At 37.5% G+C, this 202,983-nt stretch overlaps 2 protein-coding genes across 9 annotated transcripts; one reads left to right on the top strand and one right to left on the bottom strand.

Moving 5' to 3' along the window:
* Positions 1–33,061: 33,061 nt before the first annotated feature.
* LOC134806008 (sex determination protein fruitless-like) lies at positions 33,062–144,667 on the top strand. Of its 8 annotated transcripts, none has more exons than XM_063779202.1 (10): positions 33,062–33,245; positions 108,583–108,611; positions 109,198–109,298; positions 124,897–125,045; positions 132,356–132,493; positions 132,585–132,686; positions 133,127–133,336; positions 133,921–134,118; positions 136,224–136,344; positions 139,105–143,627. In XM_063779202.1, the coding sequence occupies exons 3-10, from the start codon at positions 109,280–109,282 to the stop codon at positions 139,422–139,424; spliced, it is 1,257 nt and encodes a 418-aa protein (XP_063635272.1). In that variant the 5' UTR covers positions 33,062–33,245; positions 108,583–108,611; positions 109,198–109,279; the 3' UTR covers positions 139,425–143,627. The 8 variants fall into 8 exon arrangements, with proteins under 8 accessions (XP_063635272.1, XP_063635274.1, XP_063635279.1 ...); XM_063779204.1 differs by lacking the exon at positions 139,105–143,627 and adding an exon at positions 137,237–138,402 and having other exon boundaries at positions 33,065–33,245; XM_063779209.1 differs by lacking the exon at positions 139,105–143,627 and adding an exon at positions 144,414–144,667 and having other exon boundaries at positions 33,066–33,245.
* Positions 144,668–148,343: 3,676 nt separating this feature from the next.
* On the bottom strand, positions 148,344–195,445 carry LOC134806035 (uncharacterized). Its single transcript, XM_063779244.1, has 5 exons — positions 195,403–195,445; positions 155,876–157,369; positions 151,825–152,009; positions 150,747–150,961; positions 148,344–149,204 (listed from the first exon to the last, which is right to left on the bottom strand). Exons 1-5 carry the CDS (start codon positions 195,428–195,430, stop codon positions 148,976–148,978), a joined length of 2,151 nt encoding a protein of 716 aa, XP_063635314.1. The 5' UTR covers positions 195,431–195,445; the 3' UTR covers positions 148,344–148,975.
* Positions 195,446–202,983: the final 7,538 nt, after the last annotated feature.

The following is a 202,983-nucleotide window of genomic DNA, read 5'->3' as shown; positions in this document are numbered from 1 at the left end:
CTGCAGGTTAGTGACCAAACATTCTTGGCCTCGGTGCAATGTGCTGCCTCTATGGCCCCGAGAGAGCGAGATAAAATGCCTCCAATCAGGTTTTGAGCACTATGCACCGAGGACAAGAAGGCAGGCAGCGACACACTGGAAATTTTGCGGATACCCAGGCCACCGTGCCGAATAGGCAGAGAGGCCTGGGTCCAGGACCTTTCTTCAAAACGTATGTTGAGAACAGATGACAGAGTATCCTGAATAAAGGAGTCAAGTTTTAAAAGTAGGGTGGGATGCTTCCAAAGGTGACTACAGCGGAGAACATAAGTAAATTTGGGTACGAACAGGCAATATCGAATGATGGAAAAGGCGGTATGCATATTAATTTTTAGTAGGCGTTCCGAAACAGAATTAAAATTTTGGATTTTGGCATTGACATATTCGTATAAAGTACCATAAATTATTTTGTATAACTATGTATGTTTTGACCTGTAGGTATCCTCTCAAAATATGGATTCGAACATAATGTTGATTTATTTATTCATTAATTCGTCCGGGTCTTGTAAATTGTACTGATATTATTAGAGCCAGAAGCCATTAAAACATAATTAAAAGGGTAGTTCATTAATTTGGATTGAACTGTTCATTTACTAGAAAATTATGTTCATTCACTGGTTCAATCATCGCTTCTGCTATAAATGCGCTAATAATCCAAATAAGGCACTGGAAACGATTATCTCTATTAATCACATTGCTAAATATCTCAGGACCTACTTATGCTATCGATTTGAAATTTGGAGTACCTAGTTACAAAGAAGGTATTGACAGGTTTTTTAATATAGGTAGGTATATTTCTTTCTATGAAAAATTGTGGAAATAATTTGAGGGAGGGCGGGGGCAATAGTTCAAAGACTAGCTACGAGGTCAAGAGGGGTGGGTAAATATGAAAGGACTTGATTATACAAATAAGTGTTCATTTATGAAGGAATAAGAAAAAAAATACCTTCACCCAAGGGGGTGTCTCTCCAAAGTTTATCAAGGAAAAATATGAAATTATTATATAACGTTAACAAAAGTTGCCGTGAATAATACAGGAAGAATATAATTAAGTATATCTCTATCTTGTTTTTTTTTTATTGAACAAAAATGTATATTTTCTGAAATCTAACCGCCTTTGCATACTGTATGTTTTTGTTGAAATTCCCATATCATAAAGTTGGAAGTAGGTAATTTTTTTTTAATAAAAATTGAAATGGTTGCAAAGTACGGGTCCCTTGGTTCTCTAGTTAGGCTCACACTTGACCAGTAAGCTTTTTAATTAAAATATTTTTTATGGTTAATTCACTAGTGTAACAATACTAATTCTCACGACGCGCGGGCTCGAATACTTTCTCGCTCGCGCAGTACTGCGTCACACCGGCCAGCCACCGAGGAGCACCGAGCGCGCACGACGATCGCCGACCGGACCGAATAAAAGCCGCAGTCCGCGCCGCATCAGATCACTTAGCTAGCGACTGCCTTAGCGATAGGTACACCTCTGTCCTTTGGCTAGTCACAATGGGTCGGGAGTTCGATAGCCCACTTGCAGTCTTCTCCCAGACTTACCTAGGTCCCTTGGCGATAGGTTCATAGACTGTCCCTTGGTATTTTTACATTGTGAGTTGTCACGCTCAACAATGACAACTACCCACTCTTTTAAAGAAGAAGTTGCATCTACCCTACATTATTTTTCTAAAGTACCCTACGTGTAAAATGGGACTGTACGAAATAAATAAGGAGGCAAACGACGAATCATCTAAAGAAGGTAGTAACAACACAACTTGAAGACAAAGTAGCAACAGAAGAATCCACAGTCACACCAATACAGTTGATGTATGCTATCAGACCAGCTTCACTCCAGGGGGAGGGTTCCGTCGAACACCCTCTCAGGCAGTATTTGTAAGATAGTGCCAACTTGGCGAAACTGAAGGAGACATCGTTCTACACAAGTCCTGTCTTGGTACTCTCTCTTCAGACATACGTGTGCCAGAGGGAGAGAATATAACAATCCAGATCCTGGTACTCTCACGGGACGTCATCGAGCACCAGAGGGGGAGAATGTAACAATACTGATCCTGGTACTCTCACGGGACGTCATCGAGCATCAGAGGGAGAGAATGTAACAATACTGATCCTGGTACTCTCACGGGACGTTACCGAGTACCAGAGGGGGAGAATGTAACAATACTAATTCTCACGACGCGCGGGCTCGAATACTTTCTCGCTCGCGCAGTACTGCGTCACACCGGCCAGCCACCGAGGAGCACCGAGCGCGCACGACGATCGCCGACCGGACCGAATAAAAGCCGCAGTCCGCGCCGCATCAGATCACTTAGCTAGCGACTGCCTTAGCGATAGGTACACCTCTGTCCTTTGGCGAGTCTCAATGGGTCGGGAGTTCGATAGCCACTTGCAGTCTTCTCCCTGACCTCCTTAGGTTTAGCTAGTGCCTTGGCGATAGGTTCCCGACTGTCCCTTGGCAATTTGCATCGGTAGCAGGCGTGCTCAACCTTGCCGTCTGTTATTCGATATTACGTAGATAGGAAGTAACCAGTTTTGTATGAACCCATAAATGTATGCACCTATATGTATAAGTTTCCATAGTCAATAAAAGTATCGTTGACATTGGCGTTTGAGTGAAACTCCCACCTACCCTACACTAGTAGGTACACTTACTCTACTATCTGATGTTGCTGACTGTGAGTATATTTTTACATAAAGATAAGATAAAATGTTTATTTGCAAGAATGTAGGTACATATTTACAAGATGTCAGGGTGATAATTCTGGTCTCCATTTACATTCAGCCATTTATTGGCGTGCAAAATTCTGTCGCATTTTATACATATAGTAAAAATGTCAACATATTACAAACTAATTGACAATACAACCCTATCTTATACAAAAATAAATACATCAAATTTAATCTCAATTATATGTCAAAACACCAAATTTCAATTAATATAACCTTATCATAATACAAAAATCATACAAAATAGAAAATATATCATATTACAATTTATATGTCAAGTTACCAAATTTCAATTAATACATAATAGTCACAAACAAATATAAATTAAATGTAATAAAATATCAATCTAATAGGAATTATTTTACACTATAAAAACACTTATTAATTAACCACTTAGTAAGTTCTTTCTTAAAGATTATTTCTGGTAATTCTTTGAATTTGTCTGGTAACTTGTTATACATTTTTATGCACATGCAGTAAGAATTTTTTCTGTAGATGTCTGTCTTCTGTAGAGGAATGTAAAGTGCGTGTTCGTGTCTCACTTGTCGTTTAAATACTTCTGAGCTTTTTTTGAACATGTGTGGGTTTGTCTTGACAAAAAGGCAGGCCTCTTTTATGTACATCGATGGCAGAGGTAAAATTTCCATTTCCTTGAATAGTGGTCTACAACTTTCTAAGAACCATGCTCCACAAATAGCACGTATACATTTCTTTTGTAGTCGGAAGGCTCTAGTTATGTCGGCTGAGTTTCCCCATATCAGTAGGCCAAATGATAAAACCGAAGCTACAAAGCCATGATATGCATTCAGCGCTGTTTCTATTGATGCAATCTGTCGTAGTCGTTTCAGTGCGTATACGAAGCGGTCGAGTTTGTTACACAAATAATCAATATGATGTGTCCATTTACAGTTTTCGTCGATGATTATGCCTAAAAACTTTGTTGTCTCTACTTGTTCCAGTGTTCTGTCTTTATATTGTAGTTTTATCGGCAAATGATTGGTCCGGTAATTGTGAAATTGCATGAAATTAGTTTTTGATATATTAATCTTCAAATTGTTATCATTTAGCCATGTTATTATATCATTTATAGCCCTATTTATATCTTCCTCGAACGTTTCGGGATCTTCACACTTGACAAGCAGGGTAGTGTCATCTGCGTATAAGATGCAGTCATGTTTCGTAGAATTAGGGAGATCACTGATGTACATTAAGAATAGTAATGGCCCCAATATGCTCCCTTGAGGAACCCCTGCCATTATAGGTTTCAGTTGTGATCTACTCGTTACTCTACTTCCGTTTTCAAGTTTTGTGATTTCTACACTCTGGTTGCGATCCCTAAGATAACTGCCCAGCCATTCTTTACATTTACCTCTCATCCCGTATTTTTCTAGTTTGGTAAGCAAAATGTCGTGATTAACAAAGTCGAAGGCTTTTGTCATATCCAAAAATATACCCACGATAGGAATTTTATTGTTCAAGCTTTCCGTTATTATTTTTAGCAAGTGAAAGCATGCCATTGATGTTGAACAGTTTTTTCGAAAACCGAACTGCTCTGGCGTTAGAAGATGATGTCTTGTGACAAAATTTAGTAGCCGGTTGTACATTGCACGTTCAAATATTTTGGCGATAATTGGTATTAAAGTAACTGGTCTATAATTGCTCAACTCAGTTTTATCGCCTTTCTTGAATAGAGGCTTGACTACCGATAGTTTGAGTGCATTTGGAAATCGTCCCTGTTCAAAAGAAAGATTCAAAATGTAGCTTAGAGGTTCACATATAAATGCAGCACATCTTTTAATTAAATATGTATTTAGTTCATCATATCCTGTAGATGAGGTATTACGCAGGTTTCTTATAATTTTCAATATTTCGTTTCCATCCGTGGGTTGAATAAAAATAGTTTCATTATTAGTGTTCTTAATGTTTTTGACACTTTTGATTAATTTATGTCTTATATCTTCTGAAGGCTCTGACGTCACTAACTTCACAAAATAATCATTAAATGTTTCAGCAATATCCATGCTGTTATTATATGTCACCTCATTTTCTATTATTTTATCCACGCAGGGACCGTCTAATCTTGCACTTACATTGTTTTGTATTATTTTCCAAACTGCTTTACATTTGTTCTTATTATTTGATATATATTTATGGTTTTGTATCTGTTGAGATTTAATTATACATTGCTTAAGTATTTTATTGTACAATCGGTATTGTTTCTTATGAGCCTCTTTGTTACTTTTTGAATGTATGCTCTTCATATATAGTTGCCTCTTATTTCTACTAGATTTCCTGAGTCCGTTTGTCAGCCATTGCAACTTTATAGATCTCTTGTTCATTTTCTTTTTATATTCTGGAAAACATAGTTTATGCAGTAACATCAACCAATTATGAAATTCATTAAAAGCATCGTCCACTTCTTGGTTTTGGTAGACTTCATTAAAAGTAAGTGATGCTACGTGCTGGCTACAGTAGATGAGATTTACCTACTGGTTTTGTTTTGATACAGACAGCAGCAGAAATATAGCCCATAAGCGGGTGAGGAGTTAAAAATTCGCACGATCTTATTCACTTAACATTTTGAACAGATTTTTAGAAAAGCATTATTTCTCAATAAAAGGACGTTAGTGCTGGGATATTTTATGTTTTATTTTATATATATTACGAAGCCCTAAATGCACTATGCATGGTCTGACACGCACTTGGCTGGTTTTTTAAATTTCCTAAGCCAGTAAGTCATTCTAAATTAGAACAAATATTATTTTCGTTCCATGAAACGCATCACGTATTAAATAGATAAATAAAATATGTATTGCGGGACAACAACACAACTTTGTACTCAACACCGGCACCCAATCCTTTAACGGACTGCTTTAGAGCTGGGAGTCTTTGAGGAGTGTCTTCAAAAGGGCTTATTTCTCTATGAAAACCATACAAAAATAAGCCCTTTTGAAAATACACTCCTCATATGTAGACGAGTTTGGTCGAACGTCTGAAACTTTTCCTCTGTTAATGCGTGCTCTTTGTACCGCACCGTTTTAAGATAGATTAGCCCCAATGATTGTTTATTTGTGTTTTAATCTATTATTATTACAACTTTGCCGGTGCCGAATACCTACTATCTGCTGCAAACAGTTCTAAAACTATTGAAACTTGTAACATGATGCCCGTGAATGTATTTAATAGGGCTGCATTTACAAATTTCTATGAATCCAGGCAATACGAATTGCGAACAAAATATGACAGTTCGCTGCTGATATTGCACAAAAGGTAGTCTTAAAGTGGAAAACTGTTATTAAAGCATTATATACTTGAATTGTTTGTTTGTCGCTATACATTACTTTTAGAAAACCTGTTCGCGTGCATTTCAGCTCGTTACATCCGTTACGAGACCGGCTGACTAGCCTATGTAAATAAAAACAAAGTTATACTCGTAACTCCTTTGATCTGGGGCTACTTTGACGAGAGTATGCAGGTAGGTATTAGTCTTATAGAACCACTTCAATCTAGGTATCTCTAATGAACTGTTGATTCCCTTCAACACCTTATTTAAAATCGATATTTTAAGATGAAATGGGACGACAGTTTCTTTATACAAACGTAGTCTCCATTTTCCTCTCTGGATATTGACATTGTTTTTCTTTATAAAATTATAAGTTTATTAACTATAGCCCTTCGTTTGATTTTTATTTTTTGATTAGGAGCGAAAAACCAGTCAACAGCCAGGGAGGAAATGGGGGACTACATTTGTATGGAGAAGCGGTCATCCACTATCGTCTTCAATGTTGGAATGAATGAATCAATTTGTGTTTAAGACATTTTAAGTAGAGTTTACAAAGCCAAGAATTCGAAATAGAGTAAGTACCATTAAGTGCCAGACAATTTAAAACAATAATGAAGTTCTTATAATCGCAGTGAAACTCAAAATAAATATTTCCTTATGTTGCTCTAAGAAAGTTATACAAATCCAATTTATTTCCCATTTCCTCACTTCATGAAAACTTAAATATGCTCGCTAGGTAAACCACTTTGAAAGCAATCCTTTGATCGCGGTTATCTCTTTATATGCAAAAATATATCAAATACTTTAGGGTACTTTAAACAAAACTCTGTTGGTTGGTATTACTGAATTGTGCATAATATAAAAGCTGCATTAGGCGAAGAAGGCATAAAAAGATGGCTTTCTGACTCCAAAACTCCATTATCATTTGTACCAATAGTACCTATTTATGCTGCAACGGATAAATAGAATATTTTAATGAATTCCTGAAGTAGATAGTTACCTAATGAAGTTTCCGTTACTTAAGTACAATGTTGTTCTACAGAAGAAATGATATTTTATGGCAAATAATTTTTATTTACTGTTTCTCAGTAACACACTGTCAAAATTCAACTATCTATCTAACTATTTAACCCGCTGACAGACAGATGGTCAACCATCGGAGTCTTAGTAATAGGGTTCCTTTTGTCACCCCTCGGATACAGAAAATGAAAAAATATAAATAAATATTTTACACAAATTAGGTACCTTCTACATATATTTACAATATTTTCAAAGACCAATTTTATACTTCGTACACTCAACGTCAACAATGTAAAATTTTAATTCTAGTATAATACTATCCTTCCTTATCAGTCGTCCAATTTTCTAAACCCGTAAAGCACTCTCGTGGCCTATTTACAGAATATACTTTATATTTAAGTTTAGTTTTTAATGAGGCAATCAAGTTTTTTTAATTCTTAATCAAGAGTTAGAAACTGTTATTGAATGTGATAATTATTATTATATATTTATTTAAGTTTCAGGTAGATGGTAGATACAATAAAAAGAAAAATAAACTAGCTTATCTATAAAATAAAACTAAATAAAAATTAAAATACGTCTAAGAAATTGGGCCCCTTTGGCATGGTGCCGAGGACGCTGGCAGCATTTCCCCGCTGTATTGCGATGCTAATACGTTGTGCGAGAAAGCTGCCAGCTCTTCGGTCACCAGTGAAGTCGGTTAATGTTTTTGATATCTCTTTAAAAAATGTTACAGCATTAGGACCTCACGGGCCAAGGGTTTCTACCCCAAATGGCTTAAAAATATTAATTAGTTTTATGTTTAGTTCATGGTAAATGGTATTTATAATGTAAATTACTTTCGATTTATAAATTAAATTATTGTTATTGAAAAACCTGGTATTGATTTAATTATCACCTATCTAATGGTGATTAGTCTCATTGCTTTGAAGTTCTAATATGTAGTAGGTAATATTTAAAGTCGTTTTGTGATAAATCCAGTTTTTTAAAGACAAGATTGTCTACATTTTATATTAAACAGATGCCGCTCTATCTACGCAAAATGGCAAATACTTTGATATTCACAAAGCAGGTTGCATTACAACAAATTTCAAAGTTTATTTTCTTTGCACAAACAAGGTCTTATCTTAAACATGGATCGAATTGTTTCTTATCAATTCCATAAGGAAATCAGGTTCGCTTCGGACGCCAATGCAAACTTACATTTTGATGTCAAAATTATGTCATTTTGTTATCATTCGTCTGTACGTTTCGCTCGCGCCAATACATGTATCAACAAGTACCAGCGAAAAGCACGTGTGAATGATAGCAAAATGAAATCATTTAGATATCAAAATGTAAATTCGAATTGGCCTCCCTGTTAATAAGAATTCAATCGTTACAGGCGTTCCTAATCCCGATAGCGACGGAGAAGGCTAGTCGTTGCCTGCACTATCGGATCGACAAGACAAAAAGCACCCATACTCCTGCTCTGGAACTACTTATCGACATATTGCTAAAATATTCAGTCTTAAAAACAAGAAGCTCTACATATCGTGTCGAATGACCCGAATGAACCGACCAAATTCATAGATAACGTATAGTTAGTTAGTTAGTTAGAGACATTTGCCGTGTGGTGCCGGCGTAGAATGTCACCACCCCTTATCCTCCAGTGGGTGTCGTAAGAGGCGACTAATGGATCCTACGTGATATGCCATAATTCACACGTCCACCTGGGCGTTGGCAAGTCACTGCATTCCCTGTCTCTGCCAGTCGTATCGGTTACACGGTCCACTGGTGCCAGGAGGCTGGGAACGAGAGAGTGGGCTTGTAGGGGCGCAACTATTAGCCCACTATAATCTAATCACGCGCAGATGACCCTGGCAAAGTTCTCAATGGACATCGAGACAAAAAGTAAGTTCGGCTTTGCCAGCCATATCAGAGCTCACGCTCGTAATTAGCTAGGGTCGCCGTTGCCGATTACGGCATGGATAACTATAGTTAGAGACAGTTTTTATATTTTTTATTGCTCTTATATAGGTATATATTTTACTTTTAAGAACAAAAAAGAACGGGTTACCTACTATGCTTGTGGGATATATTCACTAAATATAATAGGTATTATACCGAGCGGGCGTACCTAAATGGGCGAATAATCGATCATCTTAAGAATAGAATTCCAATTAAAAAATATGACTTTGACTTGATATTTTTCTTGCTAATTAAGCATCATGTACTGCAGCGAGGATGTGCTAGGACTACCTATGAAATCAAGATGATATTTTTATATTTGACATGTACACCCAGCTGCAAAATGGCATGCCCACTTTATGAATGAATTAATTCTTTAAAAAAATGTCATTTTGTGTTGATAAATGTTGTTTATTTGAAAGAGAGCTCAGTCACCTTAGTAATAATTACCTTATCAATCAAGAGATGCATTCGGATACATAAATGTGATATCAATTTAGCAAATGGCTTGAATTGGTATATTATTTCACGATTCTGAATAGGTTCAACACCAGATGCTCAACCTGCATACGTGTTTCTGACGTTATTTGTGCACGTCAAATATTACTTTAAAACCAAGAAAGTTTCCTGCAAAGTTAGAAACTCAGATAGTTAACAAATCTGAGCGAAGACAACGTTTTTTATTCACGACAAGCCTTATGCCTCGCGAGTCACCACTCGGAACTTTATGGATGGCGCGAGACAGAAATTAAGTTTGAAAGCAGTTCGACACTCCGTCATACACACGCGCAGCGGAATCACAAAGAGCTAAACATTAACACGAGCTAGTTACTTATCTGAAAGGCTATAGCAAAGTTTTGCGCAGTTTTGTATGCAAGCAATTTCTCAGCAACTTCATTTTCACAAGCTGAGTCGGAATCAATGGCACTATATTTTTTCGTTTTGTGAAACTGGTAATTGAAATTCACTGTGTGCGTTGGATTAGTAATTACATTTTTGAATTAAAATATCTAGGCAAAAGCTGTAACCAAACAAAAAAATGTAAAACTTAAATATTAGACTTGATTTTATTTTCAATACATTACAGAAAAGTGAATTTTAACTTATAAACTGTATGTTTATTAGTGAATCATTGTCGAATACTTAAAAAATGGCTCTAATCTCAACGGTAATAACTGATTTGAATAAAAAGAACCGCAATATTGCGGTCTATCTTCATTGCAACGTAAAAGCCGAATGTACCTAACATTATCTAGATCATAATTAAAATAAAAAAAGCTATAAAGCATTCTAACTTAATTAATTCTAATACCATTATATATGTTACAATGCTTGAAACTTCTCTGATAAAGTTTACTTCATAAAAGAGCGATGTTAAAAATTCCATGCATTTCATGGCGCTTAGGTTTTTGTGATAGAGCACTGTTGAACACGACATCAATGTGTCTTTGGGCCCGATTCGGATTTTGAAATAGACATCTATTAGATATCTTTTAGCCGTCACTAAGATACGATAACGATATGTTTAAGATCTAACCTGTCAAATTTGACATTTGCGCGATTCTGGAGATACTCTTGAACGATTTCCTCAGGATATGACTTAGAGATCCAATTCACATCTAATAGATATCTTACGCTATCTAACGTAAAAGTGACATTGGTTGCCCGAATCGCGCTGCAAAAGAGAACTAGTTGATAACTAAACTATAACGTATCTAGAATGGATCTAGTACGTGTCGTCTCTTGTGAATATCTTGAAGTTCGAATACGGCAGTTACTGCCGTCAATATAGAGTTCATGGGTCAATAATTGTAAACTATAGCCAATATTCAAGAGGACGTTCTCGGTAACATTCTGAAATTTCCTAGAAATATAGGGGAAATTCGCGGTAACTATGAGTATTTAATTATCATTTAGAAATGCCCTACATTAACTATTAACACATTCAATACCACTAAGTGCTACGGGTTACGCTCGTAGCGCGTAGCCACGGTTTCGTCGTATGTAGCGCGTAGTCGCTACGAACAGTGTACCCGACAGTCGGGTTCTTGGTGTTGAATGTGTTAATTGAAACTATAAAGTTTAAATTAAAATAAATGAACGCCTCAGAAAACCCCGTATCAGCAGAGAATCTTTTCGAACACTTACCGGGAAATTCCCGGTCACATCACTAATCCTGCCTCTATTTACAAATGATGCGATTGCGACTCATTAACTTCTAGCTTTGCAGCATCTTTTCATAAGCCAAGTTTTTCAAATTAGAAAAATCTGTTTACATACATACGTATCTTACAGACGCGTTGAGGCGAGGAATCTTTTCGCTGTAAAGTTTTAATTGCTCGGGCGCGGGGCGTCTGCAACTGCTACGGAGGCGTACGTAGCTACGCTACGCTGATGCATGCACTCGTAGAGGTCTATACGCAGTTCCACGCACTCGTAGCTAACGGCGCGATTCGGGAAATGAATTAGAGATTCACTAGATATGAAATAGTAAAGATATGTGACGTTCCACAGCAAAAGGTACCATTGCCCCGGCTGAATATTGGAGCGGCGTTAATAATAGCGTAAGCGCCAGCCACCATAAGGTACCTTTTGCTGTGGAACGTCACATATCTTTACTATTTCATATCTAGTGAATCTCTAATTCATTTCCCGAATCGCGCCGTAAGTCCATTTATGAATAAAAAAATATAAGTACCATTAACGCCTCTTGATACAATTTTGAAATGAATATAAAACATTAAAAAATATATGGATATTGGGTGCATTAATCTGTTCCATTTGCATGCAAAAAACGCTGTTAGGGATTTACTTCCTTAGTTTTTTATTCTGAGTCTTCCAAATATCAGTGGTAAGTATAGCTTAGTATTACGTCACTTTGAATAAAATAGCACTTCCATGCAAGCTATTAAATAACAGTATTACCCGCACGTAATAAGTTAACCACAATAGATAACCCTTATGTTCAGTACCGTGAATAGTAAGCAATTAAAATTGCCGGCTTGAGTTAAACCAGTGTTTAAAATGTCGGTCAAATCTAATCAAGTCAAATTAGAATCCGATGTAGCCCGCCTTTGTTCTGCAGCGCACTTCAGCCGAATTAGTCCGGGGCGTGTATAATTTGTCAGAATTCACCAAAACTTCATAAGTTTATTAGAAACGACAATGCTGACTATACTAGACAGCATGGCCAGCATTTCTAATCACCTTGTGAACTGTAGTCTACGTAATTATGATTATTTAATAGCGATTCGTTTTTGTAATTAAGTGACGACATGTCTTGGTTGCTTTGTAAATAAGTACCCGTAATGTTGGTGGATTACACTACCTATAAATAAAAACATCTACCTAATACGTACAACCCTAAGTGTAATACCAAAATTTGGATTGCCCTTTCGAGAATACTATCTAAATTATAAATTAATTAATTACACATAAGTAAAAAAACACAACAACAACCAGTCATCCTAAAAGCATATATACCTAACACATTAACACACACATACATACCACTAACACACACATACACATAACATACACACATATACACACACACACACATGCATTCACACACAACACACATCACAACACACATTCACACACACATAACATTCTTCATTCCATCATAGTAAGTAAAATAATTGTATAATGCTGATAAAACTTTTAGTAAACTTCTATAGCTACATTTATTTATTTAACTGTGGTCTCGATGCTTCTAGCATGAAATACATGTCACATTTTGGCAAAACAACAAGGAGGGATTGAACAAGAGGGATAACAATGAGTGCAGCACTTTGTTATGTGCAGGAACGAGTTGAGTAAACGGTAACGTTCCGTGCGTTGTTTATATTTTAAATACAAATTAATCGGCTTATTCATGCCAACACTCTGAGAGCGTTGTTTTCTAACTAGGATGAAATGTTTTCCAGGGGTAGTTTCAAATTCGAGTAAGTTCTCATGATGCACAGCTTTATTTCTAGAAACGTAAAAGCAAAGTTCTCTGTCCCAATATTAAAATTATGAGTTAGTTTTTCTTATATTAATTAGGGGATTCGAACAAAACTTTAATACCTACACGAGAACAGTTTTACAGTACCTTAGAAGAAGGAGTGAAAGCTAGAATAGTCTCTAAACTCTACTGTAAAGAATGCATATGGTTTATGTGTTCGGGTCAAATTTTGCCCCGTCAGATATAATTAAAAGTCTTTACGATGGAAGAAAACGACGCTGTAAAGCGGCGGGAAAATGAAAAAGAACATGAAGTAAATACCTTATTCCAATGGAATAAGGTGGATGATTGTTTATATATTTATGATCTTGATGGACGCGTCAGTCGATTACGTACGCGGAGCGCGCGTGCTCTACTCCTCGATTACGGGGAAATGACGTATCTAAATACTCTGGGCTTTTATCTTTTACTCTGAATTTGATCTATCTATATGATACCGAAAATATAAAATTGCGTAACTACATTTCTTTACGTTAAGAGGTCAAACGCACGCGCGAGAGCGTAACTGAATATAACTGAAACTAAAATATGGAATCATTCTTTTTTTATACAGGTGCGGTTCCTGGACCGAACTGTCAAGCGGTAATCAGACCACATGAGCTTAAACTATAATTTATTATCAATTCGTAAATAATGCTAATAAGAAATATGGCAACATTACCACTTTTGATATAACATGCATAGTTCAAACTAAATAAAAAACTGTGTAACGCCTTGTGCTAATGAATTATCAGGGGGCTGCCACGGTTTTATTATACCAATCTAAGGCGCCTCGTGTCGACTCATACTTAGCTTATTTTTGTATATTCTGGTAACCTATAGTCTGAACTTTATTTACTAATAACATAACTCTATAGGTACAACTAATTGCACTAATTTACTATTTCGCTTTCAAACCCGACAACCCACTTAATATTAGTGCATGTACTTGTTTATTTCCAGTTATCGCTATAACCCTGTCTCTTCGCAAATTTAATGTGCTATTAACGTCGTTTGAATGTTTAAGCGACATTGCCGATGCCGGCTTTTGCAAAAACTGACACGAAATTGATATCAACTCATGTCCGCACATGAAAAGCAAATTACTCTGCCTATTAATGACACCGATAGTGTGACAGCCAAGTTTAGAAATGTATGTAGGTAGGGAAGCCTAATTATTTTGAATGTCGTATCTTGTGGGATTGTATTATATATTGTATCTATTGTATCTTGTAGTGGTGTGCAAGTAGAAATTTGTAGAAGAACTGAATCAGAACACACTTTCACTACCGACAACCAACCAATAGGGAGTATTACTGCAATGTTCTGCCGCCAGAGTGCAGCACTAATTTGTTTAGTAAACCATAGAGTAACTTATACTATACATACTACGCCTTAAACAGTTTTTTGACAAGTTTTTACTATGACATTGATGCATCAAGGCGGTCTGTTTACAGGTGACATACCGCGAAACGCGAAAATCGAAATTTCGTTATCTGTCTCTCTATCGATCGAATACGCAAGAGTGATAGAGAGGCAGAAACCGAACTTTCAATTGTCGTGTTTCACGGCCTACTGTGTGATTGAATTAGTGACGCCCTCTACGCAGAGTTTTCGTAATATTCCCTATTGAAAGCTAATTCAATTTCTATGACTTTTTTAAAGTGAGATTTTTTTTAAAGTTTCTGAGTGCACGTTCGTATACCTACGTCACCTACGTGTCAGTATTTAAAACGACCGAACACTGCCAATAATATTCGTACCTGCTTTATTTAATCTCAATACGTTTTTACCCATTTGTGATGATGGTCACAGGAGAAATTAATCTTGAAAGCCGTATCGACGCAAATATTTCACTCTTAATTTTGCTTATGCATTTTGATCATTGACATTTTTAAGCAATAACATTAAGCAAGAATATTCTGTCAGGTAATCATTTCGAGTTTCTAGTTGTAGCTCTAACAAAGTCCTTGCGAATTTATTTTATTTATTGAACACAATGTAAGCTTACAGTTTCAGACCAAATCACTTACACGCTAGGAAAACAGATACATTGTCAAAATAGTAAATATACATGCTAATTAATAACAATTAAAAACATACAAAAATATAAAATCATGTGCATAAAAATGTCATACAAATTAAAATTATAATTTTACTTACACTCTAAGAAAACAAGAAAATAAAATCAGAAATAGGGCAAAATACTATCTACCTTATTGATATTGTATTAAACTTGGCTTCGTTTTTGCCTTCATTTGCACGAATGTGCTTTACGCAACCTATGAAACATTGAGGGATTCACATTTGCATACAGGATTCTCTTCAATTTTTATGTCACAGCGCTATCAGAATTTTCATTAAGTCGCGTCTGATAAAAGAAGTTTCTAAATCAAAATGGCTCAAAACTCGAAAAACACCACGTGGTTTTAAAAATGATTTATGTTTTAAAATTAATACGAGCATATACCTCACCAACACACCGAACTGTAATCCTTCTGGCACCGCTGATGGAGTAAAAAGAAAACAAACAAGAAGAAAAACCCAGATAGGCACACATATATTTGTAACGTGACAATAACGACTCAAAATCGGACCACGCTAAGTTTTCATGTTTTTTTTCTTTTCACGCAGGTTTATAATTTCGACAAACATGGGATCTACTTACAAATAACGTCAGTTTAAAAAACATTGAATAAAATTTCAAAATGATATTTCCATATTTTCTATATTCATTTTCAAAGGATATGACGCCTCGTATTTACAGGGATCGTTTACACGGCTTCACGAGTTCGTCGTTAAACTTTTAGTAATTATTTTCGGTAGAAAACTTCAGGACCGCAGACATAAACATGGAGGGCTATTCGAACTTTACAAATCTCAACTTGACTCGTTATTGATATGATACGACCCAGACACTTATTGGCGCAGTGAATCTCGCACGAACCCATAATAAAGTTTGTATCATATTAATAACAAATCAAGAACTGATTTTTAAAATATGAATGCTGCTCGTGCATGTTCTTTTTACCCTCTTGAAGGCGGTGCAAGACGTAAGTGCCTTATTTTAAAACGTTGTAAAGCGGGCTTAACGCGCTCTCCGTTACGCTGCCAAGCGTGTTTGTGCTGCTGAGAAAACCATTTGTTTTCAACACCCTCATTTTATTTTTGTCTCGTTTTCTTTATTATTATAACAATATAAAAATTAACCTGATATTTTTATCATAATTAATTTTTATTTCAGCAGTAAGGTAAGTCAGGCCCTAGGCATGGATTAAAAGTGCGTTATATGTTTTCTTGGGAATAGAACACATTTACGTGCAATTATTCCCACGTTGCGGATTCCCAGACATAATAGATACTCCGCTGTCATGTCTACACACAATCAACTTTGAAATATTTTATTCATGTCCGAGTAACGATTTTAATTCAGGTGCATGGATGCCATAACATTTACAATAAAACGCACAGTAAATAAGCACCGCTACTCATTAATTTTCATGTCGAACAAGATGTTATCGTTAGTACACTAAGGGAATAATTTATAAGAACGCTCTAGTGCCTTTAGAAAAGAGGTCATAACCTTCATACCACAAGGAAATAAATCTAAAGGAATCTCTAATGTCACCTACGAGTATTCAGTCACTTTGCAAGTTCAAGTGCATAAGTATAATTTCTGCTAATCTTTTAATTAAAATTAATGGCTCGTTATAATATTAGATTGTCACTTAGCAATCTTAGCATACTTTCGTCACAACATGCTCAGTAGAGTAGCACCTACTGTTATCCCTAATTGTAAAAACGATGGCTTAAAATTACAAAGGCATCGTTTAAAGTGAGCTCTGTACTTAGGTAAAAAATAATGTCCGATAATGATGTATGCCTGCTAGAACTAGCGCAGGTTGATAAGTGCACTCAATCGGTATCATTACAGACACATGTAGTTATGTGGTGACTTGGCGAACTCTTAAGTATTTGGCTGATGGTGGTGGTGGTGGTGGATTTAATTAACTAGACCCAAGTGGTCAAGTCAAACTATGAACCATTATAACTTTTAACAAATAAAAATACAAACATTTCGATTACATTTTATTTTTGTTAAACAAAATCATTAAGGTAAAAGTACCTACAGTCAATATAAATTAACAACAAATTAATTAATTAATAATCTGGATTATTGGTAAAATGCGTACAATCTAAGACAATTTTTTTCGTTTTATTCCCATAGTCGGCTCGACTAGTGTCTTGGCAATTCTCTTCAGCTTATAAAACATGTTAACAGGTTGCAGTTTTTTCACATTCAAATCTGGATCCAAAGTCCTTGTTTGACTTAGAACACTTTCCTCAATGGATTTATTCAAGGGTTTTTGTATATCTTCCCCTTGGTCTTCGTCGTTGTCCAGCACCCCGCGGCCTGTCGTCAGGGTTCTCGACAGATCAGCTGATGAAGAGAAGTCACTGCAGTCACTGGTGTTCATTAAAGAAATTGACCCTCCTAAGTCAGACATTGACGGTATTCTGTGTACAGAAATATTAGTTAGTGAATCGTCAATAAAACGAGCCCGCTTTTTCCAATAGGGCTTTGCTCGGTCTCTTCTCTGTCTCTTCATGGTCCGCAGATATTCCTCAGATGAAAATGTTGTAGAAGAGTGGTCAACAAAAGCCGGAACACCAGTTGAGTAATCTTCTTCTATATCCAAGTCCACGGGCTGCCCCCACTTTTGATCCAGGGACCGGAAGGCAAAAGTTAAATGTAAGTGTAAGTCCATATTCGCTGGAGGTCCAGAATGAAATGAATAATTTGAAAAATTACCAGCTTTATATATGTTATTGCTCCAGCTAAATTTGGGTTAAGTAATTAGATAGGTAGACAAACTGCATCCTTCAGCTGATTAATTAATGATTGCTAATAATGTATCAAATTGGTAATTACTTACAATTACTAGCAACAATCGAATAAGAAAAGGGTTACCTCATTAATTAATTAATTATTAAATGCTTAAGTGTTTTCAATTAACTTGCAATACAGGATATAATAATATTAAAAGGTAATTATGATAATTATTACTTTAATGATTCATTCAAATTGAAATCACATTTACTTACATTAAAGTTTACTTTAGTCACTCGAACCTAATAGGTACGTAGGTATGCGAATACAGTTTCCACTCAATAAATGTATCATATTTTTTCTTAGGTTAGATTTCTGCGACCTAATTTAACAGAAATATTGATTTATCTCTGAAATTACAACGACCTGACAATGACAAACCGACCTTCAATTTAATAAGATTTAGAGGCCAATTAGAATTTAGAAATTAATGCCAATTTGATCTTATTTCGACATCACATACATGTGTGAATGGAGAAAAAGCTAGCGAAATGCGCTGCGAGATATCAATAACAAGAAATTTCTTAAGTTCGAAAGCAGCTTCTAGTTATATAGGTAAACTAGAGATTTACTCTTTTACGACATCATTATAACTTATGTTATTTAAATATAATATAATATGTAGACCAAGCCCTCTCGGACCCAAGGTCTATGCTCAGCAGTGGGGCGTATAATAGGCTGAATTATTATTCTCTTTATTTATTTATATTTTACTCTCTTTATTTATTTTTCGTCTTATGTTAGGTTGTTTATAACATGAATATAAAAGTAAAAAACAAAAGCACATAATAACAATAAAAAATACATATAAACACATTTTTAAAAACCTAACCTTTTCTTAAGGTCGAACCACGTGATGATGGTGGTGATCTTATATATACGTGTGTTGATCTATGCCTCTCTTATTATATATAAAAAAACTGCTTTACAGTTATTTGTCTATGGTATACCAAGGAGTGGCCCAAACTTGCATGTACATTAGTTTGATAATATTTAATTTAATTTATTGATGTATTATTATTTAATGTAATAATGAAATATGTATATTTTTTATTAAGGAATTAAATGGTTTCAATAAAAATAATACCAAGGCTTCCAAGTAGTGTCCGACCGAAGGTTCGGTTTCGGTTTCGGTTTCGGCCAGTTTCGGCCAAAAAATCATGTTTCGGCTGTAGTTTCGGTTTCGGCCAAAAAACGGCCGAACCTTTCGGCCGGGCCGAAACTTACGAAATGGTACTTCGTACTATGAAACTAAACTATGTGACAAAGACCAAACATTGGGAAATAAGTAGGACAACAATATTAATATGTACCTACATATACTGATTCATGTATAGGTACAGAAATTAATTGGTTTATTATAAAACACAATTCCACTAATGAGGGCGCCACTAGACGGTCGACGCAGTCTTAAGAGGCTGTTAATACCTATAACGCGCACACTGTCTAATTGTATCGGAGTAAATGAGATAGCACACTGTCGCATGTTACTGGGCCAGGGCAAAGGAATAATAAGAAAACTCATCATCTTCCTCGCCTAATCCCGGAATTTTTGCCACGGCTCATGGGAGCCTGGGGTCCAATTGATAACTAATCCCAAGAATTGGCGTAGGCACTAGTTTTTACGAAAGCGACTGCCATCAGACTGACCTTTGAACCCAGAGAGTAAACTAGGCCTTATCGGCACTAGTCCGGCTTCCTCACTATGTTTTTCCTTCACCGAAAAGCAAATAGTAAATATCAAATGATTTTTCGTATATAAGTTCCGAAAAACTCACTCGTACGAGCCGGGGTTTGTACCTTGCGACCTTCGGATTGAAAGTCGCACGCTCTTACCGCTAGGCCACCAGCGCTCAAGGAAATATCTCGCTTTTAATACAATGGACATTGGTTGGAGTCTGTGCTCAACTACTTATCCTGAAGCCTGAAGCACGGCTTTGACTTCGCATGAAAGTTCGCCTCACTGGGGCACTTCGGACGTTTAGGCCCAGGTGAAGATCGGTACCCGGCCTTGCGATATTGTCAACAAAAAATTCGCGCTCGCTGCGCTCGCGTTTTTGGTTGACCCTGTTAGCAGGAGATCTAAGGTCCCGTTTTCTAAGGGGACCTTGCATTTTGGAGACAAAGCAAACCGCTTGGAACAGGTATTCCTGGGGGTGATCTGAGCTGATTAAGCCCGGTTGCCAAGAGGTTCCCCCCCGCAGGTGGGCAGGGGTGGGGGGGAAAAAGTGCCTCCGGCGCGCCTCACTCTAAGCTTTATATCTGCATACATCTCGCAACTATATCAAGTTTGGTGTCATTTTCGTATAATTCGAGGCTGAAGAATTCATTTCTGTGACTATATTTTCACTCACCCATACAAAAAATTCGAAAAATTCAAAATTCAAAAAAAATCTTTTAATTTTTTTTTCGAAAATCTTGTACTAAATTTATACTATGAGGATTTGCTCTAGAAAAAATATATCTGTGAATAGCCCAGTTATCCTACTATACAGAATAGTAAACTTGTCAAACATTTTTTTTTCATAACTCTGTTAAAAAAAATGTTTTGTGTCGCGCGGCGTACCTGCATTGTAAGAGCGGTATGCAACGTTTAGGATTTTTAAGTATATTTAGATGATTTCTGATAAGTTGTTATTCTTCTGGTGGTAGATTACATTAATAAATTACTTCTGGACGTGATATATATACAAATATAAATTAAATATATAAATAAAGATGTTGGGAAAACTTTCGCTAATAGAGTTAAGTATTATAAATGTGATAAAATTAACATAGGAGATGTTTGACAAAAAATGCGGGTTAAAATAAGATATATATTGTTCGTAATTGCCATTACATGCCCATGTGACTGTGCATTTTAGGTTTTTTTTAACGCAGTTGCACCTCCCTGCGCATTTTGTTTTGCAGCGGCAATGAATAAGCTCTAAACAAGCAGCAGCCGCCGCAGGTAGGCTTGTCTATATGGGCTCCCAATAACCATGTTGTTTGGACCAGCCCCAGTCAGCAGGGCATGGTGGCTGTTGCTGAGGGGCTATAATCTGTCCCCAAACATAGATCAAATCCTACACCGGAACATGCGACACAACTGAAAACCCCGTGTTGCCGAAATAATTTCTGCACTTTGTCAACCAGGTGCAGAAAACCCTAGAGGAAAAGCAAACCGCTCTATGTGCGTTCCTTGATGTTGAAGGTGCTTTCGACAATACGCCCACAGAGACCATACTCAATGGTATGAAATCAAAGGGAGTAGACGAAACCACCAGATGGGTACATAGCATGCTCTCGAACAGTGTAGCCACTCTGACCGTCAATACTATTTATAGAGCATGAATTTTATACCATCCCCACTATTATGGACCCTAGCAGTGGACCAACTTCTTGCAATCATGTCAGGCCAAGACTTTGATACACAAGGATATGCCGACGACCTTGTAGTCATCGTCAAAGGCCCTTGCCTCAACATAATATCCAACCTAATGCAAGGAGCTCTAAACACAATACCTATTCAAATGGTGTAGAGAAAATGACTTGTCCATTAATCCGAGCAAGACTGTAATAGCCATTTAACCATTCACAAGGAAACGGAAGATAGATAGATAGATAGATAAAACGTTTATTTGGATGCTGCAAAAACACACAATTTACAAATAGGTGCATTACAAACAGAACAAAACTAAAAATATGTACAGAGTTTAATTAACAATAAAAAAATACTTAAACACGAAAAGATGGGAAGCTCGATAAACTCACAAAACCAAGACTTAATGGACAAATAATACCGTTCTCGGCAGAGGTCAAGTATCTAGGGGTCACCTTCGACCAAAAGTTAACTTGGAACCCTCACCTGAGAAACATTATACAAAAAGCGAAAATGGCCATGTGGTCATGCTGTCGAATGGCAGGAGCAAGATGGGGCTTAAGACCCACACACACACACACAGCGGCAGTGAGGCCAATTGTCACCTACGCCTCCGCAGTCTGGTGTAACAAAACCAGCCAAAAGACAGCAATAGACACTCTAAACAGCCTGCAACGCACGGCTTGTTTAATAGTAACAGGCACCTACTCCTCGACACCGGCAGCGGCCCTAGATGCACTGCTGGACATCATACCACTCCACTTGCAGGTGCAAAAGGAGGCCAAGCAGTGCGTCTACAGAATATGCACGCTAAACAGGCCAAAATGGCGCTCTCAGGCATTAACCAATCTAAAGGCCTGAGTTTTTGCGAATAGAACCCTTAGCATGCCCACTGATGACACGCAAACCGAATGTCATCTCACCAAACTGTACACAGTAGAAATACCTCCTAGAGACAAATGGATCAACAACCAAATGTACGTCGAAGAGGGAAGCCACATCTGGTATACAGATGGTTCCAAGAAAGGCAATGATGTAGGATGTGGGATCTATGGTGAGAGATCTAAGCTCAGAGCTAGCGTCAGCATGGGCACACTGGCCTCAATCTTCCAGGCAGAAGTCTTCGCCATCAACAAATGTGCGGAGATCAACCTGGATAGAAACCTAAGACACCAGCATATCTACATCAACTCAGACAGCCAGGCTGCTCCGCTGGCACTAGAATCCCTTGAGTCAAACTCAAAACTAGTCCAGAACTGTAAAACAAACCTAAATGCACTGGCTTACTCCAACAAAGTTACACTTAGATGGGTACCAGGGCACTCCGACATTAACGGAAACGAAGAGGCGGATGAACTTGCTAGAAAGGGCGCAGACACACCCCTGGTCGGCCCAGAACCGTTCTGTGGAATCACAAAACGGGATGCATATTCTCTGCTCAGCAACTTAGAAAAAACGAGAGCAATCGCTTGGTGGAAGTTCGTTAAAGGACAAGAACACTCGAAAGCTCTGATCAAAGGGTTCAACAGCAAAACTGCTAAGGAGCTTTTAGGACTCAAAAGGCACAAAACCTGCGCGGAGACCAGAATACTGACTGGACACTGCAAGTTGAACAAACATATGTTTCAAATTGGCAAGAAACAAGATGCGACATGCAGGTTCTGTCAGGAGTCAGAGGAGACTGCAATGCACATTCTCTGTTCTTGTGGACCACTAATGTCAAAAAGAAGTACCTACCTAGGGCGACACGTAGTGCAACCCTATGAGGTACAAAACATTACGGCCCAAAGAATCTGGAACTTTCTGGATGCAACGGGCATTAGTAATGTACTTAAAGAGCCGTCACAATAGATCAATGCTGGTCAATGCGCCACTCAAAGGCCCACAACACCACAATAATAATAATAATGTCCCACGGGGGCAGCTTGTGGCGAGCTGACGGTGAGTGGCGACACCGCGGACCCCTATTCCAGAGGGCCCTGTCATTGGCCCTCGCCTCTGTGCTTGCCTTGATTGGCCGGCCAGAATGGAGTCGCAAGAGCGGGACCTATGCTCCAGGTTGGAAGTGTAAAATGTCATAACGCCGGCGGCCTGCTGAACGGATTACCGGGATCTGGCTACCGCAGACTCACCTCTCGACAACCTCACAGTCACTCCAAAGTGTTGCTCTGTTGTCGCACTGTGCGTGCGGCCATTGCGGGGCCCACACAATGAGTTGGCGAGTCACCACCTGTCATTTACAATTTTGAGACTGATTGTCACGGCAGGTGTCCGCTAGTCTCTCTCATAGCCCATTATCTAGTCCATCCAACTTTCAAATCTATAGCCCATGACCTTAGTTCCCATGGCAGCACAAAAGTGCTGCACTGCAATAGTCTTTGCACATGGCGGGGACCATCTCCGGATGTATCACATTGTGCGTTCGGGGATAGTATCCACCACATGTATCCCTTGCTTTTAGACTAAAGTGCCTTAAAGGGCCTCTGCGCTGTTGGCTTCGGCCCCACGTACGCCTCCCAAAGGTCCGGGACCCCATGGTCTCGAGATATGGAAAAGACATACAAATAATAATGTTAATTTTATCACATTTATAATACTTAACTCTGTTGGCGATGGTTTTCCCAAGATACTTATTTATATATTTAATTTATATTTGTATATATATCACGTCCAGAAGTAATTTATTAATGTAATCTACAACCAGAAGAATAACAACGTATCAGAAATCATCTAAACATACTTAAAAATCCTAAACGCTGCATACCGCTCTTACAATGCAGGTACGCCGCGCGACACAAAACATTTTTATTAACAGAGTTATGAAAAAAAATGTTGGTCAAGTTTACTATTCTGTATAGTAGGATAACTGGGCTATTCACATGTATTTTTTTTCTAGAGCAAATCCTCATAGTTTAAAATTTTTAAAGGATTTACGAAAGAAAAAACTAAAAGATTTTTTTTGAATTTTGAATTTCTCGAATATTTTGTATGGGTGAGTGAAACTTTAGTCACAGAAATGAATTCTTCATCCTCGAATTACACGAAAAAGACACCAAACTTGATATAGTTGCGAGATGTATGCAGATATAAAGCTTAGAGTGAGGCGCGCCGGAGGCACTTTTTCCCCCCCTCCCCTGCCCACCTGCGGGGGGGAACCTCTTGGCAACCGGGCTTAATCAGCTCAGATCACCCCCAGGAATACCTGTTCCAAGCGGTTTGCTTTGTCTCCAAAATGCAAGGTGGTGGACCTTAGATCTCCGGCTATGTATCTACATGTTGATTTGACTGGTGAATGAATAGAGTTAGACCAAGAAAATTCTGCAATTATTTTGATAGCATACGCAGTGCAACTAGTGCAAATGTTATTTATACTTACGTCATAATTTCATAGAAGTTTTGACGTTTAAAATAACACTTGCACTGCGTGTGTTGTCAAAATCGTTGCAGAATTATCTTGGTCTAACTCTAGTAAATTTCTTACAAACTGCTCAAGTAACATCAATTTCAAGGACATTGGGTGTTGACAGCCCCATAATATGTGTGTAAAGGCGGTTTTATAACATTTTTTCAACGATTTTAACAAGTCTACAAAAGGTTCGGTTTCGGTTTCGGTTTCGGCCGAAACTAGAGCCAAAGCCGAACATTCGGTTTCGGTTTCGGTTTCGGCAAAAAAACATGTTTCGGTTGGACACTACTTCCAAGGATTATACTGTGTTAATAGTGATTCAATGTATTTATTTGATATTGATACCTAATTTAAATATTACGTATTAGTGAACCCAATAAAATACATTAACTTGTAAATTCTTTAGTTAGCTAGATTGAATTTCACAAGCCGTACACGGTGAGTAGCGAATAAAAGGCACTAAAATATAATTTTTAACGTATTGAAGTTTTTTTCGTCTGAAAATTCTATTACTGGATTTTCATACGAACAGCATTTCAATATTGTATAGTTTTTAATCCGGGAATCCAGGCGATCTGTCTCTTAATTGAGATAATTATGAATGTCTGAGTAGATATGCATTTTCGGGAACAACTTAATTAAATCGAGCAAGTCTTTTTTTTTTTCATTAAGATTACATTTCGGCGCAAGTAATGCAATATTAAAGGGTATATACCGAGTGTTTTAAGCGGGTTGAGAGGAAATTCGAAACTTTAGAACATACCTACAATAGACAATGCAATACGAAGCAACCCGATCGCATGGCTTTAGTCTAGGTAATTTTCATAAATGGTTTAGCAGATTTTTTGGTGTTTGTTCAACATCGCCGTTTGTTTGCTGATAATACGATTATGAAAATTGTAATCTAATAATTTAATTTAATTAGGAGACAGATTTAAAATCTCAATCATAATAAATATTCAAGGGCATGACGGTTGGCGTCTTTACAGTCGACTGTAAATTTACCTTACCCTGAAGTAAAACGCAATCACCGCGCCGGCCATGCATTTTACATGCCGCCGTGCAATCGATGGAATCGCCGACGGGTCCACGGTTTGGGGATTTCAGGACAGTCACCATCGAGACAGGATTACTTAATGCTTTTCAATTAGTGATCTGTTGTTCTCTCGATATCATAAAGCGGTAAATCGGCGCGCCAAAGATAGGATGTTTCAAGCTATCCACGGAAAACAACTATATGAAATGTATTTGTATATAGGCATCATTAGGCAAACCAAATTCACTACTTACTATTTTATCGAATTTCTATACCTAGTATGAAATGAACTCTTATACTCATATACTCATATACTTACTACATAGACTTATGTCATAAGAGTCTACTAGTATTTATACTTAAATAGCAGTAAAGAGTATCGGACACGTAAATAGCGGTGAAACATATTCATCATAGGTACTTAATGGTTTTTCTTCTCTTCTATTTGTTGATTATCTATAGCCGGTCAAACAACTTTATCAGTTGGAAAAGGCGCGAAATTAAAATTTTCTATTGGACGATAACCCTTCACGCCTACATTTTTTAAATTTGCCGCTCTTTTCTACTGAAGGAAACTTTTCTACTACTTGACAGGCTATACATCAAATAGCTACTTAAGAACAAAAAAGTGTTGTCTTTGACAATTTCTATTAAGTACGAAATAACGAAATGGTGGTACGAATACATTTTACGACTAGCCCCGTTGAATCAATTCAAGATTCCAAAAACCAATCAATTTCTCCTAAAATTGCCTACCTATTCAAATTTGGAACAAGCCCTGTCGTCCATTTGACGGGTAACCGCCGCAGCACGAAATTAGCAATCGATCAGCGTGTTACCTCTATATAAGCCGCTTTGTCATAAGCAGCAATAATGAATGTTGATGTGGTCACTATTTACTCAAAACATCGCCTATCCAGCGGCTGCGACGCGTACACAATTAATGGAGTTGCATGTGGTGTGCACCAGCCTTGCTCTACCTACCTATAAATAAGGCGTTTTCTTCTGGAATTTAGGTACATTTGATGTGTTAAAATAGGGATTACGTGCGTTTGTACCTACTCCGCTTATAACCCATTGTATTGCCCTTGAACGTACAAGATTCCGAGCTTTGCTTTTGAAATGGTATGATTTCATCAAAGATAAATAAAATTAAAGGAAATATTTCACACAATTCACTTAGTTACTTGTTTAAAATAGAATGTTATAAAATTTAATTTAACAAGGAACCTAAATAATACTTATCTTACTTTTAATTATCTTTTCATAATATATACAATTTCAATTCCACATTATATGTGAGATTGAAATTGTATTTTTGTTTAAAAAAAACAATAACGCGCATAATGCTACGACTGGGTACAATTACACTCATATATGCAATGCTCGTAATTGCCGTACAGACTGTATTTATCTAATAGCAGCGTTTTCAAGTTTTTTTAAATTGTTTTGTCATTTGCTAATATGTGCATTTATTAGCTGATCGTGTGTGTTAAAAATTGGTTAAAAGTTAAAATGTGGACGTGAACGCCGCTCTAGGCCGGAGACGCCCGCGGCCCGACGCCGCCTAATTTGGACGGGTAATAGCCGCGCGGCATCAAATCTTTGTGGGAACGCGTGCGTTGCCGCGGAGGGGTGGCTTCGATGCAATGAAATAGTTCATTCAAATCATTCAATCTATTTTAGAACACTACAGTTTACCCGTCATGGTTCTTAAGGTGTGAATAATAACTGAACATCATTTACAATGTGATAATTGTCTAATATTATTACTGATTTCTGAACGTTTGACCTACTTACATAACTTGTTTATAGTCTTAATTACTCATACAATCATATTTTGGGATATTACCTACTTGAGAGGAATATAAAATTTGTTAAAATCTAAATCTTAAAATACGTTGAGTTTTTCACTTTAAAAAACAAAATACAAATTAACATAAGGTTAGGTGGGACAAGAGAAACAATGGGGCAAGGGAAAATAAATAAGTAGTTAGAGATAGGTACTAAATTATTAAAAACTATCATAAATGATAATTTAAAAAATAAATCTAATGTATAAATAGTATTATAATCGTTATCGTTATTATTCATCGTCATTATGTCTCTAATTCTCTATCCATTAATACGCGCCCACCTTACTTAGGTACTTAGTTAATTTAAGTATCACATTGTAAATCTTAACATGTGCACATAATGTAGGTAACAACGGTTACCTACATTATGTGCACAACCCTAACAATGTCCCCGCCGGCGACCCTAGCACAGATATCATTGTCGCGAGAGTTCCAAACACAATAGTGATTAAGTACTTGTTCCAATTAGAATTATTGGGAAGCAAGTAGGTAAGTAAATGTGCAAATTGAATTACAGGATTAGAATCAGATCACGCTAAGTTCTCATGTCCAAGTGCTACGTCAAGTATGGACATTAGATATAGGTATATGTATAGGGATATGCTTGCATTCTTACTACATATGAAATAGTAAAGATATGTGACGTTCCACGGCAAAAGGTACCTTATGGCGGCTGGCGCTTACGCTATTATTAACGCCGCTCCAATATTCAGCCGGGGCAATGGTACCTTTAACCGTGGAACGTCACATATCATTACTATTTCATATCTAGTGAATCTCTAATTCATTTCCCGAATCGCGCCGAGAGTCTACTTAAATACATTTCACGTATTTTAGTTATACCTCCCACAAGATTTGTACATTGGACGGTTTTCTCGAAAAATAAACTAAAGGATTAATTAAAGGGTTACAAAACGCAGGTGTTTATTAATTACCTTTCATTAATTAGCTTAATGAACTCTTTAAATAAATGACGTTGTAAATGGAAACAGATAAACAATACCTACACAATGATACTTCTATTGAATTTTAGATTCTTTAATATCTATTCTATACCAAGGCAGTTGCAAACAAGCATACGGCCCGCTTGGTGGTAAGAGGTTACCTATGGATACTAGCAACTGCAACCCTTAAAAAAACCTGTACAGGAACACTCTCTTTTTGAAGACACGTATGTCTTATATCTTACTCTATTTATAAATTTCGTTACTTCAGAGTAAAAGGCAACTTTCTCCAGGATTAACCACATTGTTCAAAATAACGGCAGTCCCCCGAGATCCCCAGATCCCCAAACGAGAAATGGCCTGCACACGAAAAAAGAACCTTAACTATAACACACATTTCTAAATTCAGAACTGTTCTTGAGATTTTCAATTACGTCCTACCTCGTATTGTATTGAATGGTTAAATTACAAAATCACACTTGTCATGTATATAAGCACTCTTAAGAAGAAACTAGCCGTAAAGAGATGGAATAAAGTTACTTTTTAACATGTGACATAAACAATCGTGATAGCGAGGCAGAACTGAAAAGAAACTTTACAAACACCGTTACCTACTACGGGCAAACATACTTTAGCCGAAGGAATGAATAGTTATGGCATTAGGAGTATTGGGACTCTTACAGTTTTCTCAACCTTAAAAGTTGAAGTTTTTATTAGATTTTACGCGTACTCGCTGTGGTATTGAAAGATATGCTGGAACGCCTGGAACATTGTAAAGTGAGAACTCAGATTTTGTTTTCCATATTTTTATTTATAGGTGATTTGTTAGATATTTTAACTAATATTTTTACTTAACTAGTTTACTTCTTTGACGGTTTTATGTCAATATGCTCGTGTATAAATGTAAATATTTACCAATTTTAACTTAAGTATAAAATATGTCTTGAGTTAACATTTTCATGTGCTATGTGAATTAAAATGTTCTAGATGTACGTATAGTGTAAAGTTTTGCATGCCTATATAGTGGTGAATTATGTTGAACTACCAAATCAATGTCCACCATCCACAATGTACCATAATTCAAGCAAATAAATACTATGACTATGACTATGACTAGGGACTGTAACAAATTACAAACTAATAGTATTCTATAATTATTACACATTACATTATGTCTACGATTCTCTACACTCGTAAATTACAGTCGTTAAGATGCACAAATAAAGATAGAGGAAATTAATTAAAACAGTAGGCACATTATTACTAATTAGGTATTCACTGATAACTATTAGAGTCACAGTGACACGTTATCAATTATCATCGTTACGTATCTTTAGGTTTGTTACATTAATATTGTAATCAATATGTAAATAAACTACATTTGATGTGTCTAATGTTTTGCTTTTTTTAGTCCGTAGGTAGTTATCGCGATTTCACATTTGCTATATTATTATATTTATTATATATTAGCCTTTACGAAATCAGATATCGAGAACGTGATTAGAAAATATAATACCCACGGTAGTAAACGCTTGACAATGGCAACCTAAAACTCCGTCGTGACTCAAGTTTTACTACTAAGCGTGTTAACCGGTTGGCGGCAGTTTAGAGCAGGGTAGCAATATGTAACATCATATTGTTGACTTACGATAGAATGTTTTCAAATTATGTAGTTTGTAGCAGAAGTAGCGACCGTGAACCTGGGGTAAATAGTCTTTAGAATCAGATTGTAATAATTATCTTTCATAAAGAGTGAAAAGCATGCTAAATTCATCTTTAATTTTAATTTAGTTTTCCTTCACAATAATTATATACTTCATGGAGTTTAAATGTATAATACAATTAACGGTTTATCGTAAAACATAGGTTAACCTACTTAGGAAACAGGCTTCTAATTCATCTTATTTCAGACTTTACAATATCTAAATACAATATTATCTATTTCTATTTGTGTGACATCTGAACAAAAAGTTTTTGGAACGAAGTTCCTTATCGGACGGTTTGCGGATGGGGCCTAGGCGACAAAAAGTGTAAGCTTATGTAGTGCGATAGATGCAAATGTTTAATATAGGCGTCACAAGACATACTAGTGCGATAGATGCAAATGTCAAGTATTTTTTTACTTTATGACCATTAATTTAGAACACATGAATATGGAACCTTTGTAATTAAAATTCAAACACCGTATGTTTTAGTTAATGCAGCTGCCACATTCCGATGCATGTCACCGGCTCACCGTGTCATCAGATTCGGCGAGTGATTTATTTTGGTCGCACATGAAACTAGGTTAAAATAATACCTATATTGAGACTATAAAGTGAATTACTTAATAGCTTACTTCTAGTATGTCTACAACTAACTGTTTTCTTGCACGTTGTCTCGTTTTTCTTATGCTAACGTTCTTAAGAGGGAAGTGTAGCACGTGATCGTCCATATATAAAGAGAAAACTTTTTTCCACTTCTAAATATTTTCCATCTCCATGATTTTTTGTACGTTATTGACACAATAAAAAACTAGGTTTATAGGTTTCCCTTTTTTTCAAAATTTGCAATACAACAAAAATAACTTAAAAGAAAAGCGTATAGCGTAAGCGTAAACTTAGAGTATATTATGCTGAAGCGATCGACATCAAAATCAAAGTGATATATGTTAAGATTTAGTTAGTGGAAAACGTTTTCTCACGAAATGGAAATTATATGAAAAAAGTACCTTTTATCAGTAGCTATACTTCCCTCTTAGTTAAATTTTTAAGTTAAACTGAATATTATATTAGTTAGACCAAACCTTTTTTTTTATTATTTAATGAAACAAGTAACACATTTACTACAAGCCACCTGCTAGGCGGGTATGTCTGTTCATAGGAGCTTTTCGCTGCAAGACGGAAAATACGTGTTATCACTTATCAGCAGTGTTCGTACATTTTCCAGCATTTTTGGTGCAGCGGAGTGGTGTTAACGGAATTGGTATAAATAATTTCAACCCTAATGATTAATTAGCGTTAATTACGTTAATATTAACCTTTAATTTACCATTTCAGTTCAAATTATCTATACCAATTCCGTTAACACCACTCAGTTGCACCAAAAATGCTGGAAAATGTACGATCACTGCTTATCAGCTACGCTCGTAGCGCGTAGCTCTCGCTGGCAGTGAATGAGTTAAAAGTATGTATTCTTAAACTGTAATTTCGTTAGCCAATGGTACCTACCTACTCCTTAGGATAAACTACTCCAGGTTTGACTGGTTACATAAGTCTAGTTAGTTTTATGAAAAGTTACAAACTTTTTTTCCGAAACAAGTTCCTCCCGTTGGATACCAAGATTACATCAATGAAGATTTTAATTTTTTAGATTAGTGAGCGTCGCAGCGTCGCGGCCGGCTGTCACCTAGGAGATGTGCGTGGGCAGACCCGCCCCAGTCAGTGTAGCTCACAAACCTCACCGGGCGTATAACTGACAGAACCAGTATAAGAAGAATTTTCGATTTATCAAAGCTGTTACGGATCCCTAGGTCACGTTATACTCGTAGCTAGGGGAGAGCTAAAAGTCGGGATAGTGTTTTGTTGATTCGGTAGCTGTAGAAGTGTAGGGCTCCCACTTTACATGAAACTTAACGATACATTCTTATAAATTATGTCACTCTGTTGCAATCTTAATCAATAAAAACTGAAAATAAGAGGAATAGAAGAAGAAGAACTTATAATCTTAAAACAACAGTACCACCAATCAATCATATTTATTTATACATTTAACAATCACAATGTTTAAATATAAGTAAATAAATCATTTTTAATACCTCTGATACAGAACTTGAAGATAATGGGGGCCTATTCAAACTTTATATATTTATCTTATTTTGGCATGTCTCGTATGTGCTGGCTAGCGTATACTTTTCGTGCCGGTGACATAAAATTGATGTCACGCTTTGTGGTTATAGAATTAGTCTTACATTTTCAATAATTCTATAAATTATTTGATAATGTTGTTTTTTCAGGTAGGTACGCGGCACGTTACTCGATGAAAAAAGGTCTTCAACTTAATGATTTATAATTTTCTCTGGCCCTTTTCCCAAATGGCTCTGGCTCATTATAACAGTCATATCATATGTCATATATAAAGAAATACAATTCAAGTGCTCGCCACCTGTTTTTGAAAAAGAATTTCAACATTGAAAATCTTCCTTCTTCGTTAAATGTAAATTACATCACACATTACAATTACATAGGTGTGTAACACTGATTTTGATTTTAGATATAGGATTATGTTACATGAAAAAACGTGACAACCCTTATGTCGTTTTTGTCGCAACCTACACTATTAGGCTTATAAACTCTTAAGTAAAATATTTATTTTGTCAGTCAATCTTTAACCTCCCAGACGCACCCACGTTTTAATCTGTTGCTGAATTCCAGAACTTCACAAGTATTTTATAAATATAAAATGTGTGAAGTAATCGATTCCAGGATAAGGTGATCCGTCGACACCATCAGCCCCACGTTTGTTTTAATGAACTGTCGTGACATTTTTAATAAGAACACTAGGGCGGGAAAGTGAGGCACGAGGCGAATGGGCGGGCGTTGCAGTCTCGCTTGCACAAAATGCACCACCCCCTGTGAGCACGATACGATTGCAGTTGCCGTCGCTGAACCGACGCGACCGCTCGCTCGCTGCGCCCTCGGCCCGCCGCGACGTTACGCGACCTGTAACGAGCTACCAGGCGAGCAGAAAGCGCCAGGAGGTAAGCCCTTACAATATAACCTAGCTCGCTCCCGCCGACAGCGTTAACCGCGCTCCGTCCCGCCCTCGAGCAGAAACAGTTTTCCCTTTTATCGCCGGAATGTGGGAAAGCGGGTATGTATCCCAACTCTCTCTTTCAATTTGTAACGACTTGCACTTGTGTTGTTTGAATATCAAATGCTATAATTAGCATTAATAGGCAAGCAAGTATCGGTGTCTTCCGATAGAACTTCGCGTTTTTACGACAAAAAGCTCTTTCGATTAACTTACGAGTAAAAGCTGTAAATCAATATCACTAAATTAAACTTTCCACCAAAGCCAAACTTTGAATCAAGGGCTAATTTTTTTTCTATTGAAAGTTTTACCCAAATGCTATTCTGCAATTTTTAAATGTTGAAGATTTTATATCCAAGGGCTGTATAAAATCTCATTTTTTAGGGTTCCGTACCCAAAGGGTAAACCTGGAACCCTATTACTAAGACTCCACTGTGCGTCTGTCCGCCTGTCTGTCTGTCACCAGGCTGTATCTCATGATAGCTATAGACAGTTGAAATTTTCACAGATGATCTATTTCTGTTGCCGCTATAACAACAAATACTAAAAAGTACGGAACCCTCGGTGGGCGAGTCCGACTCGCACTTGTCCGGTTTTTTTAATATTTGTCCTACTTAATTGCTGACATTTAGTGAAATAAAATTTGAACTTTTTTTTTCTTAAGTACCTAATTGAGAATTAAGTCGGATGTTAAAGTTGCCATATTAAACTTTATTAGATAATAATTATCTTGATGAACAAATGCAACTCTTACGTGTTAAGGGATAATTTAGTGAAAAGGAAAAAAAGCTTGTACCAAATATTACACTTGGCTTAAAAACGTTCTCGGTCTGTCTGTGCTTATAAAACGTATGTCTGTCTGTTACCTTTTCAGTTTTAAACCGCTACACCGATTTAGATGTGATATGGAGATAGTTTGGGCCCCGGGATAGGTTAGCTTTTATCTCGTAAATCATCCCTTATGAGGCTGAAAAAGGGAGAGAAATTTACTACGGATGTTCCATATGGGAGTACCTACTTAATATGGTTATTAATCGAATTCAAGTCCCAAAAGATTTATCATTGCATGTATGTATATGCATTTACTAATCGTTGTTGGTGCGTCGTAAAATTTAGTCATGGTTATGAAACTATTCTCAGTACCGATGGCTGTGAACCTTCACCCTTAATTCAATTAATGGCAACTGTTACCCAAACGTATTCTGAGAAAAATATATTTATTGCTAAAAAAAATCTTAGTGTTATTAATAACATATTTTTTCCCCAATTGCTAAATCTATTCAAAACTAGTTTTCGGTCAGATATTGTATATATCTGTATAAGAGTATAAGGTGCACTTTATTAAAATATCTTCATTCAACAAACCCAAACCCACTGAATATCTATTACAAGTACAAATAAAAGCCCCGGCAATATGGCAACAATCTCCGCCGTCAAAGGACTTGTTGCCAAACAATAGCCGACGGCAAGTTGGCCGATGCCTGCGATCCGGAAACTTGTCGTCGGATGCCTCCCTGAAGTCAATGCCAACTAGTACCAGGATCACAGGGGTTGCGAGAAGGGCCCTGTTACTTGCTCCCACCCCATTCCACTTTCAATCCCAAACACCATATCCTAAAAAGGGCTTAAACACCTCGCGTTGTCACTTGAAGTTTGTCTTTTTAACGTGACATCTTTGTAACCACAAACACCAATGACCTCCAATCAGGAAAAGAATTTCTCGCGGCAGTCAATAGTTAGAAATTAAATGTTTTACGTTGCGGTCCGCACTTAATTTTATGGCTGACGATGCCATCAGTTAAATCGATTACAGGTCTGTTTCTAATTATTTATTCGGTGGCATAGTTTTAATATGAGCTAATGTTATCTGTAGTAGACCCTCGTTAAAGAAAACTTTTTAAAAAATATGTTGTAGACACTCTTGTTTTGTCGTGACAGGCCCCTATCACCAGAGCCTCAAGCAAGCAAACTAAGTACAGAGTCGAAAATCAGCAACAGCCAAGCAACAGCATTATTAAAAAGTTTCTTATTTTCTGGATGAGATGAGCTGAGTAGGATGTAAAACTTCGATTGAAAATAATGAACAAGAGAATAAATTAAAATGAATGCACACAATTATTATATTATTATTGGATTTTCCAATTTAATAAGAATTGCTGCTATTCCTAGCAGAAACCAGTAATTAATTATCATTTTTTTTTGAAAAAAGTTTTTCATAGAAATTAGAAGGTTAGGTCAATTGTCAGTACTTTGAAGGCCATTTTCTCCTAACAGGTTGAGTTTGGGCAGCTAAAAAAAAATACGTGTCCGTTATTTTAGACTACTCTATAACATATATCAAAATAAATCAAATCGGAGTCGGACAGTTGGGTACCCTTCCTTGTTAGTGAGGAAATGCGATAAGCATGAGCGTTTACAAAATGTTTGTAGAGTTTGTGCGGAAAGAGAAGAGTCGTGAAATGTATGGGGCCCAATACATTCCACGACTTTTCTCTTTCCGAACGGACTCTATCAGGTAAGGTGGTGGTACTAGTGCTCGACATGCTAATGCCCAATAAATGAAAATGACACCCTGCTGTCACTTCTATTGACAATGACTTAAGTTTCAAGATGACATGCACGTCGAGCACGTGCAGTACCACCACCTTACCTACATATTTGGCATCCGTAAATATGAACACATTTCTAACTTTCGTTACCAGCTCGGGTGGTTACCGATCCGCCGACGCAGAGGTGCATGCCCAATCGTTACTTTTCAACATACTCTTCAACCCATGTTCCCCGTCTTACCTAACCGAGAGATGTAACTATTTGGCCAAAGGCCACCGCTTACGTTCAAGTTCTAATCTCACGCTTGCTAATTTTATTCCTCCTAATAAGACGCAACCATATTTTATGCTAATTATTTCACGGTGCGCGCTGTGAACTTGTGTAACCAGTGGCTCCTGTCGCTCAAACAGTCCCAGTCTGCAGCGACACTCAAGGCTAATAATCTGTAGAAGTTTTGAAGAAGAAGAAGAAGTCGAGCACCAGTACGTTTATCTTACCTTCTTTTTAGGGTTCCGTACCCAAAGGGTAAAAACGGGACTCTATTACTCAAACATCAAACATCAACATTTATTAAGCAAATAGGCCACAAGGGCACTTTTACACGTCATCATTGAATTTACATAATTACAAGCAAAAATAATAACATCAACAATTTTATAAAATAAAACTAACAATTCAATCTAACGTATTACAATTACTAAGAGATGTATATGGTCTCTTAATGTCTAATTACATAAAAAATACAGATACAAAACACAAAAAAAAAATCTATAATATTTAGAGGTGTAAATGTCTCTAGGTGTCAGAACTATAAGATTATATAGTTTATCAAGTTATCCTTAGAGATGTATAGGGTCTCCAAGAGTCAATATCCTGTATAATTAATACATTCATTAAGAGAAAAGAAACATACGAGAGCAGAATGAGGCGTCTCACTGTAATTAATTAATTACTATACTACTCCGCGACTCCGGAAATTTTCACAGATGATGTATTTCTGTTGCCGCTATAACAACAAATACTAAAAACAGAATATAATATACAGGGTGATTCAGGAGACGTGAGCAGGACTAATACTGCGCATTTCGTAGATTATAAGCAACACTTTCGTATCAGTATTAGTGAGGTTAACGTTAATTTTCTAGTCACGTTGAAAAAAAAAGTTATTAATTTATTTACGACATGCGTGGTCACCCTAAAATTAGAATACTAAACTACCGATATTCTGTGTCAAATTGAATGTCACCACTGTCATCGCGGTCTGGTTACTTTTGAAAACTCGTATCTCACTCAAGTTTGACAGTTTATTTTCTTCGTAATCAAAAATTAAAGAGGTTTTATGCTTATTAATTAGGTCTTGTAGGGTGACCATGATTGTAGAGGATTAAATTTGCCCTCACCAAAAAGTTAAAAAATAGGAAAAAGTGTGGTTGTTTCCCCTAAATACGACGGTGATCGATCAATTATCAGTTACTGAGTGTGCAGGATTAGTCGTGCTCACGTCTCATGAATCACCCTGTATATTTAAGTGGGGTTCCCATACAACAAACGTGATTTTTTTGCCGTTTTTTGCGTAATGTAACCCTTCGTGCTCGAGTCCGACTCGCACTTGCCCGGTTTTATTTATAAGCTAAGATGTGATGTGATATTTTTTGTTATCACCTTTTCATTTCGTTCCCCATTTAATAGATTTGAGAAAAAGTGTTGAAATCAGGTCCTGGTGTCACCCTTCCGGGAAGAAACCTAGTATTCCATCGTAGGTAAAATTTCCTATTTTCGAATCTTCTCTTTTTAAACTTTGAAGCCTGTTAAAACTTTGTAAGTGAACTCACTAGCAAATTTACTACCTACCTACTCTAATTTTTTAATCTTTATCGAACTAGCGACAGAACTGAACTTTTGATATCACTATAGGGTCTATAGGTGTGTACATGACAGCAATGTAAGGTAAAACATGCACTTCGTTAGATCAAAAAACGTGTTACATCTGTTCATTGTGAAGTGACGATGTTACCGACATATACCTAGGAGCTATTAAATTATGACACCTCTGCTTGAGTTACGTCATTTTTACGTCAACGGCCAGAAATGTACAGGCCCTGAATTTACTGGTACTTACGCCCGTGTTTAGGCCTATAACGCAATTGTTTTTTGTATGGAAAGTGAACCACCTTAAGCCTAAACACGTGAACATGTAACATTAAAACATTTTGGACTTTCGAAAGTATTGAAGAAAAACTGATAGCAAAGTTGCATTTTATTCACATGTGAGGCAAAGTAATCAAATGCAAATTTTGAGTTGTTTTCTTATGTTTGCTGGTAGAATTGACTTTTAAATGATGATTTTGGATGATAAATATTTAATAACATTCTTTTGGATTTGATTTGGTTTGATTTTGTTTGATATTTTACATTTGATACTTCGGGTTGGTGTGGTGAAAAATTTTGTGTTTCACTCGGGGGCAAATTTTGTTTAACCCTCGTGCTTTGAAACACTGGCAACGCTCAAAATTCCATTTTTCGAACCACTCGCTACGCTCGTGGTTCAATTTTGGAATCTTCCGCTTGCTCGGGTATCAATATTAGCATAACGCGGTTAAACAACTTTCCCCTTGTTAAACAAATAACAATTTTTTATTATAAGGAAGAATTATAGGCCAACAAGTAAAAAGTAATGTAGATGAGGCTGTAATCGATTTACGAATAAAGGATAATTGTCTCCACAGGTAGTAAATAATACATTACATAAGTAAATATAATGACAGCAAAATTGAGCACAAGTATTTGAAATAAGACTCTCATATTTTACTTACTATAACAATTGTACCAAATGAGTAGGTAATTTATAACATTATATGTAGAAAAATCAGGCTAATAGAATCTACGAATTACATTATATTATTAATATCGCACAAGCAAAATCCTCAAAAAAGGCTAGAGTTGTAATTGAGGTCATACATTTGACCTATATTACAACTCCAGCCTTTTATGACGACATTCACACACGACTCGGCGTTTATATTACATTTTTCAGTTTCAAAAAGTACTTAATAGTTTGCATAGCTCTTGAATGTAGGACACTTCACCGACAGAACCGATTTAATTTGCCCCACCTATTCCCTCTAATAAAGTCAAAGCCACATGAAGCGTGTAAAATGTATGCTGTGCGTTATTATGATGATCACGTCAAGCACGTTGCCACGTATGGTGGGCGTCTTGTCTCATTGGAGCGTTTACCCGCCTGACTGAGCACTTACTGTTTTATTCATAAAAATCATACCAGAAGCTTGACTGGCGATTTATTTATATAAATATTAACTTAGCTTTGCGCGATACAGCCTTGTAATATAACACTTTAAACTCACACGTATTTAATTACACAAACGGGTCTAACATTATACTTTAACGGGTAGCTGCAATTTTTTTATCTACCCCGAACATTTTTATAAACTAATTTTGGGTAGTTTAGTGTTCTTTTATTTACATATATGTTAGGCTAGTTATGTTTTAATTAAAAACAAAACTTACGTTCTTATGGCATTATTTATAAGTCATAAACGTCTGTCAAATTTAAATGCTGTTGATATTCGTGTGTCCCTATTTGTGAATTTGAAATTAATGATTGTTTTCTCAGAATAGATAATCAACATTTAACAGGGGTTTGCCAAATTTTATTAATGTATTGTGTGTGTAACGGGTGTTAACGTCTTTCCGATAACCTAAAAGGTGTATATCTTGAACACTTTGCTTACAAGCGAAATACCTTTGCTACTACTTAGAGGTAGCTACCTAGTTAAAATAATGTCATGACGTTATGACGACGACGTTAAAACTAAAATTGTCTAAAATTAATACCGTTGTCACTATAACATTTTGTTAGTTATGTAACAATTAGTGATAAAGTTATTGGATATAGATGGTCAAGCAAACCTTGTCAGTAGAAAAAGGCGCGAAATTCAAATTTTCTATGAGACGATATCCCTTCGCGCCTACATTTTTCAAATTTGCCGCCTTTTTCTACTAACAAGATCTGCTTGACCCAGTATAGATAGATGCTCCTACGGACAGGGGTGCGAAACTCCTGACTTCGGCCAAACTCGGCTCCGCTCGGCTCAGCATTGCTCCGAGCAATTATTAGGGTTGTCACAACTTGACGTCCCTTTACGTCCACGACCACAGATAAGATAATGGCTTGAATTTTGACAACCCTAAATAGCCGAAAGGGATAGTGCCATATATTAGAAAAGGACGGCATGATTCGACCCTGAACCGCTGTCAAACTTCGGTTTTGTAGGAAGTTTCCTTTCTGTACGGCAGTACTATTATTTATTCTGTGCTACGGATAGAAAACGAATAACCAACTGACTTCTACCTACTCTTTAGCTACAATCTAGCATCTAGCATTCTAGCCTGTTTAAATTTCCTCGCCTCGGTTCGCTTATTACCTCAATTTCGCACACATGCATCGTCCGTCATTCACGTAAAATGTTTAAGAAGATAGAATTGGTTGCTGTTTAGTAGAAATATTGTGCGGTGCAGTTTGTACCCTAACAATAGTGCGAAATACTCCACAACTGTAAGTCCGTGTGTAAGCCGCTTTATTCGCACTCGAGTTGACTCAGTCAAAGTCTCGTTGTTTTTTTTTGTATTTAAGTGGAAATGTGAGCTGTCGTTTCGTCTAAATAAAAAAATGACTATTTATAAATAATCCTAGTTCAATCATGTTTTAAATAATAAATCCAGCACAGGTAGGTTAGGTATGTGTCTTTAATATAAAATATGGTTATTTGGTTGTTAAATATAGTATTAATTTAATTTTTAACAAGCAGAAATGTCTGCTAACGATGCTATTAAGCTTAGAATAAATTTAAAAGTGGAAAAATTACTGTCTTGGGTGAGACTTGAACTCACCAGATCCAGAGGCCGTGAGTTCAAGTCTCACCCAAGATAGTAATTTTTCCACTTTTAAATTTGTTAAATATAGTTTTTAAAAAGAGGTACATAGAGATTACAGAAAATAATTCGATTAAAAATTATACTACACTAGACGGGCCCGCAGCTCCGCTCGCGTAAATGAAATAAAAAGTTTGTCTTATGTTTAGTTAAATACCGACATTATTATGTATTCAACCCTGCCAGGGTTTAAGTATAACTGTGATAGGGATTTCTTATGGCTACAAATATAATGACCACCAAAAAATACTTTGGTACCCTAAATAAAATAATTGGCCAAGCACGAAGTCAAGACTACGGTGTTCAGAGCACCGTTCCCTTTCTCTATACGCCTTACTAACTCTATGTGCTCTATTGTGAAAAAAAAACACAACGACAGTGAAAAACGGAATTCTTAATTTGAATTTTTTCAGATAAACTGCAATAATAAATATGATTCTTACTGAGCACATTGAGATAATCAATTGGTTGGAAAGCCCGTTCGAAATTAATATATTTTAGCCTAAAAAACTGGTGTTCGAAATTTAAACTTATTTGCAATATAATAAGGTTGTATTTTGTAGATCTCTCTCATACTTATAGTAGGCTATTCAGAAAAAAAATTATATCCCACAAAAATAAGCAAGCAGAATTAAACTTTGTATCAAAGACATAAGTCATAAATTTCAATGCCAAAGTTTTAACTAAGGATCTTTCTCGCTAAAACTACTTCCTAATATGAAATTTTAATGACCAGTGTAAGCATCAGTTAGCTAGCCCTAAGCAACCAAAGATCAGACTGCAGTTGAAAAATTAATAAAGATAAAGTTAAGCTGATAATTTTCCCGCCGTCTCCATGCTTCTTTAAGTTGGGTATTGACTGGTCAGCTGCCTGTTAGCTATAGTTTTCGCGAAAATCGCCAGGACAGAGGTGAAAATTTTTGTATGAAAACTTGCAACTTTAAATGCATTTTTTATCGAAACTATTGCACTCTAAAATGAACTCAAAATCAGTCCATCGACTCAATTTTTTGCAAGCTTTCTAATGGTACCCCACACGATTCTTACAATTAAAAAAAATTCAGGCTACCCCTCTCAACCCCCTAAATTTCCCCCTAAAATCAGAAATAAGCAGTTTTGACTTATTCACAGTGTTAGTGATGGTACTTGCCATAACTATTCCAAATTTTAGGTACCTACATCAAACGGTCTTTGAGAAAAACGCATTTAACCGATTTGCAAGACCGAAGTGATCCCATAAGAGCACCGTGAACAAAGTTTTGTACGGTGCTCTAAAAATCATGCTTACCAAAAAAAATTACTGAACACCAAAAAAATAAGGCCTAAAAATAAAAAAGTACCACCATTTTAATTGCCACTGCACTTCAAATTGTATTCAAATACCAAATATATTGAATGATCACCAAAAATCATTAATGATCACCAAATCTTGAAGACCAAATTAAAGCGATATTTTCACCTAAATAAATCACTATGATTACCAAAAAATGTACACATATTATCAAATAAAGTAAACTGATGCCAAAATTACTAGCCTCTCCCGCTCAACCCCCCCGTACCCCGCACCGCATACCTACCTTACCTAATCTACTTTTCTAGTAGCATTTCGTTATGCTACTAGAAAAGTAAGTCAAACTGCTATCAGTTAAGTGGGTTAGGTTAGCACTGCGACCCTTACAGAAACGAAATTGTACTAGAAAAGTAGGTTAGGTTAGGTTTGAACTGCGACCTTTACAGAAACGAAATGCTACTATAAAAGTGGGTTAGGTTAGGTTAGGTTAGAACTGCGATCCTCACAGAACCGAAATGTTACTAAAAAAGTGGGCTAGGTTAAGATTCAACTGCTACCCATATAGATACGAAATGCTACTAGAAAAGTGGGTTAGGTTAGGTTTGAACTGCGACCCATACAGAAACGAAATGCTACTAGAAAAGTGGGTTAGGTTTGCTATCCTATTAAAGCAAATGACTCCAAAATAATCATTCTTCTAGAAACGAAATGCTACTAGAAAAGTGGGTTAGGTTAGGTTTGAACTGCGCCCCATGCAGAACCAAACTGCCATCAGAAAAGTGAGTTAGGTTAGGTTTGAACTGCGACCCTTACAGAAACCAAATGCTACTAGAAAAATGGGTTAGGTTAGGTTTGAACTGCGACCCTTACAGAAAAGGAATGCTACTAGATAAGTGGGTTAGGTTAGGTTTGAACGGCGACCCTTACAGAAAAGAAATGCTACTAGAAAAGTGGGTTAGGTTTGCTATCCTATTAAAGCAAATGACTCCAAAATAATCATTCTTCTAGAAACGAAATGCTACTAGAAAAGTAGGTTAGGTTAGGTTTGAACTGCGCCCCATACAGAACCAAACTGCCATCAGAAAAGTGGGTTAGGTTAGGTTTGAACTGCGACCCTTACAGAAACCAAATGCTACTAGAAAAATGGGTTAGGTTAGGTTTGAACTGCGACCCTTACAGAAAAGAAATGCTACTAGATAAGTGGGTCAGGTTAGGTTTGAACGGCGACCCTTACAGAAAAGAAATGCTACTAAAAAAGTGAGTTAGGTTAGGTTTGAACTGCGACCCTTACAGAAAAGAAATGCTACTAGAAAAGTGGGTTAGGTTAGGTTTGAACTGCGACCCTTGCAGAAAAGAAATGCTACTATAAAAGTGGGTTAGGTTAGGTTTGAACGGCGACCCTTACAGAAAAGAAATGCTACTAGAAAAGTGGGTTAGGTTTGCTATCCTATTAAAGCAAATGACTCCAAAATAATCATTCTTCTAGAAACGAAATGCTACTAGAAAAGTAGGTTAGGTTAGGTTTGAACTGCGCCCCATACAGAACCAAACTGCCATCAGAAAAGTGGGTTAGGTTAGGTTTGAACTGCGACCCTTACAGAAACCAAATGCTACTAGAAAAATGGGTTAGGTTAGGTTTGAACTGCGACCCTTACAGAAAAGAAATGCTACTAGATAAGTGGGTCAGGTTAGGTTTGAACGGCGACCCTTACAGAAAAGAAATGCTACTAGAAAAGTGGGATAGGTTAGGTTTGAACTGCGATCCTTACAGAAAAGAAATGCTACTAGAAAAGTGGGTTAGGTTAGGTTTGAACTGCGACCCTTGCAGAAAAGAAATGCTACTATAAAAGTGGGTTAGGTTAGGTTTGAACTGCGACCCTTACAGAAAAGAAATGCTACTAGAAAAGTGGGTTCGGCTAGGTTTGAACTGCGACCCTTACAGAAAAAAAAAGCTACTAGAAAAGTGGGTTAGGTTAGGTTTGAACTGCGACCCATACAGAAACGAAATGCTACTAGATAAGTGGGTTAAGTTAGGTTTGAACTGCGAACCTTGCAGAAAAGAAATGCTACTAGAAAAGTGGGTTAGGTTAGGTTTGAACTGCGACCCTTTCAGAAAAGAAATGCTACTAGAAAAGTGGGTTAGGTTAGGTTAGGTTTGAACTGCGACCCTTACAGAAACGAAATGCTACTAGAAAAGTGGGTTAGGTTAAGTTAGAACTGCGACTGTTACAGAAATAAAATGCTACTAGAAAAAGGTGACGAAGTGGATTAATTAATTTAATAGGATAACGATAATTATATTAAATATTTGCACATTTTTAATTAAAATGTGGTTACAATTTTGGTGGTCATTTACTATTTTTGGGTTTACAATGATTATTTTGGAGTCATTTGCTTTAATATGATATCAAGATTAAAAAAATTGGTTATAATTTTACATTAAAATGGAGTTCTAATTTTGGTGGTCATTTACTATTTTTGAGTTTACAATGATTATTTTAGTGTCATTTTCTTTAATAGGATAGCAAGATGTAAACATTTGGTTATCATTTCACATTAAAATGGGGTTTGAAATTTGGTAATCATTTAGTATTTTTGGGTTAATAATGATTAGTTTGGTGTCATTTCCTTTAAAAGGATAGTAAAGTGTAATAAAATAGATAATCATTTCACATTAAAATGGTGTTATAATTTTGGTGATCATTCATTACTTTAGGGTGGTAAAATATATTTTTTTGGTATTAAATTTTACTTAATCTGGTGATTAGTTAAATAGCAGCCATTTCTTATTTGTAGCCGTTATTTGGATAACTTAATTCGCAAATTTCTCAAAAAATTATGTGATTTGATAAAAAGCAATATCGTATTTTTTCATCTACCTACGTAGGTATTTATTTAAAACTTGTTTCAACATAAAATTATTACTTATTTTTATAAGCCTAGTTGCAAAAACGTTCATTAGATTAATTTCCGCCTTAAGATGAATATGGACGACCACCGCCCATAAATCGCCTTTTCATACAAACGTAGGTAGTCCCCATTTCTCTTTCTGGATATTAACATTACTTACTATGGCTACGGTGACGCAACGACCCAAAGTGAGTCCTGGCCTCCGACACCAGATACGCCATGTTTCTCGGTCTTGCGATAGCTCTCGCCAGTCACCAACGCCATGGTTGAGGTTGAGCAGGTCTTGAGCAACTACGTCGTTTCAGCGGTACCTAGGACGTCCACTCGGGCGTGTCCCATTTTGTTGTCCCAAGTACGCTCTCTTCACGGCACGATCCTCTCCCATTCTCTCTAAGTGTCCGAGCCACTAAAGCGGCTAGCTTTGGTCTCTCAATATTGCGCCACTATATCGGAACACATCCTTATTTCTATGACAACAAAGTTATATTAAGATATTTGGCTGACTGCTGACTGTACATTTGCTTATTTTCATCAGGTCGCTCAAAAATATCTGAACATGTACTTTATCTACCTACATTATAACTTACTATCAACTTTGTATTTTTGAATGTTTGCCGAAGCCGTGAAAGTCAATCTGAATAATATAACTTAAAAATAAATTTAAAACAACAAAATACAAATTATTAATAATATGATAATATTATTTTGATTGATAATGATAAGTCATATGTGGCATAAGTCACTCGTATATTATAGGCTATAGACTAAGGTTGAGGTTGACAGCACTTTTTATTTTAATTCGTGTAAAAAAAACGCCGAAATAACTGTATACCAACATGACAAACATAATTTAGGTTACTTTAACTTACGAATAATTTGGTCTAGTCTGTGGCACCACCGAAACGAAACTAACCGAGAGTTGCCGAGAAACGGCCGATCGTCCTAAAATAAAGATTGTTATGAAAATTTCTTTTGCTTATTGTAAATTAAATACGTATCGAAAGCGATAGTTTTTATGCTCTAGTTCTATTCCCATATTTAGATAATAGATTGAAACAGTTTTTTCTTATCATACGTGCGTCGTATTTGAGAAACGTGTCAAAAACTTTTTTAGATATTTGTAAGGCGCCATCTCGCTTCTTCCTTCGTTTTTTATCCCGTTCTGGTTTTTCGATTTTATATATATGATGATTATACTACATTGCAATCTAGTCATTGAACTATTGTGTTACACCTCTTCTTCTTAGTCGGATACTCTTGTCAGAGCAGTCGTGGTCATTGAGGTCGTTGTACGGTCTTTTTTGTATACAAATTCCTGAAACTGCTCATGTGGGTCCATAAATAGATGCAGCACCGTCAAGTATTTGGGCCTTATCGTTGACGAACACCTTTCTTTTAAACAACACTTGACTGGTCTATCCAAAAAAGTGAGAAAACTGATTTATTTAGTGAAACGGCTCCGGGACTGCTCACCTCGGGGATCCTCAGAGTCAGACAATTATTTATTTTCAGCGCAGTGTGTAGAGTTCATAAAAGTATTACAAATTTACTGGTAAGAGACCTCATAATGAGCAGACGTATATATAGAGTCCCGGTACCTGCTGTCCATTACATCTCACGCGAAGAGGTTTGCTTCCCATATGCACCCATTTGTATATGACTCTGTTTGCAAAATTATCGACCTAAAAACATGTACCTTATCAAATGTTAAATCTAAACTCAAAAAATTGTTTGTGACCCTATCCTACAATGGTACGGAAAATATAATGCGTTCTTATTTTTAGGTCTGTCATCATCTAGTCCTGACTCACTCGCTCTCCTACACCTTTCACACACACACAACACACACACAACACACACACACACACACACACACACACACACACGCACACACACACACACACACACACACACACACACACACACACACACACACACATATACACACACTCTAAAAGCATATACCTTATCACCCTCTCTCACACATCATTTTAATTAGGTTTAGTTAATGCTACCTACTCTTTTGTAAGCCCCAAGATACAGGCTCAGCCTAGTTTGGGGCTTACCGGACACCTTTGTGCATGCGTATTGCGTATTTTATATTAAATAAAAATTATTCTTATTCTTATTACAGCAGCCGCTGTAACTGACAATTTCCTTAATAAAATGAGAGACGTTTTATAAATAGATACTATTATATACTAAAACGTCTCTCATTTTATTAAGGAAATTGTCAGTTACAGCGGCTGCTGTAATAAGAATAAGAATAATGTTTATTTAATATAAAATACGCAATACGCATGCACAAAGGTGTCCGGTAAGCCCCAAACTAGGCTGAGCCTGTATCTTGGGGCTTACAAAAGAGTAGGTAGCATTAACTAAACCTAATTAAAATGATGTGTGAGAGAGGGTGATAAGGTATATGCTTTTAGAGTGTGTGTATATGTGTGTGTGTGTGGGTGTGTGTGTGTGTGTGTGTGTGTGTGTGTGTGTGTGTGTGTGTGTGTGTGTGTGTGTTGTGTGTGTGTTGTGTGTGTGTGAAAGGTGTAGGAGAGCGAGTGAGTCAGGACTAGATGATGACAGACCTAAAAATAAGAACGCATTATATTTTCCGTGACATTTTGTTACGATTCGAACATTAAATCCGTTACTCATTCTATCTTGGCAATCAAATTGACAGTGACAGTGCCCGCGTGAAGGTAGCAGCAGTAATGTCACAACATTAATGCAGCTACAGTTGAGTTGTCATCCGAACTTCACCCATGAGCTAATCCATAATATAAAAAACCGGTCAATTGCGAGTCAGTCGCGTTCCAAGGGTTCCGTACATAAGTCCAACTCACGCTTGACTGCACATTTCTAATAAGTTTTCCTGACATATAGGTAAAGAACTATTATGTGTATTTTTTTCAAAATTTTTGACCCAGTAGTTTCGGAGATAAAGGGGGGGGGGGGGGGATTGTCAGACAGACAGACGCACGAGTGATCCTATAAGGGCTCCGTTTTTTCCTTTTGTGGTACGGAACCCTAAAAAAGAGTGAATTAGAGTGGTAACAAAACTTGAAGAAGAGAAACGGTGGAAGAGATCGGCCGCAGAAAGTGGAGATAGGCAGGACATTGCCAGGATGGACTTTCGCAGGCCGTGACGAATTTTGCAAATTTTTGAGTGAAAGCCCACTAACTCTCGCAAATTTATAAAGATCGAATGCCGTTTCTGTATACCTAACATGTTGTAGCGGTTGTTATGCATGGTGGTGCAGATCTGTTCACATACTCGTACAGATCTAATGCCGCCCTTACGGCTTATAAAAATGAACCTCTATTAATTTGGTATGAATTATATCATGATTATATTTCTAATAAGTCCACCGCAGGTACTACTAAATCCTAATTGTCTTTAGGGACACATTTGAGAATGGCATTGTACGAGTATTTAAGTATATGTTTTACTCTATGTTTAATTAAATATCAAACGTGGGTATGGCGGCTCGATTCGGAAAATGAATTAGATTTCTACTAGACTTCAACAAGTTACGATACGGATAATTTAAAGATATTTGTAAGATATATATGTCAAATTTGACGTTTCCGCGATTCTGGAGGTCCTCTTGAACGATTTCGACAAGTTATGGCTTAGATATCCAAGTCACATCTAGTCGATATTTAATGTAGATCTAGTTGATCTCTAAATCGTCTCAAGAAGAAGAAGAAGATTGTGATTATCTCGAAATCCGAATAGGCCTGTGGGTATGTTGTAATAAAAAAAGCTTTAGGCGGAAACAGTTGTAAGGCAAGTTAGTGCTACGACGTAGCTCGTAGCGCCGTAGCTGCGCCTACGCTTGTATGCGTTCAATTCTAATATAAATATTATGTTTTTTGATTCAATTATATTGAACACATCATGAAAATATTGTGATCATGATACTTTAATTATTGAAGGTTTCATTAATTCTGTGTAATTTGAGTAATCTAAAATTCGTTACATACGTCAGTATTTGCTCTGTTTTTTGCTAATTCAGGTAGATATGAGATATGATAGTGGTCATAATTAAAATTAAATGAAAATCAATATAATTTTTATTGCGTAGTTAGTGTAGTAAACGAAGCAAGTTGTTGTATGGAGACCCATGCATTAATTCCTCAGTCGATGAAATTTTGCTTGGTTATTGTATAGTATGAGCCGAAACTAACATTATAAATATCCAAAAAAAAACCGGCCAAGTGCGAGTCTGACTCGCGTTTCTAGGGTTCCGTATATAATTCCGACTCACGCTTGGCTGCACATTTCTAATAGGTTTTCCTGTCATCTATAGGTAAAGAACTATTTTGTGTATTTTTTTCAAAATTTTAGACCCAGTAGTTTCGGAGATACAGGGGGAATGGTCATTTTTTGGCTATTTGTATTTTCTTAAATAACTTCGAACCTATGTATTTTTAAATTATACAAAAAATATGTCCATCTTTGGGTTACTAATTTACATATGTGTACCAAATTTCAACTTAATTGGTCCAGTAGTTTCCGAGAAAATAGGCTGTGACAAACAGACAGACAGACCCACGAGTGATCCTATAAGGGTTCTTTTTTTTCGTTTTGAGGTACGGAACCCTAAAAACACTCCTAAGTTAGGTATTTATACGTAAACATACAAAGCTGTTTATTTATTTAACCGAGTAATTCCTCCGTCCGAAATTTTTTTACCAAATAAGTTATTGGTATTTCTGCTGGGATTTTTTTTATTGTTATGTCATATATTGTTGCAATACGTTACATGAATATTTCCGGTGGAGACGAAAGTTTGAACGGAGCATTTTTCCGTAAAAAGATATTAACGATTTAAGACTTTAGGTATTTACTTAAATACTAATACTATTATTCTTTGGATATTTATACAATACTTTTTATTTATTGATACTTTATCATACTGTAAAGTTTTTTCTGGCTGAGGAATTACTGCGGGGTCCACTACCTTTATTTACTACATTAAGTGGCTGCATCTTTAATGTAAGTGTAGGAAACAGCGTGCTGGGAAATCAAAGTTTGGAGATAGTTTATAAAAGCTGCCTCGCTACCAGGCGACCAGAAATAGCGTGGCGGTGAGCTAGGAGCGGACGGCCCTGATTTTACACGTGCCGCCAACGCGATATACACGCTGCATAGTTACATTGCAATGCACCGACGAAGGCTGCGCGTTACACGGACGTACTTGCATGTGTGCGGCCTTTATGGTTTAGAAGTCGGAAGCTTTAACTTTATTAGCAGCTCAATTGAATCGAGGACCTTCAACTTCAGTTTCTGTAAGCGGGGATATTTTGATTTGCTGATTTTTAATGCGGTAGAAAGGAGTCGAGTGGTTTTGACTGTTGGGTTATTTGTCGAATTTTAATCAAACGAACGTCTAAAAATTAAAATCTCTGGAACATGTTTTTCGATAATTAAAGCCAACCAAAAAGACCGTTATGTAGGCAGTTATTTCAGGGTTATTCCTGCAACGTTTTCATTCGATCAGACATTCAGACCCCACTTTAAGAGTTGATCGATCCCATTTAACACTTGTCAGTAAAGCGCTCAATTATACTGAGCCTTAATTCCAAAATTAAATGGATTTTAATTACACCTAAAAATACTCCGTTTTCCATTAATTGACTTTTGTTTTACTGTTGCCTAGTTTACTATCTCTACGGTGATAACATGCATAACCAGGCATATTTTAGACTATTAAGAATGTTTAATCATATCGAGAATGTTGAATGTTATTACTAGTATTTTATGCATCAGATGCATAAGAAAGAGGGGTCCAAAAATATAAATGTCGTGGGTGACGATGCGAATGCGAAGCCGGGAGGCGAGGTTTTTTTAAATAAATACTGTTGTGATCTATGGTTTGTAGTTGTCTGTATAATATCTAAAACAATACCTAATGTATGTAGCTTCAAAAAACATAAAAAAGATATCTTATCATAGTTTAGTCCATGCATTTGCGATCTTTAAATTTAAAATATCTACAAGTAGGTATAAGCTTAAAAGTCTCCTTGAAATTAAGAGGCGCTAGCATTTATCTATTCTAAGTTATATAGAGAAACAAAATTGTGTAAGAATGGTCGGAAAATTGTAATTATTGGTGGTTAGCGAGCGGCGCGCGGCGCCACGCCAGGAGAACTCACTTTGCTGCATTTACTATAACTTTATAAACTCCAGGTAACTTTGCTCTCGTCTCCACTAACGTTTATATCAATTTTCCTCACTTAAATTCAATAAATGTTTCACGCTTGTTAACAGACGATACAAATTAGTCTTCTTCTTTATTTAAGTAATTAAATATACGATATTACATTAACTTAACAAGGAAGTTATAGGTATGCAAAGTTACGGTTAAAATTAAATAATTACTACATTTTATGCGTAATGTTGAAGCGAATGGATTAACGCCTTAAGCTTAATGGAATCTGTCAATGAAACCTTTATACAAAGATGAATATTGTTAATTTTTTTTTTAGATTTCAATTATAATATCATAGCAAAAAAGTAAAAACTTCACTTAAAAAACTTCTCATCCAAAACGGTAAAATCAGAATACTAATTCGTCTCTTGTAATGTAATCAACTAATCATTATTAATATAGATTGAGATCACAAAGGTCTTAAACACAAACTTTTTTTTATAGCTTGTGTTATTAACAGAGCAGAACTAATTATGTGTCACTGCATGGATGGTAATATGCGCGTTACAGTCATTAAAGTTCAATGAAGTAAATAATCACAAGGCATTAGCAATCTACAAGGGAAAAACGGAAAAGTTTATTCCAACAACATAATTGAGGTCTGTCGAGTGGACTGATGTATATGGGCTAGATGATGACAGAACATCGTTTTTCATATTAAGTCGTATTTATTTGAAGAAGCCTTATGACAGGGCTCTTGTTGGTTATTACGTATAGAAAATATGTCATTAGTTTTCTAGGTACCTATAAGACCCATTTGGTTAGGTACGTATGCTAGTTAATAGTATTCTAGATGTATTATCATTACATGATTAGGGCTCGTAGCATTTACTCAATTAAGGTGTAAGCATGATGATGTGAATGTTTTGGTCAATGAAATATTAAGGTGCCAAGTGAGACATTATGTCACCCTATGACCAACTCATCAACCATCACCATCGCCGCGTCGTAACAAGTTGAAAACGAATTCCTAATTTGTAACTTACTTGCAAAATACCGGCTGCGCGTATTCTTTTCTGAAGCGTCAATGATATCGTGACAACTTGACGATGTCGATTCGCTCACTAACAATACACCCCATGCCACTTGATTTTCAAGCGTTCGCATGTAAAATTTACCCCGTCCGTCCCATTTTAGCTTAGATAATAGCCCTTACACAGACAGTATGGCTCACGAAGTACTTAAGGCGTATATGCAGGGATAAATACCATGATGATGTGTTATGTTATGATGTTCTACGCCAAGGATTAATCTCAGTATATCTCTCTCGCACTGATACAATATATTAATATTATTAATGTAAAATAATTCCAATAAAAAATATATTTTTAAAATCATAAATATTGGATTGTTGCACACTGGACGCAGTATTGCAGTACTGCACGCAGATAACGATTCTACTAGTTATTTAAAAAATGATCTGTCCAAGTTATATTTTCTTTTTTTTTTATCTCGTATTTTACAGAAAAGTATGGTACATTTTAAACTTATATTAGGTTTAGGGTTTAGGCTTGAAACCGTATAATAACTCCACGGCCGTCTTCGGCCACGGCGACTGCTGTCAACTCCGTTGCAGCAACGGACCAGCAACAGCAGCTGTTGCTGGTGTGCTGGCAAGTGGCTAAAGTAGCCGATCTGGTTGGTAAAAGTACTAGTACCTAAGTGTGTAACCATGTAACGTATTGATTACACTGAATTTTTAATACTATGGGCACCTCCTATACAATACATAGGTATGTATTTTTAGTACATTGGGCAACTATCCAATAGAGGGTTGCCAGCGATTATACTTAGTCCGTGTTCCAAGTCCGTTATGTATTATATGTATGAATTAATTGTTACAACACGAATTTGAAACGGTTCTTCTGAATTGTCTTTTACTTCCGGAAATCGCATATATGATTGATTGATTTGTTCCCTAAGTTGTGTTAACCGTTTTTCTCAGTCTAACCACAGGTTTTAAAAACGACTTTAATACGGGGATGTCGTGAACATATTTTTTATACAATATATGAGATTTAGGGTAACATTCCATCTCTGACCGCAGCTGCACTACTAGTACGAACGCGTCGGTGTTATTGTCAATTTCCATAGTAAAATTAATGGTAGTGCTGCTGTCGTTGGAAATGAACTGTCACCTTTAACCTATCTAAATTAACAATCCAAATTAATTTTGTAATTTGCCAAATATGAGTGTTTCTTAAAATGTTATCCGTTACAAAAAGGTCTTAAATTAAATCATGTTGCCAACCAATTGTTGACGACCGGTTTGGCCTAGTGGGTAGTGACCCTGCCTGTGAAGCCGATGGTCCTGGGTTCGAATCCCAGTAAGGGCATTTATTTGTGTGATGACACAGTTATTTGTTCCTGTCATGGTTGTTTTCTATGTATTTAAGTAATTATATATTATATATATCGTTGTCTAAGTACCCACACCACAAGCCTTCATGGGCTTACCGTGGGGCTTAATTAATTCGTGTTAAAAAAAATGTCCTATAATATTTATTTATTTATTTAATTGTGGGAATCGTAAGAAATACTGTCTTAGTTTACAATTCGTGATGGAGCTACTTTTTATAAAGTCCTGCGCACCCAAATATTAGGTCCTTACCTATGAAATTGGCGTTTTTGTTCATAGATATAAGTCTGATCCTAGTTTTTTTTTTTTTTACAAAAGTACATACACAATTACAATAAAACTACAATATGATTTCGCCAAACTGCTTGACAGCAATTCATTGTTATTTTTTATTGTTAAGTGTTCAGAATTAAGCCTTGAAAATAGGTCTTTTCATGTGCTGTCGGTTCGAGTATTAAAATTACTTATATTTTTCTAATGGTACCAATTTTCAAGAAATGGAGATATTGAAAACATACCTTAAAGGTGTCAAAAATTACTGGAAAAATTTTGTTTGGTTTGAATTAGCCATCAAAAAAATATCCGCAAAATTAATTGTATGGAAATTCGTGTTTCGTTGAAATTCTCCGAACAAAACGCCAATTTCATAGGTAATGACCTAATATTCCAGAATAACATATCAGTTTTCGAGTGACCGAAATTACAAGTAGGGTCACGTCTGAATACCTATATCGATACGGACAAAGTGCCAAAAATATGTACCTATATACTACCTAAATATATGGGCAATAAGGTCGTGTATTAATATAATGTTTGGCACTCGGTCCCCATACAGTGACCGTATCAATATTTTTAGACTTGACTGTACAAATGCTTTGCGATTTAATCGCCGAAGCGTTAAAGTGTGCTGTAGTACCTACGATTTGTTATTTACGTTTATAATACCCATGGCATATCAGGAACATAAATCAATATTTGTGTATTTCATATCATTTTGCATGAGGTCATTAGTACCAACTTGGTAATGTAAAAGCGGTCTGACTGACCCCGGTTTAGGTACTCTCCGGCGAAGGAGGCACCTCTGTCATAGGCAATTTTTATCGTACCTACACTACGCATCTCTCAGCAATGTAATTAATGAGAGTCAAGCACTACTAAAGCCCAGTTTGAATGTTTGGTGCTCGTTAATGCACCTCATAGAAACAACTAATTCTATTAGATTGCATTTCGGTTCTAGCATTATAACTTTTCGCAAAATAGGCGAGCGCTCTTTGGAGTATCAGTCTACGTAACGAGTACAATTGTGACAAACAACCGACCGCAATAAATTAACAAGTTAACTTACAGTTAACGAGGCACCCGTCTGTGTAAACTGCTAACTAACCGGGCGATACGTCGCTCAGCCGCTGCGAGCACAGTTTGCTTTACACACCATCGTTTTTAAACTTACATGCCTGACCTGAATGGGAAATTTGGTTAACTCTACTTGTATTCCTTTAGAAAATGCAGGAATTAACCTTTTTAGGGTTCCGTACACAAAGGGTAAAAACGGGACCCTATTACTAAGACTCCGCTGTCCGTTTGTATGTCTGTCACCAGGCTGTATCTCATGAACTGTGATAGCTAGGCAGTTGAAAATTTTCATAGATGATGTATGTCTGTTGCCGCTATAACAACAAATACTAAAAACAGAATATAATAAATATTTAAGTGGGGCGGGCTCCCATACAACAAACGTGATTTCTTTGCCGTTTTTCGCGAAATGGTACGGAACCCTTCGTGCGCGAGTCTGACTCGCACTTGGCCGGTTTTTTAATTACGCTGTAATACCCTCTTCAAATGCGGTAAGCGCGCTGCAATAGGTTTTCAAAGCTGCAAAATAAATTTGAATATACTGCTGCTTAATATTGAGCTAATTTTAAATAGTACGCGTGCCTCTGACACATTTGCGATAATAGTGTATTAAAAAAAAACAACGGGTTGCCCTCCGGGAGTGCCGGCAGAAATGAAAACTCAACGACATTGTAACTCAAAATATTAATAACAGCGCCATATACCTAGTGCAAAATGTCTGCAGCACTATGTATAATTGAGGTTAACGCCATCTAGCGTTATATCGTCGCATTACTTGAAAGCCCTAAGCACATCACTGTGAGTCCTATATACAGTTATATTAATACCAGATTGAGGGAAACTCACTAGATGGCATTTAAATAAAAAAACAATGACAATGTCCGTCACACATGACGTCACGCAAGCGCCCTGCGCCGCCTAAACGAAACAGCAGGCTCAGGCATACATTTTCGCCGCGCAGTAGAAAGAGAGGGTTACGCCTTAAGCCCCTGCTACACGGCAGCCGACAAGCCTACTAACCGTCTGACCTTGGTCTGTCCTTGGTGTGTGGGTCCGTTTGAGTTGTCTGGCTAGACGGTGGCAAACCACAGTGTGTTCAGAACTCGCGGACGGACAACACGTATTGCAAGCGCACAAAATGGCCCCTAACCTTTCAGAAAGTTGGCGTGGCATTAGTACCTACTCAGTGGCGTATGGCCCTAAGGGCGGCGTATGCCACCCCTGGCGGATTGCATTTTGTTTTTCTTCCTTCACTTCTGGGGCAGCAAAACTTATTGGTCGCGGCGCCAAATTTTATAACCTACCTACTCATACTAGTGCAATGACAAAAAAATAAGTTTATGGCAAAAAAACAATTTTTGGTACAAGCTTTTATCGCTGACTGTACTTTTCTTTCCAGAGGCAACTAATACTCGTCGAGACAATTCTAAAAACCCCAAACACAATTAGGTCGCGTTGTTCTATCACAGGGTTCCTATGGCCACCTCCTGTCTCCATCATCAGATCAGCTCTATGGTACCATAATAATGCATTGTCACCCGACTTATATATGTATGCAAATTTTCAGCTCCATCGGAAACTAGAAAGTGGGTCTAATTTAACTTGCAAGATTTGACCCGTACAAACATATTTACATACTTACGATTAGGTATATTGCAAGTTAATAAAAAGTTTGTAAAAAAAGAAAAGGGTATATGAATGTAACGCTGGCTCAAAAAACGGCATTTGTTGAGTCATTTCAACTTAATGAATTCGCTGGACTACGCTACGGGGACATACATAACTTTCTGAGAATGAAGAGGAAAGTATTTGATAAATTATTAGAAATGCTACTGAGTACCCATGGCATGGCTATTAACCACACGAGCGCACACGGCGCGTCCTTCAAGCGAAATGGCCTAGTGCGGTCGGCGTCGGGCGGCTACACGGTTCCGGACCGACCGCTCAGACCGCGGTCGCTGGCGCGCGCTCGCATGCCAAGGGCGTCCGGAGGTCAAACGAAATTTTGTTGGTAACAGCTGTCTACACGGTCCGGGACAGACCAAGGCCACGCGGTTTGGGGGCTTGTCGGCTGCCGTGTAGCAGGGGCTTTACGCCTTACGCCTTACGCTGTCTCGAGTTTAACATTTTTTCCCCACCTCAAAAAGTGCACAGCGCCGCTAAAGAAGTTTTCACTTCAAATTTTTTTCCGCCAAACGAGTTTTGCAGCATTTACAGTTCACATTCTTATTAAATATCCTTACGCAGCGAATGGCTTTGTACCTATTTAAAGAACCGCGTTGTATTTACAGAGGCTAGTTGGTGCGGACGTGATAATGTCGACCGACTCGCGCGCACACAATTAACCTCCCACTCTAACGAGCACGTACCGACGGGGAAAACAATTCCACAAACACGGAAGGTTTTTGAAGTCCACGAACTGAGGCAATATGTGTACAATACTATTGGGATTTCCACTATTCCTGACTAGTAAGCAAAAGGTAAATTAGAAATTTACCAGTACAGTATGTAAAAGATAACAACGTAGAGTATGCCGGGGTTAGTTGAGCACAGGGGCTAGTTGGAGAAATAAAACATCTCGAAAAATAAGCATTATACAACAAAGGGGTTTCAGAGGAGAATGCATTGCCCGACTAATGATTAACAGACAGTTTGACGGATAACAATGTCAAAAAAATCTTAATATTCACTTGAATTTTTGTGAACTTTTGCTTTGAATAACATCCGACATTCTGACACGATTCTGTGACTTATAAAACGCCATAATGAAAGTGTATACGGACTTCCAGTTTATTATCCGTCATATCGAGCTTTGAGCTAGTAAGCCCCACCTACTATAGCAATATAAACCTTTTGAACAGGTTTTTTTTTTTTTCAAACTAGAAAGTTACGAAACCTTGCGTTTGTGAAGAACAGACAACTGAATGAATATAGTTACTACACAGTTACACACGGCAAAAACAATGCAACAATGAAGTTTGTAAAAGCAGGAAACGGTTCAGGAGTTCTTAATGTAGGTTCAATCATTTGTGACGTCCCACGGGTAAAGGTACCTTATGGCGATTGGCGCTTACGCTATTATTAACGCCGCTCTAATATTATTGCGGCGCTATGCGACGTAAGCGCCAGCCGCCATAAGGTACCTTTTGCCGTGGAATGTCACATTTATCCAGTATGGCAAGACTTCGCAACCCGTTAACACCTAAACACTCAAAGCAAGTATACTATAGAGCTACCACATGCCGGCGCCCTTGCCCCGTACGGATCCTGACAACATACAACTAAAAATGTCAATCCATCGAAAGAATTATGGAAGATTGTTAATATTTTTAAGAAAATACACAAAAAATCGAACTCTTATACGTATCTCATGGAAAGGTCCCAAAAAAGCTTTTAAATTAAAATATAAAGTCCATGTTAAAGACATGTAACTACCACTGTTGATAATTATGTATAACGTTGGATAAGTGGAATCTTGAGCGTTGCGAGGTTTTCAAGGCACGAAGGATAAACAAACTTTGCTAGCGAGAGATTACGATTAGATAGCGACACAATTTTTTTCATTAGGTACCTACGCCAACGCGAAAAAACATGAACCCTGAAAACAAATACAATACACTCCTTTTTTTGGGCAGTCGTGTAAGAAAATAATGCTTAACTGGAAAACGTTACAAATAAATTCCAAATAAACGATATGTATCATTAAAAATCATTGTTTAAAAGTCAATTCTATCAGCCATCAAGAGGAACAAATCAAAATTGCCACTCTTGTGGATAAAATGCATCTTCCTCATCGGTTTTAGAAGGATAAAGAGAGCCTTGAAAAAACTTGGTTTCTATTTTTTATTTTACCAATTTCAGGGTAATACGATCGCACACTGATATCAGAATGCCATCTAACTGATGTCATTCAGTTAGGATCGTGAATTTCACTCGTACTTGTCCGTACATGTATTGGCGAGGGCGAGACGCACGATAGCGAAATAATATGATTCCGATGTCAGAGTACGTTCGAATTGGCCTCTTTGTCGATGTGATTGATTTCTACCCATGATAAATTGCAGCTTTCTAGCACTAACGATCAATTAGCAAAGCCGCGTACGGACAGACGGACAGACAGACAGGCATAACCGGCGAAATTATAAGGGTTCCTAGTTGACTGCGGAACTCCAAAAACATAAATTCGTGATAGACGAAAGAGTATTAAAAATTAGTCAATCGAAATAATATTTGCATTAAATAGACTAAAGGTAAGTAAGTAACTTAGTTTTAAGGAGATTTGTAAAAATCGAATAATGCAGGTTCAAAAGTTATTTTTGCAGGCTATAAAACAATGTTTCATTTTTTCATTTAGTGACTGAATTATATGTCAATTACGTCATAATTGCAGCAGTAATCCGGCCGTGAACATCAAGCCTTTTTTGGAGTTTTCTTAATTTATGTTTTTTTTGAAAGGGCTATGGCTGATCCGCCTTTTTGAACTGGCAGAGAGAATAAATCGGCGGAATCTACTTTATAGTTTTTGGCGAACTACGAGTTCTCCGTTCGGGGCGAACTACTAGTTAACATACAATAATGGCAAAAACTTTTGCGTGATATACAGATAGGTACTTAGCACCAATACTAACACAATACTAGTAGGTACTGGGAAATCCGTCCATTATGGTTCTTTAGCTCATTTTTCTCATGTAGCTATTCACAAGACCCCGATAGGTACTTGGAGGCCATTCGAACTTTAAAAAATCTGTTATTGATTTAACACGTTTAATTTTTGAAATTGGACGAATTTTGAATAATAAAAACGGTTTTTTTATGAAGTAGATTTATTGATTAAAACATTAATAATAGCCATTACACAGCTCGCCAGTTAAACTCGACGCCAGCTCGACTGATTGGTGAAATGAAATTATCACGTCCCTTAATGTTTAATGTTATACCATTATTGATATTTCTTTACCAATATTATGAGTAGGGAAATTAAATCAAATATGAATTCGTAAGTTCGAATGAACGTTTTGGGTCTGGGTATTGTGTAAGAGATTATTTTTTTAGGGACTAGATTCGTTACATTTAGCAGGCTCTCGGATTACGTATTTTAACGTTGTGTGTCTACACTCTCCTGTTTTTCTGGCTTTAATGCTATTCAGGGTTTTTACACGTGTGGGGTTAACATTGTTTTGTATCAGGAAAACTAATAGGTAGTACTCGTACTTTGAGTTGCTATGTTGGTAGCTGTCTTTTACCGTCTACTCTTAAGAAAATACGAGTACCTAGGTAAGGCCTTCCTTACTATCGTATCCTTATACAAGCAGTGCTATTTTATAAAAAAAAGATTAAGGGCAGTAACAAATCCATGAATTATTATTACCCCAACTTATTTATTTGTCTAAGTAATAAAGAAAGGTCCGAAAAAACGTCCGTCGACATAAAAAGCTCGTGATCTTGTAGTATAAAAGTTCATTTATGAATGCGCTCGCTCAAGGGAATTGGAAGTCGACCGTGCAATCCTGCCACGGCTGCCACCGACAAAAACCGCACGAGTGATCACAACAGCTTTTGCCAAGATCTGACGCCAAGATGACTCACACTTGCAGGCCGGGCCAAGGGTTCCGACACTTCATTTCCTATGACAGGTGATGGGTGATCAGGAACTTTCTATAGAAAACTGAAGTCTCGGACGCCTCGATCCGGACCCGGACCGTTCTAGTTTGAGTCATGCTTACGCGGTATTAAGTAAATAATGGGATTTAAATAAATAGATAATAATTACTAAACGATTCGTTAATTCTTAAAATTCAATTTTTAGTTAAGTAAGTATTCCTGAGAATGAGAAAATCACTTTTAAAATGTCTTTTTTCGCAGTTAACTTTGTATAACTTGCGTTGTTAGATTATTGGGAAATAATCAATACAAACAGGATTGTAATTATTTTAGAGCATAGTTATGCATCTTTTGAAAAATGAAATTGAAGTAGGTAAGTAAGGCAAAGTACCTAAAACAAAAACGGTAGTATTTAAAGAGGTTATGACAAACTATGACATAGTGGTTGGCGAACAAAGAGTGGAATACGAGTAAATGTAAAAAAAATGTAGGTACCTACTTCATTAAGTTGTAAAAATGAGAACAGTGTAACAGTTAAGAGAAAAGTGTCTAGTGGACAAGATGCATTTAGGGTCTAAATTTGTGAGGTATGTTAAGATCGTTTCGACATGTTGAGAGCATCAATAAAATAAAGCTAGCAAGCAGTGTATGAGGGTAAAGTGGATGCGGCAGTTGGCATGGGAAGTCCTCGGCAAACTTTTCTCGCATCAAATAGGGGAAATCCTAAAGAAAGTGCACGAAGCGAAAACAGCCACGCCAGGATAGTAACAAGTAAAATTGTATATATCAAAGTTTAAATATATGTAGGTATGTATGTAAATTAGAATTATGTATTGATTGGCGCTAAAATTACACAAAACCACAAAACTAAGCTGATACAAACAAAGAGATCTTCGTAACTACGTAAAGTGTGCATGAGACCACCACGGCGCGGCGGCGTAAGCGAGAGTATGCAGAAGTTGACGTGTGCAAAGTATGAAGCCCGAATGGCAAGATCGACTACTTACCCCGAGCGACGCCAGGCCCGCGCCGGCCGCAACTTCAGATATTTGTATCAGTAGACGAGACGTGACAACACTGCGAATCCCAACAATTCTCACTTCTGGATTCCTCATGACGCGAGCTTATGGGCCATGTTTGTAAACTACCTTCCCGTCTTATAGCTTACTTGGACAACTCAATATTGTCATTATTGAGCAAATTAGACACTTGCAGTACATCTACGGTTGATGTTCTAGTAACGTTATTTGGTTACTTTTGCTTTTGCGTACCTATTCGCACGTGTATCGTACAACGTTTTACAGTACATATGGCCCTTAAAATTTTCGACGTAAGTAGTTACGTAATGTGCTTATTAAAGTACACGGTGTCATAATGTTACTCTAGCTATAATACCTGAGACAAGTAAATATTCAAACAATTACATTTTACATTTCAATTAAAAAAATTGTAACTACTTAACTCAGCGGTTTGATTCTTTCTTTATGCATCTAAAAGAACATATTTTTTACCAACTATATGCCGAATAACAATAACCCATTACGCCCATTACCGACAATAAGTTACCCGTTAATTGAAAATGACACACAATTTTGATTACTTGTTTAGGTATTCATGAGCCCTCAATAATATTTTTCTTATCTAATGTAATGAAATGTATTTTGGTAAATTTACTATTACGCGTCTTTGAAAGATTAAAGCTAAGAATCTCTAACAAAATCTAGATAATCTTTTAAAGCAAAATACCCAATATTGTATGTTAAGAGATTCGGAGCTAATCTATACTAAGAAATGTATACTTAGGTCGTGGAAGCTTTATTCTTTTGAACTAGGTAATTTAATTGATAAAACAATGCAACATCGTAGAGAAGTTCCTATTGAATATTAAAAAAATATATATTGCAGTTTGGAGTAACAATTAATTATTAATTTGTTTTAATTTTTTTTCTATAACAGTCCACAATCAAAAACTGACAGATTTTGCAGCAAAGTTATTCTTATTTATTACTATCCCTTAAATTACAGCATATTAATGATTACTTCAATAAGTACTAATGAAGCATGCTATATATACGATCAATTTAATTATATTTCTTACAATCTCATACGTATATTAGATTCCAACGGACACTTCTTAGTAAAGAAAATAAAATAAAGAGTAATTAAACCAAATCAACATATCCCACGCCATTACATAGAATCAATGACATTTCATAAATGGACGTCCAGAGCCAAACAAAAAAGTATGGCAGCAAAATACTTTTCTACGATGTTTCTGTTGATGCTAATAACGCTCACTTCAAAGAAAAACATTCATACCAATAACGACATCGACATATTGTTTTAAGCACTAAGTATCAAAAATGCAAAAAGCACTGCGATACAGTAATTTTTTTTTATTCCTATGACTTTAATTTGTAACATACCCAAATGACTTACGTCAAAAGTGAATAGCGAACGAATATGGAAGGAATAGAGTCGCTATGGATTGTGTTTTCATATTAATTATTACATATTTATTTGATAGTACTGTAGGTATTGTATGAATTCTATAAGAGCACCAATTTACAATTAGCTTTCACCGGCTTTCCCCACTGAAGTCGTTTTTACTTCTTTAAAATTGATTTTTTGATAGTACTTAGTGACTTTTGCTTGTCACCCGACGATATCAGGGTATGAATAACACGGAAATAGGTTAAAACTTAAAAATACGTTAAAATAAAGGGAAAAATAATATATCTATGATTTTTTTATAAATTACCTATATGATAAACCTACAAAATAGGAATTCTAACTTCTTTGAAATAAATTAAGTTTATTATTAAGTGCCTTTTAAGCAAACATTTGTTTTTGAAACATTCTTTTTTGGAATGAGTTACTTATCGAATTTATTATAACAATCCTGCGATTGTTACTGTACTTATTTCTTCTCTCTCTGGAATTGAAGTAAATATGTTTACTTAAGTGATTGGTTTTACATTTGATGCTAAAACAATTTTTACTATAAAACAGCTCTAGCTGTTATAGTCTATTCCGGTTCGCATGCTATGTCTTATTAATTTAAGGAAGTCATATTAAATATATTATTTTATTTAAAAAAAAAGTGTTAACCTAATACCAACTCATTCGATTTTTGTTCCTTGACAGCCTTTAAACGCCCAATATCATTGATATGTTTACACTATTTACGGCACCTTATTTCCTTGTAATAAGGCATAATAATATTTAACATGGCCCGATACAAGGCAGAATTCCTAGCTTCAAAATTGTAGAGAAATTCCGCTTTTATAATGTTCTCTGAAGTGTCCGTGAATTTCTAATAACTATCGGGACTTTCATTTCATATTTGGAGCCTAACAATAAACCATCCATGTTTAGCGAGTGTTGGGCCAAACTTGTATGGGAGCGGAACATCATCCTTTGTTTTACATTTTTGCATACCTAGTAAACATTATAAAAAATACATCTTATAATTCATTTTTCAATCATTTTATTAAAAAGTAGGTTTTATTTTTATATAAAAGTAGGTAGTAGGTTCTTACAGCTTAAGTAAAGTTTTCCAACTACTCTTACGGCAGAAACAACAAGGCCCTCCCAGAGTCTCAATAAGACGCGACCAATTTAGTACCTACGCAAATCATTTCCCAGACATCTTTTCAGTTCGCAGCTCGAAAGAAAATTAAAATTCATTACAGCAAAATTGAGTGGATCGAGCAGAAACGAGATCTTGAGGAGACGGGGTACAGATTAATCGTTCGCTCGTCGGCGTTCGCGTAATATTACGCGGGACTTCTCACAAATAGGCTAAACTTCTCAATGATTGGCCCTGTAAATTACTCATTGGTCTCCATTTTTCACGAAAGTCACTGACGCTTATTTGAAATAAGGCCAACCGGAATTAGTATAATTTACCCAAATTCGGTTTATATTTAAGTATATAAAAATATATTTTAGAATAAATAATACAAAAACAGTTGGTTACTTACCATTAATAATGCAGTGTAAATTAAAAAGCACACTCGACGACGTCCAACGTGCAACGTGGCAAAGCTAAGGTAAAGAAATTCAAGTACAGTCACCTGAAATAATATGTTACACTACGAATGCCGCTAAAATATCTGACACGATCTTATTTGTAGACCCATAAAAGCGTGTCTCATATTTTTGCGGCCTGCAAGTGTAACCTACATATTATTGCACGTGACTGTGCCTTTGACTTTCCGTGGTGCACCACTTGTTGGCTCGTCTATTTATTTGATTAAACGACACGATTGTCGTGTAAGGCTTGGCTGTTACAGTTGTTACAGGGCTTTAGTTTGAAAACCCCATTTTATTAATTTAAAAAAAGCCCACCCACCCACTGTATAGGTACATGGTACACTATGATTATATCGGAAGGTAGGTAATTGAAAGATCCTGTATGAGTGACGGTAATTTCATTGGGAGTACACATAACTAGAAGAATAAGACTTGAAACTGATTAGCGTTTGACCCATAGCCAGTTTGGCAAATTCAGTTTTAATAAAATCAGAGTTAGCTGCTCACGTTGATTGGTGCCGACGAAATATAACTCCAGGAGGCCGCTTCTTTTTTTGCTTAACAATATATTACGACACTCATATTTAAATGCTTACAAACCGCAAACGGAGTCGAAAAAATTTAAATTCAGGACATCGAGTAGTGTTAACAAACTTATCCATATACCTGACCTGAGATCAGTTTCGCCCGCTTGACGTCAAATGCCCCTGCATACTGTCAGAGAATATAGAGCAACAGACTTTTAATGACCAAGTTTCTCTCAGGCAATAACTTGTAAAACGTTTCAGAGAGCTCCATCATGAAGTCTTGTGGACGTCAGTTACAGCTTTGTGGAGGCCACCACTCCCCAAACCACGCACGGAACCGAATACATTTATAAATACAACTGTCCGAAGCAACCTACGACACGATCGTAGGACATAGCTCGTGGACCAATAGGATGTGTATCCTGAATTAAAAATACTAGATTTGACTCACAGGAGTGCTTTTTTATCACCTTACAAAAAACTTTTCCAAAAGTATCACTTGGTATCACTAACGTGTCATGTTAGATATTATTTAATCTTCATGTATTGATCAGTTCCATCTTTTCCAACTAAATGCGTTTTCCAGTCTACCAAGTCTGTAATTGTGAAACGGTGGAAATAAGCCTGGGTAGATGTAGATATATTGCGAGTTCTGGAAATTGAAGTGATTATAGCCACTATGCTGAAGTTGGGACTTACGTTCTTTCGTCTTTGGGTTCTCGTGGCGGCGCGCAAGTGTGGGTGTTCCACGTGTAACGCGGGCTTCTGTCGCCCGCTGCACTCCTGGTACCTCGCGCCCGACGCTGTAAACGATCTAGTTTGCGGGAACTTTGAAGCGGAAAATTCATCTGGCACAGTCACTGAAGTTAATGCAATACACACAATTATCTCGTAGAAAGTTATGCTTCAACAAAGATAAGTCAACGAGATACACAACTGTATTTGTACAAGTCGCAGAATATCCAAAATTCTCAAATACCTGGAAAGCTTAACTCATTTAAAAAGTAGTTTTTGTATAAGAGATAAAATTATATTTACTGACATCATTTTGATACAAATTAAGCCTACCTATGTGTTCGTAAAACAAAACTAAGGTACGAATTTCGATGTTCGCGGTAGCTCGGGATTCCTTTATCTTGCATCCAAAAACACTATTCCTTAATGCATCTGCAATATACATCGTGTTTTTATTGAATTCCGTTAACTTCGGGGTATGGTTAAATACGTATATGATGCACGTATATGTCTTCAAAAGATAGCTACATCATGGTGACCGCAAATTTCATATCAGTGTCATGCAAGTTCACGAACACCGCCATCTGCCTCGCCATGAATACTACGGACTGCACAATTAATCGGAGTAGGTCAAACTATCAGCACGCACTAAATTTCACGAAACCTCATTCAAGTGTAACCTTCGTGCGGTAATAAAGGAAAGCCGGTAAATAAGACGTATTTTACTGTCAAAAGAAATGTTTTCGTACCTACACAAGTACACAGTACGACAGTAACGTATTAGTCATTTATTCAATATTGCATTGTCATGTACATGTTACATTACATATATTTAGTCAGTTCATGACACCCTGTAAAGGCACACAATAGTATAGTTCTATTCTACATATAATTAAGGTAACATATTAAATTAACGTATCAGTTATTTAATAACCTATCAGTTAGTCTCATACATTAATTTAGAAACTGCAACAATAACAACGTCAATAATGCACGTTATAATAAATGGCTGATTGAATTACGTAATTTGTCATGTGTTTTTAAAGGACCAAAAATATAGTGACATGTACTTTCTCAGAGTCACTCGTAACTGTAGCGATTATGGTTATACACAATCAGAATCCCTATTTCGTACTTGTGTAGCTAACTTAAATTGGTATTCTTAACAACCTTTGTTACCGATCTATCAGTGCTCTTATGATTATATTATAATCAATCCAATGCGCAATCCGAGATTGTAACTATATGTATGATGTACCGGACACTTGGCTCACTCTAGGATTGTATGATTTTAGTTTCGTAGTTTGGCGTCTAACGCAGTCCTATCATTCAGTATACATTTTATATCTCGACTGCTGGCTAGTTCCCAGTATAATTTGATCGCAAGGCTCGTAACAACATCGCAAATTCGTAGGTCAGATATTGTGACTGTTTTGCCAGTGTTCTGTCCCACCACGCTTGACAACCCTAGGTTCCAGTGGCAAAATCGTATTTTCTCGCAATAAAGTACACTTTATACTTTTTTCCGTTTATGCGTGGCGAGCTGGCGAGGCAGTGTTTTCTGTAAGCTTTGTGAATAGACACTGTGGCGCGGGAACGAGTATTGATGTCACATCGGACGCAACGTGCACTTACAGCGTCGCTCCGCGCCGCCAGTTCTAATTTTAACCGCTTACCTATCACTCTTCAATAGCGATCCAGCATAAGTGTGATCTCTGATTAAGCGTATTTGCTAAAGCTCTATATGTTGAGGTATATATTGGTTCGCTCGAGTCGAGTCTCGATAAGCGCTCGTTATAACGCCGCCAGTCAACAGTCTAGCCCCAGCCCTTGTATATTTTATCACTGGCGACCCGCTCGACGGGTGCCTCGTAATCTCCACAAAAATTAAGCTTATGATATTTGTTTCAAACGTTTATTTTTAGAAAGATATTTTAATGATTTATTATATGTTCACTTTTAGATGAACTAGATTTACTTAAGCAGTACGTTTGCTACGCTTTACGCTTGGGTATGCTTTAAGTGCAATGGGATGGGGCTTCAACGTGGGACATGGGATGGGGTTATTCAGGGAATCATAAAATATATTGGCTGCTAACATAATTATTGCGTTAAACAGTATTTATAAAGGCAATACCTATTGACAACATCTAATGGGTCCAGCAGCGTTTAAGCGGCTCTTACATATCAACTAAAGGGTTGAGAGGGCGAGAGACTTGTTTACATATACTTACGAAGTAACTAACTAAGTAATATTTATTTAGCTTAAACACGCGGCGTTAGGTTACGAGTACATATTGAATTCAAATAGAGGGATTCGAAGATTTAATCGACTAAACATATCACACCATAAGCACCAATATTTAAGACAAGAATGAGAAACTATGCCATGGTGTCAAAGTAAGTCTTCGACATAATGTAATTTAATTAAATTACTCGTTTAATTAAATTTAATTAAATTATTATAATCTAATTAGATTCAATTATTTTACATTGGTATTCAGTCGGTATTATTCTTTCCCTAAACAGAAAAGCCAGCGGACCTCCGGCTGATTTCTTGACTCTGCGCCAACTGACTTGCAGCCAAACTATGTTACTTTACAACATATATTTTGAATGAAACCATGGTTTTACATGGGAATGTTCCGAAATATAAGTTCGATTCAACAATGAAGAAAGTTGGATTATATAAAGACCGCAGCCATTCTAGCCGAAAATTATGAAAGAATTAATGACAAGTAGTTGATTAATCTCCCATCCTCCTCACAATATAATAAAGATAGAAACCCATCAAAAGTGAATTTTCGTTGAACTAAACGATGAATACATGAATCGAAAACCTAATAACATAAACTATGGAATTATGGATGTGACGACCCTTTCCCGTACTGGTTCTCATCAGTACAATCTGTCAAAGGACACCTGACCTGAGTGCTATTGGGGGAGACCTGTCGTCCGTTGTGTGGGTGAGATAGAACATTCTGGCTACCTTTGACTTGCTTCAGTCGGTCATCATTTATGTAGTCGGTAGATGGTATAAAACATAGTTCAGGGGTGAGTTAGCTATATAGGTAGGTACCTAGGTTCCACTAATATCTAAAGTTTCACCTCGTGGGGATTCATCTTGTACATATATGTATATGAATGAATGCCATTCATAAAAATCATTAGATACGCACCTCGGTGTACATATATACAGTCTACACAGAGGACAAGTCACTATAATTATTTACTTCATCGTTTTTACCTGGCGGGTCTTTTGACAGGGTCGGGGGCAGCATCAACTCACCCCTTAAAATTGGTTAAATTATTAAAATGGTCTACGTTTTTTAGCCCCACGCACGCTCAAATGACCGCACTATTGTTCCGGCTATGGAACATCAAGGACAGTTATATAATCAAACGATGTTGCGAAATCATAGCAAATGTTATACCAGTTTATACATAGATAAAGACTGTATCGTTAATTCTAGGGACAACTTTACTTAGCCGTTTTTTTTTGGTATTATATTTTTATTTCAAAATTACACATGTGTTTAATTAGTGCTTTAATAAGGAACACATTTCGTCCTGGGACCTCGACGTAAAGCATATGGTTTGGACAAAATTTACCCAATCCTCTCGAGTAACAAATACGACTGTGCGGACAAATACTACAAGAAAATTTGCGGTTTGCGAACAAGACAATATCACACAAAAAAAAACCGGACAAGCGCGAGTTAAACTCGCTTGGAGAGGGTTCCGTACGTCGCGATAAGGAATCTAAGTCTAAAAAAAATAATGTATTTATTAACCATTAAGACTAATAGTTACTACATACCTGTATTGTAATAATTATTAATTTATTTTAAGATTTTTATAATGAAATTTTGTTGTTTTAAATATATGGTTAGTTCTGAACTTGTCAAAGGGCCCTTCAGGTCTTCTTGCAGAATAATTAATGTACATTAGAACTTTGAATTTTTAATAATGAATACAAAAAAAATTTTTTTAACTAAGTTAGAGTCTGTTTGGAAAGAGAAGAATAGTGGAATGTATTGAGCCCCATACATACCACGACTCTTCTCTTTTCGCACAGTCTCTACAAAGGTTTTTTAAACCTAACCCATATTTGATTATGGTAACTGAAAAAAGTATGTATAGTGCCGGATTGTAGTGGGAAATTACTAAATATGTTATCTATTGTGGTATTCTGCCTTGAAGTGTATTCTTTAATTTGTGGGCTAAAACCGAGCGATAAAGGGTATTGTGATATTTCATTTTTTGTCTTATCCCGAAAATTAATATTGAAATCTCCCGCTATAATAATCTCTGCGGCACCCAGAGTAGTGACGTCGGGCTGAGCCCTCCGTTCAGATCGCCCCGCATGGCGCCCGCGCTGGGTGCCTGCGGCACCCAGAGTAGTGACGTCGGGCTGCGCCCTCCGTTCAGATCGCCCCGCATGCGCGCCCGCGCTGGGTGCCTGCGGCACCCAGAGTAGTGACGTCGGGCTGCGCCCTCCGCTCAGATCGGCCCGCATGCGCGCCCGCGCTGGGTGCCTGCGGCACCCAGAGTAGTGACGTCGGGCTGCGCCCTCCGTTCAGATCGCCCCGCATGGCGCCCGCGCTGCGTGCCTGCGGCACCCAGAGTAGTGACGTCGGGCTGCGCCCTCCGTTCAGATCGCCCCGCATGCGCGCCCGCGCTGGGTGCCTGCGGCACCTAGAGTAGTGACGTCGGGCTGCGCCCTCCGTTCAGATCGCCCCGCATGCGTGCCCGCGCTGGGTGCCTGCGGCACCCAGAGTAGTGACGTCGGGCTGCGCCCTCCGTTCAGATCGCCCCGCATGCGCACCCGCGCTGGGTGCCTGCGGCACCCAGAGTAGTGACGTCGGGCTGCGCCCTCCGTTCAGATCGCCCCGCATGCGCACCCGCGCTGGGTGCCTGCGGCACCCAGAGTAGTGACGTCGGGCTCCGCCCGCCGTTCAGATCGCCCCGCATGCGCACCCGCGCTGGGTGCCTGCGGCACCCAGAGTAGTGACGTCGGGCTGCGCCCTCCGTTCAGATCGCCCCGCATGCGCACCCGCGCTGGGTGCCTGCGGCACCCAGAGTAGTGACGTCGGGCTCCGCCCGCCGTTCAGATCGCCCCGCATCCAGATTCCGCGCGATCGAGACGCGCGGCGACTGATTTTGTGACACTGACATTGATATTAAGTTAAACATAGTGCCTACATTCTTTTTGCGTTGGTTAGGCGTAGGTATCTCTGTTATTTTAAGATAACAGATATACGTCTGACACAGCAGTTCGGCCTTCTCATTTAGCTACTTAAACCAATTATTTGTTATATGTTTGAGCACTAACCTCCTGCAGCTCATCATTCGACCTTGCGTGAAGGTGCACCTCTCTCGGATGCTTCAGGCCTTCGGCCCCACGCAAAGCTTGGCCCTCGACCTTTGCACTAGCTGTCCACACCACGTTTCACGTAAACAATTGCGGTTGTGACTTGTGGCCCTGATACAGCCTACCCGCAATTTCTGTTCTTAAGTCCGACTCACGCTTGACTGCAGACTTATAGGTTTTACACTATAACTGTTCTCTGTTTGAGCACTTACCTCCCGCAACTCAGCCTTCGGCCGCGCGTTTCAATGAGCCTCTGCGGGACGCTTCGGGCCTTCGGCCCTACGCGTAGCTCGGCCTTCGGCCTTCGCAATAGCTGTCCACACCACGTTTCACGTAAACCATAACGGCTGTGTCCCTAAAACAGCCCAACCGCGTTTTTTTTCTTAAGTCCGACTCACGCTTGACTGTAGATTTCTAATAGGTTTTCCTGTCATCTAGAGGTGAAGAACTATTATGAGTATTTTTTTCAAAATTTTTGACCCAGTGGTATCGGAGTTAAGGGGGGGGGGGGAATGGTAATTTTTTGCCTATATTCTTAAATAACTTCTAAATTATTTATTATAAAATTATAAAAAAAATATATTTGAGACTCTTAAAATAAGCCCTTTCATTTAATATGTAACACGATATGGTTTGCAAAACTTTGTTTTTTAATTTTCTTATTTTGCCCCCAAAAGTGCCCCCTATATTTAAAATTCATTTGTTTTCATTACATGTCCGTCTTTGGGTCACAGACTTGCATATGTGTACCAAATTTCAACTTAATTGGTCCAGTAGTTTTGGAGAAAATAGGCTGTGACAGACGGACAGACAGACGCACGACTGATCCTATAAGGGTTCCGTTTTTTCCTTTTGAGGTACGGAACCCTAAAAATCGTACTATGTAAACAGCAATTACACATGATTCGTATAGCTAAACATCTGGACATAGTCTAAGCATTTCTTTTCGTAAAAAAAAAGTTTAGGATCTGTGCATGGTGGCCTTTTAGAGAATATGGAATGCTTCTTACGACAACTATGACTTTGACATCTAATATAACTATCATGGAGTGTTTCTATCGACCCGCTCTAGCGATGGATCAACGCCATGAATGTTCGTTAGGCTTTGGTTTTAAGGCGATATGATTCGACTCATCAACGAATCTGAGGGGGTGAGGTGCGCGGCAAACCGTGAAGCCCCGCCCGCGCGTCCCGCGACCCGCTCGCCGAGATCGTGAGCGCGCGCCGCGCACGGTAAACATAGCAGACGGGTCACAGTATAATGATCTTATGATGGCAGTATTTTAACTAGACCGGGAAATGGTCACGTTTTAGAGTTTTTATTGTATATGTACGTATGTATTTTTTGCATTACGTATTTCTGATCATTTCATGTAGAATTATTATTTTTATATAGACATGTGTACTTATTATTGATCAGTAAAGAACGTTTTAATTTCATGACAGCGTGTTCGAGTTAAAGTACCTAAAGGAAAGTAACAATTTTAAAGGAGACGGTCAATTAAGGGTTCTATTTATAAAGGTTATTAACCTTAATCAATAATTTTACTTTACAGATTCCTTTAACTCAATACCGCTGCCGTGAAATTAAAACGTTGTTACTGATCAGTAGTACTTATTTATAAGCTCTAAAAACAAAAAAAACAGTTTCAAAGTAAATTTCTGATAACTTTTTGTCAGTGCAAGCCTTATGGTTTCTTTTTGGCAACATTTTACATGAAAATGTTTTTGGTGGGTCTCATTATCACAATTTCCAATACTTTTGTTGCCTAACTTAATAAATTATTGTTTACAATACCTATCGACTTTATACCTACTTTAATGATCACACAATTTTAACGAACCAATGTTTTCAAGAAAATAATTCAATTAAGTGCGAGTCAAACTCGCGCACCGATGGTACCTACATTTTATTAAGTACATTATATATATATTTTTTAATTAAGTTGTAACTGACTCATCATCATCATCTCAGCCATAAGACGTCCACTGCTGAACATAGGCCTTCCCCTTGGACCTCCATTCCGGTCGGAAGCGACCCGCATCCAGCGTCTTCCGACGGCCTTAACAAGGTCGTCTGTCCATCTTGTGGGTGGACGTCCTACGCTGCGCTTGCTAGTCCGTGGTCTCCACTCGAGCACTTTTCGACACCATCGGCCATCTTCTCTGCGCGCAATGTGGCCTGCCCATATATATATATATATTTATATATATATATATATATATATATATATATATATATATAACATTTTCAAGAAGCTATATAACATTTTCGCTTGTGGTGAAAAAAAAATGTATGGAGAACAGAGTGGCCAACTTTCTTAAAAATAGTTTATCTAATACTGATTCTAAAATGGTATCACACATGCTATTTACATTTCTACAAATAAATATATGGCCTAGATGGTGTTTAAAGTGAAGTATGGTGCTAACTAGTAAAAAAGACAAAAGTGCGATTATCTCGAAAACCACGAAACTTTTACTACACCTATAAGTGCATTTTCTGGACCAGCCTAAGCTGCCCTGTCGATGGTTAGAAGGTTGTCCATTAATTACAGAGATGTAACTAACCCAAATCGATAGTCACAGCAAGCGATTGCGATTGGATGGCACGTAGACTGAGGTATCGAATTGTGACGTATAATGAATTTTTATTTGCGATTTAAATAAAGCTAGAATTATATGGTTTTCGCGCAAGGCATTTAATACACCGACCGAGTAGGTCGCACCCATCGTCAAAATCTAAACTAACTGGGGATCTACTTTAAAGTTTATTTATGTTATTTCTGTGTCAAATTTGTTGTCTGTTAGGTGACGATAAATATATCCATATTTACAGTTGATTATCCACCCCTTATTTTTATTAAAAGAAAAATGAAAAATTCATATCGATTTACTTAGACGACTACCGATTCATAAAGGTGGTGTCCGGCTAGCCCTAAAATTAAAAAAAAGACGTAGAACGTAAACGTTCGTAGTGCAATTGTTTTCCTTTGTGATTTCGATGTGCGAGACATTTTACGTTGTATTGCTGTTGTGAGTGACAGATGTCAAATAACGCAAATAAATATGCACACAGTATATGTCGGTGACTTTAGTTCGTCTACGGATCTCCTCATTTCTGATTTGATCACGCAGAGAAACTCCGAGCATAGCCCTCTCCATAGCTCGTTGAGCGACTTTGAATTCTCAGATGAGGCCGATAGTGAAAGACCACGTAACTGACTGAATAACACAAAATATTAAAAAAAATTGTCTTATACCCGCCTTATTTTGAACTCCCTGTAATCACGCCCCATATTCCGCACCCTTCACAAATAATCTGATTTAGTAAAGTTTACTAAATGTTTTTTTTTATGATCTTGATCGCGTAATAATGTGTAAAACCCAAAATAGCGTCTTAAAACGTATTATTTTTTTTATAATGTGATCTTATTAAGCATTTATATGAGAAGAGCGACAAAATTTTACGCTAGTTATTTATAAATTTTTTTTCGTTTTCAATAAAGAAGGAAGTTTGAGAAAATTTTGTTAATTAACAATTGCCTAAATAACTTTAAGATAAATTTCTACAAGTAGTACATTTGTTGACATGTTTTAAGTACACCATAATTTTTTTTTAATTTTCAATGAATATTTAATACCTTTAAAATTATATTGAATGTTACGTAATCGCTTTTTCACGCCGAAAATGAGGCGTGGAGGACTGTGTTCAGCGTTGAATAAAAAGTATAAATAATGGAGATACAGTCCTGCAAGTATATAATGTTGTATTGGAAATATCCTCCTCTTTAATAATATTAACTAGATTTTGCCCTATGCGCGGGGCCCGAGGGCCCCGCGGTACGCGTGTTGTTTGCTGTTGGTGCTGTTGTTGACGTGTTGTTGTTGCTGTTGTTTGTGCTGTTGTAACTATTAACCTAACCCACTTTTCTGGTAGCAGTCCGTTTCTGTAGGGTTCGCAGTTCTAACCTAACCTAACCCACTTTTCTGGTAGCAGTCCGTTCCTGTGAGGGTCGCAGTTCTAACCTAACCTAACCCACTTTTCTGGTAGCAGTCCGTTTCTGTAAGGGTCGCATTTCTAACCTAACCTAACCCACTTTTCTGGTAGCAGTCTGTTCCTGTGAGGGTCGCAGTTCTAACCTAACCTAACCCACATTGTTGGTAGCAGTCCATTCCTGCTGTTGTTATTGTTGTGTAGTAGTTTGTTTTCCAAAGGGAGAAATAAATAAAGTTGTACTTTTGATAGAAAGAAAAGATCCGCATGCGAGAACTTCATTCCCGCAGCTCGGCCTTCGGCCTCGCGTGCTTGGGAAATCGTAACTTTTCCTATTGGGTCGTGTTTCAGCTCCAACTTCCTCCTCACGTGTGACGCTTCGGGCCTTCGGCCCGCCGGCTCCGCTTATCAAGAAAGTTGACTTTGTAGGACGTTTGGAGGAACTGCATTCACGCAGCTCGGCCTTCGGCCTCGCGTTTTGGGAGTCGGGGTGGAGGCTCCGGGCCTTCGGCCATCCACTGGGGTCGGCCTTTGGCCTCCCTGCCTGAAGCTCGCCCTTCGGGCTCGCTTAACACACTTTTTGTATAGGATTTTGCTTTGTTCGTCATTCCCGCAGCTTGGCCTTCGGCCTCGCCCAAAATTACTGGGGGTGGAGCATGCTTGGACATTCGAGATAAAGCTCCGGGCCTGACGGCCCTCCGCGGGGTCGGCCTTCGGCCTCCCAGCCTGAAGCTCGCCCTTCGGGCTCGCCTAACCTACTTGGAAATTTGAATTTGGCCCGTGTCCGCCGCCATTTTGGATTTTTCCAAAAATTTTTTTTCACATGGTAATTTTGGGCCCTCAAGCTCGCCGCATGTCAAATTTCAGCGCGCTCGGACCAACTTGAAAAAAATTAAAAAAAAAGTCGGCCTGTTTGAAAATTTTTAAATGCAGTTTGTTTTGTCTTGGGGGCCTCTATGACATTTGGTCGAGCACCCCCACCCATCTCGTACCGTTTAAAAGTTGCCATACAAAATTAAAATGACCATTAATTCCGCCATCTTAGATTTTTTCCAAAATTTTTTTTTTCATACGAATCTAGAGGCCTATATCTTTCGCCATGCCAAATCTCAGCGCGCTCGGACCAACTTGAAAAAAATAAAAAATAAAGTCGGCCATTTTGAAAAATTTTAAATGCAGTTTGTTTTGTCTTGGGGCCCTCTATGACATTTGGTCGAGCACCCCCCACCCATCTCGCACCGTAATATGAATACTTTTTGAGATATTGGGGAAATTAAAGATCTCTACTTTTTCCCCCTTTTTTTGCTTATAACTTTTGATATTTTGTGTGTGCTACTACACGCTTCGAATGCATTTTTCTAGGCATTATGACGAATCTAATGAGGTATCACACGTATTTTTAGGAGTATTATCTCTATTTTTCACCATATTCAGTTTCTCGAACAAGACTAATACAACCAAGCGCAAGATGAACTGTCTGTAGGCACCTTGAACTCTCAATTATATTTAATTCATGTCGACCGTGGTCAAATATTAAAATTAGTGATATGTATTTAGTTCTTAAATAATTGTATTGCGATATGCCTATTAGGGTAATTTTTTCAATTATTTCAGTTTGACATTTTATATTTATTTAAATTTATGATTATGATGATGAATTTGCACGTTTGACGGGCGTGGCGCGTTGCATGCGATCCAAAGCCGGGCGCCTTCGGCACCCTCATACTAAAAGCGTAACACTATACATATATTGTAACATCCCCATACTGTATCAATCCAAATAAATAATTTCTGATTTTCAAAGGACTCAAAGAGCACGAAGGAATATAATCATTTTGCAGATCGGACGTAGGTATATCAGTAAAGGTGAAATACTGTAAATATATCATACTTACATACTCACAATTATATTATCTAGGAATATAATATTATTTACCTACATTGAAATTGGTTGCTGACCTAGTGAAAATACTGAAATATTTTAACTGTTGATGTAGGAAAGCTAGGCGCTTTCAAGCACCTCGTAAAGTATTAGATGCTTCTGTTATCAGAAAGTGTGTTTTTATAGCACTTAGTGACTTTTTCTTACGTTTCATATGCTTTGTTTCCCATTGTTTGTAAATGGTAAAATCACGTGACCGCGCGGAACATACTGACGCAGGTCCGTCCTCTACAAGCGCTGCCGCGCGACTGAAGAGGGCGTAAGTGCGTTCGCGAGTGATGGCGGTTGCGGATTTAGTAGGTATTGAAACATAGAAATTATTTTAATGATGTTACCGAGACAAAGTGATCCAAATCATCTAGATTATCTTATTACCTATACATTTATGTAAAAAACAAGTCAAAAAAGTTTGTATTGTAGCTCTGAGATTGATTTATTGTTTAAAAAAGGCGTAACTTTGGATTTTTTTTCTATCGAGCAAAGTTTATCTAATCATGTTTTTGAGATCCAAAACATATCTGCCAGATCCTTAAGTATAAGATATATTTTTTTCACAATTTTAAAACATTGTTTCTTATATTTCCGATGGATTCAAAAAACTGGTTCGCTTAGCTCGTACGGGAAAAGCACGCCTTAAGCTTATTCTTCTAGCTGTCTCCGTCATTACGCTTGCATCAGAAATTGAAGGGATTCCAAAACATGGGGTGAAAAATCGTTTTTATGTAAAAATTAAAATTCACCACATTTATTCCACAGCTGCTCAATTGAACAGTCATGAAGAGGACACTTAGATAACATGTTTTGGCAACCTATTAACCTGTTGTTACTTTAAATCATACCAAAGAGTCGGTGAAATAGTCTCAAATTCAGCTCGATAGGCTTGTCCGGACTGTATTTGCTATACGGTATTAAAGGCATCATAAAGTCCCTAAAATAAAAAAAAAATCAAATTTTCTTAAATCAGATATAGCTTAAAAATACCCTCAGATCAAACTCTTAGAACATAGTAATACAAAATAATACACATGCCAACAGTTAGACCAGGTTTAATCTGTCCCTATACTTAACAATACGGTCTTTAGTGACATACTACAAGTAAGACTGTCCATATATGCAACACCCCTCTCTTGCAGAGTCACAAACAGTTTCTCAAGATGCCGGAACCCAAGCATCAGTGAGGCTGTAATGCTAGAGACTATTGTTTCTGCTCTACGATTACACAAGAACACTTTCAAGTGCAATCGGAGGCTCCCAATAATCACCTCAGGCCGTGCGATACGTCACCTGCACGAGTGCGGGCGAGTTGGGTTCTCAAACATACTATTGTATCCTGACCTCTAGACCCGTAATAACTATATGTAACAAGGGCGCTCATGATTTATTTATTTATTTATTTAAACTTTATTGCACAAAGTATATACAAAAATGTACAAATGGCGGACTTAATGCCAAATGGCATTCTCTACCAGTCAACCATAGGGCCAAACAGACATCTACAATTGGTGCAGAGAGAGAAATATACCTATTCAGTGAATATAAAAAAAGCAAACTATACATATGTTAAGTTTGATGTCCTAATTTCCTAAAAGATGGCGCTGTTACAAACGCAAACTAGGTAACGGCAGTTCATCGTAGAATATACATATAGAACTGTCAAATATGAGAATAAATGATTGGTATTGGTATCTTAGCAACTTATTCAAACAAAGTGGTCCTTCGAGTTGAGAAGTGAAGTGACTTAAGTGACATAGACAGTGCATTCAAAAGTGAACTTTAATTAGAGTACAATAGAACCTAATATTGAACTTAAGTGTCAGTGACTTAGAACATTTAGAAATATTTCAAGAAGCCGTCAGTCAAAATTGTCATCAAAATTACAAAATTAAAATTAAAGATTTCGCGAAGATAAGATAAATAAAATATATGTTAAGACCTACGAGTAAACTCGGAAAATTCGCCGCTATAAATCAGTGATATTTACAAGATTAGAATTTATTGAGTTGGAAAAAATAAGATTTCACAAATAGAAGAATAGAACACGTCAAAATTTTTTCCATGTCAAACAAAACAATCATGATTTCGGTGTGAATTTTCATAGTTTTAAAGAATAGTTATGTCAAAATGTCTCAAGAATTACCTGGTTTAATAGCCGAGCAAGAAAATATTTGTGGACTAATTCTCAAAGCGCAAGTGAACTTCAAGAAAACACCAAAAGCGAGATTAACAAGAGGGTACATCAAGACGCGAAAAGAATCCATAGAACAATATTTTAGTCAGTTCGTAGAAAACAATCGAGCCTTGATAAAAATATCAACATCGTCAGACAAAGCGAAGTACGAATATTTCAAAGACGATGTATATTCAGCATGCGAGGAAATGTTCCTAGATTTGAAAGCAGAGATGACAGATAGGCTTGAAGGTTCGACGACGGGTTGTACGAGCAGCATTAATCCAACACCAAGCACAAGCAGGGACGACGTGAAGCTACCGAAAATAGATATAGCGAAGTTTACCGGTAACTATCAAGATTGGACTTCGTTTTACGACATGTTTACGTCACTCATCCACAACAAACAGAACTTGAGCAGCGTCCAAAAGATGCATTATTTAAAAAGCTACTTGTCTGGAGAACCCTCTCAACTGTTGGATCATCTAGCCGTCACTGAAACAAACTACGAATTGGCATGGCTCACGCTGCAGAGCAGGTACAACAACAAGAGAGTTATAGTTAATTCCATCTTGAGCAAGTTGATGAATCAAAAGAAAATTCACACGGGCACTGCTAAAGCGATTCGAGAGATATTAGATACAACTATGGAGTGTCTTAATAAGCTGAAAGTACAAAACATTAATACAAGTTCATGGGATACACTTATTATACACATCATTGTTGAGAAGTTAGACGCCGAGACACATAAAGAGTGGGAGGAAGAAGCAAGTAACCTGAACCTCACAGAGTTACCTACAATGATCATGTTCAACAAGTTTTTAGCAAAGAGATTCCGAGTTTTAGAGATGATACAACCTAGCCAAACAACGAACATGAACATGAAGAGTACCTACCGAAGCACCCAGAGAGAACCTAACGTCACTGTCGAGTCTAAGTCATTTCACGTGTCACCAGCCATCAAGTGTGGTTTTTGCAAGCTAAACCATCATTTGAACCAATGCAAAGAGTTCCAAGAGCTAACACTAGAAAAGAAAACAGAGTTCATTCAAAACCAACAACTCTGCTTTAACTGCCTAATCTATGGTCATGCTGTCCGCTTCTGTAAGAGCAAGTTTTCATGTCAAAAGTGCGGAAGAAGACATCACACACTGTTGCACAACAATACGTACCAATCCAAAGAGAAAGAGCACAAAGAAGAAACAAAACAAGAGAGAGAAAGCAAAAATTTCAAGCGAGAGAGAGAATCTAAACAAGAACCAAAGCAAGACATGAAAAATAAGAGAGAGATAGTTGCCCACCTAACAACAGGAAGCATGACAGGATTGTTATCTACAGCACAAATTAACGTGACGAACCATCAAGGAAGAGAATTCGTACTAAGAGCCTTGTTGGATCCATGTTCTCAAGAGTCTTTCCTGAACGAGTCTGCAGCTCAAACTATGGGACTAAAGAGAAAACGTGTAAACGGAAACGTATCGGGTCTTGGTCAAATGAGCACACCCATCCGATTTGCTGCAGATATCGAGATTTCATCACGTCATAATCCTGAAAAGAAAATGAGTATAACAACCTACATAGTAAAGCGGGTCACAAACATCATGCCTTCAGAGAAACTAACCATCGACAACTGGGTTCACCTAAGAGACTTACAACTAGCTGATCCGACTTACCACCAACCAAGTTCTATAGATATTCTATTGGGAGTAGAAGTTTACAACGAGATGATACAGCCTGGTCTCATCAAAGGCGTTCCAGGCTCTCCCATAGCTTTACAAACACATTTGGGATGGATAATATCAGGAAAAGTCAGAGTCGGAACAGAACAAGAGCGAGAAGAGAAACCATTTATTAGTATGCATTTAAATGTCGAGTTGAACCATATGCTAAAGAGATTCTGGGAGCTAGAGACAATAGATGAAGAGAAACACAAGCTAACAGCAGAAGAGATCAAAGTAGAAGAAATATACGAGAAAACTACCACTAGAGACGACGACGGACGTTACATAGTAGATCTGCCAATGAGACATGACCCACCAGTTCTACCATCTAACAGCCGAGAGATTGCACTAAAACGCTGGAAGTCTACAGAGAACAGACTTAAGAGTAAACCACACCTATTAGAAGAATACAACAAAGTTCTCGAAGAGTACATGACGCTAAACCACATGAAGAAAATAGAAAACATAGATGAAGAAAATGGCGTGTGGCTACCTCAATTTGCTGTAATTAAAATGGAGCGAGAAACTAGCAAATTAAGGATAGTTTATGATGCTTCATGCAAGGGAAGCAACGGGATATCCCTAAATGACGAGTTGCTAATCGGACCCCCTTTGCTAGAAGATTTAAGAGCCATTCTCATTAGATGGAGAACATACAAGATAGCCTTTGTCGCCGACGTAGAGAAGATGTATAGACAGATACGAGTAAAAGATCAACAAACGAATTACCAGAGAATTGTATGGAGACCAGATTCAAAGGGACCCATTGAAGACTTCAAACTCTTAACTGTTACATTTGGAACATCCTGTGCGCCTTATCTCGCAATAAAAACTTTGAGGCAAACAGCAAAAGATGAAGGAGCTGACTATCCAAAAGCTCAGAAGATGATATTAAGAGATTTCTATATGGATGATTTGCTCTCCGGTACAGACGAAGAAAAAGAGGCTATAGAAATTCAAAAACAAGTTACTCAAATTTTAAGTTCCGGAGGATTCCCACTAAAGAAATGGTGTTCGAATAGCGAAGAGTTTATGACAGCATTAGACAAACAAGAAAAGAGTGAAGAAACACAGACAGTCGAAATAAAACGCAAAGAGAGCGTAAAAACATTAGGTATAACATGGGAAGTTAAGAAAGACAAGTTACTCATACCTAATCATATCAAAGATGTAGAAGACACACCTATGACTAAAAGAAGCGTTTTATCTGAGATAGCGTCAATATTCGATCCAATGGGATGGATCGCTCCAAGCGTCATACTAGCAAAAATATTTATGCAAGTTTTGTGGAAGAAAGGCATTTCGTGGGATGAAGAACTTCCGGCAGAACTACAAAAAGAGTGGCTGCAGTATAAGAGAGAACTACCAGCCTTGAAAGAAGTCAGCTTAGATCGATGGATGCACACTACGAGTAAATCAACGTGTTACATGTATAAGACAGAATGCGAAGAACAGAGAGCAAAAGATGGGAGATTTACCTGATTCTAGAGTCAAGCCATGTAGACCATTCTTCATCACCGGAACGGACTTTGCGGGACCAATAAATGTCAGAATGAGCAAGGGTAGAGGTGCCAAATCCTACAAGGCCTATATATGTTTGTTCGTTTGTATGTGCACGAAGGCACTGCATATAGAGGTTGTAAGTGACATGACAACACAAGCCTTTCTAGCAGCATTTAAAAGATTCGTTTCAAGGCGAGGTCATGTGGCAGAAATGTGGAGCGATCACGGAACTTCATTCATTGGCGCTGAGAAAGAGTTACTAGAAATGTGGAGTCAAGGGAAATCCAGTGTACCAGATGAGTTTATTTCGATGCTAGATAGAGAAGGGACGAAATGGAAATATATCTCTCCAAGCGCTCCCAATTTTGGCGGATTATGGGAGGCAGGTGTCAAGTCGACCAAATACCACCTGAAACGTATAGTTGGAGATACTACACTTACATTTGAGCAATTAAGCACGGTCCTGGCAGAAATTGAAGCATGTCTAAATTCTAGACCCATTTCACCCATCAGCGATCATCCGGACGATTTGAACCCCTTAACACCTGGCCATTTTCTCATCGGAGAACCCACTAATGTTATACCATCTGAGGACCTCGGAGATGTAAAGATGAATAGACTCGATCAATGGCAAGTGACAACCAGAATGGTACAAGATTTTTGGCGAAGATGGCAGTCCGAATATTTAAGTAGAATGCAACAGAGACCTAAATGGAGACAGCCTACTCGAGAATTCCAAGAAGGAGATTTAGTTCTAATAAAGGACCAGAGGCTACCTCCTGGCCGTTGGCCTATGGAACGAATTATAAAGAAGTACCCGGGAAAAGACCAACTTACCAGAATGTATGACCTGCGAACCTCGTCAGGAGTGTTACAACGTTCAATTTCAAAATTATGTCCTTTATTATGTGATGTAGAAAAATAGTTTGCGTCCGTAACAAGCTATTATTTTATGTTTGATTATGTGCAAGATTGAACTTTAATTTATTTTATTATTTTCTAATGACTTCACGTCATTAAAGGCGGGAGTATGTTAAGTTTGATGTCCTAATTTCCTAAAAGATGGCGCTGTTACAAACGCAAACTAGGTAACGGCAGTTCATCGTAGAATATACATATGTGACGTTCCACGGGAAAAGGTACCTTATGAGGGTTTCTAGTTTCGGAGATATGAAATGTTTTGTAAAGAGGTGAAAAAATGCTCAATTTTTTTTTATTGTGTGATCTGAAACCTTAATGCGTAACGTTTGTTTACCTGTTTTTATTTTTGTTATAAGTTAGTTATAAGCTTAGTAATGTCGTCTCAGAGTTTAGTAGAAAAGGTACCTTATGGAAAAAAGATTGAAAATCCCCAAAAAAACTAGTCAATACGGGAAAAGAAGGTTGGTAGAGAACTGTATTAGCATTCTGCAAAACTAATTTGATAATTTCAGTTCTGGTTGGGGCGCCTCGCAAATATTATAACCGTACATCGACCGACATCACAAATCCAAGTAGCCTGCTATTATACCAAAGTTACTCTCGTCAAATCTTTCTTAACTAGAATAATCTTCATTTGGTTTGGTCGCATGCAGTAAATCAGCCATTGGTTTGCTGAAAAATGCCAATACCCGACGCATTACCTTATGGAATATCTGAGGTCATTGAACCTCAATGCCGCTTATCTTCAATAGCAACCGAAATATATTATTGATAAGAAATAGACGATTTATACCATCTTAACCCCAAAATATTATTAGTTTATCCTAACTGTTCCATCATCATCATGCCTCATCATGTAACTTAATCACAAGGTACCTTTTCATTACATACAAATTATTGGTCTTTTTTAAGATTATTATGACGAAGAACTAATTAAATTTGGGGCAGTTTAATGTAAATTAATATTTTCTATTCATAAAAGATAAACTGTAATATGATTGATATTTTGTAGTGATGTATTATTAGATTTATTTCCATAAGGTACCTTTTCGTAAATGTATGGAGCAAATACTGTTATTGTTATGTAAGTTTAAAGTGGCATAAGGGGTTAAATATAGTATTTAGTTGGGGTTTTAGGATTTATTTCATTTGAATGACAGAATTTCTTTCATATGTGCTCAGAAAAATTGATTGTGTGTCACATTAAAAGTAAAAATATTCAATTTTGTGATTTTATATGAAAAAGTCAGAAAATACATTTTCACCTCTAAATCGGTATTGTTTTTTGCTTAAACTGTCTGTCAGTGTCGTTTTCTAATAGATAAAATTTAAATCTTGAGAGCTCATTGCAATCAATCGTGAAAATTAAATAAAACTTTATTTTCAAGAGATTGGTTATTATACACATAAATCAGTCGATATCAAAAGTTTCTATTTGCATTACAGAACAAGTCGCAATATTTTTTTAATCTCAGATATATAAGGTATTATTATTTGTAGTCAACTATATAACTTACTTCAGGAACATAGTTTTTTAGGCGACTAAACTTAAAACTTCTCTATCGTAAAGTTGCTCATTTCACAACATTATTTTCAAAAAATCATATCTCTGTAACTACGCAACCTAGAAGGTTGATCTTTTGTGTTATCGATAGCTTATTTATTGTAGATTACTGGGGTATGCATAACTCCATACCCGCCATAAGGTACCTTTGACCGTGGGACGTCACATATAGAACTGTCAAATATGAGAATAAATGATTGGTATTGGTATCTTAGCAACTTATTCAAACAACATATAAACTACATAAATAAATAAAATATATATAAACTACTACATATTTATACAATATACAGTATACTATAAATATAATAATGATGGATATTATTCGAACTCTTGTTTTAGCAAATGCTTACGCAACAACCGCTTAAAAGAAAACTCACTTGGAGCTTGTCTAATATTTAGAGGGAGTGAATTCCAAAGACGACTAGCCTGGACGGCGAAAGAATTAGTCATAAAACCAGTACGGTGAGAAGGTATGGTCACTTTGAGAACGCGGGAGGTACGCAGCTCACATCCTGGACGAGGAGTATCGAAGACGAATTTACTTTTGAGATATCCAGGAGCAGAAGGCTCAAACAGGATCGAAAATAGGATACAAAGGATCCGAAAGGACCTACGACGACGGATGGAGAGCCAGTTGAGCTGCCGGCGGTAAAAGGAGACATCATCGTATTTACGAAGTCCAAATATAAATCTAATACAGTTATTGAGTAGACGGTCTAGTTTATTGAGTGATTCCTGAGTGGCATTAGTAGTACTCACATCCCCGTAATCAATTATTGGTAACACTAAGGACTGCACTAACATTTTTTTCGTGCTTACAGGCAGGCATGATCTGGTCTGTTTTTGCATTTGAATCGCCCTTGCTTGGTAATAGACTGCAATGACACTCCAAGGTGCTCACTTCCATCGCCACCAGTATAAGTCGCCTGCAGTTCCGTAAGATTTTGCAGAACTGGTGGCCAGTTATACTGGTGCACCGGAGTCAAACGCTTGGTAAGTGCTTTTAATCGCGCCGGTCCCGGTATGGAGACGGCACTTACCTGTAACATGCGGTTAGTGTCCTATTGTCGAATAAACACAGTTAGAACAATGACCGGTCTGTGTGGAAACGTATTTTTATCATCGAGTCAATTTAGTATGACATTTTGACATGTAAGATTTAAATTGAGTTAGATTTGATTGAAAAGATAAAGATAGTTTATTTTTCAAGTAGATATATTAGGTACAATGCGCTTATGAAAGACAAATAAAGCTAAACGATTAGTTCGCACGCAACATGTTGCGCTATCTATCTTCCTAAGAAAATGTGTAAGAACTCGTCGCGCTCATTATAAGACTGCATTTAAGCACTTAAATATATTAGTGTTGGCTTAATTCACTAATATCAATAAGCACATAAATTTAACATGATGATGATATTTTTTGTAGCTCGAATCAAGGATGACTCACTCTAGATCGGGCCGTGCCCGGGCCGAGGCGTCCAACATGTCATTTTCTATGACGACTGATCGGTGATCACGTGGTGCTTTCCATAGAAAACGAAGCGCTGGAATCTCCAGCCCGGCCCCGGCCCGGTCTAGCGTGAGTGATCCTTTAGCCTGCTGCTTCCTGTTTTTCCAGTACAATGCGATAGTTGGAAGTCCATTTTACTTCGCTGCAGACCCGAAGTCCGCTATATTTTGTCTTACACGAATCATAAATTTTCAGACAGTTTTAACTCGGCCGTCTGTCGTCAACTCAAGACATAAATCTACCAAGTTATTGTGGTATCTAAAGTCTGCGCCAGCTACGCGTGTTCTCGAAGTGGTTTAAATATCAGCTTCAAATTAAGAAAGATCAAATTTAATTAATGTTCGATTTAATTCTTTGGGGCCTTATTCTCAGATGAAAATTTGTTGGCACAAAATGATATGAAGATTATATTGGTTGCATGAGTTGCCCGTTCTACCACACCACCACACTACACCCTTTCACACCATCATACTACCACACCACCACATCACATCATACCACACCATCATACTACTTACCACAGCACCACACCTCTACACCACACCACACCACTACACCACTATACATACACATTAGTCACATTACACCACACAACCTTTCGTAAGCGCAACTAATAAGAGAGTACATACCTACAACATATATTGTTTTTTTTTGTGTCCGAACATTCCTAACATAATATAATGATCTCTTCCTTATTACTAGCTTGATGTAAAAGGGATACACTCAAATTAAAAGCAAATCAATGTCAATGTTTTTTAAGTATACGTTTACACGTACTATTTGAATTAAATTTGAATTGAATTGAATAAATATGAAAATACATTAAAATGGGTACCCTGCCATCTCGCCGAAATATTTTTCGCCTAATTTCACTTTCCAACCAACTTATTGCAGTACTTTTAGTTGGCAAACCAATGCTTAGCATATTATTATTTAGCAAAATTTTTATTTGAACACAATTTTATTTAGCAGATGTTCATTTTACCAAGATTTATTTAGAAAAATAGTTACTAAGCAAATGTTTTATTATACCTAACTATTTATTGTTAAATAACGTTTGCCCAAATTGAAATTTCGCATACTTATTATTGGATCACAACTATATTTAGCATTTTTTTTATGACCCGTAAAACGAAACTGCTCCCAGAGATAGGTAGCTTATGGTTATTTTTTTTAAGACCCTAAAAACGAAATTGCTCCCAGAGATAGGTAGGTTATGGTTATTTTTTTTATGACCCGTAAAACGAAACTGCTCCCAGAGATAGGTAGGTTAGGGTTATTTTTTTTTTGATGACCCTAAATACGAAACTGCTCCCAGAGATAGGTCGGTTAGGGTTATTTTTTTTTGGTGACCCTAAAAACGAATCTGCTCCCAGAGATAGGTAGGTTAGGGTTATTTTTTTTTGATGACCCTAAAAACGAATCTGCTCCCAGAGATAGGTAGGTTAGGGTTATTTTTTTTTTGGTGACCCTAAAAACGAATCTGCTCCCAGAGATAATTAGGTTAGGGTTATTTTTTTTATGACCCGTAAAACGAGACTGCTCCCAGAGATAGGTAGGAAGGTAGGTTAGGGTTATTTTTTTTTATGACCCTAAAAACGAAACTGCTCCCAGGGATAGGTAGGTTATTCACAATATTAGGCGAAAAATAATTTATGCCTATCAATACATTCGACATAACAATAAAAGACATTTTGAAACATGACCAACTAAATATTTTGCCATACAATAATATTGTAAATAATCATTTGCGACATGTTATATATGCGAAACATTGGTCTGCCATCTGATAGTTTTGCCAAATGATACTATGGGAAAAATAGTTTGGGTAGTGATAATTTGCTATACAATTTTCGGCCACATATTAGTAAACCATTAAAATGTAATGCGCCTCACAGCTCACAGCCATCAAGACGACTTTCCACGACTTTGCTACACTCATTTAATTGTTTGCTACGCCGTAGCGGCTCATAAATCAGCGATAACTAGTTCGTAGCGAATGAAAAGTTAAAAAGGAAAATTAGTAATAGCTACGTACAGAAAAACATCATTTTGGGAGTATTGCGACTTTGTGTCAATCAGACGAGTTCGAAAAACAATAGTCTTATTAACTAAACGCGGCTTTTATATAAGCCAAAACTATTATGATCCTATACCGCCTGTTGTAGTGATGCGGATTCATGATTGTACCATTGTTTCAAACGCGATGCGTTCCAACAATTGCACCCATTGTTACAAATCATGTAGTACCTACAACCACTGTAACTCATCGGTCTCTAACTTTTTACCCAACTACGGGAAGGGCTGTCATTTTAGCCGTACCTATATTTAGGTATCCTATACAATACATACATGTTATATTTATGTTTATGTCGTTGTTCCATCCAAGCGTCGAAATTAATGTAATGAGCCAATTTTATTTATTATTTGTGGTAAAGTCCATATCTTTAATCGAATTTTTAAAATGAGAAGGTTGTGTACGAATAAAAAAGGCACAATATAGTATTTTTAGATTTTTCTTTTTAATTTAGGAAAATAATGTCATTAATCTGGTATATCGAATGCTAACAGCCCGTAATCTGCATGTCATGCCGTTATTATGTAACCTTTTAAGCTTTTGAATACGCGCACCATATAAAATGTAACGTTGTAAACTGGTAATAAATTACATACCTACGATATCACGAGACAGTCGGTGACAGTTCTCAATCACTGGTCATTCGCGGGCTACGAGTAATACGTAGTAATTTCCATTTAAGCCCCATTTTAGTGTTGCGAGAGGCATGATATATTTTACACATTGTTTCTCTTTTAAGTGTAAAAAATGTTTAATGGTCAACATAGCAAATTAAGATAATACAGGATAAGTGATAGGTACCTACCTAAAAGGCTGAAAAGCTATTTAAGATAACTTTAGCCGTGGAAAATAAAAAAAAGTTTTTTTTATTTAGCCGTGAATAACTAGGATTAAACACTGTATCTTGAATTCTTGATCAGTACTATGACCTTCCAACACAATATCATCGTTGCCAATTGAACTAAGATTCGGTCAAATTTAGTCAAAGTGAGGTAGGTAATTACATTCGGGGCGGCGCGGCCTGGAATATGTTAATTACAGTTACATTGCAGTATTTAAAATTAGCATAGTCAAGGAATTTCATTCTTTCCTAACCACCCTCGTCCAATAAAATTGAGCATCAAAGAGGCTTGAACGCACTAATTATAAATATATTTTACCAATATTTTGTGCCAGAAAAAGTTTAATAAAAGCTTTGGAAAAACAGAAGTAGATACATGCATAGCTGATCCACATAATAATATCTTGTTGAATACACAAGTACAGTGTTTTATAACCCTTAGAAATACCTACTGTAATACTCTGCGAAGTGAATATAATATATGTATAGCTAACCAAAAAAAACAGAACTCATACCTACAATACCTACATTTGGGCTTATCAAATTGATTGATTGGTGTTGTGTATGGGATCCAATTTTTTTATCTGAATTTCAGATTTAGTCCCATACCTAGTTAGTTATTCAGTGTGAACTACGCATCAATCAAAGGGTTGAAAAAACACCCCGTACATTGTTGGTACGTGACAGTAATAACGATTTGAGGAACTTAAAATTATTGTTATTGTTGGGGATGTCGAGTTCGGCCGCGGTATTTAATTAACAATGTTATAACCCGACCGCTACGTCATTCCAACCGCGGCTCAAATGTAATTCTTTGTAATTGAGCCGTGTACAGTCACCAGCAATAATATGTTACACAACGAAGGCCGCAAAAATATCTGACACGATCTTATTCGCAGTACAACAAGAGTGCGTCACATATTTTTGCGGCCTTCATTGTGTAACATATTATTGCTGGTGACTGTACTAACGGCACGGCGACACCCTTGACAAAATTGATCATCATTTAGCCTTATGTCAGTGGAATAAGGCTTACAAAAAGGCAGGTTTACAATTGTTATTGTACCTACAACATAAATAAAACTACTTAAAACTTTTTTTAGATAACCAAACCCTGCTCTAAGTTCTTATTGTAATCACACTGTAAGTGATTAAAACCCCTAATTTGTATTACACTATTAATCGAGGTAATGGACTCTTAAATAGTTAATCCACTAATCGCCAGTTTCACGGCAATTATCGAAACAAATAATGAGATTAACCCGTTAGGCAAATAGCTATATCTTAACACAAAGCGAATATGTGGTGTCCATTGTATGTCTTTGTTAGGTATGCTAATACTGGCGTATGTCCATCGGTTGACGAGCTCTGTCGCACCGCTGAAGGCTATGTCCGAGTTACCTGTAACCCGCTACAAGCTAACTGCCCAATTATACGCCTAACCCCATCATGCTTGTACAATCCCGATCTAAATACAACCTAGACTTGCACAGATTCTGATTGAATTGTACAGTCAGCTGCAAACATATTTACGATGCTAACGCGTCCAAATACATAGGCAACAGTGAAAGTTCTTAGAAAGACCGACTTCGAGATCATATAATTTACCTACGTGTATTAGTTTATGAAAATATCTCTTTATATTTTTTTAAGTACCTTCATAATTATATCATTCGGTTTCGGTTGCCATTTGTATTTCAGGATTAGCTGGCAATTTGAAAATTTTATGCCGAGCGTTATTCCAATTTTGACCTAGTGAATTTTTTCATGTTACGATTTTCAATGTGGCCACAGCCAACAACAGAGTTACAATAGGCTAGGCTTCAGTTATATTTTTATAATGAAGCCTAGTTGTATTTACGACTGATTCCACTTGGAATTACGAATTCAATCGCTCTTTTACTTTTTTAATGGTTTTTTAACGGATTATTTTAGACAAACATGTCATTCAACAGATAATAAAAAAGACTGACAAAAAATTTGCGTATCAGCAAATTGTGACATTCCTTAAGTAGTATTCCTATGACGCCATTAAAAAATAATTGCATGAATGTGTGAAGGCATGAATTACAAAAACTCTGAGGACCAAAAATCGACATACAAAAAGACTTGGGGAGAATGAGCCGTATGCGTTTCAAGGTAGTCCTATCCTATTTAAAATTTGTACGCGTGCAGAAAGAGTTAAAGCAAGCATTGAAACTAATGACGGCCGAATGATAGTTTTCTCTATTCTAAAAAAAATCAGGTTGCCCCTCGTATACCTAATCTTGACGCCTCATCATCTTCCTAGCGTTGTCACGGCATTTTTGCTACGTCTCACGAGAGTCAGAGTTCGACGTGTTGCCTCCCTGTCACATTCACGTACGAATTTAAAAGAGCGACAGAGAGGCAACACGTCGAACGAACGTGGTTCGCGGTAGGCCCTCTGGGATCCGCTTTGGCAACTAATCCGATATGAAAGCGAATGCCATCTGACCTTCCAACCCAGAGGGGAAACTAAATAGGCCTTATTGGGATTAGTCCGGTTTTCCTTTACCAAAAAGCGATTGATAAAAATCAAATCGTAGGGTAAATACATCAGTTCCGAACAACTGGTACGAACCGGGGTTAGAACCAGCGACCTCCGGATTGAAAGTCGCACGCTCTTACCTACCTTGTTTGGGTCCTTGTTCCTTGTTATAGAATAGGCGTAATAAAAAAAAAGAAACAATCTATGTTATATGATATGTTTTATGTATTGTGTGGTGTGAGAACATTTTAGCGCGTTGTGTATCTATTTGTTTACATAACACGAGCGAAACTAAATAAACGAAAGTGCGAAACACGTGTCGAGTTGAGGTTTTCGCCGGTTTTAGCGATCACCGCGACTTTATTTGGCACTCTCATTGGTAAGACCGGTACCCTGCCATCTCGCCGAAATATTTTTCGCCTAATTTCACTTTCCAACCAACTTATTGCAGTACTTTTAGTTGGCAAACCAATGCTTAGCATATTATTATTTAGCAAAATTTTTATTTGAACACAATTTTATTTAGCAGATGTTCATTTTACCAAGATTTATTTAGAAAAATAGTTACTAAGCAAATGTTTTATTATACCTAACTATTTATTGTTAAATAACGTTTGCCCAAATTGAAATTTCGCATACTTATTATTGGATCACAACTATATTTAGCATTTTTTTTATGACCCGTAAAACGAAACTGCTCCCAGAGATAGGTAGGTTATGGTTATTTTTTTTAAGACCCTAAAAACGAAATTGCTCCCAGAGATAGGTAGGTTATGGTTATTTTTTTTATGACCCGTAAAACGAAACTGCTCCCAGAGATAGGTAGGTTAGGGTTATTTTTTTTTTGATGACCCTAAATACGAAACTGCTCCCAGAGATAGGTCGGTTAGGGTTATTTTTTTTTGGTGACCCTAAAAACGAATCTGCTCCCAGAGATAGGTAGGTTAGGGTTATTTTTTTTTGATGACCCTAAAAACGAATCTGCTCCCAGAGATAGGTAGGTTAGGGTTATTTTTTTTTTGGTGACCCTAAAAACGAATCTGCTCCCAGAGATAATTAGGTTAGGGTTATTTTTTTTATGACCCGTAAAACGAGACTGCTCCCAGAGATAGGTAGGAAGGTAGGTAAGGTTATTTTTTTTTATGACCCTAAAAACGAAACTGCTCCCAGGGATAGGTAGGTTATTCACAATATTAGGCGAAAAATAATTTATGCCTATCAATACATTCGACATAACAATAAAAGACATTTTGAAACATGACCAACTAAATATTTTGCCATACAATAATATTGTAAATAATCATTTGCGACATGTTATATATGCGAAACATTGGTCTGCCATCTGATAGTTTTGCCAAATGATACTATGGGAAAAATAGTTTGGGTAGTGATAATTTGCTATACAATTTTCGGCCACATATTAGTAAACCGGTAAGACCATACAGCCTTGACTCTCCGTGAAGAAGTTTCCTCTACAACGGAGGCCAGGCGAAGGCTACATAGGCAGACATTTGTTTCCAGATCCTCTATCATGACTCATGACTCTTATGAGTTGCGTTCTCGCGCGCGAGTCCATACTTGTCTTGAAGTTGCGGATGTAAGAAGTCGCGCGCGAGAACTCAATTCATGCTAGCAGGGTGCCTAGCCAAGATGCCAATCCTTTGCGCTATGACAACGCAACGCTGTCTCTCTGCCGCACTAATATGTAAGAATAATAGAGAGACAGCGTTTCGTTGTCGTAGAGCATTTTGGCTAGGTCCCTTGAGGTAGTTATTTTAATGAAGTCGAGTCTTAAGTTTAATGGGGCCTAATTTTCCTAAATACTAGTTCACCACTGCATCACATTTCATACCTGTAATTAAATTAAAGATGACATATTAGGGGTCATCCATTAATTACGTCACACGAATTTCTAGGTTTTTTTTACCCCTCCCCCCCTCCTTGTCACACTTGGTCACATTTGGAAAACCCCTCCCCCCTGGTGTGACGTCACATTTCTTCAACGAAATCGGCAAATATTTATTTAATATTTTATCAAAATATTTTTGACAAAAGAAATATTAGTGATTTTATAACCCAGAACTGAAGAAATAAAATAAAACGAATAAAAACGATTATCGTTTCAAAAACTTGTTAATTAAATGTATATTAGCGGATAAAATAATTTAAATAAATTTTCGGTTACTGATGAAATTAAAGTGACGTCACAAAGTTTATGACTCCCCCCTCCCCCTTGTCACAACATGTCACATTTTCTTGACCCCTCCCTCCTCCTAAACGTGTGATGTAATTAATGGATGACCCCTTAAGTATTACGTGTATGTGAAACAATGATAAGTATTACATATTAGAATGTTACTGATCGGATTTACGATTTTGTATTAACCGTCAATAACATTAAAGGTTACCTCCATTCAAACTATGGCTTTGTGGTTGACCGCAGCGACGCTTGTTTGTATGGTTTTGTATGAAAGTTCCAATGGCATTGGCAGTTTAAATAAATGTGCCTCAATCAATTGTACTTTTCTTTTGTATCTTTTTACTGAGGTGTGCCAATAAAGAGTATTCTATCTATCTATCTATCTATCTATGTGCGATTGTGCGAGTGTACCTACACTATAAACTGGAGGCTTATTCTAATTGTAAAAAAAGGTTATGATTTATTTTTGAAAGGTTTATAATTTGATCTAGATTTAATATGGATATGATCTATCAGCTGTAAAAGTGACATTTATGGTTGAAGAAACGTATACAATGCATACAATGTAATAGCGGTAGGTAGGTACAATGTAAGATTACTTAATTAATGAAGTTTACCTAATTTTACATTATATCGGTACAAATATGTAAATACCTACTTAATCAGCACACGTGGTAGCCGCTCCATATGAAATCCCTTAACAAATAACCTAACCTAAGACAATATTTGTCTCTAAACTAATTTTGATCAAATCATCTATGGGCGACAATAAATTTTGATGTTTCCAGAAAGGACAACAGCGGAGCACATACGTAAATTTAGGGACAAAAAGGCAGAATTTAAGAATCACAAGAGCATAATGAGGGCTAATTTCGAGTAAGCGATCCGTGTGACTTTTGAATTTAGTTATGGAGTTAGAAATATAATCGGGAAATTCCTAAATAAATATAAATGTTATTTTACTCATCCATAAAATAATACTGCTTAAATGAAGTCTTAAGTAATAAAAAAAAAAAAAGACATTAAAACTAACTATGAATTAAAGATTTAAAAACTAAACTAAAATTAAAATAAACCTACTTAAAAATTTAACTAATACTTATAATATTATATAAAAACTAAATTATACTAATAAAATATATAAAATTAAAAAGAAGTTATAAAGATAATACCCCTTCTAGAACCTCCGCCTGCGGCATTGAGCCCATAACGCTGGCTGCGTTACCTCTCTGTATTGCCAGCGATATGCGCTGGGAGAGGTAAGCGCCAGCCCTATGGTCTCCCGAAGCGTCGACCAGCCGTGTCGACAGGTCCCCCATGAAAGTTTTCATGTCCGCCGACCAAGGACCCATTGTTTCCACTGCAAGCGCCGCAAACTCATAATCTTGCAGTAAAGATGAGTATTTGCGGCGCTTGAGTAGTTGGGCCTGGTCGGCAGCAGCGCCAGCCTGTGCCCGGGTAGCCTGGATGTGGGACTGCGCAAAGGTGTCTACGCATGTAGCGTCCCACACCAAAGGCCTACCCAGTCTCCACGGCACCAGTGTGGCTCCGTCCGGTCGCTTACCATCGTCTCTCGTCATGCCTGAGGGTTCTAAAGTAGCAGGCACAGAAACGGTAGCAAGCGACCGCCGAACCAAATCATTGATGGTGCCGTGGCGATATAAACGGCCGGCGCTTTTGATGCAAGAGAGGCCATGTCGACCTAGCTGGTCCACGTCTTTGCCGCAAGCACAGGTGTGGGCGGAGCATATTTTGGCCCCAATGCGCAGGCAAACTGATATTCTAAGCGTGTTTTTTTCTAAAACAGTACCAATATTGCGAGACGGTAAGGCGTTCAGCCAGTGACCCGATTCGTAACTAGAGACAGCAAGTAGGCGGGCGCGATCTGAGTCGTCCGGACTATTTTGTATGAGAGACGCGTGAGTAGCTTTAAGGCCGGGGGTATCCCAGGCTCTCTGGACATGTTTTGTGGCCGGGGCGGTCACCCCTGGGCACGTGCCACACCAAGCGGTCTCAGCCTCCGCCAAGCTCGCTATCTCAGCGCCGGAAATCTGAGGGAGATTTAAGATTTTACCGACGAGAGACAGCGAACAGTAAACGGAAGACAAGAAGGCAGGCAACGCTACGCTGGTCGAGGAGCGAACACCCAGGCCACCAAATCGAACAGGGAGAACCGCCTGGGTCCATGATCTGAGGTCAAAATTAACATTTAAAATTTTAGATAGAGTGGTTTGGAGACTGCTGTCAATTGATGAAAGTATGGCGGGGTATTTCCATATCGGACAGGATCGAAGTAAATACATAAATTTTGGAGTGAAAAGGCAAAAACGGATGATGTAAAGGGCCATGTGGGGATTAATTTCGAATAATAGATTGGATGTGCAGTTAAACAGATTTAATTTGCAATTAATAACAGGGTTGATGGCTTCGTCGAAAATTGGTGAACCTAGAAGCGTAAGAGATGAATTGGAATGAACAGAGAGGTTGGGCAGGATGGCGTTAAAGTTTGTAAGTATTTCGGATTTTCTTTCTGATGGAAGGTGATTAGGTATGAAAATTTCACATTTTGTAAAATTTAAAGAGAGGTCTATGTCTGAAAACTTGTCAATTATAAATTTTAAGTCCTGTAGGACAGTAGCGGCGTCTCCGCCGAGGGAGGCGTCGTCTAGATAGCAAAGATTAAATTTAGAATTTAAATTTGAAATTATCGGCTGAATTGCTAGACTGAAAATCGCGGGTCCAAGGGGGTCACCTTGTTGACAACCTGTGCTTGACAGAATGGTTCTATCACCAAAGAGTAGTTTCGTAGGTGCCCCGTAACATTGCCATAAATATGCGTATAAATCTGGAAGATTTTCTTTTATTTCTGTTAGGAGGGCACCACGGTTAATCGAATTAAACGCGTTTTTAACATCTATTTTCAAGAATACTTCATAGTCCGGACGACTCAAGAACGACCGAGCGGCGTGTACGGCAGCTTCACATCCGCTCTTGACTCCAAAGCCTAGCTGCCGGGGCTTAAAAATGTTGGTCAACTTATCATTATATTTCCGGCAACAGAGTTTTGAAGCCAAGCGCCTAAAAGTACATCCGACAGCAATCGGGCGTATGCCACCGTCTTTCTTCGCCAAGGCAACGAGGTTGGCGCCGTAAAGGAGAGGGACGATATCAGCATTTACTCGGCCTGCTAACATTAAGTTCATTAGGCCGGTCAGCTCTTTAAGTAAGGCTGATCCCGAGTCTCCAGAAGGGACACCAATGAGGTCTTTTAGGTGTTGGGGGGAAAGACCATCCAGACCGCCTGCAGATCCATTGGGGAACAAAAGGATTGATTGTTGTACTGCGTCCTCTGTAACGGTTAGTCCTATATTGTCCTGAGTAGGGGGATCTGGTAGCGGGGTGGGAGCTAGGGGAACCGGATGTTTATCACTGAGGGCGGCAAAAGTTTCTGGTGAATGCGTCGCCAAGTCGTCATTTGAGAAGAGGAGTCGAGCCGCTCCGCTTATGTTCCCTTCTGAAATTTTGTTTTCTATTGATTTGATTTTAGAGTATGGCCGAGGGTTACTAATAATAACTGATTGATTTAGTTGACTGGGGGGAGGTAAATTGTATGAATTGTTTTTCAGTTGGGTCGTTAAGGAGGTTTTCTTAGATTTTTCAGCGTGTAAAACGGAATAGGAAAAAGTGAGCAGGCGCTCCCAAGCTTGGGGAGAATTCTCCGTGACGACCTTGGCGACGCATTCCGCATTATTTGTCTTAAATTTGTTTAAAACAATTTGTGAATCGCATAAGTTGAAAGCTTTAATTATATAAGTGCCTTATTAAAAAACTAACCGATTTCATCATGACTACTGTTTGTTGTAGGTAGTTCTTACGATTCTTGTAGATTGTAAAATAAGAATTTAGAGCTCAAGTGGAGAAGGACGGGAAAACCACTTTACGAGTAATAAGAAAGTCGTAAATTACAACTTTTTAAATTTTTATTTTTATTTTATCTCTAAAAGCTACATGCGTGCCAAGTTCAATGCGTTCTGTCGTAAGGGATTATCGGCGCGATTCGGGAAATGAAATATGAAATAGTAAAGATATTCTCTTTACTATTTACTAGCTTTTTACTGCCTTTCTACAAGAATAAGGGCGATGTGGCTCTGTGCGAGAACTATAGAGGTATAAAACTAACCTCACATACGCTTAAGATATATGGGAAAGAGTTCTTAATAAACGAATCTTAAACATCTCTCAAACGTCACCAAATCAGTTCGGCTTCACAGCATCCAGGTCAACCATTGACGCGATACAGACTGTTAGGATCATGATAGAAAAATTTAGAATCAACAAAAAAGACCTACACCTAACATTTATAGTAAGCTTGTATGGGAGGCTCTTCGTGCCCAGAATGTCCCTGAATATTACGTAGAACTTGTCCAAGACATGTACATTAAGGCCAGCACGAGAGTACGAAGCCTAGCAGGCATAAGTAGAGCTTTTGAGGTCAAAGTAGGCGTCCATCAAGGATCCGTGCTCAGCCCGCTGCTATTTAACCTGGTCATGGATTACCTCACCAGAAATATACCATCTCCACTGCCGTGGACCATGTTGTACGCGGATGACATAGTTTTAGCTGCCGACACCGCGACAAAGCTGCAGGAACTTCTGAACATGTGGACACGAGCACTTGAAAAGCACGGCCTGAGGGTTAGTAGGAGTAAGACAGAATACCTGAAATGTCCTTTCAGCAGAACTTACATACCGGAGACCATCTGTATTGGAGACGCGTCTGTCCCATCTGTAGAAAGGTTTAAGTACCTAGGCTCCATACTTACACCCGATGCAAATGTCGATGCTGACGTGGCACACAGAATAAACGTCGCATGGCAAAAATGGCGATCGCTTACAGGTGTATTGTGCGACCCACGTATCCCAATAAAAACAAAGGGACAAGTTTATAAAACGGCAGTCCGTCCCGCGCTACTTTATGGATCTGAATGCTGGACAACAAAGAAAATTCATGAGCAAAAGGTACATACCAGCGAGATGAAGATGCTCAGGTGGGCGGGAGGTGTAACCCGGCTAGACAAAATCAGAAATGAATATATACGCGGTAGCTTCAAGGTTGCACCAATCGCAGACAAACTTACCGAAAACCTCCGCAAACCGCCTTCGTTGGTATACAAGTAGCCCTCAATCTACCAGAGGCCGCAAGAGGCCGCGGCCGCCCGCCATATACCTGGTGGACAAGTATAGAAAGAGACCTCAAGAAAGCCCAGGTGCCCCAACAGACAACCCAAGATCGTAGGACTTGGCGCAGGACAGTGAGGAGACCCGACCCCAAATAATGGGAACAGGAGAGGAAGAAGAAGATTCTCTTTACTTATTTCATATCTAGTGAATCTCTAATTCATTTCCCGAATCGCGCCGCATATTTGAAGCAACGAAGCTGTAGGTACTTTAACATATACAGTAGAAAGGTATGTAAATTAACGAAAAACTTTTACTCAAGCCCGTTAATGAATGGGTCACACTGAGCAACTTTTACAATGGCACCAACCCCGAAATCGCGAAAAAAAAATTGACTCTCCCATAGAAAATGTCAATGCTAGACCAGCAAAATGTATGAAACAACCAATATTTTTTTCGCGATTTCGGGGTCGGTGCCATAGTAAAAGTTGCTCAATGTGACCTACATATTAACGGGTTTAAGTAAATGTTTTTCGTTAGTTTATATACTGTATATATACTTACTTGTTATTGTTACAATAGAATATACCTACCGCAGTTTTAATCAGGCGTTACGTGCTATTTTCAAACTGAAGATCACGAGTTCGAACCCACGTGAGGGTACTATCCTACATTTCCAATGTTACGATACCCATTCCATATTACCCATCGGTATCAAACAGTAATTAATACTTATGTTTTTAATTTAAATATGACAAATATACAAAATGATGAGCTATTTTGAAAAGAAAGCCTAATATGTTTTTTAGTTGCGAGGACATGATGTTACAGACAGACAAAAATTAGTACACGAGATCATTTATTTATGTACTTACATTGTCTCATAACATGCCATCATCAAAGTTAAAGTTATGAAAATCATGATGGTAAAACATTATTTATTTATTTATCCGATGCGTCTAACAGGTCGTGGCAAAAATTCGATTTTTATATTTGTAATTTTCAAACAGTGCAAAATAGTAGAGTCTATCTATGTAGGTAGTTTAATTAGCACAAAGGGACACTCTTTTTTTTAATTCGACAAAAGGCTCTTACACTTTGATAAAAATGAGCATTAAACATGTTGGAAATTTTATTGGCACACAAGTAAATGCCCGGTGGCGGAATTAAAAAAATGTCGTGACAAAAATTTAAATTTCGTAAGCCCAATTTCTTACTATTTAAATTTTATATGTACATATATAAAATTAAAGTTTGTAATTAAAGTTGCCCATAAACGTAATACGGAGCGATGATCTCCATAACACTTTTGGCCATAGAAAGTAAAATAAGATATTTAGGTAAGTACTTATTTATTTAAACTTTGTTGCAAAATTTAATATAATAATCTTTAATAGAAAAAAAACGACTTCTCAAAATAGTTTGAAATGCCATATACATTATTGGCTGGTATTTAACAGATCACCAGATATAGTAATCCACTTCGTCACCTTTTTCTCGTAGCATATTTCGTTTCTGTAAGGGTCGAAGTTCTAACCTAACCTAACCTTACCCACTTTTCTAGTAGCACTTCTTTTCTCTAAGGGTCGCAATTCTATCCTAACCTAACCCACAAAATCGAAATCGCCAAACTATCCATCGCTGAAGAGTTCTGTTCTAATCATCATCAGCAGTTCCACTTCATCAAATGCGACAGTTTTTAATGAAAATACTTGATTTTCTGATGAAAGTACAACAATCTCTATACGCATGCCTTTAAGATTTGAGGAGTTCCCTCGATTCCTCATGGAACCCATCATCAGAACTCGAGCTTGACAAAAATATGGCTTAAAAACTTAAAACTTGCTTAACAAACATAACGAAAAGGATAAATCGTCAAACGTGAACTATGCGTCGTTGAGGAGTTCCCTTCTGATCATCATCAGCAGTTCCACTTCATCAAATGTCACCTTTCTGAATGTATATGCTTGATTTGTTGATAAAAACACCAAAATCACTATATGTATGCCTTAAGGTTTGAGAAGTTCCCTCAATTCCTGGATGAATCCCATCATCAAAACTGGGTTTTGACAAAAACGGGACCAATCTGTATGCATATATACATACAATTAAAAAAATAATTTTCAAAATCGGTCCAGTAATGACGGAGATATGGAGTAACAAACATAAAAAAAAACCGGTCAAGTGCGAGTCGGACTCGCGTTCCAAGGGTTCCGTACATAAGTCCGACTCACGTTTGACTGCACATTTCTAATAGGTTTTCCTGTCATCTATAGGTAAAGTACTATTTTGTGTATTTTTTTCAAATCATTAGGCCCAATAGTTTCAGAGATAAAGGGGGGGAAATGGTGGGACAGACAGACAGACGCACGAGTGATCCTATAAGGGTTCCGTTTTTTTCCTTTTGAGGTACGGAACCCTAAAAAGAATAAAAAATAAACATACAACCTAATTGATAACCTCCTCCTTTTGGATTTGGAAGTCGGTTAAAAAGAGTACAAATGGCAGGCGTTAAAATACCAGTACCTATAAATAATAAAATGTTGCGTTACTCTCTATTACAAACTAATAGTTACCTACTCGAATTGCCATTGTCTCTACTTAAGTAAAACAAAGGCTTTATTTGGCTAGTATACAAACCTACATTTGCTTTCGATTGATTTGTTTATCTGAATTTCAGTCAGACACGTATTAATAATCGGCCGTGGGCCACGTGCAAGCAAATTAATTTATCCAGGTATCACTCCAGTGCACAATGCAGTCCTCACATGCATAACGATATTTGCCTCGGGTCCGTATCCCGGTGTGTCCTGTGACATGCAAATCTTGGTGATAGTATTAAATCCGATAGCGTTGTGAGTACCCTGAAGCTTGTCAATCGGTGTAACCATCCCGCGGCTTGTGCGTGCCTGTTTGGTAATCGAATACTGGATTCTTTTATTGCTTATCACTGATTGAAACAAGCGGACCAAATTCAGCGGGTCAGTTCTCGTTTCTCCCTTTTCCCTGTCGAATTTCATTTCACGGATTTTTGTTTTGCAGATAAGGATTCATTGATGATTGTGGCAGATTAAAAAGTTGCCTAGAATACTATTTCCAATTTTACGCCGCCTAAGTCGGGCATTAGGCCACTCGTTTATATCAAAAGAAGACCGCCTTTTTAACACACATATTACCATTGACTCATGACCTCATGTACCTTAAACTGGCACCTGCCCTAATCTATGTTTAAAAACACGAAAAAGAAAAAATGGGCAGGTATAGGCGGTGACTCGCTAACTCACTATAGGTAGGGTAAAGGCCCCCGAAACTGGCCACTTGCACTGAGTGACACGGGGACAACATTGCGTGAGTGACTTAGGGTGTCGAGAAGTAAGTATGTGCCCGTTTCTACCCCGTGGCTGCTAACAGCCACTGAGCCAACTCGCGTGTTATGCTAAGTGATAGTGAGAGATCGCCTTTCATCAGATGTTTCATGGACCAATATTTCCGTCCATCAAGTTCATATCATAAATAAATTTCACGACAAATGGCGAAAAAGATAATAATTATCTACCAATAATTAAGGTAAAAGAGTTCTGATTATAATAATATAAACATTACGATAGCAATAATCGTGCAATACCTACCTTTAGACGATAGTGGACGACCGGTTCACCCTATTTTCCTCCCTGGATATTGACATTATGGAAAATATTTTTAGACAATTTATTGTATATTATCCATAGCTATGCCCCTTCGTTTGCGTTTTTTTATTACCTACCTATTATAGAAATTAGGACCGAAAACAAATTCCATACAATTTTTTATAAGCTACTATCTTTTTTTTTCGAGCCTTTTTTGGTGTCCCATTTAGTGATGGGCAGTTCTCGAGAAGTTTCGGAAACAAGAGAATATCGCGAGAAGCTTCTCGAGAAATTTCTCTCGAAAGGAAATTTCCGAGAAAGTACTTTCAATATAATAAAAATTAGATTATTTGTTTTTTGTATGTGTTGATATTAGTAATTTAAAGGTATTCGCAATACATTTTAGTTCTTCTAAAACCTTTAAGGAAAAATTCTCTTTGTTCTCGAGAAATTTCCGAGAAATTTCTTGAAAATGTTCTCCGGAGGACTTTCTCGGGTTCATTCAGTACCGTTTAAATGGTAAATAGTTAATAAATAAAACACATTTTTGTTAAACAGGTAATTCGCAACTCGTGTCGATTTAAAACATTCCCTTCGGTGTTTTAATTATTTATCACCACTCGTTCCGAATTTTCTAATTTTGCACTTCGTACTACTTTTGTATGGTAATATACTATTATGTATTAGCTACTGGAAAAACACATTAAAGGTTACCTCATTAAATGTGTTCCCTGTAATATGGGCTCATCCTAAATACTCCAAATTGATTAATCACTTCAGGTTCTTTCTTTCCTAATTCGTGTTTTACTTCAACCGGACTTTTTTAGCAATTTATCATATGCCGTACCAAATCTTGTGATATTTTTGCATCTATACACTGCATCACTAAATGAACACACGTCTTTGATACATCCATCGTCCGACAAAGTTCTAAAGTACCTACTCAAACAGTTTACCTTTTTAATTTTAATTTATTAACACGTTTGATTTGTCACAACCGTCCACTTTCTTAGCATTGATGACACTGAGAGAAAAAAGCATTTGTACCCTTCCCTATTCAAAAATTACCTAGAGAATAAAAAAAAATCACATGCAAATAAAACAATGGAGTATTATTGGCGATAAGCGTTATGTACAGTACAGGGTACAGGAAAGTTTGGCGGCTTTCTTTTGTTTTATAAACTAACTAGGTACCTGAGATAGTTCATGACATGACCATGATTCTCTGCCAAATATTACAAATCTGTTTTATTAAATATTTACCGTTCATTTAATTATTGAGTAGAAATTAGTCATTTTGTATTAACTCCATAATATTATATTTCATTACAGTTTGTCAAAACAGTTTTCTAGTTCTTTAATATGAAACATTTTTTGTTTTATTATTGCACAACTAGCTTCTTCCCGCTACTTCGTCTGCGTGAGAATGATGATGATTGATGAAACTTATCCTTTCTCGGGGCCCAATCTATCTGCATACCAAATTTTGTCCAAATCGGTCCAGCGGTTTAAGCGTGAAGAGGTGACAGACAGACACAATTTCGCATTTATGTATAATAATATCGGTATGGATTGGCTGTTTTACATGAACGCCAAATGTAATCGAGAACAATTTCAAGAAATTTCTCGGAAACAAAATTAAATTATCGCTTAGAACGTTCATTTCATTTGGCAGAAACCAACTTATCAAGCCAACAGCTGTATATAACATAAGTCCAGACTATTTGAGCTTCTAAACAATAATACTCGAAATAACCAGTATTTTTTCTTAATAAATATTCAATCCGGAAATTTTCTCCTGGAAAGCTTCTATGGAGAACGTTCCCGAAAAATTTCTCGGAAACTTCTCGAGAACAAAGAGCGGTTGGCCTTTAGTATCGTCTAATTGGTTCGAATACCTTCTTCTTAGTCGGATACTCTTGTCAGAGCAGTCGTGGTCATTGAGGTCGTTGTACGGCCTTTTTTGTTGTTTTCCGCCATGCTTCTCTATTTATTGCATTCCGCACGCACAGATTTAAAGGTGACCCGGTGAGAGTTTTAATTTGGTCGGTCCATCGCATTGAAGGCCGCAATCTGGGTCTTGTGCCATCCACTCTGCCTTGAACTACAAGCCTCACCATGGCGTCGTCTTCCCTGCGCGTAACGTGACCGAAGTAGCTAAGGATACGAGAGTGAACGATTGCCGAAAGTCTTTGTGTAACTTTGAGCCTCCTCGCATTTCGCCTTTTTCGAATACCTTACGCATAGTTATTAATCACTAACAGTCATAAATTAAAAAAATATGAAATTTTATATTATTTTGATTATATGTACTTTCTCAGAAATTTCCGTCCAAGCGAAATTTCTCGAGAATCGCTGAGAATTTTCAGGGGAAGGAATTTTCGAGAACGCGAAATTTCTCACCGGCACATCACTACTCCCACTGCTGGGCAAAGGCCTATCTTTTAAAATAATGAAAAAAAATCAAACGAACGGGCATAGATGTGGTTAATATTAGTTACATACATATGTAAACATATTTTCTAAAATGTTAATAATCAGAGAAGAAAATAGGAAACGTTTGTAATGGAGAAGCAGTGGTTCCCTTTCCTCTTAATATCTGACATAAAACTGACCTTATTCACAGGTCCATAAGAGTGTGTCATACCTATATTTTCCCGTTCTTCATTGTGTAAGGTATATAGGTTGGAGTAAAAATTTTCTATTTATATTTTATAGAAGCCTTTGTCCCATTGTTAAAAGTGTCATCCTTGTCTACTTACTTAGTAGCTTTTGTAACATTATAGGTACTTATTTCAAGTCTCTATAGGTACCTACACCTGCAAATATAATAACATTTTATATTGTGACTTATGTGATAATTAAATAACTATCACATCTATTTATGTATTCTAGTATAGTTATTATTTAATAATGATAAAAGTGCACCATAATCAGTCTTTAACGGACTAACGGACGAAAAATGGAGAAGGTTATAGTGTTTATTTTTGGATGCAACGTCAGAACTCCGTTATTTCTTAACCGATTTCGAAAAATAAACCGATTTGTTCAAAAATAAGCATATAGTTCCAAGATGGTCCCATTTTTGTCAAAATCCGTTCTGATGATGACATGGTCCATGCCAAATTGAGAGAACTCTTCAAATCGAATTTAGACTCTTCAAATGTTATAGGCAATACAATATGTAGGTAACTATAGCGACTATTTCACCTTTGGCGATTTGTCTTCTTCGTTAAGTTTAACTTTGACTGAAAATGAAAAATAAAATTAATTAAAAAAAGAAAGAAATTGTCACAATACCGGTAAATAATAACCCCAAACAACTAATAAATATATTTGCTTTGTTGTCGAGCGTCCATTTCGAGGCTTCTTGCCACACGAGGCAGGGATGCCAACTTAGTGGTTTTACCACTAAATCTAGGGGGAAATAAACCAGCTAGGGGTTTTTTTAGGGGCTAAATATTTTTAGTGGTTTTTTTAGGGATTTTTCTATACCATGTTTGTGATATGGAAAAAGTGTTCACGATGTGAGAAGCTACATACTATACTGGGAATGGAACGTTATCGATACCATAGGGCATAGTGTATACCACTCTGTGTTGCTTGAATTCGCAAGTTCGACTGAGAAGGAAATACACGGCTGAACGTTCGGATTTACGCTACACAGTGATTTGTAACGTGGTTGTATGATCTTTCGTCGCTTTAAAGGCGGTTTAGACTTTAGACCATACTTTTGGTCGGGCCCCCTTGTCGGGTCGGGAGGTGTTAGGCCGGCCACAATACATAATTTTTACCCGGTTTCCTTAAGCCCCCTCCACACTCGTGCGCGAATCGCGGCGCGAAGCCGCGAACGCGAGTGTGGTATCGGTTTTCGCAAACAGCGAAATCGGATCCACACTCGCGTCACATAGTCTGGAGGGGGCTTTACGAAATGACCTGTGTGAACGGGACGTGGGACGTCGCTATACACATTCGTGGAGCTGTCTCGTTTGCACATGTCATTTCATACGGAAGACCAATGGAAACTCCGTATGTATCATAATCATAATCTTTATTGTATAAGCATATGTATAAGCAATAATTAAAAGCAAGCAAGTACGGCGGAGCAGGGAGAGACAGGGTACTTCTATACGTGCGGTAGTCTATTACGGCTATAAGTTTGATCTAGGTGTTGGGCTCCTCCAAAAGTGTCGTGTAATTCGTGTAATCTTGCGTGACATTTACTCCAACAAATAAAATGTTATAGTTAATAGTAGATTGTTAACCAAGGGATAAAAGCACTCATTTCTGCCGAGGTAGTTTGGCCGAGGCTGAAATGATGCCTTTCACCCGAGTTAAACACTCTACTTTTCATTTCGAATACGAGGAAAGTAAAATGCATGTGTTTTTTTAAAAACATGACTAAGTATACAGTTTTATAGTATTTTTTGAGGGTACTTTCAATTAATTATTTAGGCAAAAGTATCGTTATTTATGGAATAGGGAGTCAAATATCAGAATGGAAATTGTATAACAAATCCCAAATTTTATACCCAAATTTCAATTGCTTATCGTAAAAAAAATATAAAATCTTACTTGGATTGGAACCTAAAATGCTCTAGTGCAGAAACGTGTCATTTTCTGCACACCTTTTAGAACAATAATGATCCTCTTTCAGAGCATGAGAAATGAAAAAACTATTTAACGTTCATATGTATGATCAAAAAATGTCGAACCGGTTGAAAATCATAATAATGTACTAAATTCTGGAAAATGTTTAAATAAAGAATTAATTAAACGTATAATTTCTTTTATTTTTTTATTTAGTGGTTTTTCCAAAATAATAGTACAGTTTTACGGGTTTTTAAGTTGAGCTCTAGGGGTAAAAAAAAATTGGAGTTGGCAACCCTGACACGAGGGGTTGTCAGCTACCTACGTAGGTCACTCGATAAGTTTTGAGATGCTCGAAAATAAAAATTTGGACCGCACATGTATTGTCTATAAATACACTATGTCTATAAAAAGCAAATTTACTCAAAAACAGAACACAAGTGACCATTTAGCTTAATGTAAAAAAATAATTCGTGTTGCAGTCATTCTACTAGCGTTAGTGTGAAAAGAGAAGAGTCGTGGAATGTATGGGGCCCAATACATTCCACGACTCTTCTCTTTCCGAACAGACTCTTTTTCTTTGAAACGATGGAACTGAACCGGGAGGAAGCTCTGTTGTCGTTAGATCCCGCGTTTGCTCTATCTAACAAACCAATGAAGTTGCGATTTCTGCCCTATCGGATCAAGACGGGCAAAAATGTTTTCAAAGTTGGTTTAGAGTTTAGACGAATGGAACTTAGTATAGAGATTAATAGAGAGTATTTTGAAAAAATGTAAAATAAATAGTGCTAATATCTTGAATAGTTTTTCTGTATCTCAAAACTTATCGAGTGACCTACGTATACTTTCCACTTGGGATAGGTATGTGTTGATGATGATTTTGCGAAGGTAAATCTACTACGATCAATATCCTTTTAAAGACATTTTACAGGAACTCTTATTTCGCTTACCTAATCAAATAATAATTTGAAGTTTAAGGATATATTTACTTATTTAACATATTATTTCTTTCTTTTTTTTTCAGATTGTCTACAAGAGATCATCGCAACAAATGTAAGAACAAACTTCCTGCTCATATTTCTACACTGATTAAACTAGAAAACATCACATATTGTAAAGTTTCGGATAAATTATTTTCGGGGTACCCACCTAATTACCACACAGAATAATTAATATGATATTTGGAAGTAAATATGCCTAAAATGCCTAAATCGTACAAGTTTTGTATAACTTACTGTCAGTTTACTTTACTCGGTCAGAGTATCACAGTATAAGTTTATACCTACATAAAACCAGGCTCAAACTTCTTACCTACATACTGTTTTATAAGCTTACCTATATACCCACAAACACTTCAGTTTCAAATGTACGTTAAACTGATAGGAGTATTTATCTCACACACAAATACGTTGTGCAATAGCAAACATGCTTACACTTACATCTCTGACATCAAAGTTCTGCTTCACACAAGCTAAATTGCAACTGTGGTGTAGTCACCTTGTGAAGTATGCTCTCCTGGTACTGATTGTAACGAAGCGGTCGCTCAACAGCGCCGAGTAGCTCTCGTCTATGTAGATATGCATATGTATAGGTATAGCCTAATTCATGACACTTGATTGAGTACTTCGGAAATTCGCAGGATAATTAGCCGGCATACCGACCATTATTAATAAGCCTGCATAAATCGGCGCTGATTGGTTGCAAGCGTTGAAGAGGTCCGGATGAATTTAACTACTAAGGGTAAGTTAAACAAGACACATTTCTCTGGACTAAGCGAAATGTTAATGTTTACTGATAGGAAGCACTCAATTTATGATTCATATGTCCGTATACACCCAAGTCACCCAACAATGCAAGAAGATTACAAATGTGTAGTGGTAAACTTTTATTTTAGTTACCTATTAAGTACATACTTATTCTTCTTCTTCTTCTTTGCCTGTCCCTCTTCCCAGTTTATCTGGGGTCGGGTCTCCTTGTATGTCTGCGCCAGTGTGCTCTGTTCTGGCTTGTCTGCGTACTCAGGTTCTCTTTTCGGATCTCTTTCTGCGGTTTCTGCATATCTGACCACCCGGTGTTGGGTGGTCTTCCCGTTCCTTGGGATTGGTTGGGTATATTATTTATACGTCATAATTCTATAGAAGTTTGACGTTTAAAATAACACTTGCACTGCGTGGGCTATCAATATCACTGCAGACTTTTCTTGGTCTAACCCTAGTTTTTTTTCCTACAAAACTTCATGACCCCAGGGCCTACCGCTCCGCATCTTTCTCTGTCCCTCTAATTACGCCTACGTTTTCATTGGAGTAAAAAAAAAAGATCCTCGCAATTTGCGAATTTCGGTTTTCGCGGTAGGCCCTCAGTAGTAGCTACGTGGGTGGGCCAGCGGTGGCGCATGCTATTGTAAATAAATAAAAATGTTAGGTGGGTGTATCTCAGTGGAGAAATTGTCAGCTTAAGCCCAGAACGGTGCAACGTAGGAACCAGACGGAACCATCTATCGTGCAGCAGATTTTTTTTTTAGTTAAAAAATATTGTTATTTTTTTACTTTTCTACCTATCCCGACGTTTTGCTTTGCAACATATTGGGCTAGGTACAGCTACCTAGCCCAATATGTTGCAAATAAATTACTAAGTATATTTTTCTATGTACGAGTGTGGTAACGCCTGCCAACGAAGCAGCGGCTGACGATTACGAATCGGCATAATTTGACTCTCTGGCCTCTTTTATCAGTTTTTGCAAAAAGTCTTCCCTTCATAGTGAAAGTGCTACAAAGGTACTCCTTTCGCTTGTTGTTATGTAGGTACGGAATACCCACTGATTTGCATAGTTACCACTGGGTAACTATATGCAATGCTACACTAAGCATGGCCCGACATGGCCGGTTTTTTACATTAAATATTTTAAGGTCCTGATGGAATAGAGTAGGCACCTAGACCATTTTTCATATGGCAAATAGGTACTTACATTGGAATTTTTGAATCTGTCCGAACTCCGAATGTTCCTTAACATATCTTCCTACATTTCAGACCTTTAAAAAATGTAAGCTTTGTCTTCTCGGTCTTCTTTCATCGAGTAGATATTGTTCATTGTTTACGCCCGCCCCGGAACACAAAAGAGTATAAAGTCGATTCCAATGTTGTTCGACTTTTCTACTTGCTTCTTGTTTCCTGATTTTTGTTGTTTTTTGTCACGTGACAAACATGGGGCGAACATTTATGACGAAATAATTATGCACTCGCGAGAAGTGTCCGTTCGCGCACTAAATTTAGATCGGCTATTATGAATCATAAATACTAATTAACCACGTCTTTTTGTTTCCAGGATGCCCTTGCGAATGTTGAAGATGCTTCGCTGTTCATTTACCACACACGAACACGCTACTAAGTATTATATCACTATTAACATACACATCGTAACATTTGGGGATGTTCTAAACATTTAGATAGAGAACAATATAGGAATGTTGACTGCATTTAAAATAAATTGTATCATACCATGCATGAAATAAAGCACCAGAACATTCATATATATTAAAATTTAGACTATTTAGAGAAACGTAGACACAAGTTATTTTTAGACACAATTTCTATAAATTGTATAGAGCTAGAAAGAGTAATACAGCGGTCGGCAACAAGCGGCCCGCGGGCCGCATGTGGCCCGCGAGCCCCCCTGGCTATTATGTAGGTATGTAATATTGTCAAACAATAATGTCTGATAAAGTCACACATATTAACAAAAGTGCAGCCCGCGTCAACTTCCTTGACAACTAACCCCCTTATTCATAAACGTTTACTAAAGTTGACAAGCCGATAATAATCGTTTGTCCCTTTCCGACGTATTGGTATGATGGAAAGGGACAAACGATTATTATCGGCTTGTCAACTTTAGTAAACGTTTATGAATAAGGGGGTAAGTATGTGGCCCTTGGCTGCTGAAAGGTTGCCGACCGCTGGAGTAATAGCTTAGTTGACTGTGACGTCATTTGCTAGTACCTATGTCGTATAAATTCTATAGTAGCAAATCGTTTTGACAAATCGAAAAAGAAACTGATTTGACTAGTAGTGAAATAGGTACCCTACTTTAGTAGGTAGCTAATCTTAAATTGTGTACGACCTACCTAGCTGTTTACCTAGGTACCTACTGAATATTATGTTTATGATATTATCAAATAACCATTCCGAAATCAGGAACCAGAATAAAGCTTAACGTAAATACTGAAGTATATGAAATATGTCATTAATGTCATTAATGTCAATGGTCCCTACCATTACAGACAAACTGTATCAAAACTGTATAGTACTATGCCTTATGGGAAACGGTCGAAGAGATAGTTCAGAGCCGGAAACCGCTACCAACTTTTAGTATGTTGTTGGACATGGCATTGGGTCTCCAAAACTGCCGGGAGACAGCGGCGCCGGCCATCTACTTCAGCGGAATGACGTCATCAAAATGACTCCCGCTTCGTTGTGAATATTGCATACTGCACCCAAACTATGCATGGCACATACACGTGTGGGGACTGTGGGGTATTAAATGAAAGCCAATTAAATAAACTATATTTCATTTAGGTATACAGTATGTACCAAAATATGCAACAGTTTAAGAGAAATTTACAAAAAAATAAAAATGACGTAAAAAATATTCGATTATTTGGGTTTTACAACCAAACCAAAAGTCGGACGATAAAGCAATGTACTACAACATTAAAGATGACGTCTCAAGCCATACACTGATATCAATAAAATCAAAATTGGACCAAAAAATGTAGATATTTGCCCATATACAAATGCATAAAAGTTAAAAAAAATCCAAATTGGTCATTTTCAGGATAATCCGCATAAGCTTCTAGTATAGTTTGAATAATCTCAGGTAAATTTTTCGGGCTCGGACCCTAATCTGTTAAACAAAAGATATTGTTTCCTTTATGCAGAGGTTACAATTCTTACTGCTAATAGCCCCGACGTAAGTAACGGGAACAAACCCATTTAAAAAGCAAATTTACCATTCTAATTATATGGTTCAAATTCTTGAATCAGCTCATTCGGAGATAACACGTTTTTGCTATCTCTAAAAACAAGACCACCCTAATTGTTCTCTGAACAAGCTGTCATATGAATTTGAACCTTAATACTATCACGATAGTTGCTTTTTAAACGACATGGTTGCTTTGGCACGTGGCTGTAGACCGCTCTTAAAAGAAACAAAGGCTTTTGTTTAACGGATTAGCACCCGAACTCGAAAAATTCACCTGAGATTATTCAAACTATATGTTATTAGCAATATGACCTGGATTCTAAAACTGCCGGGAGACCATCTCTGTTGTTCCTCAGTTACAAATAATGACGTCATATAAATAATCACTGCCGAATTTCGTAAAATGTAAATTATAGCTATATACCATAGTAAATTGTCATAGTAAATTTTGTAATCACACAGTAAATTTACTGCCATCTTTCGACAGATGATTAAAACCAAAATCTGTCGAAAGATGGCACTACCCCACCAGGCACAACGGCCGTAACAACCATTGGAATCCAGTTTGAATTTGGAATTTATAGCGCGAGAATATGGTAAACATTTGAATGGACAACTTTCCAATGGGGTTGGCCGGTCGAAGTATTTAGCAGATGGCGCCAGCATAGCATAGCTTGCCCTGTCAATCCCTAGAATTGTGTCGAATTCTTATTTTTTTAATAGAGTTTTATGCCCTGGATGCCAGCCCTTTAAGCCAAATCTCATAGAACTCAACTAGAGAAAGGGGCAAGCTATTATGGCGCCATCTATACAAACCTTTGACAGTTGCCAACCCCATTGTTGATGCTGATGATCGTTACGGCTGGAATACGTGGTGGAGCATTGCTGGTAAGGCGTAATAGAAGAATAGAACCGAGCTGGAGCTTATCATTTTAATTAGTATGGGAAATTCGGAACTATGAAAGAAGATTGAGATAGACAGGGTCTATTTAGACGAACCATGGCTTAATTAAATTTTGAAGCTAAGAACTGAATAGGCTAGATGACAAATTTTCATTTACGATATCAATCGATCAGGTTTGTTTTTAGGATCAAATGTCTATATGAGACCCATTGCAATAAAGCAATACAAAAGTCAGAAATGATAGTCAAACTCTGACAATCATACTTCACTCGCGAAACGCCCCTAACAAAACAATAAGTGACCGTGACGTCAAGGTCACTGAAAGTATATCTTGAAGTATGGACTGTATGGAAAAAACAAGATAATATATCGTTTTTGTCGGTGAAATATTGCGTTTATGTACATAGTTGCTGTACAATCTTTTTTTGGATAAAATTTAAGGAATCGAATGGTATCCTTACTTATTTCCTTCTTGGAAGTTAAAAAAAAATTAAATTTTGGAACTTTCAGGTCTTAAATTTTTGTATTATTTCCATATATTATTTTAATATCCACATTATTGTGATAAATTGCTCATTTGCTATCTATTTTACTAGGTTTTGTTATAAAATTCAACATGTGTCATCATCCCTATTGTATGGAAGTAGTCACGTGACTTTTCGTAGCATATGTCATCTCGATACGATTTTTGTTTTTTCTTTTCGTTTGGCGTTTGTCGATGTACGATTGTCACATTTGATCACGTCATACACAGTACACTTTTACACTCACAACAGTGACACATGCTAAGCGAATGATTATTTTTAACCAGTTTGAGGGGATTCGAGCTACCTGTGGTGCGTTACCTCAAGATAACAATGAAGGAGCGTGTAGTTGGCCTATGCGAATGCTACTTTACTTCAGTCAAATGGTAAGCATAATTACTTATATATATATTACCCGAATTAAAGAATGACTCATGTTACACTATGTCGGGATTACGAGTTTGGGCGCACAACTAATTTCTAGTAGGTAGTAGTAAGGGGTCATCCATTAATTACGTCACACGAATTTCTAGGTTTTTTTACCCCTCCCCCCCCCTCCTTGTCACACTTGGTCACATTTGGCAAACCCCTCACGTCACATTTCTTCAACGAAATCGGCAAATATTTATTTAATATTATATCACAATATTTTTGACAAAAGAAATATTAGTAATTTTATAACCCAAAACTGATTGAGAAATAAAATTAAACGAATACAAATGATTATTTCAAAACCTTGTTATTTAAATGATAATTAGCGTATAAAATAATTTAAATACATTTTCGGTTACTGATGAAGTTAAAGTGACGTCACAAAGTTTATGACTCCCCCCTCCCCCTTGTCACAACATGTCACATTTTCTTGACCCTCCCTCCCCCTAAACGTGTGATGTAATTAATGGATGACCCCTAAGGTAAACGTCCTAGTGATGACTTTTAAGATGCAGTGAGTTGTGAGATGCGTAGCCGCGTAGCCTAGATACCAATCGCTTACGTTCCGTAGCGATCGAAACGCAACTGTCACTGTCGCACTAATATGGAAGAGTGATAGAGAGACAAACAGCCGTATTCGAACAATGAGATACGTCAAATACTAGATATTGAAACGATATGGATTGGATATGTCAGTGTCAAACAAGTGTCAAAAGTGACGTATCTCATTGTTCGAATACGGCTGATAAAGCTTTTCGTTGTCGAAGCGATAGCGATTGTAACCTTGGCTAGGCCGGCTGGTCCTTCTCCGAACGCAGCTCGCTGAGCACTGAGCAGACTCGGAACTCTGCTGGCTGACCCACTGCACCTTATAAGTTTAAAAATGACATGCACCGTGCACTGTGACAGTGACGAGGACCTAAGACAAATATTGAGTTGAAAAATACGTTAATGCTGAGTAGGTACCTACTGGAAATTCATATATGTATGTATTTTATTTTGTCTATTATATTTTACTTTAACGGACTCGAACTCGGCACGGTGTATCGTGCGTCATCCTTTATCTTGCGTCGTTATCTACATAGTTTCGCTTACATAACACTATACTCTTTTAATAAATACCTACTTCTGAAAATGCTGGAGGTAACCGATTTTTCTCTGGTATTTTATGGCTTGGCTTATTAATATAACAATGTGAAGTCATTTATTCATAGGCTTCTTAGCATTTTCAAGTCTTAAAAGAGTAAAGTAAGTAATGCGACACATTGCTGGAGTGCTCGTTGATAATTGAAATTAAAAAATTTGAGTGCATTTTCCAATTCGTATAAGACCACATATATGATCCGCATCGTCTCTGTGACGCAAAATTTCATAGCCTACTTAGTTTTGAGATATAATTCATGTTAATATTTAGTTGGTAACATGTTGACACCGTTCTTAGTAATATACCTAACTAGTGACCCGCCCCGGCTTTGCACAGATTAATAAATAATACACCTAAACTTTACTCAAGAATCACTCTATTGATAGGTGAAAACCGCATGAAAATCCGTTCAGTAGTTTTTGAGTTTATCGCGAACAAACACACAAACAGACAGACGCGGCGGGGGAATTTGTTTTATAAGGTGTGTAGTGATGTTAAATAAGTTAAATATCGTACCTACAACCAATCAGTTACTACAGTATAATCGGGATAGCAAACCACGTAGGTACCTATTAATAATAGGTATTGTACTCAACTGTACGGACACGGTCACGTAACAACTTGTTTAGAAAATGTGATTCGTTCTGCAATAAAAGATCGCCATTCTCTGTTATAAATCGGCACCTAGTAATGGCTGGGAGACGTCTCCTAATTTTAAAATCAGTCAACGGCCTCTCTCAAATATCGATCTTAATTACTCAGGCAGACGCAACTAGAATTGTTTGTTGTCATAATGTCCTATTAGGTTTCATTAGGTGTAACGTAAAAAATGGGCCGCATCAAGTGGCAGTCGCGTCTAGCGTCCACTTCGAACGCCAAATTTAATCAAAGCTCTTAGTAGCGTGGCAACGTGGCACCCTCACACATGGTCAGGGTGAGCTAATAAAAACTTTTACAAAAAAAAAGAAAACCGACTTCAAAAAGGATTATATAAAATATTATCCGTTTTTAGTTAGTATATGCGTTACCATTGTTACCAACTGATATGTTTGAAGTCGGTGCCAAGCCAAATTTGAAGCATACCATGATTTTAGGGTGACTCGATAAGAATGTACGTGTAAGAATGTATGTGTGTATGTACGTTGGATTACCTACCTTACACCACACGACAGCAATAATCATACTTTCTGTAGATACCTAAGAACACACCGTCAAGCCACCTTGGCGCAGTCCGTACCATGTTTGTCGGTACTAGTATAAAACCAATGCGATTGCCAATATGTTTTTTAAAGAGCAATTTTTACAAATTTTCGAACTGTCCATAGTACTCTGGTGTGGGATTGGGACTGAGTTATTTCCCGCCTCTTATCCAGAAAACTTGATTTCAAAATATAAAACAATCCAAGGACCATCTACAGGGCTTTAACTTTTTACCTGCATGGCAAATTTCACCAGTTTACATGGCAGTTGTTTAGCCGAAAAGGTGACAAAGAGACAGACAGAATTACTTTCACCATTATAATATTAATAAAGTTGTAATGTGAATTATAGACATAAACCTGATTATTTTTGACCGGTATTGTTACTATTTGTCGTGGCACCGACTTCAAACATATCAGTTGGTAACGCATATACTTAAAAATGGATAATATTTTATTTCATCCTTTTTGAAGTCGGTTTTCTTTTTTTTTGTAAAAGTTTTTATTTTTCAATTTTTAGTTTTAAGGCATTGTTAAAAGCTTATGAGTGACGTGTGACGCATGAATGAAAAGCATAATAATGCGTATCACTAAATTCGAAATTATTCCTGTCACTACACAAACACAAAATCCATCCTCCGCCCCGCCACTGATCCAATCCCTCAACCCCCCAATCCCTCAATCCCCCGATCACTCAACCCCTGATCACGGAACCCCTCGACCCTGAACCACCAACCTTTCAACCGCCATTTCCCGACTCCTCAGTAGCCTTACCATAAGTCTTACACTGACATATTCGCTAGCGTGTGCGTAACTTACTTTCTATGCGTCGTGCTGGCATCCTATTAGTGCGAACGAGATAGTTACGAAGACGCTAGCGAATATGTAGTAGTGTCAAACTCTTGGTAGGGCTACAGTTGTACTTCATCAAATTGGTGATTTTCGGGGGGAAATGCTTAAGTTACTATAGAAAACAACGATGTCGCCATACTCGTGCCTTTAAAAATTGAGGAGTTCCCTCATTTCCTTATGAATTCCGTCATCAGATTAGAACCAACAATGTTATGGGAACACCTTAGAGGTAACTTCGTTCAAACGAAAAAAGAATTACTCAAATCGGACCACGGGTTTCGGAGTAATCTACATTTATATAAAAACTTTTTACAAAAAAAAGCAAACCGACTTCAAAAAGGATGAAATAAAATATTATCCTTTTTGAAGTCTATGCGTTACCAACTGATATGTTTGAAGTCGGTGCCAAGCCAAATTTTGAAGCATACCATGATTTTGGTGCGATTCGATAAGGATGTACCTACGTTGGATTGCCTTACACGACGACAATGAACGTACTTTCTGTAGGTACAGTCGATGTTAAAAATATGTTTACACTTTTCGCCTTATTACAAAGGAGTAAGGTGCAAAAGTGTAAATATATCTTTGACGTCGATTGTATCTAAGAACACACCTCAGAACACACGATCAAACCTTCTTGGCGCAGTCTGTACCATGTTTGTCGGCACATTAGTGGAAATCCAATGCATTTTTTTTTTCGTCGGTTTTTTCAAAGAGCATTTCTTACTAATGCTCGAACAGTCTATAGCACGCAAGTGTGAGATTGGGACTGAGTAATTTCCCGTCCCTTATCCAGAGGACTACATTTCAAAATATAAAACAATTTAAGAAATTTACCTTCTTGCCAAATTTCACCTAAAGCGGTTCAGTTGTTTAGCCATGAAAAGGCAGACAAAATTACTTACACATTTGTAATAGTTATTAGTGCAGTTCTAATGGGATTTATAGCTATAAAGCTGATTATTTTGACTGGTATTGTTACTACTTGGCTTGGCACCGACTTCAAACATATCAGTTGGTAACGCATAGACTTCAAAAATGATAATATTTTATTTCATCCTTTTTGAAGTCGGTTTGCTTTTTTTTGTAAAAAGTTTTTATTTTTCCATTTTTAGTTTTAACGCATTGTTAAGAGCGCGACGCATGAATGAAAAACAAGATCATGTTTAACACTAAATTCGTGTAAGTACCTATTACTTTAATAAATATGTATGTAATCAGGAATTTTCTCGAGTCCGTCTGGGAAATTATAATTCCTGTCACTACTACACTAAATCCATCCTCCGCCCCGCCACTGGCCCAATCCCTCAACGCCCCGATCACTCAACCTCACAGCGCATCAACCCCTGATCCAGGAACCCCTCGACCCTGAACCAGGAATTGTCTCGAGTCCGTCTGGGAAATTATAATTCCTGTCAACTAAATCCATCCGCCCGCCCCGCCACTGACCCAATCCCTCAGCCCCCGATCACTCAACCTCACAGCACATCAACCCCTGATCCAGGAACCCCTCGATCCTGAACCAGCAACCCTTCAACCGCCATTCCCCGACCCGTTAATCTCTGACCCCTTAACTCCTAACCCTAACCCCCGATCAGTAGCCTTACCAGCTTACCACGAGTTTGACATTGATATATTCGCTAGCATGTGTGTAACTTACTTCCTATGCATCTCGCTCGTACTAACCTTAGTGTGAGCGAGATGCATAAAAAGTTACATTTAGATGCATAAGACGTTAGCGAATATGTCAATGTCAAACTCGTGGTAAGGCTACAGTTGCAGTACATCAAATTGGTGGTTTTCGGAAGCAAATGCTCGAGTTACTTTAGAAAACCCCGAAATCACTTAACACGTGCCTTTAAAAATTGAGGAGTTCCCTCAATTCCTCATGGACTCCATCATCAGACCAGAACCAAAAATAATACGGAAACACCTTGGAGGTAACTTCTTCCAAACAAAAAAAGAATTACTCAAATCGGATCACAGGTGCCAGAGTAATCGCTGAACATATTTACATTTAAAGAAATCATCATCATTATCATCAAAATAATCATCATCATCAGGTCTAATTCATCAAATTAGTGGTTTTCGAGAGAAAATGCTCGAGTTGCTTATGAAAACGCCCAAAACACCATGCATGTGCCTTTAAAAATTGAGGAGTTCCCTCAATTCCTCATGGATTCCATCATCAGAACAGAACCAAATTAAAATGGGACCAACTCATAAGTAGCTCCTTTAAAACAAAAAAAGAATTACTCAAATCGGACTACGGATGTCGGAGTAATCGGTGAACGTACATAGAAAAAAAAAAAATAGCCACAACCGAATACAGAACCTCCTCCTTGTATGAAATTGAAGTCGGTTAAAAATCATCATTATTATCATCAACAATCATCATCATCAGGTCCACTCTATCAAATTAGTGATTTTCAAGAGGGAATGCTTGATTTGCTTAAGACAATACCCAAATTACCATACATGTGCCTTTAACAATTGAGGAGTTCCCTCAATTCTTCATGGATCCCATCATCAGAACAGCACCAGATTAATGTGGGACCACCTTGGAAGTACCTTCTTTCGAACAAAAAATAATTGCTCAAATCGGACCACGGGTCTCGGAGTAATCGCTGAACGTCCTACATTTTAAGAAATCGTCATGATTATCATCAAAACAATCATCATCATCAGGTCCACTTCATCAAATTGGTGCTTTTCGAGAGAAAATGCTCGAGTTGCTTAAGAAAACACCCAAATCACCATACATGTGCTTTGAAAAATTGAGGAGTTCCCTCAATTCCTCATGGATCCCATCATCAGAACAGCACCAGATTAATGTGCTACCACCTTGGAAGTACCTTCTTTCGAACAAAAAAATAATTACTCAAATCGACCCACGGGTCTCGGAGTAATCGGTGAACATACATAAAAAAAAAAACATAGCCACAACCGAATACAGAACCTCCTCCTTCTATGAAATTGAAGTCGGTTAAAAATGGCCCAGTACACCAGCAGAGGTCTGAAACTATCTCTTTTAAATACGTACTGGTATATTTACTTAGTCTACCTAATAACCAGAGCCCGGAATTCTCGTAGCATTTTTGAGCTGTCATAGGGACTTCTCGTTTATCGACTTCCGATTATACATATGTATATCGATAAATACAGAATGCAATATGTAAAATATGATTACGAGTAGAAGTAAACAACATGCAGTCTTATCGCGAATGAGCGATCTCTTCGAGATAACCTTTGGATACCAACTTTTAGGAAATTAAAATAATAATATTTTATCGTTTTTCATACATAATTCGTGGACTGCTTATGACTTTTATATAATTATTTTAATTTCTAATTATAATTTCCTAAAAGTTGGTATCCAAAGGTTATCTCCAAGAGATCGCTCATTCGCGATAAGACTGCATGTTGTTTACTTCTACTCGTAATCATATTTTACATATTGTATAATTCTGTATTTATCGATATACATATGTATAATCGGAAGTCGATAAACGAGAAGTCCCTATGACAGCTCAAAAATGCTACGAGAATTCCGGGCTCTGCTAATAACCTACCTAAAAGTAGGGAAGTGGTAATTAAACTATTACCGTCAATGCCCTTACCCTAACCTCTACAACTAAACCTCTAGCTCACTCTAGCTACATTACTATGTACGTACTTATGTCCCTATATATGTGGAAGTTATTAGAGGAAGAAACGGCAGCATAGTTTAGGAGATTGTTTTTCGTCTCATTAGGCACTGACGTACCTGTCACGTGCCCGCAGCTGAAGAACGCAAGGCGGTATTTCATGGACAATTTACATACAGATGGATTAACGTCCCGAGGGTCGGCCATCCGTTGAATTTCTATTGTTAGATTGGAAAATGTAGCGCCACCGCGCTCGACTTTCCTTCCTTGATAATGATTAGTTTGCAACAGCGTCACCACGTATACGCACCTGATGGAACTTTTATTTTAACGCTTTCGTCCGCAATAAGACGCAATCAAATTTATATGCGAGTAGGTTGGTAACGGTACCTGCTTACGATTTATATTGCGCACATGCTCCTTATCTTTATAATTTATTTCCAAAACTGTAAGTCTGCCACGACGGTGCCACTTTAATATAGCAAGTGCTAAAGTTAACTGAGGAATGTGAAATGCTGTAACTAGCAATGATTCGAATCAAATATGATTATTATTATTTTTATATACACCCACCCATAAACATTGTATAATGGGGTGTCCTTAACAAGTTTAACAACTCTTAACGCGGTTGTGTTTAACATGTGCATTTTTTGTTTGTAATAGAGTATACCTATAGGAGTTAATGAATCAAGTGTAGGATTTTCCTGCGTCTAGAACTTTTTAGACATAGCATAGCAACGTGGAAGGCTTTTTGAAATATTATAATAATAGCTAAATTGAAACGGCAGTACTAAACTCACTAAATAACAGTTAAACTTAGTTATTGAAACGAAAAGTTACTACCTAAGTATAAAAGCGCATTGTATCAGTGCATCAAGAAAATCCTTTCATAAATTAAGGTATTAATTATACCGGGCGTTGCTTAAGGAATTTACTAAATAAATCGAACTTGGATTGCCGTTTAAGAGCGAACCGATTTCCTAAATGGCGCCGAGTCCGGTCGGCAGTCCAGCACAGGGAGATTGACTCATTTGCACTGCATTACATTACCAACCGACACGGACAGCCACTCTCATCTCGCGGTAATGAACAGATTGTTGCCCATAGGACTTTACCGTTATACAGTATACAGTAGTATAGGTACGTAGGTATACCTACACTACCTACCTCTATCTATAGGTACCGTTAGAGCACCCGTGCTCTACTAGTTAGGTAGGTTCACCTAAAAATATATTATTAGCTAAGAATCTCTTTTAGTTAGAGAGAGAGAGAGAGAATATCCGTAAAAGGTATCCGTTTCATAATGGTATTAGGTAGGTAACAAACAAAATTTAAGACAACGTTTAAAAAAAGATAGAATTAGTAGGTACCTACCTACATTACGGTACAAGTGCGATAAGTAGGAAATTCGCAACGAGTAGCGATAAAACAAAGGCGGTAAAGTAGCACCATATGTACTGTAAAAATATTAATGTTAGTACAATTAGGTATATATCGGTATCTAATCAAGCTCAGATTAATGTACTTACTTTTACTAAAACTCTCATTACGAAAATCTACATGAGTCGTAAAATCGTCAAAATCTGAAATTAAGGTGGGTAACATAGTAACAAATAGGTACCTATTAGACGAATGTGAAATTACTGAATTACTTAAGTACTTACTTTTAGTAATTAAAATGCATATTTCAGTTCAAAGAGTCTTTCCCGCCGAAATTTCTCTTCGCGTCACGTACTTAACGTCGTACACTACACCGTCCGTCGTATTGGCTTAATACCGTCCTAAAACCAGTAACAAAACAAGTAGGTAGGTATAGGTAGGGAGGTAGGTACATAACGACCTTTTAGGTATGATCTCATGACAACTAGAGTTCAATGACCAATGAATAACTGAACCTACGCCGAACAGGGCAGATGGTGCTTAATAGGTATCGCTACTGCAACATCAAAATAAGGTTTTATGAAACTACATAATATGTACATTATTTATATACATTTAGGAATAAATGTTAGGTAGTTTTAAAAGTAAAAATCCATTTATTTTACGTTTGAAACTTTATAAAGTATTGTAAAAGTAAATGAATACATGCAAAGAACCACTATAAAGTAGATATCATAACATAATATAAGAATAGTAGATATCAGTGAGATTTCAGACAAGATACATAACGCCATCTGTGTCCATATTAGCAATATACGAAGGACGGTTGCCTGTTATCTACGTCTAAAAAGTTTGTATAGATGGCGCTAGATGTACGCGCAATGCACGGATGTGCAAATTTGCGATGAACTGAGAGAATGTCAAGGCCAACGCTTATAAAGTGATAACCATGGAATCACAGTGATACACAATCAAATTTTTGATTTTAATCACTAGAAAATTAATTTTAAGTGTAATTATTATCCTAAACCTCTTTTAAAAACGTAAATTTCGTACTTCATTCTCAATGTTGTTGATCGCGTTATAACCTCAATTCTGTATCTATGGGCGTGGGAATTTCCGAAATATGAACTTATAAATCCATAAAAATGTATTTTCACGGTTTGAAATTGTTAATTGGTAAATCCTGAGTGATAAAATTTAAACACTTCCGGAATAAATTCAAAATAGACGTATGTAAAGATTAAATATTGCCTGACAATTTAAATTTAGCGCTAAACTTCTAAGGCATGAAGTTCGCATTGCGAAATACGAATACTGGCCGATTGATGTGAAAGATATTCCGAAGGCCGTGAACATTGCGGAAATCGAGATGTGTGTGTGGTCAAAAAGACAGTGCAAGGTAGGGGTCGGGTGGCGTTTGTGATGGCAAAAATTTTGCAAATGGTGAGTTAGGAATTATTGACTTATTGTGCGTCCTGGATTCGATTTCGGTTTGTGATTGTGAATTAGTTTGGTGTTAGAAAAAAAAATAGTGCTGATTGATAGTTTTTACCCAAATTCTAAGATAGGGATCGGCAAATGGCGCTACGATTTGCCAAAGTTAACACAACTACGCGTTTAGAAATCCCGTACGTCCTCAGGTCACCTAGATTTAGAGGCGCGGGATGGTCTGTGAAAAGAAACAAATAGTGGTGCATCCTCGAATTCCTGAAATCACGCGTTTGGTGTTAGCAACTGGGACATCCAGCTTGGCGATTATAACGGTGTCAGCATGTTGCGATTTTTTTGGCCAGCGGTACTACTTTTTAAACTCGTTTATAGAAGCGGCTAGAGGCTTCCGCGTCCCGTAGGGTCGCTGGCCCCGCTGTCTGCCTTCTGGAGTTAAATTACATAATGTATGGTTCTTGTTTGGAGCGTGCAACAAGTAGACATGTGTCGGCGGCTAACTGTCAATGTGGTGTACAGTAAGCCCGCGGCCCCCATTAATTCGAGCCGCTGATGTCACTTATCTCTGCGCTCTCCTATCTAGGCCCTATGGCCGCCAATTTTTTACACATACTTAGTATCTTAATGTAAATTTGATAACCGGCGCACGTCTCTAATTACCGGCTGTTTAAATAATGTAACGCAAATTTAGGGTTGTTGTGAGTGAATAACTGTCTATATAAAATTTTATGTTCATTATAATTTTTGCAAAGAACTGGTATAATATTTTAAATTGAAAGCTTGGATCTGAACTGTGTAGAATGAGTGGAATGATGTTAACTGTTATTTGCAGCACGGTCACTGACACTAGCAGCAATGGACCAGCAATTCTGCTTGCGCTGGAACAACCACCCAAACAACCTGACTGATGTGCTCGCCAGCCTGCTGCAGAGGGAAGCCCTCTGCGATGTCACACTTGCCTGCGATGGAGAAACAGTTAAGGTAACTAATATCTAACTACTAATTATTTAGTAATCTTATATATATAACAGGTTTGCTACCTACAATAAGTAGGCATTATATTGACTAAATCAAAATTTTTATTGTAATTTGCCACTTATTTCAGGTTTATTTACAAAACAAACTGAACTCATCAATTGACACCAATTGAGTTGCTACTTGAAATCAAATAGATTGTTTGGTTTTACAGCTTAGTATTTTAGGTCAAAATACTCAAATGACATAACAAAGTAGCTAGTAACATTGTATAAAAAGTATTTATTTAACTGGGACCCGTTTCTCAAAAGCTTGTAGCTTGTAATACAAACAGATATCACTTTTTGACAGCTTTTGTTAGAAAGGGACTTCCACTTGTATTACAAGAAACGGGCCCCTGTGCCCTGTTATCAAAAGCTTGTAACTTGTAATTAGTGATCGTTATCAACGTGCAGTTTTCGTAGCAAAGGGTATGGTTGGCAGAAAAAACAAATACATTTGAATATTCACTTTTGTTCTTAACTATAAAATAAATACTTATCTTAGGATTACACCTCTAGATATAACTCTTTACGGCACAAAACCTTTTCCGCCCTAATATATTTTTAAAACAATGACGTCAAATGACATTAAATGTCATAAAAATACAACTATAGTTATGTGCAATATTTTAGAGACTTAAATTAACCTTCCTGTGACTTCTGTTAACATAGAAAGGTCATTTAGCTATTTAGTTTTTTTGTCAACCATACTTTGCTGCCAATACAGCATGTTGATAACGATCACTACTTGTAATACAAGTGGAAGTCCCTTTTTGACAGCTTTTGTTAGAAAAGAACTTCCACTTGTATTACAAGTTACAAGCTTTTGATAAACAGGGCACTGGTCTTTATTGTATTCAGTTAGTAGTACAATCAGGTTGCTAAGACCTATTTAAATTTTTACACAGTATTCCTTAATAAGGTTGATAGTTAAATTTAAAATTTGTCAGTTTATAATATTAATGAAGCCCAATCTTCAGTTATAAAAAATATATATTGTGTTATATTTCAGATTACACATCAAATCATAATATTGACATGTTATTGTTGTGATAATTGTTTACCATTGCATCTGCTGAGTGTAAACAGTAGTATTACATGCTTGTGTAATGCTTTGTTATATTAAATACACATTATATTACAATTTGGCTGTGAATATTACGCGATGTCCAAGTACTTATTTCGACGTATCAATAGATATTTATTTAGCATAAATATTAATGTTTGTTACATTGATATGAAAAAAATAGAATACTAACTATGCAGTACCTATAAAATAATTGTAGGCAAAATAGGTATAAATGTGTTTTTTATGTTTTTTACTTGAAATTGTTTCAATTTTAAGTTTTTGCAGTAACCTAGGTTTACATACCCAAAGGGAGCCAAACCCTTTAACTAAGCCTCAACTGTCCCTTTATCTGTTTGTCTATCTGTCAGCTCAACTGCTGTATGTCCCAAACCATATTCACTGTTTAAGTTTTTGTCAATTTGCAAACAGAGTTTTCCATTTTATTGTGGCTATAACTACAATCAATAAAAATTTAATTAATTTATAAGGCCCAATAAGACAAACAGGTATTATTAGAATTTAACATTTATTTTTTAACATGCTCGAACTGTAGGAGAAGATCTTAAATAACATTTGGAGACCTTAAATACCTAATGACAACTACAGGAATTATAGCGTTTAAGGATTACAGAGGGCTGTATCAGGCTTAGGTACACATTTGACTTTTACACAGAGTGTGTAGGTATGGTTGCTTCAACAACGATTTTTTTTTTAAAAGGGCATAAACAAATTGTTTTTTTTTTTTTATTTGATTTGTCTATAAAAACTAAACAAACTTCAAACTCGGTCTGAAGATAGGAAAGAATATATTGAATAACAAGATAATCATAAATGATGGATTCGGACTGCATGAGATAATGGAGAAAATTAAAAATTTTGTAAAATAGTGATTGTACCCAATGACTCCAAAGAACTCTTGCAGCATGTGTGTCATGTACGACACACAATTGGCCGGTTTTTAACTTGACAGAATATGATATGCCCAAGGTCATACCCAATGTCGCCTTAATAAAATATTGTAATTACAATTTTAATCAATACACCGTGTTTTTATTGAATTCCGTTAACTTCGGGGTATGGTTAAGTACGTTTAAGAGAACTAAATGGCATAGTTAATTAAAAAAAATTATTGCTTTAAAAAAAATTAAGTTTAAAAAGTAATTAAATGTAGCATGTAGCGTTGTTGTAACACGGGCATTACATTTAACTAAACCAAACAATTGAAATCTGTGACATATCAATGTCATCTCGAACATCGATCGACCGAGATTGTACTTAAGTTTAGTAGCAAATGTATGAACTCATTCTAAACACTAATCAATATGTAAACCGGCCCTAAGGCAAGTGTACACGCTTGTAGAGGCCTTATAGGATTTTTTTTTTATTGATTATCTCCAAAATGGAGTTAATTAGAATATCGGTGTCTTTGAGAAAGTTACTTGATTTAAGCTCAGGAATGCACCCTTGAAATTAACGGAAATAAAAAAAAACACGGTGTATAACTGTTAAAAATATATTTTTAATACAAATACATAAAAAGTTAAAAAGTCTCACATGCCCTAACTTCGCCTTTATTGTCCAGCTTCGTCTGCTCAATAAAATTTATTTTAAACGTTAGCCTACCACAATTTATTTTAATCTTATATGTGTGATTCAATATACATGTACAAGTAAGTATCTTGCATGTATTTTGATTTTGACTAATTATTAGGCGAAACAGTTAAGGCGAAGTTATGGATCTACCTACTTACCTACTGAAGGTGAATTTAGATTACTTTTTTTTAGTTAAGTAATTTAATTTTTTTCACAATATTCTGTTTCTCTTTTGTTCCATAATGCCAATTCCTGTTAGATCGTTTATTTTCCGTTGTTATGCAGTCATTTTTAGGGTACCGTATCTCAAAAGGAAAAACGGAACCCTTAAAGGATCACTTTGTTGTCCGTCCTTCCGTCCGTCTGTCTGTCGAGACCGTTTATCTCGGGAACACGTGGCGGTGCTGAGTTGAAATTAAAACTATATACTCAGGTCTACACAGTCCATTGAAACTGTAAAGAAATCAAACATTTAATAAATTGTTATATTTATACGGAACGGAACCCTTGGTGGGCGAGTCCGACGCGCACTTGGCCGGTTTTTCTTTATTATCACACCTAGTTTGAGGTTTATATGCGTAACCGTTATAGCCCCCTGGCACCTAGCGGCTTTTTATAGTTTTTATAGAACCTAATGATTGAACCATGTCGTTAATACCGAAATATTTGAGAATACAATAAGTGCCGAAAACGCCAAGCGCCCTTCACGAAAGACCCAATCTTAGTTTGAATTTTCCCGCCAGCGATGGTCACATGATTTACGACGACCAATAGCAACTAAGCAGAGCATTGGTATTGGTACCTATAGGCCTAAGGTAAACTAACGCATTGGTTGTTTACGTATGTGATCATGTAGGTAATTATTAGGCATCCGTAATTCCGTACCTAGTACCTAGAGTACGGTCTGCAGTACGGAACCTAAAAAGCTATTGAGTCAAATTTAATTATTTGATTCCAGAGCAAAGAATTAGGAGCTTCCAAAAATAAGTTCTTTTTCGTAACTCATTCTAATAAGCACTTAAGAATTAAAAAATCTAAAAATGTCATCTAAAGGGTAATAAGGATAGGATAGTCATTCAAACTGTACTCGACAATAACTCAGTATGTTTTAAAAGACAAGAAATTCGTACATTGTCACTTTTTGCAGTTCCATTTTTTCGGTTTCTTAGTACCATCTAACAACAGTACCTATTTTGCCGATTATTTAATAAAGGCTTATTATTAACCGGGCAACTAAAATATTAAACAGGAACTTTCATTGGGCATATAATAATATAATTTGGCTGTGCATTAATATTTTAGCGCCAAAAAAAAATATTTTGGCCTCAAATATAAGCATCATATTATTTAAAAAAAACTAGCAGCAAAATCAAGCCACCTAAAAAAATTATAGGGAACTTAAAGTGATAAGTTGGCGTCTAAAATAATAAATTGGCAACTAATATTGTAAAGCGATCATAAAATTTAGTTGTCATCTAGTTGTTCACACCTAAAGGGGCCCACTGATTAATAGTCCGCCGGACGGTATCGGCCTGTCAGTTAGAACAAAATTTTGACAGTTCCGAACAACTGACAGGCCGATACCGTCCGGCGGACTGTTAATCAGTGGGCGCCTTAAGTAATCAACTAATCATAACTGAGCATATCGTTTCAGCTAGGTAGTATTTTAACACGAAAGCAGTTAAATTTAATGAATATTGGTCACTTTATACACAAAACACCTCAAATTAATTTACCAATACGCAATGGTCAGTATACTTATAGTCGAAATTTCTAATCATGAAACGCCTAATGGCCATTATACCATTAGATCTTTAAATTTTTAATTACTAATTTCAATAGTTACCACCGTGTTCTGCTAGAGTCAACAGATAGGTGCGACGACGAGCGAAGCGAGGAGGAGCGTATTAGGTTGACCGTGTAATGACCAAACAAAATATTTTAAAAGAACTCATTTCTTAATTAATAGATAGCCGTTTTCTTTTTAAAATGTGCTTCATAAATGATCTCCAATATATTAATTCAGTTGCCAAATAAATACTTGGTACCTGCCTAAAAATAATCAAAAGCTGTAACGGCATTAAAATACAACTCATATTGATATATTTTAAGACTCCGTTTTTGTTGCCAAACTATTAATTTTAGTAGCCATTTCAATTTTTTTAAACTACCCAAATTCGATTAATTAGTTGACCGGTTAAATACGTGCCTTTAATAAAATCCAGCCTCTAATCACAGTCAGCTATTTTAACCAGATTTCTTGTTAAATTTTGTTCCGTTAGCCACACAGTAAGTCAGGTTGATAGACAATGTTGCAACACATATTTATTACTCGTACTATCAATAAACTCTGCTTATGACCAAACCCCGTTATCAAAGTTGCAATTCATTGAATATCTGGATTGGCAAAAGAATTTGCCGTAGGGTAGGTAACCCTAACTTCACCGTTAGTGCGCAAGCCCAACTTCGCCTGAATGTATTATAATGGGTAATTCCACCGTAACGACGTTACATTTTAAGCGAAGTTCAGAATTTCAATTTAGGATATAATGTAATTATAAACATTCAGAAATTGAATAACAACTGTAAATTTAATATAAAATTTCCCTTAATGTAAACACTCAAAATAATAGAGAAGTCTTTTGCACGTTTTGTAAAATAAATTACATTAAATTTAATTGTTGTAACTGATGTTACAATGAATAGACATGTACTCGTAAGTATGAAGGTTTGAGGACAATGTTATTTTCTCTGAATCGAAGTTTGTTTAGAGAAAGCCTTTAATTGATAAAAATCTATTATTAATCAATGTTTATTATTATCAAAATAATACGCAAAAAAAAACACACATTCTAGGAAACCGACAAAATATACCGTAACTGGTGTTACCGGAAATTCGTAGCTGATGTTACTATTAAAATCAGTAGTAACATACTACGTCCATATGCATATATAGGTATATGAGCGTTGTTTATGTTCCTTAATAGTGTCAGTGTAATATTACCATTGTCTGAAAAGTCATGATGGAGGAAGTAAATGTAGAAGCCTCTGAACCAAAAAGTTTCCTCATTAAACGACTTTGAGCTACTGGGTATCACAATCTAATAAACATTTCTCACCTGTATGATTGTATATAAGATAGATTTTCAATTGTAAAAGCATTCTTATCATAACAATAGATCAAGTCACTGCAAATACTCCCGGCAAACGAGAGTAATTTTGCACTAAATTCATTCCAAATGGGTTTAAAATATACTTCCGCCTTCAAAGCTAATTATGAACACAAAGTGTTGCTATCTCACAAGTTGACTTTTGTCTCATCATGTCCCTATTTACGTGGAATTACCCAAATAATTTTACCAAAATATTGATATCGATTGAATTCACACTGAGCTGTGAGCTAAGAGTAAAAAAAATCTATAATAACCTATCTTAGCTACCGGGACGCCTTAGGTATTAACTTCGCCTTATCATTTTTGCCAACCCTTATTTTAAATGAACTGCTACATTTAACGTAAAAAAAGATACGGCCGTTTATGCCGCAAAAAACGTATATTTCGACACTATCAAGGGAATCAAAATTGATTCCTGATGGGATGACTTCCCGTTGACCTAGAACTATGAAATTTGGCAAATAATATCGTCTTATACTACAAATACAGGCAAAAATCTGAAAACTTTAAATTTGTAAAAAAAAATTTATAGAAATGTTGAATATGCTATAAGCGGAATTACTTAAGGCGAAGTTATGTACTAAAGGCGAATTTAGGGTACGTATTTTTGCCAATGCTAGCCCTTATTTTCAACGAACTGCAACATTCATAACGGAGCTTCCTTATGACTACCGTTAAAAAAACCTGTTTGGTATATTTAAATCTTATATAACCATAGTTTTAAGGTAGTGACGTAAACATGACGGGGAATGACAAGTCTTTCTTATTTATTTTATATACACATATGCATACAAAATACGTTAATTTCAATGCATACCTATTGTCTACAATAATATGCAGGCTTTCAAGGCCGCATTCAAATTTAAAGGTATCGCGTTAAATCACTATTGTAACTTTATACAACCTTTATAACCAGTATCAAAAATGTAAATTAACATATCGTCTGTACCTTAGTCGTTAGTTTTTATAGTTTTCGCAAAGTTTTTTTAGAAGATAGATTCAACTAATAACAGTTTAGATGCCATTAAAATGCATTATTTTTGGGTCAAAAGCGAATAGATAACAGTCTGCAGAAGGCATCCATTTTAACTTTCTAATTTAGTCTTCATAAAAGTTACCAGACAAGTTTCTAGGGTTTGGACCAGTACAACTTTAGGTATACCTACTAAATAACTCGACAATTCGATTTTAAAGCATTCTTTTATCGGGTAATATTGTTCTTTACGACTAGAAACCTAGCTCACTGAAGACAAACTACTACCTAATTAAAATAAGAATAGCTATGCCAAAATGGTAATATTCACTTTTCAATACAGGATTGCGAAGACCTTCACATAGCCTGGCTTGTCTTTTGTGTGTGTTACCTTCTAGTGCACACATGGTATGCCTAAAATTCTGCAATGTGCGAGGTGGCAATGAAATTGTTTTGTATTGTTTTAGGCACATCAGACGATACTCTCTGCGTGCTCGCCGTATTTTGAGACTATATTCCTACAGAACACACATCCACATCCGATAATATTTCTCAAAGATGTGCGGTATTCAGAGATGAAGTCATTACTGGACTTCATGTATAAGGTAATTATAAGTTTTCTTGCTCGTGTGTATGATGTTAACTTGAAATGAATGTAAATTAGTTTAATAACTGTAAACATAATTTGTGTTTCAGGGAGAAGTAAACGTAGGGCAAAATATGCTACCGATGTTCCTAAAAACAGCTGAAAGCTTACAAGTCAGAGGTCTGACAGAAAACAATACATTAAATCCTAAGGTAAATATCATATAGTAGGTACTCACCTGTTTCATACACATTTGATTAATTATATGATTACTGTTATTCAGAGTTAGTAAAACTTGACAACTACTCAACTCAACCATAACTATTAAAAGTAAAGTGGCCAAGGTTTTTCAAATCGTCGATCGTCAAACATGCATCGACATCGACTATGGGTCGGTTGCATTGCACCAAACCGTCTGTCACCAAATTTTATTGTATGGGAAGTTTCATAGATCTTTGCTGCATGACGTTGATCAGTCTGTTAACTATGGTTGGCGCAACTGGCCCTTAGTCAGTCTAGAAGAAGGAGCGACCATTGTTATTTTGTAGGTATCATGTCATGCCATAATTGTTACACAAGAGGTTTAGCTGAAAATTAAATCTATGATATCGAAAAAGGTAGTATATCGCGTAAAGAGATGATTGGTTTGCAGAGCGAAGGGCGATCGACGCCACTAGTGAGCGCAGAGAACCTGTCGTCGCGCGGCGAGTTCGCGACGCCGCCCGCGGCGCACGCGCCCGCGCCCGTCACGCCGCTACCGCCCGCGCCGCCGCTCGCCGCGCACGCGCCGCCCGAGAAACGACGCCGGAAGAACTCCAACATAAACAGAGACGAAGTCGACCTGTCCTATAGGCATTATGAGGTAATATTTATTTTTAAGCTTTGTTTTGTGAATTAGGTACTTAATTTGAAATAATGAGAGGGGGAGGTCTTTGCTCAGCGATGGGGCATTGAAGCGTCTTATTTCGTTAGCCCATTTTAGTGCCACCTGGTCAGATGCTAAAGGCATGCCCTTCTTTTGTCATCCGGTCCTGTCGGTTTTCTTTTCCCACCATTTCGTGAAGAATGCGTCCAAGTCGTTCCGATCTCCATTTGGTCTATCTTTGCTCTGTGGTATTTCTGTGTCCCACTAACTATATATCGATTTTGGCCCACCTTTCCGAAAACATGCTACAGATATGCCCGGTCCAGTCGTACTGAAGCTAAACGGTCTACACACCCACATCTACAATAAAAAATAGTTGACAACACGTTAAACGGTTATTTAAATACTGGATTCGCTTTATATACTCGAAGTTGGCTCGGTTTAGTCTATGCTTCAAATTATTACTCTAACAAGACCGAAGTGATCCCATAAGAGCACCGTGAAAAAGTTTTGTACGGTGCTCTAAAAATGGCCCCGGGCCTCGACAGTGTGCAAATGAAAAGGGCCTTCGTATTACACAGAGCCACCTGAAGGGGTCGAAAGGCGGGTCGACGGGGTCGGGGTCAGAGCCGTCGACGCCGCCGCCGGCGCACACGCCGGCGCGCGCGCTGCGCTCGCCCGCGCCCGCGCCCGCGCCGCTCATCAAGCAGGAGCCCGACTCGCCCTACCCGCACCCGCGCGACATGCCGCCACCACACTACGACCAGACACATCTGCCGGTAAGTACATACTCACTACACGAGTGATCCATATATTTTATTCTTTCCCCACTGAACTTAATTCCGCGCTGAGGTAGATCTGAGACGCCGACCCGTAATTAACCATGGCTTAAAAGGCTCAAGGCGCGCCCATATTCGGCACACAATCTGCGACATACTATCTGCCGTATGAAAACGCCCTATTCCATATAATACTGCTAACTGACGGATAGGTACCTATTGGATACCGTTAGGCGGCTGTGAACCGAATGTGAAAGTGCCTTCATCAATTTGAAATAATATTGGCCTTACAAGTCTATACCCTTAAACTGTACCCAACTGTAAAATTTTGCTTCTATTGTAGGTTTGAAAAAGATGAAACTCTTCTGTTTTTCGGCTAAATACTTATATTTCCACTTTACTACTCGTTTCTTGTATTTTATTTATCATGTGAGCTTGATAATTTAAATACTAACGCACTATGGAACAACTTTTTAGGGTTCCATACCCAAAGGGTAAAAACGGGACCCTATTACTAAGACTCCACTGTCCGTCCATCTGTCTGTCGCCAGGCTTTATTTCATGAAACGTGATAGATAGGCAGTTGAAATTTTCAATGATGATGTATTTTTGTTGCCGCTATAAGTACATATGCAAAAAATTACGGAACCCTCGGTGGGCGAGTCCGACTCGCACTAGTCCGGTTTTATTTACACACCATTTCAAGGCTCCTATTAAAAAATAACTTATTTATTCACATAAAAGCAGTAGTTGCTCTTGGAAATTTATTTATTCGGCTTAAAGTTGCTTCGTACAACTGGGCCATTTTATTTAAAGTTGTCCCCTGATCTTTTTTTTTTTAATTTGTGAAATTTTATGTTATTTCTACTCAGAATCACGAGCTCTTTCTATCCTAATAGGAGAAAAAAAATGTCCCAAGGTTTTTATTTCCATTCCGTTACCATTTTTCATAGACTTTGTATGGCGGTCACGTAATGGAAAGACCGAAAAATGTATGGAAACACTTTTTTCTCCTATTAAGATCATAAGAGCTCATGATTCTGAGTAAAAAATAACATAAATTTCAAATTTGGAATTTTCCAAATTTGAAAAAAAGTGCAGGGGACAACTTTAAATAAAATGGCCCATCTACTGTTAAGAACTAGGAAGATCTTTTTCTTCTGCTTTTATAACGAATCTAATAACTTGGTTGTACTATGAATTCTGAACGTTTATTTTTGTAAATATTAATAATTTGTCATATTCGTCAACAGAAAGGAAGGGATCAGCCTCATTTTCGAAAATTACAATTGGCATAAATAACAAAATTGTTAGAGTAAAGCAGGGCAATCCTTTCCTTGTCTGTTGGCAGAGGGCGGAGCGGCGCTCGACCGCACGGCCGCGCTCGGCCGGCAAGCCCGCTCCCGTGGACCTCCGCACGGCTCCGCCTAGCTCCGCTATGCTCGCGTCCGTCCTCGCTGTCCCGCCTCAACCCATTACCGCGCCACCCAAACCCAAACCGAACCTCGCACCCGCCCGGAAGGGAGGACGGTTCCGCTCCAACTGGCTCTCGCTCTACCCTTGGCTACAATACGACCAAATGCAAAACTTCATGTACTGTAACGTTTGCCGAAAATGGGCGCACGAACTTAGCGTCACTAGGACTTCGTTCATTGAGGGAAACGCGAACTTCAGATTGGAAATAGTGAACCATCACGACAAGTGTAAAGCGCATAAATTTTGTCAAGAACGTGAACATACGCAAAGTCTGCCACATAGGAACGATGCCGTTAGTTAGTGCATCTCTAGGTTTATATAACCGGTGACCGTGAGAAATATATTAGGGACTATAATTAGAACATTTAGAACGTTGTGATGTTTCTGCCTTGATGTGAACAATATTGACGTTACTTTGGAAAGTGCCATTAGCAACAAATCGAAAGCAATTAAGTAATTAATAATCAATGGAAACTTCGATATAATATTAAAATAGTGATTATGATCTCAAATAATGTTTTGCCTTAAAAAAACGTGTGGTTTATTATCAAATAGGTGGGTATTTCATATATCGTTGTACAAAGCAGTGAATATTTCATGTTTATACATTGCACCGCGTTTTTTTCCAGGGAATGGGTGTCCCGCCAGAAATGGCAGCCATGCTATCGCAGCAGCACCCGCTCAACAACGAGGCCGGCGACGGCGAGCCGCTGCTGCCGCCGCACCCCGACCAGACCGACACCATCGACGGTGAGTCTCTTACTTCACCACTGCAAACCATGCGACCAACAAATATACTCTCATGACATATGAGTTACAACGAATATAAATGTAATATATTCTGTTTTTCATGATAAATTAGAATCCGCATAGTTTGTGGTCGTTTTCATCATGTTGCATAGACATTCAAAACGAAATCATAGCCATAATTTTCATGTTCCTTCTCTAATTGTAAAAAAAAATGTAAACTTGAATAACTTAAATATTCTTATGGACTGAAAATATAAGCTACGGTTTCAATGCTTGCTAAATAACATTTTAACGCTTCCACTTTCCAGGGATAGTCAAAAATATCTAGGTGTCCCAAGTATTAGTTCTCATATACAAAATTCATAGGACATAATATTATGTACTTAAAATCCTAGATATTATTGAATGTATACTGGCGACGCATGTTATCAACCCTCGCATGCTTCACATGAACGCTTATCAATTCACTTTAATTTGCACCAACCATATAGTTAGCTTTTGGGTATCTTTTCTTTAATTATTTTTAGATTTTCTAATACTATGATGAAGAAATCGGTGTGGTAAAATATTTATAATGGTGATTTGACGCCCCTGCCGTGGGCTTAGGGACCTTCTTTCGCAATAGGCCTTAGAATGAAATCATGGGTTACTACTTTTATTTTAAGTATAGATCTGGAATTATCAACCTTATATATCGCGATATATACATAAACAATGGCAGGTCAAAATTGCATGGTCAGGAAATTGAAAAAAAAAATGCAAAGTTTATGTTTTGTACAATGTGTGGTAAATGCATATTTGACGTAGAACAATTTGAAACGAGTTCGGTGTGATGTGAGATCTAGCATGCCCAACGACTGACGTACAGTGAAGATATCCCATAATCTTACAGGTGACAACCACGGCGTTGACGAAAATAGTATGCCTCCAGAGTCTCACCGAAATGTCGATTACATAGATATGTCTATTAAATCAGCGCTCAAGTACAGACCTTACTCTGTTCCTGTGCCGTGTTCTGTGTGTGGTAAACTCGTTACGAATATAAAGAAACATATGAAGTCGCATAATCCCGCTCAACACAAATGTCCGTTGTGTCCCATAGTACTGACGCGCGCCGATAATCTTAAAAGGCATCTGCGCATGAAACACTGCTCAGTATTAGGACCTAATAATTGGGCCAATATGCAAACCAAATGTGAACTTCCCTAGAACCCAGTTTTTATAGTTTTTATTTTATTAAAACGAGTGTTAAAATAACTGATTTGATTAAGCGGTAGGTATATGGATATTGTTAGGCTGTGACTTTATGTGGCGAAAGATTTTCGCGTAGGTGTTATTTATTACTCGGATTTTATAGCGTCTTAAAGCTTTATACTAAACCTAGATCTGTCGAAATCTCTAACTAGAATTTCCGGGTTCATCTAAAATGCATTTACTCATTGGTTCTAACAATTTGTAACTTAGTCTTAAGGTGTGGTGTTTTAATTCGATTTTTCTAATAATAAATCATATAAAAGCGAAAATCTGGCAAATATTCTAAAACGTGACCATGACCGAAAATATTTTCGCACCTATAATTATTTATAAAATGACATTTAATTCAATTTGTGCGACCCAACGCTCTGAAGGATTCAATTAAGTCCGATTTTCGCTTCGCTAAAGTACTGGTTTGCTATTTACCTGACTTATAATATAATACATTCGTGTTATCAAAATGTTTTCGACTGATCATTTGTATTAATTATGTCTAGTGTCTATAATATACCTATGTACATAATAATATTACGTACCAGCGTACGCTGCCATTTAAACTAAAGATCTTGTACAAATCGAACATTATGATCTCTTGTTGTTCCTCGTGTAAGAAGCCATCTGACCTACTCAACTCACTGGTCAGCTGGCGACGAAGACTGATTTTATTATGTAATGTTGGAACATACCTCTTAGTTTTAATTTATTTCGCCTTTATACAATAATGAACTGACTCCAAATGACTTAGTTTATTGTAAGTCTGTCGTTACCGTGTATGTTTGTTGCAAATATATTCCTTTATTTATACCATTTCTTTTCTTTTCACTCCCACTCCATGCTTTTTATCTATCCATTCTGGCTAACCAATCTTCCTTTCTGTCTGGAATCTTCTGCGGAACATTGGGATCTCGTCAGCAATTAACATTTCATGCAACTGAATACATATAACTGACTCTAACAGACACCGTTTCTTCAGTATCATTGATTCATTTATGCATGAATCTCCATTGGATAATACGATTACTTTGTTAAAAAAATATGTAAATGACTTGACACTTTGGTTTCAATAACTCTTTTTAGTCTTTTATATCCGTTATTAATGCTTTTTAAATAGTAATAGGAGAAGCATAGTACAGCGTTAACAGTCAATAACCAAGCTTGAATAGTGCTAAACTACTATAAATATTGTTTCAGTCGACCCTTGTTTGCGTTGTTTTAAAGTTGCTATTTTACTGTTCTAATATATGAAGTATATTTCTCTGAAATTCATTCGCATTACACGCCGAATGCTGCAGCACCAACATAGTATTATTAGATTCCGTTTCATATGCGAGTGTTCTCGCATATGCTGCTGTTGCAGCATTCGAAACTAGAGATCGGCGGTCACGTCGAAAAGTTTAGACGGCAGTTGGCACTGTGGCATGTCGCGGTGTGGTGCGAAGGACGAGACGGGGCGGGGCGGGCCTCGGGACCGTGTCTCGGGCTGGAGTGACGGCTCGCTGGTTGCAGGCTCGAAGGGCTGGCACATGCGGCTGACGTTCGAGCGCGTGGCGGGCGCGCTCAACCTGCACCGCTGCAAGCTGTGCGGCAAGGTGGTGACGCACATCCGCAACCACTACCACGTGCACTTCCCGGGCCGCTTCGAGTGCCCGCTGTGCCGCGCCACGTACACGCGCTCGGACAACCTGCGCACGCACTGCAAGTTCAAGCACCCGGCGTACAACCCGGACACGCGCAAGTTCGAGCCGCCGGCCGCGCCGCTGCCGCCGGGGCTGCCGGCGCCGCAGCCGCCGCTGTTCGCCAACCACCTGGACGCGGGCTTCGACTGATTGTCCATGTACTGGCTCGGCCTCGACGCTCTGTGAGCGCGAGCCCGCCGCCAGTCCAGACTTTACCGTTGTTGATGTGTCAAAATTTTTAACGGACCGTCTCGAGTCGAAACTATTTCCTATTTAGGATTAAGCTGAAGTGCTATTACTTAAGCGGGCCTTAATGTTGAGTTCTTATTGTAGCTCGTTCGTGGCGAGCGATTCGTTTAGTATTGTCTCGGTTGTGCATTTGACTTGCCCCAGTGTGACCTTACGCGTTCCGCGTGAGGAGCGTACCTATCGGTCTATATAACTGAGAGTGGATCACTCGAAGTGTAGGTATATAAGTAGGTAAGCTAATATTTCTATACCAATTGCTATACGGGAACGGGCAAAAGCAATAATAATATGATGTTAATTTTATTACCATATTATTTTTTATATTGTATCGATAGGAATCTTAAGCTATTATATCGGGTAGCGGTGCGACCGCGAGTGATGCTGGCCGTGAGCCGTAACGGGCCCCCTCGGGCCGCTCTTCTTGTTATATTTATTCGTTAGAAGGGCTCTCAGCCCCGTAGCTAATTGTATTTGTGTTATACATCCTACGCGCGGAGTGAACTACAACTAAACGGGATGCGAGGACTGGCAAGAGATTGTGATCCGTCGTTGGTCAACGACATATAAATAATGACTGAATCTCAGTGTAGATGCATTTGTAACTCTATGAGGCCTTTGCAAGATGGATATTATTAAGGATTTGTGATGTATTAACGGATAGCGCCTAAGGAAACATACGAAAAGATTTTTATACTAGACTATAGTTGATCTATTTACGGAGATTGTTTTTTATACTTAGATATATCGTATTGTCTGATTTAATATACTTTTATATTTACATTTATATACCATATATATATATAATATTATTTTGATTTATTGGTGTTGTTTGTTTTTATTGATTGACCATGTAACAAGATGGATTTCGTTTAAGTATATTGACTTGACGGACGTACGTTAGAGACGTAGTGTAATAAATTGATGATGTTAACGTATTGATTATTTTATCGTCGGTAGGAGTTACAGTTTAGTTGATGTAACGGGCGGGCCGCGGCCCGCTCACGTGTGATCGCCTGATCGGTGCTTGGGGTCAAAGACCTCTTTCAATTACTTTAAGATAGGAACGTTTCGAGGTTGCGCATTTAGTAACTAATATTGGCATTCTACGATTGGGACTAACCTAGCATGTATGTATGTATTTTCAATTAAGATTTAAGATTGTTACATTTTTAGCTAAACACTTAGAGTGGTACGGTAACTGAAATGTGATAAAAAGGAATGGTGCTAGAACCAAGAGTGTTAACACGCTACGATTCGACTCCTATTATAGAACCTATGATTAACGTTTTAATGATTAGTTATTTTGCATTAATTAACGTAACGTAAGGCATCTAGCATCCGGTAGAGGTCGCATCCGTCAGCAGACGGGCAGGGCGCGCGCGCCGGCCCTAGAGATTACAGTATCACTCGTCATTTTCACCTTAGTTTTCAGATATCTTAAAAGGCCATAGTCTGTTTTCCATAGTAAGTTGGCCCTTAAGTCAATTTGATTCGGGTTTTTTTTGTGAGTACCTCTTATGGTGAAGGATATTTTTGCTGAGTATCAACATCCTACTGGTGACAGTTTTTGACTTATGATTTTATTTTATTTTTTCTTTAATGTATTGTTTTTCGGGATGTATTCAAGCGATTTGCTTCAATTTTTTAAATAGTGTTCTTTATTTAGGTATGCATCGATACTCAAAAAACGAATACCAGTTGTAATATAAAAAAAGGAAAAAAAAAGTAAAACAAAAATAAAACATTTTTTTTATGTCGTGGTGAAGTAGTGACACCTCTAATTTTTTTTTCTAGTTGTAGGCCTGACATTGGCCTACTACTTGCCTAAATATCAAAATTTTCCAAACGGTACTTCCTGTCAAAAATTAGCAATGTGTGTGGTCAAGTTCTGTTCTCAATCGGTGTTTTTCAATGTAGCATACAAACTCTTCGATTCTGTTTGCGATTTCTTATCAGGTTGTCGTAGTTAAGAGTAAAATGCCAATGACAACTTAATGTTTGTATACTATATTGAAAAACACCGATGGAGTACAGAACTTGACCACACACATTGCTAATTTTTGACAGGAAGTACCGTTTGGGAAATTTTTATATTTAGGCAAGTAGTAGGCCAATGTCTGGCCTTGAACTAGAAAAAAAATTAGAGGTGTCACTACTTCACCACAACATAAAATGTTTTATTTTTGTTTTATTTATTTTTTCTTTTTTTTATATGACAACTGGTATTCGTTTTTTGAGTATCGATGCATACCTAAATAAAGAACACTATTTAAAAAACTAAAGCAAATCGCTTGAATACATCCCGAAAAACAATACATTAAAGAATAAATAATAAAATCATAAGTCAAAAACTCTCACTAGTAGGATGTTGATACTCAGCAAAAATATCCTTCACCATAAGAGGTACTCACAAAAAAAAACCCGAATCAAATTGACTTAAGGGCCAACTTACTATGGAAAACCGATTATATTAATATAAAATTAGAATGATAAGACACCGGTTTTAAAAATTCTGATTATAATGTCATCAAAATTTCAAACGGTGTATGTAATATCCGCATCCAAATGAAATCCGTGATCGTATCCCATAACTATGAGGTGGCGACGCTGTTAAGTAGCTGTGAACATGCAATTTCACTTGTGCAATTTTTTAAAATAGTCATAAATCATAGCTAGATATACAATTGTCTATTGAATATAAGGGGCCCACTTGAATTATAAGTACTAAGCTCCCCATCTTCCATGATGACATTACTCATAGTAAGTTACTCACCAAATATTTCTTCCTCAAAGATTTATTTCTCATTTTAAGAGTTTGTTGTTTAAAGTTTATTATATTTTACCTCTGATTATATTTTATACCGTGGGCGCTTATTATTTGATAGCATTTCATACTCAGTGCAATATTACTAGTTATTTAATTACGTAACCAAACTAAAGGATATTTTAAAATGTAATTAATGTCTTCGAAAGAGAGTTACTACCTATTTGTATATTTACATAAGTGAACTCCTAATTTCTATTTCTACCTGACGAAACAGTTTGGGTTACGGTGATGTACAGGTTTTATAGCTGGTAATATTAAGAATTAGCTTGTTTACCTCTGCCAATCGTAATAGTTACGTACTGTTAATAATTTATTCGCGCAAGTTAGTGTATTGTTGGTTGGTTGAACAGATCATAGCTATCCGGCGGGGTCCATCGCGTCCATGCGTGTCTGATCTCCCTTTGCATTCGCTGCAATAGGTACTCGCGAATGCCTTTTATATAATTACTATCGAGACCAATTTTATAAACGACCTTGCTGTAGCAAACGGTCGAGTGGTAACGTAGATATTTTAGATGAATTAGGTTAGGATACTATGATAGTGTCTGGCCCGAACATTTCGGAGTATCACATCGTTTGGCTCAGAAAATATCTACCTTTGATCTCTTTTCAGCTTTCAGAAAGTGTGCAACTTAAATACTACTTATGGAGACCACGTAATCGGACTTAATGAAAGCTAAATTATGCCATATGGAATTTATACATAAGGTTAACGAATTACTAAAATTAGTCTTATGAAAATGAAGGTCTTGTGGACCTAGTCACTTATTTGGCCAATTGAATATTCCAATTTATTGTATATTAAAATTAAAATTTACACATTATTATCACAAGGATGTGATCTTATCATTTAAAATTCAATGGAGTGCAGGATGAGCTATACGGTTATTGTCAGGATAGCAATGGTCTAGTTATGTTTATTTTGTTCTTTATAACATTAGCAAATTTGTTATAGTGTCGTATATCACAATAGTGTAATTCGAATAGGCCGGGGGCGTCAAATCGTATCCTAACAGCTGATTCGTCAGACTTGTTATATTTTTACATGAGATTTTATGAACGATTTGTTGTTTATGAATATTTTGTTTGATGTCTTGGTTTGATGCCTCCATTTACAGTTTAATTTAAATTATTTTGTTTTATGCAAGCAGTTAATGCAAATTATTATTTTTCACATTGTTTGATGTTATGTAATGCAATTTTAACATGTTGCAAACTCCTGCATTTATCTGTTGTATTTATTACTAATTTTTACATTAAATTGTGGTATGTTACAATCTGTGTAGTTTCAGTATGTTGACACATTCCCCCACTGGTCAGTTAGTACAGCCATGCCATGTGATCCACAGCCTGTTTCTACATTTATTCACTACTCGTTTAAACTGGTTCGCTGTGATGAAGGGTCGCCATGGCTTGGTCTCCATTTGACACCGTATGCTGCCTATCTATAGCGTCGCATTGTATTAGAAGACAGCAACATTTGAACTTGACGCTGTATGCAGCGTTTGGCGTCAACCGAAGACCAAGGCCCGAAAGTTATAACCCGACAATCGCTTGCCACCAGAGACAATAGGTACATTTGCAAAGTGTCTCATGGGAATTAAGCATTTCCCCAGCGCAAGATGACGCCCTTATCACCAACATACCTATTAATTATAATATTAATGAAGAGAAAAATTGATTTGAGCATTAAAACGCCTGTTTAATGACTTATGATGTCGCCATTGCGCCTAGAAAGGTGATCAACATTTGGCAGCATAAAGAGAATCAACTCATTCTTTTACTTGATACCTATGGGGTTTCAAATATTCATCAGCCCAAAACTTGAACACATTTCGATGACTCCGATTGTACTTAATGGCCTGGAAATCTGGGATGTCCTTTAGGACTGGTTGTTTCAATTTTAACGTAATAAAAATATGAGCTGCTGGTGTCACATTTTTTATCGTTGTAGATGCAACACGTCCCTAGGATTTACGTATAGGCTTACAAATGTAAGTTAAAAAGTTGGCGTCATACTAAAACGCCAGGTATGGTAGTGAGATGGAGGCGGGTTGTTGCAGAGCGGCTGCACGCTGCGGTGTCTGCGCCGGCGCCGCAGTACTCGTACCACAGCATGTTCGTGGCGGCGGCCGAGAGCGCCGCGCTCTGGCGCTGCAAGTCCTGCGGCAAGGAGGTCTCCAACCGCTGGCACCACTTCCACTCGCACACCGCGCAGCGCTCGCTGTGCCCCTACTGCCCGGCCACCTACAGCCGCATCGATACGCTGCGCTCTCATCTTCGTCTCAAGCATGCCGCTTTGCTGCTCAAACACTAAGGGCCAGTTGCACCAACCACATTTGACAGACTGATCAACGTCAGCCGGCGCGCCCCGGCGCGCCACTATGAAACTTTCCATACATAAAAATTTAGCGAACTCTTTAACGATACGAACAGTTTGGTGCAACCGACCCTTAATCTATCATTCGACCGAGGTGGACCGTCACCTACACGAACGCGACCCGACCCCTGCTTTGCTCCATACGTGACCACGAATTTAAGGCGTATACCATCGATGTTCATGTGATGGCTCGTTTTATCGTTATACTTTCGTAGATAGTATTGATGTTGAACATGCATTTTGCATTGTTACGTAAGTAGGTAATACATATACCGCACGTTTTGTGCGTTTTATTGCTCTATGTACTATAGGTAAGGTTTCGTTTTAATATGCTTTTATAAACAGGGTAAATTATACATTACGTGGGTTGTCCTAATGAAACTTTAGATTGTAAAATGAAGTTGCACTAGTTTGTGCACATAATTATAATTATCTATCGTGGGACAGATACCTAGGTTTAGGTAGGTTTCATGCTACCCAACCAATCTGAAGTATTGTATTCAGATGTAACATTCATGATGCGATACACATTAAAACCCAGTCTGCACTGGATAGGTATTAGAATTCAAATCGAACGTACATTTATTACCGTTACTGTATGTTATCTTCAATTGTTTGTGAGATGTAAACTTCAAGAACGAATTTAACGAACCTATCGCATTTAGAGAAATTTTCTCAGATGGAGCGCCATTTTACTTACTGTCCCGGCGCGGCGTAGCTGAGTGCAACAAGATCAGTACGGTTACCATCAGTTTGTCAGTGACATAAACGCCGTCGAGAACGTAATTTACTTTCTATACGTCCCGTTTGCACTAATATGCGAGTGCGAGCGAGATGTATAGAAAGTAAATTACGTTCTCGACGGCGTTTATGTCACTGACAAACTGATGGTAACCGTACAGGTTCCATGTGCTAATGAATCACCAGAACGATGGTGTTTTACGATAATAATTAGGTACAGTATAGAAATTAGAAAATTTCTGCAGTTTACATGTTGTAGGAACACTAAATAAAATCAGTGTCAAACAGTTAGGCAATGGTCAACACTCAACAGTATCTATAGGTACGTACAATAGATGTAAGGGAAAGTGAGGCTTAACACCTTAAGACTGAAATGGAAACAACTTGTGATTGAAGTAAATGTTATGAAGCGTGATGTGACTGTAAATAAATATACAAAATTGTACTTTTCGTAGGTACAATGCTAATGATTTAGGTATTTAGATAGAAAATGTTCATGCAATGCGCGTCTAAATTCGAAAGTACCTAAATCGGCCGAGGGCCGCTTGCTTCGAAAATTAAATGAATCTCTGTCTTAAGAATTTTCGTCCCAAAAGATATTTTTGTATAAGCATTGTGAGCAAGTGACGCAATGTATTTAAAGTAAATGTTTTCACTAGCTGTAATGGTTGTACCTAACTAGTATTGGTCATTGTATGACAAACGTGTCCAACACCAGTTTTCGTGTATAAACACAATATCTATGTAATTTTAATTTAATTACTTATCAGTCATCGTAATTTACAGTAAGTATCGAGTAGTTAAGTAAATGTTTCAATTAAGAATAATAACTACGCAGAATCCATATGTAGACCAGACATTAAGTAAGAATGACAGTAATAATGGTAGGTTGCTATTCCTCCATTCCATTCAAATTTTGATATTGATTTATTCCAATCACTACATTACACTGTCAATAGTAATACCATTCATACTGTAAGTAATTCTGTTCAGGCTGCCTAGTCAAGATGCCAATCGTTAGCGCCGTAGCGAACGATACGCTAATATATCTCTCTAACGCACTAATTTGGAAGAGTGATAGAGTTAGATTACCGTTTCGTTCGCTACGGCGTAAACGATTGGCAGCATGTACTTAAAAGACCCTCGGAAATTAATACTTTACCCGCCAACGGTGACATAGGAGTTGCCGTCACTGAATGTGGTAGGAAGAAATTAACATTTTATCTGTCTGTAGTAGGTATGTTTAATTTTGTTATCAAATAGGTCATTGTAATAGCTGTGTCGAATTTCCTTTACATATACTTTGACTCAGGATGTGATGTTATGCTCGTTTTACCTTGTCATAATACTTAAATAGCGCAAGAATTTGGTACAGACGTGTAAATAAATTCATCTTTCATTCATTACTTACGTTGTTGTTTCAATTTGTTTACCTGGGTAAATTTAGCAATAACTATTATTTTTATTTTGACTTATCAAAATTTTGCTTAAATACTATAAGTGGGCTCCAGCAATAACCCGACTAACTATAACCTACCTATTACAAATAATAACTTCATATTTATGTTATGTAGGTATGTGGAAAAATGCGCGAAATTTAAATTTTCTATGAGACGACGATAACCCTTCGCGCCTACTTCTTTTAAATTTGCCGAATTTTTCTACTACGTAGGTTTTTTTTTCTGGAATAAAACATTGGCTGTCGATGCAGACGCATATGCCATAGGACTTTAACACAAAACGGGGATCAGCAAATATGGACCAAGTTCGCCCACGTTGATTTTTTCCTTATTTTACTATCATCTCAGCCATAAGACGTCCACTGCTGAACATAGGCCTCCCCCTTGGACCTCCATTCGTACCGGTTGGAAGCGACCCGCATCCAGCGTCTTCCGGCGGTCTTAACAAGGTCGTCTGTCCATCTTGTGGGTGGACGTCCTACGCTGCGCTTGCTAGTCCGTCGTCTCCACTCGAGCACTTTTCGACCCCATCGGCCATCTTCTCTGCGTGCAATGTGGCCTGCCCATTGCCACTTCAGTTTGCTAATCCGGTGGGCTATGTCGGTGACTTTAGTTCGTCTACGGATCTCCTCATTTCTGATTCGATCACGCAGAGAAACTCCGAGCATAGCCCTCTCCATAGCTCATTGAGCGACTTTGAGTTTTGAGATGAGGCCGATAGTGAAAGACCACGTTTCGGGCCCTAAGTCATCACTGGTAACACACATTGATTAAAGACTTTCGTCTTGAGGCACTGAGGTATTATGTCGAACGAAAAGACATTACGTAGTGTCCCGAACGCTGTACAACCGAGTTGGATTCGGCGGTTGACCTCTTTCTCGAAGTTGGACCTACCTAATTGGACTACTTACAGCATCATGCTGAGTTCCTCCATCGACTTTGCCATGACTACGATATCGTCGGCAAACCGAAGAAGGTGAGTGATGTATTCGCCGTTGATGTTGATGCCAAGTCCTTGCCATTCCAGGAGCTTGAAGGCGTCTTCCATTACGGCAGTAAACAGTTTCGGAGAGATAACGTCTCCCTGCCTTACGCCTCTTTGCAATGGAATCGCCTTCGTGCTCTGCTCCTGTACTCGGACCGACATGGTGGCGTTACTATACAAACACTTCAACACTATTTTACTATAGAATAAGAATATCCACATTTTTTATTAAATCGCGTCGAAAGTTAAATCGATGTCTATGAATCTATCTCTATAATAGAGTTCTTGGGGAACAGCGAGTTCTTAGTTCGGGGCAACTACTTGTTTATATACCTAGATAATAAAATCAATTTTTTTGAGTTTTAATATATTGCTTATTACCGATGGTAAGGCGGCAATATCCACCTATTATGAAAAAGGCATAACATTTTATAACACAATTTATTGCACAAAATATAAAGTAAAATATCTTAGGAGCGCTAAATAATAGCTTAGGAGTTCTCTGCCCCTCTCGGCATTATTATGTAGACAGGTACCTTAATCACAATTATTAAGATTTCTTCTTATTTTATTAACAAGGGCAGGTGTAATATAGAGCGCTAATTATAATCATTAACTAAATAAAATACAATTAAATACAAAAATTACCACATAACATAACTCGTCATTCACATACACGCACAACACATACGCAGTCAAAATCCTAGTGACATTTAGCTCTGAATATCCGAATTAAACATGGCAAAATATGGCAAGTTTAATTCCTTAAATTATTGTCCCGCAGCAAACTTATTCAAATATAAATATTAACTTAGTCAAATGGCAAATCATAATGTCTAATTATTGACCTTCAAGCATATTTGACTACAATGCTAAAATTATTTACGCAATACATGTATAGATATTAGTAAAACTGATGAGTCTAGCTCTATCACAGTCTATGACGCCTAGCCTACCCTATCGCGTCTATTAATATTCGGCGCAAGGTCATTGTTCCCGCGGACCTTGGATAAAAATGCTGCAAAATTTAGTGAGTCGGTTACTGTTTTATAGCACTAACTATTCCTCTAGCCTCTGTACATTGCCGCTGCTGCCCGGCGAGACCACGATGACGCTTGGCTCGCTAACTTCACTCTTATCTGTTTGCTCCTCGCTCTCGCCTGAACTTTTCTCGCTCGATTCCTCGGTGGACACGTTCTCGTCGGAATCGATTTTCTCGGATGCTGTACTCTTGTTTTTGTTTTTCTTGAACTGCTCTTCCATTTCTTTAAACTTCAGTGTAAGGTATCTGAAATAAGGACCACCCGTTATAAGTCTAATTTTCAAATCGGCCAATCGGGTGTAAAGTAAATATAGTGTCATAGGCAAAATGTATATACCTACCTACTGCAATATTAGTCCATTGAATGATGATTTCTTGAGTCAAAAAGACAAAGGCATAGGCGCAATTCTGTTTTTGGCAAAGTTACAGGTGAATGAATTGTCAAAAAGAGTACAGTCAAAGAATTTTTAATTTCAGTATCAATATTTCGTACCTTGTCACAGTGACAATCAAAGTAGCTAGGACTCATATTATATATTGACAAGGTACGAAATGGTACTAAAATTAAATTCCTTGACCGTAAGTAGGTTCCTAATTAAGTTTCAAACATTGAATATAATAATAATTAATTTGTTAATTATTCAAAAGTTAAAGTCGCGGTTAGGTTAGGTTAGGTTTTTAACATATATGGCGAGTGTATCATCCGCAAGGTACTGGAAAATTGGGACAAGGGGTTTCCCATAGGAGGAAAGCGGATATCAAACCTCAGATATGCCGATGACACGGTCCTTTTAGCGACGTCTGTGGAAGATTTGCAGGAGCTGTTTCAGAGACTCGAGACGGAGAGCGATGGAATGGGTCTCGCAGTAAACAGGAGCAAGACGAAGCTAATGGTAGTAGACCGTGCCAAAAAACTGCCCAGAATAAATAACATCATCCCAGGGGTTGATATCGTGGACCACTATGTCTATTTGGGCGCACTGATCTACGATGATGGCGACTGCGTACCTGAGATAAAGAGGCGTATTGGTATGGCTAAGGACGCGATGACCAGACTGAATGTCATCTGGAAGAAGAGAGGTATAACCATCACCACCTTGACCCGGCTAGTACGCGCTCTAGTATTCCCCATATTTCTGTATGGCGTGGAAACGTGGACGATACGAGCCCGAGAAAGGCAAAGGATCGATGCATTCGAGATGTGGTGCTGGAGGCGTATGTTAAGGATACCTTGGACCGCCATGCGCACCAATGTATCGATCCTTTCACAGCTTCGTGTCCGAACTCGTCTATCCACAGTCTGCCAGCAGCGCATACTGTCCTACTTCGGCCACATAATGAGGAGGGGAGACGAAAGCCTTGAAAAGTAGATCATTGTTGGAAACACGGAGGGCAAACGAAGCCGAGGACGATCTCCAACAAGATGGAGCGATCAATTAAAAGGGGCCCCAGCCTCAACCAACTTTTGCTCGGTTGTCAGAGACGCGATGAACAGGCACCGTTGGAGGCAGATCATAAAGACCAGGTGTGGAGCATCCACATCCACCGATGACCACGATCCTCAGTAATTAGGGAGCGACCACAGAGAGAGAGAGGTTAGGTTAGATACAATATACTGTGAGTACTTGGGTACACATTAGGTACCTGCCTACTACTCCATATATGCGATGATATCGCAACAATTATTATTGCAAAATCAAAAAGGCAGGTGTACTTGTCTCTACAAGAGTCGCACGTGAGCGCGACTTTAGAAGCACAGTCTACGGTGTGGTCGGTGTAACATCTTACTTGTCGACTAGGGGCCCGCTGTAGTCCTCGGGGAACTTGGGCGAGTGCGGCAGGATGTACTTGTAGAGGCTCTCGTTGAGCACGTAGAGCTGCGTCGTAGACGCGCAGCGCACGTTGAACCACCAGTCGCACGTGAGCGCGGCTTGAGAGAAGATTGTGCCATTGGGGCACAGGAACGACGCCTGCCCGCCGTTCAGGTCGCAATAATGCCACACCTGGAAATATTTAAGTGAAAAAAATATTAAATCCAGCATAGTCGAGCACATGTTGTAAATTCGACGTACCTAATATCTCTAGGTACTACCTAGTACAGTCAGCAGCAAAAATTGCTAAGCGGGCGAGGTCAAGATCATTTTGAACACCTCGCCCACTTAGCAACAAGAAAATTTTACTACCTTATTATTAAATATTACTAGCCTATATGGTGTCCCACTGCTGGGCAAAGGCCCCTCGATCGCCATCCGTCTCGGTTTTACTATATTATATAACTTATTATTCAACATTAGGTATCATCAAGTCAGCTATCCGCAATTTAAAGAATATGAGTAGGTACACTTTACTTAATGGCTTTAATTTTCAACACTGACAGTCTACTTTTTCATTGAATTTTATGGCCAATTTTCCGGTGATATAAGCTAAATAAATTAATAAGTTACAGCTGTTTGAAGTAATAAACGAGCCCTCACAATTAAATTCGTTTCTTCGTTTAGCGATTTTATGCGTTACGATACTTGCCAACATCGTTTTCGAATCTTGCGGTGCTGTATTTATCAAATGCGCAACAGATAACATATTGAGCATGTCGAATATACCGTAAAAGTATAAAATTTTGCCTTTTAACATAACTTTGCCCACCGCGTTACAGTTCAGTAAAAGCGAAATAACTTAAAAGTAGGTAGTTACAGATACACTTTCTGAAAAAGTCATTGGGTCCGGAAGAAGCCATTGTGGATCAGCATTTCGCAATCGTAGGCGTTGCCGGGGATGCCGGTGAGCTCGGAGTAGTGCACATCTATGGGGTCCAATATTTTTTAGCCATCTTTGAACTGACTACAGGTAAACAAAAGTTCCAACTTGCCTGGCAGCGAGTCTCCGGGTCCGCGAAGAAGCCCTTGTAGCGCTGCGTCTTACAGTTGAAGGCGGTGGCGGGGATGACGGTTAGCACGGGGTAGTCCACTCCCGGCCGGCCTGGCGTACCGCCCTCGTCGTCCGAATGCGGTCGTAGCGGGAACGACTGGGAACTCGTCACCTCTCCCCGATAATCTGAAATTAGCGACAAGATTATTTGTGATTTCTAGGTAGATATCTGTAGGTCTCTACAATAATAATTCAAACAAATTAGAACGAGTAGAAGTTTTGCATACCTACCTATAAAACTTTTATTCTGTCTATTTTCTTTGTTTAACAATGTTTAGCAACGAAATCTAGTACATGGGGCATTTCACGTCAAGCGGGCAGCGAAAAAAGGGTAACGATCCGGATTTTGTTTATAACTGGGTTAATTGAACATGTATGTGATCTAAAAAAAATGGCATCTTTACTTTTTTTATTTATTGCTTGGTTACGATTATATACGACTTTAAAAAAAATACAAAATCTGAGTAATGGATTTTTCAAATGTCGTGGATGCAAATCATCAAATGCATTTTAAAATAACTTAATGGTGTTTTATATAGAATAATAATGGTATTTCTTGAAAATGAAAAAAAAAGTTAATTTTTTTTTTTTTCATATAGTAAACTGGAAGTTTATATTTAAAAACATTTTTTTTCTAACTTCGCATTTTTTCATTTTTTTTATTTTAGTATAAAAATGTAGTTTATAACCTGGAAATGTTATGTAAAAAAAATTATAGTTGTATCTTGAAATTCGTAGAAGACATGTGATCAAAGTATGAAGGTACTGCGCTAGGTTACGCGTCTCTCCGTACGGAAATGTTGCTTAATATGGCAGTCTAAATGGCAAACATAGGCAAACACTGCAATATGTTATAAGTATTTTAATGAAAAACACTTCTTGTTTACTTTTGTGATACGAAAATAAAATGAGAAGCAATATTTTATCTCCATGTACATGCTGACTGTACATAATTAAATAAACAAATCTCTTATTAAATAATTGGTACCAGTAAGTTATCACCTCATATCGACGTTATATGCTAGAAAGAGATAGATAGTGACGCTATGCAAGCGTCATTCGATATTTGAATTTCCGTTACCTCTTAGTGTCACTTAGGCCGCTACCGCGTTGTGTTCTGTTTTCTGCAATTAGTCGTATTATTAGTCGCAATAATATTCAATATTTGAATACTATGAATTATTACGGTGATCGATGTTATAATCCTTTTAAATTAACATCTCACCCGAGAACTAAAATTGTGAGAAAAATTTCTACAAGTTTAGCTGAGAAGTGGGGATTGTCAGCATTTGTTTACGTGTGCACGTCCTGCAGAATACGACTTTCTAAGGAAATATCGCCGGAAAACAATCCCGATATTGTGCAGTCGCAGTCGTCTCAAGGTAGCCAGATATCAACTGATTGTTCACAGCACCAAGAAAGTGATTCATTTGTTCCGGAAGACGAATGTCGTAAAACTGTTTCTACTCAAACAGACATAGCTATAGCAGATGAGGAAATTCTGTGTCAGCTGAAACAGAAATACAATGAGCCGTCTACATCTGCGTCTAAGAAAATGCTAATACTTACTATTGCTCCAAAGTCTTGGAGTGAAAGCAAACTCGCAGAAGAATTTGGGACATCGCGACGACAAGCTAAAAAGGCTAAGGAACTTGTGGATCAATTTGGCGTTTTGGCATCACCCAATTCCCGTAGTGGCCGTAAGCTACCGGTCGAAACAGAAGAGTTAGTCAGAGCATTTTATCTTCGTGAAGATATTAGCAGAGTTATGCCTGGAAAAAAAGATTTTGTATCTGTCAAAACGCACGACGGCAGAACACACTTGCAGAAACAACTTTTGATGTGCAACATTAATGAGTTGTATCAACAGTTTAAAAATGAGTATCCTGACATTAAGGTAGGCTTAACTAAGTTTTACACACTCAGGCCGAAACAGTGTGTCCTTGCTGGCGATTCCGGAACCCACGTTGTGTGTGTGTGTACATATCACCAGAATGTTAAACTTATGCTCAATGGAGGAAATATAGATTCACTTACTGCAGAAACCAACCACCTTGCTTGTTATAAAGAGTGCCTGCGAAGAATGATGTGCCCTAACCCTACGTCTAAATGTCACTTGATGACATCTAAATCATCCCCAACTGAACGTTGTAACGATTGTCCTGGATTGGATGCGATTCGGGATCACTTAAAAAATGTTTTTGATGACAATAACATCACAAACGTTCAGTATGAACAATGGATGGGAACGGACCGCTTTTCGATAGTCACCCAAGTGCTTCCCGCAGATGACTTTGTGGATAGCTTTTGTAATGCTTTAGATATCCTAAAACCACATGCATATATCGCTGAACAACAAGCACTCTTTTTTAAACAGCTAAAAGAGACAATATCTGAAGGTGAAATCTTAGTCCAATGCGATTTTGCCGAAAATTACAGTTTCGTTATACAAGATTCCGCACAGTCCTTTCATTGGAATAATGATCAGTCAACGCTGCTAACATCGGTATTTTACTACAAAGACCAGAATAAATTACAACACGGAAGCATTGTAATGATATCCGATGATCTAAAGCACGATACAGCTTCATTTTACGCATTTCAGAAAATATTTCACACACATCTCTCAGAAAAAAATATTGCAGTGACAAAAATTATGTATAGCATCGATGGAGCCTCACAACATTTTAAAAACAGATTTAACTTTGTTAATATACATTGTTATAAAGATGACTTTGGCATTGAAGCAGAAATTCATTTTCATGCAACTTCACATGGAAAGGGGCCTTGCGATGGTCTTGGCGGGAACCTGAAAAGACTAGCAACTCGTGCAAGCCTTCAAATGCCAACAAACAGAGCAATAACTACACCTTTGCGTTTATATGAATGGGCGAGAACATCGTTAAAGGAAACAGCAGTATATTATTGTGCCAAGGAAGATATACAGCAACACAGACTGTTCTTGCAACCACGATTTGACAGGGCTATCACCATTCCTGGAACGAAAAAATACCACGCTTTTCTACCGACACCTGAGGGTATAACTATAAAACGGACCAGTTTTACCACAGACTCTAAAGTAGTTAAAATAACCAAATAAATAAAAGATTTTATTACATGCTACTCTCTTGTTTTACTTATTCCAAGTGCCCAATGAAAAAACATAAAAAATATAGAAGTATTATACTTAATTTTAATAATATCGTAATAGTAATAGCCGTTTTGCATACTTATAAACCATATGTTACACTTGATATCACCGCACTACGAAACAACTCAGGAAAACGTGCCGTGACTACCGTGCAGCACCATAGTTTTTTGATCAGTTTCTTTTACGAATTTCAAGATACAACTATAATTTTTTTTACATAACATTTCCAGGTTATAAACTACATTTTTATGCTAAAATAAAAAAAATAAAAAAATGCGAAGTTAGAAAAAAAGGATTTTTTTATATATACTTCCAGTTTACTATATGAAAAAAAAATTAAATTTAACTTTTTTTTTCATTTTCAAGAAATAACATTATTATTCTATATAAAACACCATTAAGTTATTTTAAAATGCATTTGATGATTTGCATCCACGACATTTGAAAAATCCATTACTCAGATTTTGTATTTTTTTTAAAGTCGTATATAATCGTAACCAAGCAATAAATAAAAAAAGTAAAGATGCCATTTTTTTTAGATCACATACATGTTCAATTAACCCAGTTATAAACAAAATCCGGATCGTTACCCTTTTTTCGCTGCCCGCTTGACGTGAAATGCCCCACATACCAGATCTAGATAATTAACATAATAATATAATGTTCATGCCAAGCTTCATGTAATTTATACATGTCGTTTTAAATTCAGAGCGTAACTTCTATTGGTTTTTGGCGACGGGTTCGTGTGAGACTTCTTAATTCAAGTATGCTATGCTAACGCGTATCGATAAGTAAACAAATAATTGTTTTGTAAAATATTAATGTAGAAGTATATACTTACCGTCACTATCGATATGTTGCGAGGGCTGGTTAACAGGCGCTAGATATTGCTCTTCATGGAGGTCCTCTACACTTGCCTCGGGAGCTGGAGTAACTTTTATCACTGGTTTCACTGTCACTTCAATTGCCGCAGGTGCAACGAATGGCTTCGGTGTACTTAATACGGGCACTTCTACTTCATTCTGCTGTGGCATCGCTTTTAATGCGTTAAGCACTTGCAGTAACGTCCTTATTGATGATGCGACATTTTCTCTTGTTATAGGTTTGGGAATAGATTTATTCAATTGCAATGAGTTCAACAGATCTCCTATCGTCATTGTGCTTGCTGGAATAGCAGGGCTAACATGTACAGGTTTGTAAGTGGGTTGTTCAACTATATATTCGTAGTAGTTAGGCCTGTAATCGTTAACTTCAGGAACGGATGTCGTTTCAATTACTTGAACTGGATGCTGTTTCTGACTTTCAAAATGGGGCAGTGGTTGTTCAGGCAAAGTCGTATAAGCTGGAGCTTGCGTAGTCTGAGTGTAACTGACAATAGGTTTAAACCCGCCAAGGATATCGGGCTTTGATATATCGATGCTAGGTCGCTTTTCGTAATAATTCTCCGAGACTATCGATGGTTGTTTCCTCGCGATCTGCTGCTGGACTTCATCTTCATACACATATTGCGGTCTCGGTCTAGGCTTTATATAAACTGGTTCCTTGGATACCATCACAGGCACTGCTATTGGTCTTTTAGGAGCGTCATAAACCTGATCATTTTGCGGTAATACTTTTACTGGAGGAGTTTGGTCGTAAGGCACTAATTTGTACTTAGGCGCGTGGTCTTTTTCCGAAAAATAATACTGTATGTTAACGGGATCGTCATTTTGCTGTAGATTTAAATATGGCTTGTGAGTGGTGGCTACGACAGGAATATTTATAGGTTTGAAGTTGGGTTTCTGAGTTAATCTTCCATAGTCCTGATTTTCTAAATGACTATGCTCAGATATAAATGGATTGTAATTTGATACTTTCGGTGCCTGGTTGTAAGTTACTTCCTTGTAAATTTTAGTCGGATTTGCTGACGCTATATTGTAATGGGTGAGCCTGTTGCCTTGGTATCTAGGTATGTTTCTATAGGTTGAATAAACTATTTTCTTAGGCTCACGATCCGGCAATTGACCAACGGTATTGCCTTCAATTATCTGCGCTTTTTCGACTTCAACGTTTTTGTATGTTTCTGGGGTAGGTGTGACTAAATCATTAGCATAGTAGAAAGTCATGTAAGGTATCAATCTCCTGTACCTCTCGTTTATGGAAAGCTTTGTAGAATTAATTTGATTGATTTTTCTACTTTTAGCGTAATTAGTGGTTGCCGCTGGGGTCATTTCTGAGCGAGGCGTCATTGGTACAAAGCCTTTTTGCATGTCAACCATCATTCCGCCAAACATTTTGACTTCCGGACTGTTTCCATTTGATGACACAGTAATTGATGTAACCATAGACGGTATTACTGAAACAAAAGATACATTCATTTATTTCAGACAACTTTAAGTTTATACATGTGATTAAATTAGAAGAAGAATTTAAATCTCTCATATTTCGGGACCAGAGTTTATAGTCGGGATCGAAATTGTATGCAATTACCTGGATAAGATCCGTTGGATCTTGTTAACTACGACAATTAGGATCCGAATTGCACATCGAGACTAAACTTCGAAATCCACCGAAGGAGGATAAATTACACAAAATGAATACTGTGCAGTTGGTGTGCACAGTGCAGCACAATAGGTAGGCAATAATCTCTGTATAAATATAAATTGGTGCTTATAAAATCTAAAGAACTAAAACTGGAAGAGCGATGTATTTGGACAAGACGGGTTATAGTGAAAAGTGGTACACTGTATTTTTTTTTTATATAAGTATTAAATAAAAATAATGACTGGCCTCGATAAATACTGTTTTCGTTTATCTAGAAACATTTTTGTTTCATATGATAAAGAGCAAATAAGCATACATTTCAATTCAAAAACTCGATGACAGGTTAAGATGCCAATTTTATGAGAATTCCTCCTAAATGTTACATAATTATGAATATACCTAGTCATAATTTGATAAAAACAATTAACGAACCCATATTGTTTAAAGAATGACCTTAACAAAGTTAACGATACGGCTCCAGCATGCGGTTGCCTTGGACTTCACAATAAACGAGTGCTCAAGTACTTAGATTGTATCTGTTTTCACCACGAATATATATAAATCATAATAATTAACAATCACTTAACCTACTTATAAATATGTATATTTCAGAAAACTGGCAATGCCAAGAATATCTGGGGACAACTGCAGCCCCCTGTAAAGTTGAGCAACCAAAAGCTGAGTCGTACCTACCAAACTGTAATCTTCTCAAGAATATCATACGTATAGGTACCTAGTAGGTAAGCACTTCATTATTTGCGTAATTCTCGCGCAATACGATATGTATATCAATGCATACCACTGACATAATTATTATTACAATGTAGCATCATACATATTATTAAACACCTCACTCGTTTTTGGCTGGGGTAACACCTGTTTCGTTCTACTTTGCTCTCGATGAACGCCCGTCTCATCGGTTTCATAATACTTAGTTAATAAAATCAAACTATTAGAACATCAATCATTATCTTCGGTATTCTACTTAACCGTCGAGGTCCCGGTTAAGTAATAAATTTAATCGGTTCAATAACATCGCAACACATTTTACTTTCATGGTCTAAATTCCATCTCTTAATTCGTGGGTGAAGACGCGAGATAAATCTTAAATGTTCGTTAAACAACAGTTATGAAATTGAATGGTACTTGAATCAGCTACGCTTGGACCATAAATACAGTTCTAGTTCTTAATGTATGAGTAGATTCGTTAACTTCACAACTTTCACTCCAAAAGTGTCACAACCACGGACAGTGTCTTAACGTTATAGTAAATAGATTGCAGGAGCACTAGATATGAGCGCCGCGCCGGCGCGCCGCCGCCGCCGACAAAATTTTCGCGCCGCCGCCGCCGACGCTGCGCTATCGGCGTGGCATCGGCGTGACCTTGTTAGATACTACTACTTTCAGAATCAGATCATATATATTTTGTCCAGTTTAGATCTTTAACTGCGCCACTCTGAATAGTTTATAGGCATTCAAAAGGTATTTTAGCTTCATATAACTCAAAAATATCGAGGGTAAATGCAAACTGTCTGCTAAATTTTCGCTCCTGGCCGCCGACCCCATCTCTGCAGAGTTCAACCGTCAGCCTAGCTCACACTTTATTCGCGTTCTATTCTAAGCTGTCTGCTTGCCTGCAGCTCGGCTTATGGCCTCGCATGAGGAGGCGTCGGAATCGGGTCTTCAGTGTTAGGTGGAGCTCGACTTTGGGCATTGTGTTTTGACATAGGTTTTATTGAGCCGATGTTGGTTAATGACATAATGACGGAGCTCGATTTTCCTGGCTCCGGCTCTTTTTTCGACTGTAGACAAAACGTTTCCCTGATATAGACACCCGCTATTTTTTACTTAGCACAAAATACTGGACAAAAGGCCGCACCAAGATTAAGACCGTCTCTGATACCGCGGCATTGCTGCTTATCTACATACCTACATTTTATTATGCGATATAAAACTTTTTTCATGCAAGTTTTCGATAAATTTAACTTGAAATTCAAAAATGCACTTACTTTGTAGCGTGATTATGGCAAAAAACATGTTTTTTCGGTAAAATTTTGGTTTGAATTGCTTTTGTATAAATCAAAAGTGTTTCAAGGCCACGCCGCCGATTCGCCGCCGCCGCCGACCGATTTTGACCGGCGCGCCGCCGCCGGCAAAATGCCTATCGGCGCTCATATCTAAGGAGCACTGTGTTTTATAGCATTATTGTACGGTGCAAAATGGTCGTATACAGATCTTTATCAATCAAATGTATTTTTGCGATAAGTAGGTAATTTTAGCTTAGAGAAGAGAACAGCATGGCTTAAAAATGCATGTCTTGCTTAGATTCTGATAGCTGAACATTTATCTATAATTTTAACCTCGTATGCATAAAAATAATACCTACTTCCATATCCCACTGCCATAGGAAATTTCACCCCCTTTTCAAAAGGGATGATTTCTGTGATAAACCCGGGACTACCTAATCAGTTCAGCGGTTTAAGCGTGAAGAGGTAACAGACAGACAGAGTCACTTTTGCATTTAAAATATTAGTAGGGTCAAGAAAATAATGTGTAATACTTAACTATTTTAACTTTAACTTTCATAACGCGTCAAAAAAATTATTATAAAACTAAATCATGGTCATGAATCATGAAATGCTCTCGTCACAGCAAGCAGCTACGAAATAATGAGTAGGTATTTAGAAAGGCAGGATCGTGTGTCGTACGCGGGTAGGTAAAGCCTTGGAGAAGTGACTGGCTCAGCGAGATCCGCATCCTGGCTACATTGGTTCATATCGGTAATGATTAATCGCAAACCGTTCAATGTAATATTGAATAATTGAATACGAATAATCTATTTAATTAGGCGATATGCTGAAAGCACGGCTCAATATTCCGGAAGCAAATAAATAATAAAGACTTCTATCTACGTCGCTGTGTTTCAATAAATGGGTCATGAAGCCCCGACAGGATGTGGCAGTGCATTGGTAATACCTACAACAGCAACAAGCGAAGGGGTCGCTGAACGCTTCGCTTTTTTTGCTAGCATAATTAATAATTATAAAAATTCAAATCAGACTGTGAGAGAGGTCACTAAATGGAAACCCATAGTAAGAATATGAGAATTGTAAGAATTTAAGACTGATGGTACGATCTATTTAAAAAATAATTGACCTGATTATGATACGTTATGACTAAAGTTCTTTGGTGAATAAATACGAAACAGCAGGGGTCACGCGTTACGCCTTACGCTGTCTCGAGTTTAAGAGCGCTATTACATTTCGGCGTTGAGCGAGTTTAGGTATTTTACGCGCTGCGGCAGGCTGTGCGAGCTCAGTACGCCGATCCCTTCTACCACACTCGCACTACAATGATGGATTAAACATTCTTGATCCTTCGCGAAGCATATTGAAATCAACCATAACAACACTAACTGTACTTAACTTTTTAAAGTTCTAAAACTGTTATTTGGCAAGTACGAAAATACTAAATGCAGTGCAAATGTACATAGGGGCTGTTCATAAATTACGTCATCTATTTTTGACGATTTTTGACCCCCCCCCCCCCCCACCCCTCAATTCATCCAAAAATCAAGCTTCGGATGAATCTGTTTCCTCCTACGTCATGTTACCATCATCCGATGTCCAGACCCCCCCCCCCCCCCCCACTCCTCCCATTTAAAACGACGTAATTTATGAATAGCCCATACTTGTACTTATGAAGGTATATTACTCGAAAGAAATTATAGGTACCTACTCGCTTATTTACATGTTTCGTCATTGCATTTGGTACCTATAGGTTGTAAAGTTTGTATCAACGAGGGTTTAAAAACGAACTGGTACTGAGGATCTGATGATGATTAAGGTGGTCACGGATACCAATCAACCATGTAGTAACATGATTAGGCTCGTTTGATTCGTCTCAACAAGATCTTTGACACTGAAGATACACAGGGTCTGATGATGGAGCTGGAAGGTGGCCACGGGTACCAGTCTATCATGTAACTAAACAACTTCGTGTTTGGGCTCGTTTGATTCGTCTCAACAAGATCTTTGACACAAGACAGTACTCAGGGTCTGATGATGGAGCTGGAAGGTACCATTACCAATCAACCATGCAACTAAACCACATCGTGTTTAGGATCGTTTGATTCGTCTCAACAAGATCTTTGACACTTGGTGATACTCAGAGTCTGATGATGGAGCTGGAAGGTGGTCACCGGTACCAATCAACCATGCAACTAAACCACTTCGTGTTTAGGCTCGTTTTATTCGTTTCAACAAGATCTTTGACACAAGATAGTACTCAAGGTCTGATGTTGGAGCCGGAAGGTGGTCACCGGTACCAATCAACCATGCAACTAAACCATTTCGTGTTTAGGCACGTTTTATTCATCTCAACAAGATCTTTGACACAAGGTAGTACTCAGGGTCTGATGATGGAGCGCGAAGGTGGCGACGGGTACCTGTCTATCATCATCAGCTGTGGTTTGTTGCATGGTTGATTGGTACCGGTGACCACCTTCCGGATCCATCATCAGACCCTCAGTACTACCTTGTGTCAAAGATCTTGTTGCGACAAATCAAACGAGCCCAAACACGAAGTGGTTCAGTTACATGGTAGACTGGTACCCGTGGCCACAGTCCAGCTCCATCATCAGACCCTGAGTACTAACTTGTGTCAAAGATCTTGTTGAGACGAATCAAACGAGCCTAAACACGAAGTGGTTTAGTTGCATGGTTGATTGGTACCCGTGACCACCTTCCGGCTCCAACATCAGACCCTGAGTACTATCTTGTGTCAAAGATCTTATAGAAACGAATAAAACGAGCCTAAACACGAAGTGGTTTAGTGGCATGGTTGATTGGTACCGGTGACCACCTGCCGGCTCCATCATCAGACCCTGAGTACTATCTTGTGTCAAAGATCTTGTTGAGACGAATCAAACGAGCCTAAACACGAAGTGGTTTAGTTGCATGGTTGATTGGTACCGGTGACCACCTTCCGGCTCCATCATCAGACCCTGAGTATTATCTTGTGCCAAAGATCTTGTTGAGACGAATCAAACGAGCCCAAACACGAAGTGGTTTAGTTGCATGGTTGATTGGTACACACGAAGTGGTTTAGTTGCATTGTTGATTGGTACTGGTGACCACCTTCCGGCTCCATCATCAGACCCTGAGTACTATCTTAAGTCAAAGATCTTGTTGAGCCGAATCAAACGAGCCCAAACACGAAGTGGTTTAGTTGCATGGTTGATTGGTACCGGTGACCACCTTCCGGCTCCATCATCAGACCCTGAGTCAAACTATCTTGAGTCAAATAAATACATATAGAATGTCAGGTCGTTTCAAATATTTTTAATCCTGTCCGGTAGTTTATTAAACTGTACCATTATAAATTATAATACTATAAAAACGGTGCTAGGATCAAAGTCTCTCGTTGCGGTTTACACGCACACAGTATAGCGTTTTACACGGCGCCCGCCGCACACAATGATAAAAAACCTCGTCGTCGCCGTTGAAAATGTGCGGAGCCGACCGACACACGTCCTGCCTCTACAAGCTCTGCCGCGGCACTGAGCTGGCGCAGCGCGCGTCATCGGTAATATAGAGTAGTTTTCAAAAAATTGCCAAAAAATTATAGTAGAATTTCATAAACACTAATGTATACCAACAGTATAAGCAAACGTTGCAGATTGCTTGAGTATGAAAATGACTTCGATATTAAGTAGATTTTCGTAGGAATTGACACTTGTTTCGGAGAGAAAATCGAGTTCGTTTTACTTTGATTTTCTCTTTCTCAAAGGTATGTAGGAAAAATATAGTTTGATATGCCTAAAGTACAGGGTATTAGTAATACAAAATAGCCAGGTTTAGCAGAGTAAAATTCTCAACATTTCCAAATAAGAGCTCGCCATTCAGTGCTTCACGGGGTTTTTCGGAAACGACCATCAGAAAAAAAATCATTACTAATTTAATAAGTCCTTTTTCTAATATTTACAACGATATTTATAAAGATAAGAAGACGCTTTTACTGGAACACGTACTCATTGTTTCTAATAATGAGCGCAAAGTCCTGAATTTCGTCGACTAGTATCATCAATTTTGCATTATTTCGACTTTTCTTGTAAGAGCGCTCTTCCTCAAAAAGTGCACAGCGCCGCTAAAGAAGTTTTCACTTCAATAAAATAATTATAATCTATACAAAAACCTGATAGGAGCAAGCGCTGAGGATATAACACCCTCTAGTGAAGTGAATTCATTAGTAATCTCATCAGCGAATAGTAAAGTCATATCTCATTTCAAAAACCAAAAAAAAACTCCACATTAGCTTAATTGTGGTTAATATACGTGACAAGAGCAATTTGCCCTTTACAATAAGGTTATTCACGTAATGGAATTACTTATAGGTCCTTTCGTGCTCCAACGTCATGACAGGCGTAGGAATAACTGCCCCTGCCACACGATTTCAAAGTTCAATTGCTTACTGCCCTCCAAAAGATAATTTGTAGACCGCCAAACGGCCGCAGCCCTCTATTTTATTTGTGTTGCGGTCTAAGATTTGATTGTAACGCATGATCGCATAATAAAACAAAGGTTGCAAATAATTTACTGTCAGCAAGCAAATCAAACCAGTGCTTATAAAATTAACGGTCTGTTTTTTGGAAAAAAAAAATTCTGTCATAAATGAACATAATAATCATGACACACTCTTTGCCGAATGTATTTAGGTAAGGTAAACGTACTGGTGCTCGACGCGGTCCCAGTACATGTCATCTTGAAACTTAAGTCATTGTCAATAGAGGTGACAGCAAGGTGTCATCTATTGGGTATTAGCATGTCGAGCACTAATACGTTTACCTTAGGTACTTTACGTCTCCAAAGTACTTATTGGACTCGTCAAAACAAATCTTTCGACCCTAAACACGATACTTTCACTACCAGCTATCGAGTTGAGTTGGGTATGTAGGTATATCATTTACGAACACCCTACAAACATTAACAACAACAGAACATACATCATGCCTAATATTTATAAGATGCTTTTCTACAATGTGAATATTTATTTTATCAATATTGCTATTTGTAAAATCACTTTTTTATCTAAATTACATATATGTATCTAGTTAACAATTCAATAGTGATCAATGAATACCAAAATATTAAACAATCAACGTAAATTACACTGACATTGCAACGTCACAGTCAACCTTGGGACTGTGAGACTTGTGAGAGCCAATATTTAATTACAACTGCTTAATATTAACCGCCAAAACATGACGGTAGTTAAAGTGTTAAGCTTTTACATACAATCTAGTTTACAGTGCTTGGACTTTATGCATTAATCTTTTTAGGGTTTCGTATTTTAAACATTGCTAGCCTAGCCTAAAAACTAATTGATACAACTTGATAGGTTTTTACATCATTAAACATTGGCAATATTGTATTTCCCCATACCTACCATAACCTAGCCTAATTTATATGCCTAATTTTTACCAATTGTGCAAGTGATAGGAAGGTTGGAGGAATTTTTAATTTTGTTGTCTAGGCACTGATTATTATACTTCTACTCACTGCCCTGCTTATTGTAGGTGCAGTACTTGCATGAAAATCATCGTTTAAATAAAGAACTTATTCAAAGAGAACAAGATAATCAATTGCATGACTTTTCAACTGCGATTACTGCATATGTTGCTAGCACGGCCTAGTAACTAGGTACTTATTATTAGGTGCCTACTGAAACTTCGTCTTGTGAATGGCGGAATTGAGAGCATTTACTTCTCGCTGATTTGGTGCGGACAAGGTCAATATTACTTTGTTTTTATAAAACAAAAATATTCGAGCCGGCCAGTTATAGGTACCACACCTACTTACGTTTCTTATTTTAGCAATATGTATGTACTACCTAAGTACTTACTTCCGTGATTGGTCTGCTGGAATGTCAACCAACCAAGAGCAGTTTTTAATCAGTTTTAATCACATACACAATGTAGTTTTAACGTTTAATCCTAGATCCTAAATTGTCAAATCAAATCAGGTTTCAGTGAAAGAGTTCCATACATAATTGCACACCTATTTTGTACCTGACTGCGGGACGAGTTATTATGCTACTAAGCAGTCTATGTAAGGATGACTGAATGTTGGCGGGTGGTAACTGGTAACTTAGAGTCGTATGTTCCACCATGTGTTCTCAAGACTGCCAAGCGCTTCGATTTTGATGGCATTCAATTCAACCCACTCTCAAATCAAAGAACTTTTACGGAACAATCCAACACTAGTTTTTACTGTTATTAGTGTCCCGTAGCCAACTTTTTAGAAACCCTTAACCTTAATTCAATTTTGTCTTGCTCCTGCAAGTAGGTAAATACAATGGTCCGTGATGAACAAAACTAAGGGTTGGATGTATAGTTAATTTGCAAAAGATAAATCTTTCTTTATACATTATATATTGACTATATTGTTTAGTTATTGTTTCTAAACGCGCAACTCATTTTTAATCTTACAGTAGGTACAATCAGACGTTTTAATTTAATGTGGCACATTCAAGCAGTGGCGGATTTGCAGTCTTTGTAGCCCTAGGCCCTAGGCCCTGTAGCCGCCCCTTTCTCGGCACTCATCATAGTGACTACATTTCGAGTTATTTCTTGTTATCTCTTCTTCCTCGCGTTATCCCGGCATTTTGCCACGGCTCATGGGAGCCTGGGGTCCGCTTGACAACTAATCCCAAGAATAGACGTAGGCACTAATTTTTACTACGAAAGCTACTGCCATCTGACCTTCCAACCCAGAGGGGAAATTAGGCCTTATTGGGATTAGTCCGGTTTCCCCACGATGTTTTCCTTCATCGAAAAGCGACTGGTAAATGTCAAATGATATTTCGTACATAAGTTCCGAAAAATTCATTGGTACCTACGGGTTTGAACCCGCGACCTTCGGATTGCAGGTCGCACGCTCTTACCGCTAGGCCACCAGCGCTTGAGTTATTTCTTGTTGTCATCAGCGAATTTTAAGTCACAATTTGCCGCCCCTAATATCTTCCCGCCCTAGGCCCGGGCCTACTTGGCCTTAGGGTAAATCCGCCACTGCATTCAAGTAGTGTTTGTGAGTGTTTGCTATTTGAAGTTAATTCACCTCACCCAATGGTGGAAAACGAGGTCAATCCGGCCAATCGTAAAGTTAGTGTTGGTGATTTTGATTGTCTGAAGAATACCTAGGTACTAGTTAAGACCGTTCAGAGATTTTGACAAGACCTGTAAAATTTACATTTTAATTTAAGCCAAAAATAAAACAAAAATGTACTATGATAATAACCCTCTATACACTCTATTCTCTTTGGTAACAACCATTGATTCAAGTACTTCCATACCGCATTCGGTACTATGATATAACAACAAAAAAGTGTCTGCAATTAACCCAGAATTGGGTCATTTGAACAATGCGAGAATGTCATCTCGAGATAAGGCCAGTAATTTTATTCGCAGCGTCATCTTAATAAACGCATCGTTTCCCGCCAACTAGTGTAAGAGTGATCTCAAGACTTTAAAGGTTCTTGCGTAGTCAGTGGTCAGACTTGGAGTGGTTTGCTAGAAGAGCACTCGGGCAGTGATGGGAATCTAAGAACACGGCAAGTTCCGCAGCGCGGCGACGCACGCGCGCGCTCGTTCAGCGGACCGTGCACAATGCTCACGCGCCTCACAACTTATGGGGTCTGTAGGGCTACCGCCAATACCGAAAATCGTCAATTGCGGGCATTTTTCTCTGTCACTCTAATTACGCCTTCATTGGAGTAAAAGAGTAAGATCCCCGCAATTTGCGAATTTCGGTTTTCGCGGTAGCCCCTCTGCGCGCACGCGCTACTCTGATCCCATCAATTCGTGACCTGGGACTGGGAATTAATGTCTCCATTGCAATGACTATATAGTAGGAATCACTACCTACCTACATTTAATTGAAACCATTTTGCTCAAAAAGGCATAGTATGTATTGCATTGCATATAACATCAAGAGCAATGTAATTCAATTATATAAGGAATTTTCCATACAAAGCAACTCGAGTAAACCCTAGATTAGATCTGTAAATTCATATCATTAAATCTTTAAGTTTTTAACATCACTGTTAGAAATTTATTTTTACTGGGAGACTAAGTACTTAGTAAAAATAAATTTTTAAGCTATAGTTCGTTTTTTTTAGCATTAGAAAGAACTTGAAAGAAGGTAAGCGATCTTGACATGTCTTTTAATTGAAAAACGCTTTTTAAAAATCAGTAACTATTACTTATGAAAGCAGAAGAATATAAATGATCGTATATATTCGATTCATAATTATTACATATTTGCCGTAACATATTTTTAATATGTGTTTATCAATTAAAAGACACATCAAGATTGTTTACCTTATTTCTAATGCTAAAAAAAACGAACTATAATTAGAACCTACAAATCCATTTATATATCTAAGTAACGTAGTGAAATAGGTATGTATACCTACTGACTGATATAATAGCAATTGCAAAAAGGTTTTAAAGAAAAACCGGTCAAGTGTGAGTCCAAGGGTTCCGTACATTACCCAATTTTTAACAATGTATTATATATGTGAAACGCGAGTGAATTGCCAAAAACCCGTAGGGGTCGGATCAAAAACTAAGTAATTAGTCCGACCCACGCTTGACTGCACATTTCTAACAGGTTTCCCTGTCATCTCTAGGTAAAGAACTATTTTGTATATTTTTAAAGAAATTTTAGACCCAGTAGTTTCGGAGGTAAAGGGGATGGTCATTTTTGGCTATTTTCTTAAATACCTTCGAAACTATTTAGTTAAAATAAAAGTTAACAAAAAAAATATATTTGAGATTCTCAAAATGAGTTCTTTAATTTGATATGTAACACGATATAGTTTAAAAAACATTATTTTTTAATTTTCTCATTTACCCCCCCCCAAAAGTGGCCTCCATGTTTAAAATTTATTTGTTTACGTATGATGTCCGTTTTTGGGTCACGAATTTACATATGTGTACCAAATATCAACTTAATTGGTCCAGTACATTTTTAGAAAACGGGCTGTGACAGACGGACAGACAGACAGACGCACGAGTGAATAAGGGTTCCGTTTTTTACCTTTTGAGGTACGGTACCCTAAAAATTAGAATATTATGAATGTTATGAATGTTATGATATATATGTTTATGCATGTAATATGTTTTATAGTTATTAAATAAAAAATATAGGTATTTTGGTGATTGATTACTACTGATTACATATTTCAAACGGATGTTCAGTATCCGGTCAGTTGCCAAATTAAGCATGTAATTGGGAAATTAACAATAATGTGCGGTTCTGTAAAACTACGTTACTGATGAACCTACCGCATTCTTAAACGAGTCTCCTCATTCGTACAAAGTAAAACTATACATTATTGGTACAAATCATCATATATATAAAATTGAAAAACCAGAACGGGATAAAAAACGAGGGAAGAAGCGAGATGGCGCCTTACAAATTTCTAAAAAAGATTTTGACACGTTTCTCAAATACGACGCACGTATGATAAGAAAAAACTGTTCTAATCTATTATCTAAGTATGAGAATATAACTAGAGCATAAAAACTATCGCTTTCGATGCGTATTTAATTTACAATAAGCAAAAGAAATTTTCATAACATTCTTCATTTTACGACTATCGGCTATTTTCGGAAACTCTCGGTTGATTTCGTTTCGAACTTCAAATAACCAAAATTATGTTTGTTATGTTGGTATGCAGTGATTTCGGCCTTTTTTACTCGAAGTAAAATAAAAAGTGCTGTCAACCTCAACCTTTTACCTTAGTTTATGCCCATACGAGTGACATGCCATATAATGACTGATAATGACTTATCAATATCAATAGTAATTTGTATTTTGTTGTATTAAATTTCTTTTTGAGTAATGATATTCAGATTTACTTTCACAGCTTCGGCAAACAAATTCGTCCGGGGACCGGGCTGCCGAGATGGGCCAAAAATACAAAGTTGATAGCAAGTTATAATGTAGGTAGATAAAATTTAAGTGCATGTTCAGATATTTTTGAGCGAAACGACCTGGTGAAAATAAGCAAACGTACAGTCAGCAGTCGGCCAAATATCGTAATATAACTCTGTTGCTATAGAAATAAGGATGTGTTCCGATATACTGGCGGAATACTGAGAGACAAAAGTGGCTAAGCTTACATTGGCTCGGACATTTAGAGAGAATGGGAGAGGATCGTGCCGTGACGAGAGCGTACTTGGGACAACGAAATGGGAGACGCCCAATTGGACGTCATAGGTACCTACCGCTGGAACGACGTAGTTGCTCGAGATCTGCTTATCCTCGGCCATGGGGACAGGCGAGAGCTATCGCAAGACCGAGAAAAATGGTGTGTTTTGTTTTGTCTTTTCTCGGAGGCCAGGATTCACATAACCGTAGTAAGTAATGTTAGTATTCAGAAAGGGAAATGGGGAGTACGTACGTTTGTACCAAAAGGCGATTTATGGGCGGTGGTCGTACATATTCGTCTTAAGGCGGAAATTAATCTAATGAACGTTTTTGCAATTAGGCTTATAAAAATAAATAATAATTTTATGTTGAAACGAGTTTTAAATAAATAACTACGTAGATGAAAAAGTATAATTTTGCCTTTTATCAAATCACATAATTTTTTTCAGATATTTTGCGTATTAAGTTATCCAAATAACGGGTACAAATAAGAAATCCCTATCACCGTTATGAACCCTGGCAGGGTTGACACACTCTTTATTTCATTTACGCGAGCGGAGCCGCGGGCCCGTCTAGTATAATTATAATTATGTACCTATTGACCCACTTTATTGAGACTCTGCTCATGCTACCATGTCTAATGGCATGAAGTGGATGACTTAGAATAAAATACACAAATTTTATTATAATGATTTCTAACGAAATACAATGTATTCAAATGCTTTAAATATATCCATTTATTTTACAACCAAACACTATTATTCTATGTAGGTATACCTACTTAGTCGGTGAAAGTGTTCTGACGCCGGTCATAGCTCTTGACCGCTAGATCACATACAAATACTACAAATAAATGCAAATTATTGATTATCACAAAACAGGTTATCGATAGACTACAACCGAGCCTAAACATTATAAATCAACAAATTATTCATATCCATTTAGAAATTTTACATCGCTAGCAATCCTTTTGAACATTATAAATATTTAGCATCATTCTAAAAGTGGAAACACCCAAACTGAGAAAGTGTGTTTGCTTTGCCTACACTACATGGCCTACAGTGAAAGCGAAACGCGACCAAGTGCTGGAGTCCGACGGCAAAACTTATTACATAAACCATCGCATTTAACGATTAGATGATATTACGCGCTGTTTGACGGTGTGAAGTCACTGACCAACGCAACTTGCATACTTACCTACCTGCCTCGATACTACTTCACGATTTTGATGGCATATTATTGCGTATGTTATTTGTAGAGACAGTTACTGTAACATATTATTGTAAACTATTTTGTATCCATACCTTCCTACATTTCATAATGACTAGGGATGTAGTAAGTGTAGGTACCTACTGTAGAATAAAAAAAAACATGGAAATTTGACCTTTCTTCAGATTAATGTGTTTGATATAATTATAAGTACGGTAGAGCTCATTTTGGTCTACCTATGTATATTAATATGAAATAATCATGTTTTACTTATGCCTGGTTCCTGTCCTGATAGAGATCGTCTATGAAGGTAGCGTTTTTATCGTGTCATTGTAACCATCATCGTGTTTAACAAGCATTTAAGCGCGAGAGTGACTCGGGCCACGATAAAAGCCCACTTTATAAGTAGGTAATAATTACATATAAGTCGGTTTTATCCGATGTACTCGTACCTAAGTGTTAACGTTAAATCTATTGAAAGATAGTAGCGTCTGACTACGCAATCACATAGTTCGCCTGCCTTGCGTTTTGTTCGTACATATATTTACGTCTAAGATACCTCGAATAAAAACGACATTTTATTAGCTCATAAAATTCAAAATCAATAGTCACATTGCTTGGCATTCCGCTGGGTAGCTTGTGATAAAATTCTCCGTGACTGAAATTTTACTTAGGTAATGTTACGAAGCCCAAGAATAAATACCTGTCTATAACTTATCTACACTAAATGTATTTTTTATTAAGTTTACTTACTTATTCAAGTAACTAACATAATATTCTCCATCTCTTAATCTGTTCGCCGTCATTGACTTGATATAAAGTCAGTACATTTCATGCCCCACTGGTAGTCTGCGTATAATTTTTCACATGGCGTTGATGAGACTTTATATTACTTCAAAGGCGAAAAGGTTAAATACCTAAACCTAGGTAGTAGGTACCTAAATATCTGAACTCATGTGCACGCCAAACAAACATAGGTCTACTATACCTAGTACTTGTACTGTACTGAACTAAGCAGGTGGTCCCAGGGTTTGAATTTCAACAAAGCCTGGTCTCCGTCCCTTTTTAGGACAAACTTCATTAATTTCGTTTTCATAATTTAGGTACCTAGCCGTGAATAGCTATGCCCATATTGTTTATTATAAGTAGGTACGATATGAAAATAAAGTACCACACTTGCACCTATTGCCCATTATTCGGCAGTAGTTAATTATAGGGTGTCGAAATATCTGGTACCTGTTATACTCGTAATTAATGTTTCTCGCATTTCTATCAATACATTGCAATCGCCGGTACATTATTTGTATTCTCATGTGATCGAACGTTTACGTTATTGCAACGTAATGATATGGTCCAAATGAACCAGGTCAAGGCGATATACATTACCATCTTCAATGAATGATCTCAATTTCGTTGGGGTATTCCATGAGACAGCAGAACAATGATATGTATATTGCATATCTCGCATATCTACGCTGTAGCGTTTAAAACAGTATAAAGCTGGCTGTGGTAAGGTAAGGGCAGGCCTCCGTCACACGCTCAAGGCCACGCGCTGTATGCCTACCGCTCGGCGTATCGTCGACGATACAACCGACAGAGGGCCGCCGAACGCCCGCCTCAGCGGCCGCATCGCATTGCACCGCGCGTTTCCCGCGCTTATTATTCAGTACCACCACGAAAATTCAGAAACCACGTAATTATTGTGCAGTAGATGGGTGAAAAAGTCATAAAAACAAAGGAAAAAGCCTATAATAAAAATTCATCTTTTTATGGCGGGCTAAAGGTCCCACCTGAAAGTTTAATAATTATATTGAAGGGTTAGAAAAAGTATTTTTAAATAATTTTGAGGACGTAATAATTAATCGGCCTGGTAGCACCGTATTACAACTTTTAAAAACCGTTGATTGACCGTTGCTTTGCTCCTGAATATTTATTAAAATTATTTACGCGATTTAGGATATTTTCAACTACTTATAAAATTTTAATAACAGAGAATTCCGAGAAGTGAAAAAATTATAAATCATTATATTAAAACTAAAACATATTTGATTCGCAACATTCGTTTTATTACAATAATCATCATAGGTAAGGTAGCTACAACCCTAGCGCATTCTTACGATGACGCGTTGGCACGTGACTCGAACGGCGGGCAACACAGTCTCGACTCTTTGTGCGCGTAATTATGGTACATTTCTTCTTGTCCTGAGTAGCAGGTACGAGTATTATTATTAAGGTTCTGTAGGCTATTATAGCGTAGGTATTTTTGGTTTTGTTTGGGAATGAGGTATCTGTTACGTAGTAACTATTTATTAATCTGTGGTAAGGGCAACCTTATCAGATCTTTGCACACTCTAGTCGGCTCCTTTTTTAGACGCTGACCAAACCCACCTATTAATTTATACACGAAAGCGACCTTATGCGAGGCTTTTAATTGTAAAAATGGAGGTCCGGCTCCGGCACAATGAACAGATCCCTGTTTCCACATTATTCATCTAGGTTGCCATTGTTGTGAACGCGTGATGAAACCTCCGTTCTTCGAACATACGTCTGTAAGATCACTTACGGCGTCCATTAATAGCTACTGATAGCTATTAATATGCAATATTTAGCTAGCATTCAACTCACTTTATTTACATAACACAATAGTCCATTTGGGGTTCAACCTGCTGACACATAGTAACAACAATCACATATCATAATACCACAATGCAGAAAGATTTGTTTCGGTGGAGCCGAAGCGTGAAATAATCAATTGAGTGAAAGATTCATCATTGTTAATAAGACACGCGGCGCCGCTGAACCGCGAAGCTTTGTTAGAATAAGCAGATAGATATTTAGGTAACTAGCTGTTACATTTGCTTTACATAAACTACGAGAAACTGACTGCAAGGTGCAACTACGAGATATTACATTATGTATAAACAACTAAAAAAATAATGAAGTAAAATGTGGCCTAACTGGAAACATTGACGTCGCCTTAAAAAGATTAACTCAAGTAGGTAAACATTACGTTATTACCGGGACCTTATGTGCGAATCGTGTATTAGGTACATTGTCAGGGTGATGTTATAACTTATGAGACCTAGAATTTTGTTAAATTTGTCTTGTTTATGTACGCACAACATTCACAGCGAGCCTAAAACAAAAATGGCATTTTAAAATACGGAAAACAGCCGCGATCTGTCGCCGGCCGTGGGTGCTGCTGTTGCAATTATCTTCTGGCACGATGTGGGCCAACACGACTTGCCGTTATGGTTTCAGAATTGCCTGCTGTCCGTTTATCCCAGAATCTACATGCTTCGAGCGTTTATGTCTGCAGTTTCTTTATTCTAGTTGTAAAACGACATTTCTAATGCACGTTTTATTATTTTTATACTAGATGAAAACCCGGCTTCGCTCGGGTAAAATAAATAATAATAATAGGTACTCATTTTGAATTGAGTAATTATTTACTTTTAGACTTCAAACCTTCATCATGGCGGTTACATACCTATCTCATCTCAGAAAACTTTAAATCCGTAACATACAGTTATAACTCTAAAAACTTACTATTTCGATATATCTAAAAACAAATATGTAATTAAAAAACCTACACTTTTCTGGTAACAGTTCGGTTCTGTAAGGGTCGCAGTTCTAACCTAACCTAACCCACTTCTGGTTGCAGTTTGGTTCTATAAGGATTACAGCGGGCTCAGCACGATTCCATTTTTATCGACTATCACTATGCGCGTCCCTTTCGCACTTACATACTTGTTAGAACGTGACAGGCATGGTGACAAGGGATAAAAACGCGACCGTGCTAAGCCGCCTGTTCTAACCTGACCCACTGTTCTGATCGCAGATCGGTTCTGTAAAAGCCGCATTTATAACCTAACCCACTATCCAATCTCAAAAGAGGGAACCCTTTTGTACCTACCCTTCATGGCACTAAAATAAAAGTACATATGGAAATTATAACTACGATTTCATTCTTTAATATTAATTAAAGCCTGTCCGTTAAATATTAAATTCGTTTACAAAAAAAATAAACAAAAACTGGATAAGTGCGAGTCGGACTCGCCCACCGAGGGTTCCGTACTTTTTAGTATTTGTTGTTATAGCGGCAACAGAAATACATCATCTGTGAAAATTTCAACAGTCTAGCTATCACGGTTCATAAGATACAGCCTGGTGACATACAGACAGACGGACAGTGGAGTAAACTGAAATAAAGGTTCCGTCACACAGGCGCGTTTTCCGGGCGGGGCGTGAGCGTTTTATATGAAAAAGCGGCGCGTCCCGCCCACGCGCCGCCCGCAAAACGCGCCTGTGTGACGGAGCCTTAAATGTCATATACTAAGAAAAACCGGCCAAGTGCGAGTCGGACTCGCGCACGAAGGGTTCCGTACTTTTTAGTATTTGTTGCTATAGCGGCAACAGAAATACATCATCTGTGAAAATTTCAACTGCCTAGCTACCTATCACGGTTCATGGGATACAGCCTGGTGACAGACAGACAGACGGACAGTGAAGTAAACTGAAATAAATGTCATATATCTACTAAGAAAAACCGGCCAAGTGCGAGTCGGACTCGCGCACGAAAGGTTCCGTACCATTACGCACAAAACGGCAAAAAAATCACGTTTATTGCATGGGAGCCCCACTTTATTTATTTTATTCTGTTTTTAGTATTTGTTGTTATAGCGGCAACAGAAATACAATGTCTGTGAAAATTTCATTTGTCTAGCTATCACGGTTCATGAGATACAACCTGATGACAGACAGACGGACAGAGGAGTCTTAGTAATAGGGTCCCGTTTTTACCCTTCGGGTACGGAACCCTAATAAGAGTGTATAGATTTGTAACCGGTCAGCAATGTGAGTCCCTTGGAGATGCAAAGATCTAGTCTAAAGTCCCACTTACCATCGGCACTAACAGCCTTGTATGCTTGTTTGCCACCAACATGGCATTTTAAAACATATTAATAAAAACTTACTCATTTCATCTGTCATATCCAGTCTAGCATTGGCCCCAGTTAAATATTTATTTAATTTTGTTTTTAGTATTTGTTGTTATAGTGGCAACAGAAATACATCATTTGTGAAAATTTCAACTGTCTAGTTAGGGGCTGTCCATAAATTACGTCATCGATTTTTGACCCCCCCCCCCCTAAAATCATCCAAAAATCATGCTTCGAATGACCCCGTTTCCTCCTACGTCATGCTACCATCATCCGATGTCCAGACTCCCCCTCCCCCCTAATTTGAAATGACGTAATTTATGAATAGCCCCTTATCACGGTTCATGAGATCATGGTGACAGACAGACGTATGGACAGACGGACAGCGGAGTCTTAGTAATAGGGTCCCGTTATTACCCTTTGGGTATGGAACCCTAAAAAGTGACCAAGGCCTCCAGTGCCCCAGGCTGGAATCGAACCAGCGTCCCCTGCTATAGCGGCAGGTGCCTGTGCCATTCAGCCACCGGGCCTCAGCGGCATAGGTCGAATTTTTTCAAGTATATGCACTACTTACTGAAGGCTTATGGTGCCCCCTGAGCCTAAATTAAATATTTTCTGAAAATAATTTGTTTTGTGTTAATAGGACAGTGAAGTCTTAGTCCCGTCCCGTCCCGTTGCCCTCCCCGTCCCGTTCCCCGGGGGTCCCGTTTTTACCCTTTGAGTACAGAACCCTAAAAATCAACCTTGTTTACTATGTACTAAGCTTCACTGTGACTCTGAAATTGTAGCAGTAATTAATATTGTTTTAGTTGTCACCTGATTATTTATTAAAGTCAAACTCTGAAGTTGTTATTTACACTTTTATTTGAATAAGCATAAAATATATCTTATTATATATACTATCTATGTATATATCTTATTATCTTTTAATCTTATATTCAACTTACATTGTCTCCGGAAATCACTTGTTAATAAATTAGCTTCATTCAATTCACTTTGATTCAAGTTTGATTCTTTGAAGCTAGTCTAAAGCACAAATATCAAATATGTCCACCATACACTGTAGTTGTTCACACTGTTTCACACTGTCCATATAATCAGAGTGGAGTCAGCCGGTTCTTTAACTCGAGACTTTCTTTGAATTACTTTTGTGACTTCTTCTCACTTCACTTTCATCTCGCTCACTTATTAGTTTGTCATGCAAGCTCCTTCAAGGTCACTTTCCTACCAGGTGGCTAGTTGTGCCATGTTTGAAGCCTTTCTGAAATTAAATACAACTTAGTAGACATATTCAATATAAAATGTTTGTTCGGTCTGGCCTAGTGCGTGGTGACCTTGCCTATGAAGCCAATGGTCTTGGGTTGGAATCATGGTAAGTGCATTTAATTGTATGATGAGCCCAGATATTTGTTTCCGAGTCATGGATGTTTTCAATGTATTTAAGTACTTCCAAAGAGACAGATTTGTGTAAGAATTGCTTCAATAATATTTATTTTTATTTATTTGTCAAATATATTTAAAGTGTTGACACTACCATACGTAATACTGATTATAAGGTAAGGTTTACTCGGGTAATTCCGAATGTCGAAAACTGTCGGATAATTCCGAAAGAGACTTTTATTATGATGGAATTAAGGGTGATTTTCATCTGAATTTCGGAATTATCCGACATTCGGTAATACCCGAATACACATGTATGTAGGTGTAAATGAAAATGTGTATCACACAAACTTCACAAACCACAAACTTCATCACAAACTTTGTTCCCAAACTATCTCATAGCTCATACGTTAAGTAAAGAGAAATTGGACGTTGCTCACAACGCTATAAGCTATGAACTTTGTAACATGTAATGCTAATGTGTCTCACATATGCAATACAATGAGAACTATTGTCTTATAAACTAACAAAATAATAAAACAAATACTTACTCGCCCAGTTTAAATCCAAATTTTAACATCCGTTAAACTTGTCGCTTCGGTTTCTACAAAGGCTGGTAAGTACAAAACGTAATGTAAATCACTGTTTATCGTTATTTATACAATTTTTACACTTCAAACTACACATTTCAGGATGATTTCAGGCCTAACTGATTTTATTTAGTTTAGGTTTCAACATTTCAACACTCAATTATTCAACACAATGATGACGTTGACATGACAGAAGACCGTTCGGAAACTCAAACTCCTCTTTAGAGCGCTTCAATGTCACAATAAATGGGATGGGTGCAAGATGAGATTGACGCCAATTTCTTTTCGGTCGATTTGATCATCCCGTCGACGCCTTTTTAGGCGTAATTAGAAAGAATGACAGAGATACTTTGTGAACTTCGGTGTTCGCGGTTACAATCCAGCTAACTAACATGCAACATATTCTGAACTGAATTCTGAACGCATCCATAGCTGTCAAATGTCAACCAACAAATTAAACTTTTGCATTGTTTGTCGAAATTTTTTCACTTTTAAATGCAAAATACGCGACAATATGAATTTTGCGGATATATGTTCTCGATTCAAAACTGTAATTTTTTTACGCTCTTTTGTTTGAGCATAATTTCATTTGTTTCTACCGTCAAAGCCGCTCGCGTTTATTTATAAGGATTTCTCTAAGTCGATAGGATAAAAATAATTTCCCATTTTGTATTCGTTTATTCAGTGTAATTATACATACATATCTACTCAAAAGATGACAGTTCCAGCTGATATTGAAATACGTACGTGTTACCTACGTATACTTAAGTAAATGGAGACGTTAGTCATCGATTAAACATCAGCGTTACAGCTACACACGCGTAGATTTAGATATCTATTCACAGATTTCGCAGAATCATTGCTTTAAAAGGCAAATCGCGGCGCCGATGTCGAGAAAATCGGATTGAATTAAAGATTCCAGAATACTAGTCGCCTCTCATTCATCCGGCGCCTTGTGAGGGATAGTCTCCAACATGTAGGCGCAAACGCGATTTCCTTATACGTCCTTGTTAGACAACTTTTTCTTGAAACATTTCGTAGCAACATTTCACACTACCTTCTTAAGGATCGGTGAAATAAACTAAGGAAGTTAAGTTATCGTACAACTCACAAGGAGATCGAGTCGGCTTCCATTCATTAATTAATTGGCTATCTGCTACGTTATCTAAGCACCGTCACTCAAATTGAAGCTTGAGTACTCGAGTAAGCGCTAATTAAAGTACCTACCTCATACTTACTGCCTACCTATACTATATTGTGCTTTAATTAACCAAGTAAACCTTTCAAAGTTCTCTTACGTAATGCTTTTAAAATACATCGATATACTTAGGTAATGGTGATGGCTACCGAATCCGTTCATAATTACATATTTAATTATACATCACCTATTAGTTTGATTGATTGAAGTCGGAAAGTCCTTGAAACCCGCTGGCCGCAGACCCATAGTACAATAGTCGTATTGTGAATTCCGCCGTTACTACGATATCTTACTGTTGACATTTGACCGCTAACAGCGTGGGAATGATCTCAATGGCGTGCTATTGTTATTACATATTTCACGCTATTTTTCTTCCAGTACATACCTATATTTACTCACTTTATAATATTTAGCGCCATAATTAAGTGGTATGAATTAATTAAGAAGCTTATTTGTGTGTCACATGTCGCTGTGGTTCAAGGTGGATACTTTTCTTGCGTAACTTGCAATGATAAGTGTTGATTACGTAAAAGTCCAATAAAAATTAAATCTTTTTATGTAACTTGACGAAACAGGACCAAACGGTTACTTTCGAGGTTAAGCTAAATACGGCCAAAGTAAAACCAAGGGTACATACTCCTCATATTTTGACATGAACCACGCGTTAACTACAGCTACCATTAACAATCTTTACGGACAAATATGGCTCTTCCATTCCAGTTTCCATTTTGGACGACCATTCGAATACCATAAACGCAACAACATTATTGAAGGTATATAAACATTAAAAATACCTATACACATGTGGATGAAAGTTAGGTGGGAAGGGTAGGTACTTGCCATCTACATTACCTAAGCTAGGCTCCACGTACGAATATATATATGGTGTAATAATTAAAAACCTCATAGTCTAAATAAACTAAAAACTACATGCGTGATTATGTCACAGTAATAAGTCAATGTTGTTTATAATAGCTTTGTTACTAGCTCCGTGATATGAGTTATGTTATGGTACTGATTTATGATGTGTAGAGTAGGTACGGCACAGACTTGTGCAGTCATTGCTACATTATAATAATATAACACGACATTATCTACATAGATTATAGATTAACGTATTTTGGAACTGAAAAATGCCCAGGTCAAATTCTTATAAAAATATACTTTCTTCCGTTTTTTTCCGATACAGAGATTATAGTAACGACCGTTGGTGATTTCGATACAAGGGTGGTGGCCAAGTCCGATAAAATCAACAATTACAAAATTGTATTGCAAATATCCACTCAATAAAATATTATAATTAGTTACTTAGATATTTATTATGTTATGTGTCTGAAGGTGGAATTATACCAAACATCTCATCGTCATCTTTAATATTGTAATACATTGCTTTAACGTCCGACTTTTGGTTTGGTTATAAAACCCAAATCATCGAATATTTTTTTACATCATTTTGATTTCGTTGTATATTGCTCTTGAACTGTTGTATAATTTGGTACACGATGTATAAATTAAATATAGTATATTTCATTGACTTTCATTTAATACCACACACGTGTATATGCATAGTTTGGGTGCAATATGCAATTTTCGCAACGAAGCGGGAGTCATTTTGATGACGTCATTCCGCTGAAGTAGATGGCCAGCGCCGCTGTCTCCTGGCAGTTTTGGAGGCCCAATGCCATGCCCAATAACATAGTAAAGTTGGTAGCGGTTTCCGAATCTGAACTATCTCTTCGACCGTTTCCCATGCATAAGGCATAGTACTAAAGAACCGAATGAGGTGAACGAAAATCATAGTCTGTGAACTATGATTTTCGTTCACCTCATTCAAACAATAAATGTAATAAATGCAGAAATATTAACAAAGTCCAACACGCATTATATCTCTAAATAATGTCTGATACTTACCTACTTTAATAAATGATAAATGAGATTTTTTTTTTGCATCGATTGCTCATATTATTCGTTATGCTATATGACATAATACGTGACTACATTATATGCCTTTTATGTAGTTTATGCAACAGGATATAACTTGACGTATGGCAAACCACTGGTACCTACTTATAAAACAAGACATTAATGATTCAGGATTCGACAGCGGATATTCTCTTACCGGTGAGACGTGGGTAAGACATAAAACCATTGATTGGCTTTCACGTTGTATGAAACATCCGTTAGGTGTGTTTGTCTGGACGGAAATTATCTGCTTAATAATATAGAACTAGTAGCCTCGTAAAAGTTTGCGAAATTACAGAAAATACAATGCTTCACATTATTGTTAATGTAGACCGTAGATTATGCTCTTTGCGAAAAGCGACACTTGCCTAGGCGTAAAAACATTGCCTCTCTAAATATGAAAAAGATGCTTATCACTATACTCGTACTTATTATTTTTTTGGTAGCCCAGACAAAAACGTTAGAGACACGAGGAAAATCACGTTGTCGGTCAACCAAACGAAAAGTGGTTTCCGCAGCCTGCAGAGATTTTGCAATGGCATTAAGCAAATGAACTTGGTAGGTACCTAGGGGCTGTCCATAAATTACGTCATCGATTTTTGACTCCCCCCCCCCCCCTAATATCATCCAAAATCATGCTTCGAATGACCCCGTTTCATCCTACGTCATGCTACCATCATCAGATGTCCAGACCCCCCCCCCCCTAATTTCAAATGACGTAACTTATGAACTAAAATCCGTCTTATAATTTACCACTCACGATCAAGTTACACACATTTATTTGGACTTTGGTTCAATATTTAGTTATGGCGCCCCTTATTTTTAAGCCCTAATAGGTACCCAACAAAACGGCAAATTTCCCAAATTGCAGCTCTCCATTAACAAACAGACGGACCTGGAGAAACATTACAGTTAAGTTTTAATGTATGTATAAGAGGACATTACTTTTAATGTTTCTCTAGATCTAGAGTATCTAGACAGTCATGTAAATTATACCCCCCAAAATAGTTAGATACCTATGTCTATGTATGTATGCAGTGGGGTCTAGCAGATGTCGAAACATTACTATAGGTACCTACGGGTGCGTATCGATAGCTATAAACATTTTTATCATAATATCAGTTGCAAAAACGCGTACGTAGCTTATCTATACCTATACATAGATCGTATATTATGCTAGTTCAGGTGTATTATTACATACCTAATAAGTTGTTTTTTATAATAATTTGATTTAATTTTATTGAATAATTAAAACAGAGATTAAATAACAAAATAAATACATTATAAATCTAGCCCTAAATTAGCCTGAGGCATTGTTCCCAGGACGCTGGCCGCGTCCCCCCTCTGCACAGTGAGGCTGAGTTTTTGTGCAAAAAAAGCGCCAGCTCATAGGTCGCCAGACACCCAGACTAGTTTGGTAGAAATTTCTTTTACTAGTTTTTTGGTGTCTGACGACCAACACATGATACATCCCACGCCAGGGGCGAGCGAGCAGCCGTCGGGCCTTTTGCCATCCGCCGCAGATAGACCAACTGGCTCCAGGGTTGCTGGTATGGAGGCGGTACCGAGTGCTCTGCGGATTAGGTCGTTTAGAGCCGTGTGTCTATAAAATCGGCCGGCGCTTGATTGGCAGTTGAGTCCGTGGTGCCCATAAGCGTCAACATGACTTCCACAGCGGGAGCAAGCGTGTGGCTCGCAGGCTTTCAAACCTAGCCTGAGGCATACGGCTACGCGCAGTGACGCCGGGTCTAAAAGGGAACCAATGTTCCGCGACGGCAAGGCGCGCAGCCAATGCCCTGACTCGGGTTCCGATACTGCAAGTGCAAAACTTAGGACTTCTACAATTATGTCCAGCACGTGAATGTCATCAAACGTGTCACTAATGAACGCGGTTGTAGATACTTCATAATGTTTAACTTATATCCCCGTAGGTATCTTAGTATTTAGGTAAGTTAAATCCAATATTAGGTACCTTTAAGAAAATGTCGATGCTGTATTCAAAACCATACAAATGCGAGTCGGACTCGCCCACCGAGGATTCCGTACAAAAACTTTCTTTTTTAGAAATGTCTAGTTTTTAATTCTTCCCTGTACCTACTTGTATTAGTATAAGAAGATACTTGAGAAAATTCTAAAACGGCTGAACCGACCATGTTCGTTATAATTATCATTAAAAGCTTTTATTAATCTTTACTTTGGACTGATGGTTTAAAAGTTAGAAGGACACATTTATATTTCCGAAAATATTACTTCACCCACTCCATAGAGTTAAAGCGGAAAAAAAAACCTCATTACCACTTTGGCGGCGTACCTAATTAATTTATACTTCACAGAAGCTTGACAAATTCTTCCTCAAGAATCACTCTATTGATAGGCGAAGACCACATGAAAATCTGTTCAGTAGGTTTAGTTTTGAGTTTATCGCGAACATACAGACAGATGCAGGGGACTTTGTTTTAAAAGATATAGTTCATACCCGTCGGTATAAAAATTGCAGCTTTCTAACACAGCAGCACAGTTTCAGTTTGAGAAGTGAGCACAGACGGACTGTCGAATGACAAATGTTTCGGCATTACCTATCCTAAAACATTCAATTGGGCAAAGTAGGTAGCTATAAATCTTTATTGCAAATGCGTATTTAGTATCGTCGTCTCACATGATTTCTCTAAGAAGACCAATCATGTAGAAACTACTGTCGCGTAGATCAACCGCGCTTGTATCAAAACTGGTTGTAAAAGCGAACGACGCGACGAGCACCAGGAGACCGATTCTGATGAACAATACGTTGGAGTTTGGATCTTGATTTGATACGACCTTGAACTGATTGGCATGCGATATAGTTTGGAGACCCCTGGCCTAGACCGTCGTAGGTCGTATCAAAACAAGATCAAGAACAACAAATTGTTAATTCAGAGTCACCTTCAGCTTGTGCGATTTACTAGCAATTCCAAAGCCTAAAAGCCATTATATTTATTGACTTTTCCCTCATAGTTGTAACCTTAATTAGAGCACATCGCTGCTTTAATGTGAGATTACGTAACTATATGATCTTTGACATGCGTCAAGTCTGATTAGAAAATATGCGAAAGGAGAGTACAGACAGATGCTAAAATAATTGTAACGTAACTTAATACCTACTCCCTTGACTGATTAATTCCACTTGGAGCATGAGTGACGCAAGACGCTTAATTAAGTGACCGGTAGGTAATTACCTACCAGCCTGCATGAGGACTCTAAAACGCGACAAAATGTAGGGTAGTGGCAGTGGCATAATTTTTGAGGCAAGTTGTGATTTTACGGCCAAACTGTCAAAATCTATTAACGTGTTTTTGTTTTTGGCCATGACATACCCATTTAATTAATTACAAAGGTAAAAATTGATATGGTAGAGTAGTATGAGAGCCGTACCGTATTGGTAGGCACGTTGCCTTGTCACGATTCGAATTAGGTTCCTGTTTATAGTAATCTGCTGGTACTAAGGTCGAAAGTACCTCACCACTACGTATTTAGTATCTCTATGTTTATGTCTAGTAGGTACTAGTAGTGAAAAGGTGAAGAAAATACTAATATACTTTAAATCGGTAACTACAAGTACCTATTAGCTATAGTATTAGGTTGTGTTGGTACTCGTGCGCCATAGCACAGCATACGAAAGCAAAACGTTTAAGCTACATAGCTTATAGATAGTTCTACACCATTTATTATTACTTAATTTCGCTATGATTAAATTTATGCTATTGGCTTTGATTAATGTGGTAATTTAACTTTATTTGTTTAATGCGTTGAACATTAGTTGTATTAATATACCTACTACATACTTAATTATCGCCACTACGGCTACGGTTTAATAGAAACTAGGTAGAGGAAAAGATCTTGTGCCTCTACCAATCTCTACATAGATTTTTATTACCAACTTGTAATTAATGCAGCCTACTTCCATAATGCAATCAACCTGCCCTTACAGGTATGTCTACAGCGAGAGCAGGAGCCGCATTTAAACTTAAAAAATCTGATCTTGATATAATATAGGTATATAATTCTCTACTATCCTGCTCACACTTACTTTATTGGTGATAACGAGATGCACAGACTTTAATGTTCGAATGCCTTCAAGCGGAAAGGAGTTTAGATTTGGATCTAAAGACACTCTATCTCAACTATCTCAAGACATTACTGTATGCTCTGCAAACGCTAGGTATAGACAATATAGTGAGTATAGACTGTCTTTTACGGCGGCTCTTCGCAAGGTGAGAAAATTACTATAATCATCGGATCGCCACTTTTTATGTAGAACAGTGCAGATTGAAGTGGGCATGATTCGTGGCGTGTCAAGCAACTTGCGAAATGGCGGTCAGGCTATGCCCTTTTAGTCAGACTTTTAAGTCATTACGGCAAAACAAAAGAAGTCAACAAAAAAGCACCTCACTATCAGCCCGTATTGTTGACGCTAACTAAGCGGGACGAGTTTGCTTTAAGTGGTTGACTAATAGTAAAAAGTAAAGACCCAATAGGTACCTAGGACATAATCATAATAAACTATGTACATTGAACTACTTATTACAAAACACTATTACCCGTGGAAAACGCGGAAGTCATTTAAAACATGCAAAATAATATCAATTTTCGATTGTATGTATAGAATCGATTGGCTCAAATTGCATTCGACGGTGGATCAATGAGTAATGATGCAAATTATCGTGAATTACACATACATACTTACCTACTTTCAAACGTTCATGTGATGTATAATATTATACAAGTCTCTTAATTAATTCTAACCTACTTGCGCTTAAATCTGTAGGCAAATCAAACAAATCGATGTAAGTAAATAGACTAAACAGGTTAGGTACTTAGATACATATGTTATATAATAATGATTAAAGCGTAGCAGAAACTTAAGACGAAACGGGAGCTGAGCTAAAAGTCAATTTTGAGATTTCAAGCTGAATATACCCGTCGCTCTGACGGGGCGTGAGAGACTGTATTTGTGTGTGTAATGCACGCACACAGATGCGTACGCTTGCACCCGCGCGCGCCTCATTGCCGACAATTTGCAATGTTATTTTTCGTGCGTTACTGCCACGAGGCGTTCACTTATTACTTACTGTGTTGCGATTGAATTTTTTGACCCGGCTTACGTTTACGGAACTCGATAATCTTTCTACTACTGTGACTTGGCTTTGTTTACTTGACTTTGCTGATCAGCTTATTGTTTTGGACTCCGTGAGTTGTGGTTACCTATTGGACCGCACGCAATTCATCTACCTTTATTCAAGTAATTAAGCGTAATTAGCCGAAACCTTTATAAGAGTGTAATTCATAAGAAGTACATAAGATATAATTTATGTACTGGTTTGCTGTTAGCTTTTAATTGTATCACTTTACATATATGTTACTCAAATAACTAACACGGTTACACTGTTGTAAGAACATTAGTTTTCAGGTAGGCCTTATTATACCTACTATAGGCCTTATTACCTCCTAGTACCTTAGTAGTAGTACTACTACTACGGAAATTGATTCAAAGACTCAAGACTGACTTAAGTGGCAGTAGGGTGTAGGGTTTTTTCTAGGCTTAATGAGTTCGCTGAAGCTTATTTTTTATACTTAGCGCACAGAACCACTAGTTTAACAGTATCAGCTCTAACCACATGTCACCATTTTGTCCTTTACGTAACAAACTCAGGGGTCCAGAATATCCGATGTACCTATCAAATCAAGGTTCTGTACCAAATAAGGCCCGGTTATTATAGTTCGTTATTTTTTAGCATTAGAAAGAAGGTAAACAATCATGACGTGTCTTTTTATTAATAATTATTGAAAAACGCTTTCAAAAATTAGTTTATATTACTTATGAAAGCAAAAGAATATAAAAAAGTATATGATTAATACATACATACATACATACATACAATCACGCCTATTTCCCGGAGGGGTAGGCAGAGACCACGGATTTCCACTTGCTACGATCCTGACATACCACTTTCGCTTCCTTCACATTCAAAACATTCCTCATACACGCTCGCCGGTTTAGGGTGCTCTTGCTCATTAATATGATTTATAATTCTAACATATTTGCTATGACTTATTTTTCAATGGTAATTTTTAATAAGACATGTCAAAATCTGTTACCTTAATGCAAAAAAAACGAACTTTAAGCGTGCTAACTTTCAAAATTTCATTTTTTATAAGATAGTATAAGTAGATGGGCAAAAATTTTGCGTCCATGTCCACCAGTGAGTAAGTGATTGAGATACCTAAACATTTAACTTTATAATGTAAAATGATATAATTTACTAACCTACTCGTTTAATTTCAGGTAGGTTGAATAAGGAACCAAGTAACAATGGGGAGGAGCAGTATTTACTAACATTTTCTTTTTGGGTCTTCAGAGTGTATCGTTTCCTTTTTTTTTTGCACATATTACACTTAAATATATATTCTCTGTGTAAACCCTTACGTCTTTCAATGACAAAGGCAAGATCAGCAAATGTACAATTTGTATGATCGTGCCTGATATTTGAGATCACAGAAAATAAATATTTTAAATCCACTATTCTGCGACCTTCTAAAATTTTGTTTTATCATGATTCATGATCAAAAAGCTCGGATTCAATAGTCATATCAAACGTCGATTATGCAGTTGATGATGAGCTTGCATTTTCTACCATTGGTGCTGCAAATGCATCAACCGGTGGCGATAAACTTTGCCCTCTTGTAAAACAAATTACTATTGTGATTGTGTCCAGCAAAAGGCCAAAATTCGCTTTACTTTCCTGTTTAAAATATTACTAATTTATTCATATTTCAGATTAGGTACATAGGTAACTGTCTGAATGTTACAATGCCAGCTGGCAAATTCTATCACATTTGTTTGTTTGGTAGTCATGGTAACATTCACTTACATTGATATCCTTATTAAGATCTGTATCTTATTATCCAGACCTTAAAATATTGCCACCGTTGCCCTTTAAAAAAATACTGTTTAAATAATTGGCTACTCAAACAATGCTTCTATAGTATAGATAATGACTACACAAAAATGGGTAGTATTGTATATAATGCACGAAATAAGGCCCGATTCTTAAGCGGGTTTAAATTTTGAGGCCATGTCCGCTAATACTATAGACAAAATATCAAGTTTAATAAACACAAAAAAAAAACATTGATGGGCCTTATTTTATAATTTAGGCCTTACTTTGTAATTTAAAGTAGAGTTAGGCCAAGAAAAATCTATAGCGATTTTGATAGAACACGCAGTGCAAGTATTATTTCAAACGTCGCTTCTATTAAATTATGACATATAAATAACACTTGCACTGCGTGTGCTATCAAAATTGCTGTAGACTTTTCTTGGTCTGACTCTAAAATATTCTTTATTACACCACAAACATAAAAACAAATTTAAAAAAAACCGGCGAAGTGCAAGTCGGACTCGCACACGAAGGGTTCCGTACCATTATTTATAAAAACGGTCACCCATCCAAGTACTGACCCCGCCCGACGTTGCTTAACTTCGGTCAAAAATCACGTTTGTTGTATGGGAGGCCCCACTAAAATTTTTATTTTATCCTGTTTTTAATATTTGTTGTTATAGCGGCAACAGAAATAAATCATCTGTGAAAATTTCAACTGTCTAGCTATCACGGTTCGTGAGATACAGCCTGGTGACAGACGGACGGACGGACAGCGGAATCTTAGTAATAGGGTCCCGTGTTTTACCCTTTGGGTACGGAACCCTAAAACCGATTTACAATGTAGATAAAGGTAGCAACAGGCGGTCTTATCGCTGTTAGTTCTTATTCTTCGTTTGTTTAGCATTAGAGTGAAGGTGACGTGTCTTTTTTAAGCATGCAATCGTATAATTATTTAGCTTTTTTTGTAATAGTTATGTACCTAGTGGTTAATATTAGTATTTACTATTTTTTTTTCAATAATGCTTAAAAACGAAGTATAGACATGACAACCAAATATTAACGCCATTGTAGGGCAGGATATACAGAACATGAATCATTAGTACTGTCACGCTCCGTGATTGTTGAGCCATTTAGGGTTCTAGCTAAATTGGACATTCCATAGAGCACGAGTAAGTATGGAACAACCAATTCAGCTAGGACCCTAAATTGCTCGACAATTACGAAGCGTGCCTGTAGGTACCTAAAAATTTTGTTAACCCATTTTAACCATGCAATAAAATATTTTTGATTTTGATTTCTAATTTGAAATATTAGAATCAAAAAGTTCATAATAGATTGTATATCATAACTACAAAAATGTGTTCCCTACTCTCAACCCAAAACCCCTTGTATCTTAGGATCTAGATATTTTCACACAAGACGGTTTATCGATAACTTCTTACATCACTAGATTATCGACATTAAATGTCGACTATTGCCCATCACTTTTCTGGCTGTGTACGTATTTAGAAACTTGACTCCGCCCCTAAAATTAGTGCGATAGGGACAACTGCAGCTGAGGCGAAAAATCCTGCGTAAAAATGACAAAAATCGAGGTTTCGTAGTCCTCGTTTTCCTCCCCCAAAACTTAACCAATCGTAACCAAATTTGGAAATCTAAATGATTATGAAATTATCTGTGTTTGACCGTTTTGCTTTTTTGGCTAATTGATATCAGTTTTGAATACCACGCCTCTCATTGCGGCATAGTCTATTAGGCCATTTTGGCCGTTTTTGAAGGGCTCTAGCGCCTTAAAAAACAAAAATATCAAAAAAAGCAAAACGGTCCGACACAGATATTGACAATATTAATCTGTGTTGAAAAAATCATTGCTCTAGCTTCAAAAACCACGGAAGAAAACGAGGACTACGTTTGTATGGAGGAATGACCACTCCTGTTGGCTCTTAATTGAGTGTCATAACTTAAATCGTCGTTTCGTACTAAGTTTATGGTAGTGGGATTCTTTATCACATTCATCATCAAGAACAGCGGTCGGCAACCTTTTTTTGCGTAGTTTTAGTAGCATAGTTAACGATGAGTAAGTTGACGCGGGCCGCACTTTGTTAATATTTATGACTTTATCAGACATTGTCGTTTCTCAATATTACATAGCCAGAGCGGCTCGCAGGCCGCAAGTGACAGATTCACGAGCCGCATGCGGCCCGCGGGCCGCAGGTTGCCGACCGCCGATCTAGAAGAACTCTGTCATTATATTGTGTTGCCACGCACGGCTATGCGCGGTCACCTCAGGTCGTGGCGAACCATAAACGGTGAAAGCGCCGCATCCGTAACTAACCGAGGTCCACCCCGTCATTTCACATCTAATTTACGCCCAGTGACATAAGGACACCGGACGATACCAAAAGCAACGCGGAACAGTTCTCACTAACCCAACTGAGTAATTGGAAACCACTTAGTAGTAACATTACCAGGGCAGGAGAAAATTTTCAGATGGTTGGAAGTATTATAACACTTTCTCGGCAAATAGGTACAACGCAACACATTCTTGAGATTTCTAGTTACTGCGTGCCTTATTTAGCCACAGGTGCTGTTATAGATAGATCTGACCTGTGTCCTGTTTATCAAAAGCTTGTAACTTGTAATACAAGTGGAAGTCCGTTTTTGACAGCTTTTTTTAGAAAGGGACTTTAACTTGTATTACAAGTTACAAGCTTTTGATAAACGGGCACTGGTATTATAAAGTAGGTAGGTACTTTCATACCCATTTGTTATGGTATTAACAGTGTCTAATTGCCGTTTTAGGTTAATTGGGGATCTTTATAATAATCATAACTAAATTGGTGTCATGAAAATTGTCCAATAAGGTCAGATGGGGTATGAGTAACATAGTAAGTACCTATATTTTGCTCCGGACAAGAGTAACCGTACACTTAAAAATACAAATAAGTAGGTATTTTTAAGTAAATTTTATTTATGCATTAGTTTTATTTTTAGTATCTACATTTAAGTTAGTTTTAAAATCCTTTAAGTATCTCTGTTTATTTTACCTTCAAGTGTATCGCTTGTCCCATAGTTTCTCTTACCCCATCCCATCTAACCTTAAAGATAAATATCATGCCTTAATGATAAGTTAATAACCTACCCATTTCCTATAGGTAGGGTACTCAACAACGCAAATCATATTCCAAATTTTTTAGGTTGACCAAGAATGAACAAGATCGCTAATGTGTTCCAGATGTACGAGTACCTATACAAGTTTGGTATAAATAAACTATAAATAGGTAGGTAATAAATATGGTGATGGTGTGGTGCTGGTGTTACATCGCGTCGCGTCGGTCGTACAAACTCATTGCAACACGCGCAATGACCGATTATAGCATTAAAATACGATTCATAACTGGGAAATCAAGATGACTTCTTACGAATACGTAAGCAGGCAGGTAAGTACGTAAAAGATGGCAATCATGATACACTTACACCCGGCGAATTATTACGAAATGACAATCCGCTTTTATCATTGTTGTGTATGGTTTGCATTAATGCTCAAGAATTTTCGTGCTAAAATCGGCAGCAATGTTATTTTGATGAGACACGACGATTTTCTTTTAATGCTGAATTCATTCATCATTCATTCGGAATGATGCAAGTTCTATTTAGAGTGAACGCATAAGTTATTGATAAAACAAAAGAATGCGACCGCTCTACGTTGCCGCCGCAACGACGGATGTATTTTAATTGCGGAAACGGCATCAGAACGCGGATAGAGAAAGCCCCGTACGTATCAATGGACAAAGCAAAAAGATTTCCTTATTTTAGAACTGTCCATCAAGCTCTAATCCGCCTGCATCTATTCTATTCTCAGGACACTGCCGGGCTGGCCAGACACGCACCGCTCCATGACTCGCATCTCGCATTACCGGCTAGTCGAAAATTTCTCTTAAAACGAAAGTTCACGACCTCTGACGAACCGTAGGTTGGCAAAAGCTGAATTTATTCAAAATTTCGTAACATACACTCATTAAAAATATATTATTGCCTTCAACGAATATCTGCGTCATGTCATGATCATGATAAATTCTCTTAATGAATACCTATTGTATTATCAATATTATAATTCTAATTAATTTTGTACAAATCCACATTAAAATGTAAACTTTCAATTTACTTTCAATATATTAACACCTTATAAGTATTGACCAAAATGTACCTACTCTAGGCAGATCGTTGCGGTTTGGTTGTTTCGTTATAATGACGCGCGTTGTTTGATAAGTTTGATTTATAATGTTCCAAATATTTTAGTGTTACGAAAGCTTGAAGTAATTTTAAGCAGAAGTCGCTTCGCGTAGTGACGTTTTCAAACGATTTCTAATGTTTGCAAGCAACTACTTACACGGATTCATGTGGAAAATGTACCTATCATTGTAACGTAATGCGTGACGAGCAAATTTACGCTGGGTTATCGTAACATGTTTAAAAGTTATGGTTCACTTCATCCAAACCGTAAATGGTTTGTTTAAATACATATAAGTACCTACTACAGTGGGAACCTAGAATTATTTTCATGATCGCAATATTTTAATAATGGGGCATTTAACTATATATGCATGAGTAAAAAAAAAACATTTCTCATACCTACCTACTCTTAATAGCTGGCTATCACCATCAGCTGACCGTTGGTAATATTTAAAACAGGTAGCCCGTTTAGGTACATTAGAATAACATTTATTTGTTATTTATATTACCTAACACTTCGATAGTGGCCTATTGAGTTAACTTAGCCATTTAAAAATATACCTGCTAACTAAAACTACGAAATTTTGTTCATTCATATATTATTATGATTGTCCTTATTCTTAACAGAAGTAGCTAAATAGGTTATGTGATACAGAATGTACTTAGGTGGATATACAATTGAATACAAAATATCAAGTCAAAGATTGGTTGTTGTTGTCAAATAAACAATATTATCAATTAGGTATCAGTATCATCACTATTGGTAGCCAATGCCACTACACCCCTGACGGATGATTGTTGCAAATTTGGTTAATTCATTGATGCAGCTAATACAGCTACGCCTACATTGTTTAAACCTATACGACATTTCTTATTGCAAATACCGAATAGGTATATTTATATTAATAGTCTGTTAATAGTTTAAGAAGAGAGGCTCCATCAACGGTGTGATGGGTTCTAGGTATTTAGGGTTTCTGGTTTTCGACCTCTTTTATTTCTTGAGGCACGAGAAAACTTAATTAAGATTTAGTTAAAAGTTACCTAATTCTCGAGGAGAAAACCTAGGTCTATTTGTCTATTCCTGTTTTGATTTCATTTTTCCAGGCACACTTCGTTGTCGTTCTTTTTATTATTGCAATTTAAAAATGCAGGTATGTATTAGGTCATTACCTATGAAATTGGCGTTTTGTTCGGAGAATTTCAACGAAACACGAATTTCCATACAATTAATTTTGCGGATATTTTTTTGATGGCTAATTCAAACCAAACAAAATTTTTCCAGTAATTTTTGACACCTTTAAGGTATGTTTTCAATATCTCCATTTCTTGAAAATTGGTACCATTAGAAAAATATAAGTAATTTTAATACTCGAACCGACAGCACATGAAAAGACCTATTTTCAAGGCTTAATTCTGAACACTTAACAATAAAAAATAACAATTAATTGCTGTCAAGCAGTTTGGCGAAATCATATTGTAGTTTTATTGTAATTGTGTATGTACTTTTGTAAAAAAAAAAAAAACTAGGATCAGACTTATATCTATGAACAAAAACGCCAATTTCATAGGTAAGGACCTAATATTATCTAACATATATACTTTTGTTCTGGGTCAAATAACAATGAGGGAAAAAAATCTTTACAATCTTTGCTCCCGAGTTTGTAAAATATAACTATACGTCCCAGTAAATAAATACCTATCTTTGTTTTTTCCTACAGCAATACTCCGCAGCCTATTTATTCAGCATAAAAGCCTGGTATAATTTATCTTATGATTGGTTATTAGTAATACATAGTAAGTGGGCAATCACTCTAATAAAGCGCTTAGGCGAATATCGTCAGTCAGAGTAGCGCACTTACGCTAGTATGTACCTACCTATAAAATATCTACGTATAAAAGACAAAGGTCTGGCAAATGTCCCTCGTGTCCCTGTCACAGCAATTGTACCACGGGTAGCAATTCCACTACAATTATGCTGCTGCCGGTTTTTCTTGCGAGACATTGGCATTGAGTTCAACCTCGTTTACTATTACGCACCTTTTTCGACATTATTTTATACCGTTTTATTATACAAACGCTGCATAAATTAAGTACATTTACTTATTTTGTAATCTTAATGCTGAAGAGAGGGACACCCTGAAGCCTGGAAGTTTTCAGGGTGTCCAAGTCGTGTTGATGTTTAGGTTCATCTCTATTTAGGTTTTATTCTAGAAATTCTAGACTAGTATTATTTTATACAATCTTTTTAATGTTTGACGATCCTTTTGTGAAATTTTTAGTGTTAAATTCGATATGTATAATAATTCAATTTTATTATGGAATAATATTAACATCAATAAATTGCTCTGATAATTAGATTAAGATTAATTACGATTCATAAGAGCTTGTTGCTAGGCCTACATGAATAAAGTAAATTTTGTTTGTTTATTTGTTTGTTTGTTTGTTTGGTGATCATTAAATAAAACCACCGATTTAAAAAGCTAAGTTGTACATATGTCCTAACTCCTATGTCTATGTAGATTGTGTTTAGGTAAGGGATAGTAATGTTTCCTATTTTCGTAATTATACCTACACTAAAGTTGTGATGAAGCGTTTGACTTGCGTGCCTTGGGACAGTGTTTTTAATTAATATCACTCCTTTAAAAAATCAGCTCCTAAGTAAATACTGGAGGGATAATACTGCGAGTAATTAACCGCTGCAATTGCTGCCACCTCGCGCGTATCTCCGGATCTCGATGGCATCACCACAGGCACATTCCATTTTATGTTTTAATTAAAGGACATGCTTTAATTACTTTTACATTGAGGTTTTCTGACCTATTTGTGTGAAGGAGGAATCTTGATCGTATACCCATGCATTTAAATAAAATATATCATCACAAATTATTTTAATATGCGTCAGAGTAACTTATCTTACTCAGATATCTACGTACCCACATAACGACGGTATAAGGGACTGAATGATTGTTTCGTCCCTGTAAGCATTTCCGATTGATACCGATATTTCTCTTTATGGCAACTTTTTGACAGAATTTAAATGAATAAATAATTATGAATATTTACGGCTATCATGTTTTGCGACTAAATAGTTTGTTTATCTAGCATATTTTATCATGTCAATTAAATTACCTAGTTATATAAACAAAAGTAAGAAACAAAAAGGTAGATATAATAAACTAAAAGTTAGAGCAGATAGCTTACCGCATAAGACAATCATTAAAGTCCCCATAGTGTCTAATTATCATCAAAATATCCAATACTGCAAAGTCCTAAAATAACACGTAAACAGTAAACACTGGTCGAATTTTCCCGCGGTTTCGCACGCATGCGCCGTAGCCAAACTCGCGCGTGCGTTTGGCGCGCTTCGCGAAACAAATGAAGGCTCGAGAGCGTGCATACAACCAGTACAGATTTGGACACTGGACAGGAAAAGCCTAACGCGTTTCCGAGCTACGCTGTGCGCTAACAATCTACCATACCTGAAAAACACAATCAGGGCTAGTTAACGTTTCTCACGGCTGGCACACTTAGCACAGTGGGCAATTCATTTCGACGACCCTTGCTTTTTAAATGCTTATGAATCGTCATTGTTATGACAACAAAGGATGGCGCCCCTGAATTCTAAGAAACTTGCATTGGTAGGCATATATACTAGCAGCAGGCCCAACCAGTTTGATTAGGTATATATTATACTTATGTCAAATCTTTCAAATATGTTTTAATCAATTCAATCTAAGGACTCTCACGTGATGGTTTGACTTAAAATTTGTTAAGTAAATATCTGTACATGGGTACAGTCAGCTTCAATAGCAGCGGATCAAACAACGCGCCAAAAGTATCTGCCACCCTTGAATGTTTTTCCAATTAGATGTGTAGTTCTAGATATATATCAGACACGACACCCCATTCCCAACGAGTTTGGGCTCGTACGAATCATCGATAAGGAGGGGAGAGGGGAACAGCCTGGTACACTTTACATTGATTGTCATAGTTCAAAATATTACCTATTGAAACCAGTTTTAAGCCTCTGCACAACAACCTACGTTATTAACCTAGTTATGTAATTACTGCATTTGCACATAAATAAAGCTAAAGATAATAGTACAAATTAGATTTTTGCAACTCAAGGAATAATGTTCGATACTGCCCCATGAGTGGGTAGCTTTGAACTTACATGGGGCAGATTTGAAAAATGGGCTGTAACTGTAAAAGGCGATTGTCACAAAATAACAACTTTGTCAAATAAAACTCAAAATATTATAACACCCCATTTATTGTCATTACTACGACATAATTCAGATAAATAAAAATACTTTCAGTTTTACAATGTTAAAAGAAAGAGTTTTCATACGCCATCACAGTTGCTGAGAACTTTATTACCAAAAAATTTAGAAAAATTATGGCGGATAGAATCACAACCGCTGCGTGTAATTGTGTTTCGTGGTCAATTGTGTGTTATTCGAGCCGTGTATGATAGGTAATTTATTTACATCAACAGTCAAGTTAAAAGTACCTAATCTGTTTTCGTGTATTAATAAATATCCTGAAGCCTTTCTTCAAAGTCAAAGTTTTTTACGTGCGCAACATACTATTTATGCCCCTTATGGTTAAGTATTACTGATGGCGCTTCAAAATGGATGCATTAAATATCCGTCAAGGGCTCCACAGACCTTGCAATAAATCCAGGCGATTTTTGATCCATTGCCGCCTATAGTGCGACATAAAATAGTAGATATTAAATAAAATGGAGCTCAAAAATTTCCATACTAAATTGTTGCCATGTGTAAGCATTTTACGTCAAAAATGTGACAGTTACGTAGAAAGTGGTGCCCTCATTTATTTTCTACTATTTTATGTCGCACTATACGATACCTAAGTAGGTGCAACAAAGTCAATCGCTCTATAATAATTTTTGGTTAACTGCGAATTCTCAGTTCGGGGCGAACTACTAGTTATAAGTATTTATTATTTGTTTCTCCATTTTGTAATTCACGGGCCTATAAATCCCGGTCTTTTGATAGGCTTGCGTGGGGATATAGATCCAACATGTAGAGGCCCCTTGGAGAGCTTTAATGTCATGTAGAACGCCTGCTGGAACCCGTTCACAGGCGCAACAATAAACACCCATGAACCGGTTGCAGCAGGCATTGGGACTATTGTAGAAAAAGTGAATAGTATACCGGTCTATGGATTGAAGTTTAGGTGGTCAATGAGACTGGGTTATTATAGAGAAGTCCGGACACCAGCCATAACAATGCTTAAACACGTTATCGAGGCAGGTGGTGACTTGCCGCTGACTAGATGGGCCCCTGAAACTGCCGTCGTGAAGACGACCAGGAGCAACATCGGTGTGAGCGGCTCAGGGGTGTCGAGAGGTGTGCGCCGCTTTCTACCCAGTGGCTGTTACCAGCCACTGTGCCAACTCGCGTCTTATGCATGTTTCACTTCCACCCCTGCGGGCTCAGCACGGTTCCATTTTTATCGACTATCACTATGCGCGTCCCTTTCGCACTTACATACTTGTTAGAACGTGACAGGCATGGTGACAAGGGATAAAAACGCGACCGTGCTAAGCCGCCTGGAGCATATAGCTCTAGCGACTCCTCTCTGGACGGCCAATGAAGGCAAGCCAGAGCTAAGAGTCCTGCGGGTCCCCTTGGGGTCCACTCCGGCAGACGAAGACACGCCGGAGATGGAGACCCTGACCGAGGTCTTGGGAGCACTCGGGTCCGTGGGGTCGTTACTCCCCAACAGCTCGCCACAAGCTGCCCTGCGGGCTAAGTATTTATTATTATTATGTATTTATTATATTTTGGTTCTCTGTGATTCTCATTATTTTTATAATTCCTTACCTTTTTTACCTGTTAACAAATAAATCAATAAACTGCAATGTGTTCAGCGGTGAGGTGGATAAATTGGATAATGCTGGTTCAGTTGAGGCGAAGATAAGTAAAGCCGTCTTGTATAGTCACAAATAATTATATTATCAAAAGCACAAGTTACATATTTAGGTAGTAGTAATGATGTGAAGTATTAATTATTCTCGTTCCCATGGTAATATAATTCAAGTATAGAACAATACCATAGATAAACATAAAAAGGAGTTACTCTTCTGTTGGACTTGCCAACACAATGTTTTAATTATTTATATAATACTAATTTAATATTTTGTAATATTGTACCTACCTAAATACAAAATTCGAATAAATATTATATTAAACATGACTAAACGTAATAAGTACTGAACCACTTGGTTCATGGAATTTAGGTAAATGCATTATTAGCATTTACTAAAATAACTAAACTATTATTGCGGTTTCAATTTACATACCTAAATCCTAGCCTAGTCGATAGTGACCCTGCCTATGAAGCAGGAGGTCCCAGGTTCGAATCCTGGTAAGGGCATTTATTTGTGTGTTCATCATCATCATCACACAAATAAATGCCCTTACCAGGGCTTGTATATATGTGTATATGGGCATTTATTTGTGTGATGACGATGATGAACACACAAATAAATGCCCTTACCAGGATTCGAACCTGGGACCTCCTGCTTCATAGGCAGGGTCACTATCGACTAGGCTAGGAGGCCGTTTCATTGATAGATTGATAGATCACAATTTGTAATAATAAAAAATTTAAAACAAATACTAAAACGAAATATTTTCGAATTTAATTTCTTGGGGTTAGATATGAGGATATTGGGTATTACTTGAGGTATATTTTACATAAAATAATTCAACGGTTTCGTATCTGGAGGAGCCCAAACTTGGTATGTTTTGAAAATTATTTTCATTTTAATTGAATGCAAGTGACGGAAATATAATAATGTGATAGATTTTTAGAACTGGCAAAATGCCCTTTCATTTAATACCACACACGATAGGTTTCTGAACAATTTTTTTTTATTTTCCATACAAAAAAAAGATGACGTCATAACTCCTTTCCGTTTGTGTTTTTTTTTTGGTGCTACGGGTCAAATTGATTCAAATGGCCTAAAGATTAATCGTGCCGATTTTCATACCTTTAACACCATTTGCAGCTGATTTTGGTCAACCGCTACTACTATACCTGGTTCGTTCATGTTCTGTCAAACTTCAAATACTTATGTCAGGTGACAGTTGTGTGGGTCGATGTTGCGAGCCCAAAATATGGATTTGGATCACTATCGCATCACAAATACATTTTTAAACGCATTTGTTCTAAGCTGCCTCCAGTGATAGCTGTCCCCCTCTCCCCTATTTGGTGATTATTTATTTATTTTAGTTTCTTTACTTAGACAACGTTTGGTATTCACGAAAGACAATGATGTAAATAAATTTAAATACAGAGTTTTATATGCTTTCTAAAATACATAGACAAGATAAAACTATTAAATTATCATAATGTTGATTTTCCGCAATTAGTTTTGATGATCAACTAACAAATGACGATCATTTGTTAGTTGATCATACCATTTCACGTCAAATTGGTATGAAATTAAACAACTTTAATATCTTGAATTTCTATCTTTTGTCTTGAATGTCTTGATCATAAGGTCATAAAGCAGACCATAATTTTCCACGAGAAATTGGCATCGGAAATTGTACGGGTATTTTATTTGGTTATGTCCACCTTTCTAAATAATTGAGAGGTAGGTGGTACTTAAACATGTTCTGGACAATAGAGTTGTAAACAAACAATTATGTTATGTACCTGAATATTTAAGTGGTAAACGAGAACTTTACTCTATGCCCTACTCACATTAATAAAATGGCTGCTTTTTGAACCTATTTAATTTTTACCATCATCGCATGCGATTTTGCCTAGGCAATGTATCAAAATACTAAGTGTGCTTCAGGCCTTCTGAAAAATTATTCAAAGTAGGTTACACCAATGACGAAAATGGCGAAAACTTTGTGTTTAGTGAGTATTTATACTTACTTCAGATTGCGGTATGATAGCGGAAAATTATTGATAAGCTCTATATCATCATGTTAAAGTTGCGCCATAGATTAACTTATTCCACTAGTAGGTATTACCCAAGTTTTAAGGCAAAACTTATATTATGCAGAATTTAAATTAGGGAAGGCCTTGACATAAGTAATTTTTTTTGCATAGTTAGGTTGAAGAAATAAAGCATATTTGTATATATTAAATACATTTTAATGGGCGCGATCAGTTTCGATATAAATATGCAGAATTCGGCCTTCTCGGATTTACATACCTACTTTCTACTCTTTCTAGTAAACTACGAATATTGATGTATTAAATAAATAAGGCAGCCGTCCGACCGATGAACAATTTTCCCGCATTATAGGTACTGTGTTACCTAATTAAGGTACGTATACTTAACTGTATTAGCTCCCGTAACAGTTGCATTATAAGTACGCGTACTTTATTGATAATTGGTCGCTTCACGTTATTGTGGTTGAGGCGGTTCACATAACTGACGAATATATTTTCTAAGCGAACAATGAATTTGCAAACCATTCGTTATATTACAAATTACAAAAATGGAACGTCTATTCGAACACTTCTCTCACACATTCAACACAGGGGCTTTAGCTAAGTTTTTACCTGTATCTTCCTACAAATTTCAAGTCCCTTACCTACTCAAATTGTTCCCATCGAAAATATTTAACTCCCTTAGGGCCACTTGCGCCATTCAGGGTTAGCCACTAACTCTTGAGTTAACCGTTAACACAGGGTGAAATTGTAGGTACTGGTAACTCCGGGTTTAGCCGGTTAACCCCAGAGGGGTTGAAAGTTTGTATCGAGTACAAACAGGCCCCTATTTCACCACGGTGAAAGGTGCGACAATTGTCGACATCACTGTTACTGACATCACAGGCCTCCATAGGCTACGGTAACCGCTTACCATCGGGCGGGCGGTGTGCTTGTTTGCCACCAACATTTTAATTAAAAAAAACTCCATTATATCGCCAATAAATAAGTACTTATTTTGCGAAGCTAATGACAATTGTCACAAGAAACACGACACCGCTTACCATCGGACGGGCGGTGTGCTTGTTTGCCACCAACATTTTAATTTAAAAAAACTCCATTATATCACCAATAAATAAGTACTTATTTTGCGAAGCTAATGACAATTGTCACAAGAAACACGACAATTGTCACAAAATTCCGACACAGAACTCATTTCCTGTCAAGAATTACCGAAAATTCCTTTAAATCTTGTGACAACTGTCATCATCATCATAATAAATTTCGCAAGAGAAATACCTACCTATTTTTTGCCGATATAATAAAGTTTTTTTTTTAATAATACAATGATAGTGACAAACAGGAATACGGGCCGCCCGATTGTAAGTGGTAACCGTAGCCCATGGATGCCTGTGACGTCAACAACAGTGACAGTTGTCGAATGGTCACACCTGTCACCGTGGTGAAATAGGGGCCAGGTACTTTAGGGGACAAGTGTTGGAAAAACATAATATTATATACAAGAATAGTAATTTTAGGGTTTTTTAAAATTCATCCCCGTGAGGGCTTGAAGGGCTTGAAAGTTTGCATCGGGATGAACATTTTTGTTGAAGTAAATAACTTGAAATGTCGTACATGTGTGCAATATTCGGAAACAAGACAAGTGGTTTCAGCGTTTTTTAAAATTCATCCCCTTAGATGGTAAAAAGGGGGTAGAAAGTTTGTATCGGGATCGAAACCATTTTTTGGGTCGCAATGAAGGTTTACTTATGTCTAGGTAGGAAACATCAATAAAAAAAACATTATGTATCACATTTTATTCCATTCCACCATCGATATTGTTATCGCCCTTATTATTATATGGATATATAATATAATTACTTACTAGGTTTCCTTTCCGACTGAAAGGCAAGCACCACAATGTTCGTAAGTACCTACCTAATACCTACTCGTATAAATTTACAGCATAGGTACGCGAATTAGGAATGTTATAGTGAAAATACGGTTTTGAGCTGTTCTGTTCGTGCAAGGCGTCTAGATCCTTCTAGGTTTACTTAACTAGTAAAATAATACATTCTAGCTAAAACCGGATATTCACTGCAACATATCGCAAATCAAGCCACCATTGTCCTTTTAGTTTTTTACTGATGATATATTATCTATAGGTAAAACTATGTAGTATAAGAAGCATCCCAACTCCAGACAAAATCTAGTTGGAAGACCTGGCGAGATACCACCTACCTTCGCCGCCTAGTGCGCCGAATTCGATACATATTCCGTCATGAAAAACCACTGGAAAAACAGAGCCTGTGTGCTGTTTTTCAATATACATATGTATACATATGTTTCTTGCCCCTAGAACAGGAAGAAACATGTAAACTGCAGGAATATGTGCGTGCCTGTCTGTCTAACTGAGCTGCGTAAGAGAAAGAATTCTTAATGCAATCTCCGGCGTAACAAGTGTCGGATCTTATCCGTCACACCTGCCACAGCTATAAAAGGGCAACCTTTCCACTGCAGATGCAGCCAAACGGAACTCAAAGCTGCGCAATCCGCTTACATGACTGTACGGTGGGACAGGGCGGTATTATGGAAATTCCACCGATAATTGCCTGACATTTTAGACAGTTTCCGGCAAATTAGGCGTGACAGTGACACGAATCGTCTGTAGAGGCCAATTCACCCAATTGGTTATCTGACATGGCGCAATTTAAGTCACTAGTCGTTGTGGTAAATTAACCGCTTATAACAGAACAATTTTATTAGCGACGGTCGCATTTTTATCGCTTGTCACCATGCCTGTCAAGTTTTAACAAGTATGTAAGTGTGAAAGTGACAGGCGATAAAAACGGAACC

The sequence above is a fragment of the Cydia splendana genome, chromosome 2, assembly GCF_910591565.1.
Source record: "Cydia splendana chromosome 2, ilCydSple1.2, whole genome shotgun sequence".
Lineage (NCBI taxonomy): Eukaryota > Metazoa > Arthropoda > Insecta > Lepidoptera > Tortricidae > Cydia > Cydia splendana.
This window is presented reverse-complemented; position numbering and strand designations above follow the sequence as displayed.

Coding starts and splice junctions, on each gene's coding strand:
- LOC134806008 (XM_063779202.1), top strand. Junction 125,046..132,355: donor GCGATGGAGAAACAGTTAAG/GTAACTAATATC, acceptor GTATTGTTTTAG/GCACATCAGACGATACTCTC. Junction 132,494..132,584: donor TACTGGACTTCATGTATAAG/GTAATTATAAGT, acceptor TTTGTGTTTCAG/GGAGAAGTAAACGTAGGGCA.
- LOC134806035 (XM_063779244.1), bottom strand. CDS start 195,430: ATGGGGACTTTAATGATTGTCTTATGCG. Junction 152,010..155,875: donor GCAACATATCGATAGTGACG/GTAAGTATATAC, acceptor CGCTAATTTCAG/ATTATCGGGGAGAGGTGACG. Junction 149,205..150,746: donor AGCGGGCCCCTAGTCGACAA/GTAAGATGTTAC, acceptor TCCTTATTTCAG/ATACCTTACACTGAAGTTTA.